This window comes from Prionailurus viverrinus, chromosome C1 (assembly GCF_022837055.1).
Source record: "Prionailurus viverrinus isolate Anna chromosome C1, UM_Priviv_1.0, whole genome shotgun sequence".
Lineage (NCBI taxonomy): Eukaryota > Metazoa > Chordata > Mammalia > Carnivora > Felidae > Prionailurus > Prionailurus viverrinus.
Window position 1 is genome coordinate 182,855,491 of NC_062568.1, and position 282,096 is coordinate 183,137,586.

At 44.2% G+C, this 282,096-nt stretch overlaps 6 protein-coding genes, 2 long non-coding RNA genes and 2 pseudogenes across 33 annotated transcripts; 2 read left to right on the plus strand and 8 right to left on the minus strand.

The window, feature by feature from the left end:
• Positions 1–8,595: 8,595 nt before the first annotated feature.
• NFYC (nuclear transcription factor Y subunit gamma) lies at positions 8,596–74,652 on the minus strand. 5 transcript variants are annotated; one of them, XM_047868700.1, is made up of 10 exons: positions 74,427–74,652; positions 37,951–38,063; positions 30,405–30,476; positions 28,315–28,428; positions 25,384–25,479; positions 20,220–20,393; positions 16,565–16,723; positions 13,320–13,427; positions 10,814–10,873; positions 8,596–9,804 (listed from the first exon to the last, which is right to left on the minus strand). In XM_047868700.1, exons 2-10 carry the CDS (start codon positions 38,053–38,055, stop codon positions 9,373–9,375), a joined length of 1,320 nt encoding a protein of 439 aa, XP_047724656.1. In that variant the 5' UTR covers positions 38,056–38,063; positions 74,427–74,652; the 3' UTR covers positions 8,596–9,372. The 5 variants fall into 5 exon arrangements, with proteins under 5 accessions (XP_047724656.1, XP_047724655.1, XP_047724659.1 ...); XM_047868699.1 differs by lacking the exon at positions 74,427–74,652 and adding an exon at positions 69,863–69,986; XM_047868703.1 differs by lacking the exon at positions 74,427–74,652 and adding an exon at positions 69,863–69,973 and having other exon boundaries at positions 8,596–9,492.
• Positions 41,088–41,170, plus strand: LOC125174102 (uncharacterized; annotated as a pseudogene).
• Positions 74,653–83,799: 9,147 nt separating the features above from the next.
• RIMS3 (regulating synaptic membrane exocytosis 3) lies at positions 83,800–134,775 on the plus strand. Of its 11 annotated transcripts, none has more exons than XM_047868715.1 (10): positions 83,800–84,483; positions 85,384–85,499; positions 110,546–110,722; positions 116,104–116,351; positions 121,746–121,887; positions 124,255–124,367; positions 126,565–126,666; positions 126,998–127,137; positions 127,393–127,494; positions 128,726–128,844. In XM_047868715.1, exons 4-9 carry the CDS (start codon positions 116,135–116,137, stop codon positions 127,492–127,494), a joined length of 816 nt encoding a protein of 271 aa, XP_047724671.1. In that variant the 5' UTR covers positions 83,800–84,483; positions 85,384–85,499; positions 110,546–110,722; positions 116,104–116,134; the 3' UTR covers positions 128,726–128,844. The 11 variants fall into 11 exon arrangements, with proteins under 11 accessions (XP_047724671.1, XP_047724663.1, XP_047724665.1 ...); XM_047868707.1 differs by lacking the exon at positions 127,393–127,494 and having other exon boundaries at positions 83,805–84,312; positions 84,399–84,483; positions 128,726–134,775; XM_047868709.1 differs by lacking the exon at positions 127,393–127,494 and having other exon boundaries at positions 83,805–84,276; positions 84,399–84,483; positions 128,726–134,775.
• A 2,742-nt stretch (positions 134,776–137,517) lies between these two features.
• LOC125171528 (uncharacterized) lies at positions 137,518–140,954 on the minus strand. The gene is made up of 2 exons (XR_007154378.1): positions 140,704–140,954; positions 137,518–138,285 (listed from the first exon to the last, which is right to left on the minus strand). It is a non-coding gene; the product is annotated as an uncharacterized LOC125171528 (long non-coding RNA).
• A 28,762-nt stretch (positions 140,955–169,716) lies between these two features.
• LOC125173962 (uncharacterized) lies at positions 169,717–171,759 on the minus strand. Its single transcript, XR_007155204.1, has 2 exons — positions 171,414–171,759; positions 169,717–170,781 (listed from the first exon to the last, which is right to left on the minus strand). It is a non-coding gene; the product is annotated as an uncharacterized LOC125173962 (long non-coding RNA).
• Positions 171,760–206,260: 34,501 nt separating this feature from the next.
• LOC125171768 (zinc finger protein 684-like) lies at positions 206,261–207,418 on the minus strand (annotated as a pseudogene).
• LOC125172991 (zinc finger protein 684-like) lies at positions 207,359–216,488 on the minus strand. The gene is made up of 4 exons (XM_047871710.1): positions 216,376–216,488; positions 215,242–215,308; positions 211,835–211,961; positions 207,359–207,759 (listed from the first exon to the last, which is right to left on the minus strand). Exons 2-4 carry the CDS (start codon positions 215,251–215,253, stop codon positions 207,419–207,421), a joined length of 480 nt encoding a protein of 159 aa, XP_047727666.1. The 5' UTR covers positions 215,254–215,308; positions 216,376–216,488; the 3' UTR covers positions 207,359–207,418.
• A 6,120-nt stretch (positions 216,489–222,608) lies between these two features.
• On the minus strand, positions 222,609–252,512 carry LOC125172989 (zinc finger protein 684-like). 4 transcript variants are annotated; one of them, XM_047871706.1, is made up of 6 exons: positions 237,671–237,826; positions 236,266–236,374; positions 235,898–235,936; positions 230,360–230,486; positions 229,936–230,031; positions 222,609–224,157 (listed from the first exon to the last, which is right to left on the minus strand). In XM_047871706.1, the coding sequence occupies exons 3-6, from the start codon at positions 235,910–235,912 to the stop codon at positions 223,253–223,255; spliced, it is 1,143 nt and encodes a 380-aa protein (XP_047727662.1). In that variant the 5' UTR covers positions 235,913–235,936; positions 236,266–236,374; positions 237,671–237,826; the 3' UTR covers positions 222,609–223,252. The 4 variants fall into 4 exon arrangements, with proteins under 4 accessions (XP_047727662.1, XP_047727660.1, XP_047727661.1 ...); XM_047871704.1 differs by lacking the exons at positions 236,266–236,374; positions 237,671–237,826 and adding an exon at positions 252,382–252,512; XM_047871705.1 differs by lacking the exon at positions 236,266–236,374.
• On the minus strand, positions 243,046–253,148 carry EXO5 (exonuclease 5). Of its 3 annotated transcripts, none has more exons than XR_007154886.1 (3): positions 252,382–252,512; positions 247,577–248,940; positions 243,046–243,056 (listed from the first exon to the last, which is right to left on the minus strand). XR_007154886.1 is itself a non-coding variant. In XM_047871709.1 (3 exons), the coding sequence occupies exon 3, from the start codon at positions 248,927–248,929 to the stop codon at positions 247,808–247,810; it is 1,122 nt and encodes a 373-aa protein (XP_047727665.1). In that variant the 5' UTR covers positions 248,930–248,940; positions 252,471–252,551; positions 253,095–253,148; the 3' UTR covers positions 247,426–247,807. The 3 variants fall into 3 exon arrangements, 2 of the variants coding, with proteins under 2 accessions (XP_047727665.1, XP_047727664.1); XM_047871709.1 differs by lacking the exon at positions 243,046–243,056 and adding an exon at positions 253,095–253,148 and having other exon boundaries at positions 247,426–248,940; positions 252,471–252,551; XM_047871708.1 differs by lacking the exon at positions 243,046–243,056 and having other exon boundaries at positions 247,426–248,940.
• Positions 253,149–262,173: 9,025 nt separating this feature from the next.
• On the minus strand, positions 262,174–279,008 carry ZFP69 (ZFP69 zinc finger protein). 7 transcript variants are annotated; one of them, XM_047871967.1, is made up of 6 exons: positions 278,479–279,008; positions 276,888–277,046; positions 275,482–275,567; positions 269,586–269,712; positions 269,166–269,264; positions 262,174–263,497 (listed from the first exon to the last, which is right to left on the minus strand). In XM_047871967.1, the coding sequence occupies exons 2-6, from the start codon at positions 277,012–277,014 to the stop codon at positions 262,365–262,367; spliced, it is 1,572 nt and encodes a 523-aa protein (XP_047727923.1). In that variant the 5' UTR covers positions 277,015–277,046; positions 278,479–279,008; the 3' UTR covers positions 262,174–262,364. The 7 variants fall into 7 exon arrangements, with proteins under 7 accessions (XP_047727923.1, XP_047727920.1, XP_047727918.1 ...); XM_047871964.1 differs by having other exon boundaries at positions 276,888–277,370; XM_047871962.1 differs by having other exon boundaries at positions 269,166–269,261; positions 278,371–279,008.
• Positions 279,009–282,096: the final 3,088 nt, after the last annotated feature.

Consider the following 282,096-nt stretch of genomic DNA (forward strand, 5'->3'; position numbering starts at 1 on the left):
CGGTTCTCTTCCCATCTGAGATGCTGAACAAGTCACTTCCTCTCTTTGTGAGGAGCCCTCACTGCCAGGAGAGGGCCCCTCATCACCTTTGCCAACTCCAGCTCCAGACAACCTCCTCACTGGCAGCAGGAAAAGGAAAGAGACCATGGCTGCCAGAGGGATGGAAGTTAGATCTCAGGAAGGACTTTCATAGGACACAGACTTTGCCTGTTTCTCCTGCAGGGGTGTGTGTAACAAACAGAGGGACAGGCCCACTCCTTTTTAAAGTGGAAAGACGTGGACTCTTCTTAAGGGGTGAGGGGAATGGAGAAGATGGTCCTAGGAGGCCATAAGCGGTTTATTTGGGGGATGTGTGTGTGTGTGTGTGTGTGTGTGTGTGTGTGTGCGCGTGCGCGCGCGTGTGCGTGTGCATAAGGACTAGAAGAGGCAGAGGAGAAAGTCCGGTTCCGAGAGGACAGGTGGCCACTTTGAGGGTCACCCGGTGGCCTTCCTGCCCCCATCCGGATTCCCAGGACATGACTGGGAGGATGGACTTTCCTCACCACAGCCTTTAGTGACTAAGACACTTTTCTGAGCAAACAGCTGTCTCAAGCTCTCTCAGTCCGCCTCCCTGCTGCAGGGGTGGGGGTGGGGGGGTGTGCTGTGGCTTCCCACCCTCCTCCTTCTCTTCCTCTCTCCCACCTGTTCCCTGCACCCCACCCTCAGCAGCTTCTTTCCCACCCCCCAGCCCCTGCACCTCTCCCTGGTAACACTGCCTAACACTACCGGAATGTCTCCACTCTGCCCAGACCCACCTGGGCGGGTCCCTTCCCCACTATGGGCCTCAGTTTTTCCATCTGTACCAGAAGAAGGGGGCAGGACTCCAGGATCTCCTGTAGTTCATCACTGTCACCATCATCCATCAATGGAGCAAGTATTGATTGAGAGGAAGGGTGGGGAGGGAGAGCTCCCATTTGCAGGGCACCAGCTGTGTGCCAGGTCCTGCCCCATCTGAGACAGAGAGCAGCCATTTGCATGTGTGGAAGCTGAGGCTCAGAGAGATACAGGAACGCACTGAAGGATACACAGCCCGTGGGTGACCCCAGAACTGTCTGTGACCTGTCCTCCCTGCTGGCTGGCACCTGCCTACTGTGCACTGGGATCCTGGGACCAGTGCTGTAGGCTGAGGGGAACTGTAGATGGCCTGATCCTTGTTCTCCGTGGCTCACCCCTGCCAGGGGTGGAGGCTCCCGGGTCTGTGAGGGTTCGGGTCTAAAAGTGTCTGGGACCTCTGTCCCAGGGCCAGGCTCAAGCCTGTCATTGACTCTAACAGCCCACCGGTGTGATCTCAGGTCAACCAAAGGTGCAGAGTCTTTTCTTGGAGTGGGAAGCGGGGTTTTAAGTCTGTGGTTTTCAGATTTTACTAACAGTGGAATCCTCCTTATAGACAGAATCGTAAAGTAGCACCCCAACATGTAAGAAGTATTCAAGCACAGGTGTTCTGCTTGGGTTGGGGTGAGGGGGGGGTCGAGGTTCCACCCACCCGACTTCCTCCTCTTCCCTCTCCCCCGGGGTTTTCTTACAGCTCTTAGGGCTGCTAGAGGTCAGACAAGGGAAAAGTCTCCACTGGCAATGTCTCCACAAGGGGACAGGGGCAGGGGGACTCGGAGAGGTGCGGAGAAGTGCAGCCAATGACGCCTGCAGACCCCGTTAATGAGGTCCGGGCTAAATGCTAGGCCTTATCCAGGGTGATCCGCCTGCATTGTCTTATTTCGGCACCCCAACCCAAAACCCTGTGATGCAATGCTGCTTACACCCCCATTTTACAGACAAGAAGACCGAGGGTGAAGAGACTCACCTAATCTTGCTCTCTACCCCTGTGTTGTAGGGTGTGTGTGTATGTGTAGGTGGGGGGTAGGGATGGAGAAGTTATAGAGCAGAGGGGAGGAAGGGCAAGCTTGGCAAGGGGGACACCAGGGGCCTTGAATGCTAAGCTGGAGGGTCCAGTTTGGCCTGATAGGAAAGAGTCTGGCCACAGCCTTAGCCTGGCCATGCTGCAGAGGCTGGGGCTCCATAGGAGAGGGCTCAGGAGGGGTGGAGTTGGAGGGATCGGCACCCAAGGAGGCCGGCAGTGCCAGGGGCAGAAAGAGCACTGAACTACAGGTCATGGCTGGGCTTCCTGCCTCTACCTCTGGATTAGCTGGTAACCTTGGGCAAGCCACTCCACCTCTACCCCACCTTGCCCAGCTATCAGGAAGACTGAATGCATGGGAGAGGGGACATGCTGTGAGAAGCTCCTAGTCTTAGCAGCTCTTCTCAATCTGGGAAGGCTTCCTAGGAGCAGGGGCTTGGCGTGCAGGGTGGGGTGCACACGGGGTAATGGCATCACTTGCATCATTCACTCCCAGGGCTCCACTCCACTGTGAGCAGGAGGAAGAAGTATAAAGATCAGCCCTGCTTCTGTTCCGCAGTGAGGCCAGAGAGAACAAGAGACTTAGGCCCCTTGGCAGGTGGGAGGTACCGGAGGGAACAGAGGAGTTTCTATCCCCCCAGATCTCCATGTGCCCCTGAGCTTTCCCCAGCCCAGCCCACGCAGGCCTTCAGGGCCAGTCAGTTCAGAGACACAGGAAGTAGGGAGGGAACGGTGTTGCTGAGCTCAGCGAAAGTGAACCCCCATTGATCCTCAGGGCTGGAGGGGGGCCCACAAAGAGGAGACACTGAAGGAGAGGGGGTGTGGAGTTGAAAGTCAAAACCATCCCTTCTTTTGTGGCTCCTCCTCTGGCTTCAAGATTCTTCCTCCTTGACCCCCAACTCCTGGAAGACCATGCAGAAGGCTCCACTACTACTGCAGGTGTGCTGGTAGTCTCCGTGTTCTCAGTGAGATCCGCTGGGACTTGTGGACTCGGTTGCAAAGCGAAGAGGAAGGACGTTTCTGAGTTGCTGAGGGTGCATTGGAAGAAAGCTTCCCTGCTCCCCTGGTGGGAGAAGCTTCGATGCAGGCTCAGGGAAGGAGATGATGTTAGCAGAAGGGACTGCAGGCTGAGTAGCAGAGAAGGGGGTCCAGAAAAGGGATAAGACTTGGTGAAGGAGATAGGGGTCCAAGGAGGATAATGGGGGCTCAGAAGGGAGGCTGGGGGCTCAATGACAGGGGTCGAGGCCCAGAGAGTGGGACTTCCAGGTCGAACTTGATTGAACATGTATTAAAGTCCCTCTTCCTTAAAAGATACATACAAGATAAATTCTGGACGACTTATAAAAATATATCCAAACTCAAAAGCAAGAATGAGAAGTCTCTAAGGGCCAGAAGTGAGAGGGCATTCTGGTGAATAGTAGAGGCTATACCTCTGAGGAGGCATTCAGCAGGACAGAAGGTATAGTTGCAAACCCCACAAGTGGCAGGGGCTGCCGTAGGCTCCCTGCCTGATGCTGGGTCTGGGCAAGTGCTGCCTGCCATACACAGGACTAATAGATCTCTGCCTCCTAGCCTCCTGGTCTTGGCTCTGGGGAGAAAAGTCCCAAGCCAAGACACTAATATAAGAACTAGTTTGGGGCTGTGCACATCCACATGGTTTGGGCAAATACAGCTGAGAAATCAGCTCTTTGGGTGGCTTCTATATCTCCAGGTATGGTCAGGAAAATGTGCTGAAAAGAACTATCTCAAGGATAAACTTCACAACATGTAAGAAAAAGTACAGTATCTTGAGAGACATCTCTCTCATGGGAGACTTCATACTTAAAGATCTAGAGATAACGGAGCAATCTGAAAGGAAGTGTAATATAGTTAAAATCCTCAAGAAGATAAAAGAAGGAATAGCATCTATAAAACAAGAACAGAAAGATGTCAAACCATGTAGCAGATATGAACAGAACTATCTAGAAATTTTAGAAATGAAAACTAAAGTCACTGACATAAAAAAAAAAAAAAGTCAATATGTGGGTTAGTAGAGTGAATGCAGCTGAAGAGAGAATTAGTGAATTAGAAACTAGAACCAAGGAAATCCTCCAGAACAAAGCACAGTACGATAAGGAGATTAAAAACATGAAAGAGGCATTAAAGATTGAAGAAGAAACCCCAGCATGTTTTATCTCCGGAAAAAGATACTGGAAAGAGTGACTAAGATCTTTCCAGAAATAAGACATGAATTTCTAGATCGAAAAGACTCAGACTGCCTAGTAAGATATCTTTAAAAACAAAACAAAACGACATCTAGACACCTTTTAGCTAAAGTGTAGAATATCAAGAATAAAAAGGAAATTCTAAAAGCCACCAGAGAGAAAAGATAGCTTATCTACAAAGGTCCAATAATTGAACTGACAGTAAGCGTCTCATCAGCAACAACAGATGCCAAAAGACAATGGAATAGTATCTTCAGAGTGCTGAGCGCAAATAATTGTGAAGTTAGAATGCCATCCATCGCCAAACAAAGGGCAAAATAAAGACATTTGACACATGCGAGATCTTAGAAAGCTTCTGTCTCAGAATTTCACTTGAAAGAGAGAGGCACAGGGGCTTGGGGGAGAGTTGGGGAGCTGGAGAGGTGAGGGGGCTCCAGGCTGCTGAGGGGGGCTGGCTACTTTGGACTGCTCCTCAGCACCAGCCAGAGGAACCCAGCCCACCCTGTCCTCAACTGGGACCCATCTTATGTTCTCCCCTCCCGGGCACCAGCCTTGCTGCTTCTCCCATCCCCTCTTCCAAACCCAAGCTAGGGAGTAACACCACCGGCCCAGCTCAGGGAGCTTGGGGAGGCCACATCCAAGTTGCTCCTGTGACCAGGCACTTGACCTCCCCTCTAGGGTCCTCTCCTCCTGGGAGGTCAGATGCCCCCGTACAGAGGCCTTACAGACGCTGGAGTCCTGGGACAAAAGCTAGGTCCCTACCAGGGGAGGGGAGTGCGGGAGCTCTTATTCTCTAGCGGAGAAGAATCCTGAACAGAGGGGAGGAGACCAATGGGGCTGAGCCCGGCTGGGACAGGAGGCTTCTTGAAGCATCTGGCTCCACTCGACCAGCTGGTGACCTCAGGTAATTTCTCAACCTCTTTGAACCCCCACTTCTCACTTATAAAACGAGAATACCTACCTTATGAGGATGTAAAGATGAAATGAGATCATCTATTAGGCATCAAGCTTAAATATATTTTCCTACACAGAAATTTCTCTAAAGAATAATCTCTATCTACTATCCCTGCCTCGCACAGTATCAGAGCTCAATAAAACAAACAAAAATTGTTAACAAGGGAAAAGCAATAGCAAGAGACGAGCGGAGGTGGGAATGAGCGCGGGTGTGGAGGCCCTGTTTTCAGGGAAGGGTTTATGTTCATTCACTCTTCATCAGTCACTCGTATCCTCTTGGTCCCAGGCCCTGTGCTGGGCTCTGGAGGTGCAGAGAGGACTCTGAACTGGAGGAGGACCATCTGTAAGGAAGACAGCCAAATCCAGAAAATTCTAAGAGTGATAGGGGATTTCTGCTGCTCTCTCTCTCTCTCTCTCTCATTCCCATCCACTCTCTCCCCTTTCCCCCAACCCAATGTAAGCTCCACGATAACACAATCTCATCTGGCTAATTTTCAGCTGTTTTTACAATGTCCAAAACAATTTCGGACACACAGAAAGTGCCAAGGAAATATTTGCTGAATGACTGTGAATACGAGCGCAAACAGGAGAGGCTGTAGACACTGCCGCGGGAGCATGGAAGAGGTCTTTGCAGACTCTGCCCCAGGAGTTAGAAGTTTCTCAGCAAGGGCCATTTAAATTGGGCCTTGATGGATGTCTAGGAGATCAGTAAGTGGAAGAGGAAGTAAAAAAAAACATTCCAGGCATTGGGCCAGTACATTCTGAAAACATGGAGGTGAGGTCAGGGACCAGTGGGTAACCGAGTGCATAGAGTGGAGAGAGGAGAGTGGAAAGACACAAAACTAGGGAGATAAGAAGGGCCTCGAATGAACTTGGGTTGCCAGAAAGTCTTATTAAAATCTGAGAACTGGGGTAACTGGCTGGCTCGGTCAGTAGACCATGTGACGCTTCATCTTGGGGTCATGAGTTCGAGCCCCAGGCTGGGTATAAAGATTACTTTAAAAAATAAATAAAACCTGAGAACCTACCCTGATGTAATGCTTGGGACAGTGTTTGCAGCCCTCAGTTGCCCTAGAGATGCCCCTGCCTTCAAAAGTTAAGGGTCTTACCAAGGATGGGGTTAAGAACTTAGGACCCACTGAAAAAAGGGGACAGTCCTACCCCCTTGTAGTTCCTAGAACAGCCTCAAGTCAGGATAAAGGTGGGTGAGACAGGGCACCGTCCTGAGGCTTGGGGAAGTGCTGCCTGCTGCCCCCTTGTGGCCTCAGCAAAACTGAACAGCAAGGAGGCTGGCCAGGTGGTCTTCAAAACCCCAGGGGCCTCCAGTCTCCAGCACCAGTCTGAGACAGCCATCCCAACCACCAGCTGTCCACACACCAGATCCGATTGCTTTATTTACTCCGCGTATACCCAAGACTGGACCAATGGCTTGGGGAGGCAGAACAAAAGCAGACTGTTCACATTTGGTAAAGTCTTGTTCTTACGTGCACCCCACCACCTTTGGCCGGAAAGCCACTATGCACACACACAGGGTCAGGATACCACCGTTTTGGCTTCAGCTCCACCCCTATTCACGGAGTGACCTTGGGCAAGTCACTGCACCTTGCTAGGCCTCCCATGTCTCCATCTGTAACACAGGCATCATGATCCCTCTTCCTGTCTCCCCTGCAGGGTCACCGTGAAGATCATCGGATGCTGCAAGTGCTAGGAAAAATGTTGAAAGCGTGCTCCGGATGTAAGGGGATCGTGCTGGGGATTAGACAGGGGCTCTCTTGGGCTGCACTAAAGTGTTTGTTTACACCCAGATGGGCCCTGCTGGCGGGGAAATTTAAAGGGAACGTGCTCAGTAAGGAAGCTGCTTGCCAATCACAACTGATCCAAACATCTCCAAAATAAGAATGGAAGTCCATGGGAAACGGGGACCCTCCGGCTGGTGTGAAAATCCAACTACTTGGGTTTTCAAGAATGGGTTGAAGAGCAGCAAGGTGGGACAGCGCTGTGGCCTCAACATGGGAGGTTGGTGAGGAAACAAAATCACTGGGCTGCTGCTGTTCCTCTGAGGCTGGCGTTCCTTGAGCCTGCATCTCTCCGCGTGGGGCTGGGTGAGACTGGGTACAGGGCAGTGGGAAAAGCCAGATGATCCCCTTCAGAGAAGAGTCCAGAACTAGAACGAAGATAACTGGAGGGGGGGGGGGGCGCTAAACTTGGGAGTCAGGAAGAAGCCTGGGGGGGCTGCCCCTGACTCATGGGGGCGGAACTACCGACTTCTTGTGATAGTTATCATCTGCTTCACCTACCAAGAGGTCACCGGAGGGGAACCATGTATCCAAAACCTTACAACTGAGAAAATCTTTGCTTTTGAAAGACAATGTTACTCTTCTTCCCTTTATAGTATGAATCTGTTACCTGGTCTCATCTTTTTGCCTCGGTGGCCAGGGAGCCCAGGGCCAAATGTGAAATTGAATTCAAACAGCTACGTAGGTCTTTCTGGCCAGAATGTTTGTGTTCACGTTTACAATCTGGATTTCCCACTCAATGATATTCTTCTTAATCCTAATTTGTCATATTTTATTATGTCTTTGTGTATGTTTTCTACACAAGCCATCTTAATTTTTCTTGTGGAATACCGCAAGGTACACTTAGGTAAATGATCGAAAATGAAATCGATGATAGATGCCCAAGTACTTACCATGGTTAACAGCGAGGGACATTTGGTGTGAGAGTTACCAGAGTATCAGGGTCAGACTTGCCATCACCTCATATCAAAGCCCCTTCCCTGTCCCCATTTCACTCCTTAGGATAGTCCAAAGAGAAGGGAGTTGCCCACGGTTTTATGGCATATTACCATCAGAGAAGAAATTAATATCTCCTTCCTCCTCGTACTCCATTCCCTGCTCTCCCCACAACAGCAGGCCTCGCTCAGGTTGTAAGGATGGTATGGTGAGGGTTAGGAAAAGAGGCTCACCGCTGGCCTCTGTGGCCAACAAAAACCAGTGAAGAAGTGGAATGCTCTATTCTTCCTGCTTCGATTATCAGGAAGCACACCCTGGCTGTAGAACCCTCTGATCTGCTGGCTAACAAGAGGCTTGGGCTGCCCTCCGTGGCAGATGCCATGCCTCTGGTAATGGGCACGGCTGTAGCCGGCAGCTCAGAATGGCAGCCTGTGCCAAGGCAGAAGTGGAGGGACTGATCCGGGTCCTTGGTTTGAAGGACAGAGACAGTTTCTTCCACGAGAGATGCTCTCTTGACGCTCAACCAGCAGGACACCGCTGCATCTGGCCCACATGTGGTAGTCTAGGAGGGAAGGCAGGCGGGCGTCTCCAAGCAGCAAACAGATTCTGATCTAGTTCATTTGCAAAATCAGCGGAAGACCTCCATTTGAATCAGATATGCAGCATTAGCTCCCTTAGCTTTGGACGCCCGCTCTTCACAAGGGTCCCGCTCCTTCACAGACACGCAACCTGAGGGCAAACAAACCTAATTTCCAAGCCTTCCCAAGAAAAGTGGCCCCATGAATGCCCCAGACACAGAAACCCAGACTCTAAATTATCTAAAATGAGATTTATTGCATTTCATGCAGTTTGAAGTCCATGCAGCAAAGGAGACTAGCACAATTTTTAATGCATTTTAAAGATAAAAAATGGAGGGTGGAGGTGGGCAAATGCACAAAGTTCTAGTCTCCTTGGGTCCCTGGGAGAGAAGGGTTTGGAAATGAAACCATCCACTCTCCATGGCAAATGAGTTCACCTCTTAAACGCAAGGAATGTTTCCACAGCCTCTGGGTGCAAACACACAAAGCTCTGGGACGAGCACAGGGTCACGAGGAAGAGGACCACTAGTGAGAAAGAAGCTACGTGGTCACCTAATTCAATCTGCGGGCAGAACAAGGTGGCAAATCCTAGGGCCGCAGCTGCTCCGAGACTCAGGAGATAACATACCCCCCTGAGGAGATGTGCTCCTGGAAAGAAGTGGCGGTAAGAATCAAAAAAAAAAGGAAAACAAAAGAAATATTTCTTCAACCACACTCTTCAAGAAAATGCCATAAATATGTTATTTAATATTCATTTCATAGCATTGGACACACAGCTCAACATACTGAAATATTGATTCCTCGGAGAAAAAATGGAGAAAAAGGAAAAAAAAATATTGCATCTTTCTGTTGGAGAATCTCGGCCTCCAGCGTGGGGCGCAGTGCACCAGTGTCCTAGCCTGTAGGAGGCGCGGAGGTCGGCCGGGTCCTCTGGGGAGGGAGGCTGTACCCATCGCCCGGAGCTGTATGGCAAAAATTGTGTTGGGCGTCCGTGGCCTTGCCAGCTCAGGCCCTCAGTCGCCGGTCACCTGGGGGGCCTGCCCGTCGGAGGGCTGGTTGGCTGACTGGATGAACATGGGCTGGGCGAGGTCCTGGCCGGCGGGCATGGTGACTTGCTGGATCTGGTAGAGCTGCTGCGAGGGGTGGAGAGGAGAGAGTGAGGTCACCCCCGGGAGAGGGGCATGCAGCTCCCTATGGGCCTCGAGTTGGCTGGGGGCCCCGGACACCTCGACCACCACCCACTGTAAGGCGTCGGAGGGAGGAGGGGGAGTGGGGCTCTGCGGGGGCTGGGCGCAGCAGACACAGGAGGCTCCGGCCCGGTGTGAGGGGGTGTGTGTGGTGGGCGGGGAAGAGGTGCAGGGAGTTGCATTTCCCGTGGCTTTCACTTCTCTGGGCTCTGCCTCTCCCGTTAGCTCAGAGCCTCGGGCTGGCTGCACGCTGTTCCTCTGTGACAAACACAAGCAATTCGATCCACTGTACCAGCAGCTTGGAAGTCAGCATTTCCCCAACTCTTGGTAATCCTCACTAGCAGGGGCAGTAGGATTACCCCCTCTCCTCCTCCTTTCCTCCGAGCACCTGGCTCAGGCCGAGGCTACAGTGAACCTGCGTTTCCTACATGGGCCCTGCTGAGGAGGTGGCCTGGGTTTAAACGCTTACTAAGCCAAGACCCGTGAGGCGTGGAGAAGCAGCTCAGGTAGCCACTGTGGAAAGACACGGCCAACTGGACACTTGACTTCTCAAGCATTCCCCCCTCAAAAAGCCCACAGGCGAAGACCCCCCCCGCCCCCCACCCCGTGCCACAAGAGCCCTGGCATGTGAGCCTAGTGTGTGGTGCAGGCAGGGGCCAGACGTGGGTCCTGATGCCGGCTCCTCTCCCTTCTGGGCAGCAGAGAACACAGGCGTGGAGGGGGGGGAGGTGGTCATCCTACCATGTACTCGGGGGTCTCTGGGACTGTTAGTGTGAGGGAAAAGACAGAGGGAAAGGGTGACTCCTTCCTCACATGAGTTCAAAATTAACTGAATTCCAGGCACCAAGAGAGCTTGAGAAGTCACATGTTCGCTGCATTTCAACTAACCCATGCTATTAAAAAGCGGCATAGCTTAGAAAAAACTAGTCCTAAAGAAGGAAACAGGAGACCCGCATTCTAGTCCTGGTTCTGCAATCAAGAGCTGCGTGAGCACAGACAAGACACTTCTCATCTCTAGGACTCGGCTGACTCATCTGTAAAATGGGGATTGGGACTATATAATGTCTGAGATTATTTTCAGCTCCCACAAATCTAAATCTAAAGGATTTGTACTCCAAATTCAAGACTGAACCCGCTTTAACAATTTCTGTCCACTCATTAACGGAAAATAGGACAGTTGCCGTAACCATCCAAACCCACAGATCTCACACCCGCTACCCCCCCACAGCCTCTTCCCCACGGCCCCTCCCCCAGCTGGGTGTCCTACCTGTCCGTCCGTGAACTGGCTGAACTGCTGCTGTCCTTGCTGCACCTCTGTCTGCGTGATCTGCAGGAATCAAGATGGCAGAGTAAGGTCAGCTGCAGGGTCTGGCCCACTCCTCCGGCAGCCCACAACCAGGAGAGGGTTGTGAAGACTGTGTGAGACAATGCACATCAAGTGCCCGGAATGAGGCCTGGCACAGAGCAGGTGCTTAATGAGTAGCAGGAGAGCAAGGGTCCTTCCCCATCCCAACTACTGATGGCTACTCCGAGCCGAGGGCCACAGAGGGGACCACAGAGAACCCCAGAACGTGTAACATACACAACTTCCATAACCCTCTCTCTTAATGTCCACCTGCTTCCCATCTGCTTCTCATTGCAAGCTCCTAGGTGCTAACATGACAAGGCCTAACATTTACGGCTTAGGCAGAAACCCCGGGAGACCTTTAGCCAGTGAATGCAGACTGCAAAACGCCGGGCAAAGGGGTGAGTGGTCTGTTTCATTCTTGGAAGGTGGGCTCCAAACCAAACCCGTATCACCTAGATTATCTGCCTGGAATATGAAACACCCTGGCGGGGAGGTGGCCTTGGCCCTGGAAGCCCTTGTGGCACACCTATGAAGTACTTTTTCCGAGACAGGCCACGTGAAGTCGTCTGGGCCAAGCAGGGGGTGGGGGGGGGGGGGAGGGTGGAGGCGGGTGGAGCAAGGAAAACATGTATCACATGTACTTACAATCTTACGTGGGGATTTTAAGTACATTTGAAAAGAAACGTGCTGGCTGACGTGCAGAACCGCATCATATAGTGCGAGCTGCGGACGCAGCCTGGTAGACTAGTAAGAAGACGAAAGCAGGCTTATGTGCATATGTGCACCTCTGCAACATCTGACTAGGAATGTCCTCTGTGTACCATCTCCTGGAACCCTCACAGCCAACCTGCAAGGTACAGACTACCCTCTCGAGGGTCCTCACAACAGCCAAAAACACCCTGTCAGGCCTACCCGTAAGGCCGTCAGGAGTAAGGAGGGGACAGGCGTGATAGGGCTTCATGACAGTTTCCTACTGTTGTCCCTTACTGGGGGTCCTTCCCCTCCCACCAGTCTACCAGTCTCTAAGTGGCTATCTTTACAGCCTCCAGTGCAAAGTTAAGTATTCAAGAAATGTCTACAGAATAAATGAATGACCCTGAGACAAATGGCAAATATTCTTCATAGATGAGAAGGTCAACTGTGCCCTGTGGCCAGCAGGACTGCTCTTCACACGAGCTGAGAAAATTTCATTTACCTTTAAATGCCATTTACACGTTATTCACTCAGCAGTCATTCAACAAACACGTACTACTACATGCCGGGCCGTCACAGTCACAACCTGTTGTAATGTAGTTGTTGTAATGGTGCCCTCTTCTTGCTTCTTCCCCCTCCTGTCTGACAACCCGACTCTCCCCACTCACTGGCTTTGGTTTCTGGCCCCCAAACTGGCCTCTGAGGAACGGAAACCTCTTCTTTCTCATTTCCTCCCATCCCCTCGCCATGAAAAGTTTTTGGATCCCAGGTTAAAATCTTACAAGACTTTTTGTTTTTTGTGTTTTAAAAAGAGGGGTACCTAAGGGTGTGACCTGACCGGTTTGGAGATGTGACTCCATGCCAGTCAGCCCCAAAGGAATTAGGGAAAAGGCCAAGCCCTTATGTGAGCCAAGGCATGGGTTTAGAACAGGCCCTTTAATGATCCCAGAGACTATATGGAACTCAGAAGCCTTGCTTTTGGCTCATTCCTTATATTTTCCCAAATGAGATCTTTGGAGACCTGCTCTACAAACTCAGCTCTGTCACCACTGTCAATAGATACATCACCAGAAATGCAACTGGGCCAGACGGGTCCAGCTCTTAAACGATCGCTGCTTTTTTTGGGTCTGAGGCAAAAGAATCCATTAACAATGCCTCCCCCTGACCAGCATCCCCCATCCAGTGCAAATGATGCCCATACTCCCCAACCCCCAATCCTCAAGCCCAGGGAGGCTGTCCCCTCAGCACCTGTGGCTCACAGTCCTCCGTCTCTTAGGGCACGAGAGGAGACGAAGCGGACAGTCTCTGGCTGGGCGTGCATGGGGAAGTAAAATCCAGGCTAACTTTCCAAAGGGCACAGCGGCTGCCAGAACACAACAGCTATTTAGGTTCAAAGATGGAAACTCAGGCTGACGAGGAGGCAGTCTGTCAAAGTGCTTCCTCTGGTCAGACATGTACACACATACATCAGGCTTTCTTCACAAGCGTCCTTGAGATTTCCCCTCCTTTGCATTTCTTTGTCCCTCGAGAACAAGATGGTAAGAGACATGCTTTGAATCCAGTCCTCCACTAAACCCCGTCTGTCCTTTGGGGTGAAGAGATGTGAAGGGTGTGGAGGTGTCTCTTGCTGAAGGGTGAGGTGGCAAGAGAGCGATTGCTGAGCCCTCCTTTCCAGCCAGAAGCCAGCTCGGGCTGGTCCCCTACCCAAGCCCTGCACCTTTGGGGCACATACCTGTGGAGCGCTGGTGGCAAGTGTCTGGATCTGTCCCTGCACGACTTGGGTGCCTGATACAGGCTGGGCTAAGCGAATGTACTGTAGCTGGCCGGCATTCAGCTGCACCTAGGGTGGGGCAGACAGACAGACGCAGGGGACTGAGTGTGGTCTCACCAGGCAAGCTTCCCCTGCGGTGACCGTCCCCTGCCCCCCAAGCTCTCCAAAGAAGCTGACTCTGAAAAGCTCCTCTTCAACAGAGGTCAATACAGGCAAAACCAGAACATCCCCACCCCACAAGTCACAAAACACAACAGAGGATATGTTCCCTGAATGGACTGTGGAGAAAATTCCCAGAGGATCTGGCCACATATGTGACGAAGAGCATGGCTGCACCCTCAACATTCACGGACTCTTAGCTGTTTGCTTAGTTTATCTTAGGATTTTATCCCAAAGACTGTGAGACATGATCGGAATGCTCTGTCCCTAAAGTATGGGCCTTTCCCCCCTCTACCTCCACACCCCGCCACCCTATTTCCCGGGATGGCTGATCCAATACTCACAAGAGCTCCAGCATCTGCCAGGAGCCCACGGCAGATGGCCGTCACTCCGTGCCCTAGCCCCAGTCCTGCCCAACCCCACGCTGCACATCTCGGAAGAAAAAGCTGGCCTGCTTCACTATCTCTGTCCCCAAGAGCCAGGACCAATGGGGGTCTGTGGGACTTTTAGGATCTTTGGTGTTCAGCACTAGCTTCTAGCCAAACTCCTCCCAAGGGGAAATTGAATCAATAAACCTTTCAGAGAAAACCCCATCACGGGAAACCAAAGCTACAAAAAGGCCTTTAGAGTCCCTCATGCTTAAGATTAAGTCTCAGATAATACAATAATACCACATGCTGCATTTAATTGTGCGCTAAAAGCCTTAACTCAGGCTCTTAACGCTCCAGTGTACCATGGAAGTCTCTGTGCCTCGAGCGGGAACGGAGAGACCAAGGCGGCTGCACTGAGAGGAGCCATGGCTCAGCAGAAGAGAGTCAGCAGAGCACTGCAGACATCCACACTCGAGATCTGGGCGATGAAAGAGGTACCAGGAGGACAGACTGGTCTCTCTCTATCTGAGGGCCCAGACACCACCCTCCCTGGCTGCCCAGCCTGCCTTTGTTGCAAGGGTGAACTTCTTGACGTGAACAGGTAAGTCATGCCTCCTTGTCCCGGAGTGAGTTCTCCCCTTGCCTTCAAGAGCCAGCTCCCTGGCAGGGAACTTTACCTCCATGAGGACAGTGCTGGTAAATGCAACTGCCCGTGTGCATGTAGTCACACTGCTTCTCTGCAACTGTGGTCTCAAAGGGGATGTGACCCGCCAAGAAAAGACTAACACTTGGTAGTCAGTGTAGACCTTGGAAGTTCTTGGTAGACCATTCCAGAATTGTCCACTTAGGAAAACGGAGGGATAGAAAATCTAAACCCGTTAAGAACCCGGTTCACAGGAGACAGGGCAAGATATTGCGACCTGCGGTCTTTTCTTTCCGAGAACACGTCAAGAAGAGCTGCTGGGAAGTTGTGATGCCAGGCCCAGACCGCCCCCCTTAAATCCCGTAATGTGGCTTCCAGGCAACAACACTAAGTTGCTTGCGGGGCTGAAGGCAGCTGTGTGGAGGCTCGGGAAGCCTCATCTGCTGACACTGATGGTGGCTGGTCCCAGGAGTCCCCGAACTCCAGACCAGGAACCAGGATGAAAGACTAAAGCCTTGTCTCAAGAACAGGGAAAGTATACTGACAGCCACAGAGATTTTACACCTCTCAGCTGGGAAGAGCTCTTTGCAGAAACAGATGTGACTGAAAAATTGTGAGCCAGAGAGTTTCCAAGCAGTTCTTAGAAGCAAGAAGCTCCTCTTTTAGGCTTAGGTTTAGACATCTAATGATGCTCTGCCCTCAGTGCTCTACCACAAGGACAGGTCTGGGGCGCCTGGCAGCTTTTTGATGTTAACTACAGGCTAAATAAGCCAGCTCCTCGGGCTTTCAAAAGAGAAGCAAAGTTTCCTTCCTGAAGGTCCCCTCTATCGGGGTGAGCACTCTTGAGTTCAAAAATGCAGACTCCTACAGAAGGTATCTGAAAATAATGAATTTGCAACAAATATGTGCTAAAGCTCTGTACCCCAGAGGGTTAAAAAGACTTGAGTTAAAGTTACTATAAAGTGGGAACTCTTCTCTGCTTAAGTAAATTTGTTCTGATGCCTTCACATGTAAAACAGAGGACCATTCAAGAGAGAGGTCTTGGTTAGTGCCTGACACAATGAGGCAAGGCACCTGAAACTGATGGGTCTGTATGTGGGGGGGTGGGGGGGGTGGGGGGGGGTGGAGGGGGAAGGGGGAGGGAGGGAGGGAGGGAGAAGGAGCAAGCTCTAGCAGAGGGAGAGTGCGCCAAAAGCGCAAGAAAGGGAGGGAGGGGGAGGAGACAGAAAGACAGGTACAGAGACTCACGCACTCCACTTTCCTAAGCTTTCTCTTGGTCTATCTGCTAACTTAGTAAGAACAGTTACAAAAACAGAGCTTTCTGCAAAGAGGAAGTGATTAGCCAAGTCCAAATGACTTTCTATATCTGCCTCCGTGTCATTTACAACAGGCAGACCAAGGGGCAGAAACAGAAGGACTGCTCCGTGTCACTCACTTTCCACGTTTTCGGGTGGCAAAATGACCAGTGTATAGGTGGCAAGTGTTAAGATAGGACATTTCTTACAAAAGAGCAAGTACAAGTAAAAAAGCCAACAAATCTAAGAAATGAAATCCCTCAAGGCACACAGGAAGTAGCAGTCCACAGTGAAGGAATGGGTAAGTTAAATGAAAGCCAAAAATACACTTTGCTGCAGGCTCCACTGGGAACTGACTCATGAATATGCAACAAGTGTTATTTATGGCCTTCCCCGTACACCTCCCTCTTATTCACTGCTAATCAAAAGACAGGACTGCCTCCCAGGGCCGTCAGGTCCTGGCATGGAACAGTGGTTACCAGCATCCTCTGCGTAGGTGGAGTGCGGGGACGTGGAGAGGCACTGCCCCACGGTGGCAAACCTGAAGTGGATTAGAGGAAAGCAGGCAGTATACAGGGAAGCAAGTTGTGGTCTGGGTGAACAGGGACATAGGTTTAAAAAAACACGTGTACATCTACACATATGGGTATACGAGATCCTCTGTGTGTAAGATCTGGAAGCACTCCCGCCCCCACACGAGCACAGCGCCTTGCGGCTGCAAGGCAGAACGGGCCTTACCGGGATCTGCTGGATCTCTCCTGTGTTTGTGATGATCTGCTGCATCACCTGCATGGTCTGTCCGGTGCTGCTCTGGGCCTGCTGGGCTTGACCCTGTGGCTGAGCCTGGACAATCTGCACCTGCTGACCTTCTCCAACCTGCATGGTCACAGGTGTGGTCTAGAGAGGAGTTATGAGAAAAGAGGATTCAGCTCGAGATTAGAGCCACTGCGCTTACCAAGGGGTTAATAACGACCAATTAACTAGGAGCAAACCCCCTCCATGGACACCCAAACTCACCTTAACACTATTTAGCAATACTCAGTGTACAGGGGGCACTGCTAAAGTTACTCTCCAAGACAAAAGATGGGAGAAAGCCACGCAGATGTTTAGGCTCATGGTACAGAATATTTGCCCAAGCCCCAAACACCTCTATGCTTCAAATACTGCAATCTTTCAGAGCTCTTGCAACGAAAGAAAGGCACATCCAATACAAAAGAATCAAAAGCAACCGTGACAGTTCATTTGAGAAATGGCCAAAGTCAGGTCTGGAGCAGGTGAATTTGGAGAGCAAACTGAATGGAAAGCGGGGTCAGTACGAATTTACTGGGTTCAGGATCCTGGAGTCCATTCCAGGCATGCAAGACACTGGGAGGAAACTAAGGCGCACGCTGGCTGCACTCAAGCAGCAGAGCAGCGCCAGCCCACACCGGCCAGCTGGCTGCTCTGGATCCAGCACGGCTTCCCACGGGAGAGGCAAATGCCACTAAGATGTGGATGTTAACTGAGGCCACCCCTAAGTAACAGAATTTAATAAAGCGAGGATTTTATCTTTCCAGAAACAAGAATCTCAGGTGTAAGAAAATTCTGTCTACCACACACGACCTGGCAGGTTCCGTGTCTCTCACACAAACTTAGTGGGTTGTAGTCCTACGAAACTTACTCCTTTAAGAGACGGTAGACGTGAACTGTCAAAAGGGTTGGTCGGTCACTTGTTCAAAATTTTAAAACTTTAGCCCCAGATGTGACCTTTGCAGATTACCTAGAGCAGTGGGCCCAGCACTCGGTTCATGTGGTGGGGGTGGGGTGGTAGTGGCACATGGTAATGGAGGGGTTAGGGGGTGGCGGTCATGGGAGTGGCAGGAGGGTGGAATCTTTTAAACTACTCTCACACCCCCAATGCCCCAATTTGGGTATGGTCCCGTCCCACTCTGAATTAAGAATTACCTCAGTAAGACGACTCTGGGAATCTCAGTGAATCTGGGCTTCTACTGATGTTGTTATTCTGATGCTCTCAGACTTTGCCTGCATACGTATACTATGCATCTAGTTACAGGAGAAGGGGATGTGTCCCAGGAACTATAGAGGAGATGCAGGGGATTACTAAGGAAGGAGAAATTACTATGAACTGGACACAGCGGGTAAAGAGAACAGAGGGATCTCTAAAAATACATGCGGTAGGCCAGGACAACAGGAAACACCTCCTGTTCTCTCACACCACGATTTTCAACTCAGCCTATTCTATTCCAACCTCCAGGAATAGAAGTTTCCAATTTTATGACAGAACGCACAGGATTCACTTTACCAAAATATGCTCTCCTTCCAACTTTAATATGTGTTCTGTCCCGCAAAGGTTATCTGAACTCAACCTGAAATAATCATTACTACAGGCCTAAGCAGGGGTGATACAGCACAAGGCCACCCTGAACCAGCAGGACAGAGAACCACAGCTAGAAGACACAGAGAGAGGCCAACTTCCCCATCCCCACAAGCCTCACCAGCTCCAAGCTGAGAAGTCTGGGGTGGCAAAGAGAATAGATGAAATTCTTGCTGACTAAAAAAAATGTATACTGCCAACTCATCACTGTACTTTACCAACTCAATTTCCCCAAGAGGATTTCCATGGTATTTCTGAGTCACTTCAGGAAAATGAAGGCTTGTGCTAGTTGGCAGCTGTCAAATCACGTATGGCGTGTGCCCTGCTGTCAGGACACAACAACCACGAGCTTCTTAGATGTTGAGTCGATGAGAGCCAGCGCTTCGTAGACTCCCTCAAAGTTTGCTCTGTGGAGGGATAAAGCTCTCACCACTGCAGAGGCACAAGCCTTGGCCAAAAAAGATCCCTTAGGCATCATGGTACAGTGAACGCCTTGAAGCAGGGACTAGGCTGTGATCATCTTTGAACCCCTCCTGCCCGGCAGTGTCTGGCAAAGAGCGAGCACCCTAAAACTTGTTATACGGATAAAAAAGGGAGCAGGGAATAAATCCTAAAATCATAATTAATAGTTAAATCTACCTCCGTCATCGTTTTTTCCTTCTAGGCAAACCCAGATCCTTACCGGCATACACAAGACTATCTAGCATGTGTCCTCTGCCTCTATTTTCAGACTTGCCTAGATGTCCCCATGCTGACTGCACCCTCCCGCCACTCCCGGTGCGGGCTCCCACCTCCAAGCCTTTGCTTGTGCTGTGCTACTGGGAAAGCCCTCCTTGCCCTCTTTATCTGATTCATTGCCACTGTTCTCCCTCTAAAAGTTGGATTATTCCCTTTCGGGAACCTTCTCTGACATCCACTTCTACCACCTCTCTCACATTTTTGTTAGGTATCCCTTTTGATGTGATCCCTTAACACCCTTTACACAGCCCTAAGAATATTTCTACACTTCTCAGGTGGTGGTGGTATGACCTTTATGTAATTGTACCCTACTAGTTTGTGGAAATTCTTTTTTTTTTAATGTTTATTTATTTATTTACTTATTTATTTATTGAGAGACAGACAGACAGACAGACAGCACCAGCGGGAGTGAGCGCATGAGCAGGGGAGGGGCAGAGAAAGAGAAGGAGAGAGAGAATTCCAAGCAGGCTCCACACTGTCAGCACAGAGGCCGGTGTGGGGTTCGATCCCACTAACTGTGAGAGATCATGACCTGAGCTGAAATCAACAGTCAGGACGCTTAACCAACTGAGCCACCCAGGCACTCCGATTGTGAAAATTCTTAAAAATAGGGACTGTTTTATTCATGCTTATATTCCAGGCACATAGGATAGGACTCAATCTTTGGTGAATAAATTAATGCTTGTCGGGGAATCTGGAGTCAGAGCTCAGAGAACAGAGTTCTTCACAGCCTCCCGCGATCCCCAACAAGCATGGATGTTACTGCTTTCACAACAATCCACTGGGGGGAGGGAATATTCTGGTTGCTACTGTAAAAAGATCACTTGACACAACTATGGTGTGACGGAAAAACGACAGGGAGAAGAGGAGGGGAAGTACGCAAACTGGAAATGATGCCTGATTCCTTCCTTAGAGGTACAACAAATCCTAGTTCCAGTGTAAACACAGGCACGGGGTCCACTTGTAATACCTCCCATGGGGATGTTACTACTCTTCATGGGGGCATGATATAGACTTTTTTCCTTCCAAAATGTTTTAGCTCATAGGGATCCTGGAGAGCATCTTCTCACTGCATCTCCTCACGTGACCCGTGAGGAAACCAGGACCCAGAGAGGTCAGGGTGACATGTCACTATGGTGGCTGAATCTGGGGAGAAGCCCAAGTTTCTAGACCTCAAACTTGGTGTCGTAAAACGACCGGCCTGTTCCTCTGCCCCGGCCGTGCTCTCCCCAACCTAAGCGGTGCCGTGTTGCCGGCGGGCACCCTCTGCAGCTCACAGACCTGGCCCTGCTGAGGCTGCGCGATGATGATCTGCCCAGGCTGGATGGTGGTCGTGGAGCTGGTGGTCTGCTGGCCCTGCTGCTGCCCCTGGACTTGCACGGCAGCGGGCTGCTGAGCCAGTGTGAAGTAGTACTGGACGGGCTCGGCGGGAGTCACGGACTGGCGCACCTCCTCCTGTGGGGTAGAAGGAGCAGCAGGTAAGAGGAAAAGAACTGACTCAGCAGCCGCCACAGTGAATTTCCATTCTTCCCCCAAACGGACTCTGTGCAGTTGCCTGCTGAATGCTGAGCTCTCCACATTTGAAGCCAAGGGAAAGTGGAATTCGAAGAGACCAGTTGTGCTAAATCAAACTAAAAATAACAGATTCCATAGGCTTCACAAAACATACAGCCAATTTTCTGAAGTACAGAGTAATCACCCATTGCGTGATGAGTTGCAAATGGGCAAATAATTACCGTAACTAAAAACCACGCACCAGCAGTGCCTGTCAGTAAACGCCGTCAAGGCCTGTGATCTGCAAACGGTGCTAATTGCGAGCACTGGGAAGATGCTACCCAAACATCAGGCTCTCATCTCAGGCCAGCCCCCAATCTCCCCAGTAGGCAGCACTCTCCTTATTTGGTTCCTGCCAGCTCTAGAGGGACGGAGCAGGGAAAAGGGAAACAGGGCTTTCCCTGGGCTGGAACTTCAGAATTGAGTGTCAGGATTGAGAGCACTGGTAGGTAAGCGCCTAGCTTTTCACAGCACATCAAGAGCTCCGTGGTCACTGAAGGCACATCTGTCCAGCGTCAGGTCTGGTTCTGGTTGTACTTAGCCACGGAAGCGCAACCCAGGGGGCCTGAGGGACAGCTCTCCGCTGGGGGGCGGCCTTGGCTGACTAGGGAGGTCGCATTCTGTCCAATCTGCGGGATGAGGAGACTGTTCCTTCTTCAGCTGACGTTTTCCATGGCAGAAGGAGTAAACAACCCTCTCCCAGCCACCTTGAGCTCACAGCTGAGAGTGTAGGATGTTTACACACACTACGACATGGTTAGAGCCTGAGGGTCCGGGGTTGACCGGCCCCTGACCACTGACACAGAGATCGGCGTCTGCTCCGGAGGGCCCTGCGACACACGGTGCCCCTGCCTGGGACAACAAAAACAACAGAAACATACAACCACTTGGGTTGACTGAGCAGAAAATTTGCTTCATTTACCCAATTCCTTGTTCTGGGCTAAGTATGCCAGGCTCAAGAAGAGAGGAAAAGGCACTTCTTCAAGGTATAGAGGCACTGTGGGCTGCCTCAAAGTTCCCCAAAATGACAATGACACAGCCGGTATTGACCCCATACCCTCACTATGTTAGGTGCCCCAATCTATGTTGTGCAGTCCTTTCCTCACTACACTTTGTTTTGCTTGCTTGTCAAGTGCCCTCCCTGCTTGAGTGGAAGCCCTATGAGGGCTTAACTCTTGCTCTCCACTGTTCCAGCCATTCATTCCCTTGTAGGTACTTAGTAAGAGGTTGCTGAATGATGGATGGATTTATAGAGCCAGGCAGACAGCTGCAGGTAGGAAAGTGCTTTTTTTTTTTTTTTTTTAAGCTCTATACCCAGAATGGGGCTTAAACTCACGACCCCAATATCAAGAGTCACATGCTTTACTGACTGAGCCAGCCAGGCACCCGGGAAAGTGCTTTTTCGCTTAAGTTGGTGTATGACAGTCTCTTGAACCCAACAGCTATTACCAACAGAAAAGAGTAGCTACACTCTCTTTTGTTGCCTCTAGGATTTTGTGGTCATGGTGTGGGGAGCTCATGTCCCCTACAGAACAGGGCTTGCCTGGTGACTGGGGGCCCAGGATACTACTACTGTTGACATCCAGGCTTTGAGGAACTGGGGTCTTGGCATGACAAGATTCCCTAACGGCCACCCACCCAGCCTCAGCAGACACTTTTAACATTCTGGATTTCTAAGCTAGTTCTCAAACAAGAATGAATTTTCTAGGTTAATGCAGTCTGTGCCTTAGACCCAAACAATCTGAACCCTGACCATAACCATGCTGAGGCAGAAGAAAAAGGAGGTCCCCTTTATTTTCATTGAGGTCTCAGTTTCCAGAACAATGTAACTGTGACATCATCATCATCTCCATTTCAACTCAACTTTTCACCATTATAAATAAAGGCCAGCCTGTCAATTAGCTCTTGGCTGTGGCAGGGATAAATACAGATAGCCTCCCTTAACCAAGAAACAAAGGCCAACAGCTCTTTTCAAAGCTCTTGAAATAGGTTCAACGTATTTATTTTCCACTGAGAATGCCCTTCTCATTTTATAAAAAAAACATCCATCACTGTAGTCTAGACCTAACTTACAAAAGCTCTTGGGTAATGAGAGGGTGTAGAGAACCAAGAACCTACCACCCCCCACCGCCACAACCAACTTGAAGAAGTCAGGGAGGAGGGAGAAACTGGTGCCTCCCAGCCCTGACCTGTGATTGTTCTGTCTCCAGTTATCTCTGACTGCAACTGGTCTAGAAGTGAATATAGTCTTTTTGCCAGACAAAAAGCAAACCCTTTAAGCATCCCTTTCAAAAGCCAAAATACTCCTTGCCAAAAACTGTGACAGCAGGTAAAAAGCTTCTCCTAAACTGCCCATCACTCCCCCTTAAGTTGTTTATGAACTAGGCAGTGTCTAGGTCACTCTGAGAGTACCAAGTAGAGGCGCCTAGGTTTGTGTTGTGAGGACCAGGCGAGATTGTTCTCGAATCACTGGAATGGAAGGAGGCACATCTAAGGTTCTTCTGCATTATGGAGACTCATCCGGCCAATGGAGGGCAAGCTAGCAAGGGAATGATTATGCTTGGTTTAAAGAAATGGGTGAAGAGAAAATGACATTTCAATGGGCAGGAACTTTCAACTCATAGCTTTAGTGGAGTAGAAGTCAGCCTCAACTCTTCTCTGCTTCTAAATAGCCTTTACTGGCTTCCCCAAAGAACAAGAGAAATTTCCAAGCACTTCTTGAGAAGTCAAGGACCTTAGATCTACAATTCAGTATTTCTGGCTAGTTTCTCTCCCCAGCAGTGGGAAATCACCCCCTGCGCTAGGACAATCTCTGAATGACTGGATCAATCCAGAATGGGGCACTTGCCCAGCTTTCGCAGCGGCCTCCCTGACCAGAGGGCTTACGCTTGGAATCTTTTCAGAAGTGGTGACTGACAAATGTCAGAGAATGAGCAGCATCCCAGGGCCATCACTACAGAGTTGTGCAGCCAGCCCCAAACTGAAAAAAGTACATTTGCTTCAGTAGCCAGAAATGAACTGCTGCCTCCTTCAGAAAGGGTGAGTTTTGGAGAGTAGGCGCTTTTAAAGGACTTAAGGAGGTGCCAGCCAATTTGGAGCTTGGGAAAACTTTGAGTCTACAGAGGATTAAAAGTGCTATCTTAGAATTTCAGGCCAGCTTTCAGCAATCTCAACCTTTCAAAGGCCAGGCAGCAGCTGTCCCCAACAGGACGCCAATCAATGGCTTGAACACCTACAAAGACCTGAATCCAGGCAGCAAGGAGCTGTTTCAGCTAGACATACTTTAAAAGGAGATGGATCACAGCATTGTGAGCCGGGCTAGGATGGAACAAGGAACTGTCTGACACCCTGAGTCAGTCAGGCACTGAGGGCTTGAGGAAGGGACAGGACATGACCCTTCCCTGCAGCCAGCTGGTTCAGCAGACGGCCCATAGAGAACAAGCAGGAGTTAGCACAAGGCCTGACTTTGTCACAGAGCTCAACACCTTGTTTTTAAAGGGGGCTTCTGGAACAAATTCCAACAAGGAGAGCAGGGGTATGGTAGCATTTGTTTTGGGGGAAGAGAAGTAGTCGGAGTTCTTGTTGTAGTGACTTCTCAGAGAGGAGGGAAACACCCCAAGAGGAGGAACTGAGCCTGTGGGCACAAACCTGCAATTGTCTCAAAGGCGATGCGCAGCGGGGGGACGACCGTGGCAGCCTGCCGCTGTAAACATCCGACTGAAAGCTCCTCTGAACACCTTACAGCTTCCAGTCAAGGATGTTTACAGTAGCAAAGACTGCCCAGAAAGAACGGAGCCGCAGTGAGGCACCTGCTCTAGTAAGGAGGGGACAGAGGATTTGCTGGTCCAAAGGCCTCCAGGCAGGGTCAGGATTACAGGTGTCCTTTAAGATGCCCACTTCTATACTTCCTGACTGATTATCAGTATGAGACAGCATAGGACAATGGTTGTCACTGAATGACTCTGTTCTAAGGATAATATATTATGAAATAATTCATTCAAAACACTTAAAATTTTATTAACAAAATAAAGCGAGGAGAACAAGGCACGGCTTTGTTCCTGTCAGACCCTGCCACCATTCCCCAAGTGTCTCTACCACACTGACTGAGTCATGCAATCCGTGTGCCTCAAACAATGAGCTCTACAGGAAAGGGGTCTATTACAACTGCAGTTAAGAGCTTTATGCACCCAAGGTGCTGAAAAGACAATCAGTGTGGCCTTTGGAGAGGGGCAGGCAGAAGAGAGGGAAAGACAGATATTCACATTCTTTCTCATGACTGCTCAGAAAACGGTTTAAGTGGTGGTTCTCAAACTTGGGTGCACATTAGGCACATCTGAAAAGCTCGACAAAGCACTGATGCCTGGGCCTCCCCGTCAGATTCTGGCTCAGCTGGTGTGGGGTAGGGCCCGGACACTAGTATTTTTTTAAACCCTAACAGGTGATCTAATGGATAGCCAGAGCACTATATAGAGAACCGCAAACCAGAGTAAGAGAAAACCAAAGTCCATTCAAATACCACTGGGCACACAGAGAAGCTGTTTCTTTGTATCTGGAAAATCTAAAATCTGTGCCTTGCTGGGAATGTTCTCCCATCCCAGATTAAGAATTCTGAGAAATTCCCTAGGATACCTTGAAATGAGCTTCACTTTCCTGTTTGTAACTTGTCTTTAACTTTCATTTTGTCTACTTTCACTGAAATACCACCTCAGAGGCACTGAGTTAAAAGTATCCATAAATGAGTAACAGAGGGAGATGTTAAGGATGGATCTGGTCTAGAGAAAGAAAAGCAAAAGGAACAGCAAATGACTTGAGAGAGGAAAAGGAGCATATCTGACACCAGCACGCAAGGTGCTCTTTGGTCAGAAGCAGCAGCAATGCCTTCCCGGCTCACCTGACGCTTTGGAGGTTTCAGTTCATCTCTTGGAACAATATCGATGAGAAAGTCAAACTGATCAAATTTTGTAATTGCCATGGCGATATCATTCCTCTGTAACAAAGAAAAGCAGGGTGAAAAATTAGCCTGGGGAGAAACTAGTTCACCTGGCTTTACACCCTCCACGTTACAAGTAAGATAAGATGATGACTTCTAAGCCAAACTCAACAACCACAGCCAAGGCTATAGCTAAAGCAAGCACAGCCAAACTCATATACTTCACATCAGACTTCACGGAAGATCTACATGTAGCTCATGCTCTACAAGCTAGGGATTTGAGCCTCCAACTACAACTATCACCTCTGCTGGATCCTACACCAGGCCTGCCCCACAATTGTTAAATTATCATCCTCCAGCTAAATTTGTACAAGTCTAGCAATCTCAACTGGCAGGTTTCAAGGTTAAGCTACTATTCAATCTTATAATCTTTCTGAATCTCTATTGAAATCCTAATAACTTTTTACAATTATTTTCTGGTCACTGGATCTATATATTAGTTCCCACAAGGCTATGATTTTTATTTTGGAATTCAAAGTCACAATGTTAAATCCGTGGCTTATATCTTGTTTAATGTGATATGAATAAGGGGAAGTCTGAAGTTACTAGAATTGACTAATGATACCAAAACCAAGGCTTGTTCCAATGGAATTCTAAGAGTGATACTCCCTTTCTTTAAATAATTTTTAAAATTTTGTAATTAAAAACCAACACATGATCCTTAAGATCTGTATACTTCATTGCATGAAAATTTTAAAGCAAAAAAAAAAACAAACAGGAAAAAGTAGTGAACTCTAGTGAGTGATATACATATTGAAGTCTTGAGGGGAAATGCACTTAAAAACAGATGACTTGATGGACAGAGGGACAGGCAGATACGGGGATAAAGCAAGTAAACTTAACGGTAGGATCTAAGAGGTAAGTATACTGTAAACTTTGCTTATGTTTGAATGTTTTCGTAACAAAATGTTGGGGGTAAGTGAACATGGTAACAGAAATCCCTAGCAATCTCTCTATATATCACATCTTAAGAGAGGTGACTCACCAGACAAAACAAAAGGGGATGGAAATTTTGTTTTTTCCTTCCCTTGTCTCTGTGATGGCCCCAAGCCACTGAAATGCAAAACTCCAATCCACCCTTCTTGCCAACCACCAGCTTGACAATAACCCTCCAACAGAAGCGGGGTGCATCTTAAGGCCGCCAGGTCTCATTTAAGATCGGTACGATACAGTATCACATTCCTGATGATGTCACCTACTCAAAGCTATCTAAACAGCTCATCTATGGATGGAATTGGGGGAACAGTGGGGGTGGGGAACAAAAGAACATACACCAAAGTGTGCTACGTACACAAATATACGTAGAGTTGGTCTTTTGTTTATTTTGCCTTTGTTAAAGCCAGTAGTATTTTACTGAATACTCATATTCAGTAAAATACAGAAGTCTTGAGGACACAGCTTGATGAATTTTAATAAATATATGTACCCACACAGCTATCAACCAGATAAGATTATAAAAAGTGTCCTTCTATCCCTTTCCAATCAACTGCCCTCCCCCCTGAATCTGAGGCAAGCACTACTCTGGTTTCTATCACCACAGATGGTGAGAGTATATGGAATCATGTGTTATATAATTTTTCCCCCTCTGGTTTCTTTTGCTTAACATAATAATTTTTTCAGATTTCACCCACATTGTATGGAACAACAGTTTTTTGTTATTGTTGTTGAGTAGTAATCCACTTTATGACTATACCCTTTTGTTTCTATATCCCCATCTTGATGGATATTTGAGTTGTCTCCAGTTTTCGGCCATCATAAGTAAGCTTGTTATGAACATTCTTACACAATAACATCCACACTTCAGGGTGTATACGCAGGAGTAGAACGGCTGTGTCACACAGTGGGGATACGTTTAAGTTTATTGGAAAGTGCCAGTTTCCCGAAGCAACTGGACCACTTCACATCCTGACCAGCAGTAAGCACTATATGAGTTTCACTCACCCCACTCCCTCACCAACACTTGGTATTGTCAGTCATTTTTGTTTTAGCCAGTCTAGTGGATGTAAACCAGTGTCTTGTTCTAATTTCTAGTTCCCAGGTGACAATGATGCACACCTTTTCATATGTTTATTGGTCATTTGGGTATCTTTTTTGAAACACTGTCCAAGTGTCTTGCTCATTTTTTAATCTGGACTCATCTTGAAGATAGCTTTAACTGGATCTCTCTAGAGTCATAGGCTTCCTTCACAGCAGCATAAAGTAAGTTCTCAATGTCTAGCTGCATTAGAATGTAGGCTTCCCAAGAGTGTGGGGGTTCTTTCTGTTTTGTGTGAACACTGCCTGGCATACTGTGGGTGTTCAATAAATACTTGCAGAATAAATAAGCACGCATCTTCAATTTGGAGGTAAAGGGAAATTCACACACAATGTGAATGTTGATTTTTAAAATAAAAGGAAAATGAGAAAGAAAAGGAAAGGGTTCCCAGGAAGGCAGACAAGGAACAAAAAGGCAAATGAGGTAAGTGAGATGGATTCTTCCTGGGACTGCCCTCTCCTGGAGTCTCACAAGGCTTCCAACCAGAAGTTGTTTACATCTGGAAATAGATCAAACACTTGAGCCTCTGTCTATAGTCAAAGCTCACCAAGTGAAGAGTTCAGTCACTGAGCTGTGAAAAACGTGAGAACTGGCAATTAAGATTCTTGGTGGGGAAATACAATCATGGCTATAGAGTATGCCTGCCTCACAACAGTGGGAGGAAGATGCCAATTACACACATCAGCTTGACAGAAACCTAAGGAAGAACAATCTTTGGTCCAAAACGATGCAAGAAAAGCAGACAAAGGCAAGGGCAGTTGCCTGTCCCCTTTCCCCATGTACGTCTACAACATTACCTGTAGAGTCCGGCGCTTGTTATCCTCCGTGTGGATCCAGGCTCGAAGAGTCAACTCTGTGATAAAAATCTGGGCTGCCTTGGCAAAGAGCACAGGGGCTTCTGCACTGATCATCTGCAACAGATGTAGGCCCTCCCTGTCAATCACCAGCATGTCATTCAAACCAGCCCACTTGTCCCTTGCCTCACGTCCTGCCATCGACGATGGGGTAAAGGCTGGAAAATGAGAAGGTGGCAGTCCCAAGAGATTCCAAGGTAAAGTAAATCCTTAAGAATCGGGCAAAGCAGAAAGCAAGTAGAAGAAAGGAAGAGGGAAAAAGAATTCTTTTCTAGCAACTACCACATACTTTCTTATTCTCATAACAGACTTTCAAAGAAACCTAAAGAAACTAGGGTTTAGGAGAGGTAAAGTGACTTGCCCACAGCCAAAGAGCCAGTTAAGTGGCAGGGTTAAGGTCCTAATCCAAGGACAGACAATGTGGGGAAAGATAATGAGTTTGAGAGCCAATGGATTTAGATAAAATTTCAGGCTTCCCATCCTTCTGGGTTTTACTTTTCACATATTGAAAAAGAAGACAACCTTTCGGTGTTGTTGTGGGAATCAAATGAGGTCATGTATATAAAAGCACCCAGCACAGGGCCTGGCACTTAGTAAGTGCTCAAGTAATGTAAGCTGCTTTGCCATGTCTGATTTCAAAGTTCAAGTCTTGATCAAACAAGGCTCTAAACCCTTGGTGAGCTGGTCTGTGCAGGACAGAGCCATGGAAAGAGCTCTGGAGTTAAAGAGGGAGAAGTGAGAGCTAATAAAAGGGAAAATTGCTGTGAACTGTTAGCTTTCTATACAAACACAAGGGACTATTAGTTTTCAGTGATAAGAAGAGTGAAGGGGCACCTGGGTAGCTCAGTTAAGTGTCCAACTCTTGGTTTCAGCTCAGGTCATGTCATGATCTCACCGTTTGTGGGATTGAGCCCCACATTGGGCTCTGCACTGACAGCACAGAGCCTGCTTGAGATTCTGGGTCTCCCTCTTTCTCTGCACCCCTGCCCCCAACTCACGTGTTATGTGTGCCCTCTCTCTCAAAATAAATAAACTTAAAAAAAAGAAAAAGCTGAGAGTGTTGCTCTCTTCCTGAGAGTTGAAATAAGAGGTGGGCGCCTAGGTATACAGAAATAGCCACCTTCAAGGAAACCTCACAGGTTGTCATTCATGTAAAACAACTCACAGATTGAAAAATTAGAACAAGAGCAGTATCTTTATCAAGCATCTCTTAGAGCTTATATTGACAAACTAGAGATTGCAATAAAATGGTAACTGAGAAGATGGCACTGTCCTGCTGATATAATCTGTGTTTACCCTACACAGTGAAAAGGATGGGTGATTCAAAAAGCAAACAGCAGGGGTGCCTGAGTGGCTCAGTCGGTTAAACGGCCGACCTCGGCTCAGGTCATGATCCTGGGGTTCACAATTTGGGAGCCCTGCATTGCGCTGTGTGCTGACAGCTCAGAGCCTGGAGCCTACTTAAGATTCTGTGTCTCCTTCTCTCTCTGCCCCTCCCCTGCTTGCTCTCTCTCAACCGCTCTCAAAAAAATAAACATTAAAAAAAAAAAGGCAAACAGCATATTATCAACATCTGGAAAACAAGATATCCTTAATTTCCAGAGAAGCACGATATAATAATTAAAACTGTTCAATTTCAGCTCACTTAACAATTTTAGACAGGAACGAAATAAAAAAAGCAAGAAACAATAACAAAATTTTCATTTTTTTTTTTTTAAATTTTTTTTTTCAACGTTTATTTATTTTTGGGACAGAGAGAGACAGAGCATGAACGGGGGAGGGGCAGAGAGAGAGGGAGACACAGAATCAGAAACAGGCTCAGGCTCTGAGCCATCAGCCCAGAGCCTGACACGGGGCTCGAACTCACGGACCGCGAGATCGTGACCTGGCTGAAGTCGGACGCTTAACCGACTGCGCCACCCAGGCACCCCAACAAAATTTTCATTTTTAAGCTTTGAGCACTACAAAAATGAGCGACAACCTACCCACCATTATAACTTCAATATGAATAATAAAAACGAAAGTGAATTCACCTTCACGTCTTCATCCAGTTTCATGATCTTCTTAATACGAGCCAGTGGGAGTTCTTGTACTCGGAAATCTTTCTGAAATGAGTAACAAGAGGCACATAAATGGTGGGGACAATCAACAGGGCATGACAGGCATCTTGAAACACTGTGACTGGTTTAGTCCCTCCTTTCAAAAAACATGGCAGGAGAGGAGCTACAAATTAAATGAAGAGAATACAAGTTTCAGAGCAAAATTCTTCTTAACCCATGCAGAGCTTCAGACAATTAAAGGTTTCAGGATAAACTTACAATGCCATCTAACAGCGCCCTCATGAAGAGTAGCCCCAAACAATATCAGATTCTGTGCCAGCACAATATTGAGGTACATCTTGAGTGCCCACCGCCGCCCCCCTAAGCACACCAACCAGTCTGCGATATGTAGATTAAAATGAGACTTTTGCCTCAAGGGCATTCCTTTGGGTTGCTAGTTTTTTCTTCTATTCTGGGACTACAAGGGCAAGGTGCCAGCAGCACCTGACCACTGTGACCCACAGTTGTCTTCAGCCAGCACTGGCTGATATGGGCTACTTCTGACCTTTGCACTAACCTGACACCAGAAATCGGGGAGGAGGGCCTTCCTTTCCCATCACAGCAGCAAAGGCCTGGTCTCCGAAGTTTGCTTGGGGGTGGGGTTGGGGGTTGGGGTTCGGGGTTTGGGGTGGGAGTGGAAGAGTATGGAGAAAAATGGGTAAATTTTTCAGCTGCCTTTTAGGAACTGCCCTGGGGCTGGGAGGAAACCACGTGACTTTACTAGGGACAGAATTTAGGAAAGGGCTTTCTTACCAGCACTACTCAATTATTTGCGATTTAAGCCCTTTTGATACTACTGGTACTTAAACACATGCCCAGTGATGGATGCAATTCTAGAAATAAAAATCAATTCTGGGTTTCAGAGCCGCAGTGAAGAGAAAGGTGCAAAGGGAGAGACTGGCTAAAATCAGCGAAACCCCTACTGGGCCCAGGTGTCAAGTGACTGATTCTATAAGTGGTCTGAAATGTGACTCACCAAACCCAACGTGCTCACCTGGGAATTTGCATCATCACATTATGGAAGGAGCAGCTATTATTTTAGATTTGGTATAATGAACATGCATAAGTGAACTTTCTATTCTAAGACCAAAAGAAACTCTCAACTATATGTCAAAGAAGGCAGTGGGGCATTTTAGAAAAACATCACCAGCCTTCCCAGAATCCATTTTTATGACTACAGAAGGAAGAGTTAGTTTTATTAGGATAAAATGCACACCGAGACACTGGATTTCTCCTCACAAACCCAACGGGCTGCTTGGGACCACTCACCAACTCCGCAAACCTCCAACACCAATTTTTTTACCTTTTCTCTTTCCAACTTAGGTAAAACATTTTCCATGAGGCTTCTACTAAAACTACCTCTGGAGTGGCAGAGCTTTACAAGTTCAAATGATTGGAATTTCACCAGAAAAGGACAGGAGGATACATTCCTTCTATTCTTATTTTTCTCCTCTTTCATTCACTCATTCATGCAACTCGACCACTAGTGAATGTATGATACCTGCTACTATGTAAAAGATGCAAGTCTATTCTTATCTTTGAACAGATTTATAGTTTAATTGTTAAAGACCGTCACATAAAAAATATAACCCCCCTATGCTATACTAGGATGGGGGTGTAAAATCCCAGTGACAAGAAAGGAAATAGGCAGCTGGTGGGGCAAGGGGAGGGGTTGGAATGAACAAGAGGAGCTGGCAAACGTTCCACAGAAGGGCTGACATCTGAACTGTGTCTAAAGGATGTTGCAAAATGTGCTTGTTGGAAAAGTATGAGAATGTTATTCAGTCAGAAGCAAAAGTATGGTGACACAAAAAACATGGCCTATTTAAGTTTTAGATGTATGATCTGAGTACAGAGGGGAGCAGCAGGAAAGGGAATGCTGGATTGGGGCCAGACCCTAAAGGGATTTTAAAAAACGTTTAACCACAGAGATCAATCACTGGTCTTCCTTCTTATGTGGCATATCACACAAAATGATGACGCTAAACAGAAATGCTAAAGAGAATGCTGGGATGCTGGGGATAATTCCTTTGGAAGGCCTCCCAGGGTGATACATACAGCACAAGATTATGACCACAAGATTTAACAATCTTGCAAGTGTGCTCTCATTGGGCTTAGTTATTTAATGTATTTCCACACGACTGTTCTAAAATTTCTTAACCAAAGCCCAAAGCTGAGAAGAAGACCTCCTTCCCCAACTTGAAAGAGAAGAGTATTACTTCTAGAATTTCTGAGACTATTCTTCAATCAATAATTCTTCCATCTATTACTTCTAGAATTTCTATGAGACTATTCTTCAAACAAAAACGGGTCCCATCTTGTAGAGATATAAAAGGTGGCAGAAATTTACAAAACAACTCTGCTGTAAGTCTCCCTTCCAAAAAGCCTTTTCTTTTGGGAAACTTTATCGTGATCCCCAGACCTTGAGATCTCAAGGCGCAGTGTGTGAAAAGTGGATCTTCATATGTGCGTGTGTGGTTCATTATTGCTGACAAGAGCCCAGTCTTCTATAATCTCATCCTACCTTTTCAGTCACGTGTAAGGGTTTACGACAAGCTTACTGGAGAGGGGAGCCCTTTCACCAGCAACAGGCTAAGGTCCACTAAATTGCCTTTCAATTCCCTGCTCCCCTTGTCAATGGCAGCCATGCAACTGATGTGAATAGCATTTAACTTCTCCTGATGCTGATCCAAGTGGATGAACAATTGACACATACTGACTTTTCTTTTGTACCCTTGGGAGTGATATCAGCAAGGGGGAAGAAGAGATTCACTCTCAGAAAATTCTCATGGTCCTGACCACAACCAAAGAACTACATTAAAAACACTGCCATCTGAAACCGCCGAGTTTCAAGAAGTCTGAATTCACTCAATGAGAATCTGGAGCCAAAGAAAAGTCAACGGGTCTCAGGCTGCACTAAAGAACATCCGGAGTTTCAAATAATGATGAGAAATCTTTTCCAGTCCTACCCAGTCAGGCATTCCAGCAAAGTCCATGTTCTAATCCTCTCCAAAGCACTGATTCTCAGCCTTGGCTGCATGTTAGAAACACCTGGGGAGCTTCTGAAAATCAAGAGGCCTGGGCTCTACCACAGACTAACTAACTGAACAAGGAACTCTAGGGGGCATCAAGTGTTTTGGAAACTAGCCTGATGACTATGACCCACAGTGAGAGTTAAGGACCACCGCTTTAAAAGCCTTGCTACTCAAAGTGAGGTCCTCAGACCAAGCAATGGCATCACCTGGAAACTCAAAAGAAATGCAGAACTTAGATTCCACTCCAAACGTACTAAATCAAAATCTATATACATATATATATGTGTGTATGTGTACATATAATATACATACATTATAATACATATAATACATATACACACACATATAAATATATATACATGTATATTTTATTAACGTTTATTTTTGAGAGAGAGAGTGAGCGAGAGAGAGTGAGAGTGAGCAAGTGATGGAGGCAGGGCAGGGGGTGGGGGCAGAAGATCTGAGGTGGGCCCGGCACTGACAGCACAGAGCCCGATATGGGGTCCGAACCCATGAACTGAGAGATCATGACCCCGAAATGAAGTCAGATACTCAACCAACTGGGCCACCCAGACACCCCTCAAAATCTGTATTTTAACCAGATCCTCATCTGGTTCATATAGACAATAAACTTTAAAGAGGCGCTGCTCGACAGGAAGGGCTCAAACAGCACAAGAGCTGTTTTGTAACAGCCCACCAACCTTCATCTCTAAGTTCTTGTTTAAACGGTTATCTGGCTTGATTGTAATGTTAGAAATGTCACCGTCCAATCTGAAGGCACCAAAAAATAAGATGTAACTGGCAATTAAAAGAAAGTGGCCTATGCATCAAATTACAGCTAACTAAAGGCTGAACAGAATGGAGGGAATAAGAGGAGATTTTTCAAGATTCAGCATTGCTGCACTTCCCCACCTGCCCCCAAAAATATGAAGTTAGCTTTTTCTTCCCCACTTTCAAAGAGGTCTAGAGGGATAAAACTCAATGCCAAGAAGTCTGTTAATTATCGTTCCCAGAGCTCTGTTGAGTAGGAATACGGTACTTTGCACAATCATCCTAGTGTACATCATTTTGGTATGATTTTTAACCAATTTCAATCCCAACTGAACATCACCTGGATTTATGGACAATTACAGAGCCTTTTAAGAGCGAGGAGAACATAATGGCCAAGCTGAGATGAAAGATAAATTGCTTTTGCAAAGCTGAGACCAAAATGATTGGGGCCAGTGTTCCCAATACATCATGAAATAGATCACCTAGCAAATTTCAATTTGTTTTTAGAACAAATTTGTCCCAGTTTTAGAGGGACTCCAACACCTTATGAATATTCGCAAAACCTTTATCTACATTTGGACAGTTTGAACCTATGGATTTTTTAAAAATCTGTTCGAAATTTTGAGATGTCAACCTAAGAGGCTCTGACATATCTGAAGAAGTCTGGTTGTAAGTACTGTTGAGTTCTGGAAAGGCACAGATTAAATACTAAAGTATTTACACAGGCAGAGAGGAAGATGCCTTTATGTGCTGCAGGCAGAGGAGAAAGAAGGGTCCTACCAAAGGAAAGAGCACCCCAACTTTAGTAGACCGCATCCCTACTTGAAGTCGCCACTGATGTTGCCTCACACTCAATCTCAAGTAGGGGAGTCTGATTCACTTAAATATTATTAAATGCCAACCGCTGCTCTAAGCATCTGATCTAAGCGGTCCCATGGTAGTGGTCCAGGAGTCTTTTTCAAGGGGGAAAAAGCTTTAGCCATCTATAGAAGAATCATTAAAGACAACTGTCCTCCTTGCTGGCCTTTCTCTTCATTCATAAAATGTGAACTAAAACTGAATCCCTCAGAGTAACCCACTTTGAACCTCTGGTTGACTAGCTGTCTAGAGAATAAAAGTTGGTCAACACCACCATCTGCTTTTTTGGCAATCAAACTTGCAAATTAAACCAAGGCGAATAAAAACCACAGCCCAGAGTCTCAAAGAGATATGTGAATACACATGTTCATTGCAGCATTATTCACTATAACCAAGAGGTGGAAGCAACGCAAATACCCACTGACAGATGAACGGATAAACAAAACGTGGTATACACATATATATGGAATACTATTCAGCTTTAAAAGGGAAAGAAATCCTGTCATAAGCTACAACATTACACTAAGTGAAATAAGCCAGTCACAAAAAGGACAAATACTGTATGATTCCACTTATGGAAGGTACTCATCAGAGTGGTCAAATTCAGCAACAGGAAGTAGATGGTAGCTACCAGGGGCTGGGGAGGGGGCAAAGGGTAGTTGCTGTTTCAGGGGTATAGAGTTTCAGCTTTGCAAGATGAAAAAGTCCTGGAGATCTGTTTCACGATAATGTAAATATACTTAACACTACTAAACTATACATTTTAAAATTGTTAAGATGACACGGTTTGTTACATATTCTTTTCCACAATTAAAAAAAAAAAAAATCAAAACTCAAACTACAGAAAAGTTAAGTGCTGAGCTTGAACCTCCAGAGTTTATCTGGCCACTTGCCTGATCCTGAATTTTTGCTTCCATGCTCAAGCTGGAGTTGCGGCACTGGCCCAATCCCACCACAGCCCAGGAGGGCACTAGCTTTATGCCAGGCTGACTCCTGCACCAACACCTGATAAGCCTGACTGAGATTACCCACTCAAAATATGAGCAAAATACCCTACATTTTGCTTTATCATTTCTTTTTCTCCTCTATCTGAGACAGTATAGGTAACTGCCACCTTTACACTAAATAAAAGAAACAATGACTTTTCAGGGGAAATTCATCTGTGAATGCAAGCCACTCTGAGAAAGGCCAAGCCAAATTCAGCTGCTGAAATGCCCCATATAAACAAACATGACCTACAGGTACATCAGAATATGAATCTGTTTTTTTTTTTAAGCCCTGAAGTCAGTGGGGCCTTTACCATAAAGAGAAGTTATTTTATTTTATTCATTCACTACTTGTTTATAGAGTCTCTCTCTCCCACCAGGATGCACGTTCTGTGAGTGCAACGATCTTGTCTGGCCCGCTACTGGATCCACAGTAAGTAGCACAGCCACAGTAGGTATATAATAAATATTTGCTGAGTAAGCAAATAAACTGACCTCCTACGTCGGAGATTTAAAGACCACTAGCTCTAAGAAAGTGCAACATGAGTTCTACATTAGGAAGGAGTCCAGTATCTGTTCTCCTAGGATGCTTAATGCCTTCCGGGCAGGAATGACACATCTAAAACAGAGAGATCCTTCAGTATTTGCTAAAATGACACCAAATGGAACAGTCTTCACTAAGAAAATAACACTACACGCTTGAAACATTTTCATTCTAATGAGTCTCACCTCCTTCTACCACTGTCATACCACTTTACTCCTCCCCTCACCCCTATTACTCACACAGTAACCTCCAGCCACTTTGAACTTCTTGTTGTTCCTTGAAACAGAAGGCCCTCCCCTCTGGGCCTCCAGGCCTTTACGAATGCCAATCTCTCTACCTAAGATACTCTCACACCCATCCTTTCCATCTGGTGAATGCTTCTCCTATTTCAAGATCCAAAAAAATGTTCCCTTTACTTAAAGCCTCCCTAACTCAACCAGGGAGGAACAAGCACTATGTCCTCTGTAATCCCGTAGCACTTCGACTTTTACTACTTTAGACTCATCACTGTGCCTGCCTCAGTAAGTATATTCACTATCATATTCAATAAATATTCACTGAATAAATGACTCTGGTTGTAATTACTAGATTGTAAGCCCCTCAAGGGCCAGGGTTATATTTGATTCTTCTAAGTCAGTGGTTCTCAATGGGATGATTTTAGCCCCCAGGAGACACCTGCCAATGTACGGGGACGTTTTTGGTTGTCACAACTGGAGAAGATTGCTACTGGCATCTCATGAGTAGAGAGGCCAGAGATGCTGCTAAACATCCTACAATGCACAGGACAGTCCCCCACAGCAGAGAATGATCCAGCCTAAATGTCAATAAAGCTGCTGTGCAGAAACCCTGATCTAAAGGGTATCTTTTAACACCTAGAAAGAATGCCTGCTTACAGATTTGTTGTTGAATAAATTGCCCGACAGCATTTATGATTCCAGAAATTTGGCAGGGCCACTGAAACAGGACTAAGAAATGAGCTACAGCTACTGAAGGAAGGTGAGAGCTCTGTTTTTCCACATTCTCCAAAAGATATGCCTCACATTAAGCTATCTCTGCATCAAAGCATCCGCTATACACCCACATGCCTAAGGAGAGCCACTAAGATATAAAAAGAAAACCCTTGTAGTTACCTCACTAAGGTAAATTACATCTTCATGTTCCCACCCAAAGGTAAGGAATGAACTATGCCTTTGTAAATGTACTTGAAATTAAAAACGTTTTACTCTCAGTATTGGTTATTCATCTCATAGTTCTTTACACTCTACAAGCTTCTCATTCTTACTTACCACTGTTAAATTCCGGATTTCTTCCATGACACGAGGCCAGAAGGACTGGAGGCTTTGCTGGGCATCACTGCTGCTAGTGCCACCAAATCCTCCTTCTGTGGACATTCTGACAACTGAAAATAAACACATACATAAGATACATTAGAAGTAATAACGGCAGACTTTCTGTTCAGGTTATTTATATCTTTCCTTATGGCTGTTTTCACAATTTCATTCAATTTTTCAATCTGAGAAGGTATATAATTGTGAAGAGGCTCTTGATACAAACTTAAATGTCAGCAAAAACATATGGAAAAAGTTTTCCCTTCTATCCAACCTATACCACAGACACTAACAAGGAGCTCTAACTAGAAAACCTAAAATTACTAGAAATCCAAACTGAAATCTTAATGTGAATCAGGCCTTTTAATGTCTTGTCTTAGGAGGGGGCAAAAAGGGTACTTGGTTGGTGCTCTAGTCTGGTCCATAATTTTCAATGCCATTCCCTTGAATGTTTTTTCAAGTTCGACATGGTTTCTCACATTCCATGTCACAGCCTGCAGCAGACATACTGAGGGTCCCAGTGACTAACACTGTATAGAAATGTAAACCCAAGTCTTAAAAGTAAGAGCCCATTTTATTCCTTTGTTTCAGACACCGTGGCCCCATTTCTTTGAGGCTACTGATGATTATTATTCCTTCTACTCTCCAGCTAATCTCCCTCCAAGGGCACAGAAGCACTGAAGCCTTGGCCAATAATTGAGTGGGTGGCACCAAGTCTCCAAACTGGAACCACTTCCCAGTTCTTTCCTTACCTGAAGCCTTCTGTTAGGAACAAAGCCAAACAAAGCACACTGTCAACTGGAAGCTTTAAAGGTGGTTGAAAAATAACAGGGAATTAAATTTAGGATGAAGAAAAGAGGGTCAAAACCTGCATGCAGTCAACTGCTTTTGTGATGGGGGAGGGAAGATGAATAAGAACCCCCATATCAGTTAGAACAGTAGATGATACTATAAAGTCTTAAAAGATTTATGGTGGGAAAGTAAAAAACTCCAGATGGCATAAATGCTTATCTGGCAAATACTTAAATGCAAGAAACAGTTTAATTAAATACAAAGAACAAGAAACTTAGTGATGTCCTAAGAATTTCTATTCTGGGAAATTATTTAAAAAGGTTTAACATGCCAGTGACAGGATGCTGGCAGAGAGCTACGTAAATCATTAAGAACTAATTCTGAAGGGCTGAAAGAAAAGCACCAAAGCCAAGCATCACGTGACCAAACGTGTTCCTTTCCAGACCCTGTGTGGACGCACACTGGGCAGATCACTCTCCGTTAGCCGAGTGGAATGAGGGCTGATAAATCATCGGTTTAGACTGTGAGGGTGTTTTGATTCCCTCTTAAATATTTGCCGGGATTGTCCTAGAGGTCTCTTTTTTTTTTTTTTTCTTTTTCCTTCTAAAGGAAATGATGAGAGGAAAGAAATGGAAGGAAAACAAGAGTACAATCTTCAAAGCAAATTTCACTCTGGTGTAATGACATTAGTGGGTGATGATGTAATGGGAAAAGATTTGGAGCCAATTTCTGGTGGTGGAGGCCAACAAGCAGCTCCATACATCAACAGAACTCTAAGTACTAGGAAGCAATATGATCCTGGAGTTTCTGGAGGGAATTAAAGTGAAGAGTGTTGAATCACAGCTGAAACGACTAGATAAAGTCTTTAGTCCTCAATAACCAAGTATGGTCCTCTCAACTCAGCTCCCACGACATTTTCATTCATCATTGTATGCACATGGCCTATACACTATGCTCTTAGATGTACTGAGAACAAAGAAATCAAAGTAATCTACAGAAATTTTTTTTTAATTTTTTTTATGTTTATTTATTTTTGAGACAGAGAGAGACAGAGCATGAACGGGGGAGGGGCAGAGAGAGAGGGAGACACAGAATCTGAAGCAGGCTCCAGGCTCTGAGCTGTCAGCACAGAGCCCGACGCGGGGCTCGAACTCACAGACCGTGAGATCATGACCTGAGCCAAAGTCAGACGCTTAACCGACTGAGCCACCCAGGCGCCCCTAGAGAAGTCTACTTTTATTAACAGATATCTACAAGGTACTCAGGACAATGAAGACTGTATGTAACCTTTTAAAATGGAATAAAAAATCTTTCCAGAAATAAAAATAAGTATCAAAAAACTTAAAAAAGAATCTAACTTTTTATTGTATGGATCCATGGATAGGCCTGATCTAGCAAAATTTGCCACACAAACTGCTACAGTCAAAGGAGGAAGATGAACCAGTGCCAGTGTGATATTTTTGTATACTTGCTAGTGACCGGTAGATTCAGTTTGAGTGCAAAAGGTCTGTGAGATTTAGAAAGTTGGTAACAAGTTTTGGTTGTCCTGTGATCTGTTCCCACAAACATTACAAAGGTGCTCAATTCAAGAAGCACCTTTAAATTCTGTCTGTGGACAGTATGCTTTTAAATTTTGAACTATCCCAACTAAGGATGTGCTGGTATGATCAGTTCCCAAACATCTGTGCAGTCAATAGATTATCAATGAACCTGGCTGGCTCAGAGCCACACACTGTTAGGAGTGAAGGTTAGATACAAAACAGAAGTTGTCAAATATTTCTAGAATTGAAAAATGTACTAAAGGTTAAATATCTAACTTCAGATGCCCATCGGCATTAGAAAATCACAGACAATGACAAAATATAGTCAATAATAATGTCCTCTGTATTCTATTGCATCACAGAAGTTTAGGACTGAAAAAAGGAAAAAAAAAAAAAAAAGACATCGAAAGCCGCCAAGGCCCACCTATCTAAAGAACACTGCTCTACTCCAACCTCTGCTGAACCTCCTCAATCCCATCCCAAGTGGTCATTCAACTTCAATATGAGTATCTCCCTCCCCAGTTTTGGGAAAATGGCTTGCTGATAAGGCATTCTTTTCCATCTTTGAACAGCTCTCACTGTTCTTTACATTAGGTTTTATTTTCAAAGTTCCACTTGAGCTTTGGATTTAGAGTTATAGGCTTTATGATTTTTCCATCCAGAAACCTCTTTTTATAAATTTCTGACTTCAAAACCAAAGGTATTCTCATCAGAAACAGAAGATCTCATTAGGAGCAGGATTTCTAGCATCTCTGCACAGAGATTGCTTCTCGGCCTTTTGGCTAAGATCAAGTGTAGCATCTTTGCACAGAGATGATGAGTAGGTAATTCTGTTAATACCTCTTTGTTACTGTAAATTCCAAGAAAAGGTGACTACTTTCATTCAAAAGGTTTTCATTAAAGCAGATCTGGTCATTACACAGGGCTTTAAAAATTAGACCAAATCTCAGGGTGCCTGAGTGGCTCAGTCAGTTAAGCATCTGACTCTTGAACTTGGCTCAGGTCACGATCTGATGGTTCCTGAGTTTGAGCCCCACGTCAGGCTCCATGCTGACAGTGTGGAGCCTGCTTGGGATTCCCTCTCTCTGCCCCTCCAGTGTGTGTTCGTTCTCTCTCTCTCTCTCTCTCTCTCTCTCTCTCTCTCTCTCAAAAAAAATTAATTGAAAAGAAATTAGACCAAATCTCAAGCAACAGATTTTATAAGAACAAATTGGTGTTCTCAATATTTTCCCACTGAGGCACAGGATTAAAATAACGAAACCTAATCAGCATTTTGCTCACCAAACACCCCAACAAGTTAAAAAATATATATAAACTGACCTTAATCTTATTACTTCTGATTTTAATAATTAATGCATTAATTGCCACTGAGTTGATTCTGCTACAGAAGTAGCCTATTCATAACATTTACAGCTCATGAAATACATGCCAGATTCATTTTCTAGAGTAATGAGAGAAGGTATGTTAAAAAGTAAGAAAGATTTATATTCCAGGATCCTTTTTATTCCATGTTAAATTGCTATCCCATCACAGGACAAGGCTATTTATACACAGTTGACAACAAAACTGCCTTAAGATCAAGCTGTATTAGCTTTAGATCACTCATGAGACATGCAGCATAGAATTTCCCAGATTTAATTATTAGTATTAGATTTACCATTCATGTTAATTACTTCATACTACCTGAATAAGATGTTTAACTATTTAATAAAGACATAAGGATCAGATGAAGTATATAGAATGGTTGTTGCCAGAGGTAATCTCAACTCCCAGTATCTATTAATTTACCTGCTTTTTTAAAAACAGTTTGCTTTCCAAAGCTAGAAAGAGAAGAATCAAGGTCCATCACAAAAAGGCTGTTTCTCCAATGCTCAACTTAACAGCCATCTGTCCACAAGTCTTCTCTAAACATCCCCATCCGAACGTGATCACTCCTTCCTGTGAACCTTCAGGGCCCTTGATCTGCACCTCTTTCTGCCTTCACCAGATTATCTTATATGATCATTATTTATGTGTATGTCTTATCATATTTCCCTTTCTGGTTTACAAGCTCTTTGTAGGTAGGACCTAAATATGATTTATCTCTGGATCCCTCACAGTATCTAGCACCCAGTTTGATTACTTCTGAATGAAGAGGCAAGAGAATTGCTGGGTATGGCCTTTCTGAGAAAAAGAGGTCTCTTGAAGAGTGTGGCCCTGAAATAGACTTAATGGGATTGCCTGAACAACCAACCAAAGGAAGTGGTTATAGGAGCTATTCTGGGAAGCTCAGATAAAGGGGGTTCTCTCTGGGCCTTTAAAGTAAGAAGGACAACAATCAGAAATCCACCTGAAACTTACTGAAGTGAATTTAAGATAAAAGGGCAGGGTAGGAAGGCCACACCCCCACACCCCCATACACACCTTGTGCAAGTTGCAAGGCAGACTGGAAGCCTGGAAACATGGGTGCATACCATTCCCAAGTGTAAATCTTTTGAAAGACAGAACTTTGTCAGGAAGGTGACCACGATAGATTAGAAAAGTTTGAAAAATTAATGACAAAAGGTAAGTATCTCTGGCCATACATTAGCAGGAAGAGAAGGAGAAAAGCATGGAGGAAACGAGATGATTCAATCATATCACTGAAGGATGGAGAATCTAGCTGTCACTCTAATATCCAGTTACTCTATCATTGATGAAGAAAAAGAGACCTAAGCAGTTTTCAAAACATCTCAGAACAGAGTGTTCCTCTTTTTAAGGTCTTGGAAATATTCCAAGCTCTTCCTCTTGACCAGGTACCACGATTCACCAAATCCTCCCTCAGTGATATGCCTAGACATGAAACAGGATGTATCAAAAAGATCTACCTCATAAAATTATATAGAAATATAAGTTTTATTGCAATATGCCCTGGTTTCTAAAACTCTGTACCTTTAGACTTTAGCTCTCTTTTCTTGGCACATAATCTCATTCGCTCTATGAAAGTCCTTTACAATATTCCTAAACCCACTTTATAGCTCTTTGAAAATAACTAAAACCAAATAGATGTTGTTGGGAGATAATACCTAAAACCCTAATATAACAACTGTTCAAGGAAAAAAGATCAAAGAAAGCTCCCTTGAAATGAAACGCAACCCTTGACCAATGCTGCTTTCTATTAAAGTACTAGAGCTGACCCATTCCAGGCAGTCAGGTTTCACCTAAAATCAATACTCTTACTGTCAAATGCAAATATATCTTAGCCCAGTTTTGACTGAAAAACAAATCTAAACATTGGTACCACCATTTCCTTTTAATGACCGCCCCCAATCCAACTTGCGGCCTTTAGGCTATAAGCAGCCTTAATCATTCCTGTGTATCTCCAACTTAACATGTATCAAGTTATCTCCCTATGTGCAAAGCACATACCTTCTTCACTCCCTTTTGTGCCTTGCATTTTGAGCATGCCTTCCTCTGTCATTAGATGACATGTTTTTTATCTTGCCCAACTGCCAGCATTTTTGCATGCCTTTTATTACATTCCAGTACTGTTCAGATATTTATTGTAGTTAGCTCCAGGTTTATTTGAAATAGCCAAAACTGTTGGAATGTTATATTTCAAATGGTGAGAGAGCGATACACAGAAAAAAAAAGAATGTTAATGTGAATTACTAGATGGATAAGAAGGGGGTAGGATTTAAGCTTATCTGTGCTTGCTATTTTAGATATTCTTCTAAACTACAAAGAAAAGTGTAAATGACATTTGAAAACTGAGACTTTTGAAACCAAACAATTCCACCAACAGTCAATTTGGTTCTAAAGTTTGTACAGATGGACCCATCATCAATCATGGCTAAAGAGTATTTCAAACCTTAAGGAGGCATGCGTTCTCTACAATAAAACCAATCTCAAATCAACAATTTCAGGAGAAAAATAGCATCCCTCTGGAAATTAAAAGACCTACGTCTGTGAACTGGCCTACTGCCTACTAATTGGTGGCCCTGGGCCAGTCATTCCACTAAGGCACTCCAGGAGCAATGTATACTCACCATGCAGGCCAAAGGGGTCGTCTGGTATGGAAGACCGACACTTCACTAGTTGATGCAATAAATGAATGAATACAAAAGAAGGCAGGGTGACTAGAGAGAAAAGAGGGGTCAACAATCTTTATGTAAGCTCATCTAAGGTTTCTACTTAATCACGCAAGAAAGCACTAAGCGTAGTGCCAGAAACCTTCTTACTTAAGTTCTAAACCCTTACTTGACTGTGTATCAGCTAGTCATACTTACTATTCGCAGGTGATTATACAGTATCCAGTACTATAAGAATGAATAATGCAGCCTGACTGAAGACCCCTTTCCCCAACCCTGATTAATGCCAAGTTCAATGTTTGAGGGTGTGTCTGTTTTTAGCTCCAAGAGGCTAGGTATGAAGTTGCTTTTCAAAATGCCTACTAGAAAAACCATGCTTCCCAAAAGACGAAGGGTTGGAACTAGCTGCACATTGCTCTCCCCAAAGATCTGTTCACAAGGACACATTTTTAAATTGGCAGCAGAAACACTTTGCTTCAAAAACAAAAACATGTTTCTGTTTGCTATCTACTACAACATAATCTTTTAAACAAGGGCCAGATCATAATGCAGTTATAACTAGAAAATAAATGAAGGCACAGCATCTGGTATAAGCAATGAAACTTATAGGAAGGCATGAACAAAACATTTTAAGATTTGTTTCTGTGGAATAGAAAATGATGTGTAAACATCTTACTTCACACACTTTCTTCATTTCTTCAGTAATGTTCTTAAACCATCCCTGCATACGGGACAGCAATAAAACACTATTTTGTATGTTGGAGGAAAAAAAATCAAGTATTTTAGTGAAGTATTCTAAAGCAAGGGTCTGTGAACTACAGACCACAGGCCAAATCTGGCCTGCAGCCTGTTCTCATAAAATAAGTTTTATTAGAAGACTGCACCGTCATTCACTTACACTAAAGCTGCTTTCATGCTACATTAGCAGAGCTGAACAGTTACAGCATAAACTGTATGACCTGCAAGCCAAAAATATTATCTGGCCCTTTACACAAAAAGGATCAGATAACATTTAGAACCCAGTTCGAAACTGTTAAGTTTTATTTCAATGAATCCTTCCATGACAGAAGAGTGTCATCCCTCATTTACTGATGGGGAAACTTAGCACCAGAAGTGGAGAAACTTGCCCTAGATCACACAGCTGTTACACAGCTCCCTCACCTGTTCAGCCTCCATTAGGAAGGAGTGAACTGGGCCAACCCGCTCCGCCCCACAGGAATATTTGTTAATCTCTTTGACTCTCCAACCTCTGGAGAGTAAATAAATTCTTGCAAGAAGAATGGAGAGTTACTGGTTTTTCAGGCTCTGAGCCTGAAAGAGAATTCTGACATTAGTTGGAGACAAACAGTGCCAGTAGCCTGAGTTTTAAATTGTATCCTAAAACAAAGAGGCATTTTGCTTACTGGATTCCTTCTGAGATTCAGAAACCCTGAGAACCACCTCTTCCTGTTCTGGCAGGATCCTGTATTTGTGTGTGCCCAGGAGAGGTGAGAAGTAGGACTCTGCAGAATGTTTCGATGCCAGCTTAAGAGCTGTTGAGTTCACAAACTACTTGTCACAGTCATTACCCTCAATTGATCTTCACTCAGCTCAGTGATAAAGAGATCAATATTATTTCAATTTTACAAATAAGAAAGCAGAGGATTAGTTATCTTAAGTTACTTGCTCAAGATCACAATATAGTTAATGGTGGAGCTCTAAAATTCTGTTCTTGCCTTAAGTCAGCTTGTTCATCCTCACTTTTTGCACTGTTTTAAGGTATGTGTATATTCAAACTGTTCAGAGAGATAAGCAGTCTTGGCTTAGATCAATGACTCAAATCCTTAACCCAAATGATCATTTTTATCCACCTGCTCCCATCATTTCTGTGACAATAATAGAAGATGCTAATAGCACTCTTATCTACTACCATATAAACATCCTTTTCTTATTTCTCTGTTGTCTCTTTCCAAGCTCTGTCCTTTTTTCTTTCCTATTTTTTTCCTTCCCCTTTGCAGGTCTCCAGGTCAGTAGGCAGCACCTATGAATACTCAGCTGTGAACAGTGGGGGGCAGTAAAGTACAGGATAAATACATAAAGAAAATGTACTGGACATGGAGGTTCTCCCTCTCTGACGACTAACTTGCTATGTTTATGATCTTGGGCAAATCTCTTAACTTCTTGGGGGCCTTTGCTCACCTGCAGGAGCACCTCACAGGGCAGTTGCAGCACACAAATGGGAAAATACATGCTAGAAGGCCTCGAAAAATACCAAGAATCATACAAATGCCAGACGGCATATAATCTTCACTGCTCAGAGCTAGATAAGACATCTAATCCTGGCCTGAATGGTCTCAGACAGAACATCAAGTCCCAAGTCCTACCTCCCTTAGGTACTGTAGCCAGTAACTCAACTTGCTTCATCCTCTAATTTAGACTTACTTTGTTTCCATGCATCTGAAACTGGACTCTTAGAAAATATGCTAAAAACAAATACAGAGAAATCTTCTCCCATCTCTTTTAATAGACAAGAAATAAATTTTAAAGCCCTTTAAACTATTAAATTTAGAATGAGTGTACTGATCCAAATAAGCAAAGAATTCAAATGGAAATGACTAGGAATGCTCCACATTTAAATCCCTGAGAATGTCAATGACCAGTAGCTATGCAGGTTTCCCCTCCAGACTAAGCCAAAAACATTTAAATTCCTAGAACATGTCTCCTTGGACACCTCAGACTTCTGTAAGCTAGGAGTGTGTGTGGCTGCTTTGTCCTTCAGAAGAAATCTTGTTACTTTAGAGGGCACAGGAGACCTAGAGTCTAGGCAGCCTCCACCCTACCTGGCCCCAAAGGCTAAGAAAAAGATTCTGTTTTGAGCTCTGAAGAGACCTCTGGCTCCTTCCATCTCCATCCCAAACCCTGGAGTACAGGGAACATGTTCTGAAAGCAAGAACTATTCAGACTATCTCACGGACTGAAACCAATCTTTTACGTTTGGTTTTTTTTTTTTGGGGGGGGGGGGGAGCACTGTTAAGAAGCTTGCTTTTTACAGTACAACTGTAACAAATTAAACTAAATATACATGCTCACTAATTAGTGACCACTAAATTTTTTTCTCCCCAAGAAACCATTCCCAGCACCCAATAAAATCTATTTCTACAATTAACATATTCACTTTCTTCAGACTTGTGTGGCATGTTATTATTTGGCACATTATTTCTTAAGCCTAAAATTTCCCTGCTCCTATCTTCTCCCCAGTTCTTATGTAATTGTCTTTGTTTCTGGCACATCCTCAAGGGAAACATGCCTTGCTCATAGTAGGAATTCAACACAAATCTACTGGACAAATACAAGCTCCTCAAGAACTATTTTAAGACTCCAAGTATCTTTGGCCTCACTCTGGGTCCTTTTCTCTGAAATGTTCACATGGGGAAACCCCTTCTTAAGTGCCTGTACTCTGCTGTGCAATAACCTTTGTGCAGTAATCCAACAGAAAAGTAAAAAAAAAAAAAAAAAAAAGTAGGTATGGAGAGAAACCTGTCTTCTTCAGAAAACATACCACGAATGCAGATAATTCTCTAATCATGGACTCCACTGGAAAACGGGAGATTGTGCTGATGAGTTAATCCATCTAAAACCGGGGGTAGGGCAGTGAGCAAAGAATTCTCAATTAAAAACCTGCAGGGTATTGTAAGAATGTCAATGCGAGCTTGGTTGTATTGATTTGGCTGTATGGATTCTGCTGATTCACAGACACACTAAATTCTGCCCTCTGCTAAGTGTCTTTTATCATTGACTTAAATGTTGAAAGGAAGGCAGGCAATGAAAAAAGCAGAAGAAACAAATCCTCCAGGCCCAACAAGCACTGACCCTCCTACCTCCAGGTATGTAGCTGTCAGGAACTGAGAATGTAAAGACGACTTCAAAGAGTGGAAAGCAACTGAGATGGTAATGCTAGTCCTTTCCATCTGTACATGCTGTATGTGCACTTTGTACAGTAACTCTCTTTCTGTCATCTCATTTGCTTTCCGCTATAAACACGGCACAGGTACTAATTAATATTCCCATCTGACAAAAACACTTCAGACAGACTGAGGGACTTGTCAGAAGGCACAGGGCAAGCACATGCCAGAGCTCAAATGAAAATCCACGTGTCCTGACACTCAGTTCTGTGCTCTTACACCACATGTCCTCCTCCCTTCGTAGAATTAATAACTCAACAGAGGACCAAAAACTTAAGAATGTATGGGTCTTCGAAGCCTGGAACATAAATAAGTCCATCATTCTCCTGGAAGAAGTACTCCAAAAGACCAAGATGCCAGATTCTTATACATTTCAAAGTGGAGAGCTTTGTTTTCAAACTGGTTAAAGCTGCAGTTGCCCACAAGGACTGGGAAGTTGAGGTTACCTGGTCATTAACCAAGAGTGAGGATGAAAAGGTTTGGTAGATCAAGTTAACTCTCTGGGGGCCTGGTGATGGGAAGTCCCTTTACTGCTTCCCTTTGGTTCAGAGATAGCCTTAGCCTGGCCCTCTGGCTGCAGGTGTTTCCAGACGTGCACATTAACAGGAGGAATCACCTGACTCAGTATTATTCAGTGTCGCAAAATTATAGCTATTGCCACATTGTGAACATGATGACAATGTTATTTTACTTGTGCAGCCATCACTCCAAGAAATCAGAATTCCTTTGTCCTAACTACCTCACTAGGGGTAAAGCAAGGATTAGAAATCACAGCTAGGAAATATAAAGCAACTGATTATCTAAAAACACCATAAGGCATCTAAAAATACCAATCTGTGGTTCCAGATAAGAACACAAATCTAGGGGGTGCCCAATACACACCATAATGTGTGCATTTGCACAACTAAGGAACACCATAGAACACATAACACAACTCTAACCTCCTATCCATTCGGAAAAAGTCCTTCAACTATTTACTGACCTTAGTGAATTTAGGATTCAGGAAAGACAAATTTCCCACCACACTGGTGGTACTCATTCAGTACCTACCTATTTGCACTATGCCGTGTTCTGAAAAGAAAAGTGGCTATGTTTGAGAAAACTTAAAAAATAGGGGCGCCCAGGTAGCTCAGTCAGTTAAGCGTCTGACTCAGGTCATGATCTCTCTCAGTTTTGTGAGATGGAGCCCCAGGTCACGCTCCGCGCCGGCAGTGTGGAACCTGCTTGGGATTCTTTCTCTCTCCCTTTCTGCCCCTCCTCCACTCATACTGTCTCTCTCTCAAAATAAATAAACTTAAAAAAAAAAACCTCAGTGGGCACCTGGGTGGCTCATTCGGTTAAGCGTCAGACTTCAGCTCAGGTCATGATCTCACAGCTTGTGGGTTTGAGCCCCACATTGGGGCTGTGCTGACAGCTCAGAGCCTGGGGCCTGTTTCAGATTCTGTGTCTCCCACTCTCTCAGCCCCTCCCCCGTTCGTGCTCTGTGTCTCTCTCTCAAAAATAAATCAACATTACATTTTAAAAAAATAATAATACAGTTTGACTATATATTTGCTCCTTTTATGATCAACTGTTTAGTCATTTCATGTAAGATTATGTGTGATCTCTGGAGAAAAAAAAATTTTTATGTGTCTCCTTTCTGGGGAAGAGCAGCACACACAAGAAGAGGTGGAAGGAAGAATTAGTCCTGGAAGATGGACACAGCTATAGCTTGTTTTTCATACAAAGTAACAAGGTGCAAAGAGCACAGGGCTTATGCCACTAGGCTCTGCCTCTTACTTCCTCACCCACAAAATGGGATTAATATTTCTGTTTTACCTACCTTAGGTAAATACCAAGTGACAGAATGAATATCAAATCATTCCATTAACTGTAACGTACTATTTCATATAAACATTACATACTATTACGCTGCTTAACTACCTTCAAGGCTAGCTTCATGGGTATTTGGCCATTTAACTACCAGGAGAGACATATCATGGATTATGGCTGGAAATTTACCACTTTACCACTTTTTCTCTAGTGAAAAGTTTATTACTTTTATTTTAAATTGAGGGTAATTACAACATACCTAACCTAGAAACTAAATATAGGTGCCTTATATTAAAAGTTCTGCAAAAAAATAAAAATAAAATATATAAAATAAAAGTTCTGCTAAATCCTACAGACGAGGCTATCCTATTGCTGGTAATTTATATTCTATGCTGCTCATTAGTGTTATCATGATCATGTGGCTATAAGTTACTTGCTAAGCAAATGCTACCGAATTCCTACATGTGTATTTATGCTTCATGCAGAGGCTGCCATTTGAGACTTTATTATAAACTTAACACCAGTGAAGATCAAGCCCCATGCAACTTGGGAAACAAACCAACAACCTAGTTTTTGTTGTTGTTGTTGTTGTTAAGTTTATTTACTTATTTTGAGAGAGAATTGGAGAGAACGTACGAGGAGGGGAGGAACAGAGAGAGATGGGGAGAGAGAATCTCAAGCAGGCTCCACGCTGTCAGCCCGATGTGGGGCTCGAATGCACCAACCGTGAGATCATGACCTGAGCCGAAACCAAGGGTCAGATGCTTAACTGACTGAGCCACCCAGGCCCTCGAATGACTTAGTTTTTGCACTGGACAGAGAAAGCTTATGGCTATACATACCTACACACATATACAGAAACATATATATAACTAATCTCAAAGAACTAGTGGAAAACATTTCAAGGAAATATTTGTACATATTCAGAAGAAATGAAGGCCACCCGATTTTAAAGCAGGATTTTTAGTCTTCTACATATCAAAGCACACACTGAAAATGTTAATATTAGCTTTCTGAATACTTAAGCTATGGGCTGATACTGACGCCCTCATTCCGTTTAACTTGTCACAAGATCATGTATCACGCATGGTGCTCTAAGTATTCTGAGAAAAATGTGGGCTAACAATGACACCTTACTTCGTTATGTAGGCCTGGAATAGGGAAGCTATAGATATTCTCTGGTTTTAACTAAACCAACATTTTAAAAAAGGAATAAGCAATTTTAAAGAATACTAATGCATGTATGAGAGTTGCACACTCAGATGATAGGGGTGCACAATCAAAAATGCTTACAGAGGGGCGCCTGGGTGGCGCAGTCGGTTAAGCGTCCGACTTCAGCCAGGTCATGATCTCGCGGTCCGGGAGTTCGAGCCCCGCATCAGGCTCTGGGCTGATGGCTCGGAGCCTGGAGCCTGTTTCCGATTCTGTGTCTCCCTCTCTCTCTGCCCCTCCCCTGTTCATGCTCTGTCTCTCTCTGTCCCAAAAATAAAACAAAACAAAACAAAACAAAAAAAACAAACGTTGAAAAAAAAAAATTCAAAAATGCTTACAGAACACTGACCTAGACAACTCCACTATGTTCACTTCTACATTTCTCAGCTTGAGGGTACAACCTTTTGTTTCCAATTTTGACATGAAACTTTATTCTTCCGGTCCTTCTGTCTATTTTCTCCCTTGATTCTCTCTCATCTTTTCCCCAGGTTCAGCCATAATCTCTACAGCCTAAATTCCAAGTATGCATTACCAGTTCTGCTATTCCTCCAGTCCTGCATGTTGGACCTCTCCAACTGGAAAGCCACCCAGAATTCAAACTCAAACTCAAACTCCATGTGTCCAAATTCTTCCTCTTTCCCCAAACCTGCTCCTTCTAACTTTTCAGTCTTCCAGTCACCTAGGCTTGAAACCTCAGAGTTGTCCTAGACGCTGTTGTTCAATTCTAATCAATTCCAGGTTCTGGAGTAACAGTGTCCAACAGTGTCCATCTCCTGACCTTTCTTCATATGGCCACTATCTCTATTCAGGCCCTCATCATCTCCATATAATAACAAATATGATGATCATAATACCTAATACTGGTTTAGTGCTGTGTGTCAGGTACTAGCATTGCTCTCCCTTTTCACCCCCATAACAATCCTGTAAGGGTTGTGAACCCAGTATGCAAACTCACTGCATTGTTCACCGTTTCTGGTGCCTTCTACTCAAATTCTACTCATGTCTACATAATAAATACATAATAAATCTCTTCATAAATCTTATAAAAGCACACACCTGAGACTGCCACATCAATCTATTACCCCAGGTCTTCAACGGTTCACCAATTCAAGCAGAGATGGTTCAAATTTCTTGACAGTCAAGGCCCTCCAACAGCAGACCCCAACTTACTTCTCCAGACTTCTTTTTCCACTCCCTCCTGTCCCTAACTCATCTCCTTATATGGTCTAAGCAGACTGGACCATTCACTGCTCTCTTCGGCACATGCTGCACTTTTTCAGTCATGACCTTTCTCCTCCTTTCCCCATGCTTGGAATGCCCTTGTTCTTACCTCCCTGAGTCCAATGCTCAGTTAAACTGCCTTCCTTCATTCCTAAGTCAGAAGTAGAGGTCTCCCCTCCTCTGAATTGTGTCCTTTGCTTGTACTTTCCATATCAGTTTCATGTACTTGATATACATCCTCTGTTTCTCCTACCAGATTGTTAGGTCCTGGAGTAAAATGTTATTTGTGCACGTTTTTAAGTCTCCACGTATAAGACATGCGTGCGTGCTGAATCAGTGAAAGAAAGTATACAGCGTACACCTTTGGGACTTCCTCGTAGGTAAGAACTATACAGGTTAAGGAGATAAAGGAAAAATTCATTCTATCTGGGGTATTTCCAGTCAAGCAGGTCTTGCTTTAGTTTTCTATGTAAATGAAAATGATGAAGACAGACCAAATGATAATACTTCCAAGAAAAAAGGTAACCAAGCGAATCGGCACTGCTGTTTGCTGTGGTTTGTCTCCTTTCTTCCTTTGAACTAAAGAATACAAGGTCATAAACTATGTTATGCCACTTTAAGGTTAAACATTTACTAGATTTTTTTTCTTTAGTTTTGCATTTACACTGGAATTTACCTTTATTTCTTACCCTTCAAGTGCCCTTTTTCACTACAGAGTGCAGCACTGTAACTCAATTCATAGTGAACAATCAACAAAGGAAAACTTTTGGTCACTTACTGAACAGTGGGGTCTGGCTTTGGGACACCAAGGGGAGAGACAGGAAGAGAAGAATGACAATACAAACAGAATCTGACCAAGTTCTAAAGATCTGGGCCCAACAGTGAGGCAGCAGAGAGAAGAGATTAAAAAGAAAACTAAGCTTCTGGGAAATTCAGACATGAGGAAGATACTATCCAGCTGTGTCTATTCTAATTTTCAGACACGGTATGCCTCAGCACTTAAACATTACATAAGATGCACATCATTCAGGCTCTCATTCTTTCAATGAATTGTAACTTTAATTCAAATATATGAAGGTGGTGAAAAGAAATGCAACTACAAAGAAAAAATGTTAAAGGTTCAGGGGGCACCTGGTGGCTCAGGTCATCATCTTGCAGTTCACGAGTTCGAGCCCCACATCGGGCTCTGTGTTGACAGCTTAGAGCCTGGCGCTGCTTCAGATTATGTGTCTGTCTGTCTCTCTCTCTCTGCCCCTCTCCTGCTTGCACTCTCTCTCAAAAATAGAAACATTTAAAAATAAGTAAATAAAATGAAAGTTTCAAGTAGATTATAGTCTATCAGAGAATGCAAAATAAGAACAAAACCAAATCCACAACTACCCAAACACACACGTGCAGACACACAATACAACTGTTGGTGGTAAAGATTAAAGTCAACATAGTTAAAATATTATTTGGGGAGTATACAGATATCGATTTCTATTTCAGTCTTGTCGAATGCTTAAAATGATCCTGAGGGGCACACGGGTTGCTCAGCCAGTTAAGCGTGGGACTCCTGATTTCAACTCATCACAATCTCACAGTTCATGAGTTCAAGGCCCACATTGGGCTCTGCACTGACAGCATGGAGCCTGCTTGGGATTCTCACTCTCTCCCTCTCTCTCTGCCCCTCCCCTGCTCATGCTCTCTCTCTCTCAAAATAAATAAATAAATGTTAATAAATAAACAATAAAATAAAACGATCCTGAGACCTTAGTTATAAATACCAGTTGACTCACTTGAACAACCAGGCCCAAACTTGTTTGGGAGTTAGCTTGTCTGTAAGATGTATTCACCACCACCACCACCACCACCACCACTACCAAAAAAACAAAACTAAACAAAACAAAAACCCAACTAACTGGCATGCAGGTGTTGTGTTTGTACACCTTAGTTTACTTCCTTGTAATATATGAAAGTAACCAGCTCTCTGGGACACCTCAGCCAGGTGGACACCATTAGCTTCCTAGCTGATTCTCTACTTTCTGAATAAGCAACTGGCTGAGGCAAGAAATCTTCATATCCCAAAAGGGACTATAAGTCTGCTGCCACAGCAGACTTTCTAACCAACAGACTCCACATGGAGACTTCTGAACCTCTTACCTAGCCCATTTTCCCTGTTCCTTCTGTGTTCAAACAGCAAACCTGTATGGATATGCCAAAAGGAAGAGAAATATGAAAAATAAAAAGTAAAGAAACCTGGAATGAACTAAGTGGGAGCTGAATCTCTGAATCTGCATAGGCCGGTCATTAAAAAGCTGACAAGACTGGGGCACCTGCGTGGCTCAGTTGGCTAAGGGTCTGACTTCGGCTCAGGCTGTGATCTCACGTTTTTTTCATGAGTTGGAGCCCTGCATCAGACTCTGCGGAGCCTGCTTCAGATTCTGTCGCCCTCTCTCTGTCCCTCTCCTGCTTGCTCTCTCTCTCTGTCAAAAATAAACATTAAAATTAAAAATTAAAAAAAAAAAAGGCTGACAGACAGACAAGGCACTTAACCTCTTTGGGCATCAACTTCCCCACTTTACAAGAAAGGAAGTAGACTAGATCCTGAAACGATTTCCATCAGCTTAACTTAAGAGTATAAAAACTCTGTATGCATATGTTATTGGGGATAGAAATAGGCAAAAATTAAATCCACTCATGAAGAAGACCACGTATAAATGATTGGCTTTAAGAATGCTTTTGGGGTTACTGATGCCTCCACGAAAAGTATATAGCTTCTCTAAAAGGAGATCTCATTTTGTTTTAGGAACAGAAAGCCCACAGTGACCATGACTGTTGTTTTCAAATGTACACATCCCTGGAAGCGGACTTTTATTTGGAGAGGCCAATGCCAATTTTGGCAAACCTTATTCTGTGTGAATGATTCTTTCAATGCACAGAAAGGAGGCAGACATCAATGCTGACTGACCACACCTGAGAGGAAGTGACTTAATAGGACAGGAAATCAAATAGATCACAAAATATCCACCCCACCCCAGGGGAAGAAAAAGAGTCCTAAAAATAGAGGACACCAGGCATGTAAAATGGGTGATAAAGAACCCCCCCTGGGTTTCCACCATTTATCTTGGAAATTTATCTCTGTCACAGTATGTATCAGCTATGTGAAATTCATGCTAGTGCTTATATTTTGATGAGAGACCAACTATTTTATTTTTTTCAGTTTTTATCCCAACATTGACTGGTTTGCTACTACTTTGCAAGCTATAACTACCTCCCAAGCTTGAAAACTGACCAAAAAAATCATATGACCACAAAGCAAACAACAACAAAAAATGGCTCCAGTTTACTTTATAAATATTTGGTGCACAAACTAAAAATGTAACCTCTGCTTAGTAAACATCTGCAACTAACTGTTAGAACTCACCTGCATTATAACACAAATCAGAACAGGTTCCCAGTTTCTACTCTGAGAGGTTCCTAAATCTAGTTAAGGGTTTTTTAAAAATCAGCATTCCCATTTCATCTTACTCTGAGAGACTCTTAATTTTTGAAAAAGGGGTTAAAATTCTTTCAAAGGAATCCTGGTAAGGGAAGGTTTGATGGTCTCAACATATGAATTACATAGGATCATGTCAGCACAAACGGGAATGTGCACGTGAAGGCACATGGAACTGGCTTACAAAGACATGTGTCCAATTTAAGCACACTCCTTTGTAAAAATATTAAAATACTGGCATTCTTTTCTCTGATGCCCATCTATCTTCCTAAGTATTTAACACCCCTCCCCCAACAGTCTGGATTAGTAACAACTTATATTAATGTAGCAATTCACAATTTGCAAAAGCACTTTGACATACATGAGCTCATTTGAGCCTCACCACTAAATAGGAAGGTGCTATTTTTAGGCCCCATTTTTACATGTGAGGAAGCTGACACTAAATGGCTGACTTGCCCAAGCTCACAAAGCTGGTGATAGCTGAGTGGAACCTGAACACAGGTCTCCTGACTTTAAATAGCCTGCTTTTGCTACTACACTATACTACTTCATACACTGTAATCAGAGTAAACAAATGCCCAAATCTAAGACCCCATCTAAGCCTCACCCATCCCTACACACCAACCCCTAGTCTAAGTTATAGTTAGCTCTAGAAGGCCTTTGCTCCTTATGGAAGTAGAGTTTCCTTCCTTTTTCTGGGAAACATTTATCTGGCTAAAGTATTAAATGAGGAGATCACATAAAGACCATTCGGCATATACTGGAAGATTTCTCAGTCACCAGGAGTTCTGCATAGGCATGCCTATATGCATTTTTCCAGGTAGTGGGTCAGATTCTCAAGAGTCCATGATTCTGAAAGGTTAAGAACCCAAGCTAGAGGCAATAGCCACATATCTTTCCAAGAAGCTAAATCCACAAAGTTCTCAAGAGAAAGAGTTTTTATCAAGGCCTCGTACTGTGCCCCACTTATTCTGCCTTGCCTGCTCCAGGCCCTCTCCCAGGCTAAGAGTCATTCAGGATCTACGAGTTTTTTTAAATCATACATAAAACCTGGAGCAACTGGTAACATATAAATCAATGACTTATAAAAAATAAATGGAAATTAATTACCTGTTAAAATGTAATCCTTAACACATACTCCTTTCTCTTATGATTTAACTTCCCAGAATGAGTCTTCTTACCATAAGCATTCCAATTCCCCCAAAGAAGTTTTACAAACATAACTGCTTTGAACTCCTGAAATGCCATTCTTCACTAAAGAACCCTCTAGATTACACAGAAGACAAGGTAGCGTGCAAGGAATTCTGAATCTGTTAGGCAGTTCACTCAACTATCATACCAAAAGGATTTAGAATTTTTTTGCTGGGGGAAGGAACGGAGAAGAGTGGGAGAGAGAATGAATGCAGCCCCATTGTCTTATTGCTTGAAAACTCCTAATCTGAATCTATAACATATTCCTACTAACCACTCGACTTGAACATCAGAAGTACAGTCTCTTTTCATCTTAAATAGAGCTTTTCAGTCTAAATCTGTATAAACAAACTTTGTCCTTCAATCTTTCAACTCCTCGGCAGTTTTTCAAGGTCACTTTTGCGAGCAACGACAGAGGCCTGCATCTAGCAACTTTCACTGCAACACCACTCCAATTCAAAGAGCCCCGAATCTAAACCCCTATCGATCCTCTCAGGTAAATCCCTTACAGGAGGGGAAGCCAGGGGAAGGCAAATCAACACCCTCCAAACTTCTCTACTAGGGCCTGTTCCTTTTCCCTACCCAGAGACTGAGTACTGCTGGCTCACTGCTCCACACTGAGTCTGCTGCAGAAATGTTCCAATGACCTTCATTCCATATTTGCAAATAAGAAGAAAACAAAGAACTGCTTTTTAAAATCAAGTGTATTATAGATGTTAGTACACGGGACAGAAGAGTGCACTATTCACAAAAACTGGCTGGTTACTGATTAGCAACCAGCATTAGCTTCCTATCCCTAAAAGAGGGGAAAAACATATCAAGGGCAAAAGATAGGGTTGCCTGTACTCTTAACTTTCCAATTCACAAACTGCAGGTAAATTAGGATTCGAAATATTTCATACAGAAAATGAAAAGCACTTTGCTCACATCACTTTAAAGAACCAAATCAATGCCTGACAAAAATGTGTGAAATTGACAGAAAAAGATTTGCTCTTGTCACTGCCAATATAGTGGAAAAGTATGTTCCTCACCAGCATTCTAAGCTCAAACGTGCATTTCAAAACAAAGACTGTTATTTAATTAGTTGGTACGTATCAGAATAGAAGCAGACAGGTAAATCAAGAAAGTTACCGGGAGAATTTCACACTGCCATGTGGGCCTTCACCATTAGAAGCTGCATTCGTGCAAACCGTATTTTCACACAAATTTAGCACAGCAATAGTGTTGCTTCCACCTCTGAAAACACAGATGTCAACAAAGTGCATGGAAACAGAAAAAGTCTTACAACAACTCAGCTTATTCTGTAGGAAAGCTTCAGTGCACTTGAACAAAGGAAAATTATTTGGAAAACAGTTAAGTTTACCCAATGCGAAGAGAAAGTGCCTTGTTTCTGTGTGCCCCTGAAAAATGATTAGCCTTTCTTCATGTACCTGATCTTGTCAATACTCAACTAGGAAAAGAAATCCTAGGTGAAGGGCATGCAAAATCTAAACAGAGCAAGGTATTCTAGGTGCACCAAAAGGTATGCATGGAATGTAAAGTGGCCATTTTCTGAAACAGTGCAACTTGTCTACACTCTCTGAAGCTAAACAGTTTCTACCATTTTAACACAAAACAAAGAATTAAACTTACCGGGAACTGCATTAATTTTACATGTAGTTATTTATATCTCCTCGGACAGGGAGAATTTAAGTCACTCCTAGCCCTCCCCCCCAAAAGGACGGAGGAAACAAAAGGCAGCAGGAGATGCAGAAACCTGAGTCTGGAATGTCCACTCCAGTGAAAACCCGAACAGCTGTCCCCCCACCCCCCAGCAAACTATTCGCCATTTTTCTTTGTCTTTCAGCTGACCCCTGCCTCAGTGAAAAACTCCGAGGCTCCAATGAAGCCCTGCAGCCTCCTTCCACTTTAACAGTCAAAGGCATTCAATCTAGCATGCTATTTGACACCAAACCTTGCCTCCAGAGTGGTCCCATTGGCTGAGCTGCTTTATCAGCTAAGAACACAAAGCCATGATTGGCTGTTCACGTCATCAGTTACCTCCTTTGTACACTTCCTGTTTTAAAGTTACCTTGAGAAGCAGAACAGGGGTCAGATCCAGACTTCAAACTACAGGGAACTTAAGGCTTGGAAATGCCTGGCAAATGCACACAGCAGATGCACTAGGGCCTCTTGTGCTTCCAAAACACAGGAAACTGCAAATTTACAATTGTTCTTTAAAATCACACGAAAGGGTTGTTACAGTTCCCACCCAAAGGATTTCTTATTGGCTGTCAGAGTTCCATTTAAAAAATTTAAGGTAATTTAACTGCTTCTGATTGGCCATCAAAGATGTCTGTAAGATATTGCTACAGTATCCTATGGCAGTAAACCAGAGAAGCAATGTGCACAAGATCTGAAAGTTGTGTCTTAACTATCTACAGTTTTCTGTTGAGCATTAACAGAAGAAGAAAAAGAAACCAGGGTGGGCTCATCAAATAGCTCCAGAGAAAATGTAACCTCTTTAACAGCTGTTACAAAGAGTGATACCAATGGCCTTACAACAGTTTGTAGGATTTCTAAAAAGGAATCTGTCATCTTGTCCCTGGTAATTTTAAAAGCACATATTAGTGCTAGGAAAAATCACCTTACTTTGAAACACAAACTAACCTAAACAGGAAAATTCTGCAGTAATGTCAGAAGGTAGTGACAGGGACAGTGGCATTGCCAAAAAGTCTACCAGGAACCCAAGAGGGAAATATAATAATAAAGGGTGGGGAACACTAGCAGAGATAGAACACCAGTGATTACACTGTTTAAAGCATATTATAGTTTGGATTAATTTATTTAGGATGGTCATAAAATGTTTATCAGCTTTTAATCTTACAGAGTTCTGATATCATGGAAGATAAACTTTTTACCACATTTTCAAGAATAACTAGCAGGAATGAGCCCAGGAAAGATACTGTAAGTACTGCAGTTATGGAAAACATTCTGGGGTGCTGAGGTTTACCAGTGGTCAAAGATTTGCTTATGGATTTTGTGCCCAACTGTTGAGGTTTTAAGAGGAACCTCCTAAAAAAAGGTGAAAATCAGTTAACATGTCTTCTTTTCTTTTTACAAAATGGGTCAAATAGAAACACTGCACTATTACTGAAAGTTCTGAACAATCTCCTTAGAACTGCTTCCTCCCATGAAAACTAAGCATCCCAGGATGAAACAAACACGACTGTTTGCTCAGGATGAGTCCTTCTCTTAGAAATACCTCAGCTGACCTTACATGAAAAGTCATCATGGGCATATGCAGAGATGTGGCAGAGTCCTGAAATAGCAAGGTGGTCGGGGTCCCTAGGTGGGTCAGTTAGTTAAGCCTCCAACTTCAGCTCAGGTCATGATCTCACAGTTAATGGGTTCGAGCTCCACATAAGGCTCTGTGCTAACAACTCAGAGCCTGGAGCCTGCTTCAGATTCTGTGTCTTCCTCTCTCTCTCTGCCCCTCCCCTCCTCACACTCTTTCTCTCTCTTCCAAAAATAAACAAACATTTTTAAAAAATTAAAAAAAAAAAAAGCAAGGTAGTCCGCCTAATCACTTTGCCATCCATATTAACTTCTCTACACACATTCTACTCATTTCTCAAACTGCAATGACTTAATTTCTGAACACCAATTAGTGCCAGGTTCTATGCTAGATATTTTACAGACTTTCCCCCTTCTAATCCTCACTATCCTCTTTTATATGTGAAAAAGAGTGAGGTTCACAAAGTTTAACAACTGGCCCCTAGCCATACATCTAGAATGCAAACTCAGGTCCCAACCTAGGGTGGTATTCTTTCTATTGTACCACAAGGCTGACACCAAGACATGGAACACCCCAGGGCACATCCAAGGAAATTCCTAGGAGTCACACATATGTAGAGGTAGCATAAACCGTTAAACCCACCTTCATTAATCTAAAAATTAGAAATCTGACTGATGTTGAACTTCACCTGATGGTTAGAGACCTAGCTGAGTATATGACAAAGTAGCACCCTATAAGTTGATATGCATTTTACTCCTGAAGTATTAGGGGCATTTAACCAGTAGCAAATCACATTTATAATTTATCAGGACTTGGAACAACTAGTGATTAAATCATTAACACAAAATAAACTGTTACGGGATTGTGTGGCGATTTTACTATGGCATCTAAATAAGAGTTTAGTTATGCCAACAGGGTGTGTTGTAGGATGACTGCTGAAGCTACAGAACTGCAGGTATTATAGTTCTTTTCTCAGAAGTTTCGATCCCATATTCTGAATAGCTACCAGCCTGAGAAGAGAAGGCAGAGGGCCAAAAAGCCAGTTGTGTCTCATCCACACTAGAGTCTTTCAACCCCTCAACACTGGAGGTCAAGTCGGCTGGAAGGAAGCAAAGAAGCTTATATGAGGTGGGAAGCAGAGGAAGAGGGAGAACATTCACATCGCTGACTATTAATTAGTTATCACTAGGGAAAAACAACTAAGCACCTGGGAATCAGACAGAACTTATTTCAAATTCTGACTCCTCTGCTTATTAACTGTGTGACACTGAACTAACCCTGAGCCTCAGCTTCCTCATCTGTAATACATGGATGTCACCATTCTATATCCAGAGCCACCATAAGTATTAAATGAGTTAACACATGTATATTGTATTGTGCCTAGTAAGCACTGAAAAACTGTAAAGTGCTAGAAGTCATCCAGTCCAAATTCCTTGTTTTATACAGGGTTAAGATGCAGAAAGGTCTCTCTCCTTAAGGCCCCAAAGCTACTAGGAGGGGCTGTCTCTCCTCCATCTCCAGCATACCCTGCAACCCTGCAGAAAGCAACTCCTAAGCCATAAAGGGCAGTGTGGGAAGACTCCCAGCTGCTACAAAAAATCTTCCCCATGCTTTTCATCACCCATCCAGGCCAAGATTTGGTTGTTGTTCCACATGCCCATCCTCTGATTCTGAGTTTGATATACCCGATTAAACCAAACATGTCCCTTAATACTCTGTGAATACCTTTGGCATAGTTTTTATTAGTTCTTGGAAGGTTTGCAAGAAAACCACTCGAACCCCTATTTCTCATCAACAGCCACCTTACTAGAATTCAAGCTACTAGTGGGAAGAGAACTGAAATTATCCTAGAATTTCCATCTGGTGGCTTACTATACTGTACTTACTTACTATAGCTTCCCTTCTCTAGCCTGTTGTTACTGTGGACTAACAGCCTCATGGGATCTCTGGAATTCCAACTCACATTCTTCCCTGGTCCTGGATATCAGCAGCCCTCTGCAACAGACAACTGCATTGTCTTGCCCTAAAAAACAGCCAGATCACTATGAGGCAAAATGACTGCCTCTGGTTACCTGGTTCAAGCTCTCAAAGTAGGCAGCATGGGAAATGATGCTCTTGGTCAGAAAACTGATTCTGAATCACAGCTACCTATTTACTGGCTGTTATCCATCCCTAAGCTCACTTCTTCATGTATAAAATGGAAAAAAAAAAAAAATAACACCAACCCGTGGGAGCATTGAGGTTTAAATGATATAAGGTTAAAGCACTCAGCATTAACACCTAGCATGTGGTAGATACTCAGTAACATCTAAATATACACTTGACTATAGCATTTATCACACATTATAATTACTTTTAACCATGTCTCTATTACCAGAGGAAGGCTTCTTGAAGTTAGTGGCGGTGTTTTATTTATATCCACATATATCCCCAATACATCAAACCCAACCTTAGCCACAGTGTCAATGAAGTAATGAGTAATGAGGACTGAGGAAAACTGGAGAGCGTATGTCCCATCTGAAGGGGCAGCTACTATTCAGCTCCAACTGACAAAAGCCATGAAGGAATACTAGTCCACTGTAGCAAGAGCCTCAGAGTCAATAAAAGAAACAAAAGTCAGATCCTGAACACAAAAAGCTGATGCCAGAACAGCTCTTGCTCTGGGATCCTGAGGAACGACTGAAGGACCAGAGTTATGACAGAAGTTGGCCTTAACCACCCTGATAATTCTTGTCAAGGACAATCTTGTTCAGTCCCCCAAGATTACCTATCTTGGAGGTTATGCTGTATCAATCACATCAGAAGCAGAAATAGCAGCAAAGAAACTGGGCTCTTCAGTGCCCTGAACATTTTATTGATGTTGTCCCTAACTGACTTAGTAAAGTAAGTACACTTAGAAGCCTCAAGAAATATCAGACAACCTCTAGAGAAAAATGAACTTTTCGTATGTTATGATATGAATACAAAGCCATATTCGCTTGACTATTAAATACATTGTGTGACTTACTAAGTTGATGAGATGGATGTATAAAGCAGTATTGTACTGATGTTATCAGTTAGGCAGATGGGCTATTTTTTTAAGAATACCTTTAAAGCAACCACTCAGAATCAAACACTGTATTTTGCTTATGTCAGTTAGAAACAAGGCTGAGTTAGTCTTTTAATACCATCTAACATATTGTATAATAATATTATACAAACTGCTTTGTAATTTTCACTTAAATATGTGAACAGTTTTCCATATCAAATCTGTATCTATATCATTTACAATTGGAGTATATTCCATTGAATGGCTATACCATAATTTTCTATCAGTTTTATATTAATAACTTCACTGTCTACAATGTTTTGTGTTTTTTTTTACCTTTTGATGTATGACACACAATGTTACACTAGTCTCAGGTGTGTAACATAGTGATTCAACTTCTCTAGGTGTTATGTTATGCTCACAAGTATAGCTACCATCTGTCACCACACAACACTATTACAGTATCATTGACTATATTCCCTATGCTGTGCTTTTCACTCTTCTGATTTATTCATTCCATAACTAGAAGCCTGTATCTCTCACTCCCCTTCACCCATTTTGCCCACCACCCGCCACTTTGGCAACCATCAATTTGCTCTCTGTACTCATAGGTCTGATTCTGCTTTTCTGTTGTTCATTAGTTTTGTTTTTTAGATTCTACATATAAGTAAAAATCATATAATATTCATCTCTCTGACTTATTTCACTGAGCATGATATCCTCTAGGTCCATCCATGTTGTTGCAAATGGCACAATCTAATCCTTTTAAATGGCTATGTAATATTCCACTGTGCATGCATGTATGTGTACGTGTGTATACACACATCTTCCTTATCCACTTGTCTATTGATGGACACCTAGCTTCCACATCTTGGCTACTGTAAATAATACCAAGGATGCAATGAACATAGGGGTACATATATCTTTTTGAATTAGTGTTTTCATCTTCTTTGGGTAGATATCCAGCAGAATTATTGGACCATACAGTATTTCTATTTTTAATTTTTTGAAGGAAAAAAAACAGCACACAAAGGTTCCTTTTTCTCCACATCCTTGCCAACACTTATTTCTTGTCTTTTTGATTTTAGCCATTCTGACAGGTGTAAGGTGGTATATCTCATTGGGTTTTGGTTTGCATTTTCCTGACGATTAGTAACGTTGAGCATCTTTTCACGTGTTTGTTGGCCATCTATATGTCTTCCTTGGAAAAATGTCTTTTCGGGTCCTCTGCCCATTTTTTAACTGGACTGTTTACTTTTTGGTGTTGAGATGCAGACATTTTTTTATACACTTTAGATATTAATCCCTCAGTATCTTCAATTTTAAAATATTGTAAATAGCATCACAGAGAACATCTATTATGCCCATTCCTTTATACCCTCATTATCCCTTCCAGAACCACCGCAATGACTTCATAAATAGTATCATTTTGTCTGGTTGAAGGAAAAAATATATACAAACATGAAAGCCAGATTGTTTGAATGTTAAATCTTTCCAGTTTCAATTTTGGTTCAGTTTTTTTTTTTTTTTTTTTTTTTTAAATTATAAGCAGACCAAAGAAAATTAAGGGCTGCCAGATTGTAGCTTCTGACCCATTTCTTTCACCTGACTTGGTCCTGAACAACTATTAGTTATTTCCCAAACCAAATCCACCTTCGAGGTTTAAAAAAGTATGTCCACACATTTTCAAAAGAATCTGACAGAAGTTCTGAAGATAACCCCCAAAGAACCCCAAAGTCCCAGAAACATTTTGAGCAATGATAGTATCATTAGAATAAGGAATATAGCACTGATGCCCAGTAAATCACTGCTCAACAAATTAATGAAGTAAACTAATAAATGAGACGTTAAGTGGATTATAAATTCTGAATTTTTTTTTTTTTTAATGCTTGAGAGAAAGCGAGAGAGAGCCAGTGGGGAGGGGGAGACAGAGAGAGAGGGAAAGACGGAGAACCTCAAGAAGTCTCCACACTGTCAGCACAGAGCCCAACGTGAGGCTTGTCATGAACTATGAGATCATGACTGGAACCAAAATCAAGAGTCAGACACTTAAGCAACTGAGCCACCCAGGGGCCCCCTGAATTACTCTTTTTTTTTTTTTTTTAAGTTGAGAGATAGAGAGAGAGAGAGAGAGAGAGAGAGAGAATATGAGTGGGGGAGGGGCAGAGGGAGAAGGGAACAGAGGGTCCAAAGCAGGCTCCACGATGACAGCAGCAAGCCCAATGCGCACCTCGAACACAGAACCGTGAGATCATGACCTGAGCCAAAGTTGAACGCTCAACCAACTGAGCCACCTAGGCGCCCCTGAATTACTTGTTTTTAAAAATAAATTATATTCTCCAAAGCATAAATTAAGACCAATGGATGGAAAACTATTCTAGAAAACTATTCTATTCTCTCAGAGCTGTCCAAAGATGGCACAAGCTGCTTCAGAAGCTATGGATGGGGTTGTTAGCACAGGCTGTTTGAACACTTGACAGGAATATGTAAAGACAAGATGAAAAAGAGCAGCCATGTGGAGAAGCAGGGGGGAAAAACAGTCTTTGCAGCTAGACAGATTTAGATTCTAATCCCTCTTCACCTCTTTTTAGCTGAGTAACCTCAAACTAGGTATTTAACCCCACTGAGGCCAATTTCCTAAACTATAAACCATCTTGCAAGGCTGTAAAGATTAAGGAAACTTTCACTCATTCAATAAATACTTAGGTGTAGGCATTGTGCTAAGACGTGGGGATCCTAAACAATACAGTCCCTGTCCTCAATGAGACTAAAGTCTATTATAACAAAGAGGAAAATTAAAACAGGCAATCATAGTGCTCTATGTTAAGAGTTACAACAGGAACAAATGCATAGTACAGGACATAAGCAGAGCCCCTTAGCCCATGGCCTAACTCAATTTCAGGCCAGTCAGAAATGGCTTCTTGGGAGATTTAAATCCTAAGAATAGGAACTTAACGAGACAGACAAAGAAACTGCATGTGCAAAGGCCTGGAGCTGACATAAAGCATTACATTCCTGAAAGGGCTATAGTTTGGTATGGCAGTAGCCCAGGGGCAAAAGGCTACAAGTTAACTCAGAAACATGAACAGGGCTGGACAAGACTATGATACTAGAACTTTATTCTAAGGGACAACAGTGAGCCATTGAAGAGTTTAAGCACGGGACTGGCACAATCAGAATTACCCTTTTATTTTTTTTAAATTCTTTTTAACGTTTATTTATTATTGAGACACAGAGAGCAGGGGAGGGGTAGAGAGAGGGGGAGACACAGAATCCGAAGCAGGTTCCAGGCTCTAAGCTGTCAGCACACAGCCCAATGCGGGACTCGAACTCACAAATTGTGAGATCATGACCAGAGCCGAAGTCAGTCACCCAACCAGCTGAGCCACCCAGGCGCCTCTCAGAATTACCCTTTTAAAAGATCATTTGGGGTACAGTATGGAGAAGTGGGACCGGGTGGGAGACTGGCAGCTCTAGACAGATGGCAGGGAAAACAAGACACTGCAGTACTCTAGTTACCAGAAAACGTAGCAGTGCAGATGTTGAAAAGTAGATGAATGGGAAATATTAAGAAGGTAAAAATAAATAAATAAATAACATGAAGACCAGTGGTTAATAATGCATGTAGAACACCACCACCGACTGATAAACAGCAAGTGCACAAAAAAATGGTAGCTGCCACCAGTGTCACGGATGCTGGCAACGGGGTTAGATGGCCTTTGAAATCATATTCACCCCTAAGAGTCCATGTTACTTTGGAGACCTGTGTTGTAGGTTCCCAGAAAAATCCTTTTCCGCTACTGGCCAAACTATCCTCTACAAAAGATTCATTTTTTACTCATAAGCTCTCTGCACTAGAACTGCTCAACTGGGCCCCACTACACCCCAGTCATAACATGAAATACTTATTAGATGTTCTCACGAACAGGGTTCCATGGCCAAATATGTCCAAGAAACACTGCATTATGTATCCTCTCTCTTGAAGGGTCATAAGGCACGTAAACACAAAGGCCCTGAATACTAATTCTGCAGTAAAGAAATGCATTTCACTTTAGCTATCATTTTGTCAAGGATCCTTTTTTCAACTCCAGAGGACATTTATTACATTGTATAAGAACTAAAGTTCAATGAAACAGTTTAGGAAATGCTGCGCTAAGCTGCCTTACAGATTTTAGCCGAATGAAAAGATTATAGGCAACTCTATTCTGACCACCTTCCAAAATGGTTGGAGTTTTACACACATTATGGCCTTTCCCTTTTAATTTAGTCCTACTAAAAATGACATTAAATATCACCATAAATAGCAATCCTCTGCCTCCCAAATTACTGCCAACCAAGTGTGCTTTGCTTTTTAAAAAGGCCACAACTTTGTCAGCTGATAATGAGCAAATTCTAAGCCACTTACCCTTCAGGGTACAGCAATAATTTTTAACACAGTTAAAAATGACAAAGATGTTCAACTGTGCAGATTGCATGTACTTTCACTTTCCTCTCCTAAATGAATTGATCACACCACTAGTGAGGAGGATAGGTCTTCTTAACATTGGGCAAAGAATCTCACTTCATACAGATCACTGGACAATTTGCAGCTCCTGAGGAAAGGGTGAGCAATAACAGAAACTGTGAAAACCTTCAGTACAGTAGTCCCTCCTGATCTATAGGAGATACGTTCCAAGACACTACTCGCGCCCTGCCCAGGAGATGCCTAAAACTGCAGATAGTACCAAACCCTATTTACAATTCATTTCTTCCATACACACACACCGAAGATAAAGTTTAATTTATAAATTAGGCGCAGTAAGAAATAATAATAATAAAATAGAACAATTATAACAATATACTGTAATAAAAACTATGTGAATGTGGTCTCTTTCTGCCTCAAAATCTTATTGCTCTGCACTCACCCTTCTTGTGATGCCGCTAAATAAGATGCCTTTGTGATGAGCTGAAGTGACGTGAGGACAGACATTGTGATAGGGCACTGGGCTACTACTGATCCTCTGACAATAGTCAGCAGAGGATCATCTGCTTCTGGATCACGGTTGACCATGGGTAACCGAAACCGTAGAAAGCGAAACCACAGGTAATGGGTGGGACGACTTTAACTCTAATAGATTTAAGTCAGTGACATCATACAAAATATTCCATACTCCGATATCATTCCCTATGAGTCACTGAGGCATTCATCAAAGCACTGGTCAAGATCACTATTTATAGCTCATACCCATGAATGTACTTAAGATTAATTCTTAAATCTGATCTGTAACAAGATACCGTTGATTTTAAATGGAGAGTATTCACCTAATGAGGACACCTTATGTACCTTGGACATGAAGATCTGAACCTTTAAGGTAAACCTATTCCACTGGAAACATTCAAATGCAAAGGTTAGCCTAGTCCCTCTCTCTAAACTGCACCTGAAGTTTATCCATTAGAAAGCTCTCACAGTATAAAAGTACACTGAATTTAGAAGTAATCTGTCTGCAAACAAGTAAGGACTTAACCCAAAACAGAAAATACAACTCTCACACTGAAAATGAGCACAAATGTTGCCTCACTGTTATCAGGTACATCACTGCTAAAACATGGAGAAGTGTGGGAAGGGTGCAGCAAATTTCGCAACCTGGCAAAAAATTTCTGCAGGCAGACAGACTTTTTTTCTTGAACCATTTTACAATGCTGTCTTCCTGCTTACTTCAAAGAAAATGTTACCAGGTGACTACAAGCCAAACTGACAGTCCCACTTCAACTGACAACTTCTACAATTAGAAAAACAATTTTTTTAAGTTTATTTATTTTGAGAGAGAGAGAGAGAGAGAGATAAAGTGCAAGCAGGGGAGGGGCAGGGAGAGAATGCCAAGCAGGCTCTGTGCCATCAGCACAGGGCCTGATGTGCATGCAGCTCGATCTCACAAACTGGGAGATCATGATCACAAACCATGAGATCATGACCTGCGCCAAAATCAAGAGTCAGACTGAGCTATCCAGGCACCCCTAGAAAAAGTTTTAAATGACTATAATGTAAATCTTAATGGATTGAAAGATAAAACTGGTTGTTCTGATTTTAGTAATTATTGCTATTTGGCAAATACAGAAAAGTTCTCATCTCATCAAAATCATTACCACTTAGCACCCAAGAATGAACAGAGGCAATCTGGAGACAACCTAACTCTGAAGCAGAAGATACTACTGCTTTGTGCATTCATAAATAATACAGACTAATAATAACAGAGATCCACTATAAATCAGCTCCCAAATCACAACACCACAACTAAATTAGGTTATTTCTTTCATGTCAAGTGGTTGCTCCCCCACATAGAAATCTTACCGTACATGAAAGAACAGACGATTACAAACGACCTCCTCATTGGGGAAGCTTTAACAGGCGGACAGATTTTATGCTGTTCTAAAAAGAAAGTGATGTGTTCCCTCACTTACTAAGGTCCACTTGGTGACAGGCACCTACCATATGCTACTGTATTCATTTTTCATAACTACTCTGTAACAGAGGTATCATTACCACTAATTTACATAGGAAGAAACTAAGGCTTAGACAGGTCAAGAATCTGACCCCGAGCTCACACAGAGGGTAAACGCAGACAGAATTCTTTCCCAGGTCTGACTCCAGCGTCAGCAACTACACTACCCCCTCCCAATGGCATTTTTTGGCCAAAGTATTTTAAATCCACTTCTTCCTATGATTAATCTACTTAAATTATGTTAGGTACTTTGAGTCACTGGGAAAATACTAAAATGACCTTGTAGCCTTCCTAACTAGTCACAGCACATGCATGAAAAACTGAATAAAACAAAATGAAAAGAGACTGGAAGACATCAGATAACTCACAATAAGTCTGCTTTGAGCACAAGAAACTGAATGGAAAAGAACAACTTGCTGGCTAAGGAATGTTCTTCCTAGGTTGTATGCCTGAGGCTGGAATAAACCTCAAGAAGGTCATTTGTATCTTTAATAATGTCCTCTTGCCATTCTCCTTCCTATGAATGAGGCAAACTTGTCAAAATATAAAAGGGCCTTAGAGTCAACCCTATCATCAAGCCAATGTTTCCACGGAAGAGGCAATACTGTCCAGTGGAATGAGACTGGTCTGGGAATCCAACAATCTGGGTTACACCTGGCTCTCCCCTTGCCAAGCCAAGTGACCTTGTCAAGGTCATCACACTCTAGGGCCTCAGTTAAAGAGTACCTGCCTGAAAAAAACTGAAGGTCACTTCCTGACCTAAGATGCAGGAATTTTTCTTTTCTCATAATATTTTAAGGTGTCAAGAAAACACAGTTTAAGAGTAAGGGTTCCACAAATTTCGTAGGAATTAAGAGTTATAGACCTAAGTTTGAATCTGAGCTCTGCCACCTTGTGTGACCTTGAACAAATTACCTAACCCTTCAGTTTCTTCACACACAAAAATAAAGGTGGTAATAGTGTCCACCACATACAGAGTGTGGATAATATATACAATACATTTACACCCTAGCTGGTGCAACATAAGCACTCAATAAAAGTTAGTAACTAACTATATCATTCCTGAGTTTGATTCATAGATCCTTAATGGCTCAGTACCTCCGAACTAAAAGAGATATGAATTTCAAAATTGCCTCAGGGACACCTAGCATGGCTCCTCATTTCACTTTGCCTCTGCATCTCTGTAAATGAGGTTAAGAAACCCTGTATCTTTTCTAGTACAATGAATCAGTTTTGACCAAATGGAAAATATGTACACATAAATGAGATAACAGAATTATGTTATAAAAATGTAGGTAACGAGACATGAACACAGTCTGTTAAGTATTAAACATTAGTATGATGTCTGCTTAGAAGACACAGCTGATGTTCTCAAGTTTTTACCATAAACTCAGACCTACTCAGACCTCCTGGGATTCCAGATTTTTAGGGTGGTCCATTCCAGATGATAACAAGGCCCAGCAACCGGCCATGGATGTAAGGAGTTAATGGGAATGAAGGTGATCACCGTTGTTGAAGGGAAGGTAATTAAGAAATGCTTGCTGAATATGTGTATATTTGTTTTTGCAACCTTGTCTAGACTTACTAAAAAAGAACTAAGTCATGGATGCTGTAACATTCTTCATATTTGGCTAACTTAATGACTGAGCCAAATGAAGCTTGAGATGACCAATGTACAAAATATGGCAAGCCCTAATTCCCCTTATATTTTAACTCCATCTCCTACACTGCAGTGTAATTGCAAATAAAAGTGAGGAGACCCTCACCTAATTGCATTAAGTCACAAAGTAACTCAGACTACCAAATCATTGGTCTCCCCTTGAAACCTAAATTATTTAAAGATTTCCATGCAAAATTGGGATTACAAATATTTTGTTGTATCCAGTTTTAATTTTACATATCATTCAGGATAAGCATATAGTAGAATCACTATCGCACAGTTTGAAGAAGGCACTAGGCTTCTGGACAGATCCCAGTGTTTGGAGACAAACATCTAAAGTACTAGTGATATTTGAAAAAGCTCCCAGGTGAGTTCTTTATATACTTGGTAGTTCCTCACTCCTTGACATTAATCACTTCCATATATAGAAAAACTATGTCAGCAATATTCTGAAGACTGGTTTTAAAGAACGCAGATTCTTAAACTTTCTGTACATACTTTCCCCTATTATCTACCTGGCTTCAGAAAAACTCCAACAGTTTACTTTTAATCTTTCTCTACACAATAAAAAACAAGAGATATGATTTAAATACCTAGTTGAAGAACCTAAATTCTACATGGCTCCTACCCTGTGGTCTGAATCTTTGAAACAGTACAACAAACTCTTGTTAATTATGTTCTCCTCACTCAATATGCTCCTAATTCCCAGCAATCAAAGAAAGATGATCCACTTTGAAATACAATGCTATCTACCAAGGGCACAATGTATACTGGGAAAAACAAATTAGGGAACAGAGAAGTTTAACACAAATGTGTTTCCACGATCCCTAAACCTTGGGAAATGCAAATGTAGAACAATTCAAGTCATAACAATAAATTGGAAAATGATAAAATACCTCCAACAAGCTTACTCTAACAACTCTTGATTAGAACAAAAGTTTTGTGAAATACAAACCAGAAAGTGTTGACAAGTCCTGTTACTCAAAACGAGATGCAAGGAACTGTGTACTAGTTTATTCTCAAATCTGCTTATTTCTTTAAAAAAAAATTTTAAGTGCACAGGAAGATGAGTGTAATTTTTAGGTATATATAAAAGAAAAGAGGGGCGCCTGGGTGGCTCAGTCTGTTATGTGTCTGACTTGGGCTCAGGTCATGATCTCACAGTTCATGAGTTCCAGCTACACATCAGGCTCTGCACTATTAGTGTTCGGGATTTTCCCTCTCTTTCTGCCCCAACCCCACTTGCATGCACTCGCTCACGCTCTCCCTCTCTCTCAAAAATAAACTTTAAAAAAGGAAAACAAGTAAGTCAAGGTCCAGGATCTCTGTTAAGCTCTCTTCCACTAAAGAGATACCTACCAATATCTATTCAAACAAATACCAAGTATCTAATATCTGCCAGCAAGTGTAGCTTTAGAAACTCAGCCCTGACCTATATCCTTCCCAATACAGGAAAACTTTATATAACATTACAAAATTAGCCGCATGGTCCTGAGACCCAATAATCTATAATTGCTCCCTTACTATAATTCCCAAGTCTGAAAATGTTCCCCCAATGCTTTGCACTTCCTCATTCTTATAGATGTCACTACCTCATGCCCCTGCCTCTTAGACTTGGTGAAGGCCCAGCGCACTGGTCCAATAGGATCCACCTCTCGGGCTGGGTCTGTTTATTTTCTCCTCATATCACATCCCAGGTCTGGTAACTCTGAAACCTCGGTTTCAATGTTATCACTCTCCAGCAAAATTCTTGATCTCATCCTATCCTTTAGATAGGTCCCTAAGGCCCAGATGCCTTTTTTCCTATACCACGCCCTCAGACCTGACATCCATGGACATCAAAGTCATTCACAAACTGTGTTAAACTCCAGTCTATCTTAACTGTAGAGAACAAACTGATGGTTACCAGGGGGAAACAGGTTGGGGGGGGGGGGGGATAGGTGAAACAAGTGATGGAGATTAAGGAGTGCACTCCCCACCACGAGCACTGGGTGTTGGGAATTGCTGGATCATTACGTTATACACCTGAACTAATGTAACACTCTATGTTACCTATACTGGAATTAAAAAACAAAAACAAAAACACCTCCAAGTCTAGCACTCTTGGATCTCAAAGACCGTCTCAGACCCTAACTCAGGTTTCAGCGTTTCCAAGCATGGCACCCTTGGGGCTTGTACGCCTCTCTATGATGGGCCACGCATGTTCCACGGAGTGTACCTCTGGAGTTAGGAGTGCCTCCCACTCCGGGGCGTGCACAGGCTATCCCCACAGTACCTGCCAGACCATCACCCTGTTTCCCCCTTAAGGTCTCTAGGCTCGCCCCCGGCCTCCACCCCACGCCTGCACCGGAGGGGGTCACCGCCCTGCCGTCCGAGCCCGAGACGCGCGCATCCCCGCAGCCTCCGACTCCTTCATCACCCCCCAGGCCCGAGCCAGCGCGACCAATAAGGTGCCAGGTCCGCGGCCTCCCCGCCACCGACCAATCACGAGCGAGCCCCCCCGCAGTCGCCTTCCGCCAATGGGAGAAAGCCCGCGGGCCGGGCCGACGAGGCGCACGGACCCCAGGAGCGCGACGGCGGCGACAGCGGCGGGCCTGGCGAGAACACAACATGGCGGCGGGCAGGCCGGACCGAACTACAGCGGCAGCCGCGAGAGGGAAGTGAGGTCTCCGCCGAAGGCGGGAAGCGCTGCCCCTCCCCCCGCCGCCGCTCGCCTCTCACCCTCCCTCCCACAGACGCTCCCGCACACTCACACGCCTCTGCTCAGGAGTCCAGGGAAGAGCAGGAGCCGCCCCCGCGCTCCTGTGGAGTCCGGCAATGCAGAGGCCTGGGCACGGCGGAGGGGAGGGGGGAAGCGTGCGTCACGGAGAACGGAGCGCGCGCGAAGCGGGGGCACAAACAAGATGGCGGCCACGCCGTTTGCACCGTCTCCCCCCACCTTCCCCTCCCCCTCCCTTGGCGCCTTGACTCCCAGTATCTTGAAGTGCGCAGAAGCTGGGTTGTTTGAAATCTCGCGAGAATTAGGAAGGGGCGACGACCTGGGGAGGCGGGATGAGATCAGAGAGCCTTCTGACCCCACCCCCTTCTAGGGGACCCGGAGGCGTTGCCTGGTGACTTCCACAGGGTGTTCTATGCTTGGCGTTTGATGTGGTGCGCACCCTTGAATGTTAGGAAATACGTTTTTTTGGTTTTTTGGGTTTGTTTAATTTGGAAGGAAAGAGCTGGGGGGACGAAGGACGACACGGGGATGCCAGATTACGTGCGCCGGTAAAGAAGATAGCTACCAGTACCATAAAAAGGGATTTAACACCAAAACTGTAAAATGATATACTCCAGAGTAAAGAACAGCACATCCCAAGAATTGTCGCTGGTAACCTTACGTCGACATAGACACTGCTTTTCTCATTTAAATGCAGTTTAAAACTTCATCAAGACGTTTGAAAACCCCAGTTACAATGGGCATTACATCTTTTTAGCTCTTTCATCTCCGCAACCGCTTGGTCCCAAGGCGTTAGTATTTCTGTTTTACAGATGATAAAACTGATGCTCAAAGGGTTAAGTGACTTGATCAAAGTCCCACAGCTATTAAGTGTCAAAACTCAGTGTGAGTAGCTCCAAAATTTGTCGATAAATTCACCAAGTACGTATGGAATGGGACTATCTGCATTGAACCAATGGGTTAGGTGTAAGCACAGAGACAAATGAAACTGCTGGTGCTAGTGGTTACCTTAAATTTTATAATTGACCTTGGAGCCTTTCTGAGACTTGGGTTGCAGGGGTCTTCAACATTATAACCAACACACTATTATTATTTCTTCCCTTTGAGTGTATGACCCCTGGTGATGAAGGTGTTGAGCATACTGGAATAAGCCCTTGACTTGAATTCAGGGAAATTGTTTTCAGATTCAACCTGAATAAATCTCACTTCAAGCACTCAATAAATATTTGATGAATGAATGAACAAAACCTAACTAGCTATACGACACCTGACTTCACTGAGTCTCAATTTCTTTGTCTGTAAAATGATCTAATTCCTGTCTCCTGGGAGTGTTGGTTGGGGAGATTGAATGAAATAGTGTAAGGGAGAGTGCTTCACAAATTGCAGAAGTGTCATAAAGAAGTTAGTGATAATGATGACATTTTCAGACATGAGAAATGGCATTAAAAATTCAAAACAGAGATGGGGCACCTGGGTGGCTCAGCTGGTTGACCATCTGACTTCCACTCAGGTGATAACCTTACAGTTGGTGAGTTCAAGCCCTGCACCAGGGCTCTTTGGGTTCAGCACAGAGCCTGCTTCAGGTCCTCCATCACGCCCCCCCCCCCCCCGCCTCTCTGCCCCTCCCCCACTGGCACTCTCAATCTCAATAAACATTAAAAAAAAATTCAAAACAGAGAGACCCAAAATAAATACTATGTTAAGATAGTACAGAGATGAGCTCAGCTAATGGGAAAAAGCTAAGTGAGTCTTTCTACAAATACTTATTAAGTTAATTATTGCATATACTTTGTTGCAAAAGATGTAAAAATGTGTAGGAATGAGCACAAATTAGTGTTATTAGATAGTTATAATGAGGGGCGCCTGGGTGGCGCAGTCGGTTAAGCGTCCGACTTCAGCCAGGTCACGATCTCGCGGTCCGTGAGTTCGAGCCCCGCGTCAGGCTCTGGGCTGATGGCTCAGAGCCTGGAGCCTGTTTCCGATTCTGTGTCTCCCTCTCTCTCTGCCCCTCCCCCGTTCATGCTCTGTCTCTCTCTGTCCCAAAAATAAATAAAAAAACGTTGAGAAAAAAAAATAGTTATAATGAAGTGTTGACAGCACATAGGGGCTTCAGTCAGTTTCCCTCCAAGAGCCTGGAAATCAGGTTGCCCTCAGAATTAAACTAATAAGAATTTACATAGTGGAGGAAATCAGCCAAAGGTGATTATAAACATATTTAACTACAAGTAGGGCTCAAGCATTGATCTAGCAGATTTGCAGTCCATAAACTGTCCTGGAGAGATCTTTCTGTGCTAGATATTAACCCTTTAGTTGCTAATTTGTGAGTAGTAGTTCCCAGGAGTGGGGAGTTCTCAGGAGGCTTGGGACAGCAGGCATTAATCAGTACAAAACCATTTCACTATTTTGATAGTATTATAACTGGCACCAGTCATACTGGTGCACAGGCTGAATACTAGTCCTTGTTGTAGACTATTATTATCAATATTCTCTGCCCCTGCCTTTCTAAAACCCTGCCTATCTGGTCTGTCTGTCCCTGGGCGATTATACTTCTCACACTAATGTCATCAAGCTTGGTGTTACTTTGGTCAATGAAATATGCAATGACATGAGCCACTTCTGAACAGAAATAAATGGGCCATCTAATGATTCCGCCATATTGTTTTTCCTCTGCCTTGAGAGCACCATGTCCCAAAAAGAACTGCTTCTCCAGGGTTGGTCCCAGAACGAAGATGTGCAGAGCCACAGCTGATGTACATGACCTGTAATGTAAGGTGAGTGAGAAATAAACCTTTGTTGCAAGCCACTGAAATAGGTTTAGTTGTTTGTTTCCGTAGCATAACCTAGCTAGCCTAAGCTGACTAATACAACCCTAAAATTAGCTATCTGTGGCAGTAAGCCAAGAGTTTCTCTACAAACACGATCAAAAAGCAAACCAAATTCTGGGCCAGGCATACAGGAGGAATCTCATGAAAGCCAATGTGATTGTAATTTAATAAATAGATGCTTAGTCAATCTTATCAACCAATCATTCTATATCCTATTTGGAGAGAGATTCTGTGAACCAAAGGGCTTAATCAGCCATGACAGCCCAAAACTGGGCAGTCACAGAGGCAAACTTTAGCATTGCCCTTCTGTGCCCTGCCTCAGTCAAGCTGACCTAAGCGTTAGGATTTCCTTGTCCATGTCATCCCTATAGTGGGTGAGAGTATCTCAGGCTGCCTCAGCTAAGAAAAGATCAACGTGCTTCCCTGGTGTGATTGCTCACCCAGCAAACATCTCACCTGTGGGGACAGAATTTAGTGACCTGCTGCCTAGAGGATCTCAGTTCTTTTGATAATGACATTTTTCATTATAAATCAATCTATTGGATTCTGGCTTATGTAACTTCCAGTCTCTGTGAACTTAGTGGATCCAGGAGCCCCCTTGAGAGATGATTCCCCTCTGTTTACTTATTAAAATCAGGGTTCTGAATTTATAAAGTTGAAGACCAGTTCTGGGATGTTGGTAAATTCCTTAAAGTTGTAGCACTGTAGAGGGACCTGTCTAGAGTGCCAGCTAGACTACCCTCAGCTATACCTCTCTATCTCCTTGTATGCCTTCTGTGATCCAAAAGGGGCGCCTGGCTGGCTCAGTCGGTTGAGTGTCCGACTCTTAATTTTGGCTCAGCTCATGATCTTGCTGTTCATGGGATGGAGCCCCACTCAGGTTCTGCACAGATAGAATGGACCTGCTTGGGATTCTCTCTCTCTGTGCCTCTCTCTCTCTCTCTCTCTCTCTCTCTCAAAATAAATAAATAAACTTTAAAAAGAAAAGAAAAGCAGTAAGTGTTAAAGACAGACACAATTCACAAGCTGTAGGAGTTCAAAAAAGGGAGTGATTACTTCCACGTAGTATGAAACAGGGAGGAGTTCGGGAAAGATTTGCAAGGATGTGACCTTTGAAGGGGGTCTTGAAAAAAATGAGAAGTAGGGGAAGAGCATGCCCTTTGTAGGTGGCCACTGGAGCAAATACAGGAAGCAGGAGATCACTTGAGGAAACATAGAGTAAGAGGAAAAGGAAGAAGAATCATCTGGAAAGTTACATATGGTCAGATTAAGGTTCTTGGGTTTTATTTTCTGCTAAGTAGAGTTAGTGTGGAATTTTGTTTTTGTTTTTGTTTGTTTCACCACTTTAGCCATTTTTAACGTTTATTTATTTTTGGGACAGAGAGAGACAGAGCATGAACGGGGGAGGGGCAGAGAGAGAGGGAGACACAGAATCGGAAACAGGCTCCAGGCTCTGAGCCATCAGCCCAGAGCCCGACGCGGGGCTCGAACTCACGGCCCGCGAGATCGTGACCTGGCTGAAGTCGGACGCTTAACCGACTGTGCCACCCAGGCGCCCCTAGCCATTTTTAAGTATATAGTTCATTGACATTAAGTACATTCACATTGTTTTGTAAATATCAGCACTGTCCATCTCCAGAATTGTTTCATCACCCCCTGTTGAAACTCTGCACCCATTAAACAATAATTCCCCATCCTCCCTTCCTCCAGCTCCTGGTGACAACTGTTCTGTTTTCTGTCTCTTTGCATTTGACTATTCTAGGTATCTCATGTAAGTGGAATCATTCAATATTTGTCCTTTTGTGTCTGGCTTATTTCACTTAGCATAATGTATTCAAAGTTAATCCATATCACACCAAAATTTCATTTCTGTTTATGGCTGAATGTAGTATTTTGTTATGTATATATAACACATTTTGTTTATCGTTTATCCATAAATGGACATTTGGGTTGTTTCCATCTTTTGGGTACTGTGAATAATGCTGACTATGAATATTGGTGTACAATTATCTGAGTCTCTGCTTTCAGTTCTTTGGGGTATATACCTAGAAGTGAAATTTCTGGGTCATATGGTGATTCTGTGTTTAATTTTTTGAGGAACTGCCATACTGTTTTCCACTGTGGCTACACCATCTTCCATCAAAACTTCAAAACTTCCATCACCATCAAAAACTTCCCAGTGATAGAAGTTTTTACAAAGGGATTGAAATGGTCAAAACTGCATTTAAAGACAATCTGGCAGAGATAATAAGATGGAATGGGATTGTAAAATGACCATTGGAGACTTTCACAGTAGTTCAGGCAAGATGCAATGAGCTTCTGAATACATCAGTAGCAGTGAGAATGGAGAGAAGAGTGTACAAGTGCAGAGGTGACATTTCCAAGGTAGGATTGGAAGGACTGGAGAACTGATGGACTATTTCAGGGGACAGGGGAGAGGGGATCAAGAGGTGTTTAATATGACTTCTAGCTTTCACAGTTAGGAGGATGGTGGTCTCCAGATGAAGACTTCTGGACTTTTTCAGAGCATGGAGAAGTCACGGGATCAGGTTGGAACAGGTAGAGTTTGAATTATACATGAGACATTGTAAGCTATAGGTGGACATTTGTTGTCTTGCCTGCTCATTGTCTTTGCCCTTTCAACTGAAATGGCACTGTACGTTTTTTCTTCTTTTAGATTGTAGAGCCATCCTTCTTCATCTGCATGTAGTGCTGGGCTGGGAGAGTGTGTGGCCATGAGAATGCACTTTTCAGATCTCCAACTGGGAGAAGTGTAACTCCTCAGCAGCCCAGCTGCTGAGCTATGAAATCCATCACCCCTCTCTCCCAGGCTTCACTCCCCATGGGTTGCTCCTGGCCACTGACAGCCCAGCAGGAATTTCAGGACAGGATTTTTTTTTTTTTTTTTTTTTTTTTTTTTTTAGGATAAACGGATACTCTTCTGATGGGTGACTTTGGCTCAAGGACTCCTCAATGGCCTTGCCAGACTTTGCTTAGAGCTACACTGCAGTCAAAGACCCTTCCACCTAGAACTCCTTCCTTCTCGCTCCTTCCTTCAGGGTCGGATTTGCATCACTATCTGGTGGTCCTCAGTCAGTGTCTCTCAGGTTCTGCCCCATTTTCTCTCACAGGTGTTTTTCATAATAAATCCTTTGCACTTAATCCTGCCTCAGTATCTGATTCTCTGAGGATCTGAACTGGCATAAGGGGAAGAAGGATGGGCTATTTCCTTCCCCAGTGTTTCTTCCATATCCCATCAGCTGTAGGGATAAGCATGTGACCCAGTCTGACTGATCTCAATGATCCCCACATCTTGGCCCAGTGCCTCTTCAGTCTCTCAGTGTGATTCAGTCTCAGACCATTAGTTATCTGGTCCACCTCACCCACAGGCATGGCTGATCAATTCTGAGTGAGGTCTCACAGCTCTGCTGCCTGAGGCCAACTAATTGCAAACGTATATTCTCTGGCTTCTGCAAACTTCCAGACCCTGATGACACACCTCCTCACAGAACATGAGCTCTGGCTTCCCGAAGGGGCCAATGAAGCAACCTAGAAGTACAGGAGACTTCGTTACCCATAGGGCACAGTGATCACTGGGAGACAAGAGACAGGAAGTGGCAGGAGAGAACAATCCACTCTTTTCCTTCCTCTGATGGTCTGTTTTAAGGTGTAATTTCTCTATACAACCTGTCTAGAGACATTCTGCATGGCCAAGTAGGTGGACCTCTCAAGAGAGTAGCTGTGTCTGTTCACAGCTCATTGTGAAGAAGTAACAAACAAAGTTTGCTTGCATTGCTTCCCATCTTTTCCTGCTTCCCCCTCCCCTCATTCTCACTTCCCTGGAAATGTGCGTCCACAAAAGCCTTTGGCACATAATCCCTTCTTCAGGCTTTGTTTTCTAGGAACCCTTGCTAAGACAGGTCACAGTTTCTGAACAGATGGGCACATGACCCAAACTAAGCTGAGCAAAGCCCTCTGAAAGATGTGAAGCATAGGTACAGTAGAGACAGGACGTTTCTTCTGGAGATCTTGAGCCATAAGGATCTGTGAGTGGCCATCATTTCTGCTTCATGAAGAGAGTCTGCCTGGGCATGAAGGGATCACTGAATTTTTATTTTATTTTATTTTCAATTTAAATAATTATATGCACTTAATGACTACACATTGGACAGCACAGACCTAGACTACTGGTCTGCTTGGGAAGGCAGTAGGGAATGGTGGCTAAAGCATGTGCTTTTGAGTCAGTCTACTCTGGGTTTGAGTCCCAACTCTAGTTCTTAGTGGTGTAAATTGAACAGGTTACTTAACCCCTCTGAGCTATAGAGGTGAAAGATGCAAAGAACAGTAAATGATATGTGATACCAGAAAGACCTGCAAAGGCACAAAAAGTCTATTGAATGTGGCAATTAGGAGACTGAGTAGATTAAGACAGAAAGTGTTAAAAGTGTGTTGGGGTGAAAACCAACCAGCAATTTATCTGTCTTTTGGACATCTGCTAAGTTCCTTTCCTCTGGAGGGGGATCCCAGGCAGGGAGAGACAAGAAACACAAAAATTTTCTCTTAATCCTGATGGCCCATGGGGAGTTGAGAACTGAAAGGCGTGTCCTAAAAGTAGGGCTCCAAAGTCAAGCCAGAAACACAGAATCAAACACTGAATCAGTCATTAGGTCTGGAGCCAAAGATGGGGTTGTCTAGACCAAGGAAGCCACAGGTAATGAACATCTCCTATACATCCCCTCACTACATAACACTTACTATGTGACTGGATTGTGAGTCCTTCGAGGTTCAGGGCCTCGTTCATCTTGGTATCTCCAACACCTAGTAAGTTCCTGGCACCATAGTAGGTGCTTAACTAACATCTATAGAATGAATGAAATGTGAGTAAGTCAGTTGACTTCCTGATGCATGGTAGACACTCTATAAATATCAAGTACATCATCAGAGAAAAAAAAACTCTGCAGTAAGAAGGTGGCCAGGGAATCCTTGTTGGCTTGGAAACAGTTGGAAAGGTCCTTAGCATATTGCCTGGCCCAGAGGAATTCATTGCTTAACAAGTGGTCACTATGGTAATTATTATTAGTGGGTGGGGGGAGGTAAGGTTTTGTATAAGGATGGGAAAAGGCCTTAATCATAAGAGCTAACACGTATTTATCTAATTTAATCCTTAAGCCAGCTTGATAAGGTAGGTTTTATTAGACTAATCTTACAGATGAGAAAACTTAAAGAAGAGATGTAATTTATCCAAAGTTAGCCAGCTCAGAAATGGCAGAGCTAGTATGAAACTTGAGCTTACCACTCCAGATTCCAGGCTCCACCAACAAAGGAAGGAGCAGGATTCTCAAAAGTGGGGTTTAAGGAAGGCAGTTCTTGAGTCAAAATTTGCTTGTGATTTCAGGACACCTGGGTGGCTCAGTCAGTTAAGCGTCCAACTCTTGATTTCAGCTCTTTGATCTCACGGTTGTGAGACTGAGCCCCATGTTGAGCTCCACACTGGGCATAAAGCCTGCTTAAGATTCTCTCTCTCCCTTTCCCTCTGCCCCTTCCCCACTCAACCTCTCTCTCACACACACACACAAAGTTCACTTCTGATTTCTGTCTGTTCACATAAATTGTGATGCCTTCTTCTCCTTTTCGTGCCCACTACTTGCCTTCTTGACAGAGTCCTCAGCCCTCTACTGAGTTCACCTCTAGGCCACCCTTCTTCTTCCTATCCCATTCAACCATATCTGGGTTGACTTAAGGAAGTGGCTATTGAAATGGGATCAAAGGGGACTTTTGAGACTCTAGAGAAGAGAGACTCAAGAGAGTTTAGAGAGAGACTCTAAAGAAGAGAGACTCTAGGGGCACCTGGGTGGCTCAGTTGGTTAAATGTCTGACTCTTGATTTTGCCTCAGGTCGTGATCTCACATTTTGTGACCAAGTCCTACATCGGGCTCTGTGCTTACAGTGCATAATCTGCTTGGAATTCTTTGTCTCCCTCTCTCTCTGCCTCCCCGCCCCCCTCACTTGCTCTCTCAAAACTACAAAAATTTAAAAATTAAAAAAAAGAGAGAGAGACTCGAGAGCAATTTTATAAACTCAACATTCCAGTAGACAGGCAGAAATTGGCAATGCAAAAGAGAATAGCTACAGAGGTAAATTCTTGGTGTTCTTGTGTCAGGTTGGAGAGAGGTTCACCTCCAATAAGACACGGGACACTGTAACTGTCCTTCAGAGCAAAGGAAGACAGGGAATATGGGTACAAAAGCAGGAAAGTTAGCAAAGGTTAGGATGATTAAAATCAAGAGTTAAGTTTTACAGCAATTGATGATGGCATGGTATAGGGTAATGTTTTTCAAATTGCAGGTCCTAACCATTAGATCATGAAATCATTTAGAAATTTATGAGCAGCTTTATTTAAAAATGGAATAGAATTGAAAATTTGAATTAATTGCACATAGCAGGGTAAATACAGTGAAAACTGTTGTGAAGCTTTATTTGAGTTATTTATACAGCTACATGTGTACTGGTCACACATGTATTGAAGGTACAATAAAAAAACGTTTAAACGCCACTGGTCCAAGATGTGACCATGGGAAAAGTGGCTGATTCCTAGAACTTTCTTTCTCTTCCAGATTTTTCCATGATGCTCAAAAATTGGTCTTGCTTTGTGGGTTGCTAATAGGCACCATAAAGGGCACAAGACTGATCACCTCTGCCAGAGCTTCCTACACAGTGGCCACAGCATCTGGGTTATGTGCCCCCAAATCAGTCTCCCAGTCTTCAAGGCCACTCTTTCTTCCTGGTTTCTGCTCCTATTATTGTCCCAAGATGACTGCCAACAGCTCCCAAGGCCTTCCTGCTTCCTCATTCATTGCTAGCAAGGAAGAGACAGCCTGTGTGCCAGCCTTCTCAGCAAAAATCCTGAAATTCCCTCTGATTGGACTGGCTGATTCATATGACCACCCTGAACCAATCATTCTGGCCAGTGGGATTGACTGACTCAGCCCTGCTCTGCTCCCAGGGAGCCAGCTTCCTAGAAACACATGGATCCTAGAAAAGGGAAAATGGAGTCATGAGGTAATCAGCTAACGTCCAATACCTATGGCCTTTAAGGTGCCCAAATGAGGTGTAACTTTCAGTAGCATTTGTGCTGGTCATTTGCCTATTGCTCTAGCCTTTCAATGCTCTGCTTTGTACAGAAGAATGCCGGGCCCTGAAAACTACATTTCCCAGGCTCCCTTTGCCAACTGGCTTCCTGTCAGATTCTGCGAATGGGAAGTACAGGTGAGAAACGGTATGCCTGGAGATGGGACCGGAGCGGGACAGGCAAAGTCATTTCCTCTCTGCATCCACTGGAGACTCTGGCAGCAGCTGGTGGTTATGGGCTCGGAGACATTCAGCATTTCCAGCAGTGGTGGGTTACTGTCACGGGCTCTAGCAGTGTTGGTGGTCCTGGGGGGTGGGGGTGGGGGGCAGCAGTGGGTACCTGTGGGCTCCAGTGACCTCGAGCAGCTCTGCCAGCAGCATCATTTCAAAAACTAAGCTCGCACACTGTCAGCAACAAGTGCACTTCAGGAGCCAGGAACACCCTTCCATTTGATCTTCCAAGCCTGGTAGAAGCTTCCTGCAGCTATTACTCTCTAGTCTGCCCCACTCTGCCCTTTTGCTCCTACAAGCCAACAGGTTTCTAAGCTGTCCTCTGGAATAAATTCCCTCTGTTCAAAATTCCAAGCACATTTTCTATTCTCTTGTCTTCACCTGAGCTGACATACTGTCCGGGCCATTGGATAGGCTGACTGCCTTGACTCATTTCCCAGTTGTGCTGTTTGGAGTTGCGGGGCTGGGTGATGCCACAAGAGAAGCACACTATGCCCTCTAGGGGGCGCTGGGGAAGGAGCAAGGGCAGACCCGGAGAAAGCACAGAGGCTTCCCACTTCTTTTGCTTCCTCGCCTACCCCTATTAGAACTGTGAGGTGAGAATTTACTGCTGTCTCCCAGGGTAACTTGAATCTGTGCTGTGATTGGGAGGGGTGGGCTCATCCTGACCAGGTGACAGTGCAGCAATGAGAACAGTTCGTGAAGGGGCCCAAAACAGAGGGGCCAGGACAGGGTGTCCTTGCTGCGGAGTAGAGTTTAGGAAAGGAGGATGGGCAAGAACTATTACTTCTGCTTCCTCTTTTTCAGAGGTGCTGGTTGAAGGAGGGACTCAGCCTTTCCTTTCCTGTCTTACCTTCCGTGAAGGGCTCTGTAATCAAAGCAAGAACACGGACTCTTCCAAAAGCACTTATCTTTGCCAACATGTAAGGAACCATTACTAAATGCTTGGATCTAACCTTCTGTGGGCTCCTGGTGCTACCCATGCCACTGTAGGGTAGCCAAGTCTCTGTAGGGACGAGAGCGGTAAGATGGTGAACGATCCCCAGAGGCCTCAAAAGGGCAGCAGGGTGGGGGCGCCTGGGTGGCTCAATGGGTTGAACGTCTGACTTCAGCTCAGGTCATGATTTCGTGGTTTGTGATTTCGAGCCCCACATCAGTCTTGCTGCTGTCAACACAGAGCCTGCTTTGGATCCTCTGTCCCTTGCCCCCCCTCTGCAGGTAGGGACCTGCTCACGCTCTCTCTCTCAAAAGTAAATAAAACATTTTTAAAAAGCGGGGGAGGGGGGGGATGGACAGTAGTGTGAGCACACCATGTCTCTCAGAGGTCCCTTGCCATGGCCAGCAGTGTTTTGCAAGATGTGTCCTGCTTAAGTGTGATCCGTGACTGGAACTTTCTAGTTCCAACTCAGCTGTCTACCTGCCCTGTGATCTTGGGCAAGTCACTTAATCAAGCTCAGTCTCATTATTTTCATGTATTTTAAAAAGAACAGAGGGATAATTTTTTAAGTTCTTTTAAGATAAATTGTTTCAAGGGGGGGGTGGATGTGATGGGAGAAATGATAGGTATTATCCTCTACACCTCACTTCTTGCCCATTCTCCCTGGGTTTCTGTGAGTATCAAATAAGACAACAAGCATGAAAATGCTCTGAAAAGTACAAAGTACCATACAAAAGCAAGGAAGTATTATTATCAACATAGTTGTTAGTTTAGAAAGCTGACGGCAGGGCACAGGCTGAGAGCCAAACAGCTGGAAGGCAGGAAATCTTAGCACCAAAGAAGGAAACTTTCTTTGTTCACAATCTTCCTGGAGTGGCACTTTCTTTGGAGCAGACCTGGCACTGGACTCCTCTGAAATGCTGAAGTGGGTCCAGGAAAGTGTTAAGGCAGTAGGTAGGGCATTCAGCAGCCAAAGACACTGGAGAAACACCAGCCCTGGTTTCTCAGTTCCTTTGTGATCCAACAAAGGATGCAATGGACAGGGGGAGGCAGACTATCAGCAGGGCTCAGGTTCAAAGTCAGGTACGTGTTGGATCCTCCTACAGGCTCTTTAACCAGTCACCAAGCTATTTCGGGAGCCAGGATGTCATGGCACTCTGTAACTAATGCTGAACTCAGTGGCCAACAACCTAAAATTCATTCTCTCTACATGGTGTTCAAAGCAAACATTGATCTGGAGAAGACCATGGAGATGGTCTAGTCAAACTGAGGTGCAGAGAGAGAGGCAGAGACTGACCAACATAACAAGTAGAGTCAGCCTCATTTGGGCTGCAAGGTACAGAAATCTACCCAATGTAGCTGAAATATAAAGAATTTTTTCTTGTGAGGACTGGAATTGAAATGCCAGCAGGAATGAGGCAGCCCTAGGACTCACTGTTCTATTCATTTTCCTTCCCCTGACACCCTCCCCATCTCTGCACAGGGCTGCTCCTTTCTCCTCTTCCTACTAACCAGCTTCTGCTGCTTCTTGGTCTCTGCTCCCTCTTATCTTGGCTTGCACATGGCTTTACTGGCCGAGGCTCACTTGTCTCTGACCTGCGTACTCCAACTCCCTCCGCTACCTGACAGTTTCTTTCTGTTCCTTGGTCCAAGAGAGCCTCTAATTGGCCTGTCTCAGATTGTTGTGGTAGGCCATTAGTTAAAGGTCACTGGCTAATATTTGAAATGGTAACCCGTGGCTCTGGTGCTGGCCCCATTTGTTCAAGTCTAGAAGCTGAAGGGGCCAAGTGGTCTAAAGCAACGGGCTCAAAAGGGTTTGCGGTTTGGGCAGCTTTTCTTCCAAGTGAGTGTAAGTTGGGCAGGCACTGTGCCATCACTGGGACCATGTGACTAGAGCCCAAGGCTCCAGATTTCCTGCCCAGAACTTTTTCCATAGAATTTGTCATTTCTTTGATTTATGCAGCAGACATGTCTTAGGGCTTGTTCAATGTCATTTGTAAAGATCTTCCTCCTCCTTCCTCTCCTCCTCCTCCTCCCTGCCCCAAGGAACTTATGGTATAGTGAAGATAAAGACAGGAGAATAATTAGAATACATGAGTGCTTTAGAAGAAGTATAAACAAAGTATTAATACTTACCGCTTACTGAGGAGTCTGTACCAATCACTGCAGATCACTTTACATACATGTTCTCATTTAATCTTTACAACTCCCCTGTGAAGTCAGCACCACATTTTCCACATGTGGAAACCAGCTCAGAGAGTGGTTCACAGATGATAAATAGCACAGCAGGGCTCTGATGCCAGAGTCTGGTTTGCACTATGCAGCCGTTACCATGCTGTTAGGGCACAGAGGACCACCTTGGCCCAGGGTGGAGGCAGGGATGGGTGGTGAGAGCAGTAGACTTTCAGATAGAGCTGAGCCTTGGAGCAGGAGTGAGCTTTCACCAGGCCAATGGGGGTGGGGGAGGGTCTTTGTAAACAGAGCCCTGTGTGTGGACAGCAAGATATGAGCACCAAAGAGTCTGGAGTGGGGGTGTGAATGGGGAGCCCGGCCAAGGACACGTTGCACACCCTTGAGAGTGAGTGCCTCCCTAAGTTTGCGCTCTGGGCGCCTCTCTTGCTGTGCCTTCATCCAAGCCCTAGCAAATGCTAGCATGTGGAGTTGAGGCCACAAGGAGCCTTGAGGAGAAGGATCTAGAAGACCAATTTAACGCAGCCTATGAAATGCAATTACTAGTATCTGGGCCCTGGTACCTGAAATAGACTCTCAGGGCAGAGTCCAGATGAAAAAATCGGGAGGGATGAAAATCTCTAAAATAACCACATAATCTTCCCCAGCCCAGATTCCCCACAGGGCTTTCTTCTGCCTGAATTTCAGGTGTTGTCTTGGATGTCAGTTCCTCTAGGAAGCCTTCTTGGTCTCCCAAGCTTGCCTTCGGGTACTTGGGTTACATTTTTGTAATTGCCCTTTGCTTTGTCCCAGCACCAAACTGAATTCCCTGAGGGCAAGGGCAAGGTCTTACTCTCCCAACTCCAGGAGAGCTTTTGGCTCATAGTAGCTGCTCAGTAAAAGATAGTGTGATGGAAGAATAGCAAAGAGCCTCCAAAGAGCCTCTGCCAAATCTTTTAGGCCACGTGGATTTTTTTCTCCTTGTCTCTGTGGTCCTACCAGCCTCAACGACTGGAATCTTACACATGCTGGAGAAACCTTAAAAATCATCTAGCTATTGGGGCGCCCGGGTGGCTCAGTCAGTTAAGCGTCCCACTTCAGCTCGGGTCATGATCTCACAGTTCATGAGTTCAAGCCCCAGTCTGGGTTCTCTGCTGCCAGCACAGAGCCTGCTTCGGATCCTCTGTCTCCCTCTCTCTCTGCCCTTCCCCTGCGTGCGTTCTCTCTCTCTCTCTCTCAAAAATAAAACCTTTAAAGAAAAAAAAAATCACCTAGCTATCTCCTTCCTCCTACCATTTTACAGACGGGATGATTGAGGTCGAATTTTCAAGTATTTGCCAACAATCCCAATTTTGTGTCTGCAGCCACTATTTCTTCCCTGGACTCCAGACCCAATCAGCTGCTTCTGCATCCCGTATCTAGGACGCCCCACAGTGCCTGTGCCTGAACACATCCATAACTGGCCTCAGCACCTCCCCCAGTCCTGGTCCTCCTCCAAGCTTTCCCAATCTGGCGAAGAACATCACCACCCACCCTGTTGCTAGGGCCGAGATGTTGGGAGCCCCTTGCCACCTCCCGCAGCCTCCTACCACGAAACACCAAGGCCAGTGGCTTCGCCCACCCGAATCACAAAATGTCTCCAAATGCTCTCTGCCTCCTTGGTTTAAATGCCCCACAGCTCTCAGTGGGCCCCTGCAAAATCGCCCTCATTAACCCCCCCCAATCTGCTCTTTCCTTGTTCCAAACCATGCTCCTCACTGCAGCAAGAATGACCGTTAAAAAATACTTCTTTAGGGGCGCCTGGGTGGCGCAGTCGGTTAAGCGTCCGACTTCAGCCAGGTCACGATCTCGCGGTCCGTGAGTTTGAGCCCCGCGTCGGGCTCTGGGCTGATGGCTCGGAGCCTGGAGCCTGTTTCCGATTCTGTGTCTCCCTCTCTCTCTACCCCTCCCCCGTTCATGCTCTGTCTCTCTCTGTCCCAAAAATAAATAAACGTTGAAAAAAAATTAAAAAAAAAAATACTTCTTTATGATTTAACTCCTTTGCTGATAAACCGTCATTGGCTCTCTACTTAAAGCAAATTTAAATAATAATTATTGTTACTATAGCTAACACTTACGGAAAATTTATCATGTCCTAAGACCTGTTCTAAGGACTTTCTATATATTCACTCACTTAATCCTCACAACTGTAAATAGCCCCATGGTACAGATGAGGAAACTGAGACTCAGAGAAGCTTTTTTGCATAAGCTCTTACCCTATCCTTGACTCTGCTCTGGTTGCTATTCACTTGAGACGAAGTACCTTGGGGAGCATTCTAGCACCTCCCTTACTAGGTCAGGCCCTCCTAGGGCACATATTCCAGTTTGTAATTATGTATTATTTTGGTGTGGGAGTCATTTGATTGACGTCTGCCCTCCTAACAGACTTTAAATTCTCTGTTTTTCTCATTGTCGTGTCCTCAGTATTTAACATGTAACAAACGCTCGCTTGATGTTTGTTGAATGGGTCAATGAAAAGAGTTTTCAGTAGGAGAGTAGACGTGGACAGATTTGTTTTAGAAGGCTTTCTCTTGTGTGAAAGTTTGGAGATGTTGAGACCTCCACACCAAGTCACTGCCAGCAGTGGATTCAGGAGCGAGAGGAGGGCAGTGTGGACGAGGGGAGCGGCCATGGGGGACGGATAGCAGCAAATGAACCTGGGGAGTATTTACAAGGTAGACTGCGCAGGCCCTGATAATGAACTGGATGGAGGTGAGGACGAGGGAGGAGTCAAGGGTGACTCCCAGGCTTCTGACTTAAGCAACTGGTACCCCGAGCTCAGGTGGAGACTATCTGGGAGGAAAGAGGCAGGTTGGGTCAGCAGAGCAGGTGACCCCTAGACCAAGTCTATGGAACCATAGAAAAGTTCTCAAAATCTTCTTGCCCAAACTCGAACCTGGCCCTAGTATATTTGTCCAGCCTCATCTCTAACCTACCCCAGAGTCAGACTCAGACCACTGCTCCTCCCCTAATTCCACTCATCCTCCACCCAGACTTGTAAGTGTTGCCCACTCCTTCACCCCTCTCTCAAACTCCACAGGACTCAGCTTCAAGGGCCTGCACCTCTCCTCTCTCCCCCGTGGTTAACAGGGCCTTGACTGTTCCCAGGATTCACTGTGTCAGAAATGTTTCTCTGCCTGTCTCCCCTAGTGACTTTTTCTCAGCTGAATCCCCAGCACCTGGGACAAAGCCTGGCTCAAGGTTAACTTCAAAAAACTTTGTTTCATTGAATTCTTCCAAGGCCTTGGCTTTCTCATATCAAGAGTGGGACCAAGAGTCAGGCTTTGAATCCTGATGCTGCTACTTCGAATTTGGACAAGTCACTTCTCCTCAAATCCTGTTTCTTCATGTGTGAAATGGAGGTGATAATAAAGTGGACGTAGAAGAGCAGCTTTGAGCGTTAATGAAATGCTGTATGTTAAGTGTTTGGTACAATGCCTAGAACATTGTTAGCTTCCTCAAAAATTTAGCTGTTATTTATTTTAAGAAAAAAAGATCCCATGGGGCGCCTGAGTGGCTCAGTCGGTGAAGCGTGCGACTCTTGATCTCTGGGTTGTAATTTCAAGCCCCACCCTGGGTGCAGAGATTACTTAAAAATAAAATCTTAAAAAAAAAAAAATCCCACCTTAACGTCTGAGAGCTGCACGAACTGGAACCTTGGATTACAGGATTACAGTTCCCAGGATGGCCACACGAGGGAAGTGGTGAGCAACATCGGGGCTGACTCTGGCTCTGCTGTGCTATAAGCACCTGCTGTGGACCCAGATGGCCCGACTGGGATTTCCGGGGCTTCCCGGCCCCTGAACAGGTGGGCGCTGGCCAGGGCGCTGTGGGAGGAGCCTCCGCAATGTGCTTGGCCCTCTCACAGACGCCGCCGTCCCTTCTGCTCACCCGTTTCTCAGGGGACAGTAGTAGAAGGCAGCTGGGATTTAGGGTCTCCAGTCTGTCATTTGTCTCTCAAACTTGAGTATGATAATTTCTTCTCTATAGAAGTTTTTATAGTGTCTATCGTCTTCTCCATAGAAGTTTTAAATTTTATCGGTATTTTTCCTTTGGCCTCTAGCTCTCGCCATGCTTAGGAAAGTCTTTTCCGTCTCTAGGATTATTAAAACATCCACTCATGCTTTCTTCTGGTACATTTGGTGTTGTTATATAAATATGCTCTTCACCTGGAATTTACTTCGGTGTGAGGTAAGGACACAGCTCTCTCTCATTTCCTCAAATGACTTGCCAGTTATCTCCCCCGTTTGTTGAAAGGCCTACTTCCGGGGCGCCTGGGTGGCGCAGTCGGTTAAGCGTCCGACTTCAGCCAGGTCACGATCTCGCGGTCCGTGAGTTCGAGCCCCGCGTCGGGCTCTGGGCTGATGGCTCAGAGCCTGGAGCCTGTTTCCGATTCTGTGTTTCCCTCTCTCTCTGCCCCTCCCCCGTTCATGCTCTGTCTCTCTCTGTCCCAAAAATGGATAAACGTTGAAAAAAAAAAAAAGAAAGGCCTATTTCCTCCATTTGCCTGAAGCGCCATCTTTATCATACCCGCATTCCTTTGTGGAGTTGAATCCATTCCTCTACCCCATTTTGCCTCACTGATTCGTGTAGTCCTGCTTCAATACCATACTGCTTTAAGTACGTTGACTTTATGTTTTAATATCAGGTAAGGCAAAATCTCTTTCCATTCCTTTTTCTCTAGATTTTTTTTTTTAATTCCTGCATGTTTATTCTTCTATATGCACTTAAGAATCAACCCTCCACCCAATCCTTTGTCCCTGGAGTCCCTAAAACTATCTGCAAAGCATACATTTGCACATTTGTCTAAGTTGTCATCAAATGCGCAAAGGGACCATGATTCCAAAGGGAGCCCCTGGTTTCCATGTCTCTGTGATAGGGAGCATGGGAAGAGCACAAGGGAACCTCAATTTCTCCCTCCTCTCCCACATCCTCACAGGCTCTGCTCTCCCCACCCTTCACCTCTACCATTGTTCCAGCCGTTTCCCTGGTCTCTGTCTTGTCCCTCCAATCTAATGTCCCTGCTGCTCCAGAGCATTCATGCTACAACACGGGCCCTAGTTCTAGGCGTGATGTAGATTAGATGATAACAAAAGCTTAATTAATATGTGAATGGAATTGAGTCCTGGCTTCCCCTCTGGCCAGTTGTGGGATCCAGCTTCAGGTCTTCCACATTTTCGGGTCACAGAAAGTTTTTTTCCTCACAGCAGGCACTTGCACAAGGCTTTTCTCCTCTCTAGGCTTCAGTTTTTCCACCTATACATTGCATTTGAGTTTGTAAGTCATTTCCTCATCTCCCACCATCTGACTTTCCTGGATCTGGTCCAGCAGGGAGTAGTGGTACCATGGTGCCAGTGATGTCCTGCGAGGTTCCCCAAAGAGGAGGAAGGATGAAAAAGTGCAGATATAAATGGTGGTAGAGAGGGGGACCAGTCATGAAGCCAGAGTGTCCGAGAGACGTGGAGAGGCTTGAGGCGTCCTCTAGACCCCAAACCCTTCGAGGCTGGTCTTGTTACCCTGGGGCCTGCAACTGGGCAAACCCAGACTCTCCTCATTTCCCTAGGTTCCGCCCACCACCAAAGGCCCTGCCCCCATTAACCCCGCCCCTCCAGTGGCCCCACCCGCCGGCCGAGGCCCCGCCCCCGTCAGGCCCCGCCTCCCTCTTCGCCTCCCGCCGGCCGGGGCTTGGGCTTTGCACCCGGCGGCGGCTGAGAACCGTGGCGGCTGCGGAGCCAGCAGCGCAGGCGGGCGGAGCGGAGCTGCCCGGCCCGGTGTCGGGCGATGCCCCCGTGAGCCTCTTTCGCCGCCCCTCCCCGCCCCGCGCCCCTACCCCCTCGGAGTCCGCCGCCCGCCTGGGACGGGGCCGCGCCCACCGCCGGGTCCGCGGGGCGGGGTCCCGGGGCAGCACCTGCCCCGCCTTGTGGAGCCGCCAAGCCCGGCGGAGACCCCTCCCTGTCTGGACCCTGGACCCACCTCCGGGTAAGTCAGTAGGCCTTGCTCGCTTGGGAGTGGACGTGGGGAGGGGGCTGCGGAGGTCTGGGGGACTACCAGCGGGGGAGGGGGGCTCGGGCCGTGAGGAGCCACGTAAGGATGTGAGTGTGCAGGGTCGGGGGGGGGGGGCGGGGCCTCAGGGGATCAGCAGAGTGTGTTTGATGGCTCTGGGGTGGGGGCTAAGGTATGAGAGGGGAACGTGGGGTGTTTGAGGAAACCTGGAAAATGGGGTAGAGGACCCCAGAGTCTTGAGTTCTTTGCTGATTCTCAGAGCACCTGGGGCCATGGTCTTCAACAGCATTGCCTCGCATGGCATTTTTGGAAAGTGCTTAAAATCTCTCCTGGAAAGGGAGCTGGAAGGCAGCCTGCTTTCTCCCTCCTGCCTGTGCCCTGGTTGACAAGCAGCCACTCTTTCCTCCCAATGAAACACCATTGTGGTGCCCAGAGAACCCCCTCAGCCCATGAAAGGAAAGGGATGGTGCTCACTCCGGCCCTAGGAGGGGAAGAGGGGGCTTTTGGGAAACTGGGAAAGGCAGTTGGTCAATCCATGGTGGGGAGTTCAGGGAGGCTTGGCAGGACTCTTGGTGGGCAACCTGGACCCTCGTTCATTCAGGGGGAGGGTAGCTTCACTGGCTAGCCTCCAGGCTGCCTGGACCCATGCCTACATCCCCTTGTCTGGATAACCCAGCCCAGAGGAGTGGGTTTCTTCCCAGTATTCTGGGCCTGGAAATCCAGGGAGCGCCCATAGCTTCTGTGGTCTTGATGGCGTAGGCAATGCCATACTCAAGGCCAGGGAACAAGGGGTGCTGGCTGGCACTGCCACTTTGGGGCTGGGGAGCCTAGGTGAATGTCAGAGTCTACCTCTAGCCCCATGGATGTTGTCTGGGTGTGGAGAGGAAGCCTGATGCCCCTTTGGTCCGGTCCTCTGCCTATGATGCCTTCTTAAGTCTAGAGTCCTTGGGTTTGGGGCCTGAAGTGGTGGGGAGAGGGCCTTTCTGGGCTAGGCCTGGTCACCAGAGGGTTAACTAGCCACCACCACCACCCCCCCACCCCCCAAGAGTTGCTGCCAGCCACCAATTAGTCTGTAATCAGGCAGCTGCCAACTGTCCCTGGGGGCATGTGGGCAGCCTAATGGGGCATTCTCTGGTTGGGGGTTGGGGGAGGTGACTGGGGAAGGGGTCTGTGAAATCTGTGCTTAAACCAAGCACCGTGCCCTTCTGAACCTGTTTAGGGCCCATAGACCCTCCTTCCTGACCTCAGTGCTGGGCTGCCTGGCATAGGGACCTCCAGCCCTGGGGTTCCACACGTACTCGACCTTCTGCAAGGTATGAAGTCCAGAGTCAGGCAAACTTGACTTCAGACCCAGCTCTGCCACTTTCTGGCTGCTATTGAGGAAATCCCTTCCCCTCTTGGAGCCTCCTTCAGTAAAACAGTTCCACCTTCCAGTTCTGCTGGGAGGAGTGAATGAAATGGTGGATTTGAACTGCTTCGCATAGTACCTGGCACTCAGGGAAGCTTGGGAGAGAACTACTGAACTCACTAGCAACCCCTGTGCCAAGGACTTGACGGGACAGGCAGGCAGAAGGAAGCCAGGTATTGGGGACCCAGCCCGGGACCAGGTTCCCTTCCCTCGGGGCATGTGGTTGTGGGCCAGGCGCTGTCTCTGTCTTAACTCTCATCTCTCCCTCCTTGCTCACAGACATTTCTGGTCTCGGGCATTAATTGGATTTTCCTCTGCAGAGCCTGGGCCAAGCCGCTACTTTCTGGGCTCCCCCTATCCCTAACCAGGTGCTACGCTCTGTGGGGTCTTTCAGGGGTCTGGGTGATGTCTGCAGCTGCAACAGCAGCTGGCCCTTTAAGGAGGGAAGAAAACAATTATCTGGCCTGGGCATTGCATCAGCTGGAGGCTGGAGGGTCCCTGGGGAAGGGGGGGCAGGCTGGTGGTTGATTTCATTAGTGCCATGTGAGAACTCTCACCCGAGTCTGCCCCGCTCCCCAGCTGCAGCCTCCTCCCCCCGGCAGCGGCCGCCCCAGCCCCATTGCTTCCCCCTACCCCACCCCAAGAGCACCACCTTGGAGGACTCTGTGCACCCCCAGCCCATGTCATGGGCCCTGGGCAGAGAGGAGTGAAGAAGTTTCTCTCTCACTGGCTTTTTGCTGACTTGGGGTGCAGGGTATACCTCCCGTACCAGCATTTTGCTGACAGTGGGGGTGTCTCCCCCATTAGTGTTTGGCTGACCTGGGGGGTATTTCTACTACACTGGCATTTTGTTGACCCAGAGGAGGGGTGACTTCTACACTGGCCTCTCACTGATGGGGGTGCTGCCTTCTGCACTAGGGTTTTGCTGATCTCACAGGGTAGCTGAGCTGCCTGGGTGTGTGTGTGAACTGAAGGCATGGGTGAGAAACAACTCTCCCTGGTTGGAAGGGAGCTGGCTCCAAACAGTGAGTCATAGGGACAGAGGGGATGCCAGGTATTTGGGCATCAGACAGACCTGGGTTCAAATCCTGCATTCTCCACTTACAGGCTCTGTTGCCACTTCAGGCAGGTGGTCTCAGACTCCTCTGGAAAATAGGAATAATTTGCATTCATAGTGCCCACCCTCATCTGGAAGGTGCTTGGGGATTAGATACAGTAACTGGATGTACAACACCCAGCCCAGGCCTGGCAGGTGGGGCGTGGGGAGGATACTCTATGATGATTCTCTTCCCCTTGCAAGTTTGAGCTTCTCCCACCTTGAGCTCGAGATGCCTGGACAAGAAAAAGAGGACTAGGAGGGAGTGGAGAGAAGGGGAGAAGGAGTGCAGGACCCTCCTGCCTCTGTTGCAGGGGGGTGCCTTCAGACACCTGATGTACCAAGCATTGTGAGCCAAGCAGCCCTGCCTCCATGGAGCCTGCATTCTAGCCCAGGATGGTCCAGGGCAGGTGATGGCCCCTGTATCGTGTGTCAAAAGGAGAGATTCAGGGAGCCTAGAGTGACCAGGAGTTGAGGCAAAGAAGCAGCGATGAGGAGAGGGAGCAGTGTGGGCTAAGGCCTGGGTGATGGCAGGTGGGGCCTGGTATGGGGGAGGGGAGGACAGAAGTGGAGGAGAGAGGGTAGAGAGTGCACAGGTAGCAGAGGGCAGACCTCCCTGGTCCAGCAGGATATTAAAGGCTTGGGAGTTATCCTGAGGCCAGTGGCAGCCCCTGAAGGGCTTTAAGGCAAGAAGGCAGGGTTTCATGTCCAGAGAGCGTGGGCTAGGGTCTGCGGCTCTCGGGCAGAGCCTTCTCAGGAGTGACCTTTTGCCCTCTCACACTCCCTTCCCTGTGTAGCAGCCCTGGTGCCCAGGGAGCTCGTTGTTTATGTGGCTCTCCCCAGGAGGAGGCCAGTCCCAGTCCCTTCAGCTCCCTCCCCCTGGGCCTTGTTGACAACGTTCACCCCTTGGGGCCAGGTTCTCCCCACCTCCCCAGGAAGCCAGAGGGTAAGAGGCAGGGCTTCGGCACCAAGCTGGTCTACGTTCACATCCTAGCTCTGCATTGCACGAGGCAGGTGACTTCTGGCAAGGCACACCCCATCTCTCAACCTCCGTGTCCTCAACCATAAAACTGGATTGATGTTATTTCTATAGGAAGGATAAAACGAAATTCCAGATGGAAATTATGGAACCCATTCCAATGTCATTTGGCATGTTACTTTGTAGCATGGCACTGACGTCTACTCCAGGCCAGGTCCAGGGCTGGGTGGGGGCGGGGACAGGACTGGCTTCACGAGTCTGGTTGCACGGAGCCCTGGGTTAGAAGGACCCCATCCTCAGTTTTACTGTCACCGTCTTGAAATTCTTAATTTTGAACAAGGGGTCCCACATTTTCCTTTAGCACTGGGCCCTCCATCGTACGTACCCCTACAAACTGGGTAGGGGTAGGGAGAGGCTGGGCGAGACACAGACTGACAAATAGTTCCCAACTGGAGGAGGTGTAAGGTGGAGGGCATGACTAACTGTCCCAAGGTGGGCGGGATGTTAATAATAGTAACATTTATTTAGTGCTTACTGTGTGTTAGGTTCTCTGCTAAGTACTCATCCTCAAACAGCCCCATGAGGTAGGTAGTATAATTGCCATTATACAGATGAGGAAAGTGAGGTTACATTTGGCCAAAGTCACACAGCTATCAAGAGGCAGAACTGGGATTCAAACCCAGGTTGTTGGACAGCACAGTGCATGCCCGGACCAGGGAAGTCTTCTCTAGGAGAAGGGGTCCCCTGAGCCGAGTCTGAAGGTAACTCGGAGCAAGAAGAGGGCTGTCTCTGCTGGAAAGCGTCTGTGCTGAGGCCCGATGCTTGGCCAGGAGAGTGGGAGCCAAAGCCTGATGCCCCCTGGGGCTGAGGGAATTAACCTTTGGATTTTGTGGTTCTCACTTGCCAGGCTCAGAGCTCTCGGTCACTCTTGCCCCCAGGCCCTGCTGCCCCCAGGATTCCTCCCAGCTGTCCCTGCTCTCGTCTCGCCTCGTCTCGTCTCGTCTCGTCTCGTCTCGCTGCCCTGCCCTCTCCTCCTCCACTGCCCGGTAATCTCCTTACTCTCTTGAGTTGAGTGATCTCTTCTGGGCTCAAGCCCTGCAGGTCTAACCACATTTAGATGTCTCACAATCAGCCTAGAGTCCAAACCCAGGTCCCCAGCTCCGCCTGCCAGCACCTGCTCTGCCTCCAACATCCCCAGCTCATCTCTGCTGCCACCATCCACCCACTTGCTCAAGCTGGAAAGCTGGAAGTTCTCCTGGACACCTCCCTCTCCCTCACCCCCACAGCCCACAGCCATCCTCAGCAATCGTGCTAGCTGTCCTGTGTCTCTCTCCCTGCCCGCCGCCCCATGCCAGACCACCATCGGTGCCCACCTGAACCGCAGCGATAGCCTCCTAGACAGGGCTCTGTACGTTTCTGTTCTTGCCCTGCTTTGTTTCATTTTTCACACTGTGGCCAGAGTGGTCTTCTAAAGAGAAATGTTTGACTGTATCATTTCCCCGTGTAAGACCCTTCTAAGACTTCTTGGAATAAAAGCCAGACTCTGATGTAGTCTACAGGGCCCTGTGTGATCTGGTCCTTGCCTACCTTTTTCGATCATCTGGTACCATTCTCCTCTCTCCCAGCAGCAGGACTTTCACACATGTTCCTTCATCCCGGAATGCACTCCTCCTAGTGCCTTGTTAACTCCTACTTATCCTTCAGAGAGATACCAGCTCTTGTAGCATTTCCACAGTGAAGCGTAACAACCAGAAACTGAACACCGCCCCCCTCCGTGGGACCTCGTACTTCTTCAGGACACTCAGGACACTTGAGTTGCTTCTCCCTTGTTTCTCTGTCTTGCTGGCCTGTGAACTCCGTGGGGTCAGGGGTCCTGTTTTGCCCAGCCCCAGCACCCAGTAGGTACACAGTGAGCTGCTCAGTGGATGAAAGGGCTAGATGAATCATTGCTGCAGTACCCTAACTGGCCTCCCTGCCTTCAGGCCTGCCTTCTCCAGTCCTTTCTTCGTGGGGGCCCCAGAGCGATCTTTCTAAAGCACAGAACTGACCCTGTCACCCCCTGCTACTTAAAATACTTCAATAGCTCCCTATTGCTGACAGGAAAGGCCTCATCTTCTTAGCATAGAATTCAAAGCCCTTTGTGATCTGCACCTGACCGGCCTCTCCAGCTTCGTCTTCCCTGCTCCCCCACCACACTTTGAACTGCTGGCAGTTCCTGTAACACGTCAGGCTGTTTTGTGCCTCTGTGCCTCTGCACTTGCTGTTCCTGCCGCCTGTAATGCCTCCCCACCCCAGCTTTCTCTCCCTGGAGAACGTCCTTCACTCTTCAAAACTGGTTTAGCTGCCACCTTTGCTGTGAAGCCTCTGAGGACCCTCCTGGCCCTTCCTGGACAGAGCTAACCCACTCTCCCTCGGCCACATCTGTACAGAGTCTACATCTCGACAGAGGTCGACTCTTCCTCATCTCCCGGTCAGCTGAGCTCATCCAGGGCAGGCACAGTGATTTTTTTTTTTTTTTTTCCTCCAGGATTGTCCATCTTTGTGCCTCTTAGCTCCCAGCTTCTCCCCCGTCTTAATTGGGTCTCTGCTTGTATATAGAAACCGACTCAGGCCAGCTTCGGTAATAAAGAAGGGTTTATTACCAGGACACAAGAGATTCCTGAGAACTGAGGGGCAGAAAAATCGTTAGCCTCTGGGAGGCAGAAGCTGTAGGCCAGGAGAAATGGAAGCAGCCATCCTCTGTACCTTGCTGGCCGCCTTTAGCTTTCTTTCTCCACGGACTGGTTTGTCCTGCTTTACCAGACCCTGAACTACCTATAGTTCCTCTACCGTGTCCTGCGTTCCCGCCACATTCAGACAGGGAACCCAGGGTTCGGCAGATCCAAATCCAAACTTGTATGAGAGGATCTGATTGGCTCAGAGTTGGTCAGGTGCCCACCCTGGTCCAATCAACTGCAGCCTGCTGGGAAGGCTCTCAAAGTCAGATTTGCAGACGTTGCTCTTGACCCCCTTATGGAAAGGTGGTGGTGGGGAGAGTCTTTGTTATCGGGGCAAGTACTTTTTAAAAGACATCTGCTAGAATCCTCAGAGCGCCAGGCTGTGCCTGGCCCCCACCCTTCCATCTGGATAGCACCTGGAGAAAACAGCCCAGGCATTGTGACTTAAAGGGGTGTCTTTTCCTGGGGCAGCAATGCTAGGGCAGGCTTTGAAGAGCCTGTCAGTTGTCATTCAAAGGCCAGAGCAGAGAGATAGATAGATGAGACCCAAAATTTTCTCACTTGTCTTTGGAGGAAGAGGAGGGTGGGAGCAGACGGGATAGTTCTCCTACCAAAATCATATTCATTCTCTAAGATGGAACTCATTTCCTCTCCTCTATGAAGAACCATGCCATGCCTACCTCCCCGCTCCCCACCGTCAGCCATTTTTTATCTGAATTAATTCTATTCTTTGTACTTCCCTCGTAATAAACATTTTTGAGCCCTTACTTTGTCCCAAACACCATGCACATGCATTATTTCATTGAATCCTCACACCCTATTAAATAGGCACTATTATTATCCCCATTTTACAGACAAGGAAACAGGTTCAGAGAGGTGACTTTTATGGCTAGGGACACACAGTGTGACTCCAGAGTAAAAGTTCTTATCTTCCACTACTTACTCACTTGCCTGTTGGCCTTTCAGGATTGTGAGGGCCTCACAGGCAAATACAAGATTACCATTCTCCCTCTCCTGCCCACTGCCCAGCAAGGGGCCAGCCCAGAACAAGGGATCCCAGAGATGAGACAAATGGAGACAGGTAGAGTTGAGGGTCTCCCACTCGTGGACTTAACCCTGTACAGCTATGTGATTCTGGACAAATCTCTTCATCTTTTAGAGCCTCTATTTTCTCATTCGGAAATGGGATGATAATTCCCGGTACGCAGCTCATACTAGATAGTGGCTCTAAGGATAATTTGTAAATGGGAAAGAACTGAGCAATTTCTAAGGATTATTGTTACCAGATTGGACTGTGATAACAGGGCTCCAGCTAGCCACTGTGCCCAAGCCTAGAGCTTCCCACCGTGGGTAGTAGCTCCTTCAGTGAGACCTGAGGTGACTTTCAGTGGCTCGCAGACCTGTTATTACAGAGCATTGGCTCCCATAGTGAGAAAGTTGGTTCCCTTTCCACTCCATCAAGTCCAAATTTGTCCCAGGGAGAAAGTGCCAGAATGTCTTTAACAACTTGCCAACACTGCTGCCCTTCCCTTTTTAACAAAGAGGTCTTGACTGGCAACTCCAGGTAACTAAAATTTAGTAATACAGCTTGGCTTTTACGGTAGGTATTGTACTTTCATTTTCTATTTATTAAAAGCAATAATAGTTGCATTTATAGTAGTAACACAAAATTTCTACTTATAATAAATGCGTGTAAGTTAAAAGTGTCAATGTCAGCACAATAAATAAGGAGCAGTACAAGAGTATGGCAGAAATTGTTGACAGGGCACACTGTTATGTGGATAATGCAAAATTGGGAAGTGGTGTGGGGATGTCAGAGACATGGACTATTCACCTGGGTAATATTGAAGGTGCCTTCCACCTGCCTGGAAAACTTAGGGGTCTCTTCCTGCTTTGCCAGCCCACTTCCCTCTCCTCACCACATGCCCCGTCTTGAGATTCTTTCAGAAAATCCTGCCATGATTATTCTGCAGACAGAATTTGTGCCACTCTTCCCTCAGTCCACGAGAGAGGGAGGCTCTTGGAGTTGGGGTGTCTAGATGGCGGTAGGATGCCCCCTCATCTCTGAGGCAGCATGTGGGCACTCCTGGGGAGAGCAGGAGCTGTAGACTCCACAGTTCTCCTGGTCCCCAGGCACAACACAAACCTCGGGGCCTCCCAGAGGGCAGGAGTCCCAGGGAGCACAGAGGCCGTGGGAGCTGCCAGTGAGGGCAAGGCCATCCCTGGAGCCTGGTGCCCCAGAGCTTGGGGCCCCCAGGGCCACAAAGCCAGGAGGCTTCGGGGTCTCAAAGGTTCCCTTTCCCAAGTTACCCCCTTCCCATCCCTTTGTGCCGCTGCCTACTTGCCCCCGGGGATTGGGCAGCAACCCTGGGAGTCCTCAGAGGACACAGAATTTATCCACAGGAGTCAACACTGGGGCCAGGCAGGAGGGGTGGAGGTCCCGCCTGACTCTTCCCCAGAACCATGTCCACAGCAGGGGGGCAGGCCTGGGCTCCAGGAGGGTGGGGGGCCTGGGTAGTGTGAGGCATGTGTTCCTGTATCCATGGTGAATGTCTGAGGGTCTCTGTGAAAGCATATTGTGTGTGTGTGCGTGTGTGTGACAGAGAGTGTGTGTGTGTGTGTGTGTGATGAATGTAGCTCTCCAGCATACTGTGTATGTGTGTGTGTGCATGTGCATGCATGCACATGTGACAGTGTGTGTGTGATGAATGTAGCTCTCCAGCATACTGTGTGTGTGTGTGCATGTGTGTGTGTGTGTGTGTGTGTGTGTGTGTGTGTGATGAATGTAGTTCTCTGGCATGGTGTGTGCATGTGTGCGTGCGTGTGTGACTGTGTGTGTGTGTGATGAGTGTCGCTCTCCAGCATACTGTGTGTGTGCACGCGCTTGTGACTCTGTGTGTGTGTGTGTGTGTGTGTGTGTGTGTGTGTGATGAATGTAGTTCTCTGGCATGGTGTGTGCATGTGTGCGTGCGTGTGTGACTGTGTGTGTGTGTGTGTGTGTGTGATGAGTGTCGCTCTCCAGCATACTGTGTGTGTGCACGCGCTTGTGACTCTGTGTGTGTGTGTGTGTGTGTGTGTGTGTGTGATGAATGTAGTTCTCTGGCATGGTGTGTGCATGTGTGCGTGCGTGTGTGACTGTGTGTGTGTGTGTGTGTGTGTGTGTGTGATGAGTGTCGCTCTCCAGCATACTGTGTGTGTGCACGCGCTTGTGACTCTGTGTGTGTGTGTGTGTGTGTGTGTGTGTGTGTGTGTGTGTGTGTGAGATCCATGTAGCTCTCCGTGGTGATGTACTTCTGAACGATATATCTGAAGGACTCTGAGCGCATGTCGTACGTGTGTGCGCACACAGCGTGTGATATGTGCATCTGTGGTAAATGTATTGCGTGGGATAAATCTGAGGTTCTCTGTGAGGGAGTTTTTGTGCAGCATGTGAGTTTGCGTAGGTGTGGCAGGGCGTCTGATGTGCGTGTGGGTCTGTAGTGAACTCATCTCCACGTGGTGCGTGTCTGTGAGGCATATTGTGTGTGTGCTGTGTGTCTAGGTGGCTGGCTGCTGGGTGCGGTGTGTGCCTGTTATTCTGTGTGGCCGCTGGCTTTGTACAGCGCGCATCCGAATACGTGGTGTGTCTGAGTGGCCGCGGGAAGCCGTGTGGCGTGCGCGCGGGTCTTTGTGCCAGGGCAGGGGCGGGGGCGCAGAGCAGTGGGCCCGGGAATGCTGAGCGTGCCTGAAGGTGGCGCCTGCCCCAGCCAGGCCGTGCCGTGGGTGTGCTGGGTTCCCGGGGAGGGTCCCCAGAGCTCGGCGGGAGCGGGTGGCGCCTTCCGGCTAGGCGCGGGGCTGGTAACCAGAGCCCCTTCCCCCATGAAATATTGATCGGCCTCGCTGCAGCCCTGGAGAAACAGGGGCCAGGGGGAGGGGAGCGAGCGGACCGGCCGCTGTCCATGGTGCTGCCGGGAGGGGGGAGCGAAATCTTCCCCATCCACCAACATGCTCTGGCTGGGGCCCCTGCCTCGGAGGATGAGCTTGCCTGCTCCTATCGCCTGTCTCTCAATTCCGCCACCCCATCTAGGAAGGGAGAACAGGGATCAAACGGGCATTTTGGAGGATCTACCATCCTCTCCCCTCTTCCCCCCTGCTGTGGCTAGGCTAAGAGTAGGGCTGTGTTTGGCTGAGACAACCCTAATATACACCTGTGGTCCTGGTGTGATTGTTGGTAGCATCTCTGCTTACTCTCAAAAGTATTATTTGGATGATAAACTATGTGCATTCCCACAATAAGGCTCTGCTCCAAAGACCTCTTATCCCACCTTCTCTGCTCCGGGGTGGGGGAGGGGTTCTGTAGGTTCTGGGGGTGTGAGCACTAAGTGTGTTTGCAGGTGAGGGGATCGTCTTTCCTGTGCTAGGGCTGATCTGGAATAAGTGCTTGGGAGCCCCAGGCCCCTTGGGATCCTGCTGAAGCCCAGACATTCCCCAGGGAATCCGTCCTCTTCTCCACCAATCCAAATCCTGCTTTCTATTCAAGCTGTGCTTTTTTTTTCAGGCCTAGACTTTCCTTGCCCGTCTACATTCTTGGCTGGGCAAGTCTTCCCTTGGTTTTGATGTGACGGTGTGGTAGGGCCTCCAGGTTGGCCATCTGTATACTCATGGCATTTTCTCTGACTTCTCTGCTGATACTCCCTTCTTCAGTGGATTCTATATTCCTCCTATCCCTCGCCCTTTGCTCACTTTGTACTCCCCTCTGGGCATTCTCTTTCCTTTCCATATGCCACTTTTCCCCTCAGGGTACACATCCAAATCCTGCCCACTTACATTGCTCTCCTGAGCTCCAGTGAATCTGCTTACCTGCCCAATGCCTCTATGTGGGAGTTGCAGTATTATCTCAGACTCATCACATCTAAGATGGGACTCATCTTCCCCTTAAGCCAGTGTTTTCCTCTGGGACCTCAAGCTTTGCTGATGGCACCTCTCAGTCTCTACCCTTCCTATAAATCACTTTGGATTCTGTTTTTTCCTCTCCCCAACCTCGTCCCATCACTAACTCTAGGCAATGCCCCAAGCCTTCTCATGACTCCTGACCACCCTTTTCCTCTTTCCATCTGCATTGTCTGAAGCAGTGCAGTCTTCTTACCTGCTTTTTGACTGTTTTTCCTTCTGTCAGGATTTCTTCTGATTCTGCACTCAGTGTCAGATTGAGCTCTGTAAAACATTACATCCAAGTCATGTCAGATTTCACTCCTTACAGGATTAAAGTCAAGCTTCTTAGCCCTGCATTCAGAGCCCTTCACTGGCTGTGCCAAGCCTACCTTTTCAGCCTTCTCTTCCGCAATTGTACTTACCTCCTGTTCCAACTGCACTGCCCTATTCACCATCCTGTGAACATAACACTTCCTCTCTGGTCTTTCAGTAGTTTCCATTTCTGGTCCAGGTAGTTTCCATTTCTCTCCTGCCACTTCTATCTCTCCTAATCCTGCCGATCTTTTGAGGTATTCTGCAATGCACTTCCCAATGTGCCTTTTCTAGTCTCCTCATCCTGAAGCATTCACTCTTTTTTTTTTTAATGTTTACTTTTGAGAGAGAGAAAGCATGAGTGGGGGAGGAGCAGAGAGAGAGGGAGACATAGAATCCAAAGCAGGCTTCAGGCTCTGAGCTGTCTGCCCAACGCAGGGCTTGAACCCATGGACCACAAGATCATGACCTGAGCCGAAGTTGGACGCTTAACTGACTGAGCCACCCAGGCACCCCCTGAAGCATTCACTCTTGAAGAACAACCAGAGTATTTAATTTTTAACTTTCAGTGCCTTGGGTCACCCATAGACCAGCAACATGGGTATCACCTGAGACCTTGTTAGAAATGCAAAATCTCAGGTTCCACTTGGGACCCATGGGATTGAAATCTGCATTTCAACAAGATCCCCAAGTGATTTGTGTAAATATTTAAGTTTGAGGGTAGGATCTTTTGTTTGGGAATGGCCTTCAGCCAGGGCTGGTGGTGTTCTTAAGTGCCAAGTCTAACAGCCCCCATCAGGTGACAGGTGGCACATCTGGCCAGATCCCATGAGCTATGAGAAGGGGTGGATGGTTGAGATGGCTGTGAAGCATGCATACTTTGCCTGGCCCCTCCTACCTGGAATCTATGCCCCAAAAGGCCCCAGAGCTCAAGCTCTGTAAATCTGACTCGAGAAAGTACTCTAGCGACACAAGGAGGAATCAATTAATCGATGAAAAAGTAGTTATCAAGCATATAGCAGAACTTCTTCCTCTTCACAAAACACATACTGGTGGAAATGACTGTTATTTTAATGTATATTTTGAAAAGAAAAATAAGTATTTTAGTTTTTCTTTTTTTTTTTTTTAATTTTTTTTTTCAACGTTTATTTATTTTTGGGACAGAGAGAGACAGAGCATGAACGGGGGAGGGGCAGAGAGAGAGGGAGACACAGAATCGGAAACAGGCTCCAGGCTCTGAGCCATCAGCCCAGAGCCCGACGCGGGGCTCGAACTCACGGACCACGAGATCGTGACCTGGTTGAAGTCGGACGCTTAACCGACTGCGCCACCCAGGCGCCCCTAGTTTTTCTTTATGATAGCATCAATACAGTTTCTAAAGTGGGAACTTAAAAAAAAACACGGTATGTCACATGAAGAAAATAAAAATAACTCACAATTCTACTATCCAGATATAAATATTGTCAATTTAATATTTGTTTGAGATTGTCATTCATTCCTTCAACACGTTTAAAAAAAATTTTTTTTTACATTATTTATCTTTTGAGAGACATAGAGAGACAGAGCACAAGTTGGGGAGGGGCAGAGAGAGAAGGAGACACAGAATCCAAAGCAGGCTCCAGGCTCCGAGCTGTCAGCACAGACCCCGACGCGGGGCTCAAACTCACAAACCGTGAGATCATGACCTGAGCCAAAGTCGGACGCCCAACCAACTGAGCCACCCAGGCACCCTCAACACGTTTTTACAGAGCCAGGTCTATGCCAGGCACTGGAGGTTCAGGGTGAAGAAGATATGGTTTCTGTTTTAGGTGGAGTGTGGGAGACAGGCATTAAACAAATTAAGAATAGCAGTATATGAGTTTCCTAGGGCAGCTATAACAAACTGGGTGGCCTAAAACAATAGAAACTTATTCTCTAACAGTCCTGGAGGCAGGTGGCAGGATTGGTTCCGCTGAGGGAGATGCTGTTCTGTGGCTCTCTCCTAGCTTCTGGTGACCGCTGGCAATCCTTGGTGTTCTTCAGTTTGTTGCTGAATTAGTCCAAACTCTGCCCACATCATCATGTGGCATTCTCCCTGTGTGTCTCTGCCTTCATGTGGTTGCATTCTAACATTTATTTATTTTTGAGAGACAGAGACAGGGCAGGAGTAGGGGAGGGGCAGAGAGAGAGGGAGACACAGAATCCAAAGAAGGCTCCAGGCTCTGAGCTGTCAGCACAGAGCCTGACACGGGGCTCAAACTCATGAACCGGGAGATTGTGACCTGAGCTGAAGTCAGACGCTTAACCAACTGAGCCACCCAGGCGCCCTTCATGTGGTTGCATTCTTATGAGGACACCAGTCATATTGGATTAGAGACCCACCCTACTCCAGCATGACCTCAGTGTAACTAATGACATCTGCAATGACCCTATTCCAAAACAAAGTCAGATTCTGAGGTACTGGGGTTACTACCTCGACATATCTTTCCCGGGGGGAGAATTCAACCCATAACGGGCAGGAACAGTACAGAGTCTGGGAGAGCATGACAGGGGGAGTCATTTTGGGAAGACTCTCCTAGGAAATGACCTTCCAACTGGGACTGAGCGATGAATAGGGATTAGCCAGGCAAAGGCAGCACACAGAGAAACAGAGGGCATCAGAACATGAGGGTGGGAGTCAGCTGGAGAAGAACATTCCAGGCAGACAGGAGACCCAGGGCACTTTTGAGGAATGGAAAAAAGGCAAGTGCAGCTGGAATACAGAAGCGGAGCAAGAGCATGGGACGATCTGGCTCACTTGGCTTGTGGGCCTTGGTGTGAGGGGTTTTTACCTTCTGAAAGAATTAGGGAGCTATGGCAAGCTGTCTTGCAGGAGTGATTCATTCTGCCTTGTGAGTGATCTCACAAAACTGAGCTGTCTGAAGGCTGTGTGCTTCCTCTATATTCCCCAGTTCTGAGGGAAGACACATGGCCATGTCCTCAGGAGCCCCCTGGCTGAGGAAAGACACATGGTAGCTCTGTCTGAGGAATGAAGGCATGGCCGTGTCTTCAGCAGCCCCTGGTTCAAATGGGGAGGACAAGCCCTGCCCTCAGGAACCTTGATCTGAGCAGGACACAGGGTGCAACCGGCTCTGGGTCTATCTTGCCCTTCAGTGTCCTGAGCTCTTGGAGTTGTGGACAGAGCTCTGGGTCCGGCTGCCCCACCCTCTGCCCTGCCGTGAAGACTGTGTCTAAGAATGTGTCCAGGGTAGGCACATGACCCACGTAGGTCCCTGGGGCCAGAGGCGCCAAAGCTGAGGGAGGCCAGGGGCTAGGTTTTGCAGGGGCTATATCCTGAGCACCTTGCTGCCCTCAAAGAATGTCTGGCTATTTCCTTTCTATGCAGGAACTAGCCTGGTGCTCAACCCATCCCTCACCACACCCTCAGAGACTCTTTACTGTGTGTGACAGGAGAGGGCCCCCCTGCCCAAAGCTGCCTTTCCTCCCTTGCCTGGGCTGGGTGGGCCAGGCTGGGTGGAGAAGTGGGTCAGCTTGGTAGCCATGGTGACAGCAGCTGCTCCCTGCCAGCCTTCTCATCTCCTCACCACAAACCTCACCGATGAGCTCTTTTGTCCGGCCTGCAGGGATGGGGGCCAGGAGGGTGGTACTCGGGGCTGGAGCTGGTATGAGTGTGTACATATTCAAGCTCGCACAGGCACCTGCTCAGAGCTGGTGTGCGTGCCTCAGCCAAGAGAACCCAGGATCCAGGTATGACCCTTCCTACTTCCCTGCCCACTAAAGGGATGGGGCTCCTCCCACCTCCCTGGGCTGGGCAGAGGCCAAGGAGGGGGTGTGTGTGTTTGAGTGTGCGTGGGTGTGTACACATATGTGAGTCTGCAAACGCCTGTGACTGTCAATGTGGCTGCTTCTGTGCACTTTTGTCTTGGGGGTGCATGTGCCTGGCTGTGTACGTAGGTGATTATGTCTTTTAAGTGTATGTCATCCGTCTGGGTTGGTATGGTGTGTGACCACACATTTGAAACTCAGTGCCCTGTGTCTCCCCCTGTGTGTGTATAGTGTTGTGCATGTGAGTCTGGCTTGGGGGAGACAAAGGTCACATAATCAGGAGGAGACCTGGCATGGTGCTCCCCATGCAAGCTGGGTGTGCTCCCTCAGCCCAGCCTGCCTCCCCCACCATATGCCAGCCTTGTCACCCGCCCATCTTTTCCTGGGGGTGGGGTAAAGCAGGACTAGAAAAAAAGAGAACCCTTCTCCCCTTCTGTGGATGCAGACACTGGCCCCTGACATGGACACAGATTGGTACGGGAGATGCAGCGGGAAGCCCTGGTGGTGGACTGGGATTGGGTCAGGGCCCTCAAAAGTCAGACCCAGCACCCAGTGAGGGCCCAGGAGCTGAGAGGCTGGCGAAGAAAAGCACAGTTTCACGTGCCAGCTCCCACCTCAACTGAGAGGCACAGGGACCCACATCCCACGCTGTCCTGCGCTCTGGGGGGAAGCAGGTGAGAGGTGATCCTCTCGGTCTCTGAGCCTTCCCACGAAGTGGTTGCACCCGGTGTGCAGTCTGGCCCAGTGAGCACTGACACCCATACAGTCCTTCCCTGTTTAACAAAGGCACCATTATGAGTAGTAACAGTGTAGTTGGCCAACCGAGCATTTAGCACGTTACCGACCCTTATTTTATAGCATCTCATCTAATAATCCTAAGGCAGGCATTATTATCCCCACTCTAGTGGTGAGGAGCAGTAGGCTCGGGGAGGGGGGAGGGGGGGCGGGTTGTTAAGGAAATTGCCCGGCGTCATACGGCTTGCAAGTGACAGATCTAGGTTTTGAACCAAGTAGGTCTGCCTCCAAAGCCTGTGTTTTTAATCAGCGTTTTCCTGCTCCTCGTTATCCCATCCGGCACCAAGACCAGCCTGGAGAGTGGGGCTGCGTCCAGGTGGCAAGTAGACTCCCCCGCACAGAAGAGGAGCCGGAAGTTCAGAGAGGCTGAATGACTTGTTCCGGGTCACATGGCTGGGGGTGGAGCCAGAAGTGCTCCACCCCCCATCCCGGGGTATCTCACAGTATCTGGGGAGGGACATCCCTTCAGTGGGAGGGAGGACTGAGGAAGAAAGAGTAAGATGTAGAGCTTCTTAGCCGTTGGACCTCCATTTGTCCCTTGTGTGTTAAAAGTCGTAAAATTATGGGTGGGGCTTCAGCAGCAGTAGTTTGACATTAACGTGCCTACAGGCAGATTGGGGGACCCAGGAGTTGAGATGCTTTCTACAAAGCAGGAAACAGAAGCAGAAAGTTTAAATGATTTGCTCAACATCCCATAGCCATCTCCAAAGTCTGTCTCTTAACTCTGCAAGCTCCTGGAAGCCCTTAAGGATAGATGTTTTCACTAGCCCTTCCTCTAAACTCCCCTCTTTCCTTCCAGACTCTTATCACATCACCTCCTCCTAGAAGCTACCCTGATTGCCTTCAGCTCCTTTCTTGAAAACTGGTGTCTGGGCAGAAGTTAACAGAAGCCTCGTGTAAATGCCCTAGGGGTGTGCTGTTGGTAGGGGCACAGCCCCCTGTGATGTGGAACACCACGCTCAGATTCATCAGTTGGGTGAGTTTGGGTTTTCTTCAAAGTGGGGAGGAAGCACCTGCCAGGTGATGTGGGACCTGGGAGTTAGGAGAATTGGGTTGGAGCTCTAGTTTTGTCACCAACTTTCTGTGTGACCCTGGGTGTGTCTCTTTCCCTGGGCCTTGATTTCCCACTCTGCAAAATGAAAGACTCAGGCTGGAATGGGGTTGGCAAATCTGTTTTAAATCATGGGCCGCTTTTCACCAATTGGTGCTGGAGCTGTGTTGAGAGGGATTCTGAGGTTAAATCTGTCCTTGGTGGGAAAGAGATGGATTAGTGATGTCTGCTGTGGGTGGAAGAAGGAGAGAGGTGGTAAGAGCCTCAGTTATTTGCCATCCCTTCCAACCTACCAGTCCATCACCCTGTGACAGATTCCTTGGTCTCTCCTGTTGAAAGAGTGGGTAGCTAGGTTTATGTTGGGCTTTTGGATGGCCCTGTTTGACTCTCAAAACAGGCTTATGATCTGGTTAGACACATGAGGGACCTGGGTAGCCTGGCAGAGCTCTGAAACCCCAGCTGTTAGGATTCAAGAGATGGTCTGGGGAGCGCTTCGGGTACTGTGACTCCAGGGTAGAGGCCAAACATCCATAACTGGAAAGAAAACACTAGCCTCCTTGCTTGGGGAGCTTGGAAGGTATCTGCGGGCATGGAGCTTTGGCAGGAGTGGGGACAGTAGGACTCGTCCCTGGAGGGGACACCTGAGCCATAGTAGTAGATGCTGCTGTGGCAGTAGATGGGGATCAGCGGAGAGAACTCCAGAGTGAGGTGTCTGTGACCCGGCGAGGAAGGGCTCCCTTCCTTGAGGTGCCATGAACTGGGCTGGGAAAGGGACAGTCCTGCTCAGAGGCAGAGAATTGTTGAAGTGACTTTTGTAGAAAGGATCTAGGTCATTTAGCAATCTCTTGGAACCACCAATATGTGAGATGCTGTGCTCTGTGGCTTGCTGGCCCCTCACACTCTGCCCCCATCTCTGCCTGCTGCCCCTTCCCCATCCCTGTGGTCTCATGGCTCAGAGGGCACTATAAGTAGGACTTACATGGGGGCCAGGTGGCTGGCTCTGTCTCTCTGTCTACCCCCCCCCCTTTTTTTAAACCTCTTTTTTTTTTTTGAGAGACAGAGAGAGACAGAGCGTGAGTGGGGGAGGAGCAGAGAGAGAGGGAGACACAGAACCCAAAGCAGGCTCCAGGCTCTGAGCTGTCAACACAGAGCCCGACGTAGGGCTCGAACTCACGAACTGTGAGATCATGACCTGAGCCAAAGTCAGACGCTTAGCTGACTGAGCCACCCAGGTGCCCCATACCCCTCTTTTTTTTTTTAAGTTTATTTATTTATTTTGGGGGTGGGGGAGAGAGAACGAGTGGGGGAGGGGCAGAGAAAGAAGATGAGAGAGAGAGAGAGAGAGAGAGAGAGAGAGAGAGAGAGAGAGAGAGACCCAAGCAGGCTCTACACTGACAGCACAGAGCCTGATGTGGGGCTTGGACTCACGAACCATGGGATCATGACCTGAACCGAAGTCAGACACTTCACCGACTGAGCCACCCCGGTGCCCCTCTGTCTTATCCCTCTTGAACTAGACTGACTGTCAGAGAAGCAGCCAGAGCCCCCGTTCTGCCAATGCAGAATGTGTCCTTAGGCTCTGCTCTCCAGTTACAAGGACTTGTAGAGATCGCCTAATCCAACCCCTTTGTTTTACACACAGATGAGGAAACCAAGGCCCAGAGAAAGTGACACAAAGAATCCATAGGCATTCTAATCCCACTTTCTGATTCTTCATTCTCCCAGGCTGCCCTGCCCAGCACTCCTGCACCAGAGGTCAGGCCCTAAGACCTTGGGTCCACTGCTTTGGGTCTGGTTCCTCCTGTCCCCTTGAGGGTGGCCTGTCTGGCTGGGCCCTCTGAAGCATTCGCCAGCTCTCTAGGCCCCTCTGGGTGATCCCTGGGTAGTTAAAGATGAGAAAGCGGCTCCAGATGGTGCAGAGTCCTGGATGTCAAACCATCTGCTTGTCAATGTCATTCATTATTCATGAGGAAACATGAGCCCCTGGCTTGGCAGGGTCAGGAATTTTGTCCCATACTTCCTTCCCTTCTCAACCCCTGGGAGTAATAATCTTGAGCTTCCTGTAGGCTGCGCTAGGGAAGTGCTTCCTTCTCCAGCTGTGTCTGGGTGGGGTTTCTACTGCCCCCAGATGCTTGTGCCTGCTGTGGAAACCTGGCCCAGAGAGGTTTTTCTCATCAGAGATAATTTTCTTGCAGAGTTTTCAAAAAGCCGGAGACCCAGGGCAAAGCCTGAGTGAGAGGGATGGGCCAACACCTTTGGGTGAGGTCTGGGTTGATGGGGCAGGAACTGCTGAGTGTGTTCACATCTTTGTGGGAAGAGGAGACCTGGGTTCGAGTCCAGGTGTTGCCATTTCGTAGCCAAGTAGGATGGGCAAGGCCTTCACTTTTCTGATCTGTGACGTGGAGATTACCATACACCTAACAAAAATACTTTAAACATTTTTTTAAGTTTATTTTATTATTTATTTTGAGAAAGAGAGAGAGAGAGAGAGAGAAAACGAGTGGGGTATGGGCAGAGAGAGGAGAGAGAGAATCCCAAGCAGGTTCCGCACTGCCAGCATAGAGCCCGACTCAGGGCTCAAACTCATAAACCATTAGATCATGACCTGAGCTGAAACCAAGAGTCAGACGCTTATGACTGAGCCACCCAGGTGCCCCTAACAACAATACTTTAAAGAGTAAGTTAGGCTTACGCTGGAAGCCCTCTCCCACCATTCACCAAAAGACCATGCAGGTACCCCAAAAAAAACCCCACACAAATTGGCACTAGAATTGGAAACTGAAGAGAAGAGATCATCATAGGCCCAAGTCCAGGGGGACTTTCCATTAGCTGCAAGGTTAATGGGGGATGGATGGAGAAATACAATCCGGGACTCTGTGTACATCACAGGGTGAGCGAAAACAGTCCAGACAACCACAAAGAAGGGAGAACACAGCTTTGACTCATCCCCACTGTCAGCCCTAATCTGCCTGGTTGGCAGGAGCCATGCTGACCAGGAGGCCAAGTGGCCACCGTTCACAGCTATCTGGGGACTGAAATCCTCTAGAGTGGCATCCTCCCTCCTCCCTCCTTCTCCCCTGACCTGACACTTCAACTATGTCCTTTTGAAAAGGCAGATTCCCTCAGGGTGACAGGGCTGAGAGCAGAGGGTCGAGCAAAGTGACCGGAGATGGGCTGCCCTGGGAAGAGCTCTGTAGGCTGAGACAGAGCTGGGAAGGGCTGTGTGCAGAGCCTGCCGGAGCAGCCGTTTTTCCCATACTCTGAGCAGAGGGCACCTGCCGCAGCATTGGACCTTCAGCCAAGTTGTAGAGGCCGATAGCTGGAGATCCCATCTCTGTGTAACACTGAGCCACCCAGCTCCCCCAGAGTGGCTTCCAATGCCCTCTGTCTTCCCTAGCACTCATCAGAACAATCCGATTTAATATTTAATTACGTAATCAGTCACTCACTGTCTGTCTCTCTTGGACTGGAGACTCTGAGCGGGCAGGACCAAGTCGGCCTGGCTCGCTGCTGTATCCTCGGCACTCTGCACAGGCCTTGAAATTTGGGGGGGCTTTGATATTTTTTGAATCCAGCTTTGGAAAGGAATTCGGCAATATTTTACAAGAATCAGAGAAATGTTTATGTCCTTGGTATCAGGTAGGATGCTTTGGGATGTAACTGAGACCACTGATTCAAATTGGCTTAAGCAGTGGAAAACACATTATCTCACATAACTGGAAGGCCAGAGAAAAGCAGGCTCCAGGGTGGCCGAGGTCCTTTCTGTCTGTGCTGTGCTGCGCTCGACAACACTGGATTCCTCTTGGGACTGGGCCCTCTCTAGGGGGAAGAGTCTTGAGGGAAGAAGTGGGGAGAGAGACCCCACTTCGCTGGTAAGCATGGAATCCAAATCTTCCCCTTAAGTCAGATCGGGCCAACTTAGTCATATGCCTGCCCTTGTACCAGTACGAGTTACCAAGATGAGGGCCGCTCACTGATTGGCTTGAACTAATCAGGATCTGCCTCTGAAATGGGATGGGGTGGTGGCTGCACAAAACAAGCGCTCTGTCAAGAAGCAGGAAAGGAGTGTGGCTGTTGGGGAGGCTCCTGGCAGTATCCACACTCAGCCTAGTGACTCTGTTTCTGGGACTCAATCCTAAGGAAATAAGTAGATCAAAGCAGTATTGAGTGATGTTGTTTAAAAGACAGGAGAGGGGCGCCTGGGTGGCTCAGTCGGTTAAGCATCCGACTCTTGGATTTTGGCTCAGGTCATGATCTCATGGTTTGTGAGATGGAGCCCTGTGTTGGGCTCTGTGTTGACCACATAGAGCCTGCTTGGGATTCTCTCTCTCTCTCTCTCTCTCTCTCTCTCTCTCTCTCTCTCTGCCCTCCCTCTTCTCTCTCTCTCAAAATAAATAAACATTAAAAAAAAAAAAGAAGACAGGAGACAGAGGAGGAAGTCAGACCCGATCTAAGAGGTCACGATATTGAAATACTTAAGTCAATTATGCTACCTCTATACAATGAAATATTATGGTGGCGTTAAAACATTTATACCAAGCGTTCACGACAGTGGGAAATGCTTGTGATATGATGTTAAACGAAAAATACCAGGATGCAAAATTGTATTTGCACTATGAGTTCAATTATTTTTAAAAATGCATAGAAAAGAGACTGGGAGGAAATCAGATCAAAACGCCTCCAGGGGCCGCCACTCCGTGGTGCGCTTAAGGGTGACCTGTGCCTGCTTCTTTCTACTTTTCTGTGCTGTCCCTTCCAGCAGGAGGGCCCCTTCCGGAGCCGCCACCCCCACCCCGACCCCACAGGCTGGGGCCAGTCCTGCTGTCTCTGTTCTTATTATTGGCCATGACAATAATCACACTTTTTATTTACTCTGTGCCTGGCACTGTTTTGGCGCCTTCACATGCTCTAATTTAATCCTTTCGACAGTCTTGTGAGGTGAGTGCTTTTATTTCTCATTTTGCTGAGGTGTTCACTGAAGCCGCGAGGTGCTTGGTCACAAGATCACACAGCCAGTGTGTAGAGGCCTTTGGAATTCAAGAGTGGGCCGTACGACTCCACAGCCTCTGCCTTGACCTGGCCAAACCAGGTCACTTGCCAGGATAGCCATGTGCTAATAGGAATAGTTCCATTATTGAGCCAGACCCTGTGCACACTCTTTACGTTTATTGATTCGTTTAATCCTCACAGCCTCAGAGAGGCCAAGTGACTTGCCCAAGGTCACACAGCTAGGAAGTGGTGGGCTGCCGTAGAGTGGCCCCAGGGCCTGATGTGGCACCCCTTTGTTTCCTGCCCTCCCCCCACAGGATTGCCTGAGGCCTTGCCGCCCCTCGGACCATGTTTAACGGGGAGCCTGGTCCGGCCTCGGCCGCGGCCTCCAGGAATGTGGTTCGGAGCTCCAGCATCAGCGGTGAAATCTGTGGCTCCCAGCAGGCTGGGGGTGGGACCGGGACCACCACGGCCAAGAAGCGGCGCAGCAGCCTTGGGGCCAAGATGGTGGCCATCGTGGGCCTGACTCAGTGGAGCAAGAGCACACTCCAGCTCCCCCAGTCTGGTGAGGGGACGTGGGACACGGAGGGGGTGGGGTGGGGTACCTTGCAATGACAGGGCACCCAGGGGGTGTCCTCATGCCTACAAATACTTATATAGCACTTACCGTATATCAGCTGCTACTCTGGGTCCAGTACGTGTCCTAACTCATTGGATCCCCATAAACTCCATGAGGCAGATCCTGAAGCAAGAGAAGGGAAGTAAGATGCCCCCAACTACATAGCAAGCGGGTCGCTGGAGCCTGAATTCAAAGCAGCCGGGCTGCGGGGTTCATGCTCCCGAACTTTACGCTGTGCTGCCTCCGTGCGCACCCTTACGCATTCAACAGCCACCGTATTCCTGGCACTGTGCTAAGTGGCACGGCTCCACAGACACGCATCCACAGGATACAGTCTCACCTGCATTCTCTGAATTTCCCAAGTACAAATAGCCACAGGAATGCAGCCACACATTACCAAGTCACAAGAGAGACACACATACCTTGTATCGTCATACGGTGTGTGCTCATTTGCTCAGGTGACTCACCCCTACTGCCGGGAAATCATACTGCAGTCATTCACGCTTGTGCATGGTCACAATGAAGCCAGTCATGCAAATCGCACAAGCACGCTCCTCTGAGTAGTAATGTACAGACCCAGATCACTGAAGCACAGTCGCATACGCACACACACAACAGCCCATGGTCACAGAAACATGTCGCACACGTATACGTACACGCACATACCTCCCAAAGCCACGTTCACACACGCCTTAACAGCTACATCCTGAATAACGTATTTTCTCAGCCACCTAGTTTTGGAGTCCTAGTGATGCTTGGACTGGGGGGTGACCCACTTTGTCACACACAGTCACCCTGGACCCCACATCACGGAGGAGGAGCCAGCCCTCCCCTCCCAAGACCTCCTCACTTTGTGGCATCAGCCCAGACACCAGCTGGTTTTGTTTTAAAATCTCTTCCTGCTTATTTTGTTCAGAGTAACAACTTCCCCAGGAAACCTTCAAATAGGCAGCTGGATGGGGGTGGTGAGGGGGCGGGGGCGCCGGAGGATCCAGAGAGAATGCTCATCAAGACTCCCAGTTGAGGGTGGGAGACTTTTCCAGGCCTTAAAATAGATTTTTACAAAGCCCTTCACAGGAGCACGTGGGATGGTCTTTTCCAGCAATCAAGCTGCAGTGTGTTTTTTAGCTCAGAGAAATGTTAGATGGGGAGGGGGCTTCAGGTTATCAGTGGCCCAGAAGGCATGGCCTTTGTGTTTGCAGTGTGGGCCTGGTGCTAGGGAATCAGGGGGATGGGGATCCAGGAGTTCGGCTGGCACAGAACCAAGGGGTGGGATTAAGGTTGGGGGATTAAGATTAGGAGGTTGAGGAGGTATTGGGCTCCAGGAGTCTGGCTTTAGGAATCTGGCTGATTCAGCTTCAGACCCAAAGGCTTCTTCATGCCCGAAGTGATTTGAACAGATGGTTTTCCAAGGTCAGGGCTGGGGCCTGAGTCACTGGGAGACATTCTGGTGATCTGCCTGGGGCTGTCCACCTACCCAGACTCCACAGTCAACGGGCAGGGACTGGAGTAAACACCAAGAAGATCTCAAGCCTCGAGGGGAGATGAATGACGGTGAGGCTTCTGGATCACTTGTCTCCATGGTAGGCATGGGTACAGCTGAAGGCCTGGGGCCTGAGCCAGGAGAATTGCCCAGATGCCCTTTTAACCAAAATTCTCTGTGAATCATCCAGTCTCCGAATGGGAGAGCAGGGAGGGCCCCTTGGTATCATCTAGTCCCCTACACTCATTTTATCAATGAGGCATCTGAGCCTGGAGAGGAGAAGGCACTTTCCTGGAGAACAACTTCAAGTTGGCCTTCACAGCCACACCCTGTCATTTACTAGTTGGGTGATTCAGGCAAGTTACTTCGCTTCTCCGAGCTTGCTTCCTTGATTGTGGAATAAGGACAATGATACCTGTCTTGCAGACTTTCCAGGGAATTACATGAGACAGGATATGCAAAGCCACTCAGCCTCATGCCAGCACATAATAGATACTTGGTAAATTGTTGGTATTATTATTACCCATGGCCACACAGTAGGACCCAACAAGAAGTGAGTTCTCTAGCCCCCACAACTCTGCCTCTCAGCAGTAGCATACTCCTCTCCCATCTGTAATTCTTTCTTTCCATTTTTTTTCTCCCCAGTCTTGAGGTTGCCAGTGTCCCAACTTGGAGCCTCCTTCTGGGTAGGAGAGTCTGGCCCCAGGGGGATGTATGGGCTACCTCGCACTGGCTCTGGAAACTCGGTTCTGGGAAAAGATCCTAGCAGGGTGCCCCTGCTGCCCCCAGATGGGATGGCTCAGTTCCCTGAAGGGCTGGGCTGTGTGAAGTGGGGAGAACTCCTCTCTTGGACCCCAGCTTCTGAGCTCTAGGTCTGCCCTTCCCAGGAGCTTCCTTCCTCCTGATCTGTCCATACTCTGCATTGGCTCCAGCGCCACCCATCTCCTCCTCTGTCCTAGTTCAGGACCCATGATATCTAGCCTGGACTATTGCCCCAGCCTCCTCTCTAATTCTCCTGCCTCCTGCCTGCCCCTTCCAGTTTTTTCCTCACATTTTCCTCAAGTGGCCTTGAAGAAACTCACCCTGAAACTTCAGAGTTTCATTCTGGCTCTGTAACTCCCCGTGGGTCCTTGGGAAAGTCACATTTCCACTGGGTCTCTATTTCCTCTTCTATAAAATGGAACTATAGAGATGGTCTCCCAGCTTCTGGCTATATCTAACATTCTCTAAGTTGTGGGAGCAATGATGAAGGTAGGGTCAGAGTTTTAGGGTCCTAGGACATAGGTGGGTTCTGGCCTGGCCTTAGGCTGGGTCTACTCAGGGCCCACCCTGGGCTATTCCAGCCCTTGCCCAAATGGAGCTCCTCTTTTCAGTACCAGGGACAGCAGCTCTTCCCACCTCAGCTCTGGGCTCTGGGTCAAGGTGGGGAGAGGACTCAGGACCCTTCCAGGAGATGCCCTGTGAGTGGTGCTGAGCGCTCCGACTGCCTGTCCCTTCTATGTGGTGGGACAGATGGGATGGTTCCTTGAGTCTTTCAATTTCCAGGAACCACAGAACTATTGCAAGGAACCCAGTTCTCTAGAGAGAGGCTACATAAAGTTATTCCCCAGATGGACAGAATTCAGACTGGACAAGTATCCAACCAGTAGAGGAATTTTCTCTGATGTTGCAAGAACTTTCTCCCCACTCAGAAGACACAGAACTGAATCTCTGCTGAATCACCTCTCAAATCGATGTGGAGTTGATGGAGGGGGTGAAAAGTTGGCTATCAGTAGACTGGGAGAGTGTGGGCCTGGGGTCTGGCCCCAGCCCTATGAGCATGTGGACCTTGGGCTCCCCATCTATGGCAGTGGGAGGTCAGCGAGGTGTCTCCAACACTTCAGGATTCTGTGACACCCTTCCCAGGGGCTCGTAGTGGGTTGGGTAGGTCAAAGAAGGTAAATTTTCTCCCAACTGGGTCAAAGCTTCTCAAGTTGTAGAAGAGGGGGGATTGGGACCATGGGGTGGTGAGGCTCTGGCTTCAGCTTAGGGTGTGTATTGTTGGGGGGGGTGGGATATGAGAAGGGAGGGTAAAGTGCAGCTCCCACAGACCCTCTGTCTCCTAACTGGGTTGGGGGTGTGTGGCAGTTAGGAGCCAGGGACACCGTGAGTCCCCTACACCCACTGTTATTGCCCTGTGTGTGTGGTGGGTCACACACCATTTATGAGTTTGTATCTACGTGTGTGATCGAGCGGATGGGTTCAACTCCAAGTGTTAGGGCATGAAGGTCACATGTCCGTGGCAGAGTATGTCATGTGTATGTATGACTAAGACCTGGTAGGACCATTTGTGACTGTGTGCCCATTATATGAACATACATGACCTGGTGTGTGAGATCACTGTACTCATACATGTGATCATTAGCACTCATGTATATCTGCTTATGTCAATGTGAAAGAAATACACATGAGCTAAAGTGACTGTGTGTGTGTGTGTGAGAGAGAGAGAGAGAGAGAGAAAGGTGGGGGGGGGGGAGAGAAATAGGCCAGCAAACAGTCATATCAGCGGTCTCATTGACTCATGGTTAGTAGCTATTCCAATATCCCAGAAGCTGGGGTGGTTTCAGAGAAGACATTCCTCCTCACCACCAGCCCATCCCCACTCCCAGGACCCCCATCCCATCTGCTAGTGATGCCGGCCTTCTCAGCTGTCCCTCTCCCAGTGGGACTTCCTGAAAGGTAAGTAGGACGAAGCAGGAGGAATAAAGTTCCCCTTTGCGCAGGCTGGTGTTTTGAACATCCCCTCCCCAATTTACCATTGGGTGTGACCAAGAGAGGAGGTTGCCAGCATAGCCAACTCCCCCCTCCCCACTGCTTTTGGAGGCTGTGTTGCCGGCCCCACTCCCAGCCTCCCCATCCCTGTCAGCATCTCCACTCGTCATTTGCCCAGGCCTCTAACCAGTGACAGCAAATGGCTCCTTTGGTATAGTCCTTATCTGAGTGCCTCTTCCTACCTATGAAGCTCCGTAGGCAGCAAAGCGCCAGCAGGGGAAAGCCCTGCAAACCTTCCACTCGTCTTCTGCTCCCCCCACCCCCAGGAGGAGAGGGTGTCTAGTGGGACCTCACTGCAATGCTGAGGAGGTTGCCATGGAAACCCAGGCAGGATGGTGCGCTGCTAGGAGAGGCAAAGTGCCCCGTGTTCCCTGCAAGGCTCAAGAGGGGGGCTGGGGTGAGGGTAGAGGGCCCTCCAAACAAGAGGTACAGAGACACCGAGTAAGCTCTCACCGCATGGCTTCTGGAGTTCTTCTGCAGACCTCTCTTTCAGAACCAAGGTCAATTCAGGCCAACCTAGTGGTCCCTCTCAGTCTTGCTTCCCTAACAGCCCCTCCAGCCCGCCACACACATCTCTTTCCACATTCAGGCCCACATTGAGAATGTGGGTTAATGTGAGAGTGGCTAAACTTCACATGGGGTTTTTTATTGGTTCTGTGAAGGAATCAGAGTCAGAGGTGGATTGCGAGGTCGGGGTGTGATAGGGTTCATGAGGGTAAGGGGGAAAGCAAATCTGGGAATGCCAGAGAAAGCAAACTTTCCAGAAGAGAAAGGAGCATGTAACCATTTGGGGCAAAGGCTGGAATTGCGTTGGGAAGGTGACCATCAGGGAGCCTGGCAGGGATGAGGCTGAGTGAGGGCTGCAGGGCTGGTCTCCACCTGGTGATCCCCCCACCCTGCAGCTCCAGCTCACCTGTGCCCCTGCCTCCAGTTCGAGTCCTGCCCATCCTGCCCCTTCCTGGGAGGTGACTTTGGCAGCATGCTCTCCGAAGCCTCTTCAGCAATCTGACCTTGTTCCCTTTCTGTGCTTTCGGGGGGGGTCACAGAAGGGGCCACCAAGAAGCTGCGCAGCAACATCCGGAGGAGCACAGAGACAGGCATCGCCGTGGAAATGCGGAGTCGGGTCACACGCCAGGGCAGCCGGGAGTCTACCGATGGGAGCACCAACAGCAACAGCTCCGAGGGCACGTGCGTGCAGCCCATGCCCACTGTGGTCTCTGCCCCACCCTCCTGCACCCTCCAGGGGCAGGGCTGGGAAATCTTCCTGCAGGGGTTTCCAGTCCGGATATCCGGGTTCTTCTGCGTCCCTGCCCCCCCCCCTGGACGTCCGCCGCCTGGGCTCCAGTCTTCCTCTGCTCCAAGCTGCTGTTTCCCCTCCAAATACCCCCCCAGCAGCCCCAGGGCAGTGTATCCCATCTGTATGTCTCATCCCCACCCCCCCCTCCAGCACCTACATGCTGCCTTGCTCCAGAGGAGGGGGCTCGAAAGGAAAATGTGATCCTAAAATTCTTCTCTGAAACCATTGTTATGGCTCAGATGAATGGAGTTCTCGCAAGTGGTCTTGCCTGGGGCTTAGAGGAGGAGGTTGGACTAGATCAGTGTTTTTCAAACTGTGGGTGGTGACTCAGGCAGGAAGTAAAATCAGTTTAGTGGGTCAAAACCAACATTAGAAGAAGAAATGGAAAATTCAAACATATCCTGTGGAGTGAGGATGAATTACCTTGGGAATTTTTGTTTTTTTAATATATGGATACACAGAGGTCCGTGGTGTTAAATATATTGCTTCTGTTGCCTGGGGGGAGGGGGGGAAGGGGGGGTTACAGTTAAAAATTTGAAAGTCACTGGGTTAGATATTCCCTTGGTCTCTCCTAAATCTATACAACTGGTTATATGACTAAGATTTTTTGGTTTGGCTTCATCAAGGCCCATTGACTTTAGGACCCTGTGGCTCTATTATTTAGGATTCTGTGACCTCATATGTCACTACTGTGCCCACTTCCATGAATGCAAATGGCCAGTGACATTTATTGCATCTTACTGTATGCAGGGCATCAGGTGAGTGCCTTTTACTCTGGGATCTACCAGCTACTATCAGAGCAAAAATAGAATCTCATTTAACACAACAACAACACTGGGGGATGTCGGTACCATTATAACTCCATTTTACGGGTGGAGAGACTGAGGCATGGGAAGAGGGTGAGGTCCTTTACCCCAGGTCACAGCCATTCAGTGGTGGTGGAGTCAGGATTTGAATTAAGGCCACTGGACTCTATAACCTTTTTTTCACAACCTCTACGCTCTCTCTGATTCTGTGACCTTGAGAGTCTGTTACTTTATGTATGTAACCTTCTCAGACAGAATTCAGTATGAGGCTATTGCTGCTGGCCAGTAAGAGCGGGTGGGCCTCGAAGCCCCTTCCCAGGAAGTAGAGCCCAGCCAACTTCCTAGTTGGGGAGATCCAGGCCCTCTTCAACAAGGGTATGTCCTGTGTCTTTCTCCCTGCCTGTCACTGGCCAAGGGGAACTCAAGGCCACACTCTCCAACAGGGAGTCATTCTGGGACAATCTGATCTCTCAGGCCAGGAACCGAGGCTATGCTAGGAGGTCTTAGAACTTCGGTCCTTCGTAGGTCCTGAGAAGACCCGGGTCAGCCCTCTAGTATCTGGCCTTTCTCTGCTGGCCACCTCCAGAACATCTAGGCTTGAGGACATGAACAAGTAGCACTTCCCCTTGATGTTAACGGCAGCAGCATAATAACTACCATTTTTTTGTTTCCTGTTTGTCTGGGGCTTTCATGCATCACCTGCCCTGATCTTCCCCCTCCCCCCCCGCCATGACCCTATGAGTTGGGCATCCTCTCTGTTTTGAAGCCAAGGCAAGTCTCTCACCTCTTGGAGCCTCTGTTTTCTCATCTGTAAAACTGAATAATAGCCCCTGGAGCGCGGAAATGGCTATAAGGATGAAATGATATAATGTATGCTGAGCATTCAGTGTGCTGCTGGCGTCTGGCCAACTTTCAATCACTGTCAGTTTGCTTGTTACTATTTCCAGGCCCCCACAACCAGGGACCACCCACCATCACTCGCCTTTTATCTCAACCCTGTAATTGTGTTATTTTGGTCTCGGCTGCTGTTTGGGGCACCACCTCAGATTATTGACTTGGATTTCAAACATACGGTCAACTAAACCTCAGTTCTCGGAACTTGCTCCAGGCATTGAAATTCCTGGCCTATGTTTCTGGTTCTTGGCATCCATACCCCCCTGGGGAGGACACAGGTGCCCAGCAAGCCCTGCCTTCTAAGGGTTATCTTAGAAATCCTGGTGCTTGAGGATTGAATAACATTATTATCTTTATTATTTCTCAAGAGACATCAAAGTATTTTTCTTCAATGTGCAGAGATGAGCAGTTCTGTTTGTTCCCAGCTAAAGTAGTGTTCTCATACTGTGTAGGGGGTGGGGAATTGAGGCACAGAGGGGCATGGCCCAGTGTCCTTGGGGCAAAGCCACTGCATCTCACTATCTAGACCACCTCATACCCCTCTGCCTCTTCCTCCAGGTTCATTTTCCCCACCACCCGGCTCGGGGCTGAAAGCCAGTTTAGTGATTTCCTGGATGGGCTGGGACCAGCCCAGATTGTGGGGCGACAGACATTGGCGACACCACCAATGGGTGAGTCTCCTTGAGGGCAGAGCGAGTAGGGCGGAAGGGGTGAGCTCGGTGGGGGCCCTGTGTGATACAGTGTGAGCTGCAGAGAGGAGCCCTCACTCCGGCTTTTGTGCCCCAAGAAGGAGCCCGGCACTCCTCAGTCTGTCTCTCATCAGAGAGGACAAAGGGAGCCAGCCTTGCTCTGCTGGCTACCCTGCAGCAGCTTTATAGCACACCCCTGCCCTCACCACCACGCACCACCCCCCCACACACACACACACTCTCCCACCACCTGCTACCCGCCTGGCGGTGCTGAGTGCTGGGCGGAAAACGGTGAACAAAAATCATCACAGCATTGATGTTCACCAAGTCCATTCTGCCACTGATGCCCTGTGTAACCTTGGCCATGTCACTTCCCTTCTTTGGGCCTCAATTTCCTCATCTGTAAGATGGGAACAATAATACCTGCCTTAGTACTGCAATCTAACAACAATTCGCTGAGTTCCTATTCGCTGCTTTGAGTGAAGTTATTTCATTAACTCCTTAGAAAGTGTGTCTTCTTTGACTTGTTACTTAATAGTGCCTGGCACCTGAAAGCCTTTTAAGTAATTTTTTCATCTCCCTTCCTTGCAGCTAGGACCTATTTCCCGGAGTCTACACTTGGTCCTTTTAGCTGCACTTCTGGTCCCCTCCCTCCCTCTTTCCCTCTCTTAGATACTGTGTTGGCTTTAAGCAGCTCCTCCCAGGAACTAGCTTCCCCATCAGTCCTACCTAGGAGTCTGACCCAGACATCTGGACTCAGTCTTCATTTGAACAGTGTTCAGATGTTGACCTCACAGGTTCAAAGTGTTGAGGTTCAAAGTGCTGACGTCACAGCCCATGAGAGAGCTGGGCTCAGACAGTGCTCTGCCTTAAGCCAAGCTGTGGAGCTGGGTTTCTATCCCACCATACTGCCCTGTCTTGCTCTAATGTGCTTACACAGGAGGCTTTGTCTGCTGGAAGGGGGGGTCCACGGGGACCCCTCAGCTCTCCTCTGGCTCTTGGGTAGCATTTGGCTAATTCCCAGCCCTTGCTTACAGGCTCTTACGGGCCTGGGGAATCTGCTTTTCCCAGCCCTAGGCCCAGCCAGGGGCTGGGAGGCAGTGAGAGGAGCCAGCCATCTCCACAAGGCTTTTGCACCACCACAGCCTAGAACATTTGTGTGTGGCGCCGCCTGGTGTCTAGAAGTGGAAAGGACAGGCTTGTATTTGCTCATCTTGTTAGGGATGTTACAGTGAGACCTCCCCCTTCCCACTCCCCCATGGGGAGGTCAGAAATAGCTAGAGGGAGGGTGATGACTTCCAGGAGGTTTCCTGAAAGTAATAAATCCCCATCTTCCCAAGTATGCAAATACAAACAATTGCACGATGGCTCAGTGTATCTAAAACGGGTGGCTGAACCCAAAGTCTGGCCCATTTTCATCTTTCCGCATCAGGCTTATGATTCTGCACTCCTTTGAAGGATGCTCCAAGTGACTAATGCATAATTTCAAATTCTGCTAACTGGTGTCGAACAAAGCGAAGAGTTCTAGAAATAACTGACATGACTTCACACAGAACTTGCCTCAGCGAGATAATCGTTTGTGGGAGCATAGTGAGGAATTCTGAGCTCTCTGCTCCCAGGAGAGCCGGCCTTTCCTCCCTCCTTTGGCAAGGGTACGAACAGGCCCCTCGTTCCCAGGCAGGGGCCTCCTGTCCCACACAAGCTCCTATCTCTGCGTCTCTGCAAACTGATATTTTGTCTATACTCGTTTGACAAAATGTATTTTGGGGCGTGGTGGAGGGCTTCTGCGTAGAAGGTGAGTAAGAGCCGCTAAACCCACAGCCTCCCTCGCTTTCTTCCTGACGCCGGAAGTTCTGTCCCCAAACCTGCTGTCCTGTTCGGTGAGACAGAAGCCCCCCAGGAAACCAGCCTCGCCTGGGAATTTGGCAGCCATTTGTTGTTACTCAAGCATGGCCCCCACCGAGGGCCATGCCCCTGCCTCTCCTCAGGGGACCTATCAAAGTATTTCACAGCCTGCTCTCAAGTGGCCTCCCGAGAGCAATCCTGGCACATGCAATTTTTTGCATATTGTGCCCTTTCCAGTGCTGTAGCGTCCTCTGCAGACGGCGTTCTCTACAGCAGCTGGCCGGCCTGCCCCTGCGTCTGCCTCTGCCTGGACTGTCCCTCTTCTCCCTTGCAGGGGACGTGCACGTTGCCATCATGGACCGGAGTGGCCAGCTGGAGGTGGAAGTGATTGAGGCCCGGGGCCTGACCCCCAAACCAGGCTCCAAATCCCTCCCAGGTAAGGCAGAGCAGCAGGGAGAGGGGTTTTCCATCTGGGGTCCTGCCAGGGAGGGGTATGCAACTGAGCTCCGGGTCTAGCACATCCTCGGCTGCCCCTTGGCCTAGAGCCGTGTTCTCGACTTGGCTTGCCTGGAAGGCCAGTGGACAGGGTTGGGGGGAGGGGAGGACGGACGAGTCCGTGTTTGAGTCCATCTTTTCTACTGCTGTCCACTGGTCAGCTCGTCCCACTCACCTTGCTCACCTCCAGGGCCAGCTGGATGTCAGGGGGTGGAGCAGGGCATAGCATTCTCTCCTGGACCCTTCCCATCATGCTCTCTCCCGTCCCGCAGCCACCTATATCAAGGTTTACCTGCTTGAGAATGGGGCCTGCTTGGCCAAAAAGAAGACAAAGGTCGCCAAGAAGACCTGTGACCCCCTGTACCAGCAGGCTCTGCTCTTTGACGAGGGGCCCCAGGGCAAGGTGCTGCAGGTGAGTGTGATGGGGCAATCCTCAAAAACCACAGGTTGTCATTTCAGATCTCTTCCACGTACGATGTGTCCCGTCCTGGGCACCGTACCAGGTGCACTGATGCGCTTTACACGTTTGTTTTCACAGCCCAGGGAGGTGTTATTGCCCCTGGTTGATTCATTAGGAAACCAGAGTTCAGGGGGACAGCTCCACTGTCCCCCAGGTTGCCCTGCTCGTAGGTAGAAGCAGGGTGTGACCGCCGCCTTCTCTTTCCAGCCGGCGCTAATGTCTGTTGCTCATCAGCTCCATGCCAGGCTCTGTGTTAAGTGCTTTCCAGTCCTGACCTCCTTTTGTGCTCGAGATGGTCCTGGGAAGTAGGTATGATGATCCCCATCTTGCAGTCTCAGAAAGGGGAAGTGACTCGTGTGAGGTTTCAGCTGGTAACTTGCACAGCCAGGGTGACCCCGGGGCCGAGGTGACCTCGCCCCAACTGCCTGAGAGTGCGGTGCCCTCCGCAACAGCACTGGGAGGGAGGGATCATCACCCCCAGCCGCAGATGAGGCGCCTGAGGTGCTCGAGAGGCTAAGTGGGGATAGTTCACAGTGGGGCTGGGCTCTGGGTTCAGTCCTGGGTTCAAATTCCAGCTCCCATCACGGTCTGCGGGTGGTATGTTGTGAAGAGTAAACGAGAGGTGCATGTGAAGAGCCTCACATAGCGCCTGGCGCACAGACAGCTACTCGCTAGGTATTGGCGGTGGTGGCTGTGGCTGTTGGCCTTGCCGGAGGCCACGTGGGTGGCGGAGGGGAGGCCTGAGCCAGGGACTGTCTGGGCTGTGCGACTGCTCATCTAGGGCCCTTCCTCTGGGCTGAGGCGGTTGCATGGCAACAGCCCTCAGAGTTGCAAATGGCAAAGGCTGTAGAACTCCAGGGTTCTGTGGGGGAAGGGGTGATCTTGGGTGTCTGTTTCCATACACACACGCACGCATATATTGGGATTCCGCTTTGTAAAAAGGATCCACCGATAAAAACACAAGCGTGAAAATCACTGAGCTCATCTAGTCCCCTCTTCCAGTTTTATGGACGGGGACACTGAGGTCCAGCGAGGGCCAGGGGTCTCCCCAAGCTCCACCCTGAGCCAGGGGCAGACTGGGAGCTATGACTCAGGTCCTGGACTCTCAGTCTGCTCCTTAATGGGGAAGGCTGTCATCTGGGATGCTGGGAGGCTCTGGAAGGCAGACCCAGGTTCCCATCCCAGCTCTGCCACCAATTACGGTATATCTCTGGGTTAGTTAATCAACCTCTCTGAGCTCCAGTGTCCTCTTTGTCAAAATAACGATACACAACACCTTTACTGTTGTAACAGTACAACAACTGTTGTAACAGATGGTTGTAACAATTGAGATAATAGATACAAGTCTATAGGATCCAGCCTGTGGCACACCTTAAGTGCTCAGTAAGCTGTTGCCCCAGATCAGTCTTCGTTCCAGCTCTCTCTGTCTCATCTGTGCTCTGGTGAAACTTGCAGGTTCCTGGGCCCACTACCGAGCCCTGGAGTCAGGGAGTTGGCTCAGTGCCTCTGTCTCACCAGCCACCCCCAACCCCTCCGGCAGGTGATCGTCTGGGGAGACTACGGCCGCATGGACCACAAATGCTTCATGGGCATGGCCCAGATCATGCTGGACGAGCTGGACCTGAGCGCCGCGGTCGCCGGCTGGTACAAACTCTTCCCTACGTCCTCAGTGGCAGACTCTTCGCTTGGATCCCTCACCAGGCGCCTGTCCCAGTCCTCCCTGGAGAGTGCCACCAGCCCCTCGTGCTCCTAAGGACCTCCAGAAGAGGCCAGGATGTAGTGTGGGAAGGGATGCCTGATGGCCTCCCCTCCCTTGTACATAGTCTTTGTGTCTTTCTGGCCCCCGTGCCCTGCTGCATGCCTGTTGGCTACTGGGCCCGTCCCAGCTGGCAGTGGAGACTGTAGTGTGTGCGTGTGTGTGTGTGTGTATGTCTGTGTCTGTGTGTGACCATGTTATATCTGTTCATCTGTCTGGGTACGGTCAGTCTTGGTGACTACATGGGCTACAATCCACATCCCTCTGTGTCTTGTTGAAAAGAAACCCAAAGGAGTGTTGTGTGGGCACCAATCCCCCCCGAGTCCAGGGGTAAAAATGGGGGCCGTGGCCGCCAGTCCGTCCTGCCTGGCCCTGTGCCCGGGGCCGAGCCCACATGTCCCCGCCCGGGCCGCCTCTTGGCGGTCCCTGCTTAGTTTTCTGTCTTGTCCTGTGTTCCACCTTTGCTTCTCCCAGCACCACTGCTCTCTTTTGAGGAATGTAGCACCCACTGCAGCTGGCCACCCCGAGGCCCCTCTGGGACCCGACGCCCTCCTCCCCACCCGAGCGCTCTGGCAGCTCTTCCCACTGAATGCATCTGCAGCATGTGCCATGCTCATCTGGTGCCCTGGCCAGGGGCCTGGGGAGCAGAGGATGCCCAGGGAGCTGAGGGCTTGGAGACCATCTTCTCCCTTGGGCCGGAGCCGCCTCCTTCCTATGGGTGAGACGCTAGGAAGTCTTAGTTCCCAGGGTTGCTGGCCAGGCCCCTTAGAGGGAAGTGCTGGCACCTCCCTTAGGCATGTTCTTCACCTCCTGTCTTCCTCCGAACCTCCTCACTTCCAACATGCCAAAGGAGCTCTCCCAGTGGATCCCAGGAGGTGTGGACGTGGAGGGTCTTGACATCCAGGAGGCTGGCCTCAGAAGGGGGATGTTATCTGCCCCAGCAGATGGTCCCTGGGGGCACCTGTGTCCTCTCCAGGCCCTGGGGGTGGTCCTGTCCCTCTCTGGGCTCATGCTGGGGGGGCCTGGCTTGTGGAGGAGGTGCTGAGGGTGGGGCTGCGTACTGGAATGGGGGGCGCTGGGGCTGACCTGCCCTGTGCCCCTTGAGAATCCCGTCTGACCTTTGGGGATTAGCTGCATGAGGTTGATCATTTGGGTCTCTCTTTGTTTGCTCATTTCCAGACCAGGGTCCCTGTGTGGGAGCTCAGACTCACTTGGGCTCCAGCCTTCTGGCCCCATGGGCAGCCTGGCTCTGGACTCAGCTAGACTGCCATAGACACCAGCTCTGTACAAGCAATACTTTCCCCTTTCTGCCTCCCCACCTCCTTGCGCTCCGCAGCTGCCCTCTGGAGAGTGGCCTGGCCGGCCCTAGGCGCCTCACCTGCCTCTGCTTTCTTTCTACCCTTGTCTGGAGCTTCCCAAAGCCACTCAAAAACCCTGACTTCATCTGACAGCTGGGCCCTGTGGGTGGGGACCGGGGCCTGGACTGGCCCTGTGAGATGTCTGCTAGGAAATGCCCAAATCTGTCCTCTTCCTCCTCGGGTCTAGGGCAAAAGGCTAGAGGTTGCCCAGGGGATGGACACAGTAGCGCTTGGGTCCGCGTCTGGTGGGGAGCCAAGAGGTGGCAGGAGGGGTCAAGGTGTGGAGAAGACTGTCCCTCTGCCTCTTCCCCCGGCGTCAGCCCCACGGGTTGCGATGACTCTGACCCACCTACTGGAGGTGGAGGGGAGCTACCCCGCCGAGCAGTGGAGGGAGGGGTCTCTGGGCCTGAGTGCTTGGGCTCCATTTGTAACCAAAGGTGGATGGATGGGCAGAGAGGCGGATCTGAGGGCAGGTGGAGGTGGAAGCGTCTCTGCCCAAACGGCCTCCTTTCCTGGCAGGAAGCCACATCAGGTTAAAGCCAGAGCCCGGTCACCTCTCTCCCAGGAAAACCCCATCGGCCCTGCCCACAGACAGAAAGTGGGTACGGGCAGTAAGAAATGAACCGAATGGGCTCCTGGCTCCTGCCGGAGCCTCCGTCCTTGTCTGATCACAGATGAGGACTGCTGTGGGCGTAGAGCGAGGGAGGAGGCAGCTGGGTCGAGTTTTCTCTTTAGGCAGAAATTCTCTCCTGTTGTCGGGACTGGGTAATGCATGCATTTCTCATGTTTCTAAAAATAAGGTGAAGGGCTCTACTCTTTGACCCTAGGGTAGGGAAAGGGAGGAAACTCGCTCACAAAAGGGTATTTTTTTGTTTTGTCCGTGAGGTGTTCACCTTCAGAGCGGCCTCCCTCAGGACGGTGTGAACGTACTCTACACTTTTGGAATGGTGGGATTCGTAGTGATCCACAGGACAGTGTAGACATTTGCTGATGTAGCACTGAGTGGTGAGACCCAGACCACACAGTCATCCCCAGGGAACAGGGGATATCACTGAGGGGTATCACCTTCATTCCTCTAGGGGCCCAGGAAGACACAGAAGGTGGAGGGCTGCCCGCAGAGCAATGGCCTCTGGGTAGCTGCAGGCAACGATGCCCTCACCTCTGGGGGAGGGTTGGTTAGCACCGTGGAACTTCTAGCCAGAGATGGGGCGTGACGTGTGGTGACTTGGGCCTGCCTACAGTCCCTAGCTGCCAAAACTGCCCAAGAGCTGGGCCACTCACTCTCCCACCTCTCTAGTGGGAAGCAATCCTCCCCGGGGTAGACCTTAGGGAATTATTCTTTTTAACCCTTGGCACCAAATAAGTTACTAATCCCCAGTGGATTCCCTCCCCCCCCCCCCGCCCCCCATGATGGTGAGGTCACATGAGACTGATGCGTGTGTGACGGTGAATGGCTGGATTTAAGGGTCTGTTTCTCACCCTCCTGGATCCAGGGGTTTGTCTGAGAAACCGTTTGGGAGCGAGCCTGTCCCAGGAGGGGAGGGAGCACTAGTGAGACTCCTGTCCTTCCCTGGGGAGGGCAGCATCTTTGAGGAGAGGATGGTGGGGAAGGAAGGAACCATCTCCTCCAGAGTTCTCCCTGAACTGGGACCGACTCGCTGCCAGGTACAGCCTCCTGGCTCTGAAGGCCTCCTCACCCCAGGTGAAACCCAGAGCTGAGTACAGGATGGGACTCTGCCATTCCCCTTCCTCTGCTCAGGCAGGATTCGTGGAGGATGTGGCAGAGATGGGGGTGGCCCCGCGGCATTGCTGGGCTGTGGGCAGGAACCGTGACGGATGATTCAGAGCATCTGTCTTCACGTTTCTGCTCTGTTCCATGTGTCCTACTTCCTTCTTAGACTCCTTCCCTACAGGAAGGTCTGAGGGCCTTTGGTATGAATCAGGCTCCAGTAAACGGGGCCAACTCTAGGTTTGACAAGGGGGATTTGATCCTTCAGGGAAGAGCCATCTCCAAAACGACTCCCCGTGCGGTCTCTTCCACCTCCCAGTGCTCCCAGGAAAGGAGCGGTAGGCTAAGGAGGCCCTCTGGGGCATGCCAGCATTCCAGGGGGGTGAGGCAGAGCCCCGGGGCTCCAGAGAGAGGGCACCCGTGTAGCCCATCGCTGGTGGGATCGCCGGTTCTCCCAGGGGCATGACGCCTGCCAGGGCCAGCCTCCAGGAGAGCAGGCCCCTCCCCCACCCCTTAAAGACACTAGAGACCTCCAAGGGTCCGTCTTTGGAAATGAAATGTAGCACAATCTTAGACTGCGTTACCAGGAGCCCTGACCCGCGACCAGGGCTCTTGCTCCTCGCCCTGCTGCCCAGGAGACGCTGAGCTCCTCCCCCACCCTGGGACTCCGGGGCTCCCGCTGCCTCCCATTCCCTCTCTTCCTCGGCCCAGAAAGCAGCAGAGCTTCAGTAAGGCTGCTCTTCTGTGTCTCTGATTGCTTCCTGCACTGTGCAAACTCTGTGCAAGAAATGGCTGCCTTTGCTTGATGGTGTAGACGAGGTGCCCCCCGCCTGGGCGCGGGAGATGGTGTACCATTCCGGGCCAGGTTGTCCAGCAGCGTTTCCGCGGCATCTGCAAGGAGCCGGAAAAGAAGAGGCCTGCCTCCCGGCCCGACTCCTCCCTGTATCTCCCTCTCCTCGCCGTCTTCTCCAATATCCTGGCCCGCAAAGAGGTTCTCTAAAATGCTGCTTCCTGTACCGGATTCTCTCTCACTGAACGAAGAGGGAAGCGACGGGCGTGTAGACTCCCCCCTGCCTTCTCCCTCAAGTCTGCTTTTCACTCAGGTCAGAAGAGGACGGGGCAAAACCAAACACTGGCGACTGAAGGCAGGGGGGTCCCGCCCAATCAGGCGAGGCCTGATGGCGGCTGGATTGGCCTGGTCTGGCTGGGAAAGGGTTATTTTGAGAGTGCCTGAGCATCTCAGAGCAATGTCGGTGATGCCAAAGAGAGCAACTCGGTCTCCCCCCCGGGCACCGACTGGGCCGCAGGTGTTGGCGTGCCTGATGGTGGGACCTTGTTCTCTGACAAAGGGCTTAATCTTTCCATGTAGCAAAGCAACTCCTTCTCCCCCCCCCCCCCCCCCCAACCCTGAGCTCGGGCTTTTGTGGGCCCAGCGTGGCTGTGCCTGTGAGGAGAACCACACCAGTAAGAGAATTCTGTCAGGGGCCTAGACTAGCTTGGGGCGATGCTTGTTGAAAAGTGCGTTACTGCTTTGGGAAAACATTCCGGGGCTCTAGTTGGAAACTTAGCCAGTAAGGCCAGGGGCCCTGGTCCCCACCCCCCCACCCCCACCCCAAGGAGTCCACCCCGTTGTCAGGAAGGGTCCGCGAGACTGGGGCCCAGAGAGTTTGGCTAACAGAAATGGGCCCTGGGAATCCATGGGCAACAGAGCATCCGCCCCACGGGTCAATGGCCTGGACGGCTGGTTACAGGGAATGGAAGGCTGTTATATACAGTTTTGTCCAAAACTGTGACCTTGTGCAAGACTCCTCTCTTTTCCGGGCCTCAGCTTCCTCATCCGCAAAATCAGAGCGTTTGCTAGTTGCTCCATGGTTCCTTCCAGGTTTTAAAAGTCTGATCTGGAGCTGAGGAGGGTTTTGAGCCTGGTGCACCTGGTTCCACGGGCCGGAACCTTCCAGCCCCTCGTGCCCCAACTGGGTGCAGGTCCTCATCCGTCCATGCCCAGATGCTGCTTCTGACAAGAACTCTGGGAATCCTAACAGACTCTGCTTCCCCCTCTTCGTGGTTTGTTCTCCCTCTTTTCTTCTTGCATACTGATGAGAAATAATTAAGGGTTGTCTACAATGGACAATTTTCACGGTGCTGATGTGATGTCACAACCTCAGCTGCACCCTGCAGTAGGTCAGTATCCCCACCAGCAGATGAGACCGGGTCAGTCCTCATTTCTGCTTCTAGAATGACATCCGTGGGAGAGTTGAACACCTGAGGACGTTGAAGGCAATGGTCTCTGATGGGAGGAGAGAGGGCACTTACTTCCTGTCAAAGTATTTTGCTTCTTAAAACCGTTCCTCTCTCCAGAATCTCTCACCAGACATCATCTCCGCAGGCAGAGTGGCTGCTTCCTTAGGAAAAGTTGGCCTGATTATTCCATCCACTCCTTTAGAATGTAAATTCACAGGAGGCAGGAACCCCTTTTTTAGAATTTCCAAATGCATCCTGCAAAGAAAGAGATAGCTGATAGGGACTGACAAGCACACTGTTTAGATAAGAAGCAATTAGCCTTTTATATCTGCGCTCTATACATTTTCTATGTGCAGCATCTTCCCAAACTTGCTGTGGCTCCTAGGTGGCAGGTGGACGGCTGGGAGGACTGCCGGCTGTTTCGTCCAACATTCTTGCCAATTCCCTTGAGGAGAAAATTCTTCACATGGCTTCTGCATGTACAATATTTGGGCAGCAAAAAAAAAAAAAAAAAAAAAAAAGATTAAAGTCAGTTTGAAAATGGTTTTGTGTGTTGCCTTCTGAAGACAGTTCTTAATTCTGCGAGAGAGAAAACCGGGTTCCAGGTGACTAAAACGAGGAGGACGATGTGAAGGCTGAGAGGCAGGAGAGGGCAGTACGTCTCGGGAAAGGGCCTGAAACCTCGACCTGGGTCTCTGAGTCCTGTGCGGGAACTCTGTTGCCACAGGGATGTCCGTGGGCCATGGAATGGGACTGGGCCAGGCAGCTTCCTGGCTGTCTCCCAGGGTTCCTGCTTACAGGCCCTCAAAGCCTTCTCTCCCCACAGACTTCGCAAGGGATGCCCAGAGTCAAATAGAGGGGAAGGTAACGTGGAGCTAAGGCCACTGCTTTTGACCCCTCATACATTGCTTTCTGAGCTCTCAGGTCCAGGAGCTCTGCTCATGCATATGGTGGGGACAGTCTTGTTTATTTCAGCCACTCGATACCAGCAGTAAACATAGCAGTTGACCTCCACCCCGTGAACTACAGCAACCATTGACCCCTGGAGCACCCCTTCCCCTCCCTGTCAGGAAGGGACAGAAAGGTATGTTAACGTTTAGTCACTTCTGGCCAGTGTCATTGTCCTCCTGGGGCTGGGGCTGTGGGTACGGGAGATGGGTAAAGGAAGTGTCCCAATGTCACATGCTTGCCAGGGGCAAGGCTGGCATCCTCCACCCCAAGGGTCCTTCAGCATGACCACTGCCTTGGCTCTGGCCTGTGGCCTTGCAGTTCCAGGGGGCACCCTCTCTTGAGAGAAGGGTCATGAGGCCAGGCTCACTATATGAGCTCGAGTGCTTCCCAGGGTTCTGTCTTTCATTTCTTTTCCACTTCTGCTCTCTGCGTTATCTGGGTGGGCCCAATCTAATCACTTGGGTCCTTAAAAGTGGCAAACTTTTCCCAGCTGTCATCAAAGTGAGATATGATTGCAGAGGAATGGTCAGAGACGTGTGGTGTGAGAGAACTGAAAGACTATATGGAGAGTAAGTCATACCATGTTCATGGATTGAAAGACACAATTATGAGGATGTCTATTCTCTCCATATCTATCACCAGATTCATTGCACTTTCAGTAAAAGTCCCAACAGGCTTTTTGAAGAAATTGACATACTGACTAAAATTTATTTGGAAATGCAAAAGACCTTGAATAGCTAAAGCAATTTTGAAAAAGAACCACCAAGTTGAAAGAATTATGCTACCTAAGACTTACATAAAGTAACAGTGTATTGGCGTATTGGCGGAAGGATGGACCTATAGACCAGTGGAACAGAACAGTGTGCAGAAATAGACTTATGCATGGCCAATTGACTTTTACAAAGATGCCAAGTAATCTTTCCAACAAATGGAGCTACAGCAGCCAGATATTTGCATAGAAAAATATGAATCTTGACCTTCCACATTGTACACAAAACTAACTCAAAATGGGTCATAGACCTAAACATAAAAGTTGAAAACTTGGGGCGCCTGGGTGGCGCAGTCGGTTAAGCGTCCGACTTCAGCCAGGTCACGATCTCACGGTCCGGGAGTTCGAGCCCCGCGTCGGGCTCTGGGCTGATGGCTCGGAGCCTGGAGCCTGTTTCCGATTCTGTGTCTCCCTCTCTCTCTGCCCCTCCCCTGTTCATGCTCTGTCTCTCTCTGTCCCAAAAATGAATAAACATTGAAAAAAAAAATTTTAAAAAAAGTTGAAAACTTCTAGAAGAAAATGTGGGGAAAAAATGTTCATAACTTTATGGTAGGCAGTGGTTTCTTAGAACATAAAAAGCACTTAACCCTGAAATATAAAGATAAATTGGATTTCATCAAAACTAAAATCTCTTTAAAAGACACCATTAAGACTCCTAATAAAATGATAATTTCATAAGAGAACCAAAGTAAAAACAGGCAAAAGGTCAGAACAAATGTATCACAAAAGAAGATATACAAACTGGCACATAAAAAGACACGCAACATCTGGGCACTTGGGTGGCTCAGTCGGTTAAGCAGCCACCCATGACCTAACTTCAGCTTAGGTCATGATCTTGCATTCGTGAGTTCGAGCCCTGAGCCAAGGCTCTGTGCTGACAGCTCAGAGCCTGGAGCCTGTGTCTCCCTCTCTCTCTGCCCCTTCCTGCTCATAAAATGAGCTCTCTCTCTCTCTCAAAAATAAACATTTAAAAAAATTTTAAAAGGAGTGCCTGGGTGGTTCAGTCGGTTAAGCGACCAACTTTGGCTCTGGTCATGATCTCATGGTTCGTGAGTTCAAGCCCCATGTTGGGGCTCAGAGCCTGGAGCTGTTTTGGATTCTGTGTCACCTCTCTCTCCGCCCCTCCCCCACTTGTACTCTTTTTCTCTCTCTCTCAAAAATAAACACTTTTTAAAAACCCACTCATCACCATTATTCGTCAGGGAGCTGCATAGCCACTAGAATAGCTGAAATTAAGGACTGGCAATATGAAGGTGCTGGCATGGAGGTGAGCAGGACTTTTGCTGAAAATATTAAATGGTACAACTACTTTGGAATATGGTTGGGCAATTTCTCTTAAATATCTTACACACTTACCACATGACCCAGCAATTCCTCTTCTGGGTGTTTATCAGAAAAAATGACCACATATGTCCACCCAAAGACAAAAATGTTCACGGCAGCTTTATTCATAATAGCCAAAAAACTGAAACCATACAAATGTCTAACATATCTGTCAAGGTTCAATCAGAGGACAGGAACCACACAGTAATTTGAATATGGAAAATTTAATCGTAAAAATTATTACCTTAGCAGTGGAGTAACCCTAAGAGACCTGTACAGAACCTTCTAAGGCAGGAGAGTATCCAAGGAGGGAACAGATGGGAAGAGTGTCCTCTCCTTCAAGCTGGGATTCACACCTTGTTGAAAAATGTGCAAGGCCTGGCCGATAGTCTCCAGGTCAGCATCAAATGTCCCTCTGGGTTGCTGATGGCAGAGGCTGGCGGGGAGTGCCCTGGGGGAGTCCAAGTCAGGAACCTACTTACAGGCAGAGTGGTGAAGGCCTGGGGTGCTTGTGCCCATGTCTGGATGGCCCCTGGAAACACTTCCCCCGGGAGCCAGTGGGCTGAGGCCGGCAGGCTGGTGCCCAGGGGAGTCGGTGGTCTGTTCTCCAGCAGGGCACATGAGGCCTGAGGTTTGCAGAGTCCATGAAGTGGGCCGTAGTGAAGTGGGCACTGGGCTAGGCCTGAGGCCGTGAGCCCACATCTGGATGCATAGCTGGGGCAGAGCAGAGGATGTGCCCATGCGTTCATCTCTGGTAGCAGGTGCAGAGGAGCTGAAGCAAACAGAAGCCCGCTGGGCCCCGGAAGGGAAGTTTCTTCCTCCTGCCGCGTCCCTCCAGCGCCATCTACTGCCATGGCTCAATATTGTTCTCGATGCAAGTGAGAAATGCTTCAAAGAGCTATCTTACTACTGCAGAGCAGGTAATGAAGGGTAGATTTGGAGTTCAGGGGCAACAAATTGATAACTGTCACACCTAGCAACAAGTGCAATGGAAAAACAATTTGATGTATTAATATAACGGGATCCCATTCGGCACTAACTAGAATGAACTACTGATAGACAAAATAACATCGATGAATGGCAAAAACAGCATACGGAATGAATGAAATCAGACATGAAAGGGTAAATCCTGTTATATGAAATTCCTGACCACACAAGACTAATCTACAGGGATAAAATGCCAATCAATGTTTCCTGAGGATTTGGGGTGGATGGTATTGACTACAAAGGATCATAAAAACATTTGGGGGCGATCCTATATCTGGATGTGGTAGTGATTCCCTAGGCATATACATTTAGCAATGCTACCTTGTAAATTTCAGGGTAAGGGCCACTTGAAAAGATCATGGCTTTGATAAAAACACTGTAAACCTTCCCTCTTCCTGCAAAAGATGCGTTCTCAGCATGTGAAAGCCTTGGTGGTCACAGAGGACTTTTCTGGAATTTTCTGGGATACAGATGAGATGGTGCACCTGGAAGGAAGTTACCCAGGACCCCCCAGCCATGGTCTCTCTGAGGGCAGGCCCCTGTATTCTTTCCGGCTCGGCCATCACCAGTCCCGCATCTTCCATTGGTTTAGCCATAAGCCCAGGTGGCATAAGAGGACAGTTACCAAGGGAGACTGGCCAACCAACCAGACAAGGATTAGGGACACAGGGAAAGTAATATGCTTGAGGAAAAGGAACTTACCAAAGACCCCAACAGCTTCTGAAAGTGTGAGGCATTATGGACTGGCATAGAGCAGCAACTACCGTAATTAGTAATACTAAAAATTACAAGAACAAATGGCAAAGATGTTGCAGAAGATGTCCAACAAGCAGTTCTTTTGTAAATAAAGCCAACAATGAGGCGTTGACCCATAGCTAATGTTGGCCAGTGCTGGCGGTCAAGTAGAGAGTCTATAGTCTTGATTCATATGTGTGTGCACTTGCCTTGAAACTCCAGAAACTGATTAAAAAAACAAAAAAACCCATCACCTGAGATCCAGGAAAATTTGTGAAATGTAGGCTGGTTATTAAAGGCCAAAAGTCATCTTATAGGTTTGATAAAATCATTTCACTTCCTAGGTCTTGGGCATAGATGGCCCAGAAGGAGTTTACTGAACTCACTTTATGAATAATATTTAATGAACAGTTTCTCACCCCAACAAGAACACTTGTTTGTGAATGATGGAAGATGAGGCCCTTTAACTCAGCGCTCTCAGTGCTGGGCACCCATCCCTGAGAACTCTCACATGGCGTCACAAGTGGGCCTATACAAGGACGGTTGGTTTGGAATTGTCCACAGTGGTGAAGAGTCAGAGCATTGGGGTGTGTGACTGTCCCTGGGGAAATGGATGAGCGTCCTCTGGGGGAGAAGCTCGGCAGGAGACAGTGCAGAAGTTAGAAGCAGAGATCACACACACACACACACACACAGGCACATCCTGAAAATAGAGTGCTGGGTGAAAGCAAACAGAATGAAACCTAGTGCCTAATCTCATGTATGAAAATTAAAAATACAGCTCACAAAATAACACCACAGATTTTGTGAGAATACATACACATACCTGTCAAAATATTTTGAGTGGTGTTTACATGAGGAAAGAAGTGAGAAATGGGCATAAAAGTGAATAAATAGAACACGAGAGGGGCCTTCCTCAGGCCAATGATACAAGCATGTTAGGAACCCAAGAGAATGATGAACTCAGCTGACTCTGCTCCTGGTGTTAAAAAAAAAAAAAAAGGTTCCTCAGGACACCTGGGTGGCTCAGTTGGTTAAGTGTCTGACTCTTGATTTTGGCTCAGGTCATGATCTCATGGTTCTTGGGATTGAGCCCTGTGATGGGCTCAGGGCCAGCTTGGGATTCTCTCTCTCTCTCTCTCTCTCTCTCTCTCTCTCTTTCTCTCTCTCTCTCTCTCTGCCTCTCTGCCTCTCTAAACAAACAAACAAACAAACAAACAAACTTGAAAACAGAGTTTCCTTATCCCAGGAGAAAGGTCTTCTATGACCAAATGGACCTCAACCAATCAACATGATACAGAAGCAAACTGAGAGATCAGAACCAAGTTTTTCAGACTGCGTAAAAGGGCTGGAAAACAGAACATCTCGGAACATTCCATTCACACCATCATCAGGCCAGAGCTGCCTGGACCTCCCGTGCTGATCTCTGGTGACCTGGACCTGGGGGTGTGCACAGATACCTGTGTGTCTGGGGGTGTCCGTGACTTAAGTGTTGAGATGAACAACGACCACAGAATTCAGCAATCTTCCCCAAGCTCTATTCCCTGCGGAGTCTCTTAAGTAAAAATAATAAGATCCTCATTTTTATATGATGTAAGGAATGGATATGGAGGGATATGCTATCCTCAGGCAGCAAGATAACCAGGACATGGAGGAAAGAGACCTTTACCTGAGGGAGGTGCCCATCCTGGTTGTGTGCCTGCTGGTCATCATCCAGTGCCCCCCGTGTTCACCATGTCACCAGGATGCTGGACATCACCTTCCCAGGAGTTCTGGGAGGGACGCGAGGCTTCCATGATGGAGTGTGGGAATCATCAGGCCTGGTGAGGGCTGGTTGGGGGCAGATGTCCTAGCAGGAGCAGGGGAGGCCTATCTGGGCCCAAGGCCCATGAAGGTGGGGGAAGAAGTAGGGTGAGGAGGAGGGGCGGGGGTAAAGGGAGAGGGGTGGGAGGAGAGGGGGGCCAGTCGGAAGGGGCGGCGGATGCAGGTGAGAGAGAGAGGGGGGAGGCGGGTGGTGGGAGGAGCAGGGGGGCAGGCAAGGGTGGAAGGGCCCCAGGCAGGGAACTGGGAAGGGGTGAAACCCGTAAGAGGAGGCAGGTGGTCTGGGCATGAGGTAGGAAGAGAACCAGGTTGGTCTGAGTAACTGGTGACCGAGGCAGGCATAGGCTGGAGAGGCAGGGAAGTCACAGGGACAAGAGGCGGGACAGCAGGCAGGGAGGGGGCAGGAGGAGTGCGATGAAGAGGACGCTGAGCAGGAGTGAGGCCAGGCAGCTTCTTCTGCATGGCTCGCAGTTGAGAAATGAGGGTCTGTGTGATGGCCTCAGCGTTCTGCATTCTTTCTTCGCTTGATTCCATTGTGACTCCGACTCCGTCAAAAGAGAGTCCAAGATTCTGCACCATTTTGACTTGGAAGGCACTTTTGAGATCCTCGAGTACAGCTTTCTCCACCTGACAAATTAAGAACCAAAGGCCCAGAGGGTTGTCCCAAATCACCCACCAGTCAGTTAGAGACATGGTGTGGGCAGAACCCAATCCAGAGCTCATAAAACCAGTTCTAGGCAGACTGGCAGTGGGTCATAGGACAGGGCTCTCCAGGGAGTGGCGGGGGCCCCTCTGCCCATTAGGGTCCGCCCTAGGTGGCCCACAAGGGAGGTGGCCACTCTCTGTCATCCTGGAAGGAGCCTTGACAGGCACCTTCTGCTCCTGTCCAGGCATTGCCGGAATTTAGAAGAAGCCCCTTACTTCCCTACCATGAGAAAGCCTGCTGCATATGCCCAGGAAAAGAGATTGAACATGAAATGAAAAGCAATACTGACCCACGCACCGAGCAACCACTGAGCTCCCATCCAGGCCTGGGTATGGGGAGCCGGGGAAGAAGGTCCTGGAGCAGAAGAAGGAATGAAGGAGAGTTTAGAGCTTCCCTCTGGTCATTGCATTAGCTCTTCCCATACCTTTCTCACTCTGTCCCACTAGAATGTCACAGGGCGGGCGTGTTACCTCCATTTTAAGGAAGAAGAAACTATGCCCAGAGAGAGATAGACAGCTGCCCAGGGCCACACGGCCTTGGAACAGTCCCAGAACCAGAATCCGGACACCTGGTTCTGTGCTCTTGTCCTTAAATGACCACTTGGGGAAATGGGACGGGCATATAAGGGGACGTGGATGTAATGACAGAAGCCACAACCACCCCTTCTGTCTCCGTTGTGCCTCTTTCTTTTATGATTTTAGAATTCCTCAGACGTGTGGGATTCTCATGTACTCATCTTTGTCGCTGATGTGTCCCTGTTAGCCAATCTAGTTCTGGCTTTCAGGGATTCCTAATCGTCTCTGGTCCATCAAGGAAACCCCTTCTTGGTTCCCAGTATTATAATAGATTTAAAAAAAAAAAAAAAACTTTTTTAAGTTTTTGAGAGAGACAAGTGGGGGAGGGGCAGAGAGAGAGGAGACAGAGAATCCCAAGCAGGCTCTGTGCTGCCAGATGGTGCCTGATGCGGGGCTTGAACTCACGAAACCGTGAGATTATGACCTGAGCCCCAACCAAGAGCCAGAGGCTTAACCGACTGAGCCACCCAGGTGCCCCTGAGCACCTCCTCTTTAAACCAAGATACCCATAGTAGCCATTTCTGAGGGTCTTCCAGAGGAAGAAAGGCCGGATGGCTCAGGCAGTTGAGCCTCTGGCTCTTGGTTGGGGCTCAGGTCATGATCTCGCGGTTCGTGAGATCAAGGCCCTCGTCAGGCTCTGTGCTGATGGTGCAGTCTTCTTGGAATTCTCTCTCTCTCTCCCTCCTTCTCTCTCTGCCCTCCTCCACTTATGCTTGCTCTCTCTTTCCCCCACAATAAGTAAATAAAAACTTAAAAAAATATTTTTTTTTCTTTCATTCCTCTGATTCAGGGCAGAAGCGGGAGTTGATAGCAGTACTAAGCCTCCCACCTTGGAGCAGAACCTCTGCTTTATCAGTGAACCCTGTCCTATTTCTGTCTGTATGTGTGTGCATGAACTCCTGAACTCCTAATAGCCATATTTGTCATGGCTCTCCAGAAAAACAGAGCCAGTAGGACAACAGCGCTCTGTGGTCGCAAAATGGTTACCATCTGACGGGACACGAGCAAAAGGTCATCAGAAACCCCTGTGAAAAGTGCCGATAGGGGAGGCCCAGGGTGCCATGGAAGCACATAGAAGCGTGCCAAGCCAGACTCGGTGGCTCTGGAAAGAGACAGAGACTTCCCAGGGGACACCTATAAGGAGACTGAGAGCGGGACGCACGTGGCTGGAGTGGAGGCCGCACGGTGGCCAGACCACAGCAGGAGTCCTTGCCTGGGCCCCAAAATTAAGGGTCGAGGGTGGGGGGGAGAGGTGCAGAATTAGCAGAGCTAAAGACGTGGGGTTGTTATGGCAGCAACATCTGGGGAAAAGAAACGACACAGAAGAAGACCTGGCATCGAGAGAGCGCTCTGTGGTGACACGGTCATTGCCAGTGGAGGTTTTAGGGAGTTTCTGCAAGAGAGATGCCGAAGAGCTGAGCTGCGGTCTCTCCTGGTGGGGCTCCGTAAGCCACCTTACAGAGAGTGGACTTTATCCCGTGAAATGTCGGAGGCTCGGAAAGCTTTTGAGAAGGAGAAAGGCATGACTAGAATCACGTTTTAGAAACACTGCTCAGATCCCGCGTGTGGACTACACCGAAGGAGGAAGCAAGGAGTGCAGGTAAGAAGCTATCGCACAGAATCTAGACTGGTCTCCGCTGCGCAGGGGGTGAGGATGGAGGGGGCCATCTGAGATGAATTAAGGAGGCAGAATGGGCAGGACTTACTGACTCGTTGGGAGCAAGATACAGGGAGAGGTGAGCTTAGCACCCGAGTTTCTGGCTTAGGCAGCAGGGTGGATGGGGAAGATTAGAAGAGCAGGTGAGGGGCACCTGGCTGGCTCAGTCGGTTAAGTGTCTGACTTTGGTTTTGGCTCAGGTCACGATCTCATGGTTCGCGAGGTCAAGCCCCACATCGGGCTCCGTGCTGACAGTATGGAGCCTGCTTGGGGTTCTCTCTCTGTCCCTCCCTCTCTCGTTCTCTCTCTCTCTCTCTCTCTCTCTCTCTCCCAAGAATAAATAAAAATTAATAAAAAAAAAAGGGCAGGTTTGTCTGATGGGACAAAGAATGGGCAGGTGGAGGGTCCTAGCTTTGAGCTATTAAGAATCAAGTGCACTGTAGGACATGGGTTGACATTTGGGTGTCCTCCAGGAGCTCAGAGAGAGAACTGAGCGATGCGTGCCATTTGAGAGGTGTCTGCAAACATATACCCTTCAAAAGGGATATTAAGGGAGGAGGGACAGCACCTAGGAGCAAGGAACAGCATTTATGGCCCCAGACAGACTGAGGAGTCCACCAAGCAGACTGGAGATGAGCACCCTGAGAGGCAGGAGGAAACCCAGGAGCATGGGGTGTCATGGGGCCCACGGCAAGAGAGTGTTTTAAGATGAAAGGAATGATCAGAGAGGTAAAATAGGGACTTTTTGTTTCTTTTTTTTTTAATGTTTATTTATTTTTGAGAGAGAGACAGAGACAGAGACAGAGCGTGAGCAGGGAGGGACAGAGAGAGAAGGAGACACAGGATCCGAACCAGGCTCCAGGCTCTGAGCCATCAGCACAGAGCCCCATGCAAGGCTGGAACTTGCGAACTGAGAGATCATGACCTGAGCCAAAGTCAGAAGCTTAACCGACTGAGCCTGCCAGGTGCCCCAAATAGGGACTTTTTGTGTTCAAACAGGGGACAGTAGGCAACTTCAGTCGTGTGATTGGAAGCGGTTAGTCAGGGGCTTGGAGTTGACATGCCCATGACTCCTCAGAGCGCCTGCATCTTGTGGCCTTACCCGGGGAGCAGAGGCGCCCTGCCTTTCACTTGAACCCAGCCGGCACTGGACAGTTAAAGGAAATTAGTTCAGTGGATTTAAAATAATCCGGTGAGCTCCCACCATCACTGGTATGCTGGGGGAGATTTCACCCGCAATCGAATCAAGGTGATGGAATGATCAGGCCAGAGGTGACCGGACCCAATCAAGGAACTCCCTAAAGGTGGTGAGAAACCCAGGTGTGGTGAGTAGAGCCCTTCTCACTTTTAAGGGAGGCAGCCTGGGGCGGTAGGTGTAACCCTGGCTCAGCCGAGACCACCCCGCCAAGCTTTCAGTCTGTGCCGGTGAGTGCTGGCCTGGGGCCCCCGCTGCTTCCTTTCCTAGAATTCTGCTCACTCGGCACTAGGTTGCTCCTTGACTTAGGCAGGAGAGGGCACTCGGAGAGCTTATCTTGAATATAATTTCTCAGCTCCTTCTGGTTTGAATGGCTTTGGATTCCATTTGAACGGAGTCGGAAGGTTTCTCCACGTAGGCCTGAGAAAACCTAGCAGGGTAGGTATCCGAGTTGTGGGGGAGGGGGTCGTGCCACACGGGCTTTAGGAGCCTCCAGGCGGGATTGCTCTGCGGGCACCCCAAAATATAGGCCTGGAACCCGCTAATCCTGGGGGCCTCGACGCCTCCGCCCAGACCACCCGTGCTGGGGCCGAGATAGCAGGGAGGGCGGCCCCAACCTGGAGGGAGGACTTGTCCCTAAGGGCCTCTACTTTTGTGCCCAAGCGTTTTCTCCTGGTCAGGAGAGACTGGCGGACACGTTAATGAAAAAAAAATATTAAGAGGGAGAGCGCGAGCCCATTAGAACTTGCCAGCCGGCAGGCAGAAGACGGAGGCGTCTGGTTGATCAAGCGGGAAGAGGCTACAATATAGGCAAATATTGAAGCGACTTACGCGAATTGTACCTCGGGTTTGGATTCCTAATTGTTGCCTAAAAATGGCTTTTGAAGAGATTCCCTTCTGGCAGCAAGCACAGCAGGAAAGTTTACCATAATAATAGCACCAAGAACACTAGCTAACGTTTGTGCGCTTGCTGTAAGCTAGGTGCTGTGCTCAGGACTTGACGTTGTTTATTAGGTCATTCTTTTCTCAGTAACCCCATGGCGGAGATGGGGGGCTCTCTCCTTTCTTCCTCCCTCCATTCTGCAGAGCCTGCCGAGGGATGCAGGGTCGAGGAAGGGCTTGGGATTTGTGGTTGTGGTTGTGGTTTTTGTTTGTTTGCTTGTTTGGGTTCTTGTTCTAAAATTTCTCTCTGCATGCACCGGAAATGGGGGGGGGGTGTCAAGTCCCTGGAGGGAAACGGGGTGGCGTCTCGAGCACAGGTTGGGGCGGGGTGGGGGGTTGGCAGGGATAGTTGCAACGGGCAGAGGAAAGAAAGAATATCCGCACGGATGCAGGCACCCCGGTAGCTTTGGTGGCCGGAAGAGGAGGGCTTCCCTTTCCGGTTGTCTTACTCTTTCGGTCAAAGGAGGGAAAGCCATCAGGAGACAGCGAGGAGTTGCACCTGCTTGCCAGAAAGGGCAGAGAGTAGTAACAGCTGGCACCGAGGGCGCCCTAGACGGCAGGTGGCCGTCTAAGCACTTTGCTAGCGTCCACTCGTTTCAACCTCCTACCGCTGAGAAGTAGGTGCCGTTTTGAGCCCATTCTGCAGATAGGGAAATTAAGGCACGGAGAAGTTAAATAAGTTGCCCGAGGTTAGCCAGCTGCTAAGCGGGCGGAGAGAGCCCTGCAATTCAGGCACCTTTGCCCTGACTCTGCAGTAGTCTTGGAAAGCCGGCAACACGCTAATGGATGAACTGTAGGATTCCTGGGGGGGGGGGGGGGGGGTTGCTGAGGCCTCTGCTAAGTGAACCCAGTTGTTAAAGTTGAAGTCTTGACTTGGCAACAAGATACAGTTGATGCAAGACGGGAGATCCCAGAGTGAGGGCCCAAGTCGCCCTATGAAGACCTACAAAGAATGTGACCTAAGGATCTTTTCCAGAACTCCTACCTTCTGCCAGACAATGGAGGCAGAGAGGAGACGTGTGAAGGGTCTTCTTCGGGGCAATGTTGCCGATGCCAAGCTGAGGGTCCTCCCTCCTCTTTGGCAGCCGAGTGGGAGGATGCCACTCTGGAATCTCAGCCTAGTGAAGGGGGCTTCAAAAGCACCCACCTAAGCCGGGAGCAAAGAGGCTGGGGGGCGCCTAGGAAAAGGGGACGCCCAGTGCAGCGGCCTGTGGACGTGGAAGTCTGGAGGGCTGGAGGGGGTCTGTCTGACGGGCGTCTTGCTGCCCTGGGGCAGATCCCATGTCTGAATGTGCCCAGGCAAGAAGATACAAATGTTTCCTGCGCCAGAAGCTAGAGAGGAGCTGTCCTAGTGTTGCCTTGGGTCCCCATCAACGGCACTGTCTAGTGGGATGAGGAGACCTTGGCGGACAGAGGCTGAGACGTGGTGCCAGGGCTGAGGAAGGAATCATAAACAGCCACCTGAACAGAAGTGCGTTCCAGAGTCCAGCTCACCGAAGAAACGTGTCAGTGATGTGAAACCTCTGAGTAACAGCACCACGAGAGCATTGGCTTTCTTCATCTACCAGATGCAACCAGAGAGCCAACTTGCACCCGAGGGCTTGAGACCAGTTTTCAAGAGCACTCATTCACATGCTACTTTTCTTCCTCCTCCACTTCCTCCTTCACCTCCTCCTCCGACCTTACACTCTAATGGGTCCCCAACAGTGATTAACGGATAGGGGAGGAGGTGAGCAGGAAGAGAGGAGAGAGCACAGTGATCAAGCCCTTTCCCACCGCAAGCTTCCTACCAGAAGCCGTTCCCACCTGGGGCAGGTGGGAAGGCTCCACGCCAGGTCACGTCTGGACATTCTTGTCACTGTAGCCAGACTGGGTTTGGGACCAAAAATGAGGGTAGGACTGTCTGTTTGCCAAGAGAAGAAAAGTTACAGGTCTGTGGGACTCCCTTCCTTAGGGGGGGAAAGGAGATTACCCCCACTAAATATTTAAAGGGATGGTAAGAGGCAAATTGGTTTATGTCGCGTGTGGTACTTAACTCCCCACGTCCATAGTCGGGGAGGTAAAGTGAAGGCGGTCAGTGTTCTGTGGGCCTTTCTCCGGCACTGGTCAGCTGCTTGAGTACAGGCCCAGAAGTCAGAGTTGGGTTTATCAAGGCTGGAGGTTTCCTAGATTAGTGTGATGGGTGGAGAGGGGAGAGAAAAGGTTGAAGTTCTTCAAAAAGACCGTGGAATCTATGCCGGGAAAGGTAGAAAGTGGAGACAGGAGGGGAAGACGAGTTGGTGGAAAGTCATGTGTGTCCGGTCTTGGAAATCCCAGTGAAACTGAAGAATTATTAGAATGTGGGTATCAGGGAACCCGAACTAGAAAGACAGGAGGTGGGAGGTCAGTGATGTCAAGTAACTTCTGTAAAGTCCTAGAACCACCGAGAGGGGAAGCTGGTAACCTGACAGCAGATTGGCCTCTGGTTCATGGTCTCTGTGCTTTTCAGAACCCTTGGAATAACTCCAACCTTTCTATCTTCACAGCACTCTTTCTCTCCTAGAAGCCATGGTGTCAGTTTGAGTAAATACTATATTGCATACTACAAATTTCCTCGTTTTCTATAGTTTCTCCTAGGGAAATACTGTCCTTCCCTATTGTACGCTGCTGAGCTGGGTCTCCATCAGTCTATGACTGAAAGAGGCAACTCCTTGTGAGCACTTCCTGCTGTCACACACTTTCTAAGTAATCTTAATGTCTCTGCCAAATTTTCTACCCGAAACATCCAATGTTGTTTATTCCACATCTGGGATAAATCACCTTAAGTGATTCCTTATTCACTGCTTGAAGTCACAGACCTCTACCTAATTTTCTAGGCTATCCATACTTTATCCTGCTATCCTGAGCGCCTTCCATGAAATCTGAGTTCCAGTCAGTCCTAGAAGATGCATAAAGGAAATCCTGCTTTAAGTGATCTCATTGGTGTCTGCAAAAATGACCATTCTTATTGAAATTCCAGAATGCTCCAAGTGACCTGCCTCGTGCTTGCCAACCTCAGCTGACTCACAGAGAGGACAGGCATTTCCAGACCACACAGAGGGGTGCACGGAGGGGGAATGAGTAGGCCAGCCTTTACCCATCAGATTGCCTGGCCCAGGACTGGCACTCCACGAATGCCTCTCACATGCATGAATGGCTTTCAATGCAGGAACATTTACTAAATATATCCATCCAATTAGACTGTCAAGGACAATTCATGGTTGAATTTAAGTCCATTTGAATGGGTAACTGAAGCTCTGGACATTTTAAGAGCAAGTGCCTAAAGTGGCTCTGAGGACTTTCTGGCTGGGAGGTTAACAATATTTGGAATTAAATGAATATCAGGATCACATAAACTCATTTGGAGGGTTGCAATTCATTTACCTAGAATAATATGATTAAATTAAGCAAAGCTTCACTCAGTATCCCAAATGTAGGGATGTGATAAAATTGTATTTGGAACTGGTGGAGAGGGGGGTGCCTGGGTGGCTCAGTTGGCTGAGAATCTGACTCTTGATTTCAGCTCCGGTCATGATCTCATGGTTCATGAGATCGAGCCCCACACCAGGTTCTGTGCTGAACATGGAGCCTGCTTGAAACTCCCCTTCTCTCTCTCTCTCTCTCTCTCTCTCTCTCTCTCTCTCTCAAATTAAAAAAATGTTTAAAAAAAGGGAGCGGGGGGAGGCTGGGAGAGAGGGCCAGCTATGTGGTACTACACAAGTTGCTTTCTGTATAACACTTTCCTCTAATGATACCATTTAAAAAACTCAGTCAGTGCTAACCAAGACAAGTGTAGTCACTGTCACCATACAATGTTATTACGATATTATTGACTATATTCCCTATGTTGTACTTCTCATCTTTATGGCTTATTTATCCTCTAACTGTACGTTTGTACCTCTTAATTCCCTTCACCAATTTCACCCATCCTCCTGCCCAGTTTCCCTCTGGCAACCACCAATTTGTTCGCTGTAATTAAGAGTCTTTGGGGTTTTTCTTGTTGCTGTTTGTTTTATTCTTTAGATTCCACATATAAGTGAAATCATATGGTATTTGTCTTTCTCTGATTTATTTCATTGAGCATAATACCATCTGGGTCCGTTCGTGTTGCAAATGGCAAGATTTCATTCTATTTTATGGCTGTGTAATATTCCATTGTGTGTATGTATATATATATATATATATATATATATATATATATATACTACATCTTTTTTTTTAATTTAAAAAAAATTTTTTTAACGTTTATTTATTTTTGAGACAGAGACAGAGCATGAACAGGGGAGAGTCAGAGAGAGAGGGAGACACAGAATCTGAAACAGGCTCCAGGCTCTGAGCAGTCAGCACAGAGCCCGACGCGGGGCTCGAACTCACATACCGCGAGATCGTGACCTGAGCCGAAGTCAGCCGCTTAACCGACTGAGCCACCCAGGCGCCCCTATACTACATCGTTTTTTATCTGCTCATCTATCCATGGGCACTTGGATTGCTTCCATATCTTGGCTATTGTAAATAATGCTACAATAAATATAGGGATGCACATATCTTTTTGAATTCGTGGTTTTTTAAAAAGTTTATTTATTTTGACAGAAAGCAAGTGTGAGCAGGAGAGAGGGAGAGAGAATCCCAAACAGGCTCCACACTGTCAGCATAGAGCTGGATGTAGGGCCCGAACTCCTGAACTGTGAGATCATGACCTGAGCTGAAATCAAGAGTCAGACATTCAACTGACTGAGCCACCCAGCCGCCCCTTGAATTAGTGTTTGTTTTCTTTAGGTAAATACCCAGTAGTGGAATCACTGGATCATAAGGTATTTCTATTTTTAATTTTTTGATGAACCTCCATACTGTTTTCCACAGTGGTTCCACCAAAGTACATTCTCAGAGTGTATGAAGATTCTCTCTTCTCTGCCTCCTCAACGACACTTGTATTTCTTGTCTGTTTGATACTAGCTATTCTGACTGGTGGGAGGTGATATCTAATTGTAGTTTGTTTTTTTTTTCTCACTGTTTTATTTTTATTTTAGAGAAAGAGAGCATGAGCAGGGGAGGAGCAGAAAGAGAGGGGGACAGAGGATCTGATAGCAGTGAGCCCGATATGACGCTTGAACTCATGAACCGTGAGATCATGACCTGAGTGGAAGTCAGTTGTTCAACTGACTTAAGCCACCCAGGTGTCCCTCACCGTAGTTTTTTTAAATAGAATGTTTTATTACTTATTTCATGTTTATTTGTTTTGAGAGAGAGGGTGCACATGAGTGAGGAAGGGGCAGAGAGAGACAGAGAGAGACAGAGAGAGAGAGAGAGAGAGAGAGAGGGAATCCCAAGCAGTCTCCATGCTTCTAGTGCAGAGCCAACATGGGGCTTGATCTCATGAACTGTGAGATCATGACCTGAGCTGAAATCAAGAGTCACATACTTAACTGGCTGAGCTACCCAGGTGCCCCTCATTAGTTTTGATTTGCATTTCTTTGATAATTAGTGATAATGAGTATCTTTTCATGTGTCCGGCCATCTGGATGTCTTCTTGGAACAATGTCTACTCAGGTCCTCTGTCCATCTTTTAATCTTATTGTTTGTTTCATTTGGTGTTGAGTTGTGTAAGTTCTATGTATATTTTCCTAACCCAAAGCTTTTTATCTTGGTATAGTCCTAATTATTTTTTCTTTTGTTTCCCTTGTCTGCAGAAACCTATTCATAAATATGTTGCTAAAGCTGATATGTAAGAGATTATTGCCCACATTTTCTCTTAGGGGTTTATGGTTTCAGGTCTCACATGCAGGTCTTTAATCCATTTTTTAGTATATTTTTATGCATGGTATAAGAAAGTGGTTGAGTTTCATTCTTTTGCATGTAACTGTCCAATTTTCCCACTACCATTTTATTATTGAAAAGACTGTCTTTTCCCCATTGTATATTCTTGCCTCCTTTGTCTTAGATTAATTGACCATATAGACATGGGTTTATTTATGGGCTTTCTATCTGGTTCCATTGATCGTTGCATCTAATTTCATGCAAATAACATACCATTTTGAGGGGCGCCTGGGTGGCGCAGTCGGTTAAGCGTCCGACTTCAGCCAGGTCACGATCTCGCGGTCCGTGAGTTCGAGCCCCGCATCAGGCTCTGGGGCTGATGGTTCAGAGCCTGGAGCCTGTTTCCGATTCTGTGTCTCCCTCTCTCTCTCTGCCCCTCCCCCGTTCATGCTCTGTCTCTCTCTGTCCCAAAAATAAATAAACGTTGAACATACCATTTTGATCACTGCAGCTTTGTAGTATATCGTGAAATCTGGAATTCTAATACCTCTACCTTTGTCCTTTCTCAAGATTGGTTTGGTTATTCAGTCTTTTGTGGTTCCATATGAATTTTAGGATTATTTGTTCTACTTCTGTGAAAAATGCTATTGGTGTTTTGACAGGGATTGCATTGAATCTGTAGATTAGTTTGGATAGTATAGACATTGTAAAAATACTTGTCCTCCCAATCCATGAGCATGCTGTGTCTTTCCATTTATTTGTGTTGTCTTTAATTTCTCTGATCAATGCTTCTAGTTTTCAGAGTGAGGGTCTTTCACCTCCTTGGTTAGGCTTATTCCTAGGTATTTTATTCTTTTTAGTGCAGATATAAACAAGATTGTTCTCTTAATTTCTCTTTCTGACACCTTTGTATACATTTCTATACACTTATTGGTGTATAGAAACGCAACGGATTTCTGTATGTTAAATTTGTTACTTGTAACCTTATTGAACTCATTTATTTTAATAGGGTTTTTTTGTGGAGTTTTAAAAAAAAAATTTAGCGTGTATTTATTATTGAGAGACAGAGAGAGAGAGAGAGAGAGAGAGAGAGAGCATGAGCAGGGGAGGGGCAGAGAGAAGGGGACACAGAATCTGAAGCAGGTTCCAGGCTCTGAGGTGGCAGCACAGAGCCCGACGCGGGGCTCGAACTCACAAACTGCGAGATCATGACCTGAGCCGAAGTCAGACACTTAACTGACTGAGCCACCCAGGCGCCCCTTTGGTGGAGTTTTTAGGGATGTCTATATATAGTATCATGTCCTCTGCAAATAGTGCAAGTTTTACTTCTTCCTTACCAAGTTGGTTGCCTTTTATTTCTTTTTCTTGTCTGATTACTGCAGCTAGAACTTCCAGTACTATGTTAAATAAAAGTGGTGAGAATGGACATCCTTATCTTGTTCCTGATCTTGGGGGCAATGGTTTCAGTTTTTCACCATTGAATATGATGTTAGCTGTAGGCTTGTCATACATGGCCTTTATTATGTTGAGGTATGTTCCCTCTAAATCCACTTTGTCAAGAGCTTTTATCATAAATGGATGTTGTTTTGTCAAATGCTTTTCCTGCATCTGTTGAGATGATCATGTGGTTCTTTTCTTTCCTCTTGTTAATGTGATGTATCATGTTGACTTTGCAAGACTTGAATCACCCTTTCATCCCCAGAATAAATCCTACCTGGTTGTGGTGAATGATCCTTTTAAATATGTTGTTGAATTTGGTTTGCTACTATTGTGTTAAGGAGTTTTACATTTATGTTCATCAGGGATATTGGCCTGTAGTGTTCTTTTTTGCAGTGTCTTTGTCTGGTATTGGTATCTGGGTAGTGCTGGTCTCATAGAATGAATTTAGAAGTTTTCCTTATTCTTCTAGATTTTGGAACAGTTTGAGAAGAATAGGTACTAACTGTTCTTTAAATATTTGGCAGAATTCACCTGTGAAGCCATCTGGTCCTTGACTTTTTGCAGGGAGTGTTTGGATTGCCAATTCAATTTTGTTACTAGTAATCAGGCTGTTCAGATTTCCTATTTTTTCCAAATTCAGTTTTGGAAGATTATATGTTTCTAGGAATTTCTTGTAGGACACCCAATTTTTTGCATATAATTTTATATTAGTGTCATAATTATATTTTGTAGTGTTGCTATTTCTCTTTCATTTCTGATTTTATTGAAGTACTCACTCTTTAATTCATTTTTTAAGTTTACTTATTTATTTTGAGAGAGAGCAAGAAAGCGGTGGAGAGACAGAGAGGGAGAGAGAAAGAATCCCAAGCAAGCGCCACACTCTCAGTGCAGAGCCCAATGTGCGGCACAAACTCATGACCTGAGCCAAAATCAAGAGTTGGACATTTAACCGATAGTCACCTAGCTGCTCCTCTCTCTTTTATTCTTAATTTTAAATTTTTTTTTTTAATTTTAGAGCGCAAGTCGGGGAGGAGGCAGAGGGAGAGAGAGAGAGAATCTTTCTTTTAAAAAGTTTATTTGTTTTTGAGAGAGAGAGAAAGCACAAGTCGGGGAGGGACAGAGAAAGAGAGGGAGACACAGAATCTGAAGCAGGCTCCAGGCTCTGAGCTGTCAGCACAGAGCCCAACACAGGGCTTGAACCCACGAGCTGTGAGATCATGACCTGAGCTGAAGTCAGATGCTCAACCAACTGAGCCACCCAGGAAGCCCCAAGAGAGAAAATCTTTGGCAGTCTCCACGCTCAGCAAGGAGCTTGACACAGGGCTTGATCCCACAACATTGGGATCATGACCTGAGTCAAAATCAAGAGTTGGCCACTCAACTGACTGAGCCACCCTGGTGCCCCTTCTCTCTTTTATTCTTAATGAATCTGGCTAAATGTCTATCAATTTTGTTTATCTTTCCAAAGAACTAGTTCTGGTCCATTGATTTTTTTTTTTTTTTGTCTCTTTCATTTATTTCCACCATAATCTTTATTTCCTTCTTTTCACTAACTTTGGTTCTGTTTGTTCTGTAAGGTTAGATTATTTGAGATTTTTATTTCTTTATGTAGGCCTGTATTGCTATAACCTTCTCTCTTACAACTACTTTTGCTGTGTTCCAAAGATTTTGGACCTTGTGCTTTCATTTTCGTTGGTCTCCAGGTGTGTGTATTTTTTTTTTTATTTCCTCTTTGATTTCTTCATTGACCCATTGGTTGTTTAGTAGCATGTTGTTTAGTCTCCATGTGTTTGTGTTTTTCCAGTATTTTTTTTCTTGTAATTGTTTTCTAATTTCATATCATTTTGGTCAGCAAATATGCTTGATGCGATTTCAGTCTTTAAATTTATTGAAACTTATTTTGTGGTCTAAAATGTGATCGATCCTGGAGAACGTTCCATGTGCACTTGAAAAGAATGTGTATGCTGCTGTTCTTATTTATTTACTTATTTATTTAATTTTATTTTAATTTTATTTTTTTAACTTCCATCCAAATTAGTTAGCACATAGTATGCTGCTGTTTTTAGATAGAACGTTCTGTGTATATCAGTTAGGTCCATCTGGTCTAATGTGTCTTTCAAAGCCACTGTTCCTTTATTAATTTTCTGTCTGGATCATCTATCTGTTGATGGAAGTGGAGTGTTAAAGTCCCCTGCTATTGTATTACTGTCAGTTTCTCCCTTTATGTCTGTTACTATTTGCTTTATGTATTTAGGTGCTGCTATGTTGGGTGCATAGATATTTTCAATTGCTGTATCTTCTTGCTGAATTGATCCCTTTATTATTATGTAATGTCCTTATTTGTCTCCTGTGACAGTCTTTAAAATCTATTTTGTCCAATGTAAGTATTGCTACACTGGCTTTCTTTTTCCCCCTGTTGCATGGAATATCTTTTTCCATCCCTTCGCTTTCAGTCCGTATGTGTTTTTAGGTCTGAATTGAGTCTCTTGTAGGCAGCACATATATGGGTCTTGTGTTTTTATTCATTCAGTCACCCTGTATCTTTTGATTAGAGCAATTAGTCCATTTATGTTTTTTAAAATGTTTTTAATGTAATGTTTTCTAAATACATATATACACATACTTATGTATGTATATATGTGTATTTGCATGTATAGTTCATTTACATTTGAAGTTATTAAAATATTGCCATTTTACTTTTTTGGGAGGGTTGTTTTTGTAGTTCTTTTCCTTTCCTCTTGTTCTCCTCTCTTGTGACTTAGTGATAGCCTTGGATTCCTTTCTCTTTATTTTTTTGTGTGTATATATTTTAGGTTTTTAATTGGTGTTACCACTGGATTCATTTATAACACCCTATGTAGATAAGTCTATAATAAGTTGGCCACTTAAGTTTGAACAACATTCTAAAAGCACTAAAATTTTACTACCCCATCCATGTTTTATGTATGTCATGTTTTAAATCTTTTTTAAAAATGTTTATTTTGAGAGAGAGAGCAAGAGAGTGAGTGAGAATATGAGTGGGGAAGGGGCAGGAGAGAAGGAGAGAAAATCCCAAGCAGGCTCCATGCTCAGCGCAGAGAGTGATGCAGGGCTCGATCTCGGAACCCCGAGATCATGACCCAAACCAAAATCAAGAGTTGAATGCTTAACTGAATGAGCCACCCAGGTGCCCCATCTTTTTATTTTGTGTACCCCTTGACTCATTTTTGTAGCTATAATTGATTTTACTAATTTTGTGTTTTAACCTCCATACTGGCTTGTAAGTGATGGATCTACTACCTTTACATGTTTGCTTTTACCTATGAATTGTTTTCCTTTCATGATTTTCTACTAGTTATGATCTTGTCTTTCCATTTAAAGATGTCCCTTTAACATTTCTTGTAAGGCTAGCTTGGCAATGATTAACTCCTTTAACTTTTGTCTGGGAAACTCTTTATCTCTCCTTCAGTTCTGAATACTAACCTTCTGGAGTCGAGTATTCTTGGTTGCAGATTTTTTTACTTTTATAACTTTGAATATATCATGCCAGTATCTTCTGACCTGTAAAGTTTTTGGTAACAAATAAGCCGATAGACTTATGGGGTTTCCCTTCCATGTAACCGTTTTCCTTTTTCTTGCTGCTTTTAAGATTCTCTTTTTATCTCTACTTTTTGCCATTTTAATTATTATGTGTCTTGGCATGTACCTCCATGGCTTCTTATTAGGGTCTCTGTTTCCTTGACATGGATGTCTGTTCCCTTCCCCAAATAAGGGAAGTTTGCAGCTATTGTTCCTTCAAATCTGCACTATTGTCTCTCTCTTCTCCTTCTGAGATCCTCATATTGTGAATCTTATTATGTTTGATGATGTCACCTATTTTCATTTCTTATTTTTTACTTTTTGCTGTTTGGCTTAGTTGCTTTCTATCATCCTGTCTTCCAGATCACTGATCCATTCTTCTGCATCCTTGAATCTGCTGTTGATTCTCTCTAGTCTATTTTTTCATTTCAGCTATTGTATGCTTCAACTCTGGTTCTTTATTTTCTATCCACTCTTTTTTCAAGTCCACTGAGTATCTTTGTGACTATTACTTTGAACTCTTTATTGGGTTTATTGCTTATTTCTAGTCCATTTAGTTCGTCCATGATTTTGTCTTGTGATTTCATTGGAGACCTATTGCTTTGTCTCCTCATTTTGTTTGACACTCTGTTTGTTTCTACATACCAGGTAGGTCAGCTACATCTTAGTTTTGAAAGTAGTGCCCCTGTATAGAAGTTCCCATGGTGTCCTGTAGCACGATCCCTTCTGGTCACCAGAAACAGGCTTTCCGGGGGTGTGCCCTGGGTGGGCTGTAGGCACCTTTCTGGTGTGGCCGAGGCATGATTGCCTTCATCTCACCTAGTTGCAATGACCAACTTTGTCTGCTATGGGTGCACTGAGAAGGGTTTACTCACCTTACTGCTGAGAGGCCCAGCTGCTGCTGCCATGGGCTCTTTGGTGGGTGGGTGGGGTCAGCACTCAACCTAGTTGTCTGCAATTAGCTTCTCTGCCATAGCTGAAGGTGCATGAAAGGGCAGAAACTACAGAGGTACTGGTATCTGGGGTTATCTCCTCCCTTTCCTAGGGCAGGAGTCACTTTGGAGTACTGCTAGTCCTGGCCAGGCATGCCTGCTAGACGTGGCAGGGCAGAAGCCACTTCAGAAGAAAGGTTACCCAGTCAGGCAGGTTGGGTAGGGTGGGTGTGTACAGGAATGCTGGGGCAGGGCATCCAGTACAGGCAAGGTAGCAGTGGATGGAGAGTGTTAGAGCTGGCTTCTATAAGCATCCATCTATCTAGGCTGGGGGAGGGCAGAAAAAAAAAAAAAAAAAACGGTACCTGCCAGCAATTTTGTTCCTGGAGAAAGCTGCAGATCCTTAGAATCTGGCACACATTCTAAGATGAGTCCATAAATCTCCTTCACCTGTATCCCAGGCACTCTTCAAACTACTGTTTCTGTGCTTTACCCCAGGCTGAGTTACTTAGCTTGCTGGCTCTTTAAAGGAGGGGACTTCATGTTATCCTTTTGCTCTCCCTGAATTAAGCTGCACCAATTTCTAAAGCTCCTGGAGTTAAGCCCTACTGATTTCCAAAGCCAGACACGATAGGGAGTCATCTCAGTGTGGGTCCTCAGGTCCGGGGCTTCCCAGTGTACAGTCTGATCCCCTCGTTCCTGTGTTTGTGGTGTCCTTCTCATTTATAGCTAGTCAGGCTGGAGGCTTGGTTCCTGACCACATCTCTGCCCCTTCTACCCTTTTCCACATGGCTTTCCCTCTACAACTAGCTCTGAAAGATATGTTCGTCAGTCTTCAGGTCATATACAGAGTTAGCTGCATAGATGTAGATGTTGCCCTGGCGTGTCCATGGGACAAGGTGAACGCAAGATCCTCCTAGTCCACCATTTTCCCTGGGAATCCCGTGGGCACTTTCATGATGGCAAATATTTTTATACTTCTGACATCCACAACCCACTCATCACATCTGTAAGTTCACTGTGTGAACTCTAAGATAAATTCTGCTGAAGCTCTTAACATATTTTTCACAAATACACAGCATCTCCCCTGTGCAGATTGTCTGAGGTAATAAAAAATCCACACTCGAGCTGAAGCCCTTACCATACCCAAATTTTTGCAGTGTTTTTCTCATTTGTGGAGTGTCTGAATTTGAAGATAAGTGCTACGGGGCTCAGCTAGATTCAAGACATTCATATTCATATATATATATATATAATTCATATTATATATATTCATATTCATATATATATAATTTAAAATTCATATAATTATATACAATTCATGTATATGTAATAATTTCTATGAATTATTTTATATCCTTTTAAGTTTGAGGTTTTATAAAGGATTTTTCCATGGTTATTACAAATTTAGGACCTCTCTTCTGAGTAAGCTCTTTGGTGCCTATTTATGACAAATTATGATTTTCAGTTACAAATGTTCTTATACTGATATACATAGAGTGGAATGAGGTTACCTAGTCATTAGGCAATGAAGAGTTTTGCTCTGTAAGCTCAGGCAACAGTTGACCTTGGAGCTTCTCTGAGCAATGGTCTATGGGAGATGTCCTTTACCCCCCATTTTACTTCTCCTTCAACATTTTTCTGGGTCCCAAAGTAATCTTTGCTGCCTGAAGAATGGATTTTAGTCTTTACTCACATAGGATTTTACACAAGGCCCTGGGTGGGCAGATCTCTATTTTTCATGGTAGATATTCTTGGTTTTCTAGGTTCTTAGAATCAGCGTGTGGATACTACATGGTTTTGAATCCGCAAGTCCTCCTTCCCGTCTATAATGGGGCAAGATCTTGTTCTGTGTTTCTAAAATCCTTCCCCTTGAAGAGTCATAATATAGTTGTGACTCCCACTTATTTGACTGTCACCTTTCCCTAGATATGCTGGCAAGGAAGCTCTATCTGTAAAATTTCCTAAAGTTACCTGAGGATTTCCTAGACAGTTTTAATTCCAGCCTTCTGTGAGAATCGATGAGGGCAAGTAAGTCCTCCCTCACTGCCCCCGTCCCCCCATCCCCCAGAGTTTAGTATTCCAGAATAGGAAGACAAGAACGTTCAAAGACAGGCCTGGGTTCAAATTCTGAAACTATCACCAAACAGTATAACATGGAACATGATCTGAAATCTCTGTCCCTTGGTTTCCTTTTTCCGTAAAAAAAAGGAATAGCAACCTGGTTCCACCACTAGGGCTATAATGAGGATGATAAATGGTTTTGATTATAAAACCTATTGCACAATGGCTGATACATAAGGAATACTAACAATACCAATTTCCCGTTTGGGTTCTTACATTGCAAAGGAAGCACAGAAGAATTAAGAACATGGCTCTGGGGCCAAGTCTTCCTGATCTCAAATCCTTAATAGCTGTGTTATTTTGTATAACTTCTCCTTGCTTCAGTTTCCTCATTTGTAAAGTGTGCATAATAATGGTATCTGCCTTTTGGGATTGTTGGGAGGATTAAATTAATTAATACAGGCAAAGCACTTCATTCCTAGTATGTAGTTAGCATGCAATAAATGCAACTGTTATTTTCAACTCTTCACTATTGCTGTCTCTACCCTTTTCTAGGTCTATTACAAAAATATATATTCACTTCTCAAATGTCTAGAAGATTAAATCTTTCCCTAGTACAAAATCTCTATGGACTTAAGGAGCCCTCCCTGATGGAATAACGTTGGTGTCTCACTGGTCCCAGCAAATGTGCTCTGCTTCAGTCAAGGAGAAGTATCTATCTAGGATGTGCAACTGTCCTGGCAGATATTTTTTTGCATGGCCCCTGTCTTCACAAACAATTTTATTTTTGAGTACATCAACAATTTCATGCGTTCATGTAATGCGTGGTGATATACTGATGAAGATTTAGACCAGGTAGAGAAGACGTATTTATTGTTTAGTCAGTGTTTATTGTCTAGTCAGCACCCGTGAAGATTCCTTATAGTGACTGGGTACCCTCTCTTTCTCTTCAGGTTCAGAAACCATCTCTGTGCTTTTTTATTGTCAAATATACTATTCCTCGCTAATTTGTATTCAGACTCCTCCCCCTGTCCCTAACCCTGGCAACCACTGATCTGTTCTCTATTGATTTATTTTTGCCTTTTCCAAAATGTCCTATGACCTATACATGAAATCATACAGTATGTAACCTTTGGGGACTGAGTTCTTCACTTCGAATAATTCATTTGTGACTCATCCATGTTGTTGCATGCATCAGGAGTTCATTTCGTTCTCTTCTGCTGGATAGTGCTGGATACTACAATCTGTTTATCCACTTACCCATTCAGGGACATTTGGATTGGTTCCAGCTTTGGGTGATTATCAATGCTGCTTTATGCCTTTGGTACGTGTTTTGTGTGAATGTAAATTTTCATTTTTCTAGGATAAATATCTAGAAGTGGAATTGCTGGGTCACATAGTATATATTTAACATTTTAGGAAACTCAGTTTTCCAGAGTGGCTGTAACATTTTGCATTCCCAACAGCAGTGTATGAAAGTGCTGTTGCTTTGCTCCCTTGCTAGCCCTTCGGATTGTCAGTACTTTAAAATTTTAGCTCATCTAAAAAGGGTGTGTGGAAGGATGCTTCTGACATGGCTCCCATAGTGTTCATTCTTCCAGATAATCACATCTTTGGTTAATCCCCTCCTCTTGAATTTAGGTTGGACCTAATAACTTGCTTCTAACCAACAGAATGAGCAATACTAATGATATTAATTTCCTTTGCATTTTCTTAGACTGAAATGATTATGGCAGCAGTAACGGGGCGGGGGGGGGGTGTTATTTCTGTGATTAGATTACAAAAGAAAAAGACTGTGACTCTTATCTTGCTGACCTTCTCCTTCTGGCTTTTCTTGAGAGAGAAAATCTCTCCCTGATGGAGAGAGAAAATCTCTCCCTGATGGAGAGATTCGCCTGGCAAAAAGGATTAAGGCAGCCTTTAGCCAAGAGCCAGCAAGGAACTAAGGCCCAAAGTCCAATAGTCATCAAGTAATTGAATCCTACCTATGGCCATGCCTGGCAGCAGGTCCTTTGCCAGCGGAGCTCCCATTTGAGGCTGCCCCCATCTCCGGCAGAGCCAACATCCTGATTGAAACCTTACAAAAGACTCTAAAAGAGAGGACCCAGTGAAGCTGCGCCAAAAACCATGACCCGCAGAAAGTGAGATAAGAAATATATGTTGGTTAGGGGCGCCTGGGTGGTTCAGTTGGTTGAGCGTCCAACTGCGGCTCAGGTCACGATCTTGTGGTCTGTGGGTTCGAGCCCCGTGTCAGGCTCTGTGCTGACAGCTTGGAGCCTGGAGCCTGCTTTAGATTCTATGTCTCTCTCTCTCTCTCTCTCTCTCTCTGCCCCTCCCTTGCTCATACTCTCTCTCTCTCTCAAAAATGAACTTTAAAAAATTAAAAAAAAAAATAAATGTATGTTGTTTAAAGTTGCTAAATTGGGGGATCATTTGTTATAGCAATAGATGACTAAAACAGTATGTCATAATACCTCATTGTGGTTTTAGTTAGCACTTCCCTAAGGGCTAATAATATTGAGCATCTGTATATTCTCTGCTGTACTGTCCATTCATATTGGGTTTTTTTTTAATTTTTTTTTTGTTTCTTTTTAAATTAAGTTCTTTGGTTGAGTTTTTGGGAGGTTTTTTAAAAGATGTATTCTGGATATATTCCTTTATTTGTTATGTGTCATACAAATGTTCTCTCCCAGTTTGCGATTTTGTCTTTTTATGCTCTTTACAATGTCCTTCCCAGAACAAAAGTTTTAAATTTTGAGAATATCAAGGTTTTTATCTTGCCTATGCTTTTGGTATCCTAAGAACTCTGCTTGACTAAAGGTCATGAAGATTTTCTCCTGTGTTTTCTTCTAAGGGTTTTATAAACTTACACTTTACACTTAGGTCTCTGATCCATATTAAAAAGATAGCTTAATTAAAGTATAATTTACACACCATACAACTCACCCATTTAACATGTACATGTAATGTTTAAGATTTTTACTTTATTTTTAGTATATTCAAGTTGTGTAATCATCACCACAATCTACTTTTGGAACATTTGCATCCGCACCTCAAAGAACTCCTTGCCCGTTAGCCATCAATCCCCTTCTCCGCTTCCCATCCTTAGCCTTAGCAACCACTAATCTATCTTCTGTCTGTATAAATTTGCCTGTTCCGAGCATTTCATGTAATTGGAATCATACAATATGACTTTTTGTGACTTCTTTTCACTTAGCATATCTTCAAAGTCCGTCCATGTTATGACATGTATCAGTACTTGATTTCTTTTTCTGGCCGAACAATATTCTATTGTATGAATACTCTATGCTTATGTATTCATCAGTTGAACATTTTGGTTGTTTCAACCCCTTAGCTATGATGAATGCTGCTGCTATGAACATTTGTGTACACATTAAAAAAATGTTTTTAAATGTTTATACACATTAAAAAAATGTTTTTAAATGTTTATACACATTAAAAAAATGTTTTTAAATGTTTGAGAGAGACAGAGACAGGATGTGAGTGGGTTAGGGGCAGAGAGAGTGAGGGAGACACAGAATCCAAAGCAGGCTCCAGGCTCTGAGCTGTCAGCACAGAGCCAGACGTGGGGTTAGAACTCACCGCGAGATCATGACCTGAGCCGAAGTCAGACGCTCAACCGACTGAGCCACCCAGGTGCCCCTTGCATTTTTATGTGGACGTACATTTTCATTTCTCTTGGATATACCTAGGAGTGGAATTACTGGGTCTTTTGGTAACTAACTTTTGGAAGAACTGACAAACTATTTTCTAAAGTGGAAAACTTTACATTCCACCATGGATATATGAGCATTCCAACCACCATCACTTGACTATTTTGACTATTGCCATGCTAGTGGTGGTAAAGTGGTATCTCACTGTGGTTTCATTGTGATCCGTTTTGAGTTAATTTTTGTATAGTGTAACATGTAGATCAAGGTTCATATTTTTGCATATAGATGTCCAGTTCTAGCACCATTTGTTGAAGACTGTCCTTTCTCTGAATTATTGTACCTTTGTCAAAAATCAATAGATTCACAGGAATATAATCAATTTCTGGATTTTCTATCCTGTTCCATTATTCTACACTATCCTTCAGCCCATAATACACTGTCTTGACTACTGTAGATCTATAGTATGTCTTACAAATCATATACAGATCCTTCAACTTTGTTCGTCTTCAAAAAGCATCTTGGTTAGGGGCACCTGCGTGGCTCAGACAGAGGAGCATATGACTCTTGATCTTGGGGTTGTTCAAGCCCCACAGTGGATACAGAGGTTACTCTGAAAATTATATCTTTAAAAAAAATTGTCTTGGCTAATCTAGTCTCTTCACCTTCCTATATAGATTTTGTTTGGGATTGCATTAAATCTATAGATTAGTTTGGGTAGAACGAACATCTTAACTATATCAAGTCTTCCCATCTGTGAACATATGTCTTCATTTTTTAAGTTTTTTTGTCACCTCTCTCATTAACACTTTGTATTTTTTAGCACGTAGAACCTACATGTATTTTATTACATAAGTATTTCTCTTTCTCTTTTGGAGCTCTTATAAATGGTAGTTTAAAATTTTTCAGTTTTCGCTTGTTCATTGGTATAGAAATACAATAGGTTTTGTATATGGATTTTGTATCCTGCAACCCTGATAAACTTATTAGTTCCAGGAGCTTTATAGGTTCCTTGGGATTTTCTACAAAGACAATCGTATCAGCTGCGAATAGTTTACTTCTTCCTTCTCAACCAGAATGCCTTTTATTTTTCACTAGCCTTATTGCATTTGCTAAGACTTCCAGAGCAATATTCAATAGAAGTGATAGTGGACATTTTTGTCTTAGTTTCCAATCATAGGAAGAAAGCATTCCATCTTTCACTATTAAATGTTAGCTGTAGTATTTTGCATATGACCTTTACCAGATTGAAGAAGTTCCCTTCTATTCTTAGTCTGCTGAATCTTTATTATGAATGGATGTTAATGCTTTTTCTGCACCTATTGATATAATCATGTGGTTTTTCTTAAGTCTGTGGAGAATTACATTGATTTTCAAGTGTGACACCAATCCTATATTCCTGGGATAAATACCATTTGGTTGTTTTGTGTTAATTTTTACATATTGAATTTGATTTGCTAATAATTTGAGGCATGTCTGCATCTATATTAATGGGGGATGTTGGGCTGCAGTTTTCTTGCATTACTCTGTCTAGTTTTGATATGAAGGTACTCTTAGCTTTATAAAATGCCTCTTTGTCTTCTGGAAGAGATTTCGAAGGATTGCTAATTCTTCTTGTATGTTTGGTAGAATTCACTAGTGAAATTATTTGGACCTGGAGTATTCTTTTTTGGAAGCCATGAATTAGATTTCTTTAATAGCTTTAGTACTGTTCACTTTATTTCTCCTTGAATGAGTTTTGGTAACTTGTGTCTTTCAAGGAACTGGTCCATTTCATTTAAGTTGTTGCATGTGTATGTAGAGTGTTCATAGTATTTCCTTATTCTTTTAATGTTTGTAGGGACAAGAGTAATGTCCTCTCATTTTCGTCAATTTGTCTTTTTTTTTCTAGGTCAGTCTGGTTAGACATTTATCAACTCTCTTTAAAGAATCAACTTTTGGTTTCATTGATTTTTTTTTTTTTCTGTTTTCGATTTCATTGATTTCTTGCCTTTATTATTTTCTTCTGCTTGCTTTTGAGTATATTTTATATTTGTTTTTATAGGTTACTTGGGTGAATTACCCCATTTTTGAGACTGTAAAACCATAATAACAAATCCTGACTAAAATAAAACAAAAACTCAGACAAACCTATAGGTGCAAAACTTATGTATATTTTATTAAAAATAACATAAAATAGGGAAGCTGATGTAATATCAATAAATGCTAAAAGCCATTGGCTTTCATTCAGCATTGTTTTAAAAATACCATGTTCAGGGGCGCCTGGATGGCTCAGTCGGTTAAGCCTCCAACTTCAGCTCCGGTCCTGATCTTGTGGCCTGTGGGTTCAAGCCCCGGGTCAGGCTCTGTGCTGTCCTAACAGCTTCAGATTCTGTGTCTCCCTCTCTCTTTCCCCCTCCCCCACTTACGCTCTATTTCTCTCTCTCTTTAAAAATTAACATTAAAAAATTTTAAATAGCATGTTCAAATAAAAACTATATTTAAAAATACAAAAACAGAAAACCCTCACTCTGACCCCTGGTCCCCAGACAACCATTTCATTAGCCCCTTGTTAATCCTGTCAGTGACATTATGCAAATATAAGCAAACATGGATATACTCATTGTTTTTAATAAACTATATAATTTTATATACTATATTTTATATATATATACATGCATATATGCACATTGTTCTTCACCTTGTATTCATTTCATATTCTGTCTTGGAGATCTTTCCATTTCAGCATGAGACGTTCCTTTTCATTACAGCTGCACACTGTACGTCCACAGAATAGTCTATTAAACCAGTCCTCTATTGGCGGACATTTGTGGTGGTTTCCATTTGTTACTATTGGAAACAATGCCAGATATTTTCAAAGCACACCTGCAGGTGTATCTGTGGGATAAATCTCAGAAATGGGATATCTGGGGAAAAGGTAAAAGTATCCGTAGTTTTGGTAGATACTATCAAATTCCCCTCCCTAGGAGTTCTATTTTATAATCCCCACAGCAATGCATGAGAATGCCTGTGTCTCTATAGCCTCATTAACAATGAATTTAACTTTTCAATTTTCTGCAAATCTGTTAAGTGAGAAATGGTATCTTAGCATGGTTTCGATTTGCATTTCTCATATTATGAGAAAAGTCTGACACCTCTGTACATTTTAGAGATAATATAAATGGCACTTAATCTCTTCACATTTTTTAATGCTTTGCTTGATTTCTAAGAGCTCTTCATAAATAAGGAGATGAATCCCTTTGTGATATGGGTTGCAAATACTCTCACCAGTTTATAATCTTTACCTAGTTTGGACTCTTCCTCAGGGAATTGGTGAGGGAGAAAATCCTCCTCTTTCCTAAAGCCCTCCGTCCCTTGGGGCCTCTCTTTCCCACTCAATATTCATTCAACCCAGCAATCAATCAGGGGAATTCAACAGAATTCAATGAGTGAAGAATTCACAGCATGAAGGCAGTGGCTGAAAAAAAATAAAACTGTTTCATGATCTTATATGCCCCACTGAATTGACACTCCAAACCAGTTACTTTTGCTTCATAATATTGTGATATTTTACAACAAAAGAACCAGCATTTTTGTCAGTAGGGACTGGGAAGCATTAGAGACTGCTTGCAAAATAATGAAAAGCACAAAATAGAAAATAAAAAGCAAATATCTACACTGTTAATATATTAGAGGGAAAAACTTGAAAAATACACTATTTGTGTCTTTACATCTATTATATTGGATGCATTTTTCTAAGTCATTAAAAATGACCCAGAATATTTTTCTTGCTGAATACTGCATTGTATAAATCCTTTCCTTTTTAAAAAACAGTAGAAATGACATTGTAATACATGCCTTTTATATATAATTCATCTGATTATGTCCTTAATATAGATTCTTAGAGGAGCACCTGGCTGGCTCAGCCTGTTAAGCGTCCAACACTTGGTTTCAGCTCAGGTCATGATCTCACAGTTTGTGGGTTTGGGTCCTGTGTCAGGTTCTGTGCTGATAGCAGGGAGCTTGCTTAGGATTGTCTCTCTCTCCCTCTCTCTCTACCCCTCCCCTGTTTGCATGTTCTTCTCTCAAAATAAATATATTTTTTTAACAAAAAAAAATATATAGATTCTTAGACGTGAAATTTGAGTCAAATGCTATAAACACTTTAAAGGCCTTTGACACAGATTGCCAGACTGTGTTCTGGAAAAGATGCTGCCAAAGTATTCACAGGAAATTTAAGTCCCTGAAATACAGAAAATATTAGAAAATAAATGCTAAAAATAAATAAATTCTAAATGTGTAACTCAAGCTAGAAAAAATGACAAACCTAAAAGTACAAGGATAGAATTAAAAAAAAATTACTAGAATAGAAAATAGCACGTAGAAGCACAATATGTCCTGATTAGAAAAAACAGAAGTAAACCCACACCTAGATATATTTCATAAAATGGCAGAACACTTTTCTACTTTTCACGGTTTTGCTAAACCTTTTTAAAGATAAGGTAATCGGGGTTGTCTGGATGGCTCAGTTGGTGGTGTGTGTGACTTCTGGTCTTGGGATTGTGAGTTCAAGCCAAATGTTGGGTGTAGAGATTTCTTAAAAAATAAGATCCTAAAAAGGTAACCTGAAAATTGACCAGAGAAAAGACAGTGTCTCAGAGGGAACAATAAATTGGTTAATTATGGACTTTCTTTCTTTATTTTTGTATTTATTTTGGGGAGAGCGCAAGTGGGGAAGGCTCTGAGAGAGGGGGACAGAGGATCTGAAGTAGGCTCTGTGCTGACAGGTTGACAACAGTGAGCCCAATGTGGGGCTCGAGCTCACAAACCATGAGATCATGACCTGAGCCAAAGTTGGACACTCAACCGAGCCACCCAGGTGCCCCAATTATGGATTTTTTTTTAAATTTTTTTTTTCAACGTTTATTTATTTTTGGGACAGAGAGAGACAGAGCATGAATGGGGGAGGGGCAGAGAGAGAGGGAGACACAGAATCGGAACCCAATTATGGATTTTAAAAAGCAGCCCCAGAGGCTAAGGCACTGCTAAGTAAAAATAAATGTCAATTTAGAATTCTATACCTAGCTATGCTATAATTCAAGAGTAAGGGAGAAATAACTTACACTCAGGGAATAATTTACTTCTATAAGACACTCTTATAAGGCTTACTATGTGCCAAGCACTATTGTAACCATTCCACAAATATTAATTCATCTGATCCTTATAACAACCCCATGAAGTAGCTATTATCATCCCTGTTTTATAAATAGAAAAACTGAGGCACAAAGAGATTCAGTAATCAAGGTCAAAGGTCACAGAGCTAGTGATTAATAACAGAGCTGCATAGCCACCACAGGTCATCTGGCTGCAGAGTTGGTGCTTTTGACCAATGCACAAGCTGTCTCTGCTCTAGGATGCCGAGGAGTGGAATTCACAAGGAAGGAGGAAATACAAGAACCTGTGGTAAGAAGCTGGCAAATGTGCAGGTCAATCTAAACTTGCATGGTCTACTTACAACAAAATAGTGAAATATTATACAACCATAACATGTAAGGAGAAGCAAAGCGAGTGTTCTAGTATCTACTGTTAATAAAGTTTGCATTAATGCCTCTTCTTAAGTTATGAATGTTAACAGCAAACAAAAAGAGATCAAATGTAACTACTATCTTCTAGAACAAAATAGAGAATAAATAAAAACCCAATGGAAGGAATGAAAAGAAAACCCAAAAATTCCAATCTGACAAATTTTCAAGGACTTTGACAAGCTGATTCTACAACTTACATGAAAGAATAAAGGGCTTTAAATAGCCAGGATGATTTTTATAAAGCTAGATCACTCAAAAATGTATTATTGGCACAGAGGCACACAAATAATGTCTTCAGTAGATTATCTGTCTGATAGCTTAGATGACAAGCTGAAATCCCTTAATTAGTTCTAAAACATCAGCATAAAAAAATCTCAAAAATGTAATGCTTGGGGCATAAAGCAAATTGCAAAAAAAAACAAAAACAAACAAAAAAAACTAAGATATCATGGACACACAGGTAATTAAAAAAAAAAAAAAAAACCCCGAACACACACAGAAATAATACACAGCAACTTGAGCATAATGGTTACCTCTGAGCAGGGCTGAGGGAAAAGACAGCATGAGGCTGCAGTTCAATCTGTTTTTTCCTTACCACCCGCCCCCCCCAAAAAACCTGATGCTAATGTGGCAAAATTTAACATACTATTGTTATATTTTCTGAACTTTTCTGTATGCCTGAAATATTTTATAATTAAAGTATTTTTTAAATCTAAAAACAGAAAAGAGAAGAAGAGTTGGAGAGGAAAAAGCAAAGAGGAAGAAGGAAAAGAAACTAATATAAATGTGAGTTGTTGGAATTTTATTAACACCCTCATTCAATATTTGAGGGCCTCTCACAAGCCAGTTGCCATTATAGCCCTTGGGCATACCAACACCGGCTCCCAATGTGAGCCGATGGTCTCTGGACAGGTCAGCTGACAGTCCTCCTAGAGCCCCAAAGTCTCTCTAATGGTGGATATCCTTCCCCTTGCAATGGCTGCCTAGGGGCACATAGTACAAAGAATTTAGACAAAAAGCTCTCTTCCTTACTCACATTTAATGATGAAGCTGGGTCCCTAACCTCTTCCTAACCTCCTGGCCCCAGTCTTCCTGCTTCATGGCCAGGCCCTCAGGCTCCGTCTCTGATTAATTTATGCCTCCTGAAGGGAGTCAGTCTTATTACTGCCTTCCTATAGGATCCCTCCTTCCATTGGGGGGGATAATGGTCCCACCTGACTTGGGCCACTTGGGGAAACAATGAAGCATGGAGTTGCTTTCCAAGGCCCTTCACAGCAGCTTTTCCACCTCTGGTCCCAACTGGCCCTAACACTGATGGGGTCCATCTCTACCCACTACAGCTCACCCTCTACTCAGCTCAGACTACTCAGGGAAAGCCCTGTACTGGGGTCACCACACTTGTTTGAAACTTTGGAGAAGCCTCTGGGCTTTCTACCCCCACCATCCCACAACCTCCCTCCTAGGCACTGTTCTTTTTCCTTTCCCTCTAATCATTTCCTTTCAGACTTGCTTTCCTCTCCTGACCCAGCCCCTTTCTTTAGCTGTCTCTTCTACAGACATCTACTCTGAAGATGCCTTACCTCGAGACTTCTATAATCCATGCTGCAAGGCACCCAGAAGCCTGGTGACATGATGGACGGGGAGATGCTCAATTAGAGCCAGGAGGCTTTCAGTCTAGAAGGGCCTCTGCCAGGTAAGGGGCATCTTTCCAGGAGGAAAACCTTGTTTGGCACGGGTGCTGGGTTACTTATTGGTTATATCTAACATAAACCTCTTTGTGATGGAATCAACCTTCTGTGGAGCTTGTCAGTCCAGAGCTTGACACATAATTTCATGTCACAGGATTTTTCCTGAATAATACAATAGATACATGTTTTAGCATGAGTTTTGACAAAAGTATTTTTACAATTGATAGTTTAGGGGTGAGAATTCTTATGTTGAAGGCATATAAATTTACTATAGCGGCTTAATAACATGAATATTATCTCAAGTCCATTAGTATATTCCTCAGTTTGACAGGACTTCCCCCCTGCAGGGATTAACTAACGATGAAACCCATGATCTGACTGAAATCTTCACCGTGCGGTATTTCAATGTGTGGACTGTGAAGTCTTTATTGCACATCACACTTAAAGGGGTTCTCTCCCAAGTGGATCTGCATTCAAGAGATATTTGTTGAATAGCTACTTGTACCAGGCAGTATGTCAGGAGCTGGGGACAAAATGGTGAACAAAGCATGCGTAACGAGACGCTCATGGGGCTCACAGAATTGTTGCAGAAACAGACTCTAGTAAAGGGGGAGGGATGCACTCTAATAGAAGTTCTGACCACACGTTCCACACCTGTAGGGTTTGTCTCCCACGTGGGATCTGATGAAGATGAAGGTAACAAACTCTTACAGCATCTATCCTATCTAATGGTTTGTCTGTGTGAATTCTTTGATAAACTTGGAGATCTATGCTCTGACTGAAGAAGTTCTTACCACACACACTTGTTGAGTTTCTCTCCTCTGTGGACTTTCAGATGAGCATATGTCTGTGTTTTCAGAGTTTCACGTTTGTGTGGACTCTCTGATGCACTTGGCGATCTATGTTCTGACTGAAGCCCTTACCACATTTATCACATGTGTAGAGTCTCTCTCCAGTGTGGACTCTCTGATGGATGCAAAGGTTGGAGCTCTGAGGGGAGCCCTTGCCACACTCACACTTAAAAGGTTTCTCTCCTGGGGCGCCTGGGTGGCTCAGTCGGTTGAGCGGCCGACTTCGGCTCAGGTCATGATCTCGCGGTCCGTGAGTTCGAGCCCCGCGTCGGGCTCTGTGCTGACAGCTCAGAGCCTGGAGCCTGCTTCCGATTCTGTGTCTCCCTCTCTCTCTGACCCTCCCCCATTCATGCTCTCTCTCTGTCTCAAAAATAAAATAAACGGTAAAAAAAAAAAAAAAAAAAAAAAAAAGTTTCTCTCCTGTGTGAACTCTCCAATGAACACGAAGATTTGTGTTATAACTGAAGCCTTTGCCGCACGTATCACATATGAAAGGTTTCTCTCCACGGTGAATTCTCTGATGATAGCGAAGATCTGTGCTTCGACTAAAGCTCTTCCCACATTCAGCACAGTCGTCAAGTTTCTTCGCTGTGTGGAAAAGAGGATGTTTTGAGAAAAAGAAAATGTTAACTAAAAATCTCGGGGCGCCTGGGTGGCGCAGTCGGTTAAGCGTCCGACTTCAGCCAGGTCACGATCTCGCGGTCCGTGAGTTCGAGCCCCGCGTCAGGCTCTGGGCTGATGGCTCGGAGCCTGGAGCCTGTTTCCGATTCTGTGTCTCCCTCTCTCTCTGGCCCTCCCCCGTTCATGCTCTGTCTCTCTCTGTCCCAAAAATAAATAAAAAATGTTGAAAAAAAAAAAATCTCAATCAAGGCTGCAAGCAATAGGATATCAGACTGGAGAATGTGGAAAACTATATTAGTTAAAAAACCAACTTGAAGAGTTCTACTAGGATTCAAAGGGAAAGGATCAAGAAAGTGAAATTGTGAAAATGAAATTATGAGAAAAATATTAAGTCGTGAAGGCTAGATCTAGAAGATCTTACAAATGTATAGGAGATCCAGAAAGAGCAAACAAATAGAATTCATGAAAGTGTTACTTAAGCTGAAAGAGACTTTCAGTCTAGAAAATCAAATAACCCTCCCCACCCAGTACCATGTAGGAGCTGAAAAAAGGACAAACATATTCACATATCTAGATGAAATTTCTGAATTTCAAGGATCAAGAAAACAAAAGCATATACAACATTTAAAAAAAAAATAAAACAAGTTATCCCCTGAAAAGAGAGTAAGAGCAGCAGAAGACAATAGTACAAGGTCTCCAGTATCCTGAAGGAAAAAGATGATACTCAATAATTCTAAAACCTCACCTGATGGTTCCTTTACATAGGCAAAAGGAAGATACCCTCAAAAAAGCAAAGACAACCAAAATTAAAATAAAAACTCATGAAGAGGGAAAACACGAAATATAAAAAGTAGAAATAAATAATAAAAATGTAAAAGCTTGGGGTGTCTGGGTGGCTCAGTCGGTTAAGCTTCCAACTTTGGTTTCAGGTCAGGTCATGATTTCATGGTTTGTCAGTATAAGCCCCCCATCAGGGTCTATGCTGACAGCACAGAGCCTGCTTGGGATTTTCTCTCTTTCTCTGTGCCCTGCTCGTTCTCTCTCTCTCTCTCTCTCTCTCTCTCTCTCGCAAGATAAACTTAAAAAAAGTAAAAGCTTTACCTCCTTTTCACCCAACAAAATCTCATAAAACAATAAGGGGAAACTTCTCTGATCTGATTCAGAGATGAACAGGCTCAATGACTGGCAAACATGATTACTTAAAAAAAATTTTTTTCACACCTAGATATATTCTGTTAAATTTCAAAATTCCAAGGAGAAAAAGATGAAAGTTCTAAATGTTTTCAGAAGGAAGGGGGAAAAAAGAACAGGTTAAACAAAAATGAGAGAATTACTAAATGAATGAATCAAATTGGAGTAAGCAATATCAGGAGGTTAAAAACAAAGATAGGATGGCTAAAACATTCTCAGGGAAAAATGATTTTGAATCTAGAGGTCTCTACTCTGCTACACTAGTATCCAAGACTGGGGTGAATATAAATACCCTTACAAACATGTAGAGATTCAGAAAGTTTGTTGGCAAATGAAGAATAGATCCAAGCAAAAAACAGATGTGGGATTTAAGAAATTATGGAAAAAATTAAAGCCACCTTAATCTCTGAAAAAATAAAGACACGATGTAAAAAAATTAAGAATTATATCTTGTTTCAACTAAACACAGGCCATGGGGAAAAGGGTGTGTTCGTGTGAGAATGCTAAGTGAAAGTTTGTTAATAGGTCTGTATTGTTCTGGAAAGTAGAAGTTATAAAGAACTGTTTAACACTTGCCACTGACAGCAAAATAACATGTTAAAATCTTAAGGGTAATTAAAGAATAAAAATGGAGGGGGAAAAGGAAAGTAACAATTCGTTTAGAACTCCCAAATAAGGGAAGGGGGTGAGGAATTAGAATGCATAAAATGTCAAGAATCATTATTACAGTAAATGTAAAAGGACTAAATTCCCCAAGAGTCTTAAAGACTCCAAGATTAGGTTTAAAAATACAGCCATTTTCAGCTTGCAAGAGACAAATCTATAGCAGGCAAATGCTAACTAGGAGAACAGAAGAACAACATTAATATCTGACAAAGCAGAATTCAAGGCAAAAGACACTAGGGGATTTCTGGGGAAGATGGTGGAGTAGGAGGACCCAGTTCACCTCATCCATGGCCACAGCTAGATAACACTCATATCAGTATAAGTAACCCAGAAAACAACCCAAAGAATGGTAGAAAAAACTCTACAACTCAATGTAAAGAAGAAGCACCTCAAAGAGGGTATAAATAATATGGCAGGGAGCTAAACATAAATTGTGGGATACCCAAGGAAGGGAGGGAGCAACAGGCGTGGAGAGGGGGGAAAAAGATGATCACACTAGGGAACCTGTACAGGGTACATCACTCGCCATAGCATTTGGCTCTGAAAACTGGAGGGGCCAAATTTTGTGGGTTCTTACAACCAGCAGAACTCGAACCCTGGAACATCAAAAATCAGCAGGCTTTGCTCTGGGAGAGCCCAGAGGGCAATAGGAAACAGAGAAACTGCCATTAAAGAGCTAGCATGACAGACAACCCATGGAGACACAGTGTAGAAGCAGCAGCTGGAAAAATGGGGCATATGGGAGGGAGAAAGATATCCAGATCCAGGAGGCACTGAGATCTCCCGACAAAAATCAACCCGAGGAGGTTCACACCAAGACACAGTAATCAAAATAGCAGAAAGTAGCGATGGAGAATTTTGAAAGCAGTAAAAGAAAAGACAGTTATATACAAGGGAAACCCCATATGGCTATAAGTGGATTTTTCAGTAGAAACTTTGCAGGACAGAAGGGAATGGCATGATATGTTCAAAGTGGTGAAAGAAAAAAAATCTACAGCCAAGAATACTCTATCCACTAAGGCTATCATTGAGAATACAAGAGAGAAAGAACTTCCCAAACGGAAGCTAAAGGGGTTCTTGACCACTAAACCAGCCCTACAAGAAATGTTAAAGGGGACTCTGAGTGGAAAGGAAAGATCATAATAAGAAAAGTAGGAAGCACAAAAGCAGTAAAAATAAGTGTATCTGTAAAACTCAGCCAAGGGACTCACAACATAAAAAGATGTAAAGTATGACACCATGTACCTAAAATGTAGGGGGTGGGAAAGAGTAAAGAATGGACTCAAACTTAAGTGACCACCAACTTAGTGTAGACTGCTATATGCGGAACATGTTATATACAAACCTAATGGTAACCACAAATCAAACACCAGTAATAAATGTGCAGAAAGGAAAGGAATCCAAGTACATCACTAAAGAAATCCAACTTACGGTGAGAGAAGAAAGCAATGGAAAAAAGAAACAGATAAGATCTACAAAAACAACCATAAAACAACAAAATGGCAACAAAATATCAATAACTTCTTTGAATGTAAATGGACTAAATGCTGTAATAAAAAGATATAGGGTGATGGACTAGATAATAAAAACAAGACCCATCTATATGCTGCCTCCAGGAGACTCATTTCAGATCTATAGGTACATGAAGATTGAAAGCGAGGGGATGGAGGTGCCTGGGTGGCTCAGTTGGTTAAGTGTCTGACTCTTGATTTCAGCTTACGTCATGATCTCACAACTCATGAGTTCGAGCTCCACATCAGGCTCCATGCTGACAGTGTAGAGCCTGTTTGGGATTTTCTCTCTCTCCCTCTCTTTCTCCCCCTCTCCCACTCACACTGTAAGTAAATTTTTTTTTTTTTTTAAAACGAGGGGATGGGAAACATTTATCACGCAAATGGATGTGAAAAGAAAGCCAAAGTAGCAATACTTACATCAGACAAAATAGACTTTAAAACAAAGATTGTAACAAGAGACAAAGAAGGATATTATGTAATCAAGGGGACAATCCAACAAGACATAACAATGGTGAATATTTACACACCCAGCATAGAAGTACCCAAATACATAAAATAGTTAATAACAAACACAAACTGATAGTAATACAATACTAGTAGGGGACTTTAACACCTCACTTACATCAATGGACAGGTTATCTAAAGGGAAAATCAATAAGAAAACAGTGACTTTGAATGACATACTAGACCAGATGGATTTAGTAGATATATTCAGAACATTCCATTCTAAAACATCAGAATACACATTCTTTTCAAGTGAACATGGAACATTGTCCAGAATATATCATATATTAGGCCACAAAACAAGTATCAACAAATTCAAAAAGATCAAAGTCCTACCATACATCTTTTCTGACCACAATGCAATGAAACTGGAAATCAACCACAAGAAAAAATCTGGAAAGAGCACAAATACATGGAGGTTAAATAACGTGTTACTAAACAATGAATGGATCAACCAAAAAATCAAAAAATACATAAAGATAAGTGAAAATGAAAACACAATGATTCAAAATCTTTGGGATGCAGCAAAAGCAATTCTAAGAGGGAAGTTTACAGCAGTACAAGCCTACCTCAGGAAGCAAGGTTGGGGATAGGGTTAGGGTGAGGGTTACACAACCTAACCTTACACCTATAGGAACTAGAAAAAGAAGAAAAAATCCAAAACTAGCAGAAGGACAGAAATTATAATAAAGATTAGAGCAGAAATAAATGATACAGAAGCTAAAAAAACAATAGAACAGATCAATGAAACCAGGAGCTAGTTCTTTGGGAAGATCAACAAAATCAATAAGCCTCTGGCCAGACTCATCACAAAAAAAGAGGACTCAAATAAAATCAGAAACAAAAGAGGAGAAATAACAATCAACACCACAGAAATACAAAGGATTGTAAGAGAATATTATGAAAAATTATATGCTAACAAATTGGACAACCTAGAAGAAATGGATAAATTCCTAGAAAGCTACCTAGGAATTGCTAGATTGAACTACCTTCAATCTACCCAAATTGAAGCAGGAATAAATAGAAAATTTGAACAGACCAATTACCAGCAGTGAATTGAATCAGTAATCAAAAAACTCCCAGGGGAAGAAAAAAAAAAAAAAAAGCCCAGGACCAGTTGGCTTCACAGATTAATTCTGCCAAACATTTAAAGAAGAGTTAATACCTGTTCTTCTCAAACTTTTCCAAAATATAGAAGGGAAAGAAAATTTGCAAATTCATTCTATGAGGCCAGCATTACCCCAATTCCAAAACTAGACAAAGACATCACAAAAAAAGAGAACTACAGGACAATACCTCTGATGAGCACAGATACAAAAATATTAGCAAACCGAATCCAACAATACATTAAAAAATCAATCACTATGATCAAGTGGGATTTATTCCTGGATGGCAAGGGTGGTTCAATTTTCACAAATCAATTCAATGTGACACATCACATCAATAAGAGAAAGGATAAAAACCATATGATCATCTCAATAGACACAGAAAAAGCATTTGACAAAGTACAACATCCAGTCATGATAAAAACACTCAACAAAGTAGGTTTAGAGAGAACATATCTCAACATAATAAAAGCCTTATATGAAAAACCCACAGTGAACATCCAACTCAATAGGGGAAAACTGAGAGCCTTCCTCCTAAGGTCAGGAACAAGACAAGGATGTCCACTCTCACCACTTTTATTCAACATAGTGATGGAAGTCCTAGCTGCAGCAATCATACAAGATAAAGGACTAAAAGGCATCTAAATTGGTAAGGAAGAAGTAAAACTTTCACTCTTTGCAGATGACAAGATACGATATATAGAAAACCCTAAAGACTACACCAAAAAAACTATTAGAACTGATACATAAATCCAATAAAGTTGCAGGATACAAATGCAATATATAGAAATCTGTTGCATTTCTATACACCAATAACAAAGTGTCCGAAAGAGAAATTAAGAAAATAATCTCATTTACAATTGCACTAAAATGAATAAAATACCTAGGAATAAGCTTAACCAAGGAGGTGAAAGACCTATACTCTGAAAACTATAAGACATTGATCAGAGAAATTAAAGACAACACAAATAAATGGAAAGATACAGCATGGTCACAGATTGGGAAAACAAGTATTGTTAAAATGTCCATACTATCCAAAGCTTTTAGAATGTTGTTCAAACTGGGATGCCCAGGTGGCTTAGTTGGTTAAGCATCTGACTCTTAATTTTGGCTGAGGTCATGATCTCACGGTTCACGGGATCAAACCCCACGTTGGGCTCTGTACTGACAGCATGGAGCCTCCTTGGGATTCTCTCTCTCCCTCTCTGCCCCACTCACATGCTTTCTCTAAATAAATAAATAAACTTAAAAAAGAATATTGTTTGAACTTAAGTGACCATCAACTTAATATAGATTGCTATAGAGGTGCCCAGGTGGCTCAGTCTGTTGAGCATCCAACTTCGGCTCATGTCATGATCTCACAGTTTATGAGTTCAAGCCCTGTTCCAGGCTCTGTGCTGACAGTTCAGAGCCTGGAGCCTGCTTTGGATTCTGTGTCTCCCTCTCTCTGCCCCTCCCCTGCTCGTACTCTGCCTCTCTCTCTCAAAAATAAATAAACATTAAAAAAAATTTTTTTTATCCTCAAAAAACTAAAAATAGAACTACCCTACAACCCAGCAATTGCACTACTAGGCATTTATCCAAGGGATACAGGTGTGCTGTTTTGAAGGGACACATGCACGCCCATGTTTATAGCAGCACTATCAACAATAGCCAAAGTGTGGAAAGAGCCCAAATGTCCATCGATGGATGAATGGATAAAGAAGATGTGGTATATATATACAATGGAGTATTGGCAATCAAAAAGAATGAAATCTTGCCATTTGCAACTACGTGGATGGAACTGGAGGGTATTATGCGAAGTGAAATGAGTCAGAGAAAGGCAAAAATCATATGACTTCACTCGTATGAGGACTTTACGAGACAAAACAGATGAACATAAGGGAAGGGAAACAAAAATAATATAAAAACAGGGAAGGGGACAAAACAGAAGAGACTCATAAACATGGAGAACAAACTGAGGGTTACTGGACGGGTTGTGGGAGGGGGGATGGGCTAAATGGGTAAGGGGCACTAAGGAATCTACTCCTGAAATCATTGTTGCACTATATGCTAACTAATTTGGATATAAATTTAAAAAAATAAAAAAACAATAAAAAAATTTTTTTAATAAAATATAGATTGCTATCTACACAGTCTGTTCTATATGAACCCAATCAATGATAACCACAAATCAAAAACCTAAAATAAATACACAAAAAATAAAGAGAAAAGAATCCAATCATAATGCTAAAGAAATCCAGTAAGCCACAAAGGAAGAGAGCAAGAGAAGAGGAAAGGAATAGAAAAGAACTATGACCAGAAAAAAAAAATAAATAAATAACAAAATGGCAATAAGTACATGCTTATCTATAATTACTTTAAATGTAAATAGACTAAATGCTCCAATCAAAAGACAGGGTGACTGAATGGATTAAAAAACAAGACCCATCTATATGCTGCCTATAAGAGACTCACTTCAGACCTAAAGACTCAAAGAGACTGAAAGTGAAGGAATGGAAAACGATACCCATGCAATAAAAAGGGAAAAAGAGCTGGAGTAACAATACTGATATCAGACAAAATAGACGTTGAAACAAAGGCTGTAGCAAGAGACAAATAGGGTAATACATAATGATAAAGTGATCAATCCAACATGAGGGTATAGCAATTGAAAATATCTATGCACCCAATATAGGAGCACCTAAATACATGAAGCAAATAGTAACAGACATAAAGGGAAAAAATGACACTAATACAGTAATAGCAGGGGACTTTCACACCTCACTTACATCAATAGATAGATGATCAAGACAAAATCATTAAGGAAACAGTGCTTTGGAAGATACATTAGACCAGACAGACCTAACAGATATATACAGAATGTTCTATCTAAAAACAGCAGTATACACATTCTTTTTGAGTGCACATGAAACATTCTCCAGGATAGATCACGTTAGTCCACAAAATAAGTCTCAATAAATTTAAAGAAGACTGAAATCACATCAAGCATCTTTTCTGACCAAACGATATGAAACTAGGAAACAATACTAAGAAAAAAAAAAAAAACACGAAAAAACACAAACACACAGAGGCTAGACAACATGCTACTGAACACCAATGGATCAATGAAGAAATCAAAGAGGAAACAAAAAATACTTGGAGACCAATGAAAATGAAAACATAATGGTCCAAAATCTTTGGAACACAGCAAAAGGAGTTCTAAGAGGGAAGGTTATAGAGATGCAGGCCTACCAAAAGAAACAAGAAAAATCTCATATGAACAATCTAACCTTATACCTAAAAGAATTAAAAAAAAAAAAACAAACCCTTGGGTTAGGAGAAAGTAGGAAATAATAGAGTGGAAATATATGATACAGATAAAAAAAAAAATAGAAAAGATCAATGAAACCAAGAACTGTTCTTTGAAAAGATAAAGAAAAAAAAAGCTGAGAAACCTTTAGCCATACTCATCAGGAATAAAACAGAACTGAAATAAATAAAATCAGAAATGAAAAAGGAGAGGTAATAACTGAGACCACAGAAATACAAAGAATTATAAGACACTACTATTAAAAAATTATATGCAAACAAATTGCACATCCTAGGAGAAATGGATAAATTCCTAGAAACACATTCATCCAAAACTAAATCTGAAAGAAATAAAACATCTGAACAGACTGATTACTACTGATTCAATTAACAAAATTGAATTGGTAAATTCCCAACAAATAAAAGTCTGGGACCAGATAGCTTCACAGATAAATCCTGCCAAACATTTAATGAAGAGCTAATACCTGTTCTTAAACTATTCTAGAAAATAGAAGAGGAAAGAAAGCCTCCAAATTCATTCTATGAGACCAGAATTACCTTGATACAAAGACAGACAAAGACACTATAAAAAAAGAAAACTCTAGGCCAATATTCCTGATGAACACACATGTAAAAATCCTCAACAAAATAATAAGCAAATCAAATTCAACAATACAATTAAAAGGATCATTCACCATGATCAAGAGGGATTTATTCCAAGGATGCAAAAGTGGTTCAATATTCTCAAATAAGTCAATGTGATACATCACATTGACAAGAGAAAGGATAAAAACCACAGGATTATTTCAATAGACGCAGAAAAGGCATCTGACAAAGTACAACATCCATTCATGATAAAAACTCTCAACAAAGTAGGTTTAGAGGGAAAATATCTCAACATAATAAAGGCCATAAATGATAAACACAGTGTTAACATCATACTCAATGGTGAAAAACTGAAAGCATTTCTTCAAAGATCAGGAACAAGACAAAGATACCTGCTCCCACCACTTTTATTCAACATAGTGGGGGAAGTCCTAGCTGCAACAATTAGATGAGAAAAAGAAATAAAAGGCATCCAAATTGATGAGGAAGTAAAATTGTCACTATTTACAGATGACATGATATGATATGTTTAAAAACGCCACCAAAAAACCCTTCTAGAGCTGATAAATGAATTTAGTAAAGTTGGAGTTTACAAAATTAATATACAGATATCTGCTGCATTTCTTTTTTATCTTTGCATTTCTATACATTAATAATGAAGTAGCAGAAAGAAAAATTAATCCCATTGACAAATGCACCAAAAAGAATACCAAGGAATAAACTTAACCAAAGACATGAAAGATCTATACTCTGAAAATGATAAGACATTGATGAAGGAAACTGAAGACAACATAAACAAATGGAAAGCTATACGTGCTCGTGGACTGGAAGAATTAATATTGTAAAAATGCCCACTGTACCCAAAGCAAGCTACCAATTCAATGCAATCCTAATCAGAATACCAATACTATTTTTCATAGCAGAACAAATAATCCTAAAATTCATACTGAACCACAAAAGATCCTGAACAGCCAAAGCAATCTTGAGAAAGAAGAATAAAGCTAGAGGTATCACAATCCCAGATTTCAAGATATACTACAAAGCTACAGCAATCAAAACAGTGTGATACTGGCACAAAAATAGACACAAGATCAACAGAATAGGATAGAGAGCCCGGAAACAAACCCACGCCTATATGGTCAATCTATGACAAAGGAGGCAAAAATATACAACGGGGAAAAGATAGTCTCTTCGATACTGGACAGCTACATGCATAAAAATGAAATTGGGCCACTTTCTTACACCATACACAAAAATAAACTGAAAATGGATTAAAGACTTAAATATGAGACCTGAAACCATAAAATTCCTGAAGGAAAACATAGGCAGTAATCTCTTGGATGTTAGCCTTAGCAACGTATTTATGGATATGTCTCCTGAGGCATGGGAAACAAAAGCAAAAATAAACTATTGGGGCTACACCAAAATAAAAAGCTTTTCATAGCAAAGGAAACCATCAACAAAACAAAAAGGCAACCAATTGAATGAGAGAAGATATTTGCAAATGACATATCCGATAAGGGGTTAATATCCAAATATTTAAAAACTTCTACAACTCAACACCAAAAAAACAATCTGACTAAAAAAATGGACAGAAGATGCGATTAGACATTGTTCCAAAGAAGACATCCAGATGGCCAACAGACACAGGAAAAGATATTCAACATCACTCATCATCAGGGAAATCCAAATTAAAACCACAATGAGATATCACCTCATACCGGTCAGAATGGCTAGTACCAGAGGGAATTAAGTGTTGGAGAGGATCTGGGGAAAAGGGAAGCCTTATGCTCTGTTGGTGAGAATGCAGACTGATGCAACTACTATGGAAAACAGGATGGAGGTTCCTCAAAAATTTTAAAACAGAAATATCATAGGATCCAGTAATTCCACTACTGGATATTTACCCAAAGAAAATGAAAACATTAATTCAAAATGATATATACAGCCCTATGTTCACTGCAGCATTATTTACAATAGCTGAGATATGGAAGTAATCCAAGAGTCCATTGGCAGATGAATGGATAAGGAAAATGAGGTATATACATATACAATGGAATATTACTTAGTCATAAAAAAATAAGATCTTGCAATTTGCAATAGCATGCATGGAGAATACTATGCTAAGTGAAACAAGTCAGACAAGAAAGACAAATACTATATGATTTCACTTATATGTGGAATCTAAAAAACAATACAAACGAAGTAACAGTAACAACAACAACAACAAAAACCCAGAGAACAGATTCATAAATAGAGAACAAACTGGTGGTTGTCAGAGGGAAGATGGAAAGGGGGATGGGCAACATAGGTGAAGGGGATTAAGAGGTACAGACTTCCAATTACAAAATACATAAGTCATGGAGATGAATACTACAGCATAGGGACAGTCAATAATATTGTAACAACACTGCATAGTGACAGATGGTAAGTGCACTTATCATGGTGATCATTGTGTAATGTATAGAATTGTCAAATCACTATGTTGTGCACCTGAAACCAATACAACATTGTATGTCGACTATATTTCAATAAATTTTTTTTTTAAATAGTGATTTGGATACTCTCATATTTGAATCTCAAGCCCTTACTTAGTTAAAAACTGTAAGAGCCCACAGATTTTAACCACCATGGAAGCAAAAATCCTCCAAAGAGTGGTTGTCCTCACCCACTAAGACCAGGTTGTCATAGATTTCCAGCATCACTTCTTTATACAGGGCCCTTTGGGCAGGATCTAGTTGCCTCCACTCCTCCTCGGTGAAGTCCATGGCCACATCCTTGAATGTAACAGGTTCCTAAAACACCAAAGAACAGTAATTCCTCTTAAACATCTACACCAATGATTGTGGTACAAAAGGCTAAACTTGGGAGCACTGACAAAGGTAGACAGAATAAAGAGAACTTCAGAGTTCTGCCCCAAGACATAAGAATAATTAAAAGAGAGGTGCCTGGGTGGCTCAGTTGGTTAAGCGTCCAACTTCAGTTCAGGTCATGATCTTGCGGTTCGTGGGTTCAAGCCCCGCATCGGGCCCTGTGCTGACAGCTCAGAGCCTGGAGCCTGCTTTGGATTCTGTGTTTCCCTCTCTGTCTGCCCCTCCCCTGCTCATGCTCTGTCTCTCTCTCTCAGAAATAAATAAACATTAAAAAATTAAAACATTTTAAAAGATAACATCTTATGCAGAGGTTCACTAACCCTAATAATACGAAGAGCTCTTAAAAGTCAATTAGAAGAAAAAATTGGCATTCTCTCTCTCCCTCTCTCTCTGCTCCTTCCCCACTCATATGTGCACTCTCTGAAAATAAATACATAAACTTAAAAAAAAAAACATACAAGTGAAAAGTGATCTGAATAATCTCTAAAAGAAAAATAAATGGCCAATAAACACCAGGTAAAAACTTTGGAGAACAATTTGGCGGTATCTATCAAACATATACTTTGATCTAACATTCCCAATTCTAGAAATTTATCCTCATTAAGATAATCAATGACTTCCTTGCTAATAGATCCAATGGAAAGCTTTCAAGCTTTTTTATGCTTGACTTTTTTGCATTATTTGGCTCCACCCACATGGTCTTCCTCAAAACTCTATCCTCCTAGAGCCTGGATATCATAGTAACCCAGTTTTTCTCCTGACTCTCTGATCACTCGTTCTCAATCTCTTTTTCTACTCATCAATGTTGGGGTTCCCAGGCCCTCCTCTCGCTCTCCCTATGTGATCTCATCTATTCTGACAGCTTCAAATGCTTTCAATGCTGGCAACCCTCAAATGCACTTTGGCAGCCAAGACCTCAAGCCAGACCTAGAGTTCCAGACCCCATTAGCTGCATGATGAACATCCAGTGTGAAGTAGGTAATCGATTAATATCTACCAAATGAAATAAATACCCACCTGCATGTTTCAAAGCCATCTAAATCAACCTGCTCAATTCTGACTTTATCTCCCTTTTCAGATCTGCTTCCCTCCCAATGTTCCCTAATTCAGGCAACCACACCTCCACCACTCAGATGTTCAAGTCAGCAAAAGAGGCATCATCATTTCCTTCCTCTGTGTCCTCTCTCACACCTGCTCCATCACTAAATCTTCCTAAAGATCTCTCTTCTCTCTGCTGACACCACTTTTCTGAGCCACCACCTCACCTCTGCCTCCTAACTAGTTTATACCATCTTGCCTCCCTGCAACATAACCTCTACTCTGGCCCCTCTTATTGTGACCAGTCCTTAAATAGTTGTGTTCCTCAAGGCTTTTCTCTAATCACCTTCTTTTTCTTCTTTTGTCACATATTTGCTGGATGATCTTAACCAAGCCCATGACTTTAGTCACCACATACATGGTGACAACTCATAAATTTGTATCGTTAACCTGGATCTGTCTCAGACCTTGATATCTTTCTTCTAGACTTCTTTAATTGGATGTCCCAGAGGCACTTCAAAGTGTCTTCTAACTCCCCCTCCACACACACACACACGCAAACACACAAGTACATACACATTCCGCCTCCTCTGTTTCTTATCACAGTGAAGAGCTCACCATTCACCCAGCCGCCCAAAACTTGTGTTGCAGCCTTAACCAGGCCCCTTTCCCCCACTCCCCACAACTATACACAGACCCATAGTGTTTTATCTGTTTTAGATACAAACTTGAAGATGTCCATATTCTTTATATACTTATTTATCTACACAGCCAGCTTCCATTTCATTTCAAAGTTATAGTTCAACATTAAGTTCCCTGAACTCTGCCTAATTAGGCACGCTAACAGATACATTTATTATTAAACAAATCTAAGGATTCCTTGATCTATCATTCTTTTTTGGCAACCCAGCAACTTTAAACACCCTAAGTCTAAGGAATTTTTCACCTTATGAATCTGTGTCCTCAAGATAAAAGCCAGAAACTTGCTTGCCAGCATCCCTCATAGCTTGATCAGCCAACCAGAAGTACTTGCACAAGTTTTTAATTCAGAAGCTAATGGTTGGAAAGAGTAAGGATGGCATCAGAGGCATCTAGTTACAGAAGCAGTAGAAGCAAATGTTCTAGGGGTGGTGTTTGCAGCCCTGGGTCAGCAGTGCAAACTGAGTGTCCAGCAGAAGTGGTCGCTCCATTGGGATGGTCCAACTGTGGGATTTGAGCATCGTTCCAAATTGTGTGGCTTCCAGGCCTGTCTTTCTGGCCTTTGAAGAGATTCTGCGAGCTACCAAATATCCCTCAATAAATTCCTTTTAGCTAATGAGGATTTTGGCTATTTGAACAGTTGGCATTAGAAAATCTATTACTTTTGTAATCATAGCAAGTGAAAAAGGAAAATTTATGTGATCATCTCACAGGATGGCAAAACCACATTTGATAAAATAAACTTCTGTGTCAACTATACTTCAATTAAAAGAAAGAAAAAAGAAAATAAACGTCTAATTTAAAAACCCTTCTAAAGGACAATGGTTTAGGTAGTTGGGATGCATCGGTGAAATAAACAGAGGAAATATAAACCAAAATGAGAATAACATATCAACATGCAATGATGATTTTTTTAAAAACAACAGCCATTTGCTTAGGAGTTCAAAACCCTTCTGATCATATTGATGATCTTTTGACCCCCATTTTCACAAAATTTATAGTTTTTACTTGACTAGGAAGATATCATTCCTATTTTCAAGCAAACTTATAGATTCTTGAACTATCTTATAGACTACTGACTGTAAACATAGCTGCATTCATACCCAAATAGAGTGGCTAGGTATTAAAATGCCCTTGAGGGGCGCCTGGGTGGCGCAGTCAGTTAAGCGTCCGACTTCAGCCAGGTCACGATCTCGCGGTCCGTGAGTTCGAGCCCCGCGTCGGGCTCTGGGCTGACAGCTTGGAGCCTGGAACCTGCTTCCGATTCTGTGTCTCCCTCTCTCTCTGCCCCTCCCCCACTCATGCTCTGTCTCTCTCTGTCTCAAAAAATAAATAAACGTTAAAAAAAATATTTAAAATGCCCTTGGTAAGAACTGGCAGTTTGCACAATAGACGAGCATGTGTCCTATGAACTGAAAATGATTTTATGGGATTAATGAAAAGCTAGTGCTTTTCTTCCCAATTACTGTACTATAAAACAACCAATATGAATAAGGATGTGACAGATCTTTTAGTGTGCTTATTTGTATTTATTATGGTTCTAGAAGAAAGATTAAGTTGTACTGTAGGAAGACTCTAAGAATGAAATTCAATGCCTTTTATAAAGATTTAAAATAATTCACTAATGATTTGTCAATCATGAAATTCAAACATCAACATCAATAATATTCAGTGTATAATAATCATAACTCATTTTCTAGGACTATGTACTATATGTGACTTAAAGACTGAAAATTAATAAAGGAAACCTCGGTTAGAATGGAGTCAGGAGGCCAGCAGGGGGAGCTCTCACACACTACCAGCGGATCAACTGCAGACCCAACAGGAGAAGCACCTGTACCTTGCAAGTCCACACTACTTTAGCTACTACTTCGCTATCCCAGCAGAAGGAAGAAAGGTTTCCTCCTTCCCTGACAACAGCCCAGCCAATGAGAGGCTGTCACAACTCAGCCACTATATGGGGCACCTGGGTGGCTCAGTTAAGTGTCTGGCTCTTGATTTTGGCTCAGGTCATAATCTCACAGTTCATGAGATCGAGCCTCACATCAGGCTCTGCACTGATAGCATGGAGCCTGATTGGGATTTTTTCTCTCTCTTCTCTCTGCTCCTTCCCTGCTTGTGCATGGGTGCTGTCTCTTGCGCACACGCGCTCTCTCTCTCTCTGAAAATAAATAAATAAACTTTAAAAAGCCACTATTCAAAATTCCTAGTTTACTCCAATGGACTTTTTGCTTACAACAGCCCTCCCAACTTCCCCCACCCCCTTCCTCTATAAAAGAGCATTCCTCTCCTTGGTTCTATAGACTTGACTATGGCTTTGCCTTAGCTTGCTTGTCTCTGGTTGCAATTCTCTGCTATTCTTGAATAAACCCATTTTTTTGCTGGTAAAATAAGTGGTAGTTTTAATAAGACATATTTAAGACATATGTTCTAGATAACTAGCCCCTATCTTAATTCTGTTTCTCAATCATCACAAACTTATTTCCTATATAAGTCATTTGTTATCATGCAGTGAATTAATGCAAAATTGCTACATCCAGAGATATAGCAACCTCAGAAACAAAGCTGATCGAAATAAATTCCCAATAATTAGGCGTGTTCATACGGTAGCACTCATTTTCTTTCTTTCTTTTTTTAATGTTCATGTATTTTTGAGAGCGAGCGAGTGCGAGTGGGGGAGGTGCAGAGAAAGAGGGGAACAGAGGATCCAAAGCGGGCCCTGCACTGATAGCAGAAAGCCCAATGCGGGGCTAGAACTCACAAACCATGAGAACATGCCTGAGACAAAGTAGGATGCTCAACCAACTGAGCCACCCAGTTGCCCCTGTATCACCCAATTTCAATTCTTAATCATGAGAAGCGTTTGGGAACTCCCTGTAAAAATGAAAATATTCACATTGGTCTTGAATATAGAAACAATGCTAATATGTTGACTTGGTCTTGAATATCAGGATATTGACAATATTTGTTAAAGAGTCTGTTTTATAAATTTACAAATATAAAATCGATTTATCTGTAGTCAATAATGAATAATCACGTCAGTTACATTTTGTTATTTTCTAAAATGCATCCCTAAATATAATAGAGATGTATCATTATAAATGCCTAAAGCCACAGTTTTTAACGCCCAACGCTAGGTTTTATTCCGGCTGTTAAAGAAAAAGCAACATAAGTGTATATACAGCTGTACCACTACCAAGTATGTGGAAAAATCCCTGGCAGTGTTGAAATGTCTCATATTTATAATGATCCTACACTCAGTGAGCAGTACTAACACACATAAATTAACTGCTGATATAAACATATAGTCTCAGTCTCTGTTCTGGTTGATCTTACGTAAAGAAAGTACAACCTCTGGTTATTCTTCATATTTCTTGTTTCTAGAATGTCTGTGCAATACAGCTGTACTACCACTTGGTTGGGGATTTTTTTTCTCAATGCTGCATACTCTCTTTGCATATATAAAACCCCACCGATGTAGCTCACTAATTTGGCAGAGTGCTAGCTTGCATTCTAGGCTAGACAACTTAAATTATGACCTCCCCCCCACACCAGGGTATGTACTAATATAATTACTATTCATATATGGTAAGAAAACTTGATAATGAAACAACAAACATCTCTAATAACCCTCTGCCCCCCAAAAGGGAGTCACATTTCATTTGCTATTTTTTTCTGATAACAAAAGTGCTATAGAAAATAAGAGAGAACTACAGGAAAAAAATACAAAATACATAATCGCATTTTCCAAAAGAACTGCTATTTATATTCTGGCATACATATGTAGATTTTTTAATTGGGAATATTCTTTACAGCTTAACAATAATTTTCTCTTAAAATATCATGAACATTTTCCCTTGTTAGTAACTATTCTTCTACACCTTGGTTTTTTTTTTTTTAATTTTTTTTTTAACGTTTATTTGTTTTTGAGACAGAGAGAGACAGAGCATGAACGGGGGAGGGGCAGAGAGAGAGGGAGACACAGAATCGGAAACAGGCTCCAGGTTCTGAGCCATCAGCCCAGAGCCTGACGCGGGGCTCGAACTCACGGACCGCGAGATCGTGACACGGGCTGAAGTCTGACGCTTAACCGACTGCGCCACCCAGGTGCCCCAAGGGCTTCCTCATTTCTATAGTGGGAATAATAACACCTGTTGGGGTTCTTTCAAGGATTAAATAAGGTAATAAATTCAAGGGCTCCTAGGAGAGTTTTGGATAGCTGCAGGCATCGAATGTTGATCTCGTGGCTCTCCCCTTCTGTCCCCTTATCCCCTGTCACCTCTTCTCCTGTGTCCTGGCTATGAAACTGTCAGGAGGAGTCACCCAAGCCCCGGCCAACATTCGAGCATTGAAAAGGCCGCGCCACATTTGGTTAACTTGTCCCAAGCTGCCGGCTGGAGGGCAGAGGGTGGCTGCCCTTCTCCTCTCGGGGACAGTCCCGGCTGGCTCATCCCCAGCGGACCGACCACCCGAGCTTGCGTAGACTTGAGGGGGTATCTGAGACGTGCGACTTCTAGCGCCAGCGCCAGAAGCAGACTCTACCTGCCCTATTCTGTCCTCATCTCGCATGAGGTCTGCAGGGCTGGCACGGTGCTGGATCTTATGGTCGCATTTTTGGCCAGGGGCCCCGGTTCTGGGCTCTGCCGGCTGGCTTACCGTTTTGCTATCTCTCCCCCTACTCAGCTAGGGGCGTCCCCTCTCCACCCCCGTGGGGATGGTTCGGAGCTGCAGGCATGTGGCCCTGGAACCATCAAGGCACCAGCGTGGGCTCCTTCATACCATTGGTCCCTGCCGCTCCCAATCGCTTTCGGGTCGCCACCCCGCACCGCTGTGCCGAATGGGAGCCAATTACTGTGCGTCTCCCTGGGAACCCGTCCTCAGTCTGGCTCTGCTGTGATATTATCAAGACTCTCTCCCTGCTTTACCTGTCAGCTCTCGGCTGACCCCGAGAAGCAGATCTCTGAGAAGCGGCTGTCATTTCTGCGTCACCAGCCCGAGGCTGGGCTTCCCGTGCCAGGCAGGGGCTCAGACTGTGTCTCTGAACCCTTCATATCAGCTCTGGGAAGCCAGGCCCTTAGTCCAGCAGCCTAACTTGTGTCAGCTGGTGGTGCAGCCCTGGGGGAGGGCCCGTGTGAGCAGAGCCCCTTCGCATGATGACCCTTTGACTCAGAAAGACCTGGTTTTCATTCCCGAGTCCACCATTTACTCACGGTGCAACCTCAGGGCCATTAACCACCCTCTCTGGTCTTGCTCCCTTCTTTATGTGGAGAGCTGGAGGCGTAATACCTTCCACACAAACCCACCGAAGGAAAAGCTCTCGCCAGAGTGCGGGTGCAGTGCTGAGCCAGAATCTGGCGGGAGCTGACCCTTTCCTTGTTTCCCTTGCTGTGGGACCCTGGTTCATCTGTCTCTGGCCTCCCTGGCGTGAGACTGTCAGAAGTAGATGGGATAATAATAAGCAATGGCAGTCGTGATTTGACCTCTTTTTTTTTTTTTTTTTTTTAACAAGCCTGGGACAAGTTAACCAAGTTTGACACAGCTTTTTACACACGGCTCAGTCACACCCAGCTTCACTAGACCCTTGGGGGTGGGGCACGGGGACTTGGTGACTCAGTCTCAGGGAGGAAGAGAAGCCTCTTTCACAGACTCCTCCTCCCCTTTCTGCCTGACCATCCTGGGGGTGGTGGACCGACCTCTAGGCTGGGCCTGGCCTCAGGAGGCCCCCCTTCTCTAGTGGTGAGCTGGAGTCTTGGGAGAAGCCTCTAGGTGTTTTTGAGTTTCCACTTGGTCATTGAGAAATGGGGATTTAAATTTTTTTTTTCAATGTTTATTTATTTTTGGGACAGAGAGAGACAGAGCACGAACGGGGGAGGGGCAGAGAGAGAGGGAGACACAGAATCGGAAGCAGGCTCCAGGCTCTGAGCCATCAGCCCAGAGCCCGATGCGGGGCTCGAACTCGCGGACCGCGATATCGTGACCTGAGCTGAAGTCGGACGCTTAACCGTGACCTGAGCTGAAGTCAGACGCTTAACCGACTGAGCCACCCAGGCGCCCCCTTCTACACCTTGTTAATAGCGACAGAGTGGTTCATGTTATGGTTACATCATTATTTATTTAACAATTGCCCTATATTGAACACCTCAACTCCTTCCCAATCTTTATTACTATACTGATACTGCAAGTTTTATCACTGTATTTCAAATTTATTTACTTAACTCTTTCCTTTGGGTAGATTCCTAGAAGTAGGATTGCTAGGTCAAAGATATAGGCACTTTAAAGACTTCTGACACGTATTTCCCAAAGCCCTCCAAAAAGTTTGTGGCAAAAGGACATTTAATTTAAAAGTATTTGGCAGTCTCAGTTTACCAGAAAGTGTTTTTAAAAAACACATACCTGGAGGCGCCTGGGTGGCTCAGTTAGTTAAGAGTCCAACTCTTGGGGCGCCTGGGTGGCGCAGTCGGTTAAGCGTCCGACTTCAGCCAGGTCACGATCTCGCGGTCCGTGAGTTCGAGCCCCGCGTCAGGCTCTGGGCTGATGGCTCAGAGCCTGGAGCCTGTTTCCGATTCTGTGTCTCCCTCTCTCTCTGCCCCTCCCCCGTTCATGCTCTGTCTCTCTCTGTCCCAAAAATAAATAAAACGTTGAAAAAAAAATTTTTTTAAAAAAAAGAGTCCAACTCTTGATTTCGGTTCAGGTCATGATCTCATGGTTTATAAGTTCAAGACCTATGTCAGGCTCTGCACTGACAGCATGGAGCCTGCTTAGGATTCTCTCTCTCCCTCTCTCTTTCTGCCCCTCCCGCACTTATGTGTGTGCACTTTCTTTCAAATAAATTTTTAAAAAGCACTAAAAAACACCTATCTGCCAATTTGATAGGTGGCAAAAATGCCATTTCATTATATTATAATTAACATTTCTTGGATTACTAGTGAAGTTGAAAAATACTAAACCAGATGTAAAAATATTTATAAGTTCGCCACAAAACACCTAGGAATAAACCTATCCAAAGAGGTGCAAAATTTGTACACTGAAACCTATAGAAAGCTATAAAAGAAATTGAAGAAGACATTAAAAAATGGAAAAACATTCCATGCTTATGGATTGAAAGACCAAATAATGTTCAAATGTTGATACTACCTAAAGCAATCTCCACATTCAATGCAATTCCTATCAAAATAACATCAGCATTCTTTACAGAGCTAGAAGAAACAATCCTAAAACTTATACAGAACCAGAAAAGATCCCAAATAGCCAAAGCAATCCTAAAAAGAAAACCAAAGCTGGAGGCATCACGATTCCAGACTTCAAGCCATATTACAAAGCTGTAATCCTCAAGACAGTATGGTACTGTTACAAAAACAGACACATAGATCAATGGAACAGAGAACCCAGAAATGGACCACAAAAGTATGGCCAACTAATCTTTGACAAAGCAGGAAAGAATAGCCAATGGAAAAAAGACACTCTCTTCAGCAACTAGTATTGGGAAAACTGGACAGTGACTTACAGAAGAATAAACTTGGACCACTTTCTCACACCATACATAAAAACAAACTCGAAATGGATGAAAGACCTAAATGTAAGACAGGAAGCCATCAAAATCCTAGAGGAAAAAACAGGCAACAACCTCTTTGACTTTGGCTGCAGCAAATTCTTACTTGACACGTCTCCAGAGGCAAGGGAAACAAAAGCAAAAATGAACTATTGGGACCTCATCAAGATAAAAAGCTTCTTCACAGTGAAGGAAACAATCAGCAAAACTAAAAGACAACTGATGGAATGGGAGAAGATATTTACAAATGACATATCAGATGAAGGGTTAGTATCCAAAATCTATAAATAACTTATCAAACTCAACACCCCAAAAACAAATAATCCAATGAAGAAATGGGCAAAGACATGCATAGACAGTTTTCCAAAGAAGATATCCAGATAGCTAACAGACACATGAAAAAATGCTCAACATCACTCATCATCAGGGAAAGAGAAGTCAAAACCACAATGAGATACCGCCTCATATCCGTCAGAATGGCTAAAATTAAAAACTCAGGCAACAACACATGTTGGTGAAGATGCGGAGAAAGAGGAACATTTTTGCGCTGCGGGTGGGAATGCAAACTGGTGCAGGCACTCTGGGAAAACAGTATGGAGGTTCCTCAAAAAATTAAAACTAGAACTACCATACGACCCAGCAATAGCACTACTAGGTATTTGTCCAAGGGATGCAGGTGTGCTGTTTCGAAGGAGCACACACACCCAATGTTTACAGCAGGGCTATCAACAATAGACAAAGTAAGGAAAGAGCCCAAATTCATCAACTGATGAATGGATAAAGGAGATGTGGTGTGTGTGTGTGTGTGTGTGTATATATATATATATATATATATATATATATATAAAATATATATATATATTCCATATATATAATGTATATATATTATATATATAATGTATATATATATTCCATATATATATAATGTATATATATATTCCATATATATATATAATGGAATATTACTCAGTGATAAAAAAAATGAAATCTTGCCATTTGCAACAATGTGGATGGAACTAGAGGGTATTATGCTAGGCGATATCAGTCAGTCAGAGAAAGACAAATATCATATGATTTCACTCATATGTGGAATTTAAGATACAAAACAGATGAACATAAGGGAAGGGAAGCAAAAATAATATAAAAACAGGGAGGGAGACAAACCATAAGAGACTCTTAAATACAGAGAACAAACTGAAGGTTGCTGGAGGGGTGTTGGGTGGCGGGATGGCTAAATGGGCAAAGGGCATTAAGGAGGAGACTTGTGGGGCGCCTGGGTGGCTCAGTCAGCTAAGCGTCTGACTTCAGCTCAGGTCATGATCTCATGGTTTGTGGGTTTGAGCCCCGCGTTGGTCTCTGTGCTGACAGCTCAGAGCCTGGAGCCTGCTTCCGATTCTGTGTCTCCCTCTCTCTCTCTGCCCCTCCCCTGCTCGTGCTCTGTCTCTCTCTCTCTCAAAAACAAATAAACGTTAAAAAAAAAAAAAAAGGACACCTGTTGGGATGAGCAATGGGTGTTATATGCAAGTGATGAATCACTAAATTCTATTCCTGAAATCATTGTTAAACTATGTTAACTAAATTGGATTTAAGCTAAAAAATATACATTTGGGAGTTCGACAGGTCAATCACACTATTTTACTGAAACAAGTAATTTCACCTAACTAGAAACGATGAAAAAGGACTATTCTTTTCCCCCAAAACTGAAAATGAAAACTATAACAAAACCACAGAGTGAGCTGAAATTACAGTGGGAGGCAGCTGGAAGGCATAGGTTTGTCCCACAGAGAGATGTCAACAGCAGCACTACTATGTGACACAGAACCTTGTGCCAGCTGCAGGGTGGGGGGTTTAGACTGACTCTAAGGAACTGAAATCATCCCATGTTAGTAGCACCTCTAAGCTGCTACCAGAAATAGAAGCAAATTCCCTCTGGCGGAAAATTTCTCATAGGACTCATGTATATTAAGATCAATCAGTGAGTTCACAATTTAAGTCACCAAAGGTGAGGGTCAGCAGAAAACAAATTTAGACTACCAACAACTATAGATATTTAAACCACCAGATACGGAATCAGAGCAGCAATACATAAATTAGTTGAAAAAATTAAAAAGGCAACTATAAAATGATCAAGCAAAGAAATTACCTGGAAATAACATTCAACTGTGGAAAAACAACAAATTGAACATCTAAAGAGGACATTAAAAAGCAACTTCTAGGGGGACCTGGGTGGCTCAGTTGGTTAAGCATCTGACTCTTGATTTCAGCTCAGGGCATGATCTCACAGTTAGTGAGATCGAGCCCTGTGTAGGGCTCTGTGCTGACAGTTCGGAACCTGCTTGGGAATCTCTCTCTCCCTCTCTGTCTGCCCCTCCCCTGTGCTCTCTCTCTTTCTCTCTCAAAATAAATAAATAAACTTAAAAAAAAAGAAACTTCTAAAGAATGGACTTGAGGAAAAAGAAAATTGATCCCAAAAGGCTAAGAAGGAATGGCAAGCAAATAAGTGATAAATATGTACATAAATCCAGACACTGTACAAAATAATAATTCTAATAATATCTAATTTATTAAGTTAAAAAAACAGAATTAAAATGCAGAAAATAATAGCTTATAAGTCAAGCAAGGATACAATCAGTAACAAAGAATTTTAAAGTCTCTGCAATATTCTTAAAGTTGTTTATTACCTTTTTTTTTTTTTTGAGAGAGAGTGAGAGAGTGAGTGGGGAAGGGGCAGAGAGAGAGAGAGGGAAAAGGAGAATCTTAAGTAGGTTCAACACTCAGCACAGAGCCCAACGCGGGGCTCAATCTCACAATCCTGAGATCATGACCTGAGCCAAAAGCAAGAGTTAGATGCTTAGCCAACTGGCCATCCACGCACCCCTGAAAGTTGTTTCAATGTAGACTAGCAAATACATGGTACAATTTCAAGGATAATCACCAAAAGAACAGATTTAGGTTATAAATTTAAAACAAGAGGGGGGAAAAAAACCCTTGCCACTTAAAAAAACAATATATATTAAAAAAAAATCAAAGGTAAGAAAGGGGGAAAAAAGCAAAAAATGGACAAATATAATTAAAATGTAAGATAGTATAAACACATCAAATACATCAATAATTACACTAAATGTAAATAGACTAAACTTGCCAGTTAAAAAAGCAGAGATGATCAGATTGAGGAGGAAGAGGGAGAATTCAGCCTTAAACTGTTAACAAGAGGGGTGCCTGGATTGCTCAGTTGGTTATGCATCTGACTCTTGATTTCTCCTCAGGTCATTATCTCAGGGTTCATAGATTCAAGCCCCCGAGTCAGGCTCTGTGCTGCCAGTGCAGAGCCTGCTTGGGATTCTCTCTCACCCCCCCACTCTGCCCCTCCCCAATTCATGCTCAAACTCTCTCTCTCTCTCTCTCGCAAAATAAATAAATAGTTAACAAGATATATACCTAAAGCATAAGGCCACGAAACAGTTGAAAGTATGGAAAAAGATAAACCAGGCAAATAACAACCAAAAGAAAGAAAAGCTATATCAATATCAAACAAAGTAGATTTCTAGATAAAAAGCATCACTAGTGAAAAAAAAAAGGTCACTACATAGAGTTTTAAAAATCCAATTCTCCATGAAGATATCACAACTCTAAATTTGTATATACCTCTTAAAACATCCATGAATTACATTTTTTTTAGGTTTTTTTTTTACATTTATTTATTTTTGAGAGACAGAGTGAGACAAAGTGAGAGTGGGGGAGGGGCAGAGAGAGAGGGAGACACAGGATAGGAAGCAGACGCCAGGCTCTGATCTGTCAGCACAGAGCAGGGCTCGAACCCACATACCATGAGATCATGACCTGAGCCGAAGTCGGACACTCAACCGACTGACTGAGCCACCCAGGTGCCCCCACGAATTGCATATTTTTAAAGTGTAAATACTGTACAGAGAAACTGACATACCTACTACTCAAAGAAATTCCACACATTTTTTTTCTCAATTATTGATAGGTCAAGCAAACAAAAATAAATGAACGCATATAGACATTGGCACCTAACATTAGAGAATACATAATTTACTCAAGCACACATGAAACGCTGTAAAAATTGATCATATAGGGGCGCCTGGGTGGCACAGTCGGTTAAGCGTCCGACTTCAGCCAGGTCACGATCTTGCGGTCCGTGAGTTCGAGCCCCGCGTCAGGCTCTGGGCTGATGGCTCAGAGCCTGGAGCCTGTTTCCGATTCTGTGTCTCCCTCTCTCTCTGCCCCTCCCCCATTCATGCTCTGTCTCTCTCTGTCCCAAAAATAAATAAAACGTTGAAAAAAAAATTTTTTTTAAATTGATCATATATTAGGCCATAAACAATTATCAACAACGAAAAAAGTAAAGACTTGAAAGAGGTATGGAAGTTCATATACTCAAATCTTCTCTTTAAGAAACAAAAGTTCACCGAAGTCTTCCTCAGGCACCCTTCTCTCACGCTGATACCACTGACACTTAAATATAGCTTCTTTCATTTTACTTAGCGTATACATGAGTCGTAATCACCACTTTACACATGTGTATATAAGTCTCCCTCAAAGAAACCACATACTTTGAAGAACTGTATCTAAGTCAATTTGTCTTGCTCTTACAAATAAAATGAGCAACCATAACTAAGTGGATAAATGAAGGAGCAACACGTTAGGTAGAGAACAAACTTAAAAGGAGGGCATCAGGCCAGAAGGGAGCATTCTCTTTGGAGTCCTTAATTTCATGGATTAGACCCAGCCCTTTGGATGTGGACAATTTACGCCCAGTCCATGGATGAGAAGACCTGTCCATTGACAACATGTACAGCAGACACAAGGGACCTAGAGATGAATACTGGCTTCCCCATTTAATAGCTTAGTGAACTTGACAAGTCTCTAAGCCTCACTGGGCCAGTTGATACGTCTGCAAAATGGGAATAATATCCACTTCTCACACCTATTGTGAGAATTAAAAGAAAAGTCAATGTTGAGTGTACCTAGCATGCAGTAAGTGCTCCATAAAGGTTTCCCTCTCCTTTCCTAAGGGAGAAAGAGGAACTTACGTTCTTCCTCAAGAGTCGGGACTGAAAAAAGGAAAACTGCATCTCACCTGGGAATTGGTCATCTCTTCTTCCTCCTGGGCAAGGTCAGGGAGTTAAGGAGGCAGAGCTGGAGGAGAAAGGAGCCATGAGACATCAAGCCTTCCTTGTAGCTCCCAGAGTGGCCATTGTTTCTGCCTTGTCTGAACCATTCCCTCAACCATCCTGCCCTATGTTGCTTTCTTTTCTCCACACTGCAGATGGTTCACCATCTCAGCTAATTCGTCTTTCCCCTGTTCTGAGTCAAAACCTCCACGGTCTCTCCCTGTTCTCCGCAAGTGGTCATGTGACCCAAGACTTGCAGCCCCAGCAGCTCCAAAATCCCGTCTTCCTCCACACCCCAGTCTTGGCTCAGTTTTGGCAGGGCTCAGGTCCCAGGTGTGCCCCCTCAAGGATGGGTTCCAGCTGCTGTGGAGCTGCGGCCTTCATTCGTTACAGCATGGCTTGCTCCTACTGGCTCAGGACAAGCTGGCTCCCACAGCCTGTCCTCGACTGGCATCTTTGTCCTGGGCTCCGAATCTCTGTACCCTCCAGCAAGAGTCTCCGGAAACCCAGCCGGGGTCAAAGTTAACGCTAAGCACCTCTCAGGATACATACCTGCAGGAACTCAGGCTAGGGACCACTGGACACAGGAATGGCAAAGCAGGAGACCTGAGGCACCAAAGAGGGGAGGCCCCCGGGGCACACTGCTCTGTGGGGAGACGCGGGATCGCGGGCCAGACCTGGGGGCGCGCTCAGACCCGAGCGGCCGGCACAGGGTTGTGGAGCCAAACTTGGACTCGGAAAGAGAAAGGGGTCCTGGAGCCCCTGGGGCGGCAGATGCCACTAACCCCAGTCGGAGATAAGTAGGGCCAGCTGGAGTGCGTTAGAGTCCCTGGAAGGTTCCCACCCTCCACAGCCAAATCTCGGCAGCATATTCTTTTCAGGACCATAGCTCCCGAGGCCCCTGATTTGGAGGTTCAAGTCCCTCCATCGCACCCGCACTCCGATCTCCATCTTCCTGCTGACGCAGGGTGCCCCTGTGAGCCCCAGTCTCTCCGCGAGAAACCGCGGCGATGCGAAGGGCCGCCCGGACTCACCGGCCGGCGCCGGCCTGCGCCAAGCCCTCCACCCGGCAGCACTGCGCCTGCGCCGAGCGAGCCCAGGGCACCTCCCACAAGACCCCGCGGCGCACCGCCCCACTGCGGTCCCTGGCCCCGGGTGACCGACCTGCGTGGTCCCAGGGTCTGCGGAGGTTCCTCGGCCAGGCCTGTCGGTGCGGAGGTGGGGGTAGAAAAGTCACTTAAAAAAAAAATGTTTATTTGAGAGAGAGAGAGCACCAGCAGGGAAGGGAACAGAGGATCTGAAGCCGGCTCTGCCTGGACAGCAGAGAGCCCGATGGGAGGGCTCGAACTCACAAACCTCAGATCATGGCATGAGCCCAACTCATCTGCTTACCTATTGGAGCCACCCAGACGCCCTGAAAGTCGTTTTTAAATTTAAGTTCCTGGGATCCTGCAATGGAAAAACGGCCTCCCTCCTTCGATGTGGAAGCTAGCCCCGCACCTAGGACCTCGGGGCCCGCGCCTGGCACTTGAGAGTCTGGCTGCTTAGGGGTTGGAGCTAAGAGATGGGGATACTGGTGCCCCTCATTTGGCCGGTGGTCCTATCTGGAATGTCACCGCAAAGGCTCCACTGGGCCGGCAGGTATTCTCAGGGTGGCCCTCCGTCCTGCACGGTTTTCTGATGCGTAGCCCCTCCTAGTGTGACCCTTGCTAACCCCCTGGGCCCGTCCCCCGCCTCCAGCCAGTACGTTTAAGGTGATGTCCATTTGGCCGGCCCGCCTCCTTCCTGATTCTATACAGGCTTCCAATCTCCTTGCAAGCAGCCCCAGTCTCCACGTGGAATCTCTTGGAAACCTTCTCACTTGGTTTTTGGAGCCAAACTCGGGAGGCGCGGGGCTGCTTCTCCAAGGCTGATTCATGGCTGCTGGTTCCCATCCCCACCCCCTCTAACTAATCTTGTAGTTAGGAATTGTCTAACTAATCTTGTAGTGGAAATTGTCAGGTCTGGGAAAATGGTTGAAGATGGAGAAGCCTGGTTGGTCTTAGTAAGTCCTGGAAGTGGAGAGGTTGTCTGGCCCCCGGTTATTTATGGCTCTTTTTACATTGTAGGGTACTTGATGCCTCACCTCTTAATCCTAGTTTCCATCCTGGGCTAAAGGACAAATCCCAGCTAACATCATGTTCTGCACCTGTGACTGTAGTAGTCACAAATATTCTGGATTCCCACTTCTTTCCAGGATGTGGTAGACCTGCAGTTTCCCATCCCTTGGAATTTAGCGGTGACAGTGCGACCTGTTTGGCCACAAAATACAAGTAGTAATGTATGCCACTTTCAAAAGGAATCTTTTAAGAGCCAATACACAATTTGTCCTGTTTCTTTTCTCTTTGCCCCCAGAAATTGTAACATTCGATGTGCAGGCAGCCTCTAAAATGGCTCCCAGTTGTCCCCTGTGCACTTCACGTCTCTGACACATTTTATTAACTTCACAAAATTTCAAACTTGCTCATTATTATATTTGTTACGATAATCTAAGATCGGTGATTACCATTTGCTGAAACCTCAGATGACAATTAGCATTTTTAAGAAAAAATTTTTAAGTGTATTTATTTATTTTGAGAGAGAGAGTACAAGCCAGGAGAGGGACAGAGAGAAAGGGAGAGAATCCCAAGCAGCCTCTGTGCTGTCAAGCGTGGAGACTGACGCAGGACTCAATCTCATGAACCATGAGATCATGACCTGAGTCAAAATCAAGAGGTGGAAGCTTAACGGACTGAGCCACCCAGGTACCACAAGCAGCATTTTTCAGTTAAGGTGTGTATATTGTTAGACATAATGCTATTGCACACTTAATAGACTATAATATACATAGTATATATATACATGTACATGCTTACATAGTGTAACATGACTTTTATATGTACTGCAAAACCAGAAAAATTTGACTTGCTTTGTTGCAGCAGTCTGGAACTGAATCTGCAATATTTCCAGCATATACCTATATTTCAATGACAACCCCTATGTCAGTTATAGGAGACTAAACTGCTGTCACAAATAGACTTCCCAATGCATTGGCTCAGCCAAAATAGAAGTTCCTTATTCCTCATTTCACAGTACAAGGCAGGTGGTCCATGTTGGTGGGCAGCTTCTTTTCCACGTGGTTTTCAGCGACATAGTCCATTAAGGCTGCTATAACAAAATGTCATAGACTGGGTAGCCTATAGCCACAGAAATCTCCCACAGTTCTGAAGGTTGGAAGTCTGAGATCAGGGTGCCAGCATGGTCAAGAGAGGACCTTCTTCAGGCTGGCAGACTTCTTATTTCCTCACATGGCAAAAGGGGCTCGTGAACTCTATGGGGCCTCTTTTCTAAGGGCACTAATCCCAACCATGAAGTCGCTGCCCTAATGACCTAATCATCTTCCCAAGGCCTCACCTCCTAATACCATCACCGTGGGCATGAGGTTTTCAACAGAGGAATTTTGAGAGGACACAAAAACCCAGACCATAGCAATGATCCAGACTGACAGTGGCTCTACCCTCTTCAACACGTTGCTTCCAAGGTTGCTCTGGCTGACACGGTCCAGCCCCCCAGAGGAGCATCTCCACTCCCAACACCCTAGTCCAAAACACCATCATCTACTGTCTGGGCAATTGCCTCTTACCTGGTCTCCCTATTTGCCCTCTTGCCATCCCTACTGTCTATTCCCCACACACAGCCAGGGAAAAGTTTTCAAAAGTAAATCAGACTATACCACTCTTCTCGAAATCTTCAAAACCTTCCCATCACATTTAGAGTGAAATCTCACATAGTCTGGCACCTATCTAATGCACAGAACTCATCTCCGCATCTTTCCTCCAGCCACACTGAACTTGCTGATTTGCAACAGGCTAGACTCACTCTTGCCTCAGGACCCTTGCAGGATCTTTCCAAGGCTCCTTCCTTCATTGCATTCAAGTCTCTGTTTAAAGGTTCCCTCTTCTCAGAGGACTTCCTTAGTCACTCCAAATTAGTTTCCTATCATCTTCAATCTCCTTATGGGTTTTGAAAAGTGTTTTGCTTATCATTACCTAAGATGATCATTTATTTGTTTACTGTTGGGTCGCATGCTGGTATCTTGCCTTTTTTGCTCACTGCTGTATTATCAGTATACAAGAGAACAGGGGTCAGCAATCTACATCAGATCTGGTTTTATGCCTGTTTTTGGAAATAGTTTTATTAGAATACAGTCACACTCATTTGTGTACACGTCTTCAGCTGCTTTCATGCTACAGCAACAGAGTAGTTGTAACAGACTGAATTGCCCACAAAGCCCAAGATAATTAATATCTAGCCCCTTACAGGAAAAGTTTAGCAACCCCTGATCTATAGCAATTATTGATATATCAGCTTTCTATTATTTGCTGAGTGGATCTTGTACCATTCCTTTATTTTCTATCCTTTCTGAATGATTTGGTTTCAATCTTGTATGCAGCTTATATTTGGATTTTAAAAAACAATCTGATAGTCTCTGCTTTGGAAAAGTATGGATTTTCAGGCCTTTCTTTTGCTAAGACAAAAGATGGAGGAATAAAAAGTATCTCCTTCTCCCTCTTGATTAAAGTGGAACAAACTGGGGCGCCTGGGCGACTCAGTCGGTTAAACAACCGACTTCGGCTCAGGTCATGATCTCACAGTTTGTGAGTTCAAGCCCCGCATCGGGCTCTGTGCTGACAGCTCAGAGCCTGGAGCCTGCTTCAGATTCTGTGTCTCCCTCTCTCTCTACCCCTCCCACTCCCCTGCTCATGCTCTGTCTCTCTCTCAAAAATAAATAAACATTAAAAAAAATTTCTTTTAATGCAGCAAAGATGGAGAGCCTGATGCAAAGAAAACAGTAATTCCTACCTCAAAGACATTTGTACTGCTGCTGTGTGAAGGGCCTAGCTCAAAAATCAGACTACATTAATCCTTTCTCTGCCCAACATAAAGATAACTCTTAAACTAATTAAACGTGCTTACTGCTTTATTAGCTATAACTAATTTCTAGAATTGAAAAAAATTATTTGAAGAAAACATTTCGTGTTACAAGAGATAGTATTAGTTCATGAAATAAATCAATCACATCACCAATTTACCTTCTTTCTTCCTTTTCTCCAAAAAGGTATCAGCTTGATTGATTGATTGGGGTTTTTTGTTGCTTTTTTTTAAATTTTTTTTTTTTGCTCTTTTTTTAATATGAAATTTATTGTCAAATTTGTTTCCATACAACACCCAGTGCGCATCCCAGCAGGGGCCCTCCTCAATGCCCATCACCCACCTTCCCCTCCCTCCCACCCCCCATCAACCCTCAGTTTATTCTCAGTTTTTAAGAGTCTCTTATGGTTTGGCTCCCTCCCTCTCTAACTTTTTTTTTTCTTCCCCTCCCCCATGGTCTTCTGTTAAGTTTCTCAGGATCCACATAAGAGTGAAAACATATGGTATCTGTCTTTCTCCGTATGACTTATTTCACTTAGCATCACACTCTCCAGTTCCATCCACGTTGCTACAAAAGGTCATATTTCATTCTTTCTCATTGCCACGTAGTATTCCATTGTGTATATAAACCACAATTTCTTTATCCATTCATCAGTTGATGGACATTTAGGCTCTTTCCGTCATTTGGCTATTTTTGAAAGTGCTGCTATAAACATTGGGGTACAAGTGCCCCTATGCATCAGCACTCCAGTATCCCTTGGGTAAATTCCTAGCAGTGCTATTGCTGGGTCATAGGGTAGATTTATTTATTTAGTTAGTTAGTTGTTATTTTTTGGAGAGCACCTAATTATCTCCCTTTTGCAACCTAAGTTTTAAAGTGTTTCTGACATGTTAAAAAAGTAACCCTAAAATATAACACACTTTATTATTCCTCAGGATAAGTGATTCAATCCATTTGCCTTTCTTGTGATTAGTGATATACTTGGACACATCCCTGAGTTCTGCCTTCTATTCGCTGTGCCTTTCCTTTGTTGCTTTAGTTTTCCTTTCCTGTGTTCTACTGTATTTATAGTTCTCTTTATTCCCTTTCCTCTCCCTAGTGACTTGTGACATAGTGTGTTTCTTTTGGTGGGTAGCCTTCAGTTTTTGTCATGCATCTTCAGTAAGGTATGAATTTAATATCTATCCCAGAACATGGACTTTAAAAGACTTTAACCCTGATTCCTCCCACTTTTCTAATGTTATTATGTATAATATTCATTTCACCTTATTTCTAGCCCTCTCCCAAATTAATCCTTATTTAAATTACTCAGACCGGACATAAATTCAGATTTAGCAACATGTTTACAATTTGTTTGTTCACCAGTGCCTCTTGCATTCTATTCCCCCCAGTGGCCTGATGTTAATGAAGGTCTTCTCAGAAAAATGAGATTCCAGGTGGTATTTTATTAAATATTTTTTTTTTGTATTTTATATGTTTTTTTTTTAAACGTCTATTTTTGAGAGAGATAGAGAGAGGCACAGAGTGTGAACAGGGGAGGGGCAAAGAGAGAGGGAGACACAGAATCCGAAGCAGGCTCCAGGCTCTGAGCTGTCAGCACAGAGCCCAATGCAGGGCTCGAACTCATGAGCTGTGAGATTATGACCTGAGCCAAAGTCGGACACCCAACCGACTGAGCCACCCAGGCACCCCTGTATTTTATATATGTCTTTTTTTTTCTAATGAGGTACATCTGGGTGGCTCAGTCAGCTAAGCATCCGACTTCAGCTTTAGTATTAGTATTAAGTATTTAGTATTAAGTATTTAGTATTGGAAACTTTGTGAGACACGGCTTAACTTTAGATCTGATGGATATTCAGAAAATCACTCAGGTATAGTAAGTCTTCACCCATCATCACCCTGCAAAAATGCTCGTGACATTAAAACAATTCCAAGTTCACACATTTAATCCAACAACTTTGCTTGCAAGAGAAAACCTGATTTGGTGAATTTAGGTTCAAGTTCAATGCTGTCTGTACCTAAGCCTCACAACCACTGAAAGGCTTAAAGACTTTTTTACATCATCAAGTAACACTTAAACTTAAATCACTGTTGGTTCACGTGTTTCTTTTTTTTTTTTTTTTTAATTTTTTTTTTCAACGTTTTTTATTTATTTTTGGGACAGAGAGAGACAGAGCATGAATGGGGGAGGGGCAGAGAGAGAGAGGGAGACACAGAATCGGAAACAGGCTCCAGGCTCTGAGCCATCAGCCCAGAGCCCGACGCGGGGCTCGAACTCCCGGACCGCGAGATCGTGACCTGGCTGAAGTCGGACGCTTAACCGACTGCGCCACCCAGGCGCCCCAGGTTCACGTGTTTCTAAAAGGAAAACACAAAATGTACCTAATGTCAAATTATACAAGAGCTGGTAAGCAGCTCAAGAAAGCAGAAAAGCTTTTCAAAGAGCTGGATTGGACACCTGTGCTAGTCACCTGGAAACTTCCAAACAGGCCTGAGAGACCTCTGAATCAATTTCCACATCAAAAAAGTAATAATTTTCTTCCAGAAGTTTCTGGAAGTAGTAGGTTCTGTCCTACTAAGATAGCCGTGCCAGTTGAATAGGATGGGCTTTTATTTACATGACTATTTACCTGAAGAAATGCCTCTCTTCCCGTACTAAGTGCTTAGGGTATTACAAAACACAGCTGATTTCTTTCTTCAGTATCCAGTTAATCAGGATTAAATACACACATACACACACGCTTTGGTGTTCTGCAGAGACAAGAAAACATATTACCCAATGTCTTCAGCTCAGCAGAGGCAGTACAAGATTTCATCACTGTCCCTGACTCCTATTATTTAAAAGGAGGCTCCAGAAGGCTCAGTAAAAACCTTCACGACTATTCACAGGTGCCAAGAAATGGTCAGAGATAAAATTCATAGTACTGAACTTCATTCTACATAATAAGGCACTGATTTCACTTATAATTAGCAATTCTGCATATGGTGATTTTAGATTTGAAGAGACAATGACGGTGTTTACCAGACATTTTACCAGACATAGTTTTGATTTCAAGTTTTATTTATATGTTTTTTCTTGCAATAAAATATACACACCATAAAATGTACTATTTTAACCATTTTAAGTAATTCATGGCATTAAGTACAATCACAATGCTGTGCAACCATCGTCATAACAGATATAATTTCGTGTAATGTGCAGAGCACAAATTTCAAACCTATGGTTATACAAATTTCTTAAGCAGTGCACTTGTATAACTTGTATAAAAATCATAAATTGGGGCAATACATATATGTAATTATAGTCAGCTTGATGCCTTGATTTTTAAATTGTTTACAACTTCTTCAGTTTTATGCTATGCAGTAAAATTCTCAACTTGTAAACTCAAAATCTTCTGTAATCTTCTCAATAAAATTAGCAGTACCACTTACAGAATATGAATTTCAGAACATGCCTTTCCACATTCATCCAATTGGTGTTTGTTTTTTTTTTCTCATTATTAATTCTTTGCTGCTTTATTAAAAGGCTAACTGCACGTTCTCCCACATTCACAAAGCTTCCATGTGTTCATGAGTTCTTTGATGGACAGTGAGATGTGTCTTCCGGTTAAAACATCTCCCACATGCACTACATTTGTTTTGTTGCTCTGCTGTAGGAGTTAAGTAATGTTTAAGGAGATGTGACTTCTTGATGAGGGCTTTTCCACAGTTCGTACACCCGTGGGGTCTCTCGCCTGTATGAATCCTCTGATGCATGACAAGCACTGAGGCTTTGCCACATTCTCTACATCTAGGATTTCTCTCCTATATGAAATCTAGAACGTTTATAAAGGGATGAACTGTACTCAAAGGTTTTCCCGCATTCCTTACATTCAAACGAGTTCTCGAGTGCATGAGATTTCACATGTTGGGTAAAGGAGGAGTTGTGAGTGAACAACTTCCCGCACGGATGGCATTCATAAGGCTTCTCTCTAGTGTGAAGTCTCTGGGGGACCACCAGTTGTGCTTCGTGCACAAATGCTTTCCCACAATCACTGCACACAAAGGATCTCTCTCCACTATGAATTCTTTGATGGGCTATAAGGTGTCCCTTACTGTTAAAGGCTTTCCCACAGTCATTGAATTCAAAGGGTTTTTTTCTCTTGTATGCTTTTTTTCATGTCTAACAAGACGAGACCTCTTTTGGAAGGCTTTCCCACATTCAGTGCAGCCAAAGCTTTTTTTCCTTCTGTGCTTTTTTCTCATGTCTAATAAGACAAAACTTGTTTTTGAAGGCTTTTCCACAGTCCTTGGATTCATAAGAATTTTCTCCGGTATAACTTTTATTATAACTAAGCCAGTGTGAATTAGGTTGCAGACTCTTTCCATTTGACTCACATTTATGTTGTGTTTGTCTTGAAGAAATAAATTTTATATTCAGGTTACGATTTTGGACTCTCTTCATGGTCAGTGTTTTCTTGAAGGGGAACATATCTTGATTCAAAAAATTGTCTTTGCTTCCCTCCTGTCTCTCTAGTGCATCATCAAGTAAGCAGATAACTTCTAAAAACGTATAAAATTAAACATTCCCAGTTACTCTTTCCAATCTCATGTTAGGAAAAGAAAAATTTTAAAGTCTATAATATCAACAAGGATGCCTATTCTGACCACTTCTATTCAACATAGTCCTAAAGCCCTAGCTAGACCAATTAGGTAAGAAAAAGAAATAAAGGCACCCAAACTGGAAAGGGAGGCATAAAGTATCTCTGTTCACAGATGGCATGATCTTATATGTAGAAAACCCTAAAGAACACACACACATACACACACACACACACACACACACACACACACAAACCTATTTAGAACTAATACACAAATTTGGCAAAGTTGCAGGATGCAAAGTCAATATACAAAAATCAGTTGTGTTTCCATACACTAAAACAAATAATCCAAAAAGGAAATTGAGAAAACAATTCTATAATAGCATCAGAAAGAATTAATTAGGAATAAACTTAACCAAGGAAGTGAAAGACTTCTATATGGACAACTACAAAATACTGCTGAAACTAAAGACAAGTAAACTGACTTCACAGACTAGAAGACTTAATATTGTTAAAAATGTCCATACTTCCCAAAGCGATCTACAGATTCAATACAATTCCAGGGGTATTTTTTGCAGAAATAGAAAAAAACAATTCTAGAATTCATATGGAACCACAAAGGACTCAAATCGTTAAAACATTCTTGAGAAAGAGAACAAAGCAGGAGACTTCATACTTCCTGATTGAAACCATATTTCAAAATTATAGTAATCAAAATAGTATAGTACTGGCATAAAGACAGGCACCTAGACCAATGGAACAGAAGAGAGAGCCCAGAAACAAACGCATGCATATATGGTCTTCAACAAGGAAGCCAAGACTACACAATGGGGAAAGGATGGTCTCTTCAACAAAGAGTGCTAGGGAAACCAGATATCCACATGTAAAAGAGTGAAATTGGACGCTAATCTTACACCACACACAAAAATCAACTCAAAATGTATTAGAGACTTAAATGTGAGACCTGAAACTATAAAACTCCTAGAAGAAAACACAGGGGGAAAGCTTTGTAAGGTTGGTCTTGGCAAGAGTTGTTGAATGACTCCAAAAGCATTGGCAACAAAAGCAAACAGACAACTGGAACCACATCAAATCCAAAGGCTTCGGTGCAGCAAAGGAGACAACCAACAAAGTGAAAAGGCAACCTACAGAATGGGAGAAAAAAATGTTTAAAAAACACTTTCCAGGTAAGAGGTTAATATCTCAAATCTGTAAGGAACCCCCACAACTCAATAGCAAAAAATGGGCAAAGGACGTTAATAGACCTGTCTCCAAAGGAGACATACAAATAAATGGTCAACAAGTACATGAAAAGATGCTCAACATCATTAATCATCAGGGAAATGCAAGTCAAAACCACAATAAGAGAACACCTCGCATCTGTTAGGATGTCTATTATAAACAACAACAACAACAGAAAATAACCAGTATTGGCACAAACACATGGAGATAATGGGACCTTGTGCACTGTTTGTGGGAATGTAAAATGGTACAACCACTGTGGGAAACACTATGGAGTTTCCTCAAAATACCAAAAAGGGAACCAACATATGATCCAGAAATCCCACTTCCAGACATTTATCAAAACAACTGAAAACAGGATTTCTAGAGATGTTTACACTCCCGTGTTCATTGCAGTATTGTTCACAATAGCCAAGAGTTAGAAACAATCTAATGTCAATTAAAAGGTAAAGGGATATGGGGCACCTGGGTGGCTCAGTAGGTTAAGCGGCTGACTTCGGCTCAGGTGATGATCTATCTCATAGTTTGTGGGTTTGAGCCCTGCGTCGGACTCTGTGCTGACAGCTCAGAGCCTGGAGCCTGCTTCACATTCTGTGTCTCCCTCTCTGTCCCTCCCTGTCTCGCGCGCTCTGTCTCTCTCTCAAAAATGAATAAACATTAAAAAAAAATTTTTTTTAAGGTAAAGGGATAAAGAAAATGTAGTATCTACATACATACTATTTAAAAAAAGAAGGAAATTGTATCATAACCTACAACATGGATGAACCCTGAGGGCATTAGGCCAAGTGAAATAAACCAGTCACAGAAGGATAAATACTGCAAGATTCCACTCATATGAGGAATTTAAAATAGTCAAACACGTAGATATAGAAGGTAGAACGGTGGTTGCCAGGGGCTGGGAGGGGTGGAGAGATGGGGAGTTGTCATTCAGGAGGTACAAAGTTTCAGTCACGCAAGATGAAAAGGCTCTAGAGATCTGCTGTTCAACGATGTGCGAACAGTTAACAAAATTGTACTGTACACATAAAAATCTGTCCAGAGGGTAGATCTCATATTCTGTGTTTTTTTACCACACACACACAAATCTCTCTTGGAGTCTACTTCCCCACTCTGGACAGCAAAACAAAAGAAATTTGTATTTGCCCTGCCCCTGGGCTTTAAGAAAAAATTGCTGAAATGGGGTCTTGTGGAAAACAATAATGACAAATAGCTTTTTCTATTTATAAACAAGACTTTCCAACCTGTGGAAGATGGTGAACCGGGAACAAGGTAAAGTTATAATGACAAAGGATGTTAGAAGGCACTCTTAACAAGGACACAAAGTTTTAAGCTCTGAGAACAGAAGAGCCATGTCAGAGAAATGAAAGGGTAATCAGAGAAGCAGACATAAAAGTATCATGGGGAAATGAGAAGATGTGGATTGGTTTGGAGAAGCTTAATAAGAGTCAAGGCCAACAACATCTAAAAACTAGATTATCCTGGGGGCCCCTGGGTGACTCAGTCGGTTAAGCGACTGACTTCAGCTCAGGTCATGATCTCGCAGTTCGTGAGTTTCAACCCTGTGTCTGGCTCTTATGCTGACAGCTCAGAGCCTGGAGCCTGTTTTGGATTCTGTGTCTCCCTCTTTGCCCCTCCCCCATGCTCTCCCTCTCTCTTTCTCTCTGTCAATAATAAATAAACATTAAATTAAAAGAAACAAGGTTATCCTGTTAGGATCTTCCTAATTTCCTTCATACAACTCTCTTTCTCCTTCCCCTGCACACAACCACCAAATGACTATGACACCATTAACTCCCTTTTATCCATAAGCACACTCCTATATCCTCTCAAATCATCCAAATCACGGCTGAGGCCTCTGTGTATAAAACTGTCCAACTCCACTTCCAGCTAGGATTCAGCCCCCAAAGCCTGCATATACCCAGGAACACAAGGAGAGGCCCGGAGGAACATTTGAGAGACCGGCCATAAATTTTTGTTTGCGTCTATCATCAGCTATTTCTACCACTTTTCATGACTTTGTCCTGAAAATTAACTGCTTTTTACAACCTCTTTCAATTTCCTAGATATAACACTCTCCAGAACCCTGCTTTGCCCATGACACCACACCCTTCAACTCAAAGTTTCCATTTTGGTTTCCACACTTATGATTTCTCTTAACTTTGGGGACCTGAAACACAAGGCTTCTAGTTTATAGCAACATTTGCCTTTATATATTTTGAGGTCAAGGTCAATTCTGATGGTTACCATGAAGTCAATGTAACCTTGTCCAATGTAACAAAATCACTGCCAAGCTCAAATCCCTACAAGGCTAAGTCCACTGATAATAATGTTAGGGAAATGGGGAGAAGATGGTTCTTCACTATTTCTGAGATTTGATTCCCTTCCATCAAGACGGAGTATTATTAGTGCAACACTCTAGACTCTTACCTCATTCCTTGTTTCTGAAAACCACACAATCTGACTACACTGTAAGAGCCAGACACACAGAAAATATCTGCGACCACGTTTAGGAAGGAAGAAGAATGAGGATTTGGGGAATTAAGAGAACAAAGCAAGGACCTACATAAAACAGGCAGCGTAGGAGCCCGGGCAGAGAGGAGAGGAGGGAGGTGGAAGCATAAACACACATTCTCTGTTTACGCTTCATGTCAAAGGGGATCAAGAGTCTGTGACCACTGACATTCAGGGCCAAACTCCGTAATGCTTTAGAATGTCCACAAGTCCCACAGGAAGGGCACTATGAGTACATGCTCAGTTACAGTGAAGAGTTAGTCACCACCCACTGTCCTTACCCACTGCGGTGAGGTTTCTAAAGTTCTCCAGCATCACATCCCAATACAAGGTTCTCTGATCACAGTCCAGCAGCTGCCACTCTTCTGGGGTGAAGTCCACAGCCACATCCTGGAATGTCACCGATCCCTGTAACGGCACATTCGTCTTTAACCTGTAGTGAGTACCGCTGGGGGAAGTGGAGGGGATTCAGAGCAATTGCTCTGATTATGTTCATTGTTCTCAGTCTGCAATAAGTTACACAGGGTAACTAAAAACTACTATGTACTAGACTCAGAATTAAAATTTGTGAGAGAACAAAATCATATTCAAATTGCCCCACTACATACACATATACACACATGTATATATACACACACACATATATATACATTCATATGTAACGGGGAGGTACAGAGGAAGAGAAGGAAAAAGAGAGAGAAAATATTAAGTTCACTGAGCATGGCCTTGGCCTCATGTATGCTTACATAAAAAGGACACCAAAAATGGTCATATGAAAACCCCTACCGCATTTATAACAAATCTCCTACATGATAAACACTTATCAAATTTTTTCTTTCATAGTACATGCGAGGCAAACCTTATCTATGGAATTGTTATGTCTTATTCTCTAGGACAAGGCCAATAATTCATTGACTGGCTACGTTTTTTCTGACTGACCAAGATTACTCACACATTTGCATTCAACATTACAGTGTGCAGACCCTATCACCTTCATATCAGCTTTCTAAGTGTGTGTTCAATTTAAATTTCTATCTATATTTTTCCTGTTTCTTATATACTTATACTTTCCCATTGCAGTATATGGATTCTGGTAAGTCACTGCAAATTCACTAGGAAACGAAGTGAAATTTGAATGAATAAATGGATGAACAGGTGGACAGATGGATAAGTGTCTTGCCTAGAAATTGGTCATTTTCTGGTGCTCATGGGAAAGGACGCAGATCTATGAAAACAAGACTAGGGGGATTTCTCTGCTTTTCCAGCCTAGAAATAAGTACAGCACTCATATGCCTGCTAGAATAGGCTACTGATGAATGAAATGAATGACTATTCAAACAAGTAACACAAGTCCACATTCTGGAAGCACCAACTTGTCCACTTTTTTTTTTTTTAATTTTTTAGTGTTTATTTATTTTTGAGACAATGCGAGAGACAGAGTGCAAGCAGTGGAGGGGCAGACAGAGGGAGACACAGAATCCGAAGTGGGCTCCAGGCTCTGAGTTGTCAGCCCAGAGCCTGACGCGGGGCTCAAACTCACGAGCCGTGAGACCATGACCTGAGCCAAAGTCGGACGCTTAACCGACTGAGCCACTCAGGCGCCCCACCAACTTGTCCACTTTTAATTCTGCTATGATCGTAGGAAAGTTGGACAAGGATGTGCTCTCTTGGGTAGATGTATACATTTCTTCCCATTGATATATTACAACTTATTGTTAATTTCTTATCTAAGGATTTCTTTTCACCCAGAAATTTATCCTAAAGAAATAAAAACGGACGGATACAAACATTAAAGTTTGGGCTCTGGAGCCAGGCAGCCTGGGTTCAAATTCAGCTACTCCTCTTACTAGCAGTGTGACCCTGATAGAGTTACCTTAACCACTCTGTATCTCACTTCTCTTATCTGCAAAATGCTGGTAATAATAGTACACGTCATAGGATTTTTATGACGATTAACTAAGTTAATACATGTAAAGCATTAAGAACAATATATGGCACATGGTAAGCACTCAATAAAATTGTAATTATTTTTAAAAATAAAAAAGGCAAGGAGAGATAAAAAGTAATGTTTTCACATCATTGCTTACAATATGAAAACACTGACAACAGCTTAAATGTCCGCTAATATGGTGTTGATTTTTCTAAAAATGCTATAGAAAGACATTGTTATGGAAAGAGGTTCCATTTATATTTGTAGGTGAAAAAAGTACATTAAAGTACATAATATGATCCTTCCCTGTGTTGTTTTTTTTTTATTTTTTTATTTAAAAAAAATTTTTTTTTCAACGTTTATTTATTTTTGGGACAGAGAGAGACAGAGCATGAACGGGGGAAGGGCAGAGAGAGAGGGAGACACAGAATCGGAAACAGGCTCCAGGCTCTGAGCTGTCAGCACAGAACCCGACGTGGGGCTCGAACTCACAGACCGCGAGATCATGACCTGAGCCAAAGTCGGCTGCTTAACCAACTGAGCCACCCAGGCGCCCCAAATTATTTATTTTTTAATATTTACTGTAGTGTTGTTGTTTTGAGAGACGGAGCATGAGTGGGGGAGGGGCAGAGAGAGAGGGAGACACAGAATCCTAAGCAGGCTCCAGGCTCTGAGCTGTCAGCACAGAGCTCGACGCGGGGCTCGAACTTGTGAACTGCGAGATCATGACCTGAGCCGAAGTCAGATGCTTAACCGACTGAGCCACTTAGGCGTCCCTCACTCTCTAAATTCTTTTAGGTCCCTGCCTACATGTCACTTAGCAGTGAAGCTTTTCTTGACCCCCTCATATAAAACAGCTTCTCTCACTGTCACCATCAGGCCATACACCCTTACTCCTTTTCCTCATACCACTTGCCACCAGGTGACAGGTTATTTGGTTTTTGCTTATTTCCTTCCACCAAAAGGGACTCTGCTTTGCTCAGTGTGGACTCTGTTTTGCTCACCAAGCAACAGAACGGTGTTTGGCTCACATCAGATACTTAGCAAATGTTTGCTGAATGCATTAATGGATGAACCGCTTTTAGTGCTGGTTCTCTCCTTGCTACGCATTTTCAAAAGAAACTTATTAAGCAACTTTGGCCCAAATGAACTGTGGGGCAGGAAAAAGTCAATGATCTGGGAATCAAAGACTGGACTGGCACCTGACTTAGCCACTAACAAGCTGTTTAGTTCCAGGCACTCAATCGCGATCTCCGGGCTAGTTTCATTCCTCCTTAAAATGAGGAAGCAGAACTAGAAGTTGCCTAAAAAATCTTCTGGCGCTACCAGTCTGTGATTACTCCGTAAACTCTTTCTGCATTTAGGCAAGGGGACAGAGAGAACCAGTACACCAAAAGGCAAAGGTAACAACTCCAACAGTTTGGAACCAGCCTTGAAAGAACCAATGGACCAATAGGAAATGAAAGGGATGCACTGGTGCTAATGTGTGTTTGTGAGAGCCCAGAGAGGGAGAGAAGGAGAGAAAGAAGGACGGGCAGGGGCAGGCAGATGGGGAGGGGAGGAGAGAAGGTGTTTAGGAAAGACACAATTTCTTCTGTAGCAGTTCTTGATTCTTCCTTCCCTTGATCATACCCTCAATTTCCTCCTGTGAGTTTCCTTCTCCTGTGGAGCCGGACCACATACACCCAACTCTCCATTTTTCTGTAATTCTCAGCTCTCTCCTCAAACACTTAGGACAACACCTCTGAAGCCACTCACTTGTAATGCCATGAGTCAAGGTCTACTCTCACCAGATAGGTGGGATGAAAGATGATTCCTGTCTCTCCTGAAATGGGATAAAAAGTCACAGGTCAGGAGAGTCTTCCCAGGATTAATCTCTTTCTTCTTTCCTTCTTCTAGAAAAGATGGACTGGAGGACAGAGAAGCAACTGGAACCTTCACTCTGGGCCCCAAGACTGTAAACTCACAATCATCTGTGGCCCTAGATTGGCCTTGCGTAGATTTTTTTTTTTTTTAACGTTTTATTTATTTTCGAGACAGACAGAGACAGAGCATGAACGGGGGAGGGTCAGAGAGAGGGAGACACAGAATCGGAAGCAGGCTCCAGGCTCTGAGCTCTGAGCCATCAGCCCAGAGCCCGACACGGGGCTTGAACTCACGGACCGCGAGATCATGACCTGGCTGAAGTCGGACGCTTAACCGACTGAGCCACCCAGGCGCCCCGGCCTTGTGTAGATTTTAACCAGGGCTGCTGGAAACTGAAACAGGCAGGTACATGCAAGAAGGACCCACAGGTTGCATTACAGTCTTCCTGCAGAGACACTAAGCGTTCTCTCAAAAACAAACAAACAAACAAACAAAAAACAATGATCCCAGGTCGAAATTCACTTAACCTTCACTCCTCTGAAAGAATACAAACTAACTTTATTGTTTCAGAGTACTATGCTGCAAAAAGGAATGAAATTTCAGGTAAAACTGCTCTGGGTTTGAACACCATCTCCTCCACTTACTACTAGCTGTGTGCTTTGAAGTAGGTAACTCCACATCTCTCTGTAAAATGATGAGGACCCTTAACAACGCTGAGTAACCATGATAAATAAATGCACTTTGAAAAGTGTTTAACAGTGTTTGGCTTTCGATATGCTGGCTCTCGTCTCCGCCACCTTGAGGGGGTTCACTGCAGTTTGAGAGTCAAAAGGCTCCTAGAATAAGGTGAGGGGCAGTTCAACGCCCAGGCGTGGGCTCCCTACGCAGTGCACAGCACCTACAACACGGCGACGCAAACAGATCCGCCGCACCCCAGCCAGACCTGGGCTCCACCCCAGGGCAGCGGGAGCCTCGTCCTTCCTCGGCTTTCTGAGTCACATGCTACCGTGCAGCGGGGTTACCTACAGTTTTTATTTCCTTTGCATGAACCAACACGCCGGTCTTTGCCCTTCAACTGTCCCTGCAGCCCTTCACGATCACTAGCAGCTCAGCAACCAAGCACGCCGAGGAACATAGGCCACTTCCGGAGGGCCCTCCTGCGCGTGCGCGGGAATAACAACGCGCCGAGATTTCGCAGGGTCTTCCCCGGCAAAGCCACCGGAGACTACATTTCCCACAAGGCTCGTGGAATTTACGTCGGCAAAGCCTTAGGGGTTTCCCCTTCATCTGGTGGAAATTTCTAGTTTGGTGGCACTTGAGCTTCATGGAGCGCTCTGGTTATATTGAAGAGACACGTGTATGTAATTTTGAGTTATTTATATAGAGATGACATATGGAAAATATATAGCATATCGACATGGCAAATAGGAAACGTAATTTATTGAAAGGAAAATGTATCATGGCCAAATGTGATTTCTTCTTTCATTTTCTTTTTAAAAACAAACTTATTTTAGCAACACAGGAATAACATAAATATGTTTTAATTTTAAATAATTTTTAAATATTAACTGTTTAATGTATTAGAGCCCTGCTAAAAAGGTTCTTTACTTCAGACAGCCTAATTATGAGTAAGTTTCAGTCTTTTTTATTACGGTCTTGCTGTAAAGTAACATTGGCAGTCCAATTTCAAGTTTCACTCAGGGAAAAGACTTTATAAAAAGAAAAGAGGGGCGCCTGGGTGGCGCAGTCGGTTAAGCGTCCGACTTCAGCCAGGTCACGATCTCGCGGTCCGTGAGTTCGAGCCCCGCGTCAGGCTCTGGGCTGATGGCTCGGAGCCTGGAGCCTGCTTCCGATTCTGTGTCTCCTTCTCTCTCTGCCCCTCCCCCCTTCATGCTCTGTGTCTCAAAAATAAATAAACTTTAAAAAATTTTTTAAAAAAAAAAAGGAAAAGAGAAGGATTACCTAATCATTTTTGGCTAGCTACAAAAAGGAGAGTGTATCTCTCAGGAATCAAGGTGGGGAAATGACTAGTTTCTAGAGCAAGTCTTAATCAATGAAAGCCATTTTAAAATTTCTTATTAGGAATGATAGTTTCTCCCAGAATTGTACCAGAATGATAATTTTCCCCATGCATTATAGTGTGCAAAACAAAAACAAAACCCTTTTGCCCAGAGTGGGTTTGAGACACTTTCTCTTTTACATGGTTTTTTATTTGTTTGTTTTCTGGTTTTTGCAGATCTTTTTACCTCAATCCTCTGCCCCCACCCTTTAAAATAAAATGTGTGGAGGCACCTGGGTGGCTCAGTCCGTTCAGCCTCCAACTTTGGCTCAGGTCATGATCTCACTGTTCATGAGGTTGAGCCCTGAGTGAGACTGCACACTGACATCACGGAGCCTGCTTGGGATTCTCTCTCTCCCTGTCTCTCTCTCTCTCTCTCTCTCTCTCTCTCTCTCTGCCCCTCCCCCATTCATACTCTCTCAAAAATAAATATACATAAAATAAAATGTGTGTATACTATCAGGCCTTATTGTAAGCATATATCTAATATTCATTCAACAAAAACATGTCGATCAAGCTCATGTTATGTACCAGGCATTGATTTAGGTGTGTACTAATGAACAAAACAGATGAAAATACCAGCCCTCGTGGAGCACTTGTTGTATTTTATTTGATACTAATAAATTTTTGATGAAAAACAGGATATTTCTCCTACAAATTACTTAATTACAAAGGGAAAAAAATGGTAATTTTGCAATGGAGAAACCTGGTAGATGCCACCTTAACCAAGTGATCAAAGTTAAAATTACCAGTAATGAAACAAGTCAACATTGTGCCTCCTGTCCTGAAATGTTGAGAATATCACTTATGTGATATACTTGCCGAAAATGCATTCCTTGAATCTAATTATGAGAAAACATCAGACCAACTAAACACGAGGGACATTCAACAAAATAACTGGCTTGTACTTTCCAAAAATAACAAAGTCATGAAAGATGTTGAAAGGATGAGGAATTATTTCAGATTAAGGGAATCTAAAGAAATGCAGTGGGAAAAGACCCTGAATAGCCAAAGTAATGTTGAAAAAGAAAATCAAAGTTGGAGGCATCACAATCCCGGACTTTAGCTTGTACTACAAAGCCGTAATCATCAAGACAGTATGGTATTGGCACAGAAACAGACACATAGACCAATCGAACAGAATAGAGAACCCAGAATTGGACCAAAAAATGTATGGCCAACTAATCTCTCATAGCAGGAAAGAGTATCCAATGGAAAAAAGACAGTCTCTTTAGCAAATGGCGCTGGGAAAACTGGACAGCAACATGTAAAAGAATGAAACTGGACCACTTTCTTATACCAGACACAAAAATAAACTCAAAATAGATGAAAGACCTAAATGTGAGACAGGAAACCATCAAAATCCTATAGGGGAAAACAGTCAACAACCTCTGACCTCAGCTGCAGCAACTTCTTACTCAACGCGTCTCCAGAGGCAAGGGAAATAAAAGCAAAAATGAACTATTGGGAATTCATCAAGATAAAAAGCTTCTGCACAGCAAGGGAAACAATAAACTAAAAGGCAACCAACGGAATGGGAGACGATATTTGCAAATGACGTATTGGATAAAGGGTTATAATCCAAAATCTATAAAGAATTTATCAAACTCAACACCTGAAAAACAAATAATCCAATGAAGAAATGGGCAGGAGACATGAATAGACACTTTTCAAAAGAAGAACATCCAGATGGCTAACAGACACATGAAAAGACGTTAAACATCACTCATCATCAAGGAAATACAAATCAAAACCACATTGAGATACCACTGCACCAGTCAGAGTGGCTAAAATGAACAACTCAGGCAATAATAGATGTTGGCAAGGATGTGGAGAAAGGGGAACCCTCTTGCACTGTTGGTGGGAATGCAAACTGGTGCAGCCACTCTGAAAAACAGTGTGGAGGCTCCTCAAAAAATTAAAAATAGAACCACCCTATGACCCAGCAGTAACACTACTAGGAATACACTACTAGGAATGTATCCAAAGGATACAGGAGTGCTGATTCATAGCCCCAATGTTTATAGCAGGGCTATCAACAATAGCCAAAGTATGGAAAGAGCCCAGATGTCCATCAACTGATGAATGGATCAAGATGATGTGGTATATATATACAATGGAATACTACTTGGCAATGAAAAAAAATGAAATCTTGACATTTGCAACAATGTGGATGGAACTGAAGGGTATTATGCTAAGTGAAATAAGTCAGTCAGAGAAAGATCTATGTTCTCACTAATACGTGGAATTTGAGAAACTTAATAGAAGACCATGGGGGAAGGGAAAGAAAAAAAATAGTCTGAGAGAAAAAAAACTGAGAGGGAGTCAAATCACAAGACTCTTAAATACAGAGAACAAACTGAGGGTTGACGGCGGGGCCAGGAGGGGAAAATGGTGATGACCATTGAGGAGGGCACTTGTTGGGATAAGGACTGAGTGTTATATATAAGTGATGAATCATGGGAATCTACTCCCGAAGCTAAGAGCACACTGTATACTCTGTGTGTTAGCTAACTTGACAATAAATTATATTTAAAAAAAATAAAAATAAAGTTATGCCACTAAAGAAATAAATTAAATAAATACATAAATCCATATGCTCTTTGTGAGAGAGAAAGAAAGAAAGAAAGAAAGAAAGAAAGAAAGAAAGAAAAAGAAAGGAAGAAAAGGAAAAAAGAAATGCAATGGTAATCCTGGTTTGGATCCTGGACTGGAAAAAAAAAAAATTGTTAAAAAGAACATTGTTGGTTTAAATACAATGTGGTATCTTGGATTGGATCGTAGAACAGAAAAAGGACATTTGTGGGGAAAGTAGTGAAATATGAATAAAGTGTAGAGTTTTTCTGCACTTTTCACTTTCCCTGATCTCTGTTGGATTTATTAAGTTCTCATTATTCCTCTCTTCAGATTTGTAAGTTACATATTCTATTTCTATGCTTTTCTACTCTTAATTTTTTACATCTTAGAAGGCCTAAATGTTCTTTTTTCTAGAACATGAAGACTCCTAAACTCAGATTTCCCTTTCCATTTTTTGTTTTCTCATTACATTTTTCATATTTGGTTCTTAAAAATTACCATATATAATCAGAAAAATGAACAGTTTCACTGGGGGAGGAAATGCCAATACACCATCTATGTATAAATAAAAGAGAGAAAAGGCATTTTGAATTATCTTTTTATAGAGTAAAACAAACAACAAACCCCCATACCTCGAGGTATGACAAACTGTAAAGAGGTGGTAAAAATCAAGGGATTTCTCACCTAAATTGTGCGTGGCTGTCTCAGCCACAGAGCACAAATAAACTAGGGAGTTCTGGGAATCCAAGATGTTTAGATGAGTCCAAGCATAGTTCTGTTTTTCTTCTTGCCAAAATTTTGTACAGCCTGACAGTGAGGTCAGTGGCAAAAGCTGTCTAGGAGGCAGTTTATATCTGTCCAGTACTGGAAATATTTTTTTCTACTAGTGCATTCCTACTTCCACTTACAGAAGGGAGCAAAATAGTTTATGAACCCCAGATTACATGCTTCCCGATATATTACAATTAAAACTCCCTTGTTTTATTCCCTTATCCCCAGAGCAGATCACCGCACACTTCTTGCCACGTTGACCCACACAGCTGCTCTTTCAAGGGGCCTCACATCATGCTGGCAACAGTAGAGCCCCCTACCGCCTCTCTTCCTCCTACTAGCTTTAAGTAGTTTGGAGTTTCTCAGATGAGAGATATGGGCTTGGGAAAGGGAGACAGGATGGGAATGGTAACACTAAGTAGGACAAAATGAGGATCTCGTGTAGGAAGTGAGAAAAACGTTGAGCTGAAAAAAAGGCAAGTCCTGTGACTATAAATACCTAAAGAATTTCCTGCATGGCTATCAAACTGATTCTGAAAGACAATTCCAAAAGAAAGGGGTTCCAGAAATTTTTGTAACTACGAGAGTAAAACCAGCCTGTAGGCTCCTGAAACACTTGGGGAGTATGAAAGAAAGAAGATATTCGGGGCATCTGGGTGGCTCAGTCGGTTGAGGGTCCGACTTCAGCTCAGGTCATGATCTCGCCGTTCATGAGTTTGAGCCTGGCATCCGGCTCTGTGCTGACAGTTCGGAGCCTGGAGCCTGCTTTGGATTGTGTCTCCGTCTCTGTCTGCCCCTCCCCCACTTGTGCTTTCTCGAAAATAAAAATTAAAAAAAGAAAGAAGATATTCAAGGTCACTTGTTAAAGATGGCAAGACAGGACCATTGCAATAGGTATAAGAACCACTGTATTGAGATTTCAATTGGGTAGAGAGATTGGTCTTAACTCTGAATACAGCATGGGCAAGTGGGAATTTATAGCAAAGGAGCAAGGTGGGAATCAATGGGTGGAAAATCAGAGGTAAGGAGGATTCTGGCTAAATCGACCTAACAAACGCGACTGTTGCTGAAGACAGGCCAGGGTGATGGATGGTAGAGGATGAGGAATCTGATCAAATACCAAGGGTAGGGAGTGCTGGTTAAACTGACTCCATGCGATTCTTGCTAAAACCATTTTACAAGGAAGTGCACAGAAGAGAAGGCCTAGGAGAAGGTGCAGGCGACTGATAAAAGTTTGGTCAAGCGAAGAATTCTTGTCAGTAGACAAGATTTAACTTAGTTCCGTAAGTTCTTGTGTGCTTGTTCAAAAAAGCACTATCTCTCACAATCATTACTCAATGTTACTCTTCAAAAAATGGCTAATGAAAGAAAAACAATGCAACAGTTATAACTCAGCTTAAACTTGAAAAGGCTTGATTTCCAAATTTAGGTTCAGGTTGTTTTGTCACTACTCAGGAAAAGGCATAAAGGTTTTTTGACATTATCAAGGAATACTGCGGATAGCAATTAAAAACTCCAGCTTAAATAATGGGTGGTTCATCCTTTTAAGGGACTATGCATGACTTACATAATATCACATTCCAAAGTGAAGTTGCTAAGGAGGGACACGCTCTCTGCAACTCAACGCCGCCTATGCTGTCACAAGGACAACTCCAGGCACCCCTAAGAGCTAAGCCTGTCTCAATTTCTTACGAGAAAACAAAAACAGACACAAAAACTCACTCCCCCAAAGTTGCAAAGTATCAGGACACCCTAGTCTATTAAAATCAAATACAGATGGTACCTCAGTTAAACATTACTTGAGCTGTGCTTACACCTTATGTAGATACACCAGTGAAAAAGAACACGAATGTGTGAAGGGCAAATGTTTTATTTACAAACTTATTTTCAACTGAATGCTTACCGTAATACAGAATACAAATGCCTTTCCCTCTCAATTGGTATATTGTTTGTTTTGCTGCTTACATACACAGGAAAACATCTTTTTAACAAGTTTTATAATTAAAGAGGAGACTGAGATTCAGTAACACTGCCTTGCCCATTAAAAGTGCCAGTAAATGGATGAAAATATTACTGAAATTCATACTTCGTATTAAACCACATTTTTTCACTTGCAGGTTTTTAGGATTGGAAGAAAAAATGGTATGTGCTTCACTCTTAACAGATATAATTTAATACGTAAACATTTTATACTCACACTTGCATATTTGATAATTTGTTATAAAAATAAAAATCAGAGACGGTAAATGTAGTTTTCACTAATTCCTTCATTAATTTATGCTACTTTTTAAGCTCCATGCTCTATTATTTATAAATCAATGTTTTCTGTGATCTTTTTAACACTTTATTATCACTTTCAGAACATGACTGGCATTATTTTTTTTATGGGAATCTACTTTGCCAAATCCAAATTGGTAGATTTGTCTTCACCATGAATTTTCGATTTAATAAGATTTATCTAATATTTAAGGCTTTGTCATATTCACAGCATGAATATTATGTATGAGTTTTCTGATGTACAATAAGATTTGACTTCTGGGAAAAAGCTTTCCCACATTTGTTACATTGATAGGGCTTTTCTCCTGTATGAGTTATCTGATGTCTAAGGAGATGTGACTTCTTGATGAAGGCTTTGCCACATTCAATACACCCATATGGTTTCTCTCCTGTATGAATTCTTTGATGCGTAACAAGCACAGATGTGTTACCAAAGGCTTTGCCACATACGATACATCGGTAGGGTTTCTCTCCTGTATGAAATCTAGAATGTTTATAAAGGGATGAGCTATACCTGAAGGTTTTCCCACATTCTTTACATTCAAACGAGTTTTCGAGTGTATGAGATTTCACATGTTGGGTAAAGGAAGAGTTCCAAGTGAATGACTTCCCACACTGATGGCATTCATAAGGCTTCTCTCCAGTGTGAAGTCTCTGGTGGACCACCAGTTGTGCTCTGTACATAAATGCTTTCCCACAATCACTGCACACAAAGGCTCCCTCTCCATTATGGATTTTCTGATGAGATGTAAGGTGAGACTTCCTGCTATAGGCTTTCCCACAGTCGTTGCATTCAAAGGGCTTTTTTCTTGTATGATTTTTTTCATGTCTAATGAAATGAAACTTCTTTTTGAAGGTTTTCCCACATTGAGTGCATTCATAAGAGTTTTCTCCAGTATAGTATGTATTATAATTAAGTAAATCTAAAGTAGACTGCACACTCTTCCCATATGATTTACATTCATATGGTTTTTTTCTTGTAGGATTAAGGCTTGTGCTCATGTTATAACCATGGAGTCTCTCCATAGTCAGAATTTTATTGAAGGTGAACAAAACTGAATTCAAAAAATTGTCTTTGCTTTCTTGGTTCTTCTCTGATTCATCAACAAGTAGCCAATCAGCTTCTAAAAAGGAGTACAATAAGACATGCCTCGTTAATTTTTTCCATCAACAGTTATTGAAAGAAACATGATTTCAAATCTAGTATCTAATTCTGAAATAAATCCTGTATTTGCCTTGCTCTTGAGCTTTAAGAATAAAACTGCTGAAGAGGAAATGGGAGCAGATGAATGACAATAATGAGAACAGATGGCTTATCTTGTGACCTACGGAAAGACAGTTAAATAGGCACAAGTTACAGTGAGTAGGGCACAAAGGAAGTCAAAAGGTTGCTCAACATTGATGCATGGTTATCTCACAGAATGGAGACCTACTGCAGGGATCTACCAATGGATGAGTGACCAGAGGAACAAGAGACTCTGGAGTTAAGGGAAAATATCAGAGGAAAAACCAGATCTGGAGGCAGCAGATCAGAATCAGAGTCCCCACCACCCCGGTCCTAGATTACCCTGGTAGGACAGCTCCCCATTTCCCTCATTCACATCTCTTTCTCCTCTTAATCACCTGGCACAATGGCAGTTACCTTCAAGAACATTCTTACATCTCCAGTCCTCCAACTCCATCCAAATCACAGGTGAGACATGTCTGCAGAGGGCACCAATCTACAACAGCTGGGATTCATTCTCCTGTGTCCTTGGAAGCCCAGGCATAGATTCTGTCTGCTTGCTATTGCTTTTATTCTGGTTGGGTTTCTATATATGACAACTATTTGTTGTATTTTTATTTGACAAGTACAGTTTTTACATTTTCTTTCAATCTACCCAACAACCTAGTCCTTAGAAAGCTGAAGTCACTTTATCCTGAAGTTACATTTTTTCATTCCTATCCTCAAGACACTACAAATCCCCAGTCGATCTCTCCACTAAAAAAGGGGGGAGGGTGCCTGACTGGCTCAATTGGAGGAGCACATGGCTCTTGATCTTGGGGTCATGAGTTTGAGCCTCATATTGTGTGTAGAAACTGCTTAAATAAATAAACTTAAAAAAAGAGGGAGAAGGAGTTATATCCCCCCTCCTGAATTTCTCTCCTTGTGGAGTGTTAGTACAACACTCCAGCTTTCAACCTCACGCCTTCTTCTCTGTGGAGCTGCTCCAAGCAGTGGGCTATAGCCACCGGTACACATTTTTTTTTTTAATTTTCTTAACATTTATTCATTTTTGAGAGACAGAGAGAGACAGAGTGTGAGCGGGGGAGGGGCAGAGAGCGAGGGAGACAGAATCCGAAGCAGGCTCTGGGCTCCGAGCTGTCAGCACAGAGCCCGATGTGGGGCTCAAACTCACCAGCAGAGAGATCATGACCTGAGCTGAAGTCGGACACTCAACCGACTAAGCCACCCAGGCACCCCTTCGGTACACATTTCTTTACGCAGAGTGAAGTTCCTGTCTTCTTTCCTCGCTGCTTCAACTAATGGGAAGCAGCGTCCTGGGTTCCCTCAACTAATAGTAACCAACTGAAATATCCAGGGCAATCAGCCTGGTGAACAAAACTATACATTATAATGAATTCATTCATGGTATCTAAGCACGCATTTTTCCAGTCCTGAACAAATACCTTCTGTTCCAAGAATTCTAGACTCTAAATAATTACAATATTTTGCTCATGTTCCTTTCCCATCTTAACTTGCTCTACCTCATCACCTCTCACCCTATTTAGTACTTACATATTCTTTAGGGAGGAGCCATTGTTCCATAATCTCAAAAAATGACTCCTCTCATCTTTTGCATACTTTAACTTTAAGCTCCATTTTCTCTGAACTTCCAGGACAGTCCCACTGCTGCCCGAAACCACTCATTCTGACAATTAGCTAGAAAAAAACTGCAATGTTATTGTACATCCAACAAATCTTCCACACTCATAAAATTTTAAAATATCTGATATGGCTGTTTTGCCTCTCAACTACAATTTTCACACCTTGGCAAATGGTAATGGGTTTTTTTGCTTTCTTTGAATCCTCCTCAGGAAACGTAAAAAAAGCCTCACCGAAAGAATAAGAAGCATCCCACAGTGCCTGACTTTACAACAGTAAATTAATGAAATGTTCGTTAAATATCCAGTGTGTGCTCAGCAATGGTATAAAAACAAAAGATGATATAGGACTTTCTCTTCAGGGCATTATCATGAGAAAAGATGTCTTAAGAGCACACAGGGTTTAAAAAAAAATTTTTTTTAACATTTATTTATTGTTGAGAGACAGAGAGAGAGCACGAGCAGGAGAAGGGCAAAAGAGAGAGGGAGACACAGAATCCAAAGCAGGCTCCAGGCTCTGAGCTGTCAGCACTGAGCCCAACGCGGGGCTTGAACCCACGAACCGTGAGATCGTGACCTGAGCCAAAGTTGGACACGTAACCAATTGAGCCACCCAGGTGCCCCATGAGCATACAGGGTTTTAAATTGGTGCAGACACCCTGGAAAATAGTATGAAGGTTCCTTAAAAAATTAAAAATAGAACTACCCTACGACCCAGCAGTTACACTACTAAGTATTTAGCCAAGGGATACAGGTGTGCTGTTTCAAAGGCAGCACATACACCCCAATGTTTACAGCAGTGCTATTGACAATAACCAAAGTATGGAAAAGGCCCAAATGTCCATGGACAGATGAATGGATAAAGATGTGGTATATATATACAATGAAGTATTACTCAGCAATCAAAAAGAATGAAATCTTGCCATTTGCAACTATGTGGATGGAACTAGAGGGTATTATGCTAAGCGAAATTAGTCAGAGAAAGACAAGTATCATATGACTTCACTCATATGAGGACTTTAAGACACAGAACAGATGAACATAAGGGAAGGGAAGCAAAAATAATATAAAAACAGGGAGGGGTCAAAACATCAGAGACTCTTAAATACAGAGAACAAACTGAGGGCTGCTGGAGGGGTTGTAGGTGGGGGAATGGGCTAAATGGGCAAGGGGCATTAAGGCACACACTTGTTGGGATGAGCACTGGGTGTTATACACAGGGGATGAATCACTGGAATCTACTCCTGAAATCATTATTGCACTACATGCTAACTTGGATGTAAATTTTAAAAAATAATAATAAATAAATAAATAAATAAAGTTTTAAAAAAATCTAAAAGAATATATGTCAAGTTTTCATGAAAGAGCCATAGTAGAGCTGGGACGGAGCTTCAAAGAAGGTAAAGATTAACACAGGCTGGAGTTATCATGAAAGAGGAGAACACTGAATTCAGACTTAGTAGCATGCTGGTTTTAGAGCACACCAGTATCAAAAGAACTGACACACAGAAGAAAATCGTGTACAAAGTTCACTAAAGAGCCCAACTGCCATGGAATAGGGAAAAGATGGACCATTCCAGATAAACAGAATGGGATCACCTTAAAGAGACCTTAAAGGCCATTTAAGTATCACTTAACAAAGGTTATAAAGGAATAACTCCTGCTAATTTGTCAGAAGAGTGACTCAGAAAATGAAATGATTTGGATAAATCTTGCAGGAACATCTAATATAAAACAGAAAATAGAACAGAATTGGCAATATAGAATCATGAATGGCCTAGACACCATAGCAGGAGTTAAAATTCACTTGGTTTGTATTAGAAGTTGGGGTCCCAGGAATGTAAAATACACTTAATTGGTGTCTTAATCATTTGAAACATACTTCTTTTACGGGCTCTGTGGAAAAAGAAAATTTTATTTTAAATCAGTCTTGGATAACCTAATAATTGAAATCACCGGTAATAAGTCTAACGGTATTTAAGGAAACACTCGTGACACAGAAAAGCTAAGTTGCTTACCGCAGTGATTCAGAGACTGCAAAGCAGCAGGCCAGTCATTATCCTTGATTATAATTTAAAGAGAAAGGTGAAGGTCCAAGCATATTAAATATTGGTTACTATGAAAAAACGGAGATTAAAGCCAGGTGGGGAAAATTACGGAATGGGAAGTTGGAGAGGCACAGATAGCACAAAGAAAATCATGCGAGTTCTTCAGAGGGATGCCGTTTCTGAAGGAGTTACTGTGGGAGAAGTTCTGGAGAGAGACACGAAGGCAAGAAACAAAGGTGGATAAGCAGGAAGTGAGGGTGAGGGCAGATTAGCGAGGAACCAACTCAAACGAAGTTGGAGAATTTCCAAATGACATCAGTATCACCAAGTGAAGCAGACAGATGCACTATAAGGTAGATACCCCAAGTCAGCAGTGAGATGAAAGATGAGCAAGGTGGGGTACAGAGATGGGGCATATGCTATAAGGTTTTTTGGGGTTTTTTTTTTTTGAAAAGAGGAATAATTAGAGCATAATGTTCCTATAAGTTTTAAAATAAAAATCTCTTTAAAAAATTAAACAAAAAAAATAAAAATAAAAATAGCCAACATATACTGAACTCTTACTATCTGCCAACTATTTGACTGGGTTTGCATGTATTAACTCACATAATCTTTAAAAGAAACCTGAAGTGGGGATTAATATTATCCCTGTTTTATAAATAAAGTTGTGCTACAAAATAATTAGGTTAGACAGTGACTGGTGGAGTAAGACTTCATTCAAAGCTACATGATCTGACTACAGTATAAGAATTAGACGTATAGGGGCGCCTGGGTGGCTCAGTCAGCTGAGCTTCTGACCTTGGCTCAGGTCATGATCTCACAGCTCATGAGTTCGAGCCCCGTGTTGGGTTCTATGCTGACAGCTCAGAGCCTGGAGCCTGCTTCAGATTCTGTGTCTCCCTCTCTCTCTGCCCCTTACCCGCTCATGCTCTGCCTCTCTCTCTCAAAAATGAATAAACGTGGGGCACCCAGGTGGCACAGTCGGTTAAGCGTCCGACTTTGGCTCAGGTCATGATCTCGCGGTCCGTGAGGTCGAGCCCCGTGTCAGGCTCTGTGCTGACAGCTCAGAGCCTGGAGCCTGTTTTGGATTCTGTGTCTCCCTCTCTCTGACCCTCCCCCATTCATGCTCTGTCTCTCTCTGTCTCAAAAATAAACAAACGTTCAAAAAAAATTTTTTTTTAATGAATAAACGTTAAAAAAAACAAAAAACTAAAAAAAAAAAAAAAAGAATTAGATGTATAAAAAAAGATCTGGGGGCGCCTGGGTGGCGCAGTCGGTTAAGCGTCCGACTTCAGCCAGGTCACGATCTCGCGGTCCGGGAGTTCGAGCCCCGCGTCAGGCTCTGGGCTGATGGCTCAGAGCCTGGAGCCTGTTTCCGATTCTGTGTCTCCCTCTCTCTCTGCCCCTCCCCCGTTCATGCTCTGTCTCTCTCTGTCCCAAAAATAAATAAACTTTGAAAAAAAAATTAAAAAAAAAAAAAAAAAAAAAAAAAAGATCTGGGATCATTTTTTAGTTTTGTTTTGTTTTACAAAGTAGGCTCCATGCCCAGTGTGGAGCCCAATGCGAGGCTTGAACTCACGACCCTGAGATCAAGACCTGACCTGAGATCAAGAATCGGTTGGTTAACTGACTAAGCCACCCAGGCACCCCAATCTATGATCATGATGAGGAAAAAAGAATGAGGACTTGGGAAATTAAGAGAACAAAGCAAGGACCTACATAAAACAGGAAGCATAGGGAGCCTGGGCAGAGAGGAAAGGGACATCCCTCCATACAAGAGCTGAGCAAAGACAAAAAACAGCTATGTGGGTCGAGTGAGTGAAGGTGTCATCTGCAGATCTGACAATGAATGGTAGGTTGGTCAAGCATACCCAGTCACTTCCAAAGGTGTGTGGCTTTTAAGAGGTGCTTCAAAGGTACCTGTCCCTCACTGACCAGCTGGAATCTCAATTCCAAAGACTCCCATCTGCCTAGCTTTCTCTCACTCACCTGGATAGCGCCAACATGGGTTCTCCCCCTCCACCATCCATGACTCCTGTCCTTGCTCCTCCTTGAAGATCACTTTTGTTTTGGTAACTGGACCCCCTGTTCGTGGGAAACAACACAGAACTGGAGACAAAGTGCTAGACACAAACAACTACCTCACAATTCAGGTCTGCCTCCTTGAATCTCAGAGCCTGGAAAGGATGACAGACTTTAGAACAAAAAAGACCTTTCTCCGCCATTTGGAAGGTGGAAGCATAAACACACATTCTCTGTTTATGCTTCATCTCAAAGGGGATCAAGAGTCTGTGACCACTGACATTCAGGGCCAAACTCCGTAATGCTTTAGAATGTCCACAAGTCCCACAGGAAGGGCACTATGAGTACATGCTCAGTTACAGTGAAGTTAGTTACCATCCACTGTCCTTACCCACTGCGGTGAGGTTTCTAAAGTTCTCCAGCATCACATCCCAATACAAGGTTCTCTGATCACAGTCCAGCAGCTGCCACTCTTCTGGGGTGAAGTCCACAGCCACATCCTGGAATGTCAGCGATCCCTGTAACGGAACATTGATCTTCAAACTAAAGTGTGCATTATCTGTTGGTGGGAATGCAAACTGGTGCAGCTGCTCTGGAAAACAGTGTGGAGGTTCCTCAAAAAATTAAAAATAGAACTACCTTATGACCCAGCAATAGCACCATTAGGAATTTACCCAAGGGATACAGGAGTGCTGATACATAGGGGCACATGTAACCCAATGTTTATAGTAGCACTTTCAACAGTAGCCAAATTATGGAAAGAGCCTAAGTGTCCATCAACTGACGAATAGATAAAGAAGCTATGGTTTATATATACAATGGAATACTACTTGGCAATGAGAAAGAACGAAATCATGCCATTTGCAGCAATGTGGACGGAACTGGAAGGTATTAAGCTAAGTAAAATAAGTCAGTCAGAAAAGGAAGATATCATGTTTTCACTCATATGTAGATCTTGAGAAACTTAACAGAAGACCATGAGGGAAGGGAAGGGGGAAAAATAGTTACAAACAGAGAGGGAAGAAGGCAAACCACAAGAGACTCTTATATACAAAGAACAAACTGAGGGTGGATGGGGGCATTGGGGAGAGGGGAAAATGGGTGATGGGCATTGAGGAGGGCACTTGTTGGGATGAGAACTGGGTGTTGTATGTAAGCCAATTTGACAATAAGTTATGTTAAAAAAAAATAAAACAAAGTGTACATTATTTGGGAACTTGCAGGAGAATCATGGCAGCCTCTTATGATCATATATTCATTGTTAAGTTTTCATAAAGTTATATATGATAACTACTGTATGCTTGACTCAGAAATATACTTTGTGATAGAAACAAAAATCACATTAAAAATATTCACTAATGTTGGGACAACTAAATCGAGTAAAGATTAGTCTCTTTAATAAGTGGTGTTGGGACCAGATATCCACATGCAAAAGAATGAAGCTGGACCGCCTTAAACACACATAAACATCATATATAAAAATGAACTAAAAATGGGGGCGCCTGGGTGGCTCAGTCGTTGAGTGTCTGACTTCGGCTCAGGTCATGATCTCACAGTCTGTGAGTTCGAGCCCCGCGTCGGGCTCTGTGCTGACAGCTCAGAGCCTGGAGCCTGCTTCAGATTCTGTGTCTCCCTCTTTCTCTGCCCCTCCCCAGCTCACGCTCCGTCCCTCTGTCAAAAATAAATAAACATTAAAAAAAAAAATTTTTAAATGAACTAAAAATGGATCAAAGACGTAAATGTAAGAACTAAAATTATAAAATTCTTAGAAGAAAACATTGGAGTAAATCTTCATGAGCTTGGATTAGGCCATGGTTTCTTAGATATGAAAGGAAAAGTATAAGTGACAAAAGAAAAAAATAGATAAAATGGAAATCATTAGAATTTAAAATATGTGCTTCAAAGAACACCATCAAGAAAGTGAAAAGACAACCCACAGAATGGGATGAAATACATGTAAATCATATATTTTGGTAAGAAATTTGTGCCTAGGATATAAAAAGAACTCTTACAACAGTAAAAAGACAACCCAATTTAAAAATGGACAAAGGATTTGAACAGATTTTCTCCAAAGACATAGACACTCATATGAGCATGAAGCACATGAAAAGATGCTCAACATCATTAGTAAATAGAAATCAAAGCCACAATGAGATATTGCCTCACACCCACAAGGGTTGTTAAAATCAAAGACAGACAATGACAAGTGGTGACAAGGATGTAGAGAAACTGGAACTGTCATACACTGCTGGTGGGGTTGTAAAATGGTGCAACAACTATGGAAAATAGTTTTACAGTTCCTCAAAATGTTAAACATTGAATTAACCATATTACCCAGCAATCCCTCCTAAATATATACCTAAGAGAACTAAAAATATAAAACCTGTAGACAAATGTTCATAGAGAAGTATTCATTAATAGCCAAAAGTGAAAACAATATGGGTATCCATCATCTGATGAATAGATGGAATAACAAAATGAGGTATATCCATATAATGCAATATTATTTGACATACGTGTAACATTGATGACCCTTGAAAATACTGTTACTAGGTGAAAGAAGCTAGTCAAAAAAGATCACATATTATATTGTCTTAGTTACATACAGTGTTCAGAAAAGGAAAATCCATAGAAACAGAAAATAAATTAGAGCTAGGGGATAGGACAAATAGGGAATGACTGCCAATATGGGGTTTCTTTTGAGGGAATGACAATATTCTAAAATTAGATTGTAGAGATGGTTTTACAATTCATGGACAGACTAAAAACCACTGAGTTGTATATATCTTAAATGGGTCAATCTGTAATATGTGATCATGTCTCAATAAAATTATTTAAAATATTGCTTATATGTTCTTCGTTCATTCATTCAGACAATGTCTAATGAGGACCTACCAGACACTGTATTAGTGATACAAAAAAGAATAAAAATGTTACTGGTCTCAGAGATCTTACAATCTATTACATACTACAAAGTAAATATACATAAGTTAGAAGGGCTATAAGGTTAACATGTCAGACTCACATGACCATAATAAAATAGAATATAAGACCTTTTTTTTACATAATATATCCTCTCAACCGTAATGTTAAAATCATGTTTAACTAACTTAAGCTGAAATTAAAAAGGCATGTGGCTACATGTCTACCACAAAGACATAGTTAAAACCATATAGAACAGGGGTCAGCAAACTACAATCCATACCCCGGCCTGATGTTTCTGTAAATAAAGTGTTACTGGAATATTTATACCCACTAATTTGCTTCAGATGCAAAGTTAAAATTGAGTAGTTGCCACAGAGGCTGTATGGCCTTCAAGCCTAAAATATTTACCATCTGGCCCTTTAAAAAGTTAGAAGACTAGGTAGGATTTATCCCATGAATGCACAGATAGTTCAATATTGAGAAATATATTAGAAATTCTCTGAATTCTTATATTAAAGATAAAACATTATTTTACCAACAGGTATTTTATTTACTTATCAATCTATTTTTTTTTTTTATGTTTTATTTATTTTTGAGAGAGTGCAAGCAGGGGCGGGGCAGAGGATCTGACAGCAGTGAGCCTGATGTAGGGCTTGAACTCAGGAACCATGAGATCATGACCTGAGCCAGAGTTGGACACTCAACTGAATGAGCTATTCAGGTGCCCCAATCAACACATATTTTTAAAAAACATATAAGAAAAAAGGTTTCTCCTTGATGAAAACAATGTTCACAAGCTAAAAATCTTTAACTTGATTAAAAACAAGAAAACAAAACAAAACTATTTACCAAAATACAAGAGGAAACAATAAAACACTGGAAACATTCCCATTAAAATTGGAACAAAAAGATACTGGCTAGCAATTTATAGTTCCTGGGGCACCTGGGTGGCTCAGTCAGTTGAGCATCCAACTTGATTTCAGTTCAGGTCATGATCTCACAGTCTGTGAGATTGAGTCCCAGGTTGGGCTCTGTGATGGAGGCACTGAGCCCGCCTGGGATTCTCTCTCTTCCTCTCTCTCTCTCTCTCTCTCTGGCCCTCCCCTGCTCACACATGTACACTCTCTCAAAACAAATAAACGTTTTTAAAAAATTATAGTTCCCAAAAATCCCTGTCCATTGCAATAAGACAAGAAAAAACATGAAGACATACATATTGAGCAGTAAGGAACAAACTCCATTTGAAGAGTGTATGATTGTCTACCTAGAAAACCTAATAATCAACTAAAAAAATCTTGAACTTAATAAGAGTTCTGCAACATTAAAAAAATTTTTTTTTTTTTTAATTTTTAAAGAAGAAACAGGGGGAGCCTGGGTGGCTCAATTGGTTGAGTGTCTGACTTTCGGCTCAGGTCATGATCTCGCAGTTTGTGAGTTCCAGCCCCGCATCAGGCTCTATGCGGACAGCTCAGAGCCTGGACCCTGCTTCGGATTCTGTGTCTCCCTCTCTCTCTGCCCCTCCCTTGCTTGCACTCTGTCTCTCAAAAGTAAATCAACATTTAAAAAAAAATTTTTTTTAATTAAAAAAAAATTAGTTCTGTAAGTTGACATAAAGTCAAATAGATAAATGCATACTTTCCTATACACCAAAATAACCAATTAGAAAATACAATGAAAAAAGATCCATCCTATTCTCAACAGCAACTTAAATCATATGTAAGAATAAATATTACAAGAAATTCTTATACGAGAAATGTGTAAGAATTATAATAACAAACCTATAAAAATGTAAAGAAGGACCTATATGAAACATTAGAGAATACATTATTGAAAACTAATGAATTTTCTACAAATTAATGGAAACATATATTGCAATCACAATAAAAATACCTAAAATACTCCTTTATAGACCCTGACAAGCTAATTCTAAAGTCCACATGGAACAGGGCCCATGGGTGGCTCAGTTGGCTGAGCATCTGACTTTGGCTCAAGTCATGATCTTCCGGTTCTTGAATTCAAGCCCTGAATCGGGTATGCTGCTGTCAGCACAGAGCCTGCTTTGGATCTTCTGCCCTCCTCTCTCTCTGTCCCTCCCCTGCTCACTCTCTCTCTTTCAAAAATAAATAACATTTTAAAAAATAATAAAATAAAATAAAATTCACATAGAAGAGAAAATGCTCAAGAATACTAGCAGACTCTGGAAAAGATATAAGATTTACTTATGGTTCCAGAAGAATATTAAAAAAGATATGTACCTGAACTTACAAACGGAGTTCGCATAGTGCTGCTTATTGGCACTAAGCTCTTTGCTTACTCTAGGAAACATTGTAAGAAATACAGCATGCTATATAATATAAAATGTGATGTTATATTTATCACAGGGTTGTTGCTGTGAATGTTATTTCTCTTTTTTTTAAACTTTTTTTCCCCAAGTTTATTTATTTGAGAGAGAGAGAACAAACACGAACAGGAGAGGGGCAGATTAAGGGAGAGACAGAATCCCAAGCAGGCTCCACCTACAGTGGAGTGTCAGCAGTGCAGAGCCCAACACAAGGCTCGAACCCACGAACCACAACATCACGACCTGAGCTGAAATCAAGAGTCAGAGCTTAACCAACTGAGCCACCTAGGCACCCCTGTGAATATTATTTCTAACATTATCTCCATGAAAACCCATTATAAGATATTTTCTTCAGAGAACTGCATCAGGAAAATCTTTACTTCTCCAAGGGATTGTTTTCCTTTATCTTTGTGGACAATACCAATACGTTAACTGATTGACTATCCATTTTCTGTGATTGCTATAAAGACTGGGTACACATATGCAGCTCAAATTTATTCCAACTATGTACAGACCCTGTGACGTGGATATCAACTGATCAACTTTCTAAATTTTCTTTTGGACCTGATCTATTCAATCTATATTTTCCCTATACATGTCTATACATGTCCTTTTTACATAGATTTTTGAGAGTTTTAAATGACTCAATAAATGGATACCTACCTGGAAGTTGATCATTTTCTGGAGCTCTTACACACGGATCTATGAAAGTAAAAATAGGAAAAAGAATAGAAAGACATGAAAAACCAAAACGCAATGTAGAAAAGAAAAGAAGCACTATTAGAAAAGAACTCTTGGGGTGCTTGGGTGGCTCAGTTAGCCCAGCGTCTGAATCTTAATTTCGGCTCAGGTCATGATTGCAGGGTTGTGAGATTGAGCCCCACATCAGGCTCTGTGCTGAGCATGGAACCTGCTTAAGATATTCTCTCTCTCTCTCTCTCTCTCTCTCTCCCCCTATCCCTCTCCCTGCACCTCCCCCCATGTTCTCTCTCTCACGCAAAAAAAAAAAAAGTTAGAAAAGAAAGACTCACATTGCAGCTTCAGTAAATGTCACCTAGTGAGAGAATGACGATTCTAGGAGATGTCAGGAAAGTCCATATTTTATAAGTGCTGAACTCTACTGGTGGATCTGTTATGAATCTATGAAATTTAGGTAAGTATGTTGTACATTTTTGTCCTACTGATCTAATGGCAAGTTGTTAATCTTAGAACTAGTGACATTTTTTTCTTCCCAAAATTTTATCCTAAGAAAAAAATAAATAAATAAGTCTAAAAACTAACCAAAACCCTGGTTTCTGAAACTCAGTATATCTCTGGAAGTCAGTCCTTCCTGTGACTCTCTGGTCTCTGCTCTGAAGCTGGGATAAGAGAGCTCAAATTAGGTTGGGTTTTCTTGAAAAGGCTGGATTGAGGGATCCAGGAATTTTTTTTTTTTTTTTTTTTTTTTAAAGACAGAGCCTTCAGTTTAAATTCTAAATCTGTCTCTCTCTCTTTCTTTGGAAATTCACCATCTTCTATGAGCCAGTATAGTTTTTTAAGAATTTAAACCAGCAAAGTTGGGGCCATAGAAAGGCTAAAATATGCAAGAGGGACTCACAGCTTTATATACACAGTCTTCAGTGGAAGATCTGCAAATTCACCAAAGACTATTAACAACAAAAAAAGACTACAAATCAAAATTTATTCTGCATTCATTGCTCAAATATTTCAAAAGGAGAATAAATACAACTTTTTTTTTTTTTTTTTTTGCAGGGTCCTAACTACACTTGTGGCGATCATAGCACAAGGTAAAACTTGTCAAATCACCAAGTTGTACAGCAGAAACTAATGTAAGATTGCGTGTCAACTATACTCAAAAACAAACAAACAAAACGCCAGAATAAAATTCGGTGAAAACTCGTCTGTTTCGACTCTCAGCTCTTCCACTTATTGTCAGTATAAGCAAGTAAGTAACTTAACCTCTCTCTCAGCTTCAGTTAATTCATATGCAAAATGGAGAGAACACTTACTTCAGATAATTGTGAGAATATACTGAGAACATGGCAAGTTTCTCTAGAAATACTTCCTAGATCCCTTGGAATGGTTTGATATTGCCTTTTGCGGGCTCTGGTAGGGCCAGCGATGCTCTTGTAACCAGGAAAGGTAAAGCCTGAAACACATATTCCTACACTGTGATCTCTACCTACAAGGGCAGGAATACAAACTGAGCCTGCCCCATCCCTACTCGGGATCCGGGAACCCACTTGAGTGGCAGTGAGCCGCTTCTCTTGCTTTCTCTGAACTCCAGAATTGGACAGGACCCACACATCCAAACACTAAATCGCTGCACGTGGGGGTTGTGAAGTTTTACCTTCCTTTGGGTACGCCAATAAACTGGTGCCTATCTTTCTCCCCGCCCTTCCCTTACGTCCCCAAGCTCCGCAGAGTCATACCTACCAGTCTTTCACCACCACACTCCCATCTTTGGTTCTAAAAGATCAGATTACAGAGATCTCCCACAGGCTCTCGGGGAGAAAACCCCGTTCCTCCTTCACGCGGCGCAGGTTGGAAGATTACTGAACACCGGCTACCGCCCCACTGCGCGTGTGCGGAAGTAACTGCCGCCCAGGTTCCCAAGTCCCCCCGCGGTGCAGGCTCTTCTTAGGGGACTACATTTCCCATAGGCCTGTGGAGCTCGTTTCCGGAAGGCTTCAGAGGCCTCTGCCTCTTTGTAGGGAGAGTCCTGGATTGGTATCTCTGGGACTTCCATGACAGCCAAGCTCATTTATAAGAGGGAAGTGTGTATATCATTTTCGTTTAAAAATACAAGACACCAGGATTTTTAAATACTAGAAAATATAAATCAGCACTATAAGATAATAATCTACCCTTAGTTCAGTTTCTTTTAGCAACGCACTAGCTTAGGTCCCAAAAAGGAGGTGAAGCGGAGGACCCAACAAAGACTGAGAAGGGATAAGGTGTGAGACAGACGTAAAAGTAGAAGAGTTTGATTCTGCAAAATCAAGGGAAGAAAATGTTTCAAGAAGTGGGGAATAATCCAGCAGTATTAAATGCTGCTAATTAGTCAAGTAGGATGATCACTAAGAATTGACCATTGGATTTAGCATTGTGGAAGCTGTTGAAATATCCCATTTTGGCAAAGTGGTAGAATTTCAATAAAATCTTTTAAGAATTTGATAAGAGCGGAATAAGTGGAATTTGATAAGAGTGGGAAGAGAGGAAGTGTGAAAAGCAAGTACAGGCAGTACCTTTAAGAAGTTTGGCTTTTTTAAGATGAGTAGAAAAAGAAAGCTGTCGTTGCATATAGATTTGGGGTCCAGAATTTTTTTTAAGATGGAAGAAATTATAGTATGTATGCTAATTAAAATTATACAGTAGAGGGAGAATACAGGAGAAATGGGATAGTTGCAGGAAGAAAAGTCCTTCTGGAGAAAAGGGATGGGATTCAGTACACTGTGGAAGGATCAGTTGTGAGTGTGGACCATTCATCCATTGAAATAAAAAGGGAGACAGAATTTACAGGTACAGGTGAGATACAGATTTAGTGGTGGGAGAATGAGCCTATCTTCTTCTAAATGCTTGTATTTTCTTAGTTAAATAGGAAGCTGAAAGTGAAGGAAGGGAGAAGGTATTGGAGATTTGAGGAGAGAAAAGTAATACTGTATGGCATTGATTCTAATATACACTTTTTTCATATTTGAACATCTGCAAAACTGGTATTTTACAAATGATGGCATGCTATAGTTTAACTGGCAGCATGTTTTTTCTCTTTGAAAGTATGTGAAATAATTATGTATCTTATAATCAATGGCATCTGAGATTCTAATGTTATTTAGGAATGTGGAAGAGTGGGGGCACCTGGGCGGCTCATCGGTTGGCGTCTGACTTTGGCTCAGGTCATGATCTCATGGTTCATGGGTTTGAGTCCCCTGTTGGGCTCTGTGCTGACAGCTCGGAGCTTGGAGCCTGCTTCTGTGTCTCCCTCTCTCCACCCCTCCTGTCCCCCACTTGTGAGCCCTCTCTCTCTCAAAAATAAACATTAAAGGGGGAAAAAAAAAAGAATGTGGAAGAGTGAATGGATTAAGGAAATACAGTACTATTGCTTGGTAGCATTAAGAGCCCACTTGATATTTGTAGCCACTGTATTCATTGGCATTTTCAACATAAAAATTTTTTTTATATCTTAAAAAAAAAAATCCTTTCTTGGAGCGCCTGGCTGGCTCAGTCGGTTAAGCGTCCAACTTCGGCTCAGGTCATGATCTCGCGGTCCATGAGTTCAAGCCCCGTGTGGGGCTCTGTGCTGACTGCTCAGAGCCTGGAGCCTGTTTCGGATTCTGTGTCTCTCTCTCTCTCTGACCCTCCCCCGTTCATGCTCTGTCTCTCTCTGTCTCAAAAATAAATAAACGTTAAAAAAAATTAAAACAAACAAGCAAACAAAAATCCTTTCTTAACCTGTAGCCCATTTGAACAACTGTACCATTTCCTAACTTTCCTTCATAGAAAAATCTTTCTAAAGAGCTGCCTCTTGTTGCTGTCTACATCTTCACACCTCCAATTCTCTCTGCAGTCCACTCTAATAGCTTCTTGACTCTACTCTCCTAAAACTGATCTTGTCAAGTTACCAATTAAATTCCAATTCTGTCCTCATTATATTTGACCTCAACAGCATTCAACACAATTAAAATACTTCCTTATCTTGGTTTCGAGGACATCTCATAAAAGCTAGTTTCTCCCACTTCACTCAGACTACTTCTGTATTTCCTTTACTAAAACTCTGTTCCTCTGTTCCTCCTCCAAATGTTGGAATACTCAAGGGTTTGACCTTCAGCCTTTGCTTTCTGAAATTGTCCTCTAAATGATCTCATTCAGTCCCATGGCCTGAAATACCATTTATGTGATGATGAGTGATGACTGAAAATCTGTATTTCCATCTTTCATTTCTCCCCTGAACAGCAGACCCCTAATTCCTTATGCCTACCTGAAATCTCCCCTTAAAAATCTAAACGTCACCTCCAACTTCACACTTCCAAGCCAATTAATCCCTGCCTTCTCCCACCCCCAATCTAGCACTTCTAGTTCAATAAATGCACCATCGCCACCTCATTACTCAAGCAAAAATTTAGGAGCCATCCTTGATTTCTCTTATTCCTTTTCTTTTTCTCATAGTATATATGTTTATGAAAGCACATATTTTTGTTTGGCAATACTGTGATTTATAATAAGAAATATATATTTGATCTTCATCCCTGTTTTTGGTTCAGAGCTCCTAAAAGTCTTGGAATTTCCTAAGTGATGATAGCAATAACGGTGTCTTTTGTTATATTACTGAAGTGATTTTGTACTGTACCTAAGCATGGGGGCTGGCTTCCAGGAGAACCAATCATATGATTGGAGATTAGAGAGTTGAAACTTTCAGTCCCAACTTCCTGACTTCTGGGGAGGGGAAGAGAGGCTGGAGGTTGAATCAATTGCCAGTCGCCAATAACTTAATCAATTGTGCCTATGTAATGAAGCCTCCATAAAAACTCAAAGGACAGGGCTCACAGACTTTGTGGGTTGGTGAACACATGTAGATACAGAGAGAGTGTTGGCCCAGAAAGGGCATGGAAACTCTTTTCCCTTTCCCCATACCTTGCCCTATGCATCTCTTCCATATGGCTGTCCCTGAGTTATATATCCTTTTATAATAAACTGGTAATCTAGAAAATAAAAATGTTTCTCCAAGCTTTGTGAGCTATAGAATGGAGGTTCCAACAACCCCTTCCTTAGGTTTGACTAATTTGCTAGGCAGATTAGTCAAACCTAAGGAAGGAGTTGTTGGAACCTCCATTCTATAGCTAGCAAGTCAAAAGCACAGATGACAATCTGGACTCGTGATGGGCATCTGAAGTGGGGGGAAAAGGGTAAGCTTGTAGGACTGAACCCTCAACCTGTGGGATCTAACACTATCATCAAGTAGTATCAGAGGATTGTTTGGTGGTGGGGGAAAGCCCACACATTGGAATTTGTGTGAGTAGAACCTGGCACATAATAGGTGCTAAATAAATATTTGCAATACTGAATATACAATTGTCCATAGTTTTATCTCCATTAAATGTGTCATAGAACTTGTTTCCCATATCTATGAGTCTATTTCTGTTGTTCTATTTGTTCATTTGTTTTGTTTTCCAGATTCCATATATAGGTGAAGTTATATGATATTTGTCTTTATCTGATTGATTTCACCTAGCACAATACTCTCTAGGTCCATTCATGTTGTCACAAATGGTAAGATTTCATTCTTTTACAGCTGAATAATATTCCCTATTCCTGTGTGTGTGTGTGTGTGTGTGTGTGTGTGTGTACACACACATCACATTTTCTTTACCCATTCATCTATTGATGGGCACTCAGGTTACTTCCATATCTTGACTATCGTAAATAATGCTGCAGTGAATATGGTGGTGCATATATCTCTTCAAATTGATGTTTGTGTTTTGGTCTTTTTGTTTTGGATAAATACCTGGATGTGGTATTGCTAGATCACCTGGCAGTTCTATTCTTAATTTTTTGAGGAATTTCCATATTTTTTTCCATTGTGGTTGCACCACTTTACATTCCCACCAATGGTGTATAAGGAAGGGTTCCCTTTTCTCCACATCCTTGCCAACACTTGTTCTTTCTTTCTTTCTTTCTTTCTTTCTTTCTTTCTTTCTCTTTCTTTCTCTCTCTCTCTCTCTCTCTCTCTCTCTCTCTCTCTCTCCCTCTCTCTTTCTTTTTCTTTCTTTCTTTTTTTTGATAATAGCCAATCTGACAGGTGTAAGGTGATCTCATTGTGGTTTTGATTTGCATTTTCCCTGTTGATAGCTGACGTTGAGCATCTATTCATGCACCTGTCTGCCTCATGAGTGTATACGTGTTCCTTCAATGTTTTGGAATAACTTGAAAAGAAGAAGTACTAACTCATCATTAAATGTTTGGCAGATTTCACCTATGAAGCTGTCTGGTCCTAGACTTTTTGTTTTTGGAGTTTTTAAAAATATTGATTCAATTTCATCGCTTGTATTGGTCTATTCAGATTTTTTTAATGTTTTTTATTTTGAGAGAGAGAGAGAGAGAGAGAGAGAGAGAGAGAGAGAGAGAGAGAGCAAGCAAGGGAGGGGAGAGAGAGGGGGGAGAGAGAATCCCAAGCAAGCAAGGGAGGGGTAGAGAGAGGGGGGAGAGAGAATCCCAACCAGGCTCCGTGCCATCAGTGCAGATTGAGCAGGGGCTCAACTCATGAAGTATGAGATCATGACCTGAGCCAAAATCAAGAATCAGACAGGTAACCAACTGAGCCAACCAGGCACCCTGGTCCATCGAATTTTCTATTTCTTTGTAAATCAGTTTCGGAAAGTTATATGTTCCTAGGAATCTATCCATTTCTTCTAGGTTTTCCAATTTGTTGGCATATAATTGTTCTTTGTGGTTTCTTATGATCCTTTGTATTTCTGTAGTGTCAGTTGTAACTTCTCCTTTTTCATTCCTGGTTTTATTTAGGCGCCCTCTCTTTTTGTCTTGATGAGTGGGCCTAGAGTTTATCAATTATGTTTATCTTTTCAAAGAACTGATTTTTCATTTCATTGATCTTTGCTATGGTTATTTATTATTTTAAAAGTTTATTTGAGAGGGAGGGAGAGAGAGAGTTCAAGTGGGGAAGGAGCAGAGACAGAGAGAGAGAGAGAGAGAGAGAGAGAGAGAGGGAATTGCAAGCAGGCTCTGCGCTGTCAGTGCAAAGCCTAAAGCAGGGCTCAATCTCACAAACCGTGAGATCATGACCTGACCTGAGATCAAGAGTCAGATGCTTAACCAACTGAGTCAACCAGGCACCCCTTTCCTATTGTTTTTAAAATCTCTATTTCACCTATTTCTGCTCTTATCTCCTTTGTTCTACTAACTTTGGGCTTTGCTTACTCTTCTGTTTCTAGTTCCTTTAGGTATAAAGGCATTTATTTTGGATTTTTCTTGTTTCTTGAGGTAGGTAAGCCTATATCAATATAAACTTCCCTCTTAGGACTGCTTTTGCTACATCCCATAGATTTTGGAATGTTGTATGCCCATTTTCGTTTGCCTCAACGTGATTTTAACTTCATCTTTGATTTATTCATTGCCCCATTAGCTGTTTAGCAGCAGGTGTTTAGTCTCCATGTGTTTGTGTTTTTTTCCAGTTTTATTCTTGTAATTGATTTCTAATTTCATACCACAGTAGTTGCAAAAGATGCTTGATAGGATTTCAATCTTCTTGAGTTTAGAGACTCATCTTGTGGCCTAACCTATGATGTATCCTACGGGATGTCCCATGTGCTCTTAAATGAAAGTAATACAATAGTATGGGGCTTTAATACCCCACTTACCTCAATGGATAGATCATCTAGACAGAAAGTCAATAAGGATACATTGGCCTTATGACACCTATCAGATGGATTTAATAGGTGTCATAAGGCCAATGTATCCTTATTGACTTTCTGTCTAGATGATCTATCCATTGAGGTAAGTGGGGTGTTAAAGCCCCATACTATTGTGTATTACTTTCATTTTTATGGACTCTCTCTCCTATGTCCTGTGCAATGAATGTGAATACCTGTGCTGTAACTGAAAACGTTGGCACATTCTTGACTTTCATAGGTCCCTATGTGTGAAAAGATTATTTTGATCATCTAAGCTTTGACCAAAGCTCCTTAAACTCCTCCGCAATGTACTTTCTGATGAATATGAAGACTTGAGCTCTGAAGGCCTCAGCACAATTACCACATGTATAAAGTTTTTCTCCAGTGTGGACTGTGATGTACATGGAGAAATATTTGCATTTTGGCTGAAGCTCTTACCACGCACAACACACTTCTTTGGTTCCTCTCCTACTATACTCTAATAGATGTTACGTTTTGAGCTATCACTAAAACCTCTATCTCTCTTCACACCTTTATGGGGCCTTTCTCTCATATAATCTCTCTGAAGAACTTAAAGTCCTATATTCTACCTGTGGCTCTTGTCACACTCACCACACCAGCAGGGTTTCTAAACATATGGATTCTCTGATGAATATCAGAGAATCAAAACAAAACAAAACAGAGGCACCTGGGTGGCGCAGTCGGTTAAGCGTCCGACTTCAGCCAGGTCACGATCTCGCGGTCCGGGAGTTCGAGCCCCGCGTCAGGTTCTGGGCTGATGGCTCAGAGCCTGGAGCCTGTTTCCGATTCTGTGTCTCCCTCTCTCTCTGCCCCTCCCCCATTCATGCTCTGTCTCTCTCTGTCCCAAAAATAAATAAACGTTGAAAAAAAAAATTAAAAAAACAAAACAAAACAAGAGAAGCAATAACCAAAGCAATAGTTGAAAATTTTTAAAGGAAGTAACTTATTCCTTACATTTTAATGTACTTTTATAATAAGCATGTATTATTTAATCAGAAAATTCTACCATGGGGGAACCTGGGTGGCTCAGTTGGTTAAACGTCTGACTTTGGCTCAGGTCATGATCTCATGGTCCGTGAGTTCGAGCCCTGCATCGGGCCCTGTGCTGACAGCTCAGACCCTGGAACCTGCTTCATATTCTGTGTCTCCCTCTCTCTCTGCCCACCCCCCTCCCTTGTGCTCTGTTTCTCTCTCAAAAACTAAACAGTGAAAAAATTTTTAAAAATTAAAAAAAAAAAGAATGGGTGCTTGGGTGGCTCAGTTGGTTACGCGTCCAACTTCAGCTCAGGTCATGATCTCACAGTTTGAGGGTTCGAGCCCTGTGTTGGGCTCTGTGCTGACAGCTCAGAGCCCCTCCCCTGCTTCGGATTCTGTGTCTCTCTCTCTCTCTGCCCCTCCCCTGCTCATGCTCTGTCTCTCTCTGCCTCTCAAAAATAAATAAATGTTAAAAGAAAAAAGAAAAATCCACCATGGAGAAAATTAAAAGACATGCAACAAACTGGCCTTTAAGAATAATTTTAAAAGATTAAACTCCTCATTAAAAATAAGCAGAGGGACGCAAATTTAATAGGATTAAATTATTTACTAAAGGAAGCAAATTTTAAAAAATCAAGAAATAGCTTTGTTATGATATCTCTTTTCTTTAACTGCTCACTGAATATTCAAGAGGTCCATAATTTGGAGTTCAGATACCTTTAGGCAGAATTTGCAAGGAAAAGATGACATTATTAGCTATGTGGAGGCTGCAAACCCGGGAAGCATTTGTTGTAGAGAATAGCATCAATGATCCCGGGGTGACCCCAACTACAGATGTCTCAACTTACCTTGTGGGAAACCATAAAGTGATGACTAGGAGATGTTAACTTAAAATAAAACTCTGAGGGGCTCCTGGGTAGCTCGGTCGGATGGGCATCTGACTTGAGCTCAGGTCATGATCTTGCGGTCCGTGAGTTCAAGTCCCGCATGGGGCCCTGTGCTGACAGCTCAGAACCCGGAGCCTGCTTCAGATTCTGTGTCTCCCTCTCTCTGCTCCTCCCCTGCTCACACTCTGTCTCTCTCTCAAAAATAAATAAACATTAAAAAATAATAAGGATTTGAGAGCTCAGGGTATTACTGAATTACAGAACTACTGAATTCTGACAATGTCACTGTCTGAAACCAACTTATTTTTCTTTTCCCTCTTTTTAAACCTTCTAGTATATCCAACATGATGCCATCAGAACCCTGACAAGTTGTTTTCTTGAAGACTGTTAGCTTAATACTCTTGATCCTATAAAGTCCAGTTTATTTACTATGCCCCCAATTTGATTCCAAACTTCCTAGGGCCTAGAATAAGATACCATGTAGGGGGCTTAACAACAGCGAGAAATACTTTACAGTATAATGGTTAAGAACATAAGCACTGTAGTCAGACATATCTAGGCTGGAGTCTACCACTTTCACCACTGTGTTTTATAACCCTTCTAAGCCTCAATTCCCTCATCAGGGATAATTAATGGATATACAGATTTAATCATCAAAGTGCTAAGCATGATGCCTGGCACATAATATTCATTCAGTAAATGAGAGTTATTACCCCAAGATTCCCATTGTCCATAAGAAAAGTTGTGTGTAGCTCAAAACACCTCCAGAGGTAATCTACTGTAACTCCAAAAATGTCCAGGTTTTACCAGTTCACATAGAACATGGAGTCACATTGGGGCGCCTGGGTGGCTCAGTTGGTTAAGCGTCCAACTTTGGCTCAGGTCATGATCTCGCAGTTCATGAATTCAAGCCCTGCATTGGGCTCTGTGCTGACACTTCAGAGCCTGCAGCCTGCTTCAGATTCTGTGTCTTCCTCACTCTCTGCCCCTCCCTCGTTCATGCTCTGTCTCTCACTCTCTCCCAAAAATAAAGATTTAAAAAATTAAATTAAAAAAAAAAAGAACATGGAGTCACATTAACAATATTTACCATGTTCTGCTGCCTCTTGACCTTCTAGTTCATATGGAAACTCCACTCCTGGGGCACCTAGATGGCTCAGTCAGTTATGCGTCCAACGCTTGATTTCAGCTCAGGTCATGATCTCGGGGTTGTGAGATCAAGCCCCACCTTACGCTCCACACTGAGCATGGAGTCTGCTTAAGATCCTCTCTCTCTGCCCCTCCCTGGCTCACACACTCTTTCTAAAATTAAAAAAAAAAAAAAGTAAATAATAAAATAATAATAAAATAAATAAAGAATAAACAAATAAAATAAAAAATAAACTCAAACCCTGCCAACTCTTCTCCCCCTTCCAAGGGGAGAATGCAAATTCTCCAGTAGTGACTGCATAAACAAGCCTTTTCCTTCCAGGTGATGTCCGTATCATTCTTTCCTCTGGCCTCTTTGGTGATGTTCGCAATCAAGAGCTCCACTATCTTCTAAAATGCACTGAGATTCCTCTTCACTATCTTCACATTTTCCTTAAAATCTGTTTAATTTTTTGGTTCTCCCTTTATAAAAAGGGCACCATACTGTATGTAACTTTTGGGGACTTTTCACTTAACTGTGCTAACCACACTGTTGTGTGTCATTGTGGCTCATTTCTTTTGGTTGCTGTACATTGTCCACACTCTTCTGATGATGGGGACCTGGATAGTTTCCAGGGTTAGGTTTTGCTATTGTGAAAGTACTATGAAGCATATGTTTGTTCATATTTTCTGTTGTACACATGTAAGACACAATTATTTATTGTGGTCATTTTTGAAGGATTGAGATTATGAAAAAAAAATCAGTTCGACTGACTTGGACAGCATTTCATTCTATTTTATTATATAAAATGTAGAAAGTGTTAACTAAGAAAAAACAGGGAAGGGACTTAACAGAAAGTTTAGGATCTTCTTAGGAAAGCAATGATTGCTGAAGGATGCCTTTTGCTCCAGCCACGATGAGCAACTGTCTTCTTGGCAATTCACAGCAAAGTTCCAGGGACCTATAGCTCCAGATTCCTCCCACTCACCCCTGAAACTTGGTCTTGACTTGAGTGGTTAGAGTTTGAGGAAATATGAAAAGAACCAAAATAAGAATATTCTCCATGAAAGCTAAGCTCAAAAATTGGTCCTCTTTTCCTCTGCTGAGCACATTAGGAGCAGGGAGGCTGAAAGTTCCTGAAGGCATACCCTTCTGTTCATTTCACTTTTTTGGCTAGGGGCTCTAGAATGGAGCTGGGCACCCCACCACCCTTCCTCCATTCACAGATATCTGCATAGTTGCATGTCCGGCACTTCCAAGCCTCCTCCACATCAACCCCTTGAGGCTCTCGGTGGCCCATCCAGTAGGCCATATAGTGCTGCACCTTGCCTCTCACCTCCTTCTCTTCAAAGGCCACAATCTCTGTACCCAGCACTGTGGCAGTCTCTTGGTGGATGTACTCAATCTTTAGGATATCAATAACTGGGAGGTCAGACAGTGTTAGAGACAAGAAGACTAGCTCCATGAGGTCACCCAAGGACTTTACAGAGAAGCCTCCCTGCCGGGCATGCCTCAGCACTGAAGGTCCCAGTGGCTTGTCTGGACACAATTTTGTGTGGTGGATTAGGCTAGCACTGGTCACTTTCCCTTGAACCATGGCATCAAAGATATATTTGTATAGGCTGATTTGAAAACAGTCTTTTTTCTTCTGAGCTTCCAAAGGGAGCATAGGGCGCCTGCGTGTCTTAAGTTCAGCCAGTTCCAGTTCCCCCTTGGCGGTATAGTGCAGCTCATCAATTACTCCAACAAGCAGCACACCCTCCACTTCTCCAAACACTGGAAACTCTCTGATGCGTCCTTCTGACTGCAGGACAGGAATCATTGATAATATATTCAAAAACTTAACTGCCCAAGCATCTTCTTTAGTGGTGGTGGGGACAGTCACAAGATCATGAACTTCTAGTTCTCTAGCTAGGTGGATGCTGGCACCGGTGTCCAAAACAGCTGCCTTCTCAGGAGCCAAGAAACCAGGAAGCTCCTTCCCATATACCATTTGCTGTTCACACCAGTCTTGAGTAGACAAGTCAGTGACATACAAATATTTAAGGTGGAATCGCTCCATAGGTGATGAGACATCCAATCCTCTTTTCCATTTTGGTAAGCTTGTGAGCTTGTCATCCTTCCCAGGGAGTTCAGAAGAAGGACCAGGCTTGCTAAGTGATGCACTTGACTCCTGAGTATCTTCCAGGTCCAGATACTCTAGCAACTCTGAGTCACTCAAGTCTGAGAACCCTGAGGCCTCTACTGACCCCGTCTCCTCTTCCCCATTCTCTGCCATGGCACAAGGCCCTGCAATATCGTGTTAAAGAAATGTATTATCCAAATAACAAATTTATCCAAAGCACTTTCAAATTCTAATAAGGTAAAAAGAATCATGACTATTTATTTACATTCTTTAAGAAGCCTAGCTATTTACGACCAACTAGTAACGCGACAGAATTGCGTTGGCCTCGATTTCTTCATTTAAAAGGAGATTTGAGGTTTGCTTTTTCTGCTTCAAAGTTCTACTGACTTGGAATATTATTTCATTATTTAGAAATGTATAGATCTTTGTAAATGTTGGAGCAATGTTGGTAAAAACATGGCCCCTTTTATGATTCTTCTAATACAAAATCCTTGACTAAGAAAATGAAACTCAATTACAAACTATTCCTTGAGAAAAATCAGCTCTATGATGACTGTTTTACAATGTAGTTCTCAGCAACATAGTATAGCAAAATTCAAAGACTAACTATAGACAAATACCAATAGATCTGCTCATACACAAAGTAATAGCATACAGCGTACCCAGGTAGCTTGGTCAGTTGGGCATCTGGGTCTTGGTTTCAGCTCAGGTCATGATCTTATGGTTTGTGGGTTCGGGCCCCACGTCAGGCTCTGCACAGAGCCTACTTGGAATTCTCTCTCTCCCTTTCTCTCTCTGCCCCTCCCCTGCTGTCACCTTCTCAAAATAAATAAACTTTTAAAAAAAAGGTAATAGCATGAAGTCATGAGAGAGGACGTTCACAGCAACATGTGGAAATCCGTTGCTTTCAAGATTTGAAATATACTAAGGAAATGGCAAGGAGGAAAAGCTCTTGGTGGGTTTTACTTTATCCTTACTGACTTTATAAATTATCCTAACAGAAATTGGTGTTTCCCACTAAGTTTATTTTTTCTCTCCACAAGAAATTAGCTTATGATGGAAAATATCTGTCAATAAGCACTAATAAAATACTACAGTATTTGCTATAATATTGAATATTTATTGTGCAGTTATTGAGTGCTAGACATTGAGCCAAGTGCTTCACATCCAATATCTCACTACTCTACTGTGGGACAGGTACTCTTTTTTTTTTTTTTTAATTTTTACTACAAAAAAAATTCACACATACAAAGAAATAGAACAATGAACATCTATATATATACACAACACCTAAACAACTGTTGACATGCTGCTATATTTGCATCTTTCATGTGTGCATTTTTGGCTATTTTAAAGTAAACTATAGATCTCCTAACACTTCAGATATAAATGCTTCAGCATTCATTTCCAGATAAGGACATTCTCCTACATTAACTACATTACTGTTATCACAAGTAACAAAATTAATAATTCCCTAATACTCCCTTCCTTATTCAAATTTCCCCAGCGGCCCTAAAATGTCTTAAATAGCTTTTCTTTAAATCAGGAAACAAAGACCACACATTATGTTTGATTTGTTTTGTCTCTCAAACATTTTTAATCCTAAGAAACTAGGCAAACTATTTTGTAAAGATATTCTTTTTAAGCCTTCTTCCTAATCTCACATATCTAACCTAGCATAGGTTAAAAACAAAACAAAACAAGGTATGACCAGTCCACCAGTATTGGACTTTGGGTGCCAGGAAAATAATCTGACGCAGAATTTAAACTGATTGAGGTAACTATGAACTAAATTTCCTCTTTGCTATTAAGCAATGAAGAAACCGAATGCACCAAATTCCCTATTAAAAACTTAAGAACTGATATGTTGAAAATGGTATTAATATTTGCTATGGTTGTACTTAAGTCACTTTTAAATAGTCTAAATGTCCCTAATGAAAGAAAACATACACAGCTGGCAGAGAAGTTATTTGCAATGAACAAAAGTAATGCAATGCTAAGATTTCTGCTTATATCCTATAAAGTTATTGCTTTAGAGGATACTTCAATAGTGATAAAACACAGAAGATGCACATTTACATAAGTGTCTCAAATTATAAATGTGCCTTGGATGATGACAGTTTCAAAATGGTTAATGTTATTTGGACCATGAAGTCCCTGAAAGTTGGAAAGAATCTTCATCTTCTGTCAAGAAAATGAAGTTAAATGGCAATTAACATGTACACTTTGGGTGTTTTTCCCCCGCTGGGGGAGGGCACTAAATCTAAATCTAAATCAACTGACCTTGAAAACATTTTATTTCAAATATATAGATCTGGGTTGGCCAATATGTAGCCACCAGCCACATACAGCTACTTAAATTTAAATTAACTAAAATAAAATAAAATTTAAAACTCAATTTCTCTGCTGCATTAGGCACATTTCCAGTAATTAGTAGCTATATGTGGCTTGGGGGTACCACATTATAAGGCAAAGACATAGAACACTCCTCTGACGATAGAAATGTTCTTTTTGGACAGTAGTGATTTAGATTAGTCTATGTGTCTATACTAACTCCCTGGGGTGGGGGTGGGGGGGGAGGGGGAGAAGGAGAGGCAGAGAGAGAGTAAGCTCCTGAAAGTTATGAACTTTGTTACTTGTTTTACATACTGAGAATAGGGTAGCCCCGAACAGGTTAAGCAAAATGTTCTGTAGAGAAGAAACAAAAAGGAGGCATTCTCTGTGAAATTGCTCATCTAAAGGAAGAAAACAATACACTGGGGATGAGCAATTTAGACTCAGATGTGTTGCCTGGACTTTCCTGCACAGAAAAATTCCAGGCAAGGGCATAATACAGCACATTGTCTCCGAATGCAGTTTGTATTTTTCTGACATGAGATGATTTCACATGGTTCACATGAGATGACTTCAAATGATTTCAACATTTTTAGACACATCTTAGCATATAAAGCTATATTCAAATGCATAAATCCAATGCATCATTTCATAGAGAGTGTTTCTTAGGACAAGTGTGGTCTTTAAATAAATGAAATTTTAAAATTTTAAACATGAAAATAACAATACAGGTAGTACACAGGAATGGCAACAATCCTCAGGTGGTAAATGAATGAAACGTTTGGGAAATACCAGCATAGTGTCAAGAGTCTGGGGGTCGTGGGGATCTAGATTCTAAACCTAATCCTGACTAGGTCAGTAGTATTCAGTAATATGCCACTTGCCTTATGAGTGCTCTTGAGCAAGTTCTTCGTTTTCCTGACGCTACTGACACAGTATCCCCTCCAACTGTCCTCAGCTACTCAAAATAGTGATAAAACAAAATAAACATACTAGCATTCAACAAATGTGGATCTCCTTCCCCTACTCAAGGAAGAGACGAGATAGCATTTCTATTCCTTTTGACAAATTGAGTCTAAACTTTAGGAGAGAAGAAACTTCTACTCCCCTAGGACTTGGCTGATCTTTCCCCTTACCAGGCAGTGCAGAATGCTGAAATGACAGGGGTAGGGGAGGAGAAAGGAGCTCTGAAAAACCAGGTCTGCACTGAAGAATCCAGATTAGCAACTCTGTGCCTTGCTGTGGTAGAATGGGGACTTTTCCTTTCTCACCTGTCCAGTCCCTCACATTGTGGCATTTCCTCCTCTCTGATCCACACTGCACAGGCTGTTGCCCATCCCAGAAGCTAGGTAATGCTTGCCTCTCTCCTGGATCAAATCCTCCAAGACTTCTTCGTTTTCTCCACACCCCGGATGTAGTTACTTAATTCAATCCTCGCTCCCTGCAAACAAGAGAATAAAAAAATAGCCAAAGTTCCCCAGGAGCTCCAAGACCAGTTCCCTCTTCCAGCCCCAAACCTCAGCCCGGGTGCTGAGCAAAGACCCCAGGTGAGAGGCTTTTCTTCTCTGATGGGTTCCTGCTGCCTGTGGCACTGCCACTACCTTCACCCTCTACATTCTGACTTGTTCGGTGCAGCCCGGACTTGTGGGCTCCGACAGCGCTTGCCTTCAGCCAGGACCTTTCCACCCGCCCCAGACCACTGTCGCCCCAGCAATTCCATGCCCGTCCTAAAGTTTACTGAGCACTCCCTACAATGTCTTGGAGGAGCCGGAAATGACAGTAAGGGGTCGCCGGCCTCGGGAAGAGGTCCCAGCGGACCTCCACGAAAGGGCCAGAACCCACAGGAGTCTGGCCTGCGAAGGCAGACACGACAAGCCGCTGCCCGGGGGCCGCTCCCGCCCGGGGATCGCGGCAACCGCGGGAACAGACCCCAGGGCTCCACACCGCAGCCGCTCAGCCACCCATTCGCCGGCCTGATCCTAACCTTGGCTACTCCTCCGAAACCCGGGCTCTCCCCGGCTCCGCCGCGGCCTCGTCACTGCTCCCGGGCTCCACCGCGGACCTGCAGGGGGAGCTTGAGCACAAAGCTCTCCGCTACGGGGTGGTGCCCAGAGACGCGGCTGGAGCGCTGGCCCAGAATGCCCAGCGGCCGCCCGAGGCCCGCCCCCTCCCAGAGGCCGGGGCGGCGCAGCACGCTTCTTCAGTCCACGGCGGGGCGGACTCCCTCTAGCGGCGGGGCGAGCAGGGCGCTAAAGGCGAGCTGCAGCCTTTGGGCGGGCTGTCCCCGCGGGCGGCTGGCTGTGCGTGTGGCTTATCTCCGGACGGAACTGCGCTGTCACCTGTCCCAGAAGCTCTCACTGCGGCCCCTCCAGGCGGGGGTCCGGGAGCGTCGTGGGCGCGTCCCTGTCCCCGGTGCACCGGCGGCGTCTTGGCTTTGCCTCTCTTGGACTCCGCACCCGCTCTGCCCCTCGCGCCAGCTTTCCCAGCTGAGAACAACCACAAACTCCCTTTGCAAAGATGCTGGCGCCCGTCTTAGCCTTTTTATTGGGAAGTATAACAGCTCTATTCTGAAATAGGAAACAAAGGCAAATAAAAGTATTGAAAACATAGGTCACCGTTAGATCAAAAGCAGAAAAGTGACAAGCCCTTTCCAAATACACTCCCATGCCTCCTTCCCGAGGAAACTACTGGCCTGATTTTTATGACAGTCACTTCCTTGCTTTTCTTTACGTTTTTATCACATACGAGACACTTGATTTACGATTAAGGTAGCATCGCATAGCAACGGAGAAAAGATGGTCTTTCAATGAAGGTTCTGTGACCGCAGGGTATCCTTATGAAAAAAAATCTATGATACCTCTTATCTTACTTCCTCACAAAAATCAATTCCAGGAGTATTAAAGTTCTAAATGTGAAAAGCTAAACTATAAAGCTTTTAGAATATAATACAGTATTGTTTGGACTTCAAAATAGGGAAAAGATTTCTTTTTTTTTTTAATTTTTTGAATGTTTTATTTTTATTTTGAGACAGAGTGCAAGTTGGGGAGGAGCAGAGAGAGAGAGAGAGGGAGGGAGACACAGAATCCAAAGCATGTTCCAGGCTCTGAGCTGTCAACACAAAGCCGGACTTGGGGATGGAACCCACTAACCACAAGATCATGACCTGAGCCAAAGTCCCACACAACCAACTGAGCCACCCAGGCGCCCCAGGATCTCTTAAAAGTAAAATAGAAAATACTAGAAAGGATAATTAGGGAAATTAAATGTGACTTGTATATTAGATAATAGTATCTATCGATTATAAGTATCTTGGTATGATAGTGATTTTGTGGTTGGGTAGGAAAACATCCTTGATCTAAGAAATATGAAAGTTGAGAGAAATCTTTTTAATTAAGTGAAATGAGTAGGTGTTGCTGGACTGAGGCTGGAGGTTTCTGCCTCCTCCCCACTATAACCTTCTGTAGCCAAAATGTAACTTCCAGTGCCAGGCAAGCCTTTTTTCAACCCTTTCCCACATGCACCTATCTTCAAATGAAGTTTGGGGGAGGGGTGATGCAGAGGGGAGTGAAACGGAAGAGATTCCCAAGACAGTAGGACCATGTTACCCAAAGCTTTCATTCTCAACACTGAGGGACTCAAATTTAACAATGCCATGCCCTTTCTCCAAAAGGCTATCCTAAGAAGTGCGGGCTTGTCACTACATATACATTGTATACATTGCATACAATGTATACACTGTGTATACATTGTGTTCCTCACAGGTGCTAGAAGAGCGCAAAATTTGTACCTCCCAACATAGCCCTGATTACAGTCTACCATATAAGAGTCTATAGGATAAAAGTGTTTATCTGTATGATTACTCTCTAGAGCTGCACTGGCCAATGAAGTAACCACCAATCACATGCGGCTCTTGAGCACTGGTAATGTGGCTAGTCCAAAATGAGATGACTTAATACCAGATTTTGAAAACTTAGTACCCCCCCAAAAATGAAAATAACACATTAATTTTTTATATTGGTTACATGTTGAAATTATAATATTCTGGGAATATTGGGTTAAATGAATATATTATAAAATTAATTTTCCTTATTGCCTTTTATTGTATTACTGTGGCTGCCCAGAAAATTTTAAATTGCATATATGGATCACATGTGTGTTGTGGCTCACATTATATTTCTCTTGGACAGCGCTCCTCTAGGGCATCAGAGTCTAAGGGCAGGGAATTTATTTTGCTCAAGTTTGTGTTCCTCACAGGTGCTAGAACAATAATTGACAGAATTGTTATATGCTCAAGAGAAGCCCACTGGCAATATTCTGTATTTGAGAATCTTTTCTTCCACATATTAAGATCAGCCTCTCAAAAAACAAAACAAAACAAAAAAGATCAGCCTCTCTTCAGCCAAACACCTATTTCTGATCATTGAAAAGGGCATTGCTTACTTGGAGAAAGCCAGAGGAGATAGCCCTAAAGAAGTTGAGGGAGTTGGAAATGAGCCAAGGATATAAGACTGAGGCCTTTTTCTAAACACAGGCAGCTTCAGATGTAGGACATTTGAAGCCTTCAATCAATTAGAGTTTATTCATTTTTAAGAGATTCAAAAGCCAGGGGCTCTACCTTCAGGTGAGGCTTGATCCAGGGTCAAATAGTGTGATGGGATTTAAATTTTCTGTTCATTTCTTGGATCAGTTTCCTCTGTGTTTGCTCATTTCAAAGCAACCTCCCTCCTTTTATACTGCTGGTAGCTTCCAGGGATATAGCCTTCCAGATTTGCATCTAGTGGGGAAAAAAGGAAGTCTATTTCCCTAATACCTCAAAAACAAATCCAAACATTCTCCCTTCTTCCTGATTAATCAAACTGGGGTTATAAGTTTGTCTTAGCCAGAGTCTTCCAGAAAACAGAGCCTAAAGCAAAGATTAGATTTTTTTTTCTTTTTCTTTTTGAAAGTGCAAACCCATGGTAGCAAGGATAAGAAAAGAAAGTTAAGCAAGCAACAACTTGAAGCAAATTGAAGTGGTGCACTATTGTATGGATATTGTTTCATGTTGACCCCATAGTCTTACACACTGATTCCAGAATAATGTTATAAAGTTAAAACCCCATGGTGTCATTCTCTGATTTGAAAAAAAAAAAATCCTTGAATATAAAGTCTATCACTTTATTTAGTAAATTCAGCCAAGAATTCCAAGTGCTCCTCCAAGAAGACATAATTTTGTATAGTAGTCCCTGATGACGTGACACAAGTTACATCTGGGAGGATGGGGAGCTAACTGAACAAAGAAATTAGGCAGAAGGAAGAAAAATAGCACAGCTGAGGACCAGAAACCATGCAATAGTATGGAACATTTGCAGGACCATGAGATCCTTATGGCTGGAGCAAAGTATGCTTGGGAAATTTGGAAGTATGTATGGGAAATTTGGAAGATGCTGCCAGAAAAGTAGGCAATGCTCTATACCAAGTGTTCTGTATTAAGAAGAATACAGAAGATGAAGTTTATCTTCAAGTTATGAGAACCCATTGGGGGATTTTAAGCAATGTAATTAGATTAATTTCGACTGAATACGTTTTAGAATGATCATGTTAGCAGCAGTGGGGAATATAGAAAGATGAGTCCAAGTCTGGAGGTGAGGCAGAACTCCTGGAAGGTTATCACTTCTTGGATCTGCTCTGAGATGGTTGCCAACAAATCAGAAAGCTTACTGCCTGCTGGCTGCCGGCATGGAGAGGCTGTAACCAAGAGTTTGCTCCAACTTCAGAACTGTGTGGACCATCTCCTCATGTTTTTGTACATCTCTCTCAATCTCTTTACTGATCTTCAGGCACTCTGCCACAGGACCGGTAAGCAGTGAGTCAAATGTTTGCACATATGGAGCACTGTCTCCATAGCCACAGTGCATGTCAGAGGCATGGGATACTGCCTCCAGGCAGCCCAATGCTCTCTCCAATCTTTCTACCAGATTTTGCATGTCAGCCATAATGTACGACCTGCTGAAAGAAACCAAATGTCACTTAAAAAATTTTTTTTTAATTTGTTTTGAGAGTGTGTGCAGCACGAGTGGGGGAGGGGCAGAGAGCGAGGGAGAAAGAAAATCCCAAGCAGGCTCCGGACCGTCAGCACATGAAGCCGAGGCAGGGCTCAGTCTCATGTACTGTGAGATCATGACCTGAACTGAAATTAAGAGTTGGATGCTTAACCAACTGAGCCACCCAGGGGCCCCCAAATGTCACTTGTTTTAATAGCACATAGCTCTAATAGTTTAGTGGAAGCAAGCATTGAGACAAAAGTGTAAGATTTAACCCCAGCTTCTTTTGGAGCTTGGATTAAAACCCATTTTTTTTTTTTTCCCCAGAATGAATTCCCAGTCCCTGAGCAGTTCAAGACCCTATGGAACGGGCAAAAGTTGGTCACCACAGTGACAGAGATTGCTGGATAAGCGAAGTGCCACTGGGTTCTTTGCCCTCTCCTTGATAAATCTGTATCAAGACGGTTCTTTTCTAGATTTCCTCTACCTTTCTGCTCTTAAACCGCTTCTCTGCTCTGAGAAGCACAGCTACCTGCCTTCACTGAAATATACCTCAGGCTGAGATTTGGGTGGGAGAGCAGGTCAGTTGATCTTCTGCAGGAAGGTGCGGCTTTTCCCTGTCAGCTCAACCACACCACCAGTCCGTTCTTAAGGAACTGCACACCAGGACTGCTGTGTTTTAGCTTTCAGCCTAAAGGTTGGGGGTTATCTGACCAACAAATAGTCATTTGGGAAGAATAAAGCGGTCCCCAGGAAGTAACAGATCAGAATGTTCACGCAAGTTCATCTTTTTCTAACAATGCCCACGAAGGTAGCAGAGGCTGGTGTGATTCTAGCTGGTTCTTCTAACCAAACTAACTTTTCACTGTTGACAGGTGAGGCAGGGGTCGCACTGGACCAAAGGCTGAAGCCTGGCCATCTAGCATTCCGAGCAAAATTGATTCCTGTAGGCATTCCTTTTATTCTGCATTCCATCCTGGGTCTGCCTGAACCTGAGAGAGTAGGTTGTCCTGTATCGGCCGCTGGGCAGAGCCCTGCGCCCAGGCCAGTTAAAGGAGTCTTGGACCCTTTCTTTCACTGGGATCCCTGCCCAGCACCTTCCTACAGAGACGACTTAAACAAAAACAAAACAAGACAAAACAAACAAACAAGGAAACTACACGATTCCAAGGAATCTGGAATTCCTTCCTTCTTCCATGCTAGGTGCCTGCCCTCTGTCTTCACTGCCTCCTTTGCCCTGTCATGCCCACCTGCTTTTGGTTTCTGTCCAGGCACCTGAACAAAGGACTAAAATCTCCACTGCAGCCTGGTTTTAGGTCTTGTGTAAGAATCTTGCACAGCATTGCTAATGTAAATTACAGTTTTTCTCTCTAGGACACTTACCAAAATATGCAACTTTTTTTGGTGGGAAGAGAGATTGTCCTGTGACTTCTACCCATTTCCTGAGGCCTGTGGAAATAAACCTTTATGTACTTAAAGTTATACAGAAAATAGAATAAAATTAATACCAAACTTGAAAAAAAAAAAAAAAAGGAGTCCAGATTAGATATAGAAATACCAGTTGGAACCCTATTTAGGACGTGCTAACAGTCTAATTAGAGAGCTGACGAAGGAAATACAGAGGAAGATATAGAGTGAACAGATCCCAAATAGGATATATAGGACTTGGTGACTGGGGGAAGGTGATGGATGAGAAGAGGAAGTCTAAACTGGAGAATTGGGTGGAGGGTGGTACTATTTACTGTATTAAGGACACAGATTTTATTGAAAAGATTGAGTTGGGTTTTGGACATACTTTGAGAGGACTGTAGTATATGCAAATAGAGCTATTAAGCACAATGTTGAATATAATGTTCTAGAGCTCAAGAGAGACTCCTAAGATATAGATGTAGATTTAAAAAGTGTTGAGAGGTTAACAAGATCAGTTAAACAAACTGTGTAGCTTGAGAAAACAACATGGCTAAGGACACAGTCCTGAGACACAGCATTTATATGATTAGCAGAGGAAGTGCCTGTAAGATAACCAGAATGAAGGAACAGGCAATGATAATAGGCAAAACCAATAGGTAAGCTCGAAAATCATAAAGGCCTTCTGAAGCAGTAGCAGATCTAAGAAGAAAAACTTGAAAAGAACAGCTTTGTGTAGCCATTAACGGCAGGTTCTTGGAAAACTAGGCTAAACCTAGAGAAAAAATGCTCAGAAACAACTCAAGTGAAGGACAGGCATAATCATAGAAGGGGACTCTCCATTTCTTCATCTACAAAGTGGAGAATTCTAAATAGGTGGATTCCTAGACCCTTTCCAGTTCTAAAATTCTGATCCTATGAGCTGGTGTTGAAGATTGAGCAGGATCTGGGGTGCCTGGGTGGCTCAGTCAGTTAAGCATCTGACTTCAGCTCAGGTCATAATCTCACAGCTCGTGAGTTTGAGCCCCACGTAGGGCTCTGTGCTGACAACCCAAAGCCTGGAGCCTGCTTCAGATTCTGTCTCTCCCTCTCTCTCTGCCCTTCCTCCCTTTGATCTCTCTCAAAAATAAACATTGAAAAATGGTTTTAAAAAAGAGTGGGTAGGATCTGGAGTTTCAAGAACAGTAACCCTTTCTGCTCTCTTGCCCCTCCAGCCACACAGCACCCTCCCCCTGCATTCACACCAACCACATGGTTCCCACAGTTCTCTTTCTACAATTGACTTTAGAGGTGCGCACCTCACTGGACTGGGCCAATGAGACCTTTCCCAGGATTTAAAGATTGGAAGTGAGAAAGACATTTGTTTTTTTGTTTTGAGAGAGAGAGAGAGAGAGAGAGAGAGAGAGAGAGAGAGAGAGAGAAGGGGAGGGGAGGGGCAGAGAGAGGGGGAGACAGAATCTGAAGCAGGCTCCAGGCTCTGAGCTGTCAGCAGAGCCTGATGTGGGGCTTGAACCCACGAACCGTGAGATCATGACCTGAGCTGAAGTCGGACGCCCAACCGACTGAGCCACCCAGCCAGGCGCCCCAAGAAAGTCATTTTTTTTTTCCTTTTTTCTGGGTGATGGAAAGAATATATATGAAATCTGGAGCTGATGGTAACTGATTTGTAACGAGGTGCTAAAAAACAAACAAACAAACAAACAAACAAACAAATAAACAAAAACCGAAGACACAAGCAAAGGTGAGAGATGGAGAGAAAGCTGCCTGGGTTTTCTAAAGTGCTTCAGGTCCTAAGCCCAGTCTGCTGTTTGAATGTATTGCAACCCATGAATTACAGGATACCCCAATATCCCTCTAATAACACCCCCACATTGAGGCTTAAAAAGCCCCAACTGATTTGTTATTTGACCAAAGAGTCTCAACTAATCTACTGTGTTTAGACAGAGCCCATATAGGAAGGAGGAAAATAGCACATGGAACTATAAAGTAGCAACAGCTATAATGGAAAATCTAAGTGCCAGGCTTTAGTGGATGGAGGTGGGAGGGTAAATCGATTAAGATTTCACAGAATTACTCACTAAAACTTTAATAAACATTTACCAGATTGAAAAATGAGCATGTACAAAACCATGTGGCCCCAAACGTGGTGCTCAGCTTTCACAACATAAGCAATGTTAATTAATACTTTCATTAATCAATGCTTATTAGACAGTCATGCCCTACCTCTTTTCTCTCTTCCTCCATGTATTAACTATAACTTGCTAACTTAACCATCCGGTAAAATGCTGTGGTTGATCATCCATAGTACACCCTGCCATCTTAAGTCTCCCGACTCAATTATCAGTGTTCCTCCATTCCATCAGAGGGGTTGCAGCCAAGATTTGACTTGCTAAGATAGGTGGATTGGTCTCTTTAAAGGGACTCTCATTGGGGCGCCTGGGTGGCGCAGTCGGTTAAGCGTCCGACGTCAGCCAGGTCACGATCTCGCGGTCCGTGGGTTCGAGCCCCGCGTCGGGCTCTGGGCTGATAGCTCAGAGCCTGGAGCCTGTTTCCGATTCTGTGTCTCCCTCTCTCTCTGCCCCTCCCCCATTCATGCTTTGTCTCTCTCTGTCCCAAAAATAAATAAAAAAACGTTGAAAAAAAAATTAAAAAAAAAGAGACTCTCATTGATCAGCCAGCTCCAGCCTAGAGGTCAAGGACTGGAGCAGTTGGTGGAAAGAGGGCTTCTCCTTTTCCAGCTGAGATTTTGGTAGGCTTGGCTATTGTTCAGTAAGATGCAGACTCCTCTCTGGCTCCAGGAATGGCAAGCAGCGCTCCTTCTGGGGATGCAGCTCAGCTGGTACTTCCACACTAGTTATTGAGACAAATGGATATTTCTTTGATGACTAACGGGGCTGTGGGTCCAGGACATGCTTCAGCATCAGGTGGCTCCTAGTCCTCTTGCTGGTGGGAAAGTAAATTGGCCCAACCTCTATGAAGGCCAACTTGGCACTATCCATCATACAAGTGCACATACCCTCTAGTATAGAGACTTCAGTTCTTGGAATTTACCCTACACAAACACATGTGTAAGAAAGAAAAATGTGTAAGACTATCCATTGCAACAAAAGATTAGAAATCCAAAAGTCCATCATAGTGAACTGGCTAAATAAATTAAAGTACATTCAAACCACAGAACACCATGCAGTTATAAAAAAGAATGAGTAGGCACTTTATCTACTAATATGGAATGACCTCCATGATATATGGTTAAGTAATAAAAGTAATGTGCAGATGTGTTTACATAGGAAGCTGCCATTTATGCTTAAAAAGAACTCTGCATATTCTCTTGGATACAAATAAAAAAGATCTCTTGAAGGGTGCATAAAAAGTTATAAAAATGGTTGCCTCTAAGGTAGAATTTGGTGGTGGATGCAGGAAAAGGATTTTCACTTATACAACTGTCTATGCCATTTGAATTTTATCAGATTTGTAAGTCTCCTCATTTAAAAAAAGTAAGTTACTTAAAAAACAGGGGTGATTTTTTTCAACAGTACTTCCCAAATGTTAGTCTATAAATCAGAGAATGCCCATGGAGAATAATTCACCCTCCATGAAATCAGGTAACAATTATGTGTGCATCACAATCCTGAATTTAATTTAATCCTTTATTCTTAAGTACTTTGTACGGAGGTGTTAGTAGATAATAGTTATCAATGTACTATTTACACAACAGGCAATATTAAAGGCTGGTAGCATTATATCAATTCCTCAAATTTGGAATCCTGGAATTTAAAAGCACTGATTTAGAGTTAGCTTTTGTTCTCATGTTGAATAATCTATTTTTACACATTATTTCGAAAGGCATTCCTCCTGTGTATTTCATGATGTCGACTAAGTGATGAATTATAGCTGAAGGCTTTTCCACATTCATTACATTCATAAGGCTTTTCTCCAGTATGGTGTCTCTGATGTTTCTTAAAGGATGAATCATGCCTGTAGGCTTTTCCACAGCGGTTGCATTCATATGCTTTCACTCCTGTATGAACAGTTTTATGGTTGCTAAGGTGTATCCTCTGTCTAAAGGCTTTCCCACATTCCTTACATTTGTAGGGTCTCTCCCCAGTATGGATTCTCTGGTGATGCGTTAGATACGCTCTATGACTAAAGGTTTTACAACACGCAGTGCATGCATAGGGCTTCTCCCCAGTGTGAATTCTTATATGTTCACTAAGGTGTCTAATCTGTCGGAAGGTTTTCCCACATTCATTGCACGTAAAGGGTTTCTCTCCAGAATGAGTTCTCAAATGCTGGATCAAGCTAATGTTCTGGCTGAAAGCTTTCTGACATTTATCACATACATAGGGTTTCTCTCCAGTGTGAGTTCTATGATGCTGATTAAGAGATGAGCGATGCCTAAAGGCTTTGCCGCATTCTTCACATTCAAAGGGTTTCTCGCCAGTATGGATCCTCTGGTGTGTAGTAAGGGATGCACTTTGGCTAAACGCTCTTCCACATTCCTTACATCTGAAAGGTTTTTCACCAGTGTGAATTCTCATGTGTTCAGTAAGATGAATGGGTTGTTTGAAGTTTTTTTCACATATATTACATTCATAGGTTTTTGTTCTTATGTAACTCGGATGATTTATCACATCTAATTTGTATTTATTCCTCTTTCTAGGTGTATCACATTTACGGTGCCTCTGTTCTATCGTAACATTTGAACTGACAATATTTTCCCCGAATTTGTTAGTTTCTTGGTCACTCTTCTTGTGGGTCAGGATGGCGTGTCTTATATCTCTTCCATGGGATTCCTGGTGCTCTTCTAACTCGCCATCATATTTAGAGACTTTTCTCAATGTGGAGTAAATGACATCATCTCTCAGGAACCCTTCCATCATAATGCCATGATATAAGTGTTCCTGTAAAATGTCATTCTTTGAAGCTGATGTATTGGTTTCTGTTTTATTCTTCAAGTCTGAAAGAAATGGAAAGAATGCACATAACTCACATTCATTATGCTTTAAAAAATCAATTACTATAATGGATATGGAATAGAGATTTAGAGAACTACACATATAAAACACATGAGACTTTGATTACATTTGACCCTTGAACAACATGGGGGTTGGGATATCAACCTCAACACAGTAAAAAAAAAAAATCCATGTATAACTTCTGATTCCCACCGAAACTTAACTACTAATAGCCTACTGTTGACTAGAACCCTCACCAGTAAATCAATTAACACTTACTCTTTATGTTATGTGTATCATATACTAGATTCTTACAATAAAGAGAAAAGAGAATGCACTGTAAAAAATCCACATATAGGGGTGCCTGCGTAGCTCAGTTGGTTAAATGTCTGACTCTCGATTTTGGCTCATATCATGATCTCACAGTTCAAGAGATCGAATCCTGTGTCAGGCTCTGCACTGACAGCATGGAGCCTGCTTGAGAGTCTCTCTCCCTCTGTCCCCACACCACCCCCCCCGCCCCCGCTTGTGTTCTCTCTCTCTCAAAATAAATAAACATTAAAAAAAGTTGACAAATCATTTCATTAAAAAGAAAAATTCCAGGGGTGCCTAAGTGGCTCAGTCTGTTGAGCGTCCAACTTTGGCTCAGGTCATGATCTCATGATTGATGGGTTTGAGCCCCGCTGACAGCATGGAGCCTGCTTCGGAATTTCTGTCTCCCTTGCTCTCTGCCCCTCCCCACTCACCCCCTCCCTTTCTAAAATAAACATTAAAAAAAAATCCACATATAATAGGTAGACGCATGCAGTTCAAACCAGTGTTGTTCAAGGTCAATTGCACATTTAAAAATGGTTATGCAACATGGGGAGATAATGGGAAGTTAAGAAACAGTAAATAAGGTAAATGTGTGATTTTATACAGAGAGTAAAATTTGAGCACTTCAGACATGCTCTAATACTAAATAATGAAATTTCAGAGCTATGTCTTAAGAATATCTTTTCTTGACAACTACTTTTAGAAAACAATCTCAGAGGAGCGCCTGGGTGGTGCAGTCGGTTAAGCGTCCGACTTCAGCCAGGTCATGATCTCGCGGTCCGTGAGTTCGAGCCCCGCGTCGGGCTCTGGGCTGACGGCTCGGAGCCTGGAGCCTGTTTCCGATTCTGTGTCTCCCTCTCTCTCTGCCCCTCCCCCGTTCATGCTCTGTCTCTCTCTGTCCCCCAAAAAATAAATAAACGTTGAAAAAAAAAATTAAAAAAAAAATAGGAAACAATCTCAGAAAGATAAAAAGATGTCCCTCTCCCCACACCAGCAGGAGATGCTCATTCAAAAACTAAGGTCTGAACTAGGAACTTTCATGAAAACATTAAGCTTTTATCAAAACTTGTATTAATATTTGCTTTGTTCTATTTCCTGTGGTTATTAATCTGTCCCTAGAAATGCTATTTATACAAAGGAGACTTGTAAGAAACCCAAACTGCTATATTACTATTATTGCTATGTTCTCTGAAAATATCTTTTAATCTCTACAGTTTTGACTGGGTTTTTTGATAATCTGTTGTACCCATTACTAATATTTCAACTGATACATCTTTATTCTTGAAAAGTGTAACTTTTTGTAAGATTTTTCGGTCAACACAAAAGGATCAATAGTACTTCCAAATTCTTAATGAGTAAAGGCAATAATAGAGTCTATGTTGTGTAGGCTTCTGATTCTGGTCCTGAAAATGGGAGGTGGAAGAAAAGAAGACAGAGCAAGAGAGAAGAAGCCTTCTATATCATGTCCCCTTTCCCAATTCAATATCCAGGCCTGAAGAAGGACCAAACTACAGACGAAGAGATTTTTAACATTTTTAAAAAAATGTTTATTTCTTAAAAAAAAATTTTTTTTTTAAATTTTTTTTTTCAACGTTTTTATTTATTTTGGGGACAGAGAGAGACAGCATGAACGGGGGAGGGGCAGAGAGAGAGGGAGACACAGAATCGGAAACAGGCTCCAGGCTCCGAGCCATCAGCCCAGAGCCCGACGCGGGGCTCGAACTCACGGACCGCGAGATCGTGACCTGGCTGAAGTCGGACGCTTAACCGACTGCGCCACCCAGGCGCCCCTCTTAAAAAAAATTTTTTAACTTTTATTTATTCTTGAGAAAGAGACAGAGTACAAGCCAGGGAGGGGGAGAGAGAGAGAGGGAGACACAGAATCTGAAGCAGGCTCCAGGCTCTGAGCTGACAGCATGGAGACTGATGCGGGGCTCAAACTCATGAACTGTGAGATCATGACCTGAGCCGAAGTTGGACGCTTAACCGAGTGAGCCACCCAGGTGCCCCAAAATGTTGATTTATTTTGAGAGAGAAAACACATGCATGATGGGGGAGTGTCAGAGAGAGAGATGGAGAGAGAATCCCAAGCGGACTCTGCGTGGACAGGGCTCAATCTCACAAACTATGAGATGATGAACTGAGCGGAAATCAAAAAGTCCAACGGATAACCAATTTAACCAGCCAGGCGCTCCAAGAAGATTTAACTTTGAATGAAGTTGTGAGTTTTTGTTATTGCAGTAAACTAAAATGTTTTAGTAAAATCAAACTGTTCTTATTATTTAAAGCGACTGGAAAATCTTGGGGCGCCTGGGTGGCGCAGTCGGTTAAGCGTCCGACTTCAGCCAGGTCACGATCTCGCGGTCCGTGAGTTCGAGCCCCGCGTCGGGCTCTGGGCTGATGGCTCAGAGCCTGGAGCCTGTTTCAGATTCTGTGTCTCCCTCTCTCTCTGCCCCTCCCCCGTTCATGCTCTGTCTCTCTCTGTCCCAAAAATAAATAAACGTTGAAAAAAAAAAAATTTTAAAGCGACTGGAAAATCTAAATGAAATTCATGGTAGCTCTTATTTTCATTATTATAAGCTGAAAAAGAGAAAACCCAAGAGAATATATAAACAAATTATTGGAATTAATAATGGAATGAAACAAGGTGGCTAGCTATAGGATCAATATACAAATCCAACTGTTCTATTATTACACACCAGTAGCAAACAGAAAACATAATTTAAAAATATATACCATCAAAATAGCAAAATAAAACGTCTTCAAGATGAATCTAACAAAAGAGATGCAATATGGACAAGACCTTTATACGGAAAATTCTGAAACTTTATTTAAAAAAAAAAGTTAGGAAATACTAATGAATGCGGCAATATACCCTGTTTCTAGATAGTAACACTCAATATCATAATATTAATTCTCCCCAAAGTTGATCTATACATTCAATTCTCTTCCAATCAAAACACCACCAGAGTATGTGCATGTGTGTGGGTGTGTGTGAAATTTCATGCATTCATTATATAATTTGCATGGAAGAGCAAGGGGCTAATAATGAGGACAATTTTGAAGAACAAAGTGGGAGAACTACCTTGACCACATATGAGTTTCACTATGAAATACAGTGATTACAACAGCTTGGCATTACAGTAGGGCTAGAAGAGAAAAATGGAACAGAATACAGTGCCCAGAACAGACACAAGTATATAAGGAAACTTGATAGGTAACAGAGTGGTATTAACTATTAAATACATGGTTCCTGGACCGATTATCCATGTGGAAAAGGCACTCACACTACACATAAAATAATTCTAGGTGAATTAACTCTAAATATGAAAAGCCAAACTTAAAAATATAAGATGATATATACATCCTTTCTATAGATCAAGAAAAAAAAAAAAAACAGAACTGGCAAAGTAATTTACGTAAGAGAAATCTAGATGGTCAATAGACATGAAAAGTATGCTCCTCTTGCTAATAATGAGGAAAATGAAAGAAACGGTAAGATACCACATTCACCCACAAATTTACAATAATTTTAAAGTTTGACAAAGCCAAGTGTTGACAAAGATGCTGCACTCTGGAAAGTCTTAAGGCTTGCCGAGGGGAGGTACATATTGGTGCAACTGCTTTGAAGAGCAAGCTGGTAATATCAAACAAAACGAAGGTGCATATACTCCATGACCCAACAGTTTTGCTTCCACATTGCAGAGAAATACTTGCACGTGTACACAAGAAGACATGTACAGGAAGACTTACTGCATCTTGGTAACCCCCAAATTTAGAAACAATATGTCTATTAACAGGAAAATAAATAAATTTATTTATTTATTAGTTCAACAGAAATAACTAGAAAAAGATGGATAAATATCAATTGTGTTGACTGAGAAAAGCAAGTAGAAGTATATACACCATTTATTTAAAGAATAAAAACCTGGGTGGCTCAGTCGGTTGGACGTCTGACTTCAGCTCAGGTCATGATCTCACAGTTCATGGGTTCGAGCCCCACACTAGACTCTGTGCTGACAGCTCAGAGCCTGGAGTCTGCTTCAGATTCTGTGCCTCCCTCTCTCTCTTTGCCCCTCCCCTGCTTGTGCTCTCTCTCTCTCAAAAATAAATAAATAAACTTAAAAAAAAAAAAACCCATGCAAAATAATACCAAATATTATTCCAGGATATACACACGCAGTGAAGTATGAAGACATATAGGAGAATGGCAATATTTAAACTCTGAAAAGTTGGTTATTTAAAAAAATTTTTTTAAATCTTTATTTATTAAAAAAAATTTTTTTTAATGTTTTATTTATTTTTGAGACAGAGAGAGACAGAGCATGAACGGGGGAGGGGCAGAGAGAGATGGAGACACAGAATCGGAAGCAGCCTCCAGGCTCTGACCCATCAGCCCAGAGCCTGACGCGGGGCTCGAACTCACGGACCGCGAGATCGTGACCTGAGCTGAAGTCGGACGTTTAACCGACTGAGCCACCCAGGCGCCCCAATCTTTATTTATTTTTGAGAGAGAGAGAGACAGAGCACGAGCAGGGAAGAAATAGAGACAGGGAGAAACAGAATCCGAAGTAGGTTCCAGCTTCTGAGCTGTCAGCACAGAGCCCAACACGGAGCTCGAACTCATGAACTGCGAGATCATGACCTGAGCCGAAGTTGGATGCTCAACTGAGTCACCTAGTTGTCCCCGAAAAATTGGTTATTTTAAAAGGTAAAAGGGGAATAGCAGGACTTCTTTTTTCTTAACCTAGGTGGAAGCTACATAGAAATTTGTTATAATGTTCTCTATGCCTTTCTGAACACCTAAAATATTTCATAATAAAGCAAAGTTTAAGGAGATGGTTAAAGACCACTTAATTGTCCTGTGGCAATTTCTCTTGCAAGAATTTTCATACAGTTGTTACAAAAAATACAAAAGGCATATAAATAAGTTAAAAAGAGAGTGAGAATCAAAGCTGAAATTGTAAAATGAAAATTGGTGGAAAGTGGAAACAGAATGTAAGAGAGAAAATTAAAGATCTATCGAATGCAGTGAGCCCTGAAAAGAGATGTGTTTTCCGTGAAGAGAGACCATGTACATCTGACTGCTCAGAGAAAGGCGCTTTCGATTTGCAGAGTTCAGGATACTGAAGAAAAGAGGAAAAGTCAAGTTCAACCTAAATTAAGACAAGACTCCCTGCCCTCCAACTCCAGAGAGACTTTGCAAGGTGAGGTGAAGGAAAGGGATGATGGAGGGAGGGGTGACGTCAGGTTTAGTGCATGCCCTGTCCACTGCCTTCAGCCTTCCCCACAGCCTGGGGAGACTTCGGGGACTCTGGCCTACATATTAAAAGGTACTATCTGACTTGGTCTCACCTGAACTGGGATCTCCTGGGCCTTCTTTCTCTGTCATCCATGGCTCTTGTCCTTTCTCCAACTGGGATATCACACTAGGTTTAGAAAGTTGATATCCTGCTTATAAAGTAAAAAAACAAAAACAAAAACCAAACAAACAAACAAAAACCAGAGTATGAATGTTTACACTGAGTTCTAAGAACATCCCCAGAATTCTTTCTAGTCCTCTGGCAGTCAGGGTCTCTGAAGATGGAAAGGGACACCACAGAATGTCTTTCTATTCTCGCTCTAACAAGTAAAGCGTTTCCCCCAAGGAATGAGACATCTCTAATACAGAACTCAAGGCCAAGCTCGAAGGAATCCACAACATTTGATAATTTGGAATTAATGACTTTCCTGTAACAGACAGGTTTTCTGGGTGAATGTTCCGCCCATCCTTACCCACTGACAGCAGGTTCCCATAGTTCTCCAGCATCACCTCCCGGTATAGATTCCGGTGAGCAAGGGGCAGTTGTCCCCACTCCTCCTGGGTAAAGTCCACAGATATGTCCTTGAAAGTCAGCAGTTCCTAGAATATCAAATATATTCCTTTTCAGACAAAGACCACCTCGATCAAGGTCCAAGGAGTTCTGACAGTATTCTAAGTTCTGAGAGATTTTAAACTAGTTTTACTGGCAGCCTCCTCTGGATGTGTTTGAAGATCCTCCGGAGATTACCATAAATACATAGAAAAACAGAAGGTCATATGGGCCTTAGAAAAAAATTAAGCAGGATAAGGAGGAAACGGAGAACCACATGAAGGTAGAAGAGGATCTTTTATGCAAGGTGGTTGGGGAAGGCCTCTCTAAAAGGGTGAGATTTGACCACAGACATGAATTCAGTGAGGGAGACCTATGTGGAAATCTGAGGGAAGAGCATTCCAGGCAGGTACAAAGGACCTAAAGTGAGAGCATCCTTGGCTTATCTGAGGAACAGCAGAGTGAACAGCATCACTGGTGGCAGGTTGGTGAAGGGAACAGGAGGAGAGGAGGACAGAGGGGCCAGAGGGAGAGACAGAGAGGCTTTCAGCAATTATTGTCACAAAGCCAATGTATTGCTACTGAGCTTAAATCCTCGGGCTCATTGAACTGGAGTTCAATGCAAAGATGAATAAAACTGGAACTGTCGTCTAACCCCATCCTAGCTCAAATACTTGAAGAGATAATAAAGATCAGCCCCCCAGCAGTGGTGGCATGGGTGTTTGTAGTTGGGTTAGTCAGAAGTGAACTCAATCAAATAAAAGCTGTATCTCAGCCAGAGCTCAGCCACAGCTCTAGGGAGAATATGAATAATCAGTGCCTCACTTTAACCACCAGACAGAGGAAAGGACTGTCTTTTGTAAATAAATGACACACATATGTGTATACACACACACACACACACACGTGCATGTATACATATATATGTGTGTACATATGGATGTGCACACATATATAGTTCATCCCCCACTATTTTTTTTTTAAGTTTATTTTGAGAGAGAGTGCGTGTGTGTATGAACAGGGGTGGGGCAGAGAGAGGAGAGAGAGAATCCAAAGCAGGCTTTGTGTGCACTGTCAGCACAGAGCCTGATGTGGGACTCAACCTCATGAACTGTGAGATCATGACCTGAACTGAAATCAAGTGTCCCTCCCACGCCTAACTGACTGAGCCACCCAGGCACCCCTCCCCACTGTTCTTCAATACCCAATATCTCAACTACTAGAAAAAACTGTTACACATGTGAACAAGGAGGAAAATGTGACCTATAATTACGAAAATAAAAGGGCACCTGGGTGGCTCAGTCGGTTAAGCGTCCGACTTCAGCTCAGGTCATGATCTCACGGTTTGTGAGTTCGAGCCCCACGTCAGGCTCTGTGCTGACAGCTCAGAGCCTGAGCCTCCTTCGGATTCTGTGTCTCCTTCTCTCTCTGCCCCTCCCCCCTCACACTCTGTCTCTCTCTCAAGAATAAATAAACATTAAAAAAATTAAAAAAAAAAAAGAAGAAAAGAAAAATCAATAGAAGCAAGCCCACAGGTGACTAAGTCTTTGGAATTAGGAGACAAGAAGTTTAAAGAAATTATTAAAATATGTTAAAAAATTTACAATAAAATATGAATACAGTAAGTGAAAACATGGGGGTAACTAAGAGGAGAGAGTGAGAGAAATGCTGAAGAACTAAATGAAAATTCTACAAATGAAAAATACAGTATCAGAAAAATCCATTAAATGGACTTAATGGCAGCAGAATGGCCTGAATGGCCCGATGAAGACAAGATCCATGAAACTTAAGATAGGTCAATAGATATTATTCAAATTGAAGCACCAAGAGGGGAAAAAACCAAACCTGGGATAATACCAAGTGGTTTAATAATATATATACTTAGAATCTCAGAAGAAGATAAAAGAATGGGCAGAAAAAATATTTGGAGAAATAAAGGCTGAAAATTTTCCAAATTTGATGGGAAAAAATCAAGCCACAGATCTAAGCTCAGCAAACCCCCAAAATAATAAATTCAAAGAAAACCAGCCCTGGGGCGCCTGGGCGGCGCAGTCGGTTAAGCGTCCGACTTCAGCCAGGTCACGATCTCGCGGTCCGGGAGTTCGAGCCCCGCGTCCGGCTCTGGGCTGATGGCTCAGAGCCTGGAGCCTGTTTCCGATTCTGTGTCTCCCTCTCTCTCTGCCCCTCCCCCGTTCATGCTCTGTCTCTCTCTGTCCCAAAAATAAATAAACATTGAAAAAAAAAAATTTAAAAAAAAAAAAAAAAAAAGAAAACCAGCCCTACATACATCACAGTAAAACTGCTGAAGAGCAACGATAAAAGATCATGAAGGTAGCCAAAAGAAGGTAGGAAAGGAGGAACAAAAAAAAAAAAAAACACAAGTTGGTATAAAACAAACAGAAAGGCAGGTCACCTATAGGGAAATAATAGTAACAGCTGACTTCTCATTCCAAACGATACAAGCTAAAAGATCATGGAACACTTGTAAAGTGCTTAAAAGAAAAAAGTCACCCTAGAGCTCTCTATCCAGTACAAGATCCTCAAACAGAAGACAACAGAAAGACATCTTTAGATCAGCAAAAGCTGTGAGAATTCGTCAGAACGCCCACACTGCAAGAAACGCTGAACGACTTTCTTCTGGTTGAAGGGAAATGATGCCAGGCAGAAACTTGGAATTAAAAGAAGGAATGAAGACTGCAAATTGGTAATTATGTGGATGGTTATGAAAAGAACATTTGTTTCCCTTTTCTTAATTGCTTAAAAACTGTTTAGTGGTAAAAACAAAAATAAGAACAGGGGCACCTAGGTGGCTCAGTTGGTCAAGCATCTGACTCTTGATTTCAGCTCAGGTCAGGATCGCTCGGTTTATGAGTTCGAGCCCTAAGTCGGGCTCCTCACTGAGTGTGGAGCCTGCCTGGGATATTCTCTCTCTCTCTCTCTCTCTCTCTCTCTCTCTCTGTCTCTTTCTTTCTTTCTTCCTTTCTCTCTCTCTCCCTCCCTCCCTCTCTCTCTCCCTCCCTCCCTCCCCTGCTCATGCTTGCCTTCTCTCACAAAACAAGTGAACTTTTAAAAAACAAAAAACAAAAATAGGAACAATGTACTCCGGGGTTTTAATGTGTAAAGTGAAATATATGATGACAATATACAAACAATGGGGAAGAGTAAATGGAAATACGGGGCTTCCATGCCATATGTGAAACAGTATAATATTAATTCAACTGTGATATGTTAAAAACACATATTATAACGGTCAGAGCAACCACCACAAGCAAATAAAATAAGTATAGCTAAAAAGTCATCAGAGGGCATAAAGTACAATACTAAAACACTATGCAATCCAACAGGAAGCAGAAGAGGAACAAAGAAACAAAAATGGGTGAACAGCAAAGAGTAAGAATATACATTTAAATCCCACTGTATCGATGATTATGGTAACTGTAAATGCACTAAACGAGCAAGACACAGCTATATCTAAGGTCATACTTTAAGTATAAAGATACAGATAGGTCAAAAGTAAAAGAACTGAAAAAGCTATACCATACAAATAATAACTAAAACAACAGTGGAGGAACTATAATAAATCAGACAAAAGTGGGCTTAGGAGAAAGAATATTACTTGCCATAAAGAAGAGACATCTCATGATGATAAAGTGTCAGTTCATCAAGAAGACAACAATACTACTTGTTAATGTATCTCATAACAGAACTCGAGATAGAGCAGAACTGACAGAACTGAAGGAAGATATAGACAAAACCACAACAGATTTCAACATTCCTTTCTCAGTAACTGATACAAGTGGACAATAATGCATCAAGGATACAGATTTGAACCATCTATCTGTCAACGTAATGGACATTTATAGAACACTATACCTATCAACTGCAGAATATACATTCTGTTTTAAACTTTTTATTTTGAGGTCATTATAGATTCCCATGCACTTATAAGAAATAACAAAGAGAGGCGCCTGGGTGGTTCAGTCAGATAAGCATCTGACTTCAGCCCAGGTCATGATTTCACGGTTCCTGGGTTCGGATTCTGTGTCTCCCTCTCTCTCTGCCCCTCCCCGGCTTGCTCGTGTGTGCTCTCTCTCGCTCTCTCTCTCTCAAAAGTAAATAAACATTGAAAGAAAGAAAGGAAGAAAAAAGAAAGAAAAAAGAAAGAAAGAAAGAAAGAAAGAAAGAAAGAAAAAAAGAAAAGGAAAAAAAGAAAAGGAAAGAAAAGAAAAGAAAAGAAATAAAAAAGAAAAGAAATAACAAAGAGAAGCCATGTACCCTCTACTGGGAGCAAAGCAAAGTTCTGATTGGAAAGGAGCCAGAGGGAACTTTCTGAGATGGTGGAAATGGTGTATATTTTGGTTACATGGTATATACACATGTCAAAATAGAACTACACATTTTCGGGGTGCCCAGGTGGCTCAGTTGGTTGAGTGTCTGATTCTTGATCTGAGCTCATGTCATTATCTCACGGTTCTTGGATTGAATCCCACGTCGGGTTCTATGCTGACAGCACAGAACTGGTCCCTGCTTGGGATTCTCTCTCTGCCCCTCCCCCACTCATGCTCACTTGCTTGCTCTCTCTCTCTCTCTCAAGATAAATAAAAAAACTTAAAAAAAAAAAAAACTATACAGGGGTGCCTGGGTGGCTCAGTTGGTTAAGCATCCGTCTTTGGTTCAGGACATGACCTCACAGTTCATTGGTTTGAGCCTCACGTCGGGCTCTGTGCTGACAGCTCTGAGCCTGGAGCCTGCTTTCGATTCTGTGTCTCCCTCTCTCTCTGCCCCTCTCCCGCTCATACACTCTCTCTCTCAAAAATAAACATTAAAAATTTAAAAAAAATTAATTCTTTTCCCAGCACTAAGAATACCATCAGTTTTTGATACATGTCAAGAAATGAGGAATTCCAGATAAGTAGAATATAGAGATAACTCTTTAAATAGACTATTACTCCTTATTTTTATTGCTTCTTCCTTATTACTGTAAATAACTTTGAAATGCATTCAATCCTAGAAAAATATTAGCATCTGAATCAGTGGAGGAAACTGGATTGTAAACAGCTGAAAAAAACTGCCCCATTACCAAGCAAGTAAATACTTAGAGATAATTTCAGATCCTGTACCATCTAATTACAGAACCCAAGTCCTTTTCACTTAAAACTCTCCTGCCGTCGGATAATATTTCATTTTGAATAGTCTTCCTTTCTCATTCTATAATTTTTCTCCTGTCTTCCCTATGCTTCCAGTCGACAGTGAGGACACCCTGTAATAACTGTCCATTTGTCTAACGTGTGTGTGCTATGTGGCCACACCATTTCTTCCCCACTCACTTCTCCTTTGGTTTGATCTCTACTCCTAATACTATACTAAGGGTCACCACATGAAGTCCACCAGCGAAATGGGTACATCGCCTAAGAATGTCAGAAGGTTCTTGTCACTTTACGAAGTTTGCTTTTGAGTAAAAATACTCAAAAAAGAAAGTTGACGTGTATCTGAGACCCCAAGTGGCATCTATTTGTTTTTAGGGGCTGGAATTCTAGCATTCATTTCTCTCTCTCTGCGGAAATTAGCACAATGTTAAATCAAGATGTTGGCCACAAACAAGAGTTACAAGGAGGGAAGCCACCATGAGTAGGGGAATCGCCACCACTGCAGCCCAGTTTTCTGTACAAGAGCAACCTGCACAGAGTTCCCTATGTTGAATCTGTTAGCCCCACACTAACAAACACCTCCAAACTCCTCACTCCAAAAAAAAAAAGGCGAGTTACAGCCTTGAAAACCAAGCAGCAGGTCCAAGAAAATGAAAGGAAAACCCAACCCACCTGGGATTCTGCTGCTGGAGGCCCAGAGGTGACTTCAGCCTTCAAACTTTCTTCCTGGGTCTCCTCAGCATCCTGAGAGAGCAGAGCTAAAGAAGGAAAAGAGCCATGAGGTTTATATCTCCCCAAATCCCCCAAATAGAAAAACTGCCTGCAGACCTGCTGAACAGGCTCCTCTCTCAAAACATTCACAGAGAGGGACATTTCGAGCAACTCAGAGCAGAGGGGTGGGGGGGCCTCCTTAATAAGCAGGGTCTGCAGTGCACTGCTTTGAGCATTAATACTTCCCAAAGGGCAACACTGGTCCAAAAGCTCAGACCAGGCCACTCCTCTGTTCAAATGTTTCTGGTTAAGAAAGAAAATCCAAACCTTTCCCATGGACATCAGGCCCTCTACGACTCGCCTAAAACACATTTCCCCAAGTGTTAGTTTTCGCTAGCCACCATCCTTTATCCATTGTACACATACACTGACCACATTCTTAGGCCTCAGACTCGACTGGTCCCCATTCTCTGAACCACTCTTCGAGGCACTCATTTCTGTATCCTTTTCCCAAATCTTCTACAAAAAAAATGGAAGACCTCTTTCAAGGCCCAATTCAGTGCTATCTGCTTTGTGAAAATTTCTCCAATAAATATAATCAGAAGAATGTTTCCAGTCTTTTGGCTTCCCAGAGAAATTTACCATAGCACTTTCTTAGGCTACCTTCTATTATTTTGCTCGGGGTATGTGTCTGTCTCCATCAATTAATAATAAGCACTGGAGACCATTATTCATTTTTCCATCGGTCAAGATGCTTTAGCAAAATCCCTGCCTCACGCCGCTAGCTTACATACCGGCTGAACTTGAAACGTTAAAGGTGTGACCTAAGAGATCATGTGAGACACACGAATTCCTCTGTCCATCTATCTATCTAGCCAACCAGACCACCAGATAATGTATAATCTTGGACGTTTCCCCCTGACCTCCTGGAAATCGAGAGTCATCAAGTAGGTCATTCCTTCCTCTCAGAACTACTTGTGGAAAACACTGGCTTTGGGCCAAAATGCCCAAAACTTATGAAGGAAAACCTTGGGGGGGGCGTTAAGGAGTAGAAGCCTTTGACCCCACTGTCTGTGACAATCACAATACCTGGGAGCCGCTGGTGGGGAACACTGTATTGTCCTCCTGTTTCATGCTTTATCCGGGCACTGGAGATGGGGGGCAGCATGGAGCACATGGCACAAGGAGCTGAGAGCCCAACATCTGCCCTCATAGCTATCCTCGTCCCAAAAGCCACAAGCACGAATCCCAGAGACCTGCTTTCCTCCAATTTTCTCCCCAAGAGACACCTCAATGAAATGGGTACCTATCCTTCCTTTCACACACGGATTGAGAATTCTGCTTTCCCTTCATCAGTCTACTCTCACCTCCTCCTTCAAACATCTTCGTTACATCCTCCCACAGGGGTGCCCCCTCCTTGGCCTTCTTTGGATGGCGCAACTTCACCCAGGTGCTGGCCTCCGTGGGCAGGGTGATCAGGAGCTGCTGTAGCATGACGATGCCCACCCAACCGGGCGTGTCCACTTCTGGTGACGAAAGTGCCAGAATCTCTGCTGAGAGGCTTCACAGGTATGCGGTCTCCTCTGACCACAATCTCCCGCCCCCAGAACTTTGGTGTGTCCCTGCAGCACCAGAACCCGGGGGTTCCTAGAGGCTGATGTGACCTTAACAACTCTGAAAAACTGACTTCTCTCTTAAATTAAGGAGTGCCTCCTTGGGAGGCAGCCAGTTGAACAGTTTGGAGTGCATGCCTCTATAGTCTTCTAGAGGAGCAAAAGACAGAAGAGGAGGGATCCAGAAGCACTGACCGCACATCCAGAACTCCAGAACTTGAGGAAATATATTTTAAACTGCAAAAGATCCGAAAATAAAGATTTGGCATCAACGTGGGAATAAGTATAATCAGTGTTCTTGGATGTGGCTGTCTCCCGGTTCCGTACACACATCCATAAACAGCCAAAAAGGTATAAAAACAAGCATAGACCCTGTCTTGACTTCCCTCCCACTAAGCTGCACCCATCTTCTGCCTGGATACAGACTTAGTGGAGTTAAGAGGGCAAGCTTTGAATTCAGACAGTTTAGGTGAGAATCCCGACACTTGTACTTAAAAGCTCTAAGACACTCGAACTCTCTGGAGCTTCAGTTTCTTCATCTATAAAACGGGAATAACAATTGTACTTTATAGGGCTGTAACATTAATTGAAACAATGTCAAGGATACAGAAAACCCTTGATAATAAATATTGCTATACAATTTTTGCTTTACCACAGCACTATCTTTTCCAGCTACTTTTAAAAACAATTAGAGATCTACATTTAAAGTTCATTGCAAGTGTCAGAAGTGATGGAATAATCACACAGCTGCATTTTCACCTGACCAAACAGCAACAGGTACATTCCCCAACCACGCAGATGCCCAGCAGCGGGCGAGTCCTTTTGGCCGGTGAAGATGCCTCCTGGTTTCAGAAATGTTGAAACTGGGGGAGGGGGATGGGTTCAGATGGAGGAAATACAGCACTTCGAGTATCATCAGGACTACTGCACAAGTGTTTGCAACAGGGAAATCCGGAAACAACTCAAATCTATCATCTCATCCAAAGCCCCCCGCATCTGAGCAGGTGCCTCCACAGCCACCTGGTCCAGCGTAACTGGGGCCCCGCGCGTAGACCGAGCTCCGTATAACGGGAGCTGGCCCAACTTTTTGAAGTTTGCAAGGAAGGGTAGGTAGCTTACGGGCTCCCCCCACCGGGCCCCAAGCTGTGCCCGCTGCAGAGAAAGGAGCTGCATCCTGCAGGATGGAGCATGTGGAAATATCCTGCCCCGGAATACATAAAAGTAAACGTCTAGTTACCAAAGTGGGGAAACTTTCGAAGCAGCATTTGGAAGCTGCCGCTCCTCACTGCTCCCGGCCGTGCCTTCCCGGGACGGAGGCTGCACACCCGCGCATCCTCCCACTCACCAGCTCGGCCCCGGACGCTGCTGGGACCAAGGACGCGGCCGCGAGAGCGCTCGCTCCCGAGGCTTTCGGCGCCACAGGGTGTCTCTTCAGAGGACCGGGCGGTAGCGGATTTTGTTCTTCCCCCGCCTTCGTAGACCGCATGCCCCGCTCACCGACGATTCTCCAAAGCACGCCCAGCGTTCCCGCAGGCTTCCTTCGGGAGCCCGCGGACCTCGGCCTCCGCCCCGGATGCGGGGCTTTTCCCGGTCCCCCCGGGGAGCCTGTCTAGGGCCGGCCGCCGCACCGCATCTCTCCGCCGCCTTCCCAGGCGGCCTTCCTCGGCCGCGCTCCGGGGCGCGGGGCTCCGCGGGCCTCAGTGGGAGGGCTGTCCTGACCCCGCTTCCCGCAGACGCGCGCGAGGATACACCTCGCGGGCACTCGCTCTGACGCCGGCCCGGCGGCGGCGGCAGCCGGCTCCACCCGCCGCCCCGCCTCGTGGGCCGCAGCCCGGCGTCGCCCGGGGCCTCCGTCCTCCCGCCGCGCCCCGCCGTCGCCCACGCCTCAGGTCGCCCCCCGCGCCTCCGGGCCCGCCCCGGGTCCGGCCACCCCACGCGGCCGCGCAGCGCCCCTGCCCAGCGCGCGCGCCTTCCGGCGGCCCGCACGCCCAGCTGCCGACTCCGCCCACGAGGGGCCGCCCCGTGCCCGCCCCCTCCCGGGAAGCCGGCGCACCCGAAAACCCGGCGCTGGAGCGGCGGAGCGCGCGCGGGCGCCCAGACCCCGGGGGCAGCCGCCAACCGGCCCACCGCGCGCGGGGCCGGGCGGCCGCCGGAGAGACCACTTGGCCCTCCAACTCTTCCGTGGGGAAACCCCTTGTCATTCAGTCATTTATTCCTTCACCAAGTATCTTGAGTGCGTGTCGTCCGTCCTACATTGTTACAGGCTCTAAGCATATGGCAGTTATCAGAATGGTCCCTGCTTTTTTGGATCTTAATGCATGGGAAATTAAATAGATAATGTTACACAACAAAAATTCAACCCAGTACAGTTGAAGATCTAATTCGCTTTATTGATTCACGGAATGGGGTAGCATCCCCATCTGGCAAGTGGAAGGGAGCACTAGGTAGTTGTATAAAATAGGTTTTTATAGGAGGGAGGGTGGGACAAGGAAGTTATTAGCAAAAGAAAAGAAAGGATTGGTCCCGGTAAGGTCACCTTACCTTAGGGACTAGGGCCCAGGGTCTAACTGGGGGGATTAACTCATTTTCCTTTGGGGGTTGGGGAGAGCCCATGTGACATACTAGCTCATTTGTGCTAGATCAGGAATCTCCTGATTGACTTGTTAAGACTACATTTCTGGGGGTGGTTGGAACTACAATTAGCTTAGGTACTAAGCCCCAGTATGGTGGGTCCATTTGGAGCCTGTGGTCTTATTTTTAACAGTAATAAATTTACAAAATAGGTAGCACCCCAGATGATGATGAGGGCTACGAGGAAAGGGAAAGCAGTGTGTGAAAATGGGATAATGACTGGAGTTTCTCTTCTTGGAATAGTGGAGCTAAGATAGTTGTATCAACCCACCTCAGAAAACAAGAAACACTAAAGTCTGGAATATTTATTTTTAATGTTCTTAGAGGAGTGCATTAGTTTGCTAGGGCTGCCGCAATAAAATACCACAGACTGGGTGGCTTAAACAGCAGTAATTTATTTTCTCACGGGTCTGGAGGCTAGAAGTCCAGGATCCAGGTCTCAGCAGAGTTAGGGAAACTGAATGGACTCTATTTTAGACAGGCTTCATCTCTGCTATTTCTCTGCCAGGCCCCATTTACTTCTGTTCTGTGTTTCACCTTGCATCTGAGTAAACCAAGGAACCTATGTTCCCACTCCAAGGGGGGAAGCAAGAAAGTTATTCATTCTCTGAGTTTCATCCTAGGCCCCCATATACCTGATAACATCTAAGAAGAACCAGATCCCGAGCTTCAGGACATTAGGTTTGAACAAACTTCCGTTGACACTGGCACCCATAATCCCTATCTTCAGTGACTTATAGAATAACAGCTATTGTCCACCTGACACTCCTTTGATCGGACCTAGATTCCTAAGAGAACACATACCCTGGACCGCTTACCCCCAGCAACAGGCAGACTCACTTCTCCCTTTACGAGCCTCTCAGATACTCTGCCTACTATGCTCTATCACTTACGCTACTCAGTAAACTCTGCTCTCACTTCCTCCTGGCTTGAGTTTCATTTCTATCCTGTGCAAAGCCAAGGACCCTCTTGGCTGGTCCTGCAGGAACCCCTCCATCCCCTACCCTCTGCCCCGATCCTCAGACCAGGCCTGCCTATGTCGGCAGAGTTGGTTTTTCCCGAAGCTCTCCTTACTCCTTGGCTTACTAATGTCCTTGGCTCACTCTATGTCCTCATATGGTCTTTCCTCTGTGTGCTTGCAGGCCCCTGGTGTCTCTCTGTGTGCAAATTTCCTCTTCTTATAAGGACACCAGTCAGGTTGGGTTAGAGCATACCCTAATGACTCATTTATCTTAATCACTTCTTTAAAGTAATTAATAAATGTAATCACTTAAATATGGGATTAAATACAGCCACATTCTCAGGTACTGGAGGTGAAGGTTAGGGTTTCAACATATGAATTTGGCAGGGGGCAGGGCAGTGGGGAGGACGCAATTCTGCCCATAACACAATTCTGCCCATGTTATGGTGCCCATAACATAATGTCATAGACAAGGCATCTAAGAGATGGCAAGACAGTAGGAAATTACCAGACCAAAAGATAGAAAGTCAGGATCCAGGAAGTAATCCAACTGGTAAAATGCTCTTGCCCCGAGTAAAGGCGTTAACAATAAACATATATGGAGTGGAGGGTGTTTGCACCTGCATCACTAAAAGCTGCATAGGGAGAGAAGGGAGGACATGACCAGTAAAGGGAGCGAAGACGTGATATGGCATTGGTGCAAGTGGGTTGGAAGAATTTTTCCAACTGGGTACTAGAATGTGTTTGCTGTAGAGACATACATACAAAAATTGTGTGTGTGTGTGTGTGTGTGTGTGGTAAAAAAAAAAAACCCACAAAACACAAAACAAAGACAAACGTAACATAAAATTTACCATCTAACCTCCTTTAAGTGTACAGTTCAATAGTTTTAACTATATTCATATTGCGAAACAGACTTCCAGAACTTTTTCATCTTGCAAATCTGAAACTCTATGCCCATTAAACAAGAACTCCCCTTTTCCCTCTCCACCTAGTACCTGGGAACCACTAGTCTACTTTCTGTTTCACTGAATTTCATACTTTTGATACTTTATATAAATGGAACCAGACAACGTTGTCTTTTTCCATCAACATTTTAACATTGGTAATATCTAGGTTCTGTCATGTTTGTTTTCTTTACACATCTCTGTGTTTTCATAAATGAGCATTTACTTTATAACAAGGAGAAAACACACAAAATGCAATATTAATGGTTTGTTTCTGAGTGATTATGTGTACCTAGCATAATAAATGTGTTGTGTAGAGCCTATTAAAAATGCTGCCTGACAGGGGCGCCTGGGTGGCTCAGTTGGTTGAGCGTCCGCCTTCAGCTCAGGTCATGATCTCATAGCTCATGAGTTCGAGCCCCGC

Bases quoted from the DNA above. Each gene is read 5' to 3' on its own strand.
- NFYC (XM_047868699.1), bottom strand. From the start codon at position 69,902: ATGAGGAGGTCGTTTGTAATCGTCTGTTCTTTCATGTACG. The intron at 38,064-69,862 runs GTAAGATTTCTA...GTTTATTTTCAG, and splicing joins CGTCTGTTCTTTCATGTACG to TTGTCAGAATGTCCACAGAA. The intron at 25,480-28,314 runs GTAATGTTGTAG...TCTTTGTTACAG, and splicing joins ACAAGCGCCGGACTCTACAG to AGGAATGATATCGCCATGGC.
- LOC125172991 (XM_047871710.1), bottom strand. The intron at 207,760-211,834 runs GTAAGGACAGTG...ATACGTTTTTAG, and splicing joins TAGAAACCTCACCGCAGTGG to AAGTTATCTGCTTACTTGAT.
- ZFP69 (XM_047871961.1), bottom strand. From the start codon at position 278,398: ATGCTGCTTCGAAAGTTTCCCCACTTTG. The intron at 269,713-275,481 runs GTGGGTTGGGTT...TTGATATTCTAG, and splicing joins CTCCAGCAGCAGAATCCCAG to GAACTGCTGACTTTCAAGGA. The intron at 269,265-269,585 runs GTAAGGATGGGC...TTACTTTATAAG, and splicing joins TGGGAACCTGCTGTCAGTGG to CAGGATATCAACTTTCTAAA.
- EXO5 (XM_047871709.1), bottom strand. From the start codon at position 248,929: ATGGCAGAGAATGGGGAAGAGGAGACGGGGTCAGTAGAGGCCTCAGGG.
- RIMS3 (XM_047868704.1), top strand. From the start codon at position 116,135: ATGTTTAACGGGGAGCCTGGTCCGGCCTCGGCCGCGGCCTCCAGGAAT. The intron at 121,888-124,254 runs GTGCGTGCAGCC...CTCTTCCTCCAG, and splicing joins AGCAACAGCTCCGAGGGCAC to GTTCATTTTCCCCACCACCC. The intron at 127,138-128,725 runs GTGAGTGTGATG...CCCCTCCGGCAG, and splicing joins CCCAGGGCAAGGTGCTGCAG to GTGATCGTCTGGGGAGACTA.
- LOC125172989 (XM_047871704.1), bottom strand. The intron at 230,032-230,359 runs GTAAGGACAGTG...TCCCACGAACAG, and splicing joins TAGAAACCTCACCGCAGTGG to GGGGTCCAGTTACCAAAACA. The intron at 224,158-229,935 runs GTGAGTGAGAGA...ACTCCTTTTTAG, and splicing joins CCCATGTTGGCGCTATCCAG to AAGCTGATTGGCTACTTGTT.